This window comes from Limanda limanda, chromosome 4 (assembly GCF_963576545.1).
Source record: "Limanda limanda chromosome 4, fLimLim1.1, whole genome shotgun sequence".
NCBI classification, from domain to species: Eukaryota; Metazoa; Chordata; class Actinopteri; order Pleuronectiformes; family Pleuronectidae; genus Limanda; species Limanda limanda.
The window spans coordinates 21,738,639-22,002,823 of NC_083639.1; the positions used below are offsets into that span (position 1 = coordinate 21,738,639).

Consider the following 264,185-nt stretch of genomic DNA (forward strand, 5'->3'; position numbering starts at 1 on the left):
GTGTTTAATCCTCGTAGTAATTTCATCCAAAAGACAGAATACTCCCCCAACAATTCAAACTATGTTAATACTTATCAAATTATCATTATATCCAATTATTAATTATAGGTTTTCATATTTACATCTTCTAAATGTGGGACTGTTTCCAACCATCACAACTGTCTAAATCCTTTTTATTAAAATAGAAAATAAAAAATACAAATAAATCTTCTCAGCTGACCATTAAGCAATACATATTATGTAAATAATTGTTTTCAATAAAACACACAACACTGACATCAAATCGTAATGCTTTGGATTATTGTCAAAGTATTTTGTAAAAGACTCTTTAAGTGGAATTTAAATAAAGTCTGCAGTTAATTTTTGTCTGTAAATGTGAACTATCATCGTAGAACTTATATGACAACAAATTAGCTTTGAACAAAAAAAAAAATATATATATATTATATAGAGGACATGCCCCGGGCGTCCTCAGTAGTCAGTGAAATTGTGATTCCTGATAGCACTTGAACGCCGCTTTGCAATGCTGCTAGAACACCAGTCGGTGGCGCAATGCTCAAATGAACTGAAGCAGGGAATAACAAATAGGAAATATTAAATCGATAAAAACTTAGTTTTGCAATGAAACTGGGATTGTGCATGTGTTTCTATTTACTATTTATGAATTAATGTAACTATCTATTTAATGTATTTTATATATATTTCCATTAATGTGGCCATTATCTCACGCAAAATACAAACTCATCTCTATTTTATCGGACCAGTTCTGGATTATTATTACTATTATTATTATTAATATTATTATTAATATTATTTCTAGAACATGTAGGTATTGGGTTACTGTGGAATACATTCATTATATCAGATTTTGATCATGCTATGTCGTTCTCAAAATATCACATGCATCATATGCATTACGTGTGGACAGTGCACGTCTCTCTCTCTCTCTCTCTCTCTCTCTCTCTCTCTCTCTCTCTCTCTCTCTCTCTCTCTCTCTCTCTCAGTATCCTCTGTTGTCACAGTTCTACAATGCACCCCCACTCTCTGGTGGCAGAGGAAATTAAGCCCCTTGTTGGCCCATCCCAGCTGCACGGTGACGTCGCCCCGCTGACAATGATGATGTGGCCCTCAGAGCTGGGATCTATTTTTAGCCGCAGCCTCAAGGGCCAGATAGACAAGCAGGGCAGACTGTCAGTCAGACCACCTGGCACAGAGAGGCGGCCAGCCAGGCGTGCTGCTTGTGCAAGACTGAGGGAAGAGAGAGTGTTCTGCTGTTTTAACCTCCATCAGCAGAGACAACTTCTGTTTAGGTTGATACAAACAAACACCTGACTGCAAGTGCAGAGGACTCCTGTGCTGTTGTATGAGTAAAACACTAGCAGTCTGCGTCACTCCAGAGGCAGGAAGTAGCTCATGTTTTCAGTATTGTCTCTGGGAAGGTGCAGGTTTTAAAGGGAACTACATTTTTACATAAAAGGGTTAAGCCTCTTGTAATGGAGGGTAGTTCTGACCCTGTGGAGACAGTGGAGTGACGTCATAATGATGTCATCAGGTTTATCTCAGCTGGAGCTAGGAGAGACAAATGACAGAGAGCCTCTGTTATAAAGTGTGTGTGTGTGTGTGTGTGTGTGTGTGTGTGTGTGTGTGTGTGGTTTGTGTGTGTGTGGTATATGTTCATGACGACCAAGCAGGCAGGGTCTAATGAAAGATGTTGCTGACTGTATAATGGTACAGATCCAGAACTGAGCTTCTATTCTGGAATCACACAAAAAATTCCACACCACATCGGTTTTAGTCCAAATATATTTTTATTTGGCTGTTTTGAGCAGTAAATACATATATTCTGTGACCAGCACTATATTGGGAGATACAATTCACAGAAAATGAAATGATTGATCAGTTGAGTGAATAGGTGCAGAAAAAAGATAATACACAAAGTGGGGGAGAGTTTTGGTGGCCGGTTAAAATGCATTGTGGGATGTGGTTGTATAGGAACTTGACTTCTTGACGTTAATATTTCAGAAATCTTGGCTCAAGGGTTAATTGTTATGATGTATGAGTATGAGACCATGATGGAAATAATCTTGATTTGAGGATAATGTCACAATATTATGAGATTCAAGTTGAAATTTTATAAGAAATGGAAAAAATCATTGTATTTCAAATTTCAGTAATAACCATCAAAGGGGAAGTCATGTTTGCAAAAGTTCCACTGCTTCTGGAATCCAAAATCTGGATTATCAATCTCATAGTTTTTATGAGAAACGACAAAGCATGTTTTTTTTCATCTTTGTCACACAATCAACTTTTGACACTTAAAATGATGTGGTGCTGATGAGCCAAAAGACTCATTATTTTGTTGATATCTACACTAAAGTATAATCTAACAAAATGCTCCACATTCCTCATTTTGCCACTGGCAACAGGCCAATGTTCAGATTTCCCCCTGTAAATTGAAACAGAGTCTGAAATTATAACTTTATTCTCTAATATTGTGACTTTTTTCTTATAGTAATATGACTTTACTCTGAAATTTCTGAATTAATTTTTCCTGTAAATAGCCCTAATATTCAGTCGTAAATCATTGACTCAGTGATTTGTAGAAAGAAATATTGAACTAAAATTTTATCCATTAACTTTACCCAGAAGAAAACAGAAACGTACTACTTAGTGCTCAAAGTAATTATAGTTATGAATTGGGAACAGCCACTTCTTCCAATTACTGTAGGACACTGTAGGACTCTGGGGCCACATTTAGTTGACTAAGTATCATAAGGAAACAGGACTGTTTGCTTTTTTTGGGAAATAAATCCTTTATAGTGTGGTCCTCAGACTTTTTTAATCACTTTTGGGTATAAGGGCATTGCTGCGACTCTGGGGGCCAGTAGAAGAAAAGCCTTGTGTGGTCTGAGGAGTCCAGCAGCCCATTTAGCTGGAACCCCCCTTCAGAAAGTGGGATTACTGGACTTACCCTCTCATTCAACTGAGACCAGGAAACCAAAATGAAGGGACGCCCAGACGCAGCTCAGGTTTTACAGTATATCGTTTTATTTCGCGTTCTCAACATCGTCACAGTACTAGTTTTACATCAATAGGGTTTTGTCTACTTAGAAACAGAATGCATAATAAAATAAGAGCACTCCTCCCTTCCCTTTGACTTGAAAAGTGGGCTGTGAGTGTGAAAACAACAGGGACATCTCAGGGAATAAGTGAGAAGCGGCGTTTAACTGTGTAACAGTTGGCTGTTCATCTCTAGATCCTATGATAATTCAGTCCTGTCGGAGGCAGAGAGAAGCAGTTTGATGATTATGTAAATATCAGAGGGGAGCAGGAATGCACCTTCAATGTAACTGCAGACATTGAGTAGTAGTAATAATAATATTAATAATAATGATAATAATTTACAGACTATTTACATATGGTTTATCAGTCTTTACTTCCCACCCACTTTTACAATGTCCCTCCCTGTCAAACCCTCTTTTACTTCATCTAGTTACAATAGATTTCCCATCATGGATTTTGTTATTTACACTCAGCAGCAGCAGCGTACTGCCACGTCTTTATACTGTACAGTGGGAACAGAGGTGAGATGCATGCCGGGGTAGAATGACACGACTTGCGATGAAAAGACACACTAGCAGGCCAGGGCTCATCTAAATGTAAACAAGCATCAGTCAGAGAAATCAAAACTATACGATGAGAGTTTCGGGTCTAGCCAAGCCGCTGCTGGAGAGAACAACAATACAAAAGAAAAGAAGAGAAAAGAAAGAAATGGTAGGCATCAATGGCATGCAACAAAGCACCTCACACAGACTCTGGACAGGTTTGACTATAGATCCGTTTTCCCAGGGACTGAAGGGTCGTTGCTGAGAACACTTCGATGAGACGTCATCTGGAGAACTGGACTATCAATATTTAATAAAGCTATAGCTTCCTTCTTGGCTCGTGTCTGCACCATTACTAATTAAACACTAGTCAGTGATAATCAGCTGCTGATCTGATGACAGAATTGGTCAAATGAAGCGTTGTGGTTGGTTGATTAAATTTGGTCCCCAATTTATTTGGTATAAAACTGATTAAATATGTAATGGCCATGTAACACTGGCACTTTCCTGACTGCATTGAATTAAATCTGAGTAGCAAGTTATATTTGATACATCGGAGAAACATGAAGTACTGCAAAATCAAAAATAGACTGTGAGAAATATTCTGAAAATGGTACCACTTCCTAATAAAACACCATTTATAGAGAATACATAAGCTGTAACCAATAATTTCTTTGATGGCAACTAAATACCAATGCTTTATAGTTCAGTAACACACCAGGTTATGAAGCAGTGTGATCCAAGAATTGCTTTTCAGAAGTGGAACTCCACTCAGATCCTCAAGCATCCCAACTTGTGATCAGTTTAGTGAGTAGAGGAACGCCTTAACAACAGCCAGCGTCAGTAAATAGATGACACTTAACTGTGAGATTTGCAGGAAACCCTGCCCTGCAGAAACAAAACGGGGGACTCACTTGTATAAACACTGCACCAGAGTGCTAAGAGTTAGTTATAGTTAACTAAGTAATAGTCAGAAACTCAACAGGACACTTTCAACTTCAGGAATACAGCTGGAGATCCCTATATAAAATCTCATATCATACATTTTCAACTGCAGACCTGATGCATTATTTGAAGTTGGAGGATTTGTTGGAGGATAAATAACAGTTCAGGGAGTTTTGCTTGGGAACAAAAATGTGTATTTGGAAAGGGCTTATTGTAAATGTAGGAAGCAGCAGTAAAAGGCTTAATAACTACGATGAACATTGACAGTGAAATAAATTAACAGATTAATTAGATAAGTTACAATTTTTCAAACGAATTATGAAGGGTTATTAGAAGGTGGTACCTTGGAAAGCTTGGGGAAAGATGTGGGCAGATCTACTGGGTGTCACTTGACAACAGTAATGTGAGAGCCACTGACAGAGACAGATGATCAAAAATAACGATAAGAGAGTTAATTTCGTTACACTGTCAGCTGTCGGTCAATTATCTCTCTGATTTCCAGATGGCAGAGCACATCTGTCACCACACCGGCTGGATAAAGGAGAACACAAATTTCTGTTGGCAAAGAACGTTCCAGCTCTGACTACTGTCGTAAACTCAGATCCATGAAACTACTCTTTGTGGATTAGGAGCTGATACAGGCTCAGTTTTCCTCCGTAAGGGACACAAATACGTTGACTTCTGTTTACTGTAATCGAAGAAGCCATAACTACTCTACCATTCATTGTTCACAACTGTTAACTCTGATATAGTTTGGGAATACACAACAGTCAGAAATTTGCCTCAAAAGTACATTGTTACATGCAGTTACTTTGTTTGACATTCTTTTTCCATGTGGAGGGTCCAGTCCTTTCAGATCAGTGTGGACACTTGCACTTCGCTGATACATAGATGGGAGAAATGACAAAGGACCGTGGGGGGGGGGGGTGAAACGACAAAACTAACAGAACTAAACAAAACGGAACAACCACCAGTTTGCAATTGCTCAGAGACATGAAAAGTAAATACATATTGCACAAATAAAAAACCCATCTTGTAGTCTTTAAGCAGATACAGACTAACTTCTGCCATTGATATCAACTAAGTAAAACAAGTGCTGTCTGCGTCACTGTCAACATACAAATATGCTCTACCACACCGGCCCTCTGCCTCCACCCTGCACACACACACACACACACACCACAGATGCCGTGCACAGGAACCCTGGGAGGTACCAGCAGCCATCCCATAATATGTCAGAAACATGATTGATATAAAACTGCCATTTGCGGTGAGTGAAGCGTAAGAGAGCTGCCGCCATCACAGAGTGATAATTATTGATTTCTGTGGCGTCCGCATGGCTCGGAGGACAAGTCCGATGGAGGAGAAGCAGAGTGGAGCTGAAGACGGACAGGGCACACTCAGCCAGCTGAGAGCTTCCACATCAGGAGAGACACTTGGACAGTCATGTTGCTGTTTCCCTGCTACACACACTTCATCAAAAAAACCTCCTCCTGCCAAGCAGACTTGAAGAATCCTACCAGGTTCGGGGTAGAACAGAAAATATATAGAGCATTTTGTATTTTTATATATCGGACTCTTAAAAAAAATAGTTAAAAAAATAAAATGACGGCGCACAAGCAGCCGGTACTGGAGGTCGGACATTCAGGTGAATCTGTTTTCTCAGCAGCTCGCTGTGGCTTCCTGTCTCCAGAGCGGGAAAACAGGACTCCAATGAACCATGAAGTGCATGGATGAGGAGGAGACTGTGAGCGCTGGCCGTCAACAATCCCGAGTTCGAAACTCAAAGGCAACCGTTTCCACTAGTGTTCCGGCGGTGGATTACTGAATAACCGAACTGACTGATTTCAGAAGTGTGAAACTACGCCACCTATGTGCGAGTGTAATACTGAGAGTTTAAATTGATGCCAGTTGTTCCGTAATAATAATTATAATTATAATAACAGCTGATATTATTATTTTACAAAATACTATGCATATATACATACTATGCAATATACATTAAGCGGTTTTTTTGTGACTAAATTAGTAAATGCTTCAATAATTGGCACATTTATCACTGCTAACAGAGATATCACAGTGCACTGTGAGCTACGGCTACATTAAATACTCGCACAGCTACTGCTGAGGCTGACCCACCGTCTGTCTGTCTGTCTGTCTGTCTGTCTGTCTGTCTGTCTGTCTGTCTGTCTGTCTGTCTGTCTGTCTGTCTGTCTGTCTGTCTGTCTGTCTGTCTGTCTGTCTGTCTGTCTGTCTGTCTGTCTGTCTGTCTGTCTGTCTGTCTGTCTGTCTGTCTGTCTGTCTGTCTGTCTGTCTGTCTGTCTGTCTGTCTGTCTGTCTGTCTGTCTGTCTGTCTGTCTGTCTGTCTGTCTGTCTGTCTGTCTGTCTGTCTGTCTGTCTGTCTGTCTGTCTGTCTGTCTGTCTGTCTGTCTGTGTTCAGCCACACCACCCTGACAAGAGAGATAAAATCACTCTGTAGACGATATTTACTTCTTGTGTAAAATACTAGTAAGTGAGATATTTGATCTATGTTCTGAGATTAATTGTGATGGAAAAGGACTTGTGGTCTTTGTGCATGCTCTTGCGTTGTTGTCTGCTGCTGTCGAAACAGACAGACGTGATTCACTTGAAATGAAACCGAAGGAATAAGACAAAACAAATGGGACGAAGAAACTGTCCCAGTGATGAGCGTGACGAAAATATGCTGAAGGAGTCGCAGGATGTCGTCTGGCTTTACGTCCCCAGACCAGTGATGCACAGTGAGAACCGTCTCATCAGCCCAGAGCCTTGGAGGACAAATTAAAGTTCAGTTCCGAGAGCCCAGAGTGAGGCCCCGCCCCCCTGCGCCTCACACAACTGTACTGATGCCGCTGTGCTTGGGCTTGGTGCTGCTGGGGGCCTGGGAGGGCGCCGGGGGTGGGCCGTGATGGTGGGGGCCGTGGGCAGGGTGGGCAGGGTGGGTGGGGTGTGCCGGGTGGCTCCCGTGGCCGTGCTGCGCGTGAGGCGGGTACGACGGCTGCTGCTGGCCGTGAGACGGGGCCGGCTGGAACTGGTGCGGCGGGTGCTGCAGGTGGGCCGGCGGGTGGTAGTGGTGGTGGTGATGGTAAGGCGGGGGGTTCTGGGTGATGTGGCAGAACTGGGCGTGGTGCGGGTGCAGCGGGCCCCCCGGCGGGTCGGCCTCGACGCGGGCCGTGTGGTGCAGGTTGGTGGGGTGCGGGGTGTGGGAGATGAGGGTGGGGTGCAGGGGCTGGGGGGTGGGGCTGGGCGACTTCACGCGCCTGGTGCCAAACAAAGACCCCAGCAGAGAGGAGGAGTTGGGCAGCGACTGGCCGCTGTGGCGAGACGGGCAGTCCCGGCTGGAGGGGGCTCTCCGCCGCATGTGAGGGCTGCTAATGATGGACCCCTGGAAGAGAGAGGACAGTCAGACCACCACACACACACACACACACAGCTGAAAGGCTCCTCCTCCTATCCAGTGGGGAACAGCAGGAAAAAGTCAAAGCTAATTGGAATTTCTGCGCTGACATATTTGTGGACGTGGAAACCATAGACGTATATAAAGACTAGATGTCTCGTTTGACGAAGCCGGACGTCACTACATGGTGGCCATCTTGCTACGGGGCATCTCGCTCACCCATAACATTGTGTCGGTAGTGGTAGATAACCATAACTTACTCAATTTTCCACCGATTTTGAAACGGTCTGGTTTGTTATAAACGTCAGAGATGTAGTTATGACACTGCATAAATTATTCTTTTTTTTTTTAGAAAATAACATAATTATTCATAAGTATAGCAAATCAGAAAGCAAAAGATAATCATTGTTCTAATAAGTGTTCATTTGAATATATAATATATAATGAATATAGAAATTAACTCTATTATCCATGACACTTGACTGCAGTAATGACTGCCAACTCTAAACAGGTGCAGGCTGTCTTTAGTTAAGGGAGGAAAACACAAAGTGTTGTGCAGATGAAGCTGGTGCATGTCGTCCTCATGTTGATAATAATAAATTATTAAATTATGCAAGTTATTTGAGCTATGTGTCTGTCTAATCTTTTTACTTTGTTGCAATCATTTTACTTTAATGCTGTATTATAGGCAACATCTTTGTGTCGGGCTGAGCGCTAAAGCATGTGAAATGTATTTGAAATAGGAATCTGCTGATTTGTTTAAACGTCAGAGATGTAGATATGACACTGCATACTTATGAATAATTATGTTATTTTCTAATTTTTTTTAATAATTTATGCAGTGTCATAACTACATCTCTGACGTTAATAACAAACCAGACCGTTTCAAAATCGGTTTGAAAATTGAGCAAGTTATGGTTATTTACCACTACCAACACAATGTTATGGGTGAGCGAGCTGCCCCGTAGCAAGATGGCCGCCATGTGGTGACGTCCGGCTCCGTTGGCCGGCAACGCAGACGAGACATCTAGCCTTTATATATGTCTATGGTGGAAACGGCTTGGTTTGTTAGTTTCCATGTTGACAGATCCCTATTTCATTTTATTGTACCCCAACAGTTGTACTAAACGGTGAGGCACACTGTTTACATTACAAACATTTGTATGCATTACCCTTTTCACTGTAAGCGCACCGCTAACTTAACTGATATGCTTTGACGTTTCTAAATTACAGCTCAGCAGGACAAACAAAAAACACTTCATAGTTCTTTTGAGACTTTAAGCATAAAAACACACAAACATTATAAACGCTGAAACAATCAAAACAAAGGTTTATGCTAAATAAACAAAGCACATACATCAGAGCCATGCGTCACATGCAAACTGAACGTTTCATGGATGAGTTAGGAAGTGATCACCAGTTTCCATTAGTTATTATTAATTATCATTGACTACACTGATGAAGCAGCCTGGTCCTTGTAGTGATTCATACATGAAGTGCTGAATAATGTATTATTATTGTTTATTATATTATTATTATTATTATATTTTATTACTTGACTGCTTTGCGACAGGGAGAAAGGTTTAAGTTATTTAGTTGGGAAATGTACTAGTGGTGCTAGCAGCCTGATCAGTGAGAGCTAAAAGGCTGAAAGAGAAACTCAAAACAATAAGGAGAGCAGGTTATTAATCTTTGCACTCTGCATGGGTCCTGAAGGCAAGAACAATGAGTCACTTTATAAACACTGAATGGTGATAACTAAAGCAAATGATACTGGGGCCAGGGCCTATACTTTATATGTGGTTTTGACTTGGGCACACTTGTATGTTTTAGGTTGAAAATACCTCACTTTTGCTATCTTTATGCTTTATGACCAAACTACTACAGAGTTTTTTGAGCCCCTAATACTTTTAGAAATGCTTCATTCTCTGATTTAATTTGAAACTTTAGATGGACAGAACGGAAGACTTTTGGAAACACTGACTCAGATGCTCACATTCGGTTCTTATCAGATGCAAATGACCATTGTTTATGAGTCTAGATTGTTTTTAATACTAATTTAAAATCAAATAAAGGTGTGGACGTAGCCCTAAATCAATTCCAGCAAGAAAACTGGCTAACAGCTGAATAAAAACAGTTTTAAGGATTTTTCATTAACCTACAACGCCCATCTATGTCAGAAAATTAACATTAGATTAAAACTATTAAAAGATAAAAAATAGAGCAATGACAATTGACCTTTATGTTACTGACATAACTGCTTCAGATTAAAACATGCACTTAACACCTGAAGAATTTAAGCTCGTGCTCAATTGCAACCATAACGCTAACTGGTCTTGGTCATGCAGTGTCTCGCCTGCATGCTTAGGTTCTTCCATTGCTATTTGTTGGTGGCTCAGTGTGACAGGAAAAGAGAGAAGGGAGGAACTTGTTGTAAGGGTCAGAGGTCAATAAAAGGTAGCAGGTTAAGTCAGTCGGTGTCAAACTGTGAGCATGCAGTAGATGGACAATGCACAGCCAGGTTACATTTACTGAGTGAACAGAAAAAGGACAAAATGGCTAAAAAAATCAAACCCACGGAACATAAGAGGATGACTTAAATGTGAGAGTTGAACGTCAACACAGAGCAGCTCTAATGTGAGTCCGGACTGTTATTAGTCGTCACATGCTGTGTACATGAAGGGTTATAACGTGACGGCCACAGCGGAGCATTCCCGTTCAGCCCGGTGCATGCAACGTGTCCAAGGTGCTCACGACAAAAACACCACCAAAGCAGGAAAAGAAAACTTAATAAAACAAAGAAACAATCATACAGAGACTAGTGTGTTCAGAAGGAACAACATAAAAGTCAGAGGACAGCTCCACATCAGTTGCATCCTACTTACTTCCATAGTGCTGTCTAGTGATCCTGCACTGCTGCGTCTCCCACGCTTGCCTGCCCAGAACACGTGACATGACACATTAGACACGCCTGGTTAACACGGTAACACGTTCACATATCCCTTTGTCTAGTAAAGCGGGGCGCTAAACCTGAAGGTGACAAAGGTGGCACGCGAGTAACCAGCAGCAGGCTGTCACTAGAGGGACTAAAGGGAAAGGGAAGGAGCCAGTCACTACTACAGCTCCACGACAAGGTCAGCATCAGGGATAACTACAGCTCAATTATTTCTCTAGTTTCTTGCAGACAGGACATTTTCCGGTGGGGCTGCATGTGAGAACACAAATGCGTGAGAAAGTTTCTCCTGACAGCCTCCCAGTAAAATGTGAGAACAAAGCAGGAGATACTGCGGAGGATTCACTGCAAGCAAGTGGGTTTGCTGATGAGGATTCTAACAAGCCAGAGAAGCAAAACTGAGAAAACCCCCCACAAAGAATTCACAGATCTTGGGATGAAAAGTAGAGACACTGACAACGAGGTCAAGAGAGCTTTTTGTGATAAGGCCTAGGGTTGCAAAGGGGCAACCTTTTCGGTAAATTTCCACGGGAATATTAAGCTCGGGAATTTTGGGAATTTTGAAAAAAAAAAAAATATGCAAATTAAACGCTGAGCATTTATATCTGGCATTGCATTAGTGTTTTTTTACAAACTTTTTTCTCATCTTATTCTACAGAACAATGCCACGTGCACTATCTCATGTGTGGAGACATTTCACCTCATCCAATGTAGAAGGAAAGGCTGTGTACATTTGCAAATACTGTGCAAAGACCTATGTTAAGAATGACACAAAGATGCAGAAGCATATAGTCTAGTGTCCAAAGTTTCCTCAGTGCTCAAATCAGCCTATGACACAACAAAATGTTTATATTTATGTCTGTATATGACAAAGTAAATACAGTTAGTATAAATTATCCACAACATTTCCAGTTTATTCCCGTTAATTCCCGTTAATTCCTGTTAATTCCCGTATATTCCCGTTAATTCCCATGGAAAGATTTCAACTTTGAATATTCCCGGAATTTTGCAACCCTAATAAGGACCAACGGCAGTGGGTATGTGCTGCAAACAAAAAAAACAGTGATCTCTACATGGTTGCTGTGTTACTACCTGTTGCAACCTCCCATCTCCTGAATACTCTGGAGAATTCTGTGCTGTTGTGAGCGCGTCTGAGCAAAGAATCTCCTGCTGTGTCGTTCGTGTGCCAAAGACAAACTCTGGAGAGAGTATGGACCCAGTTCTGCAGAAAATCTCCAGAGTCTGTGTCTGAAAATGACGTGTCAAGCCGCAACTTGAGCTGCAGCTGGCAGGAGACCGTGCAGGAGACTTGCAATCTCCAATTTAGTACGGAAGACTCAAACGACACTGATTCAAATAAGAATCGTCAAAATCTAAGCATCGGATGCTGACGTCTCCTAAATATTTGTCCTGAGTAGGAATATCAGTCCAATAGCATTCAATCCTAATTTTCCCATAATGCAACAATCTCATATTTTGTTTCCTTTTAATGACCTTGTCTTTCAAAGTCCATGTCTCCAGTTGCTACGGTGACATTACCTAGACAACATCACCATGACATCAGCGAGGTTTTCTTTCACTTGACAGATCTAATCCTGAGCCACAGAAGACAGTCTTCGAGGCTGAGCAGTTCTCCACATGAATAGCACTATCCCTCAGAGGATGCTGTGTTAATACCAGTCACCTTTACACACACCAAAGTCAACTGCAAACCTCATGAAGTCAATTTCAGTGAAGTGGTGTGATCCTCGAACAACTCTGACAGAAAGTATAGCTTAAAAAATCCAGCGCTGGCACAGGCCGCCACCAAAATGGGTTTTGTCTAATTCAAAAAACATCAAAAGCACTGATTAGAACCAAACAGCTCATTTCATTATTTGATGTTTCTTCACCAGTCTGAACCAACTATTGAGGTCACTGGGTGTGTTTGTGCAGCGCAGCTCTGCACAGTGGAGGCAGAGTACTACACCCTGTCTGAATCAACCGCACCACATTAATTCCTCTTAGCTAAGACGCTCAAATTGATCACAGTGACCTACATAGCACCGGCTCTCCTGCCACTGGTGACGAGGATTATTAGTTGATAGCCTCAAGTAAATTACACCTTGGTCCATCACTGTCAGTTGTGGCTACCTCCACCAAATCAAAGCCGTACAGGAGTCCCGCCTCTTCCAATTTCCCGAAAGGAGTGAATGATATTCTGCCAGCTCTAAGCTCGTGTAGACACTTTACTCTGTCTAGCAGAGGAATGAGACAGATAGTGTTTCCATGGCAGTCTGTGGTTCTACCTGCATCGGAGAGGTCACGCAGGGAGCTGCTGAGGGCGCTCCTCTTCAGGCCTTCACCGGTGGCGTAGCTGTCGTCGAGGCTCACTCGACTCAGGTTGCCGTTTCCTGTTTCCTTCTTCAACCCCGAACTCCCGGACAGGCTTGGCCTCACCACACCCTTCTGTTTTTCAAGCTCAGCTGCGGAGGCGAAAACATATAGAACGATGACACTGATCTAGCTCACAATATTTGCATAAAGGTGTTTGTGTCAGATTGTATGAAAAAAATGCCAAATATCTGCATTAAAGAGGAAAACCTTTGCTCACATTCTATCCGATACTTCTCCATCTCTTGGACTTCAGCAATGGATTCTCGCACATCGTCGGTAAACTTTTTGCGGTCCTGAGGATTGGGTGCGTTGAAGTTGATGAGGACTTTGATGTCAGCTCCGGGAACGGCCGAGGTCAGGCGAACTCCATTAGGATAATCTAAAGAGTGACAATATCAACACTTTAACACCTGCTCATACAAAGCACACAGACCCCCAGGTAAGGCTGTGGAAAAGGGTTTTAATAACTGCCATTATGAAGTTAGCTTGGATACGACACACCAATTCCCTTTTGAGAATAGGTCAAGAACCCTACCAACGCTTTTTAACTCCAAGTGGCGTTATTGAGGCTTACATAACAAAATGCCAGAGGTCAGAATTGGATAGATCTACAACTAATTAATTAAAAATGTGTTATGTTGTGTAGATAAACAGAACAATCTCTAAAAGCACTTTACCTTCAGTTGTTTGTTTTTCTTTGAGAGAAAAATATACCGTCTAGTAACACAGCTGGTGTAATAGGGAATTTAAGTGAGTTTAGACCAAGCTGCAGTTCTCTGTTAGTCATTGTATTAAATCATCCCCATTTTATACTAGAGTGGTACTCAGTCGAATGAATGGTCTGATTTAGAGGATGAGTGTAAGTAATCTTCGAACAATGTAAATACGAATGAATGAAAGTGCATGATGTCCCATTTGTAGAATTCATTGCAAACTGCCTCTTTCTACGCCAGCCAGTTTTTCGCCATGTTTTTGAGCGTGGTCATTTGAAACTACACAGACAAGTTTATCTGAAGCAAACTGAAGCCTCCAAAAACATCTCTGTGTCACTTACACTGGTTCTCAAAGAGCTGCACCTGCATGCCATAAAGGGAGAAAGACTGCCGGAAGCTGTACGTCACAGAGTTCTTCTTCTTCTGGAAGATTTTAGTCACCTGTGAAAAAAGCAAAGCATATAATGTGGTTTGGACTGTTCCAGTGAGAAGATTTGTGTTTGTCAATGTGCAGGAAGACTAATGCCTGCCGTACCACTAGGAGATCATTAAAGAGGAAGATCTCCCTTTGGTGCAGGCCCAACTTTTGTGGTTTGTTGGGGTCGGGCACTTCGAAAAGTCGGCAGTAACACACCAGCCTCCGGTGGGGTAGGGATAGCACCTGCACACACAAGCAGCAGCATCTCTCAGTTGGTTTCCTCTGCCTCACAGAGGGATTTCAAGGCTCTGATTAGCAGATACAACTTCAAAAAACCCACAGATTACATATGTTTCATCAGGTCTCTAGGTATCTGACTAACAAATCCCCTCAACACCAAGACGTAGATGAAAGAAAGTGGAATACTTACACAGCCCAAACCATGATGTAAAGAGCCAATCTGTAGAGTAAGAGATACATAGAAAGGTCAATTTACAGCGACTAGTGGACAGAAAAAGGTCCTGTTTTAATATTTTGTGTTTCTAGTTTGTGTCAACCGGTCATGATACCGTCAAAGTCCCCTGTACGTCTGATTTGTGTAAAAAAATTGGTCATTTAATAAATAAAAAGACGAGTTTATTCCATGAAAAGGACATTCAACGAGAAGGGTGAACAGGTTCTGAGTGAACACCTTCAAGATTGTTGCGTGTGAGACTGTTAATCTTATTTATTATTACAGAGCTCTTCAGACAGCACTTCTCTGGGCTGGTTAAAAGACATATTACTGTCATTATGCATGAAGGTCTCCTGCCTTGAAGAATTGACGTGTCCCACAGAGAAGTAGGTTCAGGCAAAGTATGCTCTTTCATTTATTTTGCTTTTAGATATTGTGCGTCAGCTTGTGCTTACTGTGAAACAGAAGATGTGCTCTGGGTAATTTGGTTATGCCTGCTCCTGCTATATTCCGACTTTGAATAGAGGGGGAGATAAAAGCAGTCATACTCTACATGCAGCAGCAGCCAAAACTAAAACTCACCGGCTTTTTCCCTACAATGAGTTTTTCCACTTTTTGAACCTGAGACACATGGTCTTCATTAGTCTTGAGCTCCCGCTTGCGAATCCGCTCGTATATTCCTACCAGCATCTCTCGGGGGATGTCCTCCCCGTCATCCACTCCTAAGCATGAGAGGAAAAGAGAGGGAATGGGGGGAAAAAAGAGAGGGATTAATGATTAAGTCACGCGTTTATGAGAGTTGATGAACTCCTTAATTTGCAAACATACTGCAGAGCTGCACATATTTCTCACTGTACGGACAGAAATGTCCTTCAGAGCTCACAGAGGATGAGTGTTTCTCCTCCACTGAATACTGTACTTTAATTACTGACACTCCAATAGGCAGAGAAATGTGTTGGCCATGCCACAAAGCCCCTCTTAATACCCTCAAAATCTGTTCAGGGCAACTGAAAAGTGCTTCGGCTCAACAGCAAATAACTCTTGACCGTGACTTTCAGATGCCCCCCCCCCCCTAGAACCTTATAAACAGGAGTATTTATAAAAGCAAATGCATGTACAAAACTCAATTTAAGGTGAATAGTATATATAATGTAGGAGGGAAAACCAAGCACCTCTAAGGTTTTTAACAAAGTCCTCCAGCTTCATCTTCCTCTCAGGCTTGACGTTGGGGCTGTACATGTCCGTGTTGAGGAGGATGATGGCGAAGGCCAGGATGAAGATGGTGTCGGGGTTCCTGAACTGTCGCACCACACCAGGGTTGCAGATACAGTAGCGCTGGCTGCAAAGACGATATTGGACACAGAAACTTTGAAGTTAAACTGCAGATCATTTTCATATACAGTATATTACATATACTAAATGACTATTGAAAGAACATCCACTGACTCGACTATAGGAGGTATTCAGAAGCACTATCCCTATTATATTCAGTGTTTTGATACCTATGCAATATGTTGCAAAAAATCAACACCCAAGGAGAGAATAACTATGATAACAATAACAAGCTGGACTTTTATAGCACCTTTTCAAAACACTGTTACAAGGTGCTTTACATGGAGAATTAAGGGCGAAACAATTAAAGGCAATTTGAAGACATTAAATTACATAACATTACATTCAGCAGAGAAAAGAGTTAAAACAAGATGAAATGAAACACTGTAAATGATAAAAATAATCGTGGGTAGGAGAAAGAGGACCTATACATTCTCATACAGTTTGTCAGATGGATCTCCACAGGGAGATTGTTCCACAGAGTGGGAGCTCTGACAGGAAAGGCCCAGTCTCCTCTGAGAAGTGTGGAATAGCGAGTAGGACCGAGCACATGTGGTGTTAAGAGTTCTGAAATGTACTGAGGTGAAAATCCAGAATGGGCCATAAAAGTCAGCATTAAAATCTTAACTGGCCAATTAAGAGAAGCTAATATTGGAGTAAAAGCTCATTAGTGGCTGAAGCCCCAAGCTTCTTGATTGAGGGCTGGATAGACACTTTCAAAAATGTATATAATAATTATTCTGTGTTAGATCTGACTGATCATGAGAAAAAACTATTAAATGAAGAGGAAGGCGTCAGACTTCCCTTCAGGACATAATAAATCAGTAAGCTTCCTGTTTAGTGATTAGTTCCACTTGTGGGCAGGTGTATCACTGTTCATATTGATATTGATCTTTCCGCTGTCTGAGCTCCAGCCATTTAAGATCAAATAATGCTTCATTATACTTAAGTCAAAAGAACAATGAGCCAGCACCAGTGAGTGCAGACAGTCGATACAGCCTGAGGCCATCAGGTAGGTTGGCCATGTAATAACTTTCTGAGTCAACATGAAGTGAGCTCATAATGGTATCTGTACGGTGCTGCAGGCAAGTGCCAGATGATCACTTATTGTTATCTCCCTAAAAAAACTTACTGAGGCAAAAATGTCCTTGCTTGTTCCTGATCGAAGCTAATTCTCTGTGAGTACGGGATCGCTGTGCCACCAGAGGTTTGGAGAAAATAAATGAGGAACAAACAACATCCATCAGCAGCACTGGGGGAGGGTTTCCTCAACTTTTTGAGCTGTTTTTCTTTAAATCATTTTCTGTATTGATCTGCTTGAACGGAGTCTGGATTCAAAATGGCTTGGACCAACTCGGCTGATTTCTGTCTGAGAGTTAAACTTTCTGGGGTCACCTCTGTTTTAGAGGATGAGGGTGTTTTTGGTAACGGGGCGAAGTAAGCTAATGCTATCCATTAATCATAAACACTGTGTTGACGTAAACACTTGACGAGGCATGAACCCCATCATGATCATCCTGTCACATAATCCGTTGCTTTATGTTGATTTAAGACCCTACTGAGGAAAACATCTCTTTATTCCTCCTTTCTTGCCTCCGTATGGAAATATTCCATCAATTTGTTTTGGAGATGGAGTTGTTCCGGTGTTGTGTGTGTGTGTGTCCTGAGCTTCCAGAGGAGTTCTCACCTGTAGGCCTCGATCAGCCGCTCGACCTTCTGCGCTTCTCCCTGGACTCTGATGTGAGCCTGGAATTTCCTGAGCGCTTCGTCCAGCTCCATAGCTGAGAAGTCCATTTCATCCACCACACAACTGGTGAAAAACAGAGTCGGGAGCCGTAAGAAGATCAGTTTGAACAAGAGAATGTACAATACTGTGTGTAGGGATATGTATCACTTTAGTTTGTTTTGTGAAAATATTAAACTTTTTAATTCTGGTAAAATACAGTAGGAAAGTAATTTAGTGAAGATGTTTATAACTCATTTAATAAATTAATAAAAGTGCAGATAATGGTGTCATTGTGTTTGTATAAATTCTAAGTGTGCATCCTGTTTAATTTACAACCTGATGTGCTCTTGCTTTTGCATTTCTTTGAGTACAACATTTTAGCCACATAAAGAAAGTATAGCATAAAGTATTTAAACACATTTAATTTCTTATCGGCTTAGAAAGTTGTTTTGTTTTGACAAGTTGACAAACAGTTCCTTATTTACTTATCCAGTAGACAGTGTGCAATATGAGTTTATTGGTTATACACATATACATGTATGATATGGTACTCACTTTTCTCTTAGCTCTGTTCTAGTGTCTATTGACTCCTTAGATAAATGACTTGCTCTGTAGTTGCCCAATGATCCGTTATTTCCATCGACCAGTCACTAACTTCAGCTCTCTGCTGTTTTGTACTGGGCAGGTTGTGTACAATGCACATTGAATTAATGAGACATGTTTCCCTGCAACCCTCTGCCTGCTGCTGGAAGAGAGTGGAGAGGCTGGACCAAACAATTAACAGGCTTTAAATGAAAGATAATATAATGCTCCACAGAGCTGAGGAGAACTGCAGATTTGGGCGATAAGTATCTGGGTTCATCACATCAAGTGATTGCCTTTCACATAATTTGATCCATTGTTCATATACAAATATTGATTTGTTAAAGCAGACATTTTACTTGGGTTTTTGCTGTGACATTAATTACTATGACTGACTTGGTTAACTAAAGGAGCTGAGCAGCCCTCTTTGCTGAAGAGAGGATTGTGCCTTCGCTCTCCACAGCCCTGATACCTTGATACCTTGCATGTCAGGATTTATAGACGTTTTCTCAAGGCGCCCTTTAGATATTCCTGTCAAACTGACACTGATGGACCTTTTCTGGCCTTATCCTCCACTGAATCTCAATGAGCTCTGATAAAGCTGGTCTGCTGTAAGTGTGATTCAGATAGGGCTGTCCAGTCTAAAGCATGAAATAGAGGCGCTATTTGAATGATACCATGAATCACTGCTGGAAAATTCAAGATCTTTATGACTTCCCTTCCTTTTTAAAAGGAGTAGGGAAAATAAATGGAATCCGAATCTTTAACTGAGCATCGCAGTGATTTCCTGAGTGGGTTCTATTTCTTTTTATTTCCTGGATGTAACTTGAGTCATTATGTAGTACTCAAAAACTCCAAAGTGTTTTTGAATGATAGTAGATTGCAAAACTGGCAACGCAATTTGCAACTTAATGATGATTTATAGTTATGTTCCCGGGAGGCAGATACAAAAGTGTGTACAGAGGCATATGTGGCAAGTTACATCAAAAGGCTGTTTAGAGATTCTTCCATGTTTTCAGGGTGATTCATCAGGACATAAATACACATAATACAAACATATGAAGGAGTGCAAACTCACTCTAGGACGTCTCGGTTGAACTGCTTCTGTCTATTACCCAGGAACTCGCCAATCATCTGCCTACTCAGGCCCTTCCTCTGAAGCAGGAAGTGGGCCACACCCACAGGAGTGTCTGGGACAAAGTTACGCTCTATCAGATACTGGGTGCCTTTTTCTGGTTTCCTGGAAAAAGAGAAATGTTTGGAGAGACAGAAAGAGAGGACCAGGGAGAGACAAAAAATAAATAGTGATGACACAGTCCAAATCTGGGATAAGCCCACTGCACTTCTGTACAGGGCCAAATTTGTCAGATGAGGGTCAGGATTTAGGCAAGGGAGGGAGATGGGGGGATGGAATGAGGACGGGGAGTAGGATGGAGCGAACTACTTTTCTCTCTGGTGCTGATCACAAATGATTAAAAGGAACTTAATGGGAGGCTCTGAAAGAAACCAAATCCACAATCATCTATGATTAAACATAATGACACAGGCTCAGATGGAGATGAAGTGGGCCAGAATGGGTCCCGGGCTCATTTGCACCTTAAGTAGAACAGGCCAATAACTGTGTTTCAATCAATGTCGAGGCATATTTATCATACAGAAGAATTTCATGTTGAGGTCTTCAAGAATATTCTCCAAACCACAGGTAATGGACTGGATCCAATTTACATAAGTTCGTCCATCCCTCATTGGGTATGTTATGTGTGATTGTACAATTTAGGGGCTAAAAGGTCCAAGCAATGATTATGACTGGCTGTGTGTGGACAGTTTATTAATGGATCTTGTGTAGTACTTACTTGTTGAAGAGGTTTAGGCCAATGCGGTAGTGCCTTTTACGGATGATGTCATTGCTAAAAGCAGGTGAGTCCCAGCTGTTGCGAGTCTCTTTGTGGTATGTCTGCTTGCTGAGAGTCTGTTCCCTCAAGCTGTCTCTGGATGAGGACTCAGAGCTACAGTTGATGGTGTCGTTGGAGTTGGACGTGCTGTTGATGCTATCGTTGTCCCCGTCAGAGAAATCGGACTCTGATTTGCTTTGACGGTTTGCAGTTCCGTTGATGGCCAGGTGAGCCTCCAGTTGTCGCGGTCGATGGCGGGAAGCGTCTTCCTCTCTGGTAGGCCCTCGGGGCGGCAAACCGTGGCTGATGTTTTTGGGGCTCTGCTGTTTGCTGATGCTTCGGTCGTAGGCATTCTGTCTCTTTAAAGAGCTGCGGTCAGAGCGATCGCTCAGTTCCACCGAGCTGTCGCTGGGAGGCTCAATGGTCAGTAGGGGTAGGTGGTCTACCCGCAAACGCTGCTCTTGGCATTCCAAGGAAGGTGTACTGCGGCAACTGGTGTCAGTGTCCCCTTTGTCATCTTTATGAGCTAGAGACCAGTAATCCTGGGAGGAGTTGAGAGAGCGGTGACGCAAGTCGGATTCTGTGCTGGAGGGTCGGTCTACAGACTGAGATAGAGGCAGGGGTGGTGACAGTTCCTCTTCATCGATGTAAAGGGTAACATCACTGTAGGAAGCCGTCATCTCATCCAATTTGCGGTGATCTGAGGCGCTGTGGGAGGGTTTCCCCTGGCAGCTGACTTCCCTGTTCATATCCTGGTGACCTCTCCCTGGCTCCGAGTGGCTCTCATCCCCATGCAGACTGCGACAGTTTAGAGCATCATCTATGGACTCAGCTAGAGATTTGACCTGTCTGGAGAAGGCATCTTCCAGTTCTGTGATAGCGTCTGTAAAGTCACTCTGTGTCGTGGGAGTCTTGGCCTGCACCCCCATCTCTCCACCATGTTCTGACTGCACCAGTGCACCGATTTTGGTGCCGTCGTCTGTTAGTGAGACCTGCTTTCCCTCAAAGTAGGAGCTGTGGACTTTTTCAGGTCCTTCAAAGGAAAACTGCATTCTCATATTGGATAGGACGATCCGTCTGGACATACGGTTCTCAGACATAGAGCTTCGAAGACGCTCAAAGTTTTTGTTCATCTGATACTGGCGGAAGGCTGTCTGGATGGTACGGGCTGCATGCCGAGTTATGAAACGCCCACCATATTTACGCTCTAGCATCTCCACCTGCAGGAAGAGAAGGGACAGTTGGAAAAAAAACTAGGGACAGTCTAAAAAAACATTGATTATTGATTATAACTCTAACCTACAAAGGCTGAGCAGTTCTCTTTTGTAAAGATGGAAACTACAGTTTTGCCAGTTTTTTTTCCAACTCTATAAAATATATGAATTTGTGTGTATGAGATCGAAATTAAAATAAACCCAGTTCAGAAACAATTAATAACGTTAAACTTGGCAACCCAGTTTGATTGGTAATATGGTCTAATGGTCTAAATAATGATTAAGAACTTCTCTTGAACACCAGGAATTATTGGATGGACTATGTGTGGGCACTGAAGTGCTAATGAACTGACATATAACAAGAATAATGGTCGGTTTTATAGGGTTATAATGTCTTTTAAAAAAAGGATCACACTTAGGAATCATTCAGGTGTGTGCACTGAACTGAAATGCCTGAGAAATAGTGATATGCCTCTAATTAGGACAGTGTCTAGAGCAGTATTACATTAGCTCCTTTTTTTAAGCCTGTAACTGTAAAACATTGACCCAGTTTTCCAACAATGGACTGGAGGTGTAAAAGGCTTCTAATTTCCCTGCTTCATGTGAGGGCCAATAAGACCAATGGACCTTAGCTTTCCACGAGGAACATGGACCATGCCAGTGAGTTTCACTACAAGAGGCTGCAACCAGTGTGATGTCTAAGTATTTGATCACATTTGACCATTAACTGCATTCCCATCGACCCGCACAAGATATTTGTATGTGTCCACTTGCTTTAAAGGGTCCTATGGTATCATTGCAGGTTTCAGTGTGTCAGTATTTGTAAAAACCCACATGGATCAAAGTGGACCCACTAACAGTTCTGAATAAGAGGTGAATCACGATCCTGATAGAAGAAAACTACAGGAAAGGAAGACATGAATTATTCCTTTATTATAACGGGTGGGTCATCTTTCTGCATTAGGGTCTGTTTGGACGGACCACATTGTAGATCAAGTCTTATTATTCTTATTCAGGATCCGGTCCAAAATATCAGGCCTGGGTAGACCTCTACTTTGTAGAATAAATGACACAAATATATAAATGGCCAAGAAAAAGCAATATACTTTAAAGACGGTGGTTGTGGTTGAGCTTTACAGGTCAGAAGTAAAACAGTAATAAAGATTGATTTTTGTTCTGGCAACCTCACCCACTTTTGTTGATATCACTAACAGGTTTCACAACAAGCAGTTGATGCAAGTATAACCATTTCAAAGTGGAAGAAAGAAATCTGTGCAATAAAGGACCATATCATTTATTCAAAGACAATGTTACAAGTACAGAGTCTGATAAAATATGGTTTGAAAGACTGAGCAGAATTCTCACTGATTTTGCCTTTGTCTCTGCCTGTTGTTCACAGGGACCTACTGTTCTCCCACTGATGTTTGCTTTTATAGTTTTAAGACAGATCTATCATCTTTTACTCATCTGTAGATTATTTCCACTTCACTACATCGTTGTTTGCTTGTTGTTTGCTATATTTGTGAGGACATGCTTACTGATAAACACTAAATACTGCTCATTGGTCTTCCTTTCCTTGTATATATATATAAGCACATGACACATTTGGTCAGATATTGAACAAACATAGTGTGTTTGTGTTGTTCTGGATTAGGTTTCGCCTCTTGCATTTATTGTTGAATATTGTAAATGTTTTGTTTTGTTGATTTTGTGCTGCTTTACATTACATTGAACTAGTTAGTGAACCGCAATCAATACAGAACTAAAGCCATCTGCAGATGCTTCATTGCTTTTATAGTTTTATAGTAATTGATAAAGAGAGCAGAGGATTAAACCATTTTTACTAAAGAGTCTTAAGTGCCCATTGCCTGATAGCTTCATACGGCTACTAATTTGGAGTAATATAGTGTGTTATCAATGTATACAATCTAATAAATCACAGCATAAAAAATTGATTATTTTGGCCCCTAAGCAGTAGCTGTTATTGACATATTAACAAGTTTATAAAGCTGTTAAGACCAAGATGATGGCAAACAGTCAGATAATTACACATCAGCAGACACAGAGCAAGATAAATCATAAGAGGAGTTGTGTATTATAAATCAGTAAAATTCTACCACTGAACCAAAAAACGTTTCTGCTGAGACAAGCAAAACAATAAATCAAAGTGATTATATAGTTTCAAAACTCTCCGCCCTGTTTAAGCTGTTTACAGATGGAAGATGTCCCTGTCTTTGTGAGTCCCACCCCCCTCTCACCTGCTTGTCCTGCAGGTCTGATGAGAGCTCATAGCTCTCCGTCAGCGAGCGGGAGCGCTTGATTGCCTCCTCCTCTGCCTGCTTGCGGAGGATGGACTGGGAGTGCTGGAGCTTGGGTCGACGGGGCCGCTGGTGGCCGGGCAGCAAGATGTGTCCGTAGAACTGGCTGTCCAGGTGGTCGTGGCCAAGCCCGCTGCTGTGGGTCACTGGGACGCAACTGTAGCCGCTGCTGGGGTCCACAGAGGCGCCCACCTCGCTGCCTGGAGCATCACCTTCCACACTGTGAGACACAGAGAAACACTGGGTTAGTCCAATGAGTCACTCTCCTGAGCGCACCAATGGCTTTGTGTTTCAGCAAGAACCACGTGATAGATAGTGAAAGTGAACTTTGATACTGCAGGCAGGTATAAATACGAGTGAGAGAATTTATAGCATCACTCTGAGCACAAGGAGGGAAATACCTCGAATCAACCTCAGCAGCTACAGGACTGAAGCACTGTGCCATGATTAGAAAAGATTAAATGACTATGAATTAATAATGAATACCAAATAGCTCAAATAGCCGCATAAAGCTCGACAAACACTGATATCACTGCACCTGAATCAGCAGCTTGCTCTTTCATTACAAAACAAAGCAACACAATGTCAAGAGTGATTGAAGCGTGTGAAGCAGCACCTTGAATGTTAAAAGATCAACGAGGATCATTGTGTAGTCACCGGAGCACCAACCTGAACAGATAATTGGATAAACCCCGACGGTGTAGAGCAACGACCGGCCGCGCCTCGCCAGACAGCAGCGGCTACATGTCAACTGCAGATCAACTCACTTCCTCCACACCTCTCGGACTGTGGGGATCAGCTGAGACGGCTAAAGTGAACACACTGCGCTGCGATACCCACACACACGCCAGCAACCATTACTTTGAGTCATTTTTTACTGGAAGAAAAGAACCTGATCTGACTGCTTTTCTAATGTGTGAAAAAACAAGCTGTCCCTCTCCGCAGACACAAACCATTTGTTCAGCCTTTCTCTCGTTTTCTACAGAGGCAGAACCTGACACCACAACAAGAAGATTCAATTGAGCATTATACAGAGATGTCAATTAAATGCAGAAGCCGGCTCAGCAGAGAAGAATTGCTGACATGAGGACAAGGGAAGGCATCTGAATACGTCCTATTTTAAAATGAATACATATTGTCCACTCACGATAAATATGTGTGCTCAGATTCATTCTGCACATGTAACTCCACACACCTAAAGCAGGAATGTGACACGTGCAGCTCTGCAGATGAGGTCGAATCAGTTACTCCACTAACTTCATATCGCATTAGAGTGCTCAAACCTGAAACAGCTGAAAGATGCTAAAAGTTTGTGATGCCTGAGCTAATAGAAAACATGGAGAGCACTAAATCGTTTTGAGCCTAAATACATCTTTGAGTTACTTCGCTTCAAAAACTCCAGATCTTGGTCGTCTGGGACAGGTTTACTCAGTGCTTCCAAAATTTAAACCAAGCAAGGTGGAGCAGCTTTTAATGTGTCTGCTCCCCACCAGTGGAACAAGCTCCCTAAATAATTGAGATTGGTTAAAAACATAACAAGCCTGAGCTGAAACCGCTAAATAACCTGTGTCAAAATAATCTTGATAACTTCACCCCTGAGCCACAGTGTTTTCACAGACTGAGTGGTACTACTGCATAAAATAACTGATTTGCACCTTTAAATACTTTAAAGACCAACGCAATGTCTCATCTAATATGGCAGTAAAGCAGTGCTGGTCCTTGATTTGCACCATTGCCCAGAAGTCTATTATCAAGGTCAGGGTTGTATATTGTTATTCGCCTAAAAATAAGTTTGCCCTTGGGTGTGAAATTCACAAATGGCCAAATATAACAAAATATACAGAAGTATAACAAAAGTCACTGTGTACGAGAGGTGAATATTTGTGAGAATGAAAATAATGGAGCAGATCAAAAACATTGAACCTTAAAAACTGCAGCTCGATAGTATGTATGGTGAGTGTCAGGAAGACAAACTGTACGTCGTTCATCGATTAGTTCCACACAGCAGCAGTTTACTATGCCACTGTCAGGAAGACGATAAATTCCCGTTACAGGGTCCAGGTCTCCTGCTGCCTGCCTAACATCTGACTTGAATCAGCAGTCGATCAGTCTGAGAGACACTTTCATGTAGTCACAGACCCAGACAGCTGATTTCCTGAACGTCATCCATCCAGCTCAAATCTACGGTGGAAATGTCAGCTTTTTGCTTTAAGAAAAAGTAAAATCAATAACATTTCATTTTGTTTGTCATAAGCTGATGGATAACGTGAAAAGGCTCCGAGCGAGGACATCCATCCGGAGGCATCTATCATCACATAACCTTGTCAAATACCTAAAACCTCAGTGGGACAATGTGTCAAGGTTGGATAATAAAGGCTAAAGTAAAAGCTCTAAAAGGAAATAGATTTGATGTCCAGGGCAGTAAACATATAAGGAGTGGCAATAAACGATGCCTCACATTTTCCTGCACACACAGACTACACTGTTTGTGAACGCTGGATTTCAGAGAGCAACAGAGAATATTGTGGCAAAGCTACATTTTACATTTGTATTGGTATGAGAGGAATCTTGAGAGCCTTACAAAGTTCTTCGAATGTTATCGCCACGTAAGGAGTTGTGAGATAAAAAAACAGCTGTCTACTATTAGAAAGTTGTGTGTTTTATCATGCTATCATGCAACGTTGCTTCTGAGATTTTGTCACTTTTTATACACAAAGACAAGCCTCAGCTAAATTTTACTACTGTCATAATTACTACAACTGTGACAGGTCATCTTGTTAAAAAAAAAGTGTTCAGGGAGGACAGTGTCCATCTGGCAGTATGAAAATACCACAAAGAGTTTTGGTAACTTTTCCCTAATCTAGAGGGTTTCAGGTAAGTCTTTTAAAGTAAATGTGTTCAAACACTTTAATTTACTGGATAGTTTGACCTTCTAAGGTCAACAACAACATATATGGGATATCTCCTGCATTCAATTTGCACACGGAATCGAATATTAATGTGCTGGAACTTTCTAGGCAAACAATTGCTCTAGTAATCACGGCTTGACTCCAGCTCAGAACTCAGAAGAATGATATTGACATTCTGGTAAAAAAAATAAAAAGAGGGACCAAGCGTATTCCCCAAGATGCTGACCATGACCACTATCTTCCTCTCACGTTAACAAAGTAATCGTTGTGCCTTAGCCAATGAAACATTAACCATACAAGAGGCAAATCACAAAATGGCTGTGTCATTTCTGTAAACGTCACGTGAAACGCTTGTGAAAAGGTGTCAACGGGATAAAATCTGTCATTGGTTAAATGAGATTCCATCTCCGTTTGAAAAGGAGACTCCATGCTCCTTTATAAAAACTCTGTCTGCATCACCATTGCCCTCTCCCTATGCATCCTCAACATATTTTTCATTCTAAAAGGGAACAAATCTAATCAGACAGCGAGTCCTTTAATTAGACTGGAGGGTGGGATTCAATATGTCTGCTCCGGCAGAGGATGTCTGATTGGAAATATCCATTTGTTTAGATGGAGGAGAGGCTTAGCGCTCGGCTCCAAGCAAGAGTAGACAGACGCCTCTCGGAGCGTAGCTATGATAGCACTTGACATGTTTATGTCTTCCCTTTGCTGTTATGTTGCATTAGAGTCACTGAACATGATGTTCAATCAACTTAAAACGTCTTGAGATGTCATCCTACTACACAAGTTGTTTGTCCAAAGCAGCATCCTCTGAATTAGCACCACAATGGCTGACGGCTTATGTGCCAGGCGCACCGGATCTGGGTCATCATGGTTAGAATAATAACCAAAGCAGGGTGTACTGACAACACCTAGACCTTTGTTTCCATGGTTACATTGATAAAAATGCAGTTAAATCTATATGAACAGTCAAGGTTTGGTTTTGTTCAACTACAAAAACATGGAAAAGAAAGAAACAATTGGGTTTCAGATTAAAATATGTCCTTTCTCAAGATTAAAGGTAGTCATGGTTACAATAATAAAAACATGTTTACAGTTGTAAATTGATCTTGGATAACAGAGACGATAAAGACTATTGGGTTACAAATAGAAGTCTTCTGTGTTATAGTCGGTGTTTTTTGCGATCCAATGTCATTCTTACTACGTCATCTCACTTCCTCCTTTGCTCCTCTCATAATTCCTACTGATGCTAGAGATCACCTTGCCATAAAACATGACTGTGGGTCATAAAAATCTGCTGCACAGCCGACGTATTGGGTCACAGGACGGAACAGACTGCAAAAATAACCCAAACTGCTCATTAGGAATAGTGACAGAATATTCTTTAGGTTGATCAAAAGGTCTGTGACCACTATCCCATTAACTTGAAGGACTGCTTTCTATCATATTCTTCCACAGTGACAAATACATATCTATAATTGAGGGGCAAGTATTTGAAATTAAATCTGAGTATGTAATGAGAAGAATTAAATAATCAAAGATATTCTTTGATGAGACGAAACAAAGAACATTTTGAAAACACACTAAATAAAAAAATTGAATTCATTTAACATCTCTATTCAGCATACACTTAAGTTAGGTATATTTGGGCTTCCTAGAAAGTTCTGCTGAGTTCAGATGTCTGAGAAGTTAAAGAAAACATGAATCAATCTAAATAAAAGACTGAGGTGTCTGCTCATTTCAGTATTTAACAAAGGCATTGTTTCTCTGTATCAGGGTAAATGAATGAACACAAACATGCAAACCGTACATATACGACAAGGTGAATATTCATTTACATGGATCTACATATAATGCTAAACTGTGAGTATATGGAGCCCTTCTCAATGTAAAGTGAAAGCTACTGTGAAGAAAATAATTAGAACAGGACACGGCAGGACAGGATCACTTTTCATCCATATAGCCCTTCTGTGGTGCCACTGATGGGTGAAATTGCACATTGAACTTTTAAATAAAACCCTCGCTGCGAGTATCTATGATGGGACTCCCATTAATGCCTCATGTCAAGCATAAATCCGGCTTTGGGTTTGCCTTCACAATCAGTGTGTCACAGTGTGCCACAATTTCAGCTAATTGGGGAAACAAGAGTGAGTCTTTTTTTTTAATCTACAGTCCAAATGACAGTAGGATTATTGGAGGACAGTGAAGATGGTGAAGTGTGTAAGCACTGGGTTACAGACGGCTGGACCCAAATTAAAAAGAGAAGGGTCAAAATTAGGAGTTTGGCTCAACATGCAAATCTCTGGCTCACTACAGTACTTGCAACTCGACAGTGTTTTGTTGCTCGAACTTGTGTGGTAAACAACCACTTCAAGCTCTACAGCCCTTGTTAATATCCTCAGACTTGACAAAGCTCCTGAAGGTGCCACAGAGGATACTACACACTTGTTTTCACAAGCTGAATACTCCCCTTGACTAGCAAATTGACTTTGACTGTTCTTTTGAAGCTGCCTTCAAACAAAGGTGCCAAATGTGATTTTAAAACTCCGGGCCTGAACGCCGTAATCGGCACATTTTTATAACAATTACACCCACATAGAAGGGTGGGCACTCTCACCTTCCCTCTTGTTAGATTACAGCCACCTATTCAATTCCACAGCCCACAAACTACTGCAGTGTCCCATGACAGTGCATAAATTGCTGGCTTATTGAATTTTAATGATGCGTTTGCGGTGGAGGGTGATGCGATGGATCCAGCGATGTGAGGGGGGGGGCGGCAGGTGATGTGAGGACAGCTCTGGTGTCAACACCTCCCCTGGAGATCCCCTCCACGCGCTGCTGAGTGGCTCCTCAACTGGAGCTTCTTCTCAGTGTGTCACTCTATGGTGATGAATTAATTACTCCGACTCGCACTCAGTCACACACACAGAGACACAACCTGCCTCTTCTGGATACCTTTGTCTTGCTCTGCATTCGCTCCAAATGTCTCGCATGTTCTTCATAAGTGAGTAACTCTACGAATCAGCGTTAAGATGCATTCACTTGCTCGGCACGAAGCAGGGAAATCCACTACTGGCTCATTAATGAAGCATTTACTGCATCACTAATGAAGCACACTTTATTTGCACAAAGTGTGCTCCTTGTGAATTTCATCAGCAGCTCTGTACCTTGGCACAGAATCCACTGCATTAAAGGTAATTGATCTAATAAGGAGTAACATCACTTTTGTTGGGCATTAGTAAATGCTTTCTCAATTGATCTCATTTGAGTCTGGCAGTGGTGCAAGAGTAAAAGGGCGGACATTAGTTAAATGTACAACCTGCATCCAGAGCCAAATCTGTGCATAAGTGCATGTCAAGCAACTATCAAAATTATCGACTTCCACACAACAGGACCAGAACGCAACACACTCAGAGGTGATCTTACCAGCCGTCTGATTCCAGCTCCAGTAAGGACTGACTCCTGTCAGAGGCACACTGCAGACACCACATGTTGCCCTCTGAGCTCCCTACACCAGAGCCACTGATCTCTGCTACGCCATCCCTGGGCTAAACGTAGCTTTCACAGACTAACCATACTGCTCGGACACCTTCTCCAACTCTGGCCTTCTTTCATCCCAGCGAGGAGGGGCGTTCTCAGGAAGAGGGAGGGATTCCTCCAGAGGAAACTGGGTCGTATGGCAGCAGGAGCACTGGTGTCCCACAGATCAAGAGGGTCTTAAACAGGAAGGGGCAACAAGTAAGAAGCAAAAATGGGAGGGAGCAAAGAGAGGGCGAGGGAGCAAGCTCTGGTGGGTTTATTTATAGCATCAGGCAAAGATGAAGCCTGGGGAAAGCCCTGGATTGGATATACCATTTTAGCTGCTGTGACAGAGGAGGTATGGCTGCAGTAACGTGAGCTTTACATTCGTCAGTTGTCAACTCTCCGCTTCATATGGAAGAAGTCTGATAATCTGCACTGTTCAACTGCTGATCAAGGACGAGAGAGAACATCTTCAACGATCTTATCACAGACGGCAAAGAACAAGCAACAGCTGCGTGCCCAGTTGACCCGCCGGGTCGTCCTTAGAACAAACATTATAGATAATAGGGAATGTTTGACTCACATCTCCTCCCATCTCTGTGCTGATGTTAAGCGTGATTCACACCCACCCCTCCACCACTCTGCCCCTTGCTCCTATTCCCCTGCCTCGGCCCAAAAAGTGAAGGGAAGAGGGGCCTATCCATTTCCTCATAATGACATCATTATCCAAACAATGGGCGTGTATCGAGTGGACCAAAGATGTAATCTGCCAAAGCAGCCGAGCAGCGTAAAGAAATATGATAAGAGAGCTTGTAGGTTTAGTTCGGGTTGAGATCCGCCATGACTGTAAGGTCGGATTAGGTGCATGAAGAAAATATATTCTCAATGACTCTACATAATGTGGAAATTATCCTTATAACAGTATATAATAAGTAAGAGGGAACAGGGAATAGCTGTGGAATGCCTCTCTTATAGGCCATTACAGAGCTTAATAAAAAGGAGCAAATGCCTCCCATATGGTGAAGGTTCATCTAAAGTGCAGCTGAGACAAATATGGTGAATGTGGAGTTACTTATATACGATTATGAATTAAAAACAATATTAAACAAATATAAAACATGGCCAAAACAATCCGTGATCCCCCCACTCATGAATGTGCAGTGCTAACAATGAAGCACAAGGAAGTGGACCTAGCGTGGTTTCTGCATCCATGGCCCAAACCTTAAAAAGTTGCCTCACAGTCCTGGACTGACAGAGTTAAGGTGAAAGTGAACACTAATTTAAACTTGAAGTCAACCCGGCTCTTTCCTTTGGCATTGATCGTGACTGTGAAGCTTAAGGTAAAGCTGCAGCAGTTAACACCCACATAGCACAAGTTACATCTGTCTGATTGCAGATAGGCTGTTGCTTCTGATCAGGCTTTGAGATATTGTTGTCCTTCTCATGTCGTGACACTGAGGAGCCAGACTGGTAGTTATTGTGGCGGTGTGATGAGACTGGATCTGAGCCAAACACTGAGCCAGGGGAACACTCACAAATCATAGGGTTGTGACAACTTTAAAATGTATGCACTGAGCTGTGATCGTCTCCTGAACAATACAGATGGATTTGCAATGGGCGGCCTCATGCAGCACCAAAATAACAATGACAGATAACCAATGGAGAACTGAAGTTCAATGAAATTATGGTCACTATGTCATTACTTACACCCCATTAATGTCACTGTTAACAACCTGGCCAGTAAATTGAAGTTTCTTCTCAGTATGAGCTCATGGTAAGCTGATTTCAACATTTCAGGAAATGTGTTAGATCTGTGTGTTGGTTCTTCTTGTATGTCTCTGTGTTAAGTATGGACCTGGAGCCATGTTGTCTCTGTTCAAAGTTCATTAGTGATCAAAACTCACTAATTAAGACATATCTGGTTTAGAAAAAAGAGGATATTTTGATGATATAGCTATTTCTTGGTTAAAACAGTAGTTTCTCAATCGGCTTAGACATTAAGAATTGAAACTAAGACAGTCACAACTTAATGTTTGTGCATAAACGTAACAAAGTGCATGACACCAACCATGGGTAAAGGAACCTCTGATAATGAATAACTGGTGTCAGAATATCAAAGTTGTTTGTTGGTATTTTTTCAGATTGACACAGATTTACTGTCAGAGACTCTCATCATAAACTCACAGCTTTCCGTTCACAGTTCTGTCTATTGTGTTGTTCAATAAAATAAAAAAAGTCCTATTATTCCACTACTGCTGACTCTGTGGCTCATTTTCAACCAATTTGCATCAGGCTCCCCTAATGACTTTTGAGGTGCGTGTGCAGAATGACAACACCTGAAGAAAGCAGATGGGGCTGTGTTCATGACAGGAATAGCTACTTGAGTTATATAATCTCAGAGTGTGACCTTAATGCAAGTTAGATGGTTAATGTGGTGGTGACACTTTCAGTTGAACACTGTTCTTTGCTTCTTTTAAGGCCTTGTCTTCCACACACACCTGTCGCAGTCTGTCTCGACTCCAAAGTGGAAACAGAAGGATCTCTCGTCCTTGTGTTAATCCCTGCATCACTTCCAGCTCCTCAGCAGGCCCGGGGGAGCGTGTCACAGATCTGGTCTACAACTAGAAACCACCTGTACCACCCTCTGCACCTTCTTCAGCAGTCAGGATGAGACCGTGCCCCTCCCACACACTCCCTATTCCACACATTGCATGTGACTGTTTCTCATTCAGCAGGGACACAAATAGAGTCACTGGCAGACATTGCCTTTTCTGGTCTGCTTGGTAAGTAAATTGGCCGGTTTGTGTGAGTTGGGCCAGCTGGAGACACATGTGTCTGCCCATCCACCTCCCAGATGCAACGGTCTGTCGCTGAAAACAACAGCAGCACTGATTAGGGACACAAGGAGCTCGCCGAGTTTCACCGAGGAGAGGGAACATGGAACTCTGACAAATATGCTTTAAATGGCACCAAATTGTTCATATAGCAAACCCTGCTTGAGTCTACCTTAAACTCTACTAGAAACATTCTATCCCCAATACCTGCTGTGCCAAGCTGAGCTATGTGCTTCCTTGTAAGGGCTGAAAACGTCAAATCCACAATGCCAAACATCATCCACTTCCAGCCAAATATTCTGCAATCAAATAACAATCTATTAAACATGATGTGGCTGACTGTAATTGATAATAATTATAGTCATTAACATGTCTATCTGGGTCTGTTGACACCTGTGGTTACTGGTAGTAACAGCGTGAGTTATTGTCAGCAGAAGAAGAGCAACTGGAGTATGATGCAGCCAAACAGAGCATGGAGACATTTGATTCATTACGTCACATTGTTTTGAGGAAGAATGACTAAAGAACACACTCAACATTCTCTCTATAGTGCAGTTCTAACCCTGGGCCTCTGACTAAATGTTGGGGGATTAGAGCAGTAGGAAGACTGGCAGTTGGATCCCAGTCTTCCCCTTTAAGCATGCTGAAGGACAAGATACTGAACCCCAAATTGGCCCCTTCTAGTAAAGAAAGTGCTGCACATATGAATGTGTGTGTGTGACTGTATAACTGTACTGTAAAGCGGTTTGAGAAGTCATCAGGCACTATATAAATACAGACCATTTACCATATACATGCAGTTTTGTCTTCTGCATTATGTCCAGAGCATGTGAATGTGGTTTAAATATGTTATTTAAATTCTAACTTAGCTTTTTCTAGTTACTGCTATATAGAGAAGTATTTGTGGAATATGTTAAATGGGTTATTATTAAAACATAAAACTGACACAGTGTCAAAGATTGTATCGCTTAACCTCAAATTATAAATACATCCAGGATCAAACTAAAGTTGACAAAAAGCCAAAAATAAATTGACTTAATGCTGCAGCCCTGTCTACTACAAGTTACATTACATATATAACTGATTTCTAAATCAGTAGTATATGTAATACATCTTCACTAGCAACACATTTCAATTATTCTACTGGGAATGTCTGCAGCTGGTAACTAAAGCATGATGAATAGTTAGGCTCTTGATTACAGTTATGGGAAGATGGCAGTCATGATCTTGGTCTATGAGACAGGATGTGTTAAGTGTTTTAATGTGTAACCAAGACCTACCTCAATCCCTAATGTTTACAAATGTGTTGTAGTCGGCGGAAATCAAGGGGCGTACATTACAATTCAAACAAGTTATGGATAAAAAAAAGGAAGTCATTTTCAGTGAAAGTCTTCCAGGCAGCAAAAATGTGGGGTTAGTTTTAGATGAGTGTTTTCGCTGTAGCTTGACATACGAGACTGTATTTGACCTGATTTCATTTACAATCCACTTCATCTACAATTATGTGCTAGAACTGAGCGTACACAAACCCACACGCAATTATACCACAATTTAGAGCCAGTAACAGAGTCAAAAGTGCTGTTTTCCATTACTCTACACAGACTTGGCCTAAAGGAATGTGTAGCGTGTTTTCACAAGTGCGCTGGGCAGAGCAACAACATGCCAGTACATTTATAATTATCTCCTGAGTAAGCATTATGTTCTGTTTACAGACACTGGGGAATATGTTCATTCTGACAAAGATCGAGACAGCGTCTGCTCTCGTGCTCTGGACCAGCTCCAACCGTCATCCACACCCCAAACTGAGTGCGGAGCCCAGCAGGCTGCTTGTGTCTCTGCTGTAAAGCTGTTGACTTCAGCCCTGTAATCCAGAACCCACCCACGTGTGGCCTTCAGAGGGAGGTGGCGACCCTGCCCTCTCAGCCTTGAACCTCTCCAGCATATAGAATATAGAGCAGTGGCATCCATAGGCTTGTGCACCCATTCGGAGCAATCATTCATATGCATTATATGAATCCAACAAGCTACACAGGTCAGGAGCTGACAGATAAAAACACAGTGCATGTCTTGTTGATGACCATATGGCATTGAATTTGTCTAATGTTCATGTTCTGCTGTGGCAGCCTCTCTGACCATGGTGCAGCATTCAGCTTATCTCTGCTAATCCTCCTACAGTAACTCTGCCTACATCCTGTTCCTGAGCGGCCTATGAGCTCTAGTGCCCAAACGACACCATTAACATACAGCATGTAGTAAATACTAAGCAGTCTCCAACAGAGGCGGAGAATAAAGATGGTTTCATTTTATTATGACCTGGGTCTTGTTTTGTAGTTTTGGTCCCCGCTGAAATCTGGGAACATGATGACATCACTACAACAACCAGTCACATGGGGCACGAAACACGAGCAGTCAGGGGGTAAGACGTAAACAACCCAAGACTTATGCCAGATTATCGTAACCACAAGGTACCGTCGATAGTGAGCGCACATGCACTATCAGTAATAATCCCTAATTAGAAAGGAAACGGCCGAGCTAAACTGTGATCAAAGTTGTACCCCTGTTTACAATTGAAAGTTGTAATCAAAGATTCAGCACTTCTACAGGGTTCACTCGCACCTTTTCATACCAGCTAATTTAATACCTGAAATATGGTTATCGAGTTATATTCGCTGTGAAATTGATTGAGCTACAGTCACTTCTTGTAAGTACAATTTCACACACTTTGTCATTTGAGTACACAATGTACGACATAGAAAAATTCTGATGGAAGTATCCAGATTGAGGCAAAGTGACGACAATCTCACTGACATCACTGCCAAGGTTATGCAAAAATAAATATTTAAGAAAATTGGGAAGTGAAATTTGAGATTTTTCATCTTGCTTTTCTAAAATCTGTTATCGATATATTCTTTTTATATATGTTAACCCATCAGTTAGTTTATATCTGTCTAATCACTTGACTGCTCATATTGTTAAGTACTCATATGAAATATTTTTAACAATGTCGCAGTTCTCAGCATTGAACTTGTTGAGTATGGTGTTAGAATTACTGATAGGAATGGTGGTCAAAATGACTAAAATTAGATCTCAGTCACAATAAACCATCAAAATTTGAAGTAATACAAGCAGATGAAATCTCACCCAAAAAGAAAATACTGGCTGGGCAGTAATCTTTACATCATTCTTGATATTATTACATCCAGTATTTGTATTCCGCTGCAGGCCTAAAGTTTTTATCATCATTATCATCATATCTTCAGTGTTTGTTATTGCCAGGTCTGAATGCTGTGCAGAGAATCACAGTGAACCCTCATGCTAAGTGCTGATTTCAGACAGGAAGCATGATTCAGATGCCCTCCATAGATACAGAGTCTCAGACCGCATCATCAGCTGGCACGTGAAGTTCAAATAACTGAGATGTTGTCAACAGAAAACTCAGATTCCAGCAAACCAAGTGATAACAAGCACTAAAGCACAAGCATTCTCAAACAACTCATCACCTGTCGTATGCAGCCTGAGCGAGCCTCTCCCTCATGCAGGAGACACAACAGATCCTGACATGTTTGGTTTGCACTGAAAACAGATTAGAGCTTGGCAGTGACGTAGACCCCAGGCCCTGCCGGACGAGCTGCTGCTGCCTCATCAGTATTCATAAAGATTTTGCTATTCCAGGAAGACCAGCGCGACTGGGCGTGCTCGAACTGTGTCTTAAAATGGCTGGACACCAGCGATGTGTGAGGGAGGAAAAGACAAAACATATAAACATAGAGGGGAGTAGAAGAGATCCCTAAAAATAACACTTTAACATCAGTCCCTCCCATCTATTGTCACAGCCTCTGGACACAGGCAGTTATTTTTGGCAGATCTGACATATATCAGGTTACAGATTTAAAAGGATTAATCAACTACGTGGGCTCATTATTGTGCTTTACATGGACATAACTGAATGTTGTTAGGTTAACAAATATCATGTGTTAATTCTAGATATTGTTATTGGGAAGATTACTGGGAATCTGTCCTTTCCAGTCATTTTAATGCATCGGGACAGGCGTCATCAAACGGCCTTTAAAGGTGGACGTCTATTTTCATCAGTTGAATAAAGCAGAAGTATTTCTTTCCTCTCTCTCATACGTCACTTTACAGCACTTTACAAACTCAGCAGTGATGTCAGGACGGCTTCTTCACCTTACATTCAAATATATCATGTTTTTATTTGCTACTCGATTACATTAGAAATATACAGAGTAAAAAGTATCTATACACATGTAATGTTTGAGTATATATACATATATATACATATACATATGTATATGTATATATATATATACATATGTGTGAGTACAAATGCATAGCTATTTTGTATATTGTTGCTTTTTTCCTCTTTCTGTTCAATTTAAATGCAAGCATGTTGCCGTCTGTCATAGACCTCTTTGCATTCTCAGGTAAAGTTGTTCTTTTTTTCTTTTTTTTAACATTTATGAGGCTTAATCAACTATGTGGGCTCATTATTGTACTATACATGGACAAAACTGATTGTTGAATGTTGTTAGGTTAAAAAACATCATGTGTTTATTCTAGATATTGTTATTGGGAAGATTACTGGGAATCTGTCCTTTCCAGTCATTTTAATGCAGTGAACATACCAGGCTCCTCTTTCTTCCCCTCCTTCCTGTTTATGATCATTCCCTCCCATCCATTGCTCATCATTGGCATAAGGGGGGCAGAGCTGCTGCCAAAGTGACTGATGGGCAGTGCCTTCCACTGTCCACTCTGAGCAGGACCATCAAGGCAAAACAATGCAATCTGAGATACTTGCTGAGTGAAAACGACAGGCTACGCATCCCCCTGCTGCCCCATGCTTTCAAGGACGTTTTATCCAGATCAGGGGAAGGAATTGGGAGCTCAGGAGGAGCAACTGTATCGTCTGCTGCGATGCACAGGACCGAACACTCAAGACGGATGCAGCCATCTATTACCTACCACAAGAACAAGAGCCAAAACCATATGGTCCTGGCCGACCAGCATTTCCCTCAAAATGTGACAGAACCGGGAAAGGAATGGTAAAAAACAAGGTTTAACACTAACAAAGAATCAATTCTCCACCTGTATTACAACAAAAGGAACTTGGCACAGAGCAACACAAGTAGATTACACCAGCAGCAAAACTCCTACATGAAGGATACCAGAGATGCCAGATGTTCCAAAAGAAACAAGCCACAGGAAGATAACTGAGGCTGTGAGGGTGACACACAAAAACCTACCTTAGTTGTGCCGAAGCTGAAATAAAGTCTTGACAAAGTATAACCTGGCCTGGAGCTGTAAAGTTAAAACTCTACAGAGCTGTGCGAACAGGTAATGGCAGCTTGACTCTTCTCCCTCACACTGTTGGATTTCCAGTGGAACGTGGAGCTAGTTCTGGCTGGTGTGGCTCATAGGCACCACCCTGCCTGGCTCTTCCCCTGCCAGCTCCTGTGCCGTCACTCTTTCTGTGGTGGGTAACACACACTGAGGCTATTGAAGGACAGGCAGCACCTCTGTCTACACGCTGGCTCCGGGCGCTGTTGACGTTGGCATCTGCAATAAAGGATGCCTTTCTCTTTCTTGTATATCCCCCAGCCCTCCTGCTGGAGTGTTCACCTCTGCCAAGGAGAGCTCTGAGGCTGAAATGGAAGAAAGGTTGTGTGGTGGCGTTGTGCAGACTGGGTGAGTGTGTGCCTGCTTGTCTGGGGAAGGGAGTGGCAGCCTGGTGTGACACACTTGATTACCCTCGCTGATTGGGGACTATTTTTGTCTTCCACGACACCCTCCTCAAACTGAAACTCTACTCTGTGTTTTCTTCTATTATTATCTTCCTCGGTCGTCACTACCCTTGGAGCGTCACTTGTCTGACACAGAATTGTCCCCTTTGTTTATGTTTAGTCAAAAATAAGGAATCACATAACCAGTCTAACGGTACAGGACATGACACCCAGTGCTCCCTACTCCTCCTGGGTGAACTGAAAGAAATAGGGAAGTGAATTGTTGGACTCTACGGCAAAGTTACACAGCACAAAGCCGATTTTTCACTCACTTTTTATCTTAATTGTTTAACTTCATATCCAGATAGCAGGACTTTAATAAACACCACATATGGACCAAATCAAATTATTCGCTGGTGTACCAGCCGGAGAGACATACAGTGCTGAAGTAGAGATGATAGTCAGATGTTAGCGAGTAAGTCACAGAAAAGTCGACATCTCGTAGTTGTCAGGCCATTCATGTTTTTTGGGGATGGAGATTTGACGAGAGGGCCTATGACAGGGGGTGGGAGGTATTGTTGCATTTTTTCAAAATATAGCCTGCTATTGCTATCTTTTTCAGGATTATCAACCCTACCTTTAAATCAAACACACTTTAATTCATCAAATAATGGACTTGCAAGTATTTATCACTAGTGGTGATGACAAACCAACAGAGACATATAACCTCCATGCAGCTCCTCTTAGCTATTTAGTCATCATCCAATTTATATCGCTTTTCCTTTGAAGGTCATTGGGGGGCAGAGGTCAATCCAAGATGTCACTTTAAGCTAATTTTATCATATTAATCGTTCAGCTCATTTCCACTTCTTTCATCAACATAGTTAATATGTATACCTACATGTCCCTACAAGAAAGATGCACATTAGGTAGATAAATTGTGATATTTATCAATCAAGTGGGCAAAAATAAGAGTTCAAATGCACACAAACGATGTGTAAATAGGAAATTATTAGCTAGCATTTCAGCCATAGAAATGTTATAAGGTATTGGTATGCCAAATGTGAGTTATTAGCTCATTCAGCTGCCATCCGGTTCATATTTGACTATGGCCATCTCCTACTGTAGAGGATCCTCCATGCACTGGAAGAAAGCCCTGATAAATGCATTATCCGTAAATAGCTTTCAAGACATTAAAACAATCTACAATCTGGTCACTTGACTTCCTTCATGGACTCCACTGAGTGTATTTCATAATATTTCAAAGAGTTTTTTACCATATGATAAAAAGTCAACATGGAATATTTCAAATACATTTGATGATGCAGGATTCAAATTGTTCCTTAATTGTTACTAAGCCAGTAAACACCTAATGAGCATTTCTGATGTCAAGTGTTAAGTTGTGTTGTTTTGTACAGCATTGACTTTTTAAGAAGTGGTCGCCATTCACCTCATTTGTATTGGATCTGTCTGCAACACTGTTTACCCCTGACAAGTGTTTTGTCGACTCATACACTCCACTTTAGTTCACACTTTAAGGGGGAACTTTGGATGATAGTTCACACTTTAGAAAAAACTAGACTGCTTTTAGTGTGTAGAGGGTGTCCTGTCAGTTTAGCGTGGGCTGAAGATTAGGCTCTGCAACATAACCATCTATCGAAAGCAAGGGCAAAGCCGCAGCCAAGCAGGGGCCACTGAAATGCTTACTGTGTCAAAATATCTTTGGCACTGTCAATAGTCACACTTCCTCTGCAGATGTGACCTCTGTTCACACTCTGAGCCCACCTTCCTCTCCATGTGTCCAGACAAAGGAGCCAGAAAACATTACACTGTGGAGACAACATGCCTCTCTAACCCCAACACTTGACAAATCAGGGCGGACAAGCAGGGTGGTGTTCAAACCTGCAAGTAATGCTGATTTAGTGCAAAATAAAAATCACCCAGCAGGGATAGTAAATCATCTCATGTTAAAGAGTGTGAGAGGTGGCGACTGCTGCTTTTCCATGAAAAGGAATAGAATGATAATGATTCATTTTCCTGAACATGATTCTCATTAATATTAAATGGATGTACTGTATCTCTTATCAGTAATGTCAACCTGCCTTATATAGATTTTAGTACAGTCACTAACCCTGAAGAACCTGCAGCCTCAGCACGGTTGACCGGGTCAGTTTTATTTTTGTCTTGGAATAACCCTTATGTCACAGCACCTTTGTATTTCAGTGATAATCTTCTGGACAGTCAGCAGAATACATTTCTCTGAACTGAAAAAATATGGATGTCTTTAAAAGAAAGGACCGGTAGTAGTTTTTAGGGATAAGAGGATGACTCTTATCTATTCACACCGTACAGCCACTAGTTGGACACTGAAGCCATTTTTTAAAACTATTTTAACATTTTAAATTGACATAACATTGTAAATTCACATGCTCTATTAAGATGGACATTGTATCTTATCTATTATATTAACATTGGATGGGACAATGTGTGTTTTTCTTTTTCTTTTTGGACATGTGATCTCCTTTAGTCTTTTATCATAACATCATTCTGTTGTATGTCTTGTAAAATTACAATAAGGTTTGATTTGATTTGATATGAAAAATAAATGGATGGAACATTTTGTATTCGATCCCATTTGCCATTTACCATAAACTACTATTGAGAGTCCCACATGTCTCTACAAGCAACTAGAATGTGACAGCGCTCGGTGGAAGAGTGATGGAGTCTGATAATTGGGAATCATGACAAGGACGCCACCTCTGGCTGGGTCTTAAAGATGTCAGTTGGAGTCTCAGCCAGACTCCAAAGGTAAGACTGCTCCCAAGATAGTGTTTTTTTCCTGTAGAAGAACTGCAGGAGTTTCCATCTCCTGAGGGAGTGAATATGATTTTCTGAATATCTGCCAACTGAGCAGCCTGACAGGACCTGCTGGTGTTAGAATAATCGCCAGGTAAGAGCACGCCTTCCACTTGTGTCACCATTCCCTTCCCTGAGGGGAAAGAGATTATGAACACTTTGGAAAGAGACTGAATTGAACTCATTTGATTTGTCATCAATACACTGAACTGAGGGACCCAAAATACAATTTCTTGAAAATAATTTTAAGTTTATCAAGGTGTTGTTTTTGAATTTGACTACAAGAAAGAATATTAATCAAACACTTGCCATATTTGGGCTCTAAAGTTTTGAAGGTATCTTGTACATACCTTGTAAATTTACTGTCTACCTTTTCGTTGTTTCTAGAACACGAGCATGCATCTGTTCCTTTCACACAGTGCATCCTAGCCTCTAATATGGTCTATGGCGCTGTACTTGGCATTTCTGTAGTCTGCTTCTATCTCTCTAAATTACTTGACTTCCAGGTTGTTATGATGTCTATATAATTAGTAAAGTACTAATTATGGGCCATGACCTGCACTTTGGGGGAAACAAATCAAACTAAGTTACGAAAAAAAAGCCCTAACACCTAAACCAGAAGAAATAACATCTCATTGTTGTTTGAATTGCTTAGTTGGCAGTTGTGTTGGAACTTCCAACTCAGTTCAAACTTGTTCAGAGTTATTATCTGCAGTCGTGAGTCAACCTGGACTGGGTCCAGTGTGGTAAACTCACCCATCCACAGTGCTGCAGTAACACTCTATCAAACCAAATTCTCACCTGATTGTGAAATGACAAGAATGGGTTTAGAAATGAGCAGTCCTTCGCTCATAGCGAAATCAAAACAAATCCGATCACTCTGGAATCCAAAGGCACATCCTGTGTTGCTTCGCCTCGCTTCACATTGCAACGCGTGCAAAGCCTGTGCAAGTGTTTTCCTTCGCTGAAAACACATGGAAAATTCAGCAGCCAAACCACAATCACCATGAGCCATTTGGCAACAAACAGTGAAAAACACACACCACTATGTTCTATATACTTCTGATAAGTGCAACACTTTCAGCTCAGCTGGGAGAGACACCTTTGAGAGCATAGGTAGGAGTTACTGTACAGTGCAAGTCACACAGGAGCTGGTCATAAAGATGTCAGTAGAAAAATTACCTTAAATGAAAGGTGAGAGATGGCATGTGACAAATGTTCACGGCTAATCTAACAGAGACTTTGCATTTCATGGTCAGTGCCTTGATCCCCAACAGGACACTATCAAGTTGATTAAATAGTTAGCTTTTGTAGGACTTCCCTGTGTAATCTATGCTCACATATGCACCAGGCTACAGACATAGGGTTCACCCTGAGAGGGGGACATTTTATGCAACACACTAAGCTTCATGTGAGTCAGCTTTTCCATTGATATCGAGTGCAAAGCACAAAATCAAGCTCCTTTCTTTTCTTGGCCAGACTAAAGGAAAAGTATTTCACACTGTGAAAGCTCCATTAAAGTTTATAAGCAGCAATATTTTTTGAATAACATGATATACATGTGGAATAGGGATTTTCAATAAAGACCTATCAATCCTCTTAGCTGTAGCAATAAATTGCCAGAACTGACAATGCTACAGTAAGATCCTGTATTAGCTGAAGGCAGAAGCCACAAACCTCCAGGTTGCCTCAATCTAAGGTTCCAATAATCTTCATAATGAGAAGGTATGGCAGACACTCTCTACAGACCTACATTTCCCAAGGAACTAGTCATTTCATCTGACCCAATGTTAACTGGCTCCACAGTTCCAGTAAACGTCTGATTTCCTTTAAAAAGACAGACTGATGTTATGAAACATCGCTGCAGCAAAAGCCTGCAACAACATGTAGAGTTTTCTCATGCACCGTCTTTGCTTTGACATGTAGCAGCTACATCTCATGACTGACTGCTGCCCTGCTGTAATAGTGAAACTATAACTCATTGACACACCATTGCTCACAATGTACAGGACATCCACATCATTAAGTCTACTGACAGTAATTGTTGTGATAATTGGAAGTGACAGAGTGAGCACCAGGAGAATAATCCCCTGCAGCTTTTCCCTGCCACATGTTACTGAGCCTTATGGCAACCTCTTAACACCAGTCCCATAGACCCAGTGGGCCAATGGTGGGGCATAAACATCTTGTAATCCACATCACGCACTGCATTAACTGTGCAATGTATCACTGTGCATCTGAGACGCAGAGAACTGTGTCCTTACAGCGGACAACACTATATGCCAAGTAATCACATCCACAGCATTTTCAGAGAACGTGATCCAAACTTCTTTTTGTTTTGTGCACAGTGTTTGGTCAAATGCAAACAATACTGAGGTGCCAAGATGCCTGACAATTCATCAAGACCTTGTACAATAAAGACAAAGAAGTTGTTGGAGTTTGTATAGTAGGTATGTATAAAGTATGAATAACTTAGCTGATTCAACGGTTAATGGCTCAGCAACCTCTAAACACTTGGTTAAGGTCATCCTTTTGGTCATATGTGCCAGCAGCTTATTACAACTCATAGTGACATTGTATCATTAGGCAACCCCTGGTGTGGGTGGAAACTATGATGGGAGCAAAGTAGGAAGTAAGAAGACAGATTCTATAAAGAGCTACGAGGTCGGGATGGACGTGTGGCGTGACTTTGACATGAAGCTGTTTATCACTGTTCAAACCTGTGGACAGTGTTGCTACTTTTATCAGTGACTTCCATGATCTTACAAGCACCTTTATTATTTTCACCAGATTGATAAATATCTTCTGACCTTAAGGAAGAACTTAAACCCAAACCAAGATCATTCTCCAAACCTAACCAAGTCATTTTTGTGCCGAAATAAAACCAAAGCATCATTGTTAGTAGGACATTAGAAATTATAAAACAAACAGACATAAATCAATTCATGTTGATAGATTTCACTCCATGCAAATTTGGCCCATGTATGCAGGAAGATTTCAGAGATGCTTTCTGAAGTTAAAATGTTCTGAATGTGGGAATGAATTTGTGCCAGTGACAAGTTGCATACAATGCTAATCTGCTAGAACACAAAATAGGAAGCTACCATATTAAGTGTATGCTTGGGTATCTGAATGCTGGCCAAGCTTTTTTAATACCAATTCAAAAAGCAATTGTCACGTTTGATGAATACAAACATTATGTTTAACAACATACACAACATAAGCAGCCATAGAAAGTTGTACATTCTTAAGTCTTGTCTCCACACCAGCAGTGCACATCGGTTTTCCAAGATGGCTAAAGACATGTCTATATCATCTTCCATTTTATGTAGCCTATGTAACTACAGTGTTTGTTTGTTGTGGACTGAAGCTGCTGCTGTGCAAACTACTTTCTGCTTCTCCTTTACAACCTGTGTAGACATTGTTTTTCAGTGTTTATTAGCAAAATGCTTTTTATTTCTACTGATAATGTAACAGATTCTTGAAGGGCTGTCCCAATTCGTAGGTGAAGATTTCAACCGCTACCCCAAGGGACAAGATAACCCTCGAACACAAGGGTTAGGGGTAGGGAGAAGGGTTGAGAAGGTATTTATTATATAAAGGACTTTAGCTGTGTTGCACCAGTATCGTATAAACCCCCAAAGTCAAATGAGGAGCAATGTCATTTACCCAAGAACAACACTTGCCATGATGAAATGGCAGTAACCACACAACCCAAAAGTCATCACTAGATCTTCAAGCTTCCAGCCACACAATTTTCTTCAGAATAATTAAATATATATTAGGGTACCTTGTTTTGATGTGTTTTTGCACTAACAAGGTATCATAAAAACATTAATAACAGCATTTGATTTTCAATAAAACATTTGGTGTTGATATTTAAATCTTACAGCAGCTAATCTTGATGCTTTCAAAGTCTATGACGAATCCTGTGCCAGTGTCCATGATGGACAATTCTGACACTGTGACAATTCTGGTATCTGGATTATCCACCTACATCTAGCATCATGTGAAATGAGACTCTGGGAGCCTGACTGTTTATTCTCGGCCAGTCGGCCAGGTCCCTACCTCATACCTTTGAAATGCGACGCGGGGTGACTCATCAGACGCTTGTCACAGCTTCCTGCCTCCCTCTCGTCTCCTGAAAACTCCTCTGATGGGCCCATGATTTATTTAACACATGCTGATATATCTTTCATAAAAACAGCCTAAACGCTTCAATGCACTTCACTGGTGGAAAAGGGCTCCTCCAGCAGAGATTTGGATGTGTTATCCTCTCTGAACACTTCCACAGCTCCAGTTTTCTTTTGCAGGGGACGGACCGTTTTCAGATTTAGAGCAGGCAGGGAAATGTTTTTGTAAGAGTTGGACAAGGAAACACATTTCCTCTGACAGCTGTGGTACACTTAAAGTCATTAAATAGGTAAATTCACTGCACAACATACAGATTTTCATTAACATAAAATAGCAACAGCAGAGCTCAGCCCATTTTAATTCATAACCACATGGATTTCATCATTGTAGAAATTATCTGATAGCAAGCGGCTTAATGCTGCATAATCTACCCAACCTGAAAATCCTGCCCCTGAGGATATAAACCAAAAAGTGAAAAAAAAAAAAACAGATCTGGCCTCAGAGATGGAATTATATCCAGCAAGATCACACAAGTCACACATAATCCTGCGCCGCCGGGCCACAGCCCCAAACTCATTATTGATGAATTAATGTGTGCTTTGCTAAAACCTATTAAAGTGTATTAAGATATGGAGAATAACGAGAAATGTTGAGAAGGCTGAGTCGTGACTTGCATGACTGTGACCCCTCCATCTAATTTGCAGTAATGGGGAGTATGGCACAGGACCCCATTCACTCTGTGAGTTGAATGTTGTCTAGGTCAGCACAGAGCAGCCTGATGTAATGAACTATTCCTGGGCCTGTTTAAAGGATCAATATGGATTCATCACACGGGCGTCCTGTGCTCAGCGAAAGAGCACAAGCAACTGAAATGCAGGGAGGGAAAACATTTTAAAAAGAGGACACATAGAGAGAGAGAGAGAGAGAGATAAAAGACAACAACAACAACAGTCAAGTCACTGTCCGAGAAGTTAAAACGCCCCTTCTGCCCTCAGTCTGCAGCCAGCTGTGGGTGTCCTCCAGTGCACACATCAGCTGCCATGACATCATACTACACAGAGAGATGGCAAGAGGGAATGGCTGGGGGGGGGGGTGTTTGGGGGGTTGGGGGGGGCAATGCCAATGCAGCTGCTGCAGTCCTCACTGCCAGACACCTGCCTGGCCAGCGGGTGAGTGTGTGCAGCCTGCAGCTCTCCTCTCTCCTGCTCTCACCTCACATGCAGGACACACACACACACACACACAAACCAAAAGTGCTTCACACAAAGATCACAGATAGAGACATCAAATAAAACAGCAAAAGCGTGACAAGTGGAAAGCAAGCAGCCCTACCGGCAGAGAGAGACAGGTAGCCGCCCGGCACACGGTCCACAGTGGCAGCGTGGAAGCCAGGGAGCATCCTTGCACGTTCACCTCCAGCTTCACAGAGAGAGAGAGAAAGAGAGAGAGAGACGGCTCAGGCCCTCCCCGCCCTCTCACCATCTGCCTCCTGTGCTCTGAGCCTCTCTCTCTCTACCCCCCCTTCTGTCACTCTCTCCTCCTGACTCTCACAGCCCCTCCCCTCATCACTCTCTCTCTCTCTCTCTCTAACCCCCACACTCCCTCTCGGCGGAGTTGTGAGTCCAGCCTGATGCAGCTTGGCGAGTCTCCTCGCCTCACACTGGTGCTGCGGCAAGGTCAAGGTTTGTCTCTGCACCTCGTCCCTCGCGGGGGGGGGGGGGGGGGGGGGGACACGACTCTGACAGCCGAGAGGTTTTTCATTTCACCTGACCAGATTTTTCCCTCCCTGGGTGAAGGTGTGGTAATTAATGAGATGAGCTGCTCTGAGTTTGATTGCAGGGAGTTATTTGGCAGTGGAGTGGAAAATAAAAACGAGGGTAAATTACGTCTGTGACAAACAAGCAGCAGTGCAGACAAAAATCAATCATGCTTCTGCAGGGTTTACTTTCTGCTTGTTTCTCTCTTTTCTCGAAAAGGCCGAAGCACCAAAGAACATAAAAACACAAGATTACTCAGTAATCTGGCTCACATATCATGGAGACTTAAGCACAAACAGTGCCAGTAATGGTGTTTGGATACAATTGAGAAAACAATAGCAGGATTTTATACAAAATTATAGAAACTCACATATTAACAATATAACAGGTTTAACAGAATCCCAAAGACGCCAGACTTTTCCAATGGTAACTAAGTCAAAGGCCTTTCTCAACGTACAAAAAATGTGTTCAACAAATCATCTGAAATAATGATGATATTGTTTTTTCATCATCATCACCTGCGTGATTATTCCAACATCAATTCATTTTAATTTTTTTCTGATATGTCCCCTCAGTGAGTATGACGTTACAAATGTGTCAACTATTGGTGGGAGTATTCTGATGTTGGAGTCAGATGCTCCAACCACACACTGATACCTCGTAGTACAATTGAGTAAGAGTGGAATAAAACCTCTAACTCCAGGAAATTCAAGTGAAATAAACTCTAACATGAAATCAGAAAAAGTTGAGTTAAACTGTGGTATAAAAATAAATCACTCTGTAAACAAATTGTTTCCTAAATGCTTTGATTTTCTTGAAAAGAGTCCTTGAGTTGAATATCTTAAACAGGACTGATTCTTGATTCCTGAGTTGCACAATGTGGTGTTTTTTAACTCTCATTACATTCTTACACCCTTCCTTGGGTAAAATTCAAAAGCTTCGAACAATATTGCCAATACAGAGCCTGCATTGTGGTAACACCATCCTGATGATTTTGTGGAGGACTCTGAGGAAGAGAGATCTGCTATGAAACAATTTGTAGGGATGAGGCTCCAATGATCAGTCGTTCTTTTCCTGAAATATTTGAACAACTACCTAATGGATCATCATGCAATTTTGGTCCCATGATTCCAAGAAGTGGAAGCCAAATGTTTTTGTGATTCCCTGATTTAATATCATTCTAATGAACTGTCTTCACAACTATCAGATGGATTGGCATGAATTTGAGTTCACACATACATGTTCCATTCACTCCGAGTGAGTCCCATCCATTGCTGCACTGTGCGTGTAGTTGAAATGTAAATGTTGGTATGCTAACATGCTAAACTTAGACAGTGAACATAACATTAAATCTACTAAATATCATCTTCATGATGGTTACAATGTTGGCTTTATAATATAGCTAAAACGATCACTATAATTGTGGCTCTGTCCTAGGCTGAGAGCAGGGTTACGTTAACCTAATTAGTAAACAAAAGATAAGAATATGATTGGTTGAACCCAACGATGGATATGTCTGTTTCCTCTGACCCTCAGGGAATAGATGGTGTGGGCAACCTGACCAGGTCATGTTCATGTCTGGCCTCTCAACTCAGGATAAATTGCACCAGCTTTGGTGACGCTTTCAATTTTCATCCAGTACCACCATCTCTTGAATGTGTTTAATACTTTAGTTTCCATCCATGGCTACAAATATAGCAGTGAAGAGCACATACACAGGTCCCTGCTTCTTTCTTAAAAAAAAACATTGTCACATGTCATCTGACACATTGTTTAAATGGTCAAAATTTCCTGAAAAACCAGCTGATATGAGTAACACGCCTCTGTGTCTGTAGTACAGTGGAGTTAAACCAACGGCCACACGGAGAGAAGTGCAGTGGTGCAGAGGAGCAGCAGCTCAGAGAGAAGACTTACTGTTGCGACTGTAAACGGCAGCTGGCATGGAGCGGCATTAATATCCTAAGCGAGCCTCTCGATCCACCTGGGAGGAAGTTTGCCAGGGGTCGTGGCCCCTTCTAGCCCTGGCACTCACAGGCCTGTCGCCAAACAAGACTGATGTGGCAGCACAAGTGTTGGCGGTGCCAGGAGGTTCCAACGCAGAGGGAGCGAGTGGCGACTCGTTACCGTGCTCTGACCACTGGGCCTATGGGATTACTGGTAATGGGATTTCCGACTCATGGCTCCTTCTGACAGGTGGCGTCCCCGTTTAGCTCAGGTTCTGCCTCGGCTATAAAAACATTGCTTGGTTTAAAGCTTCCCTCCCCAGTGTCTGTGACCTGCGAAATATATCCATCTTAGAAGGCTGTTTATATCAGTGTCCACACTGATTATCTCTTTTTCTCCGCAGAGAGGACAAGAATAACTACCAGTAGATATCACTTTCTGTAAATTCAGGTAATACCATAATCTTTTTCCAGATAATTTTCGGCAAGGTGAAGCAAGATTTATTTGTATAGAACATTTTAACAACAAGGCAATTAAAAGTGCTTCACATAAAATACAAAAGGCATCATGAAAATTTTTAAAAAGCAGTAGAAGAGATTATAAAAATAACATTAAATAAAAAATTAAAAGAGTTATATACAAAATAAAATAATTAATAGAATAAGAAATTCAAGTATAACAAATGAGTAATTATTTGACATAATAAATGGCCGTGGCAAACCGGTTAGCATTGATTTTAAATAACTAAGATTTGCATCTGACCTGCAGTTTTCTGGGAGCTTGTTCCACAAATGTGGAGAAACTAAACGCTGCTTCTAGATGTTTTTACTCTGGGGACAGAAACCTGGGGATTTGAATGGTTATAACGTACTAAAAAAACAACATTGTTGTATACAAGTATTAAAGTATATAAGTTTAAGTATGAAAAGTTCGATCCAAAACACTTTTTACAGGCTTAAAATAGACAGAATTAGACTCTGAGAAACTCAGGCACTATTGTCACCTCAAAAAATCTTGATGTTCTATGTTTGTCAGTAAATCATTATAAAAAATGTGTTATTAATTAACATAACTGAAGTTTAAAAAACATTTTTGAGTTTCATTATTGATTGCATCTTTCAGTGACATCTCATGACCTTCATCAGTGAATGAAGTTTACTCTGAGAGCCTTTCATCCGACCAATCAATTTGACTTTGAGGGAGATGACGGGTTGACACGTTGTGATTTTTATCATTGCACCTTCAAATATTTGAAGAGAATTGAGGCAAAGGTCTTGTAAATAAAGTTCAAAATTAAATCAGAGGCAGAAGATATCCAGGCATTTAGTTGACTGAGTCCGTCCCAAGCTTCCCATAATGCAAATTGGTTGTCTCATTGCTGGAGCCTCCCTAACTGAAAAAGGCCCACATACCAAAGCAAAAGCAGCTCTGATACTTAGTCTGTCACTTTTGCATCCCCTGGCCTCTCCACTCCTGTATGTTATCAATACACTCATTATCCAGTGTGTGACGGCAGACTCAATCATGCAACACACATCAGTTTAGAGGTGTTGTGTCAATTCACGCATGTAACACACACCAAACACCAAATACTAAAAGTGACATGGTGCCAAGCCAAGATCGTTAAGGAAACAGTGCAGCGTTGATTTAGATCAAGGTGCCCCTGGTTTGTAGGTTTATATAAAAAATAATAGATGTGGGTGTTTTACTACATGGCAGTTTACAGCCTGATGCCAAATTACTCTATAGGTGTCACTTGAGAATGATCTCAGACCGGACAAAGCTGCTCTAGAGCCTCAGACAACATCACACATGACATATTATATACAGTGCAGTATAATGCATTGGTTGCAGGAGTAAAACAGCAGTGATGTTTCAGGAAAGTGTAACTGGGCAGAGGAGCTTCCTGAAGATAACCACTGTTTGGTGCTGCTGCCAGTTACATGCAGCTGTAAGAAAGGCTTGTTTTGCATTGGTTTGATGTTACTAGGTCTGGAAGGAAGTTTCCAGTGTCACATGGCCACAGTGAGGGAAACTCCTCAAGAGCAGCTCTGACATTTCCTCTGCCTCCTCTGCGTCACCTGGTCCCTCCTCACCTGCCTCTCTCCCAGGCAGATTCAGTGAAATGCAAGTTTCTCCCGTTTCCACTGAGGGGGGGAACAACAGAGACAAGGGAGAGAGGGCTGGAGACGGAGATGACAACAGTAACTGGAGGCACGTCATAATGTAATGATGCTAATGAGGATGAAGCAGCTCGTCACCTTTTCCCCATAAGCCTCTGAAGGCAGGACAGCTTGTGACATCACAGGGATCAGCGGCACACTTGCACTTTGCAACACGAAGCAGCGTGTGACGGTGTTATTGCTGAGCACATGGACACAGATAAAAAATGCCAGAGGAAACTTTTGGGGAACTTTTCTTCCTCTACATTGAATTCTTTTCCCTTGTTTATGTGGAAATTTATGTGGAAATTTATGTGGAAAGAACAAAAGCAGGATCCAAAAGACACTTTTAAGTTCCATTTTGTTTTTGCGGTTGTGGTTATCATTTTTCACCAGAAAGGCATTTCCACAATGTTTGCAATTGATCTTTTTTAAGTGGATGAAAAATAGCCTTTCAATAAAACTCTCAGAATTCCCCATCACAGAATATTTCTCTGTTCCTAACACTCTGCACCCATCACTGAGCAACCAGCGTCAATATTACAGCTGAAAACTCCTCCCCCGGGGTCGATTTATGTCGGCATCAGATTAACTACACACTCACACCAAACTTCACAACATCTAATCAATATATCAGACAGCTGGTTAATAAGTCACTGTGTTTAAAGGAGGCTCCACTGTGTCGTTAAAGTCAGAAAGCCGCTTATATTTTAGAGGGAAAGAAATTAGCAGCACAGGAAGAGAAACAGGCGGTGGTACTCGAGGTGGGTTTTGGGGACAGTAAATCAAAGTTTTACTTTTACTTTTACTTTTACTTCAGTTTTACTTTGATTTACTAACTCAAATTTATCCTCTTGCTCTTAAGTTGCTATCATTCAGATGAAAGAAATGATAGCGTGCATACAGAAAGAAAATAACCATTTAATGGCTGGAGCCTGAGAGGAACATCTACCCTCGCACAATGGCTGAAATGTTTAACTTGCATTCACACACAAAAGGGGAAACATTGTTTTATCTTTTTTTTCTTTTCATTTTGGTTTTGAACATTTTATGCATTTAAAATGAGACACTTAAAAAAATTGAACTTGAGCTGTAAATGCAGCATGCTCCATCAATATTTAATAATCTTATTAATGCAGAAAACTCTTTGATCATATTTCAGTCTCTCAAGCCTTCTTAGTAATTTAGCCATATCTTGTGTTAATTTGTTTAGTTTCATGAAATCATATATAGAGATGATGATTAAGCCTACTATATGTGTTCCATTACATTAGTTACATTCACCCGCTAAAGGGAGGTTTCTGCAGTAACAACGGCTGGGAATTGACTTTTCTACGATTCTGTTCATATTTTTATATCATATAAATCTTACATGAATTAAACCTTTACCATGTAAACGTTTTATGACTTTTACATTGAAAAACATGGTTAATAGAGGAGTCTATGCCATTGTATAATTAATGTTATTAAACTTTTCAATGTAGAGAATCAAGCCAGACACTACCTGCATTTCCATGTTATATTAAAATAGATTATCAACAAAATGAGTTGATTGCGCACCTTTATTGATTTAAGTATTCATCAAAACATAATTACCTCAGCATTACTTTTGTTTATAGCTGTTTTTGTAAAAGATGTGTTTCAGCTCCAGCCCCCCCCCCATACCTTAAAGAGGATACGCAGTATAATGGTTGTATGGATGGCTACTAATATTTCATATTATTATATAATATTGTACGAATGGAATACATTAGACTGTGAGCCGACTTGTGCTTTATTGCAGTGAAAATTAAAAAAAAAAAGAAAAGATAATAGTTAAAGTTTAAGTCATTGTCCAGTGCCACTCTGACTTATCAGTGTGTTGATGGGTGACCAGTAGAGGGCGCCAATATTCTAGTCTCTCAGTCCTCTCAAGCTCAGGAACAGGAGGAGCACTTTGATGTTCAGAGCCAACAACATGATCAGAATCAGGTGAAAACCCAACAAATATCCTGCACGTGTGACTCTTGCATCTTTCAGGAAGAACACCTGACACCTCTCCCTTCACACATGTTCTTCTCTTCAGGCTCCGTGCACGCCGGCTGATGATCATGTGATGTGTGCACGAGGAGTTCTAATTAGGAGAAGGGGCATCGCATTCTGATGTGGCAGAAATATATATTTTTTTCCCTTCCTCTCTTTTGTCCAAAGCATTGTCTCCTGTAATTCTGAAGTCTCTCTTTTCTCTCCCACCAATTAGAGGCAGGCCTGCTGAGTGAGGGGGAGGAGAGAGAGGACGGGCCATCTCCATCAGTCTGCTAACCACTCAGGGGAGCTCATTAGAGCGGCCTGCAGCCCAGAGGCTGGGTGTTGTGTTGGCACTACTTCTGACACATCGTCAGTATCATCGGCTTCGACGCCACGAGAAGGGAAAACGCTGCGATGAGGAGGCGCGTGGAGCTTTCCACTGCGTCTCCTGACAGCCCGTCACAACACCAAGGTGTCCAGATGTAGAAGTGCAACTCCAGCGTCGTCGTGGAACAACTGTCTTTGAGCTGGCCTCCTGAATCCACTAATTGAATTGTGTGTGTTTTTTCGAAACAAAAAGTAAAGATCTCAGAAGACACCTCGCACACACACTCCAGGGTGATGTTTTCACTCTGGCACCGATAAAAATAAAGAAAATGCAATCCTCAGGAGTAACACATCTGTGTAGCCGGATGCACAGATGCAGGCAGCAGATGAACAGCGATGAGAAATCCTCCCCTCCTGACGCCTGTGATGTCAGGCCTCCGTAGGGAGAGCAGAGAGAGAGAGAGCCCTTCTTCTGCTACACGAGGGCTTTTGTCAAAACGTTTAACCATTCGCTCGCTAACAGCGGGCTCTGTGCGGGAGCCCCAGCTCGACCCCGGTCACATGGCCGCCCTCCACAACTACGGGAAACGCTCTGTGTTTGTTTGGGTAGCAGACGCACCGGGGTCGACTGGAATAACGATGAGGTGAAGCGTGGTGTAGAAAGACCTGGCATGCTGAGAGATGCCTGCTCTTAGAGATGCCCCTGTGGATGAGTATAGCGGGTGCTGGATGAGACCCACTGACTCACTACAACAGACAGCAGATGTTTGTGTTTGTGTGTGTGTGGGGGTGTGTGCGTGTGTGTATTTGCAGTCCTGTGCAGAGCGATGCATTGGCCATATCCTGCTGTCAGGCTGATGAGTGCCACCTCACAGACCAGACATGATACATTAGATAGAGGACAGATCTGCTTTATCACAACTCAGCTCTTATTTGTGTTCTTTATCTGAAACAATATCGCTGTGTAGTCACGGAGTCCAGTGCTGGGATGTGGGAACCTGGTGACACAGTTAATCTTGAGTCCGTTTTAGACAAACTCTCGGGTTAATTTGGACGAGAAATAAAATGGTTTAAATAGTTACTGTCTTCATGGCTCGGCGTGTTGCTCTAGTTATGCCAGTAACCTTTCATTTTTGTTTTATTTTGCACTCAACCTGACTGATCACCTGATCACTTGTAATTTTTGAAACTATTCTGTATTCAATCGCTTACTCAGACAACAGAATTAATCAACTCTTTTCCTAATAATATGTTAATCACAGAATCGATCATTAGAACACTGAAGACTGAAAGTAAAGAGTTGAGAGGAGAGAGTGATAGACTTACTGGAAACCAACTTGCTGGAGACAAACCCAGACCAACCCAGACCAGACCAGCCCAGACCAACCCAGACCAGACCAACCCAGACCAACCCAGACCAACCTAGACCAGACCAACCCAGACCAACCCAGACCAACCCAGACCAGGTTATAAGTGTATACACTTTACATTCATACAGTCCACAGTCGGTTTCCAGCAAGTCTATCACTCTCTCCTCTCAACTCTTTACTTTCAGTCATAACCAATCGAGTTCAATTTAATATACTCAATTCCCTTGTGTATAATGTATTTGATTTCATTAAGTCCATATTACGAAATAATGTACATAAGCAGTTACTTAACACAGTTGTGTGGAACCACTTGACAAAACGTTGTTAAGTAAATCCAAAAAGCCATTTTTTGGAGTGTATATGTTTTTGAGAATATTGTAAATACCTATGAAACAACCTTTGGGGTTTTGTTAAAGATTCACTAAGAAATAAAGTTTCCTTTGATCTAGGAAGACTGAAATCAAAGGATTCATGGTCCATGTATGTCCGCGTTACAGAACATCGTGTTTTAATGGCGTGTAATCAAACTTTGACACCACGGTCACACCCTGTGATTAAAAAAAAATCTGTCAGTCAGTTTTTATCTCCATCTTGTTGTGATGACACTCATCTCAATTTGAAGTTGATCCGATGAAAACCCTGGTACAAGTGTATCAAAGAAAAAATGTGGAATATGGCCAAAATGGCCACTAAATGCAAAATAGCAGGGTTCCTGTTGTGTTTTTCCAATTGCACCAAGAGACTTTTTTGTTTGTCTGGTCATGATACACCTGTATATCGATTTTTGTGAAGATAGGTCAATGGGAACACCTTCCGGGGGTCTCGGGCTGTCTCGGGGGGCACCGTTGAGCCATTTTGCGACGCCCATTGAAAATTCCTTCAGAATATGTAAATTTTCACCACTTTCTAACTTTCTGCAAATTTTGGTAAGAAGTTGAGCATGTTAAAGCCCTCAAAAAGCCAATTCATTTGCCTGAATAATAATAATAATAATAATAATAATAATAATAATAATAATAATAATAATAATAATCCTTACAATTTCAATAGGGTCTCACCAGACACCTTTGATGTCTGTGCTCGGGCCCTAAATATGCTGGACTTCATTCAGTAGTAAGAGCTACGTTAATGAACAGCAGCACTTTGGTTAAGATCAGTAAAATATGTTTTCTTTTGTTAAATGTTAAAAACAGGTTTTGTCCTCCAGTCACTACAAATTGATACAAAGATCAGATGTATTGATGTAAACGTTTCTGTGAATGTTTTACTGCTACATGTCAACATCTCTTAAACCTTGGTATGTCAACAGGAAACATCACTCGGTTTGGGAGAGAGGATTCTGCAAAATGTATATGTTGTTGCAAATGAGTTGCATAGAAACATCCTTTCTTATCTCTGTGTGATGTAACACATGTTATCCAAACTGCAGCTGCTGTGTAACAAATGAGTTAAGTCTCAGTTCAGCCCGCTGGTCCAAGCCGAAGATACAGAAACAACCCAGAGCTACTGCTACAGCTGATGACATTTTACACTGCAGATCAGTGCACAGCCTCCCAGATGCTCCGAAAAAAATTCAGCATCACCTCATGTAGCCCGAGTTTGTACAGATAAATGTTGGATGTCAATTTTATGGCACACACAGTCATTCTTCACCCCTTTACGAACTGTCATTATACTTCTACATTGTCGAGATCTGAGTTATCTTCCAAATGTCTCGTCGTGGCTGAAATACCATGAAAGACTCCGGGATATTAGGGATGACAGTGAAAAAACTGCAAAAGCCAAGAAATCCCTGAAAATAAGTGAGAATTATTTTGGGAGGGAAAGTAGTTCTTTTTTGTTTTTTAAAAAAAGAGAGAGGGAGCTCATTTCAGCCGAGCAACTCTCATCTGTGCGACTAGATAGAGGGGAACAGATGAGAGCAGAAACTGAGGAATTGCTGTTTTTAAGCCAGAAAAGAAAAGAGAGGGAGAATGAGGGGTAAAGTCGTGTTATAATAAAGCACAGGATATCACAGGCAGCAGGCGACAGATGTTATGTCCCTGATAATCATTCTACTTTTTGTGGATAATCTGCTGTGAATTTCTTATAGGCCTTGTCTCTTATGTGCCATCAAATGTTTTATCTCCACAATCCATCAACACGACTCTTCAATGGGCTGTAATGGAGAAAAGATAAGAACAAAATGGTGCGTGTGAACATCCAAACACACACTTATGTGATATGTGTTCATATAAACCATATTGATATTATATATCATTTTATACAATAATATTGTCGTTTGCACACTCTGTCTACATATTCTTACACTCATAGTATATTATATTACCTATTGTATAGTCAAATACTTATATTCATACCTCTACTATATATCATATATTATATCATAATCTGTATATTCTTTGTAAACATAAGTCTATATACACATATTTATACATGTGTACATGTTATAATTACTATCATTATATCACTATTACTATTATTATTATATATACTGTTGCTGCCATTATTACTATGTACTGCTTTTATATTGGTATAATTACTATCATATATAAATGTATATTATGTTATATTATATACTATATATACTGTACTATTCTTATATACTGTCTAACAATAATATTACCATCATATCATCAGTACTATTAACATCATCTTGCCACTGCACTTTATCTGCCTATTTTATTTTATTTTATCTTGTGCTTCTGTTTTTTATTCTTTCTACCTCAACATTTTTTATTCTATTCTATTGTATTGTATTTTATTGTATTCAAATATACCGGCTGCTATGACAACTTAATTTCCCTTTGGGGATGAATAAAGTACTCTATCTATCTATCTATCTATCTATCTATCTTATAGAGACATTAAAGACCTCTGGCACAATTATCTACACCTGGATCATGCAGCTCTATAATCGGAAAACTAATATATATCTGCATGCTGCACTGCTGGCCTCTCATATCCAAACCCCGCCCACGCCCACAGAGCGGCACTAAAAGCTAATCAGATGTTAAAAGGCTTTTCATTGGGGCCAGAAGAAGACAGATTGGTGTGTGGGGACCACTGGCTGTGCGGCGGCGCTGCCCAGTAATTACCGGCGGTCCACCACCTGCCCCACCAATCACACTGCCATCTCATCCCACTGCTCATAAAACATGTGCCCGCCCCACTCACATCTGAGAGCTCGGCTCACTGTCATCCACCCGTCTCTCTCAGTATCTACACAGGCTTCATGCTAATCTGCTCTTGCAAGAGGAGTGGAAGTTGTGTGTGTGGTGTGTGGTTTGTGTGTGTGTGTGTGTGTGTGTGTGTGTGTGTGTGTGTGTGTGTGTGTGTGTGTGTGTGTGTGTGTGTGTGTGTGTGTGTGTGTGTGTGTGTGTGTGTGTGTGTGTGTGTGTGTGTGTGTGTGTGCCATGAAGACACATGAATTATTCCCTGGCAAACTGGTGAAAATGTCTCAATGTTAAAGAAAGTGAAACAAAAATCTGGTTCTGCCCCCTGACAGGGATCAGCACCAACATTTAGTTGGCTCATCCCTGATTCACACCACCTCCGAACAGGTTTGGTGGTAATCTGTTCAGAAGTGTTTGTTTAATCCTTCTTAAAACAAACCAACAAACAAAGAAACATGAGCGGACAAGAATGAACTTAACCTCCTTGGTGGAGGTAAAAGGAAATAGAACAATATTTATAATAACATTGGTTTACACATTATAACTAAATACATGTAGAAAATAACTATAATAAGAACACTTAATATTATTCAGTCTTATCAATGCTTCTCGTGGCTTGAAGGACAAAGACATTCCACCTCTGAAACAACTGCAAAACCATTTACAGGTTTATTCCTACTATAATAATAACGTAAGCAATGTAATGTAAGCACAGACCACTACACGTGATCAGTGAAGCTGTGTGTACTGAAGATGAGCAGCAGGCAAGGAAATACACGATGACTTATACACAAACAAACACACACTCACATACTGTTGTACCAGCTCCCTCTTCTCTCCTCCCTCCCGTCTTCTCAATCGCCTCCGCATTAATTATGACATTGGTAATAACAGAAAGTGTATAACAGAGAGGAATTGCAAGTTAGCAGGAACTGATTGGGGCCTTCTCTCGTGTTTATTGATCGCAGACTCTGGCCGTGAATAATAAAGGGAGGGGAGGGGGTTAAAAGCTGATCCACTGGAGGGGGGTGGGGCAGTGGGAGGAGACCAGGGAAGAGGTCAAAACTCCTGGTCGATTAACGAAGATCTATATTTACTGTGCTGCACATTATTAATTAATTAAAAATAGTTTGTTTTGATGCAGGACACATGCACACAAAGATAATTCAACATTCGGTTTGGTTTGTACTGCTGCTCCTGGCTGATACATCTACATAGTGAAAACAAAAGCTTCAAGTGAACTTTGCCAGTGATGGATATTTTCCCAGAGTGCAAAGCCAAAGGGTGTTGGCGAGTAGCAGGAGGTGTTCCAGGATCCATTAGCCCCCCACTGATTAGCTACAGGGCTGCACATTATAAATGGTGATATTAACTGAACTGGACTTGAGGTAAATAGCTGCCAAATAAACCTTCTGTATGTAGGTATGTGACTGTCAGGTTTTTTATTCTACAACATTTCCTACAAATGAGAGCTTTTGGTTTTCTGACCTTCTCTTATTTGTTTACCAAGCTGACTGGATGTGGGTTGCACAGGCATGTGTTCCTAAGGAATAAACAGCTTTTTACATTTTTTCTGGAAATATATACAAAAGCTTAGACACTGTATTTTGTTTTTAAATCAAAGACAGAATCTTTCATAATGATCTTGAATTGAAAAAAAGACCATCTTGTGTTTCCTTGCTCAGCCTTTCCATTTGACCTGTGGTTTGAATAACTGAGCAATGATGTTTCAAGGAACTACATAACATGTGACCCGCCAGATGTTGGCAGCGGTGCATGCTTTGTCCTGCACTGCCAAGTTAATGCTTAAAGCCTCATTCACACTGCACTTCAGTGGAAAAGTACGCATATTGTGTTTTGGGTTAGTTATGCAAACACACAGCCACAGTCTGGCGAGTGCTACATCCAGCTGTTACGTGGAACGTGGCGTTCTGAATTTTCAAAGGTGGATGCAGGACTCTTCTTGAGGAGAGAATAATGGACTTTCTGATGCATACTGGGAAAAGCACTTTGGAAGGCGAAAGGTCAGGGGGAGTATGGCCTATAGCTTAGATTTTAAGTGGCTGCCGGACCCTGCGAGAGCACTGCTGTGTCTCTAATCCGTCAGAGTGCCATTAGCAGGTGACACACTGCTGCTATCAGAGTCCGGATGAAATCAGGCTTCACAGGGCAGCCAGGGCCTGGCCGAAGCAACCCCCTGGACCACTGACAGCCCGGGTTGGAGCCTAGCTGGCCCGAGATAGAGTGATCCGCGCTCAGGGCCACCGTGGCCATTAATGTTGGATGAGCACTGTCTCTCTGAAATGCATAAAACATGGAGGAGGACTCCAGGTGGCAGCTGTGTCCCTGACCACCACAGCCACAGTCCGCTCATTATTGACTAGGCCACGGGTCACCACTGGCTCTAGGACCACGCCAATTATGGCACCTGACAGTAATTAAAATGGACTTAGAGTGCGGCAGTTAAATGAGCTATAAAGACAAATAAGTTATTACATTGATATTTATTCATTGCTATAGCAGCTTAAATCCATTCCATTTTCATCCAAGCATGAACCGAGAGCAATGAATGCAGATGATATTTCATCAGGTCATTTTTATATCTCAAAATAACAGCTTCAGGATTATTGTGAGGATACACAAACCATAAAAGATTCAGTGAGTTATATTGATCTATTGGCATAAAATGATAATAGAATAATTCTAGAGATGTTGTCACTAGTGTTTTTCATGTATAATGTATGAATAGTTGTTTTCTTTACCCTAGAATTGGCCTTTATATTTAAACACTTTATATTTACATCAGGAGCGGGTCCTCTCTAAGGAGGCCGACATGTTTTCTTACAGTAGCCCAAACCTGACAAACTAAAATTAACATTTTAATTTTCATGACCACAGGTTCTCTTTCATATTTGGAAGAGGAGGGTGAGGTGAGGGGGATTCCGCTGCTACATGCAAATCCACCACTAGATGTCTCTAAATTCGACACACTGAACCTTTAATGTGGAAAATGGCATGTCTGTCATTGCCACAGCACCTCCTGGACGCCTGGAGCAGCACTATGTAACTCTGGTGTACGTTGCTGGAACATTAGGACCTGCTTAAGACATACGGCCAACACTAACAACCATTCACAGTGTGGGCATTACGGCAGAGCCACCGAAGAAACAGAACATAAGCAGAGGAAACGAAGAAGAACAGAAAAAGAGACAGGGTAATGTCTGATGGGATAGGGTTAGGGTTGATGTTTCATAATTGTGTGAACAAAAGTCTTTTGAAAATGAAAAGCACACAAACACAAACTACTGCGAGTCCAGGAAAGAGAACTCGATTCAAATTACAGGTAGGAATAAGACGCTGCAACTCTGAAATATTCATAATAGCTCATTATATTCCAGGAGACAAGCAACATTATTAAAACACTACATCCTGCATAGCATCCTCTTAGTTTTTAAATTCTCCAAAATTGAGAGGAATCCATAGAAAGGTAAACAAAGCAAAGAGGAAGCAGACACAACATTCCCATGATGTCCAGGCATCTGCTGTGTCTGTCACTGCAGAGAAACACAGTCAAGGTACATTAGCTCTTTAAATAACATGACCAGGTCTGACAAACCAAATCAGGATGAAAAGAATTCCTTCCGTAGTAAAGACGCTAAGTGTGAAATTGCTGAGGAATGGCAGCTGAAATGAAGGTACCTTGAAATCCATTGCACCCAGGTGCCAGATCCCCTGACTGACACCCCAGCGTGGAGAACACAACATGCAGTCTTCTCAGAAAACACAAACCAATTATTCACGTGATGATTGTAGAATACGATCTGTCTTTCCTGGCATAATGCCTCCACCTGAGCAAAAAGCGAACCAGAGCCAAACTCACCGTACGTCTCAGCTCCCCTCTTTCTCAACTGTGTCCGTGTGGTGTTAAAAACCTCGGCTCCTCCTTCCCGTGTGACTCAGGTGTGTTATGGCGGAGAGAAGAGAGCTGGAAGCACCTCCTGCTGCCGCTTTAGCAGCTACACTTCAGAGGGAGGCACTGCCAACAGCTGATGGACCGCTCGCTTCTGTGAACACAGGGCCTTTTAATTCCACTCCCGAAATGCCTGCGCCTTGCGAGTGCAGCATGTTAGCGCGCCATGACACTTCTGCTTCACAACATGGACGGCATCGCATAGTAGATGCGGCTGTGACACACCAGACATCGCCAGCTCTCGTCTGCTCGTTTGCCAGGACGTCGTGTGAGCTGAGGTGTGGTTGTCAAGACACCAGAGGATCTGTTGTTGTGGTGTTAAACAGAGATAGTGTTCTTCCTGTCCTCAGGGAGACCGGGAGCAGTGGATTGCAAACAAACAGACACGCATTACACGTCATCTCAAACTTGCAGCTCTAACTCCAGTCTGAGTCCACGGCCTAAATAAATAATACCCTGTGCTCCTTTGGCTTGCAGTTGAAATGGGCAGATCAGGTTCCCTGGCCTCTACAGTTTCACTGGCAAACCTTTTTAAAGCGCCTGCGTGCACAGTAAAAAAATACAGTCTGCTAGGAGTTCGGTCAGTCTGAGCCTACCTCAGCTGTAAAACTCTTTCAAGAGAATTTATTACAGAAAGCTCTGGCAAAGCAGGTTAAACAAAATCCCTACAGATAGTGAATATTGAGCGAAAACCACAGTCCTTCTCTCTCTTTCCCACAGACAGATACCCACACAGATGGGGTTGGTATGTAGTGAGGCATTGGCTGGGAGAAAAGACAGAGTTGTAGGGTCAGAGGGGAGCGAGACCTGCATTTGAGAGGAGGGGGAGTTATGAGGTATGACTCCTGTCTTCAGGAATGTCCTGCAGGAAGATGACACTGCCGCCTGCTCTCGTTCGGAGAGGTGCGATCCAACGGTCAGTCTGACAGTCTCTTGTATGTGTAAGACATGAAAAAGTCGTCATGCTTCCTTCAGTGGCTAGGGGTTGGTTTGCATTGCCTGAGCTACTGGCTATAATAAAATAAGGTCCCACCTAATGTTTTGTCAAAGTTGAAGCAGTTCTGGCTGTTTCACCATCTCCTATTTCAGTTTCTTCCTGTTTTAGCATGCGGATGGAATAAGGGGATGTCAGAAATTCCAGTTACCAATCAAAATATAGTCAAATCCCAGGCTACGCGAGTAAGAATACTCCACTGGTAATTTAGTCTTAATATGAATAAAAGGATTTGAATTACTTTAAATTAAGGTTACAGTATAAAGCTGCACCTATCAGCATTTTAACATTTTCTCTAAAGGTGACAAGCAAACAAGCAAGGTCCCATTTAGCCTCATTTAGCTTATTGTTTGGGTTTTTATGCCGCAAGGTTTGTTCCTATCAACCTCTTTTCTCAACCAAAGCAAGAGAAGGGTGTTTAGCTACCTGCCTAGCACTGAACAACAACAAAAGTTGGTGATTAACATTGCATTCTGAACCATTAAGAAGCTTAAAATATACGAGTTGGAAAATGAGCGAGAATTATACACAGATAGACAAAGCTGTGACTCCAAATTAATAATTAACGACTTAATGATAATTCACTGTTGTGTTTGTTCTACCAAAAAGAAAATAAATGAGTGGAGCTTTAACTAAATATTAACTATTTCTACAACTAACATTGTTGTGCTAAACAGTGACAGAGAGTTACAAAAATGTACAAGGAACATCTAAGCTAGCGATTTCAAAGCCACCCATTTGACTTCAGGCCCTAAGTCCCACGTACTGTGAGTGACTGTGTGGTAATTTGAAGCAGAGCAGACAGAAGTGAGTCCAAGCTGAGAGGAAAAACTGTGTCACTTTGGCGTTCACAAGAAATCAGCGGAGACGGAAAATGTCTCATGGTCAGATTACACAGGAACATGTGCGTGTGCTGTACCAAACAGGAATCAGAAATTCAATAAAACAGCCATGCTCGCTGTATTAAAGCATGAACTCCAAGCTGTGGCTGGCCGACCCACGGAAACTGGAATTACAGACCAAAAGAGTTTATGAATGGTGATTGGCCACTGCTGACTCAGGCTGATCTAGCCACAATGCCCACTAATTTTAGTCTGGCAGGGGTGGAATCACTCTGTTGAACCATTAATGCTTTAACCCGTCCCCTACAGCTCTGTTTTCAAAAACAGTTGTAAGAAGTATAGTGAATAACAAGTAGGCTACAGTCAATCGTCCTCATGTCTTCTACTGTTGCTTGAATCTTCTGTTAATAGAGCTGAAACAATTGGACCATTAAATGAAGAGTTGTTTGGGAAAAACAATCAGAATATACAAAACACATAATTATCTTGATCATAAAGTTATATGATTAAGTTAAGTGCATGTAGACTTTTAGACTTCACTCAATGTTATTGCTCATTTATTGCAAATACTGAATCTGTTGACTTCTTAAGAATGCTAACAAGCCAACCAGGTGAAAGGTCACAAATAGGGTCACAGCGTATTAGGGGTGGTACCCACTGGTCTGAGTCATATATCAAGCAATAACACCAAACATGTTTGGGCTGTTAGTTGGACAAAACAAGCAGTCCAGAGACATGAACCTGGTCTTAGTTCAGTAATGTTTTGCTTTTTTAATTGTTATGATTTCCTAAAGACTCAATGATTAATTGAGATCTTATTGACAGAAGTTGCAGCAGCGGTCATAATTAATAGTATAGATTGAATCAGTTAAATTATGGCAAACTATAAAGTTTCTGCTTCAACCAGACAACTTTTGCAAGTATTTTGAATAAATAATGCTGCTATAGGCAACAACAAATGCTGTGTCTGAGCCGCAGATTGACTCAAGGTAACAAAATGTATTAATAACAGAGAGCTGTCCCTCAGCACGTGGATCAGCATGAATCTGACTGTGAGCCCAGCAGCGCACTGCCAAGCTTTGGAGCTGAGGAGTAACAGGATTGCCCTACCTTATAGTCCGCACTGAAATGCAGTACTTCCACATTAGATTCCACATGACCCCGACATCGCGGGATGGACAGTTGAGATTTGGAGAAGCTAAATTGTCTGATGTGAGGAAAAAGAGTTAAAGAACACCCAGATGTTTTCAGGCAACTAAGGGCATGTTGGAATCCTCCTCCCAGCATCCACCCATGCCACGCCTTCCTTCTCTCCTCACTTGACCACAAAACATGTAGCCGTCTTTTCTTGTTCCTTAGGAAAAATGACTAATTCTCTCTCCTGGAGGCTGGGTCTCTTCAGTCACTGCTATGCTCCTTCTGAGTTCCTCTTTTCCCTTTTTTTTTTAAACTCCACAACCACCTCTTGTCTGAGGAGAGCAGAGCACAGACTTATCCAGCATTACCAAGTAAGGCCAGCAGCTAAGTGGTCCAGACAGAGGGTGAAATCCCTCCTTGATTCAGCGTGTAGTGCTAGCACATGTTCACATTCCACCAGGCGGCTGCACCCCCCTCCTCAGCAGGCTGTCCCTGACTAACTGACTGCAGCCCAGATATAATCTCCATGGCGCTGTGCGGGAGGTGTGAAGGTGTGGCCTTTGTTTATTTTCATTGTACTCCTCTTGTAGTGTCAAATATCAACTTTTTCATAAACTCTCAGTAGATGGGGTTGTGAAAATCACTGCTGCTAAGGGATTGCTGTAGATTTTGGACAGACTGTTTGATGCGTCACTTATCAACCATTTCATAACAACACATAGGAGAATAACATCTCAGGCAGAGGATTAAGTCATTTCAATGAGTCAGCAGAGTGGAATGAAAATAAAAGATCACTTAACTTTGAAAGACTGAGTCTGATGCATGAGGGAAAGAAAATAAAACTGTACTGGACAGTCAACGTGAGCAGATGATGAGCAGTAAGCACAAATGTCTGATGTCAGGCGAAGTGGCTGTGGAGCGGATCGTCCACTAACCACAGGGTAGGCGGTTCGATCCCAATCTCCCCATTCTGCATACCGAAGTGTCCTGGGGCTAAAATACTGAACCCCAAATTGCGCCTGAAGGCTGTGCCAGCAGTGTATGAGTGATGTGTGATAGAGAAAGTGCTGCACATTAATGCACTGTATGAATGAAAAAACTGTACTATAACGAACTGTTAATGTTCACCAGGACTCGAAAAGTGGGTTAGGGTTAGGGTTAGGGTTTATAAATCCAGAGCATTCACTATTACTATTATATATACTGTTGCTGACATTATTACTATATACTGCTATTATATTGGTATAATTACTATACAATATATACTGTACTATTTTTATATACTGTCTAACAATAACATTACCATCATATCATCAGTACTATTACCATCATCCTGCCACTGCACCTTATCTACCTATTTTATTTTATCTTGTGCTTCTGTTTTTTATTCTTTCTACCTCAATATTTTTTATTTTATTCTATTGTATTCAAATATACCGGCAGCTATGACAACTTAATTCCCCTTCGGGGATGAATAAAGTAATCTATCTATCTATCTATCGATCTATCTACATTTATAAAAACTATTCATTGAAAAGACCAGATGGGACCAAAGGATCGAAAGATTCTCACATTACTTTTGTACAACAGAACTATTGATCTACATCAAAGTGAGTTGCTGTGAAGTTGAAAAAAAATCTATGAATCATCAAAACTTGCCTTTTTCCCACTAAGCAGAGCCTTTCACGGAAAAAGATCTGCAGGATAATCAGGTTTGTGCAGAGCATATCAGTTATGGCGGGGCACACAAGTCTATCTACTCCAGATTGTCTTTCTTTCTTTCAGTCAACTTCCTCATGGACCTTATTACTCAAACGTAGATGTAATCATACAGGTTCTTGTACTATACCTGTAATATTAACATATCTTAATGTACAAAACAGTCAAGCACCTACTAAATCTCCTCCTTTTCTATCCACTGTGATAAAGCTGTCACCACAGGCCTAACTCAGATTACAGTCAATGCCAATTTGTTCTAGATTCATTCTCATAAGTAAGTACTTAGTGTTGTTTAACACATGTTTTGTTTGGTTTTGTGGTGTATTGACAATGTGTGTAATGTTACATTTGCTGGACCACTGAGCTTTACGTCGCCTACAGTAACTCCCTCAGTCCTAATAATCAGGTACACCAGCTTTTCCAAACAAACGTCAGCTGTATGTAAAGGATATGCTGACACAGAGTAATGTAAATCCTTACAGTCACCATGTGAGACCATGGCCTTTGTTATTTTAGACGTTTAAGAATAGCCAAGTATTTTCTCTCCCTCTTGGCCCCGGTGGCCTTCCTCTGAGCAGCTGCCAAACATTTCTCTGTCTGTCTCTGACCCGCTCCTCCATCAGGGTCATCTACTGGCAGTCAGAGAGACGACAGTCATTAATCTAATGGAAACTTTTTCTCCTCAAATTCTGCCGTTTCTTTCCCGAATGTTCCAGATACAGTGAAGAAACAAGCAGAGGAAAAAGAGGAGACATAATCAGTCCACAAGCTAATTACAAAGAGGGTATTAAATATCACTGTGTGCCATGTCAGTGGCTCCGAAGCTCTGATTTACAGTGACTGCAGTGGTTGTATCACCATGCTTGTACACATCCTCACAGCAGATCGATTTGACAAGGGCCTCAGACTTTGATGTTTCCATTTCATGCCACGAAGAAAATCACAGGGAGCGTGGCTAAAGACAAGCTGACCGTTTCAAGCCGTATGTGCCACTGGGTAGTTGAGCCGGAGCTTGCAGGCTGGGAACCCGGCAGCAAATGGTGTGAACGAGCTGCTGGCTGAATATGAAAGACCTCGGTGTCAGAGCAGACTCTACAGGCCAAGACATTCACAGGCCTGTGCCCTGTTTGGCCCAAAAAGTGAATGTAATTAGCACTCTATTAAAGACTACACATTCTCCTTAGCATAGTATTTCACATTAAATAATTCCCTACACAGGGATGCTATAGTACTATACTCTGCTCTTTGGTTTGTTGCACACTGGCCTTCTCTGCAGGAAATAAACAAATTGAAGCCAATCCCATTATTTGGGTGAGCTGGTGTGAATCTGCAAACCCTCAAGAGATCTATCAAGAATTCATCTGCAATTGTAAAGAGTCAGGTCGGGCTCCACTGGGATCAATCTGAGACAGACCAGACACCTACTTCATGCCGGCAGAAAAGCTTTTGATGTCCAGAATTTGGTCCTCAGCTGAGACTGATCCCCCCAAGTCCACAATGAGTGTGGAATATTAAAGGCCACCGCTCTACTACTAACCTCAGATAAAAACATTATAATCAGATGAATCCTTGAGGAAAAGGGGGGCCAAGCCATCAGTGTGCAGGGGAACTGATATACATAAAGGAGCCACTTTTATGTTCAATTATTCCATCAAGAGTTGGCACATGGGGTCATGTCCGCCTGGGGAAAGTGGACGAGGCAGAGTGGGGAGGTGGGGGGGGTGAAGGGGGTCTCTTCCACACTGATGGACTACTGTGTTTGGACAGTTTGATGTGGGCCGGTGACCCTCAGCAGAGAAGAGGGTAGAGCTGTAGTGCAGTGTTTCACCTTGCTGCCACACAATCACAGGCTCCCTCATCAACATGAGTTACAGTCAGCCCAAGCTATTAACACAAATTTAAATTAATTAGATTACCATTGTTCTATTTGAGTCAAGAGAAAAACAATAATATATTACGAGAAGGAAAAATACGCTATAAAATGGTCACTTCACCCACCTTGAAAAACTCTCTTTACTCTAGACATGAAGATACTGCAGGTTTGGTTGTATTTGCTCAGATTTATCAAAACATGTGTTTTAAATGCTTTTAGATGCTTCACTGGCTGTGGCACAAGCAGATGTGGTTCAGAGACGTCTATTCTCGGCTGAGTCTAAGACATATTTTCCAGCTAAGTATCAGCAAATCGCTTTGCACTGTTCCAAACCTCCCATTTGTGAGACATGTGCAACGCAACCAGACCAAACTGTCAGAGAGCTCCTCCTTGCACTAGTTTTTGCACAAAACACTTTCTGATCCTCTATTAATTCTCTAAAAATGAAGAAGCTCTTCAGTGAGTACGCATTTTTCATATTACTGTATGTCTTCATATATGAATATTATTTTACATCCTTCATATAACAAACCATATAGGTAGGTCTGTGTGTTTTTGGTGAATTTTGGTGAACTGATCCTCTGTATAAAAAAGTGCATAAAGACTTTTGACTGCTGCTGAGTTTCTCTAAGAGACCAATCACTATTAAGAGCAGGTCTGTCCTTTGTGTCTAACCTCATAATGACCCAAGCACAGAGCTGCAGCGACCGTCTGGCTCCCAAAACTCGTCAGAGCCCCACTACAATCCAAAACACTCACAGCTTCACCACACTCAAAAACAATACAAGGACTCATCCTCATCCTCATGCTTAATGAAATGGGTCTCCACCATCCAATCACTGACTGGTAGTTAAATGGAAACACACGCGCATTAAGCTGTGTCGTGGGGGGACGTTTTTGTGTCCACCCCCCCAGAGACAGGGCTGTGTGCAGTGGATGGTGGGGGGATGGGTGAACTCATGAATAAATATGGCCTGGAGGTGTGCGACAATTCATGCTGGTAGATGCTCCTCTCCACATCACATACTCCCCTCCTTGATTAGGATTCTCTTAAGCACACCAAAGAGTTTGCTCACTTCAACCTGACCCCACGGGTGCCTCTCTTATTACACAGAGAAAATGAGATGCGACGCAAGCCAGGAACGACGTCTAAAATTATCTGTCAAGCTGAGCGGGTCACCTATTTTGGTTGAATAGTCCTACACTGTCTAACTCATTTGAATGTTTCATCAGGAAACTCTTAGAGTTGATGTATCGGACCATTTTGCAGCCATAGTGGTTCATAGCTCTCGAGCAACAACGTCTCCAGAGCCTTCTGCTAAAATGGTCACATTTCAAGTTTTTAATGTTGTACCATTTCACAGTCATTCATCTCGTAAATTTTGTGTTTTGCCTGCAGCGAAGCAAAAAATAAACCACAAATAAAATGACCACTTCCTGGACCTTTTGTTCTGTTATTCTATACCTAAAATATCCTATTGAGTGTTTTATATATATTGAATATCTATGACATTAAATCCAATCAAATGTGATTTGGGGCGACTGGCTTTCCTCGCCCATCATATGAGACTGCAATTGACTGTTAGTTTGTAGCTCACAGTAGCTATGGACCAATATCATGAGCCAGGAGTGAGTGTTTGGATGTCGGCTGGAAAACAAACATTTGTTTAACATTTTTGTACTCGAATTGTCCAAGGCAGCTAGTGTTAGAAACATGGTGGGGACAAAACAAACAAAGACAAATCTACACACTCCTTGGACAATTCCCATGGTGCCACCTTTTATAAGAAGATTAAATATCTCAGAGCAAAAGAGAGCAAAAGAACAGATTATTTCAGTCTGTACATCTTGTGATGTCTTATTCACAGTAAAATAACCACACAACCACCTGGAGTCACAACAGTCACATAAACTGCAGAAAAGTGTCCACAATCACACATCAGTTTAAAAGAATCATGTGAAGACACAAGCCATAGTCAGCTATCAAATGTATCTTTTTGTAACCTTTTCCAAGGTATAGATTTAGCAAAAACTAAAATTAAAACATTTATAAATTAGATTATGCACCCAGTACTATCTTAACAGGATACACAATAAATTAAGTATTGCACAACTTTATAACAAGAGCAGCAGACACCAAGATATCTTGATATTTACTACGATTCCCAAAATGCAATAAAAAATGTGTCTTTTAATTTGACCCCCATGTCTTTCAACCTGAGGCCCCTAGTTTCCTACGAAGGCTTTCACACAGCAATTGTTTGCACAGTGTGGCGAGCACTGTTAAACCTGTGAAGTCACATTTCCTAACAAATGAACACATAGCATTAGCATCCGTGCAAACATTCTTATAATCTGATGTCAAGACTTGAACCCAGACTGTGGGTGATGGGAGGACACACATAGGAACACTGGAGAAGGGGGCATGTGTCGCCTCATGCTGCCGAGCCAATAACTTTGAGTGGGACCACACACACAATAGAGTGAACACTGTGCTTGAGCTTGTCGGGGGCAAACCACAACAATAGCACTTCCATTCAGACAAGTTGACCTCACTGACACGTGGGCCCCGTGTCCCCATGCGAGTCCCACTCTACACAGGCGTACAAAACAAGACTAGGGGCTGTCCATCACTTCAGTCCGGCTCAAACGTGACAGTTTACAAGGCAACAGGACAGAAGTGTGATGATCCTGGGGACCCATAGCGTGCGCTGGTTGAATCCCCAGAGGATTAACACAAAGCACTGTCTCTGACATGATGTTTAAGTTTTTATTCCAATTTTAAAAGGGACATAGCTTTGCGATTTTTTTACTTTAAGGCTTGAAAATAAAGCTTCAGAATGAACATACATAATACATAAAAAAGCAACTTACCCTTTATTGTAACCATGGAGAGGCTGCAGACAGAGGAACTGCCAGTAATCCAAACAAAAAGCTTTGAACTTCAACATTCTGCCAGTCCGTTACAAAGGCTCAGGGTTGAAATGTCCTGCTGGGTGAGTTCCATAGAAAAAAATGGTTTCTTTGCAAAGAATAGCCTACACTTGGAAAGACAAGAGAATCCTGCACAGCTCAAGTGCAACAACACTGACAGCCCACATGGTACAGTCCCATCTCAACATCTGACTCTGTGCATCCAGGCCACATGGACGGGCATCACTCTGCTGCCTTTGTTTATGCTGAGTAGTCCTGTGCTGTCCTGCACTCCTTGCGTGTCCAGGTTTAGTAGTAGTTGTGCCTTGATAGAGATGTTGGCCACTGTGGCTTCTCCTGGATTTGTTGGGACAAAAACCTTTGTCCCAACACAACCCCCTGTCTCAAAAACCCTCCTCCTGGCCCTGCTCCTTCTCTCCAGGCTCTGCTCTCACTTTTCCCCCCAGCCAGTCAATAGCAGAGCAGGTTCCTGTCTCCATCATTGCGGTTCCTCACAGTTGAGTTACAGCTGCCCCCATTGTCTGAGGAGCCACACTGACAAGGAATGTCCCTGCTGCTGCTCCTCTCCAGGCCAACAAAGCACACAAAGGCCTCCCTCTGCGGCCGTATCAATTAGGCTTTATCAGATGCTGCACAGCCTCTGCCAGCCCAGGCTGCTCAGAGACGAGCTAATCAGTAGCAGCACATGGTGTGCAAAGGGGCGAAGCCGGCACCCATGAGGGACAGCATCACACACACACACACACAAAGCCTGGGCTGGTTGCCAGGACAACCCTAAACAGCAACAGAAGACACTGATGGACCTTTGATGTGAGTCTTGCTGATTGGTTTGAGAAGAGCGCTGAGGGTCAGGATGAGGATTTGGTGCAAACAACAATATATACAAAATCCATGAACCAAAAAACATGAAAAAAAACTTTAAAAATGTCGCTGCATGAAGTGAAACAGACGACCACAGATGCAGGAATGAATTAATGATGACTTTGGAGTCAAAATCATTAATACTTTATAATAACATATGTTCCTCAAGTACAAACATTTGCAACAAATCAAGAGTTCTTTCACATTGTGTTGAATTTTCGCAGGTTTCACATGAAAAAAACACCCCATAGTTTACGGTTCAACTTCTCTTTCATTTCTGTAAAAAAATGTGGAGGAAAAACTGCAAAAGCAAAGTGGTAAAAATCACAAAGAACCTCTCGCTCAGCTGAAAATGTGTGGATCAATCTGTACCAGTGCTAAACCAGAACACTATCCCCGTCACATCAGAGTGCCACGGTCACACTCTGTTTAGTGCAGATATCACTCCTGGATGGGTGTCATCGCTCTCTGCCGTGATGATTCAGCTGTCATTAACATCCTGGCAGAGATAGTTAAAAGGAAGCTGGACGCGATACCAGCGCTGCCACAGCCTTCAGTTCTTTCCCCGTCAGCTCGCTGCACCACGGACCAGGCCGGGCGGGGGGGCTACGAGGAGCGATACAGCAATTATTCAGCCTGGCACCCGGCTTTGAAGTGAGAACAGACAGCATTTTGTAAAAGGCTGTGAGTCATGAAAACCGCGGTGGAAAGCTTACAATACTGAGAAGAGCTCTGTGGGATGATGATGCTGCGGACCAAAACACACACTCCCATCTCATACCATGTGTTATACGGCTGAAGCAATAGATTAATGAATCAAAAGCAAGATAAGGCTGCCGTAATTAAAGTCAGCAGAATACTATAACAAATAAATGTTTTTGTAAATAAATAGATACTGTATAGCTTCAGGGAAATATACAAGTAAATACTTAATTACGATAAAATCAAAAGATTTAAAAGAGATAAAATAACATCAACTCAAAGCAGCAAAGGGAGTAATATCCTGCCTCTTATTCTGAAGGAAATATGGATGTGGGTTGTGTGAGGAAGAAGACAAAGCTGTTTTTACTGCAACAGAACCTTACTGGTAAATCCATATGGACATTTTCACAAATTAAGTCTGGTAAATGTAGTTTGCCGTTCACACAAACTCTTTCTCAGGCTCCAGTTTCTGACTACAGTTTAAATGTTCATTTGTTGGAAATGACACAGCATTATCAACATTGATCATCACATAATGATTGATACTTTTCTTAATGAGTTAAATGTTTCTTCAGAGCAGCTCATCCATCAGCTGTCCCGCTCGCTCTTTTTTCTCGCTCTTTTTTCTCTCTCTCTCTCTCTCTCTCTCTCTCTCTCTCTCTCTCTCTCTCTCTCTCTCTCTCTCTCTCTCCCAATTAACCCTGGAAGTGGACTTGGTGGATCTTTGCATGGCTCCCTGGGTGTCTTCCCCCGACTCTGTGGCGCTGTGGCCGGGCTGTTCTCCTTCTCCCTCGGGCTGTGGAGCTGTCCGTGGTCCCAGGGTCTGAAATAATGCTTTTCATTTCTTTCAGTGTCTGCATAGACCACTTACTTACTAAATTTTTTTATTTGTTCTCTTTTTACCTCTGTCATTTTTGCATTTGTCGCATGTTAGAAACGTGGTCAACACACACACTCGCTCCTTATCAACCCGGTTCTTTTATCAGCCGCTCCAGCAATGAACTGCAACTTTGGAAAAAAAGAAATGTACAAACCACAAGTCTCTTCTCAGTGTACGAAACCCTCATCTCTTGATCTTATTCAAAGCAGCTGGCTGACAAAGGACCAACTAGGGACTGCTACACATTGCCACTTATATAAAATTATGTTTCTGATTTGTGCGGAATGATGCATTTCTTGTAATTACAGGAGTTTGATGAGGCCTTCTGGGTTGATATTCTTCATCCAGCACTTTCATTTATCTCAATTTTCTTCTTAAAGCCTGCGTCATAACCAGTTTCAGATTCGTGATGAGAGACTGAATAAGGTCCACATTTGCTTTTCATTGCCACTCTGCAGCTGCTGTACTGGGGACAACCCATACATTTGGGTTAATTGGTTAAATCCACCCCATACCCCATAATTCAATCCAATAGAGTTAGAGCTTCACTATCTGGATGTGGTCTCCAAGCCCAAACTTTTTTCGCAGACTGAGTATTCACTAAAACAAACTGAGCTTGGTGTCTAAAATCAGTGGATTGCTCTTTTAAAACGTGTGCAGTTTATTAATACAGTTAGTTGTTGTATAAAGATTTAAATGTGCGGTCCACCACAACTCAAACTTAAGCAGCAGTTAAGGTCACCACAATAAAAGCCAATTTTATTCTCTTTCATTCAGTGCCACTGGAGGACAGGTTTATATACTGGGCCACACATGTTCCTCTCGCCTTATTAAGGACCGGTGTAAACACTTTCCTTTGTCTTGCTGACAGTCTGGAGGGGGGTATCCAACCCAGGGTGGCCCAGCACAACATTGCCGAGCAGACGGTGCGAGCAAATGGTCGACCATCTATCATGTAGCTTTTTCCAGCCCGAGGACTGTGTGCCGGCAGAGTGAGATGTCATCCATGCTTGATCACCTTTTTACCCTGGGGGGGACAAAGGAAATCCCTGTGCCAGAATCAATCATTAATTACTACAGCTTCATTCTCAGTGTATGAGCCCTCAAGGATTCTATGAAGGAAGATGATGATAAAACCCCAGAATTCTAATTCAAATCTTGCGCTGATACATCAAGCCTGCCACTCCAAAGCTCATCAAGGATCTGAAGAGTTATTTGTTGGGTGAATCAGGTGCAGATCTTCCTATTCTCAGCTCTGGGCTCAACTTGATGACCGGAGGAAGTATTACTGCTGCAGAATCTGTTTGGCAACTGGGGAAGGACAAACCCTGCACTTCAAATGAGCTTTAATTGTTGGCTTTAACTGACTAATTCCTGGGAATCAACACAGGGTTTCACAGCTCTGTTTAGTTGAGGGTAAAATCCAGTATTCAATTCAAATCACATCTTGGTCTAAAAGTTTGTTTATCACGATCCATCATCTCTGTTGTAGAGAATTAAGAAAATATACAGAGAGCAAGAACTGTTGGCAAAACTTTAAGGTGATTTGCAAAACACGTTTTAACAGTACTGATGACTAATGCTGGGCAGCACCTGGAAGTTAAACCTTTTCACCTCAAACTGTATACAAAGGAAACTATATGTCTACACTTTTAACAGCCCTTTCCATTGGTTTTAAATTGTTGTCTTTTGATAATATTAGCACAAGACAACTCACTGGGGGGAACTGAAGCCAATCCCAGCAGACATTGAGTGGCCAGGTACACCCTGATTTCCAGCACATCACAGGATCAACATACAGAGACAAACACTACCATTCACATTTACAACTACAGCCGGTTTAGGGATCTCAAATTAACCTGAACCCCAATCGTCATTGGACTGTCGGAGGAAGCCGACCCAGACACAGGGAGAATGTGCAAACTCCACACACCCAACTGGGATTTATCTATGGCTTTTAGATAGGGTATTTGGGAAAAATGGCTAAACAAAAAACTAAACATGAATTGCATATCAAATATGTGAATCGTACTCAAGTCTTCTGAATGAAAGTCCTATATGCAACAGCCTCATTCTCACCTGTACCTCCACCTCTTTTTAAAACATTTCATTTTGTTCCATACAACTATCTCTACTTTCTGAATTGGATAGAGAGCTGCATATGTGATAAAGTCACTGATACCTTAAGAGGCAAATTTGTGAAATTAGGCTCTATGAATAAAATTTACTTATTTGATTTGTTTATTAGTTTTGGCTATCGAGCTTCACCGGACAAAGAACAACAGAAATAAAAAAATACCAAACAAAGAAAATCAATAGACACTGTACATACATACGTACAACACACACATTCATACCTCAAACTCCAGGCTCCAACAACCCCCTTCCTGTACCTTTTGTGTTATTGTTATTCTCCTATCGTATAATCTATTACAACTACTAGAGTGAGTCTCTTTAGTGGTTTGAATTATATTTGCCAGTTTTATTTTATATACGTACATGCAACCTTTTAGGGCAAATTCAGCTTCTTTTTGCACACACCTAGCAAACCATGGTTAGTCCTGATACTCACTGTCACTGTCACTCCTCAACAGGCTGTTTTTTATACATCCAATTTACTGCTGTTAAAAAAGGATTTATAAACAGAACCATCATCTTTCATATACATTTTATTGAACGTTAGTTTCATTAATACACCTTAAGAGCCTCAGGTTGTTTCAAATTAATTTACTTGTTTCATTAACTGATTGCACTTCAGGGACAATACAGATTACAGAACTTGGAAAATGATCAGTGATGTCATAAATTGGTAGCCCTATACTACTATTCTATAATGATGGTATGGGTTGTTTTTCTACTGGCTTTTACTGAAAAAAAATGCCATAGCTCCACCGAAACCCAACAATCTTCGTATGATGGGTCTTGTTAAGAATCCGACCGTAACCGCATGAAGCCCAGAGCGAAATGAAACAAAAAAGGGGTTGAACGTTTTCTTCAAACCCCTGCTGGGCCAATGAAATGCTTGTTCAGATGCTTCTGATGAGCACCTTGGTAGGAATTCCCTCGAAAGAAAATGTTTGTAGACGCCAACAACCAATAAGCTCACTTCAAGAAAAAGTCTGAAAGTTTAGCTGCTTCTAACGCTTAGAGAATCCAAATCTGATCCAGGAACAAACAAAGAAGAATATAGCTGCTCCTCTCCATATCATGCTTTAACGAGATAGTCTGATTGATAGAACACGTTTCCTTCCCACTGTAGCAGGACCTGGTTATTGGAAAAACCCAGTACAGTGGTTTGTGTTTCCTCGAGAAAACAAACTGAGGCAACAAAGCTCTGCCAGCGGCCGCACTGTTCTGCTGTTTCAATTGGCAGAACAGATCCCATTATCATGTTTATCCTCATGGAAATCTTACACTTTACCATGTGCCCTACATATTCTCTACAGATTTGGGTCCCAGGCTGGCATCTGATAAACACAGTTTGTTGCTGATTTCAGGGGGAGTCCAAAATTTGCATGATATGACCAAGATAAGAGTCAGCTGCCTTGTCTCCTCTGAATCTGGGGCTATAAGCCTCACAGGAGGATGACATATTGGTGCCGTTATTTAAGGGCACCACCTCAACCCTGACCTGCTCTCGTCAAAGTTCATTAAATTCCGTGCTCTGCTGCATCATGTAGTGCTCACTGTCAGATACGGGGGTGTGTCCGCTGCTCACCTGCTGGGCCTGGACACCGTGTTAATTCCCCAATAAGAATCAGGCCCCGTCCCTGCAGAGAGGGCAGCGAATGATGAACAGCCAGCGTTGGTCTTATCATCACCTCTACAGTCCAAGCTCAGGAAACCAATAAAGAGCCGGCGGCATCGCTGCCTGGCCCTAACAGCTCCCACGAGCCCGCTGCCACCTGGGGGACCGCCGTCCATGTAATTGCAGCTATTGTGAGGCCACAAGGCGCCAGCTGAGGTCTGAGCAGGAGTGATGAGTGGGAAGAGGAGGAGGAGGAGGTCGTGTACTTTATGTCTTCACGTGCCGTCCATTAGACATAGATTGATGGCTATCTGCCTCAGCTTCGCCTCCAGCTCAGGCTCTGCCCGCTGGACTGGGCTCTTCTCCTGACTGAAGACAAGAGCTGACTACAAACCTCTGGGTGAAACTCCTAACAGCTCAATTTGACCTGACTGACACTGGGCTGAGGAAGAATTGTCATGACAGGCACGATAAGGAACCTGCCACACAGTAAACGTAGATGTTACCAAACCTTTCATGCACCATAGGAGACAAACTTCAGCAGCTTCTGATAACTTTCATTACTGATCAAACGGTCTGTAAATGGTCTGTATTTATATCGCACTGGTCTAGTTTGATGACTACTCAATACTCTTTCAAATAGGTTTTGCCATTCACACACACATTCATTCAGATCTATGTGCAGTACTTTCTCCGTCATCATTATTTGGGGGTCAGCATCTTGCCCAAGGACACTCTGGCACGTGGAATGGAGCATTCCGTGATCGAACTGCCGACCTTCTGGTTATTGGACGACCCACTCTCTCTCTCTCCTGAGCCACAGCTGCTCATTCTTAACAGATGAATCTTATGATTTATTCAATGACAACATCAAGCAAACAATGCCAAGGTCCCAACGTCCTCAGTAGCTTATCAAATGTCTTGATTTGTTCGACCAACTGTTCAAAACCTAGATATTAATTTAACTATTATCCATATATGTGTCCTGTTCATTATATTTATATATAACTATCAATTAACTATAAACACAGTGAAGACATGTTGTTAAATTATGTATTTTACAATTTGCAAATATGTTGATACTAAATGTATAGGTCAAGTGTATGCAGCAGTACACTTGTAGTGACTCCAGGCTTATACATTCTTTGTATGGTTTATTTAGACTCTAACAGAACTCAACCCGACATCCAGCCCTCCCTCTCCCGATCAAGTATGTAGATTATACATTAAATGTCAGAAAGCTGGAGTGAGAACTGCACATCTCAACCAATCGTCTAAAACTCTACAGTTACTGAGTTCATATTAACTGATAAAAGAAGAACATCTTCACATGAGAAACACTGGAACTAGAAAGATTCTACACTTGTCTTTTTATGTCTGACATAAAATATTCATATGTCAACTGATTCATTAATTCATTGCTCACTGGTGCCTGTGATTATATTCTTTTGTCTGACAATTCATTGCAGTTTAAAAATATAAATAAATTATAATCTGTTACCCCAAAGCCAGTTTCATGTTTAATGACAAATATAAATTTCATATAAGTTATTACAGTTTCTCTGCATTTGTTGCTTCTTCATTTTCTTCAACCTGAACTGAAAGTATATTGAAAGAAAAAATACACTTATTGAAAACCTTTGTCAACTGAATATTGCTTTCAGTTACTGTAGTTCTTACAGTATTTTAATTATAAGTGACCTAGTGAAAGTCTGTGTTTGTGTCAGTTTTGCCGAAATTCAGTCAATGCTCTGTTGATCGTTCCTTAAAAATAAATCAGGTACATTGTGACATGACTATATAAATAATGCAATAGTTGGGATGTTTTCACTTCTTTAACACATCTGACTATTATTATAGAACTTACCCCAAGGAGGTTAAATATCCGTTTTGTCTGTCTGTCAATTAGCAGGATTACATGAAAACTACACTTTGTAAAAAACTTGGTGAAAGGATGTGGTGTTGGTCAGGAAAGAATTTTGGTTTAGACCCGGTTGAGGTTTTGGGTGCAGGAATTTTTCAACATTTTTCAAAGAATGAGTCATGGATCCTAATGAAAAAAATGTATATATTTACGGGGATGATATTTGTTTGCATTTAGTGTCTGAAATTTAGTTTGAGATTAAAACAATAATCTGGCACTAGTGGATTTAAATGTGGTTTCGTAAGGTGGCTGCTGGGCCTTGGCAGAGGTTTGACTCTACTATTAACCACTGACTCAGGTTTCTGTTTACGAAAAGAAGGAAAGTAACAGGGCACCCTGCTATCTGAAGTGTTACTTTACACCACAAATTATGTGGTGTAAATTGGTGTTATTTAGGAAAGATAACTGCATCCCCTGAGACCATGCGTCTTTTAACCAGCACCAGGACCAAACAGTGTTACACTCTTGGTGTGACTGACTGAGGTCGTTCAGCTTTCTCTGAGACGCTGCTTATCTCCCTGGACCACGTCAGCCTCCAGTCATGTGATGATTAATGTGCTCTGAGGAGCACATTAGTAAAGCCTTAGAGCTGTGCTCCCTCTAGTGGGTTACTGCCCTAAAGACCAACAGTGGTGTGTAAACATACAGTCTGGTATAAACACAGAGGCAGAGGTGTGGTCACACTTGTCAATATGCTCCACATGAGGTGTGAGCTTGATGCTTTATACCAGTCACTGACTGTGTTTTTTTTTAACTGATAATGCATTTTACATAGATACATTATTTAATGTTTGAAACAGCCTCATCTGAAGGGTTTGTGGCAAAAACATAATGAAAAAAACATCAAACAAAATTTGTGTTATTCTCAGTTGGCAAATGGAGTAGAGCTGAAATCATCATGATTAGGATATTAACATTTTTGGAGCATCTTGCACAAAAAGCATACTGCATCCATCAATGCAGATTGTTTCATTCAACACACACTGAGTTCTCACATCACTTACTTTTGTGATGGAAAAATGTAAATATTGTCGGTGAAATGCATCAGTGAAAAGTAGCTCTACACTCAAGTGGCTCCTGACAGCGGGGCATTGTATTTGATATTGTATTGAATTAATTATTACTGAGGCATTCAAGTTGAACTGGAATTTGACTGAAATAAATATAACAAAAACTACGGCTGCTGTCCAGATTTTTCTGTTTTCAGAAGACGATAAAACCACTTTAGGACGTGTTTGTTGAAACAGCATCTGAGCCTCAGGGGTAGTTGTTTCCCAAGACTTCGGCTGAAAGACAGCTGAGAGCCCCGCTTTGCAAAGAGACGCCCTGTCAACCTCCCTGTGTTACTATGCTATGCAGAAAATTAATGTTGATCCAAGAGGTTTTTCCTCTGTTTTAGCAAGTCCACAGAAGTAGTTACACTAACCCTAACCCTTTACAACAGCACCTTTTTTTGTCTTCTTTAACATTGTGAGATACGGCATTTTTCACAATTTCCCCAGGGCTTGACTGAATTCACAGGGAGGTAAGTGCTCTTGAGGGCCATTTTATCGTTTACTGTTGTAGCTTTCAAGTGTCTTCCATTAGTTTACAATAGTTTTGCATGTACAAGCACAATTAAGCGTGTAATGAGTAACTACAGGTGTGAGATTATAGTGAAAACAATATTTGTAGGTGAAATGTAGTTCAGTAATTGTGTATTGCAGCAGTTATATGTGCATTTCAGAGCAGTGTTTGAGTAAATCTACTTAGTTATAAATTTTATATAAATACACACACATATATACATATAAATATGTCTATAGCGGGTATAATTGCTGGTATAATTGACAGACTGCACATCAGATTATAAAATGCAGTTTAGTTCGATGATGACAGGTTCATAGCACCAGAGGTACAGTAGCCTCCCGGCATATCTCTGTGTGTTTGGTTGCCTCAGGCAGGTCTGCATGGGCTCATCCTGTCTTTGAAGTACTTATCGGGGCCAAGTGCGCCAGGCGATCCCACTGACGTGATGTAAGGTGAGGCAAAATGTCAATGGAGCCACACTGTTCAACCTCTCATGTGTTGATGGTACCCAGCGCAGCCTTTTAGCTGGCAGGCTTCAAAACAAATAGAGAATATCACATTGTGCATGAGAATGCAGGACCGAATGAGGTTAGCAAATCATTAATTAGGCCTGGTTTATCACAGTAGGACCCCTGCTGTGAAGAGGCATATTTTCCTAACACAGATTCCTTTGAAATGGTGCAAATCAGAAGACACAATCTAGTTAAAAGAACAGCAGGGTTGCTATCTATCTCTATCACACTGCTGTTTTATCAGTCATGGGTCTCGGTGCAATCAGACACACACACAAACACACACATAATGACAATGATGTTTTTTGCTGCGATGGCCTGACTAAGCGCAGCAATTTCCTGCAGTGACAGTAAAATAAAGAGAAAACTCTCTCAGAGCACAGGGAACAAACTTAACTGCAGCAAAGTCACACTGACACACTTTAAACGTCAACCACATTTTGATAAACACACAGAACAAAAACTATGAAGTAAATAGGTCAGTTGAGAGTGAGAGTTGAGGAGAAATCACGTTAACTGGCAGTTTGTGTTTGTTTCAGTGAAAGTATATTATTTAATTGGCCATGCAGTGCACGTATGGTTCACGCACAATGAAAACATTATTATTTATTCAGTTAACAGACATATTTCTCTGTAACATCTTAATTAACAGGTTTACAATTTTTTTTTAAAGCGGGTAAACTCGCTAATGACTACATTACCATTACCATTGGAGGAGTTTGCCTTTCAGTCTTATATGAAACTCCAATGTAGCAAATTCTTCCCAAGATGTAAAAAACAACCGTATACAAATAGTTAGTGGGCATTAGATGCCCAGAGGTTCTGTGCGTACCATGACTTCCTGCCAGTAAAGCTGCAGTGAAAGTGCCCCAATAAAGAAAGAGAAATTAGCACATTCAACTGGGTGCCATATTTCCATCCAAGCTGATTGGAGCCGGAGCAGATAATAAAAAAACTGTACTACTGCTATAGGCCGAAATATGCTATTCCAACTCCGTTGAGCGCGGAGGGACGCACGGATCCCACGGAATCTTTTTCATTAATGCTTCTCCGAAGCTAGGGTGCTGAAAAAAATTCACCGCCAGAACAGTAGGTGGCGCAACGGAAGACGAGCTTTGAGAAGCCTACCACTAACCACGTTGAAGAAGTCCACGTTAGTTTATTTACCTCCTCCCGGCTCTCCTCACACACAGTGAACGATGGCAAATAACAGACAAAGGCTGTTGATGGAGCTAGAGCTGCTTGACATGGAAGAGGAGTTGCTTGTAACGTATTTTAGGAAACAAGTTTGAGGTCCAGAAATGTGACATTCCTGAAATTACGTTGTGTGGAAATTATGTCGTTAGCGGACCAATCACAGCCAAGGGCTGTCCCTAGGCTCTCCGAAATGCCCACGGATAGTTAGAAAAATCAGAGGTGCACCAAAAACTCTCCGAGGTGCTCGAAGAGGGCGTTTCTCTATCTGTGTCAGTCCATGTCAGTAAAAACAGAGAAGCATATATATCGGCCTTCAGTCTATTCCCATTGCAGACAAAAGCCTAATGGTCGCGGGTGTTAGTGGGTTTCTTGTTTTTACCAGTGGAAATGGGACAACACACACAGACACACCACACGCACACTTTACCTTTAACCTTTATTTTATTACTTTATGCTTAGGAGACTTGCTTTTTGTTGCCAAAAGGTTGCCAAGTCCCAATAATGTGACTGTGTCAACAGATATAGGTCCCCACAATGTGAGTGATACCTGGATCTCACACACAAATCATACCCGGTCTATTTATAGTTTTCATATGATCATCTACAGCTCACCACAGCACAATTTAAACCTCATTTATCTTGCTAGGTTACATAAAAAAACTCAGGGGTATGTTCTTCCAACGACAAAGACTTGATTATTCTCAATGATCTAAACAACACTGAATGAGAACTGTACTTTCTGCTCGAATACTCCACCCAAAATAACTGTGAAGGTCTCACTGCGAGGTGAAGGAGATGCTGCTTTTGTGTTTTGTTAAATGCAGCCCGTGATTAGGTTTTCAGGGTTACATTTTCCTTTCCTTTTCAATACACAGATTTTCAATTTTTTGTATGCAGAGTAAGTTTTTACATCGGGCCAACAGAAAACTGCCCTACAGCTATTGAGACGGAGCAAGACACCACTTTTTCTGTATCCCTCCTCATACTCGTGGATGTGAGGATACGATACAACTCAAGTTGCTGTGCCAAAATATGTGATTCAGTTTTTTATGCTGACATATTCAATTTACTTCTGCAAGATTGTCATGATTGATAAGGAACTAAATCAGTTTTAATCTCCAGGACATCCTGCTCGCTCAGCAGGCAGAGCCATATATCATGCTCTGTAAACACTGGCTCCATATCATCTCACGTCTCCGCTGTTATTTTTTCTGTTCTCAAATGTCTATCTATTGTTTTAGAAATCAGGATATGCAATGTGTACATCCACCCCCTGTCTCACCACTGAAGGTAAAAATATTTATGACCCAGGTCTGAGGTTAGATTGAACTAGGATGCAAAACAGCTCCCAGAGCCACACAGCAACCATGTTAACATCAGTGGACTTTTTGAGATCACAGCACAGCTGCAGCCTCAGAGATCAGCAAACTTGGACGCCTCAAACATCTCCATTCCTCTGCCAGCACCTGAAAGCAGCATCACGGCCAGAAATAATGATCAGACGGATCCGAATGAGCTGCAAGAGTCAAAGCCTTCTGCCAAATAACAACCGGAATCTGCTTCTTCACAATACATGATTATAACTCAGCCCAGTTAATCAGTTGCAGATGAGTTTTGCAAGTGCGTGAGTGGCAGATTAGCACAAACTGCAGCTTACATTAACTGCATTTGGCTCGGGTTGGGTTCAGACAGGAAACCTTTCGGGTCAGGCTCGGTTAGTTTTCCTTTAGGCTCTAGTATGGTTCGGACAAAACTATCTGTCCCTCTCTTTTCTCTACAACTGTCATGTCCACTGAAGCGTTTCATCTCCTCCAGCCTGATGTGTCTTCCTGCTCACCAAATGTCACAGAAGAGCAGGAAGATCAGTCCGATTCCCCGTTTCTCCTCTCGCGTGTGTTTTTGTGATTAAAGGTAGTTTCTGGTTGGGTCAGGGGATTTCTCCTGGGGAAAAGAGGGTGTGATACCCTGTCGCCAGCCATTCATGATGTGTGAACTCTCAACGATTACAAGACTCAACACCACAGCAAACAGTGGAGTGTGAACTGCGCAGTTATCCGACAACTTTAGAATTTGTGTAGTGTGAACTCAGCTTAAGAAACCCTGGAGGAAACAATTCCCTACGGAGCCCCTGTTGACCCAAGTATTACGGCTTCATTATTCCACAGATGCCCAGTAAGAAACCGGTACTGGATTAACAAATGAAAATGTCTTAATTTAAATAAATTAGAAAAATCTCTTGTCTGTGATAATATCATACTAGAGCCTAATATATGGATTTTAAACATTCTAAATAAACAATTAAAATAGGTTTACTTGTACATCGTTTAAGTTTACCATAATAGTGATGATGATGATCAGTTAGTGGAGTACATGCAGTTACATATGTGTTGTGTCCAACTGAGTCTCAGTCTGCAGTCTCATCAGTGATGTTGTATATTGAGTGTGATGGTTCTGTCAATTGTTGGGATGTAATACACACAGACTGATTTGTAGTATTACTCTTACTGCACTGAGTGTCGTATTTCTGCATCAACACACTCTGCTGCTCCCTGAAGCACATCGTGTTGGTGTGAGGACGTGATCCACCTTTTATGGCCCCACGACTTGGATCAGATTCTAAACACACCAACTGTTGGCATTTCATAGTCAAATTTATCTGCCATCACCAATCCACAAACTCAATGATGTTTAATGATGTATTGTAGAGAAAGGAAGGGAAATCGTATATTTGACAAGGGAAAATTTGTTCTTCTGATTAATTACTATATACTGCTATTATATTGGTATAATTACTATACTATATATACTGTACTATTTTTATATACTGTCTAACAATAACATTACCATCATATCATCAGTACTAGCACCTTATCTACCTATTTTATTTTATTTTATCTTGTGCTTCTGTTTTTTATTATTTCTACCTCAATATTTTTTATTTTATTCTATTGTATTGTATTTTATTGTATTCAAATATACCGGCTGCTATGACAACTTAATTTCCCTTCGGGGATGAATAAAGTACTCTATCTATCTATCTATCTATCTATCTATCTATCTATCTATCTATCTATCTATCTATCTATCTATCTATCTATCTATCTATCTATCTATCTATCTATCTATCTATCTATCTATCTATCTATCTATCTATCTATCTATCTATCTATCTATCTATCTATCTATCTATCTATCTATCTATCTATCTATCTATCTATCTATCTATCTATCTATCTATCTATCTATCTATCTATCTATCTATCTATCTATCTATCTATCTATCTATTTAAATCAATTTCAAGAATAATTGATTCAATTTAGTTAATTAACTAATTGGTAAAGGTATTGCCACAGCGCTTTGTATAAACAAGCACATATATCTATGTAGCATAAATATGCATATATATAAATGGAATATATAGGATATGTAGCATCAGGGACTGGTAGTTGAGTTATGCTACTTCTTGATATCAACTGTCATTCGATCAGACAGCCTGGTCGGTGTATGACAGCAAACTGCCATGAACAGCAGAGCCCATCATCACATTACCCATTGTGCAACAGAGACTGGATCACTGCAGATGTGTGTACAGCTACGGCGTGTGTTTGCCTGAATGTGCCTCCATGCAGATTTACGGCAAAGCGAGGCCTCTTTGATCTCCGACACCCTCGGCTGTGCTCTGCAGTGCTGCCATGAAACAGACTTTACAATTAGATCAATTCAACACAAACAGTGGTGGCAGGAGAGCGAATAAAAAGCCTGATCTATTTATAGCTCCTTCACGCACGATGACAACACTTATATGAGGTTACTCTTAATTAGCCGGAGTGTCTCGAGTCTTATGTACCATCTGAGAATATCCAGCTGTAATTACTACTGCCTGTTAAAAACATCCACGTGCTGCAGAGCTCTTACATCACTTCGGCCAACAGCAACACTGCTGCACGCTGGATACACACAGACCTTTTTCAAACTAAAACAACCTCTGTCGACATGATGGTTTTAGCTCTGGATTAGTTATTATCCCCGTCCGTACTAACGTGCCTGAAAATGCACATTAGTGAACACTCACATACACTGGGCACAGAGTAAACAGGAAGCATTTGGTTGTTAGTTGCATAATTGTCACAGATGTTTATGCTCAAATATTAGATAATCTCCTCCACATGTAAGCAGATGTATCATTGTAAAACACATTTAACTGTACAACAATGCTTATAATTGTTTATCTACTTTGTGTTCTATATTGGTGTCAAGGCTTATGTGAATGGTGTTCTTCCAGATGGGGGTCATGTGATAGGAGCATGACGAATAGGGCACCGAAAAGACCCAATCAGCAAGCCGTTATATCTATTTCTGCCTGTCCAGACTCAAATGCAGACCAGGAGCTTTCAAAATAAAACGAGAGCATTTCCAAACTTCTTCATTTTGATTTCTCTAAAACTCGGGAGTAGTATGCAGGCCAAGTGTATCCTTTGCAGAGATGATGTGTTTCCAAACAAAGTCAAAAAAAAAATCGCACTAAAGTGGATGGAGCCTGAGGCTCAAACATCAGGGGGAAGGCTCCTTGCCCATGCTTATGGAGCATTAAAACAAGAGATGTGATGGGGTCTGAGAAACAGCAGAGTTTAATATTAAAAGCAAAGTTCATGATTTATGAATGTTTAAAGCAGGGGTGGGGAGTTGGGGAATGATTGTTTGGTGTAGCCTGAGAGGAAATGCATAAATACAAAAAAAAACACAATAGCACATGCCACCAAAAATTGGAGGTGTACCTAGAAATTCCTTACACTCACACACAGACAAACAGACAGTGAAGCAGAGATGAAAGAGGTGGTTTGTCAAGTGTGAATAATTATGAGCACTGCTGCTTCAGGATTACAGCAGAAGCCCTGGTTGGTTTGTACCGAGTCAGAGTTTCCTGCTGACCTGCACTCACTTTACAATTTAACAATAAACATCAACACTAAAGACACTTACATTCCTAGAGGCATGTGCAAGAACACTTACCTAATACAAATCAACCCAAAAGCTCATGTAACTCATAACCATTCCATCCTGTTTACTGAGCTGGATATATCCTGAACCAAATGTTTACAATTTATCAAAAGCAATTTTTGTCAACAGAGCACCATTTTATTTATGTTTGGTTGTGTGTGGTTTATTTTATTAGTGTTTTATTTATTTAGGATATGTTAATTATCTAAACACTAATTTAAATGTCAGACTAAATAATTTTTATAATTAAGTTCCTTGATCTCTGAAAGGGTGTACCTGCATGATTATGCTATAACATTATTATTAAAATGACGACAATATTATTCATAACACTAATTTCAGTGACAATATACCTTTCAATAAACTGTGTTATCATGACAGGTCTATCTGTCACTATCATTTGTACTGTTTAATGAAATATCCTTAACTGAATTGATATTAAATTGAATAAAAACCTGTGAATCAGAAATTAATCGATACCCAGTCTTAGTTAAGAAATTACCAATGTATATATGGGAACCGTCAGGAAATGGTTTAATAGTTGTATTATTGCCATACTAAACGGTTCAGTGATACATGTTGGATGCACCTAAATGATGTGCTTGTGCACCGAAAGTAAAAAGTTAATGCAACCAATGTAAAAAAGTAAGTCTGGAGCCCTGGTGTGATATATGTGTTAATAAATAACAATCATTTAGTGTGGCCCTTGAAGGATGCTATAAAAGTTTTAATGGCCCTTGATAGATAAAAGCTTTGCCATCCCTGATTTAAAGTAAAGCACAAAGGCTGTTCAACACCGCCACAGTCATTTTTCAAGATGTGAAGGCATCGAACTTTAACAAGGAAGGCTCCTTAAATATTTTAGGGACCAATTTATTTTCGACAAGTGGGCAGACATCTATGAATAGATTTACCGTTGTGATAACAGCAGGTGGGGAACAATGTTGACATCTAAAGGTCCTGTAGCGTTCCCTATGGAAACAAGCTGACAAAGAAGTTCTCTACAAAGTTCAATCAATCAGAACACAGCAGCACAGCTCTGGCTGCTGTACTTGATGTTGCTGTCATGAAGAGTGATGTATGTGGCATCACTGAACGGCTGTATATGCACACACAGTAAACAGAGATTAAGATTAAAGAGAGGGGCCTATATCCACCTCATCAAACATTCAGTGTCAGACAGCATGGTTTCTACATAATTAACAGTTATCTGAGACTAATTGTTAAGCACTTCTCTGAAGAGTCCTTACACATTAATTACCTCATCGCTTAGTTGGGACACGTGTTGTCATATTATTACTGCTTGGCTCTTATTGGGTCTAAAGAAGGAGGCAAGTGAAACAGGGAACCATTGATGTAGACACGAGGAGGCGGCTACAGCTTTGTTCAACTCTAACGACAAAAATCATCAGCACTTATGCAATGTCACAGGGCTCGGGTCAACATCATGACGACTGTCGGCCCAAACCTACCACAAACCATAACACTGTGCACACAGAAACCCTCCAAAATATAAAAATAAATAATTAAAAAGCTGCACTTAACAATGTTTGTATATTAACAATAGATCTACGATGTGTAATTTGAAAATTCAATCATGGTGACAAACCACCACAGAGTTCTTTCACCTGCTGCGGCAGACAACAACAATCCGTCAGCTAAAGAGTCCGATATATTTTTCTGTCCGCAGAATAGGCAGAGAGGGAATATCTGACTTATTGGTTATGTAGCCAGAAAGCTGAAATTAATGATGATGCTCCTCTGTGCCTGGACCACAAGGGCAACAAAACGGTTAAAAAGTTCAGAAAATAATTTATAAAGACAGCAAATAATATCTGTTAAGTACACACTAGGGAATATAGTATACATTAAAAAAAGATAGATTTGTCATTGCCAAAATCAGCTCCTAGTTTGAAAGAGGAATAATTTTTTGAAAGAATAAACTTGAAGTAGTATATTCTTACTTTCTTACAGTCCTTATATCTAACACTGTGACCACTAGACATTTTAAAATATCAGATTTCACAATCACCAGCAGCTTAGTTCACAAAACATTCAAATCTATTGAAATTAGTTTGTTTTTCTTTGTTTTCTCCCCTTTCTTTGTTGTCCTGTTTTTCCTTCAGAAAACACATTAACTTTAACTGGAACTGCACATGGATATTAAGACAATTTGTTCTGAGCACACATACAACTTGGTCACTTTTGCTTAACGCCAGGATGGTTATAAATACATTTTCCAACGTCGGTGCAGAGTGATTGTAAAAAACGACAAATAATAAAACATACAGTCCCACAACTCACCTCCTAACCATCTGTTGCTCTTTAAGTGTTTAGATCAACAGACTGAACTCAACCATAGACACCAATAGACATCAGACACTGAGATCACCTGATGCAATGAGCAAACCGAAACACAACAGGTGACCACAGAAATATGTGCATAGATAGACTCTTATCTGAGTAGAGAAAGAAGAGAGACCCTCATGATTTCCACACTTCCTTGTCTCACTACAGATTGGATTAGCTCTGGATTTCTCTGCAGAGCGAGTGAAAAATGGACGAGAAGCTGATTACAGCCACACAAAGCTCCACTAATGCTTCTACACTTCTATATGAAAGACTGGAGGAGCAAGTGTCTCAGACCGGAGGCTGGAACCACTGCTGGCTCAGAAGTGAGGTTTAAAGGGGGCTGGGTTGCTAAAAACCATGTATTCATGTGACTTCATGAGACGACGATGACGTCAGCAATAGTTACAAAAGAGCCATCAGCTTCTGAGCGACAGACCCCACCAGCGACCTTGATCTTGGGCAGATCACATGATCCGGCGCCGCTGGTTTGCAGCCGTGCCCTGACCGAGAGAGGGGAGGGGCTGCTTGGCAATATGCTAAAAACCCTGCTCAGTGCGGGCGAGCCTTGGGTGGAACAGATGGAGGCGCCTTCTTTCTTATGCAATCCTGCCTTGGTGAAGCAGAAAATATGAGTTTCATGTGACCCCCTGGATGTCAGATGAAATGAAGAGCCTAACGAACATCCTGGGACGAGCGGATGAGCTTTGGACACAGATGAGTATTCAGATAAACTAGAGGTCAACAGGCATTTCCCCTCACAGAATCCTGATACCTGGTAGTGCTGGGACAGATTTGTTCCCATTTTACTGAGCAGTCACATTAAAGGATGTGCAAAATATGACATAAGCCTGATGCATGACACCACATTATGGATTCTCTCGGATAAGAAGTATCAATTCTGCCAATATTGCTTGGATATGTCCAGATTTATTTGTTACAGATTTGGATTAATCAACTTTATAAATATGATCAAAGACAGTGAAGAAGTGGTCATTAATCCCTTATCACTTGTACAGAGGGGATTCTCTGTATTTTAATGATCTGTAAATCATATAAACACATCGATTGGGCTTGTTTCTTTCTGCCTTCATCCTGTGATTATAGCCCCCAGAAATGTAATTATGTTTGTGTGAGTTTAGAGGAAAACAAGCACAAAGTGTTTGTGTGTGCAACGATCGTCACCGCTACCGTGAGGCGCCACAACTGAAGGCTCCAAATTCAGCAAAGAGGGAGATTAAGCAGGCTGAGAGAAGAGGACGTGCTGGTGAAAGGCTTTGAATAATAATAACACTCGAGAAAGGGGTGAGAAAAAAAAGCCAGCCTTCTTGAGACCCCTTTCTAAAAATAGCTCCGCTGGTGTGACATCATCAGAGCTATACGCAAATACAGTCCAACCTTTACTTCTGTCAGTGCAGCAGAAAAGACAGAGTGGAGTGATTGTTTTGCATTTGTGGTTGATTGGGCCGAAGACATGCAGACACACACAGGAACACATACACATGCAAAGAGCTGTACACAAGCTCCACTTTTTTTTCTACTATCATTAAGGTTTGTTACAACCCCTTTCCTCCATGAACAGACAGGAAATAACAACATAACAGTAACATTCAGCAATACTTGAAGAAAAAGAACCCAAATTCCATGTCCACTGAACCCAAGAAAATGTTCAGGTGAATTCTGATTATCAGATTTCTTCGACTGCACCTCATCCCCCCCTAATCCCCCAGCATGCAGCATTTACACGAGTACTCACGAGTGGTGGTGGCGTCTGTGGGTCATGGCGGAGCTGGGAACCTCTGAGTCCGGTCTGGGGGAGCAGGAGAGCAGAAAGCTGAGGCACACACTGACTGGCATGCAGTTAAAGCTCCCTCAGTCACCCATCAAACACACATACACACACACACACACACACACACACACACACACACACCCTGACTTAGCGTGCTGCTCATTCAAGCTTGGTCACAGTAGGAATGATGGCTCACGTACAGCAGTCTCATGATGTAACTGGCGCTACACAACTCATTAGCCGAAGGCAAAGCAAACACTCTCTCCTGCATTTAACCTACTTAATCTATATTCGTGTACATAGACTAGTACATATCCATTAAGTCTATACCTAAGCCCATCTGTATGGTCGATATCTATTAGCGCCGGGGGGCTTGACTTTGTTGTACAGCAACAGGGAGTAAAAGACTAATTTTGTGTGTATATTTTCCATATTCATTATTTTCTGAATCTAAATACAGATTTAAATATCGGGCTATTATGTGAAGCTTTAATGGAAGCGGAAATGCTTGATGCAAAATAAAATAAATATGTATATAATCCCATTGCATTGTAATTATGTTCAATGCCTGTAAATATATTCAACATTAATCTTTACAAGCATCCTATTTACCAATACGTCATGCCTGTATGTGTGCCCTCACGTGTATGTATGTGTGTGTGTGTGTGTTTGAGTGTGTGTTTGTGTGTGTGTGTGTGTGTTGTACCAAGGAAGGATTATCTCGCTGTTAAGGCACAACATGCAACAGCTCACTGTAGCCTACCACTGTACTGAGCTGGGGAAATGGGATTGGCTGTCTGGTCTCTATGGAAACCACTGGCTACGTTGAGGGCAGGTCTACAGAGGGAGAGGCATCAGGGAATCGTATCCTTTCTTGGCCTCTTATCCACAGCGGATGAATCCTTCACAGCCAATGGACCACTGCACCAATGACTGGGCAGGTGCGTGCCTTAATCATATTTCATACAGCTGAAGAAACTATTCTAACAAACACACCGATAGACTTTTAATGAGTGGAGATTACATTGAGGAAATTCTGCAGAAAGCTCTAAAATCATGCCCTCAGATACTTTGAGATTTCTTATTGCATTTCTACCAATTTATGTAGTGCTCACTGTTCTATGCACTGCAGTCCACTGATTTATGAAAGGTTGGACTGGGAAAGGTGAGTTTTGCAATGATGCAGTCACCTTTATTGCGACATTAGTTGAATGCTTGTTTTATCGCCTTGCTCCAGACCACAACTTGGCGGAAATACATTGTTTATTGTCTCAGAGCAGATAACTGGACTTGGAAACTGATACTGTTAAATGTTTGTCCTCTGTTGGTGAAGATGCCTTCCATTCAGATAACTCAGTGTTTGTGAAATCAGCTCCTTCACTGTGGTTGCTATGGTTACATTGTGCGCCGTGACAGCAGATTGAAAATGAACTCCACAGCCGCCCTTCCCTTTCCTTACTACTGGCAGCAGCCCAGGGTGCCACATCTGCTGCTGATGTTCACACTGAAAACAATGGAAGCGGCAGTGGCTAGCAGTACATTGAGATATTCAGATAGCTAATTATCAATTTGTATCCTCTCTGGAACATGTAACTGTAATGCAATGTTTGCATTACAGTGATGCTGACCTAACTTTCAACAGTCATATTAGAGAAATCACAAAATCAGCATTTTATCACCTCAAAAACAAAGTCAGGAACTTCATGACAAAACAAGACTTGGAAAACGATTCATGCTGCTATTTCCAGTAGAATTGACTACTGCATTGGACTTTTATCGGAACAAAAGAACAAAAGTAAATTAGACTCTTAAAACCCATCCAAAATGAATTTACAAGAGTTTCAACCAAATCACAACAGACTTCCCTCATCACCCATGTTCTTAAAGGTCTACACTGGCTTCCAGTAAGCCACAAGACTGATTTGAAAGTGGAACTGTTCATATTTCAATCAAGTTTATTTGTTATATTTAAATCTTTTAATCAAGCTATTCCCAAATACCTAACAGACAGTCAGACCCCTAAGATTATTACTTTACACGGATCTATTTTATTTGTATTATTTTTCCCTTTGCACTTATTTCAAAATTTTTATACAGAAGTATCCTTTTTTATTTTGTTTGTAATTTTCCTTTTGCTTGAAATTAGTTTTTAGCTGTGAATTCATATTTAAATAATTGAAAAAAAAATTGATAAATTGTGTCACCTTGAATCTACCTCTGTGTATGAAAGGTGCTTCATTAAAAAAAGCATTGCCTTGCATTTTATAAAATGTTATATACTGCACAATGTGTAAACCTTAGTTTTAACATTTTAAGAATATTACCTTAAGGAATCGGAACATTAAAGTGAACAAAATATTTGTGGTAGTAATCTCTAAAATGCATATTCCCAAATATAATAAAAATAAGGGTACTGCTTTTTTGTTCCATTGTTGAATTGTAAGTGCTGTATATAGTGGATACATTTACAAACTCATGCAGCATATGGACATGTGATTGAAATGATGGACAACATCATACTACATAGTGAACAAGAAGACATTTACGGACATATCTTTTGTCTTTTTCTTTCTCATCCTTTTGTTTTGAGACACCTTAGGAGATCATAACCTGGGAACACCAGATATAGGTGGCTCACACAACTCCTCACAAGTGCCCCAGCCAACCATCAGTTTTGCCAGTGCACTGAAATGGGCATGACCCCTCACCAGCTTCCCAAAGAACAATATCCGTGGTGTTTGCTGGAAAAGCAGCCATGTCTGAGATAAAGCTGCTAGGGATTGCAAGTAGCAGCTGTTTTATTTAGGAGTTGTTCAAGTACCAAATTCAATCAACTGGCTACAAAGTAAGGCAATGTCAGCTTGAACACCAACACACAAGCCAGCAGCCTCATATTAAGTAGTAAAAGTGCTTCGGGATCTGTTAATGGACCTGTCAGGGGAAGGCAGCGGGTGGCAACTTGTCACCTGTAACAAAAGTACTATCGAGGAGGTGCAATTCAGAGTGACACCACATCTCATCAGGAAAGCAGGGTCTAGTGCTGTCTTAGTTTGCAGTGAGCTGCTCTTTTCTTTATGTGCTCAAAACATTTCAAACCTGCAGAGAAAGCAAAGGCTGGTTTTATCAAGGACGACCCGATGGCTATCAGCTAACGCTCACATCAAGACTGTTTTGTAACCTTCTGGCAGATATAGCCATAATCAGGGAGAGAGAAGGGAGGGTGGAGCCAATCACCCTATTGTGTGATAAAAAAAAGGCTGGAAATAAGCCAAATGAAAAGCTGCACTATAACTCAGCAGATAACATGACTGCTGAATACGCTCTGCATGTATAACGTACTGCCAAACTTTGCTGCATCTTCCTCACAGGAACACACACTGGGGAGAAATGGCTGATCCTTTTGGACCTGATGAGAGTTGAAGCGGAAGGAAGCGCTGGAACATCAATCACATGCAAGGCCTTTACAACATTTGTCATGATAATAGTGATGACTGAAAGGAACTCTCTGTTATCTCTTATCCCTCTTCTTAGTGACATTTGGCAGCAATCTACACAAACCGTAGAGATCACCGTCATGGTTGCATGTCCAACAGTACCTCCCCCTTGGTTCTCCACTAGTCTTAGAGAATGTAAGTTATCCCCAGTCTTTTCACAGCCAGAGAGAACATTTACAAGGAGGAGGGAGTTTGTCAGTTCGAAGAATACTGCTAGATGGGTTCCTGCATGTGAACTCACTTTGTGGTGTAGATTTGATTTGTTAAACCACTCCCTCGACAGCAGGGAATGAGTAAGACCCCCCAGGGGCCATCATCTTGCTTCTACAGTACAAACAACATAGATCTTTAACGGCATTCAGACTGGAGTGACACTGACAGCCACATCTCTGGTCTGACTCATCATTGGAAACTGGTCTCAATGGAACCTGACTGGATTGGTCGTTTGCAATGAGTACCAAAAGGCTGTCTGCCGCAAACAAAGGGCAGCTTGAGGCTAACAAGCATGAGGTCCTATGAGCCATGCTAGTTTTGAGGCCTCATTTTGAGTCATAACTACCGAGATCAGATAGACATAGTCAAAACACAGGCATTGGCAGCCTTCACATTAATCATCAATGAACAGCAAGTGTAGTCAGGAGATTTCAAAAGGAAAAACACTCTGGGTTTCTCATACTGCACTGGGGATATTGAATCATGACAGCAGTCAACGTCTAGCTGGCCAATGCACATTGATGTCAGAACAAGAATGTATAAAAAACACTGATGGTTTGAAAGAGTGATAGAAGCCTGTTATGTCAAACTTGAGTGACCATCTCTAAACAGAGCCCACCCAATGACCCAACTGAATGATTCAGGCATCCATTCATGTCCATGGTAAAACGTAAACAATGTACCTAAACATGGACAACACCTGACCATTCACGTACACTGACATGAGCATACCAGTGTGGACAGGAAGAATGCTGTCCCCTCTGCAGTTGATTTCTTTTTTGTATAAAATACAAAGCATTAGAAATGACAATGGTGAAAATGTATTTTCTTGTACCGTCTTGGTCGAACTGTTAAGCCGTTTACAGACATGCACAAAAATTCCACACACTGGGGTCCAGACATTCTCCAGAGTTTGCCGTTCACATTCAGGCGCGTTCACAACACAAGATTCTCGGTGTTCAGGTGACTGGCAGACGGAGGGCATACATATAAATATCTGCTACGAAAATCACATGTTTTTGTTCACAGCACAGTAACACTGATATCGGCTCTTATTATCAATTATCTAAAATCTCATTGTCATATCTCCTTGGCATCTTCAACTGGGTCTTCTACATGGCTCCTATTTTGATCCTGAGATATTTGTATTATTTTTATTAATTTGCATCTGTTGACTGTTAAGCCCATTTCAGGGCCAAGCATTCATAGCTGTGCGTAGGTGTGTGTGAATAGCACTGTAATTACACCGTCAAAACACTGTGGTGTTGAGGGTCTTTGGGTTTCTGGTCTACGCGTAGCTGCGAGGCAGAAGCATGAATGGGGCTTTAGAAGTGTGCTCAGTTCTTATCAGTGTATTGTCTGTATTTTCATATGGGCTCACCTGGACATTATCTGTAGTTTAAACCGAAGGGGCTGGTAGGAGAAACTCAGAAAATGTCAGCAGGAACTGACCTGGACATTTGAATTCTCACATACAGGTTCCCCGGATAATTTCTTTTGATTATTTGGAGCTCTGCGCATGTCTGAAAGCAGAACAACCCTCTGCTTTCACTGCTGGCCATGACTGAAAATAACAAATCAAAAGGCAAATGTGAGTGAGTATTTGTTAAAGTCTCTCTTTTTGCCAGTCCAGACAGAAATGCAGCCCTACTACACTAAAAACAATATTTGATTCAATATTTCCACAAACGTTCACCATTTTAGGAGTTTGGAACTCAGGGTGGTGTGGAGGTCAGGTGTAAATGTAAATTATGCATTTAAAACTAAAACATATTAGTATGGGAGTTGGTGAATGGTTGAGAGTGGACGGAGGTGTATAGTTTCTCTAGGTAGAGGGAGTTTTTTATCGAGTCATATTACTGTGCATTCATCATAAGAGAAAAAAGCCAGTGGCTCACAACAAAAATACACACAAACACATCACTACCCTGCTTGCAGTCGGGGGAAAAGGAAGGCACAGCATGGGGATGAGGTTGTGAAGTAGCGGTTCAATCATCATGGATTTGTTCAGCGAGACACATGATATGTCAATTTATTGAGCGTGAGTTCTGTTTGACAAAAGACATTTTTCAGATTTTGGCCTTGCTTTGCTAATCCCTTCTACGTTTATGCATCAGTAAGGACACAAGTGAGTTTGCAGCAGTGATATCGTATGTGTGTGTGTGTGTGTGTGTGTGTGTGTGTGTGAGTGTGTGTGTGTGTGCCTGTGGATGTGAGTGATTAAAATAAAAATCGTCAAAGAGCTATTCCTGTCTCTATGGTCACTGTCTCCCTCCTCCGGCTGTCCTGCCTCAAAAATGCAACAATAATCCTCTAGCCAGGGTCAGATGACACATGCACTGTGCAGCTCTACATTGTTCTGCTACCAAACCTGAACAGGCCAGTAGGTCAGTGGGTTACATTTTCATATGGAATTTCCTGCCAGATGTTTTTCTTACGTCCTCTTCCTGTGTCATGTGTCCATGTGTGGCATTGTGTTTGCATAGAACATATGCAGCACTCAGTTAGAAGAGGAACAGAGATAGCATGTGTTTAACTGACCTGAAAGCTAACAGTCAGAGACAGGACTCAGAGTCTCAGCTTTATATGTACAGCACTCAAAACCTCATTAACAAAAATAAAAAGTCCTGTAGTTGTGTATATTAATATTTCCTATATCTATCTACTACTCCCATAAATCTCTTTATGTCTACCTGTACGTGGCTCACAAAACTCGGGAACCGTTCATCTTCTCAGCTTTACACTTGGCATGTGTATTGTTGAGGTCCAAAGGGAGAGCAGTGTTGATATTGTTGGGATTTAAACATGCCATGCGTTCGATATTAAAAAGCTTTGCAGGCGACCAGCGCTCTGTAGCAGCGGCTGGGACATCAACAACAACAGAATCCCTAAATGGAAAATCAGAACAACTGACTCTGCGTACTAAGTAGAGCTTCCCAAATATTTGAGTAAACAGGTGAGCATTTCTTTTTGCAGCAGCTGAATAACTGCAGGTCATTTTTACATTTTCAGAAAGAAAGCTGCAACCAGATTTAACAAAGGTCAAGCAAACAACCCATTCCAAACTAATAGAGATGTAAATTATATTGATGATTACACTGAGAATTATAAGAAAACTTTATCTATACTCCACTGAACATATGATCATCTTTCACCTCAAGTTTGATCTCATGCTGCTTCAGTGTTTTGGTTCAGTTGCACAGATCTTCACAGAGAGTTCAATTAAACTCACTGTCCAGCACAAACAGAATACAGTTAGTTAGTTATTTAATTAATTGAGCGTCAGCTACTCAAGAGTCAGCTCTTTTCTCAGCCCCTGGCACTAAATATTTATAATGTATAATATATATATGTTTATGTACACAACTGAGTTTCCCTAAGCAATACAGGTTTAATCCAAATTATTGGCATGACTAGTAGGCTACATAATTGAGAACACCATCAGAAATACAAAATTCAGAAATTCTATTATCAAATCCATATAATCGCCAAATAATCGCCAAATAAACCTTAAATCCCCCTGTTTCCAAACACTGCACGCTATACCAAACAGGGCTTTATAGATGAACACCAACGAGGACACAAATATTGAAAGAAAAACCCAAAAAGGATAATGTTTTACAAACAGATGAAACCAGAGAAGCGCTGTTTGGATATGAAGTGTATCAGTTTGTTTAGTGAAACCCATAAGGAGAAGAACACCCTACAGTAAAGCTCAGTGGGGCTCCATCATGCTGTGGGACTGCTGTGCTGCCTCTGGCACTGGAGGCCTTGCATGTATCAGAGGGATGACAGCAGCACAATATTACCAAAGCATTTCACAGCAAAGTGTGATACCCAGTGTCACAAAACCAGGGTTGAGGTGAAGGTCTTGGGTCTTTCAGCGGGACAATGAACCACAGCGGCACAATAGAACGATTTGAAAAGGAAAAGATGAGCTGTTTGAAACTGGCCAGCAGTGAGTCCTGACCTGAGGAAGCTGAAAATGGGCTTTTACAATAGTCTGATTTATAAATGAATTCATTTAAATTTATTTCTGTTTAAAATTCAGGGGTCCCAGTAATTGTGACTGGTACTTTACGTACATCTATGCAACTACTGACTGAACTGCAATTTAAATATGATTGCATTTCACTTGGTTATTTCCAAACACTCCAGTTTGTTTCTCTGCTGTGTTTATTTGACAGTTGGATGGAATGATACAGAAAACATTCAAACGATTAAAATGTTTACAATCAGAACTTTCATATTAGTAATGTATTAGATGACAGCATTACAGGCATCAATCATAAGCTGCTATCAGACTTGCACGGAACTCAACAAATCCTTTGTATTTTCGCCGGAGGAGGTGCATGTGTGAACGCAAATGTCAGAGAGCCTCTGTAGTTTATGCTGACTTTCTCCACCACGGCCTGTTAGTATAAAGACTGAATGTAAGGAGAATCTGATGTGAGAACACGGCAGGGATCCATTCCGTGAACGAATGCAAAAATTAAAAAAAAAGAAAGAAAAAGAAAACAAACATCTTGCGGTGAAAAAGTGGTGCCAGAGAAGACACTGACGAATTTGTTACATTGCATTACATTACATTTCATTTAGCTGACACTTTTATCCAAAGCGACTTACAATAAGTGTATTCAACCCCGAGGGTACAAACCAAGAAAGTACAATTTCTTCAAAAATAAAGCAAAACTACAAAATACTATAAGTAAGTGCCATTTAAGTGCTACTAAATTGTTAGTTTTTAAAAAAAAAAATGTTTTATTCAAGGTATAGTCGGAATATGTCAAGAGAGTTTGAGGTGATAAGAGCAGGCGAAAGTGTCAGGGTGGTGTAAACATGATCACGTGATTATGCAACGGATTTAATACGACGTTACATCCTGTTATCCAGAGGATTTGTTGCTGTTGTGAACACGTCTGTGCAGAGAACCTCCCACTGCGTTTTGAATGTGTGAAAGTCTCAATTCTCATGTCACGTCTGACAACGGCACTGATACATCTAGCACCTGAATCTGTATCTGACCTCAGCTAACGGAGCTTAACAGTGAGTCTCAGCTCATTGTCCTTTTTAGTGAGACCACATAAAAAAAAAGCTCTAAGCCATAAAGTAATCATGTATCTGCCACAAGTCACAAATTCTTACCAATTCTTGCTGGAGAGGTTCACAAAATGAAGTTTTGTGCGTGCTTCCTCTAGCTGTCATCTGAGGCTGTGCACAATCACACATGTTTCATTAACTTCAGAACAAGATTACAACATGTCACTGCAGCGAGTGTGTTTTTAACAAAGACAAGTGACAAGCCAAGAAAATATCTTGTCTCTGGTTTTAAGATGATATATTTTACAGGTAAGATACTGTGTTGTCCCTTATGTCTTTTCAGTAAATTGCTACATGATTGTTAGAATAGTATGAATGGATTTTATGGATAAGTGTTTGTGTGTGTTTGAGTGTGTGTATGTGAGTGTGTGGTCACAGTGTGGAGCCAGTAAAAGGACCAACAGAGGGCAGTGTTTTTTCACCCACTGAGCGCTGTCCCACTTGTCCCTCTGGAGAGACTTCAGAACAAAAGGACAGTGTCGACACACTGTTCATCTAAAATCTACTTTCATCATGGTTCACATTAGGCCAAAGGTTAATGTGAATAATGCATTTTCAGCTTCATTGCATGGACAAAGAAACCATCTCCAGTAGAGAGCTCTAAAACTCTGTATGCATGTCTCCTTTCCCTCTACACATCTAACACATTTCTGATGTTTTATTGAATTTCTGTGTTTCATCCATATGTTGTGTTCTCGCAGACCACCACCTGACCTCAGGTCAGTTGTTTGATTAGAAACCACTGGCTCTGTGGGATGGGTGAAACTGAGCCATGTGACTAGAGTGTGTTGGTCAGCTACAGAGCCACTATCAAGCTGTGCAATATATCATCTCTCCCTTCAGAGACATGTTGACTGACAGACCATGACAGGGATTATTTAAGTATGCACAGTTCAGGGGCTTCATTCTGTGTGTAATTCTGTGTCATTTCAAATATGTGTGAAATTCCGACATTACAGAATCCTCTCACTGTTATCAGGTGTGGTGTTCCTCCATATCTTTAATTAGGCCTAAACACCCTTAACTGTACTACAGTGACGCTTCCAAAAACACTTTACTTAATCATTATACAAGACAGCATCATATCAAAGTGGGAGCGAGTCGGTCCAGGAGAGTGGTGTGACAGCTGGATTAAGGAACAGAACAACAGCTTATAACTATCATTAATGAGTTCTCTGTTGTGTTTGGCTTGTCACATACAGATGGCCAAGTTACAACTGTTGGTTGTTACTAATGATGATGGTAATTACATGCTTTCATGTAAATTACTGCTTTAGAAGCAGAGAAACACACTCTGTGGTTTCATAAACCATAGAGGAACAAATACAATGACCATTACAAGGTCACAAAAACAGAGAGTAGAAATCAAAACCTAGAGAACTAATATGTAGCCATGTAAAACACTGCACAATTTGGAAACTAAGAACCATAGGAGGAAGGAAGTGGTGTTTGTGTGTTTATACTAGTGTTAGTAGTAAACAATTTGACCTATCGGTAAAATGACAGTGTCATGTCCCACAAAAGGGTTGGTCTCACACTAACCTTTGTATGTGTCAGTGATGTATTGAAAGCTGTGTATGAAGTACCGTCAGGCCTCACTGACTATAATGCTTGCTGTCAATTTGGCAGTGTAGTAGGGGAATATTGTTGTTGTTCTATAATTACACATCATTTGTGAAGGAGGTGGGTCGCCACATAATTGTGTACATAAGAAGGTTTGGTATTGTGTTGAGTGTGTTTGTATTCTTTGCTCTCCTCACTTGTGTTAGTTAAATGTTGTAAATAGTATAATAAGATACTCTAGAGCTTATGTAATGTTGCTCTGGTGATTTCATGTAAATGTTACGTCTTGTCAGTTATTTCTGTTTCTGTGTTATTCTGCATGTGGATAAGGAGGTGTGTCTTGGCATGTCTGCTGCGAAGCCGCCGTGCACATGTATCAATAGCATGCTAACTGAAGACTGAAAAGTAATGATATGCATGTTATACAGGCGCTGAGCATGTATGTTAGATTATTTAATATATGTAAATTAAATTTTATTTACATATTTATTTTATTTGTTCCACTTATTTTATTTATTGTTTTTTGGAACGACTGGTGCACATTTACTTCCTCATTGCTCTGGATTCTCTCGGGAAGGCGCTGAGCATGCAGCACACTCATGAAAGCCATTTCCTTGGGAGTCTGTATTCATTGTTATCCACAAGGCAGAGTGGAAGACACTACAGCAGCAATACTCCTTTCGATAGACAAAGACACACATGGTACTAATGTTAAAGTAAGGAAGGCAAGTGTAGTACATTCTAATAAACTGCTCATGAGCAATTCTGTTCTTACGCTAGAGAATTTAACATTTATACCTGCACACTTCTTGCTAATGGGTTTTTACTTATTTACATGTACAAATGTTTCCAGAGACATATTTATCTTTGGTTGAAAATTGTCCCTGGCGAACCACAACGCTCTGAAACAACAGAAGTAAAAGCAACTTTCACGTCTGGTTTCTCTTGTTGTCGTGTTTGCCTAACCAACAGCAATCTTGGAGCCTATAAGTTATCATAAGAAGTTTACCTACTGCCAGAACATTTCAGGTTTATATAGAGTTCATTAGAGTTTTTAATAATTCAACATTTAGTATTTGATTAACAGTACAAATAAAGCCCCCAAAACTCACATACTAAACCAAAGATCCTGTACTGAACTTTTCATAATGAATGCATGTACCAGTGTGCACTGCGTGTTCAAATGTGAGAAAAAAAAATGTAAATAAGAGTGGAGAGTGTTTATGCAAAAGTGAAAATGTACATATGGGAGAGTGTGAAATGGATTTGACAGGTCCGGAATGAATTATTGCTTGTTTGGCCCCAAACATTTATCTGTGACATTTACAGAAACAGAGGCTCTGCCAAACACGTGTATCTGGCATCACACACCGGCTGCAGTTCTGCCAGCAAGAGGGAGAATGCGCCTCAGTGACTGAAAGACCAGTGCAGTGTAATACATGAAGTCACAGCAAGACTGACATTCCTCACCATCGGCAAAACTGCAGTATGTGCACTACATATATATACGGTATGCAAATAGGTCTATGATGGATCGTATACATAATTCTCTAAGATGGATCCAACTCATCTACATTCAATTAGATGAGATTACTAAGTCCAACAGTGGCATGTTTATACAAGCAGAAGTCCTGCCTGATTTTCTCATGAAAAATATAAACTACATGGAGCCTGTCAGTGTCATCCCTTATTTACACAGCCTGTTCATGACAACACTGTGTTGCACCTTTATTCTGCCTTGCCGTCCTGCATAAAAGGTACAAACCAGGAATGGGGGGTATTTCTGCTCTGCCCTCATGCCGTCAGCAGAGGAAGTCACAGATCCAAAACAACATCTGTGTAAAAGAGAGTACAGGCATCAGGGGACAGATCCCGATGCTGTTGTGTTTCACTTCACACTTCTGATTCCAGAACAGCAACATGGTATGTACAATCACTCAAGGGGGGGCAGCAAAATGTTGGCATTCTTTGTTTTGGTGCAAACAAGCAAAGGCAACATAATAAGGGGTCTGAATGGCATAGAGAGATCTCTGTATCAGAGGCTTAAGGGCCAGCTCTCAATTTGTGATTGAATGATTAGCAGCAACACGTTTGTTGTAACTTCAGCTAAATTGCATCCAATAATGTTCTTCTATAATGAAGACTTGCACGAGCAGTGTTCTCCAACATCCCCCCTCCTTGTCTCCAGCAGGCAGAGCAGGAGCTGCTCCTTTCAGGCCTGGCGAGCCACCACCATTGCCCTCACTATGTACACACTATCACCTCCTCCTATTAATGTCATGTCACAGCCAGACAACAATGTAATGATGATTAAAATGATACTAATCGAAATGGCAAATGGTGGCCATTATCATTACAGTTAATTATCTCCGATTCCACCGCACGGAAAGTGTGACAGCAAGCTGTCACAGCCAAGTGAACAAGAAGCGAAGTAATAACCTGAGTCAAACGAATGGAGTCTGACTTCACAGGAGGTAGATCTGAATATTTCCTTCTGATTCCAACAGCAGGGGGTTTATAGTGATACACAGTGAGTCTGACACTGCATAAGAAAATTAAAGGTCCTTTCATGTTAAGAATTAATTTTAAACACAGATGCTTCAGCCCCAATGAGGTCTGGTTATTTAAGATTAAGATTAAGATTTAAGAACGAAAACAACTTTATCTGAATTCTTCAGATGTGGAAGGGAGAGGGTAACGTTCGTCATTTTCATGGAAGATATATCCATTATTGTTGTGACATGAGAAAACAAGGAATGTGTTTGTAGCCATGTTTACAGTCATCATTCAGCAGATTGTATGGACTTCAAATTGAATCACTATTGAAGTCCCAAGGTCAACGGCAAGAACAACTTCATCTTGAAAGCATGTAATCCAATTTGGCCTTGACACCCACCCTCTGGCACTCATGGAGTCTTAGTGAAAGATGGGAGACCTCGTTGTTTTCCCAGTAACCCTGTCAAACCATCAATCTGACCTCAGACTTAGGAAGCCGGCTGCTCCTTCAAGCCATTGTGTTAAAGAAAGAGTCTTCTATTTCTATCCACTGGGAATCCAACTTCACCTCTTCACAGGTAGAGAAGTCCTGAGGCGGGTAAACTCTACAAAGCTGTTCTTAGATATGAAATCGTGTCCACAACAAATTTGTTGCCTTTCACATATAAAGAGAGCATGAGGAGATTTTCTGGGTCAGACGCGTAAACAAGAGTTGTTCTTAAATCTCTTTGTCTTTCTAAGGTGACATCTTCATTGATGTCTTCTGTATGGCACCTCTTTTCATCCGCAGATATTCCTTCACTTTCGCAGCTGTCACATGAAAATGAAATCCTCACTAAGGTTTCCTCGCTGTGATTATTCTGGACATTGTACTTGGTGGTCGGCAGAAAGAGTTTTGGCGATGTCCAGAGCAGCTGACCCCAACGCCGGGTTTACACAGTACTCGGAAGCGCCTCCTTCCCCCTCCCCCCCCTGTTACACAATTGTGCGGTTCACATGGGCTGCGATGCGCCGCACAGCGCCAAGGGATGGTTTCGGCGTTGAGTCTATTTTTTCCGCTTTCCGCGTCTGTGTAAACCTGGCGTAACATTTGCATTCTCACATACAGCCCATCTAGAAAATTTCAGAAAAATGTCCAGACTGTATTGCATGACTGAGAGAAGCTAATATGCTAAAGAAACAGTTTCACCACTGCTGGCTCCAAACTTGGATCACTTTCAACGCTGTTGTGTTTTTATGACCTTTGCAACAACAAAAACATTTGAGCTATAAAGTGAAACAAATGGGTTGGATTGTGTTTATTGTTCTTTAACATATGCTGCAAACACTAGCATGGGTTATGGACTGAGGAGAATGCTAAAATGTTCCCTAGGACCTCTTTCTTTGGCTTCTGTTGTTGTCATTAGCAATTAATGATATATGTAACTATCATTTGAGTATTTAAGACCCTTTAACTTCTTTTTAAATGAATATGTTGGAAACATAGATGGAGTTTCAACCAAGTCACAGACGTCCAGCATCAGCATTATCTTACATTCGCTAGCAAAAGCAAAAGCAGAAAATATCTGCTTGCAATTGTTGTATTTTAAGCGACTGTTTTTGCTTACATGTCTTGGTGTTTCCAATGACCTGTTATTTTGATCGATATTTAGTGTGGAAAAACACAAAGTGTGACAGACCCAGTAAGCAGGCTTTTATTTCTAAGACTAACCAGGCCTTAGAAACAATAATTTGTGATCCGCTTCAGCTAAGGGACAGGAATTCTCATTTACAAATACCAGCTCTGCATGGACACACACTATTAACAGCATTACTGTGTATTTAGAATTCTCTCGTACTATATGAGTAAAAGAGAAAGAGGGCGATAATTCTTAATTTGGTCTTCTTTGGGGAAACAAGAAAACGTGAGCTTCCTTCCACATGGGCTGAATCTTTACTCAAACAAAAAGAGGTCACGCTGTGTGCATAACATTTCAGCTACAGTGGATCAAAACAAGAGATTTGGAAGTAGGCTAATGAATGCAGAGCAGTAGGAGCAGTTTCCTCTGTTCTCTCAGAGCTCTGCTACACATGTCGGAACTCTGCTCAGGGTGAACCACAACAAAACCATTTTGGTTTCTTCCTCTCCACTCAAACAGAAACCTACCCACTGATTCATCAGCTCTGACTCATTATTCATTTCATCCACTGCTGAACAATAACCATTGTTAAAAACTAACAGCTACTTTCATAACTTCTGCCTTCAATTTTGCATTTGGAAGCTTCAAAAGAACGTTGGATCATATAAAATATTAGGTCAAATATAAATATGGGCATTTTCTCAACCGTCACCATCGTGTAAGCATTTTAGTTATGTTAAGGCCACAACCGTCTTCCTAGATCTTACTAGAAAAGGACTTTATGAATACAAACCAAACCATTTAGAGACAATTTCATACCAGACAATACCAGGATGTGTTCCTTTTGCCAAATAGCTCCGCAACGGAAATAAAGGGAGACAAGTTTGTTCTAAAGACAATTCAAAACATTAAATCTGCTAAAGCCACTGTTCCAGCTTATGTTAATATGTTAAGATACAGTATTGAAATAGAGAAAGAAACAAAATCAGCACCTATCATTTAACTTGAGTTAGTAAAAGCTTGTGATCATGGTTAAAAGAAACCCGCTCTATTAGCAACACTGATGAGATGACAGCAAATGAAATAGCTGCAGCCAGTAGTGAATATGACAGCAGGACTGGATGTGACTGCACTGACTGTTTGTGAGCCTCCTTGTTTCTCAATATGTCATGGATGTGATTCTTTATCTCTCTGGTAAAAAAAACATCAAAGTCTGTTGACGGGTGATGGGGAGTGCTACTGCATAAGTGACACTTCGATGACTCCAGCTGTGTGAAGTCTGATAAATGTCCTCAAGTGATGTCGCTTAAAGGTGCAGTGTGTAAAATTTAGGGGCTGAGATAAGAATAAAAGAAGAAAAAATCCGAGAGTGTGGAGTTAAGACAGAATTGAACTTTCCTGACCTTTACAGCCGCCGCCTCATCTCTACCTGAGACTCGAAGCTTCACTTGCTGCCTCCAACGCACATTAATCTCTAACCGGACTAACAGTGGTCAAGTTGCCAAGTTTTGACAGTAAAGGAGAATGTGTGATCAAGTTTGAGATCTGCTGCATGAACTTTGATCCTATATTTATGAGCTTTGTTCTCTGCGACATTGGGCAAAAAAAAACGACACCAGACTTTGGAACCAGTATAAATCGTCTCTGCTGTTCACATCTGGCAAGAGAGATGATGTGAATTTGTTCATTTTTCTTCCAATTTGAGTATAGCATACAAACCTGCTCACACTTAAATTTAGCTTGTGGGTGAGACACCTATGAACTGTAAGTAGGTAACTGTAGGTGTCCAGAGGCGTCTACTGACAGCGTGGTAATGCGATGTTAGTATTATCCTCATACATATAAATGTAACACACACACACGCACGCACACACGCACACACACACACACAGCCCTGCCTCTCCGCCTCCTGGATGCTTCACACTTAACGCTGCTGAACCAAATCTGCTGCACCCAAGCTTAAAGCCTGTCAGCAGATGGTTAAAATAACTTAATAATGTGTTTCCCTTTTCAAAGAGGAGATGATCTGAGCCTTGTGTGTTTCAATCCTGCCTTTCTTTTTACCGCTGCGGTGCCTGACAACATCTTAATACTGACATTCTCCCTCTCTCATTTGGAAATCCAAGACAGGATTACTCGTGTACTTATTGAATTTGAGTGACATGGCAATTCAATTTTTGGGCACAACGATGAATGGATCTGCTTTATGCCATTGCTGTGCAAATGACGCAGTTCACTATAGAAATCCATCGCTACATCCCTTGCATTCAGAACATAAAAGTAGAAATGAAAGCTGAGATTTGGGGAAAAGAAGAGGCAGGAGAAGGGAGGAGGCATATGAACAGAGCATGAGCTCAGCTCTCAGCAGTGAATCCTATTAATTCTACATCAGATCCTTGACCCTTTTTTTTCACTTAACTTTCAAATGACTGATACATTACATACATAAAATGAAGAATGTGAATATTAAAACCTGTGCTGTTGTGAGCTGTATGTGACAGTTCCCAGTGCAACTATTCACTTTGAGATGTGGTAACACAGATAAAAACTCACAACCATAGCTCATCGTAGTAAACTGCAGTAAATCCTGGAAAACCAACAACTTCTTCCTCATAGACAACCAGCTCCTCCCAGAACATGTCTGTGTCTCCTCCCTTCACAGGTGTGTCAGTGTAAGAACCAGTGAACAACAAGCTGTGAACTGTGGGAGATGAGTCACTGCAGGGAGTGAACTAGAGAGGGGTGAGCAGAGATCTGTTTCTGTTCAGAGGAAGTCAACCTGTTCAACAGTCTCTTGCACCAGCTGAAATGGCGCAACAAGAAAATTAACTGGACACGGAAAGATTCTGCTGCTCGATCTGTCTGGATGTACTGAAGGATCCGGTGACTACTGGCTGTGGACACAGCTACTGTAAGAGCTGTATTAACACCCACTGGGACAATGGGGATGATAAAGGAAGCTACAGCTGCCCTCAGTGTAGACAGACCTTCACACCGAGGCCCGTCCTGGTGAAAAACACCCTGTTAGCTGATTTAGTGGAGGAGCTGAAGAAGACTGGACTCCAAGCTGCTCCTGCTGATCACTGCTATGCTGGACGTGAAGATGTGGCCTGTGATGTCTGCACTGGGAGAAAACTGAAAGCTCTCAAGTCCTGTTTGGATTGTTTGGCATCTTATTGTGAAAAACACCTCCAGCCTCATCTTCAGTCACCTCCATTTAAAAAGCACAAGCTGGTGGAGCCCTCGGAGAAGCTCCAGGAGAGAATCTGCTCTCGTCACGATGAGGTGATGAAGATGTTCTGCCGCACTGATCAGAAGTGTATCTGTTATCTCTGCTCTGTGGAGGAACATAAAGACCACGACACGGTGTCAGCTGCAGCAGAAAGGACTGAGAGGCAGAAGGAGCTCGGGCTGAGGAGACAAACAATCCAGCAGAGAGTCCAGGACACAGAGAAAGATGTGAAGCTGCTTCAAAAGGAGGAGGAGGCCGTCAATGGCTCTGCTGATAAAGCAGTGAAGGACAGTGAGAAGATCTTCACTGAGCTAATCCGTCTGCTGGAGAAAAGAAGCTCTGATGTGGAGCAGCAGATCAGATCCCAGCAGGAAACTGAAGTGAGTCGAGTCAGAGAGCTTCAGGAGAGACTGGAGCAGGAGATCACTGAGCTGAAGAGGAAAGACCATGAACTGAAGCAGCTCGCAGACACAGAGGATCACAACCAGTTTCTACACATCTACCCCTCACTGTCACCACTCAGTGAATCTACCATCTCATCCAGCATCAGGACTCGTCCTCTGAGGAACTTTGAGGACGTTACAGCGGCTGTGTCACAGGTCAGAGGTCGACTACAGGACATTCTGGGTGAGACAGAGACAGATATTTTACAGATTGTGTCTCAAGTGGATGTTTTACTGCCACAACGAGAGCCAAAGACCAGAGCTGACTTCTTAAAATATTCACAGGAAATCACACTGGATCCAAACACAGCAAACAAACATGTGTTATTATCTGAGGTAAACAGAAAAGTGACACATATGAGAAAAGAACAGTCTTATTCTAATCATCCAGAGAGATTCACTGTTAGGCCTCAGGTCCTGAGTAGAGAGAGACTGACTGGACGTTGTTACTGGGAGGTGGAGGTGGAATTCGGGGTGATAGGAGGAGTTGGTGTAGCAGTCACATACAAGAATATCAGCAGAGCAGGGAACTCAGATGAATGTGAATTTGGATCAAATGATGAATCTTGGTCATTGTATTGTCATGGAATCAGTTATTACTTTTATTACAACAGGATCAACACTCCAGTGTCTGGTCCTTTGTCCTCCAGAGTAGGAGTGTACCTGGATCACAGTGCAGGCGTTCTGTCCTTCTACAGCGTCTCTAACACCATGACTCTCCTCCACAGAGTCCAGACCACATTCACTCAGCCTCTCTATGCTGGAGTTGGGATTTATTATCCAGGATCCACAGCAGAGTTCTGTAAACTCAAATAGACTTGAGTCATTTAAAGCAGTGATTCAGATTCTGTGTGTAAATCTTAAACTTCTTTTTTCGTCATGATGTTTCTGCTCCGCACAGAGATCAGCTGTCCATCATAAATGATGGGCGGCACTGTGAATTCCTCTCATTGGTTGTTGTGTTGTTAGTTATTTGACCATCATGTTTACTTTATCACTAACCACATTTATGTGTTTCTATGTTTCCTTTTGTTTTCTCCTGTTTTTTGAAAAGCGCCCAACAAATAAAACTCTCATGACTGAAATCAATCAACACTTTTGGCTCTTGTCCTTGACTAACGCGTGCTTTGAGGTTTATTTTGAAGTTACATCCTGTCTGATTCCGGCCTTTTTTTAAGCTAGCTTCCTGCGTTTTAAGGCAGCGGATTGAGTTTTTTGGGAGTTTCTGGTTTGTTTGTGCTTTAAAAAACTATACAATACAGCAATGGAGCAAAAGACCAAGTTAACAATTTCTTATGTTATTAGTGTAAAAACATGTTTTTGGTTCAAAATGGAACTGTGGCAGGACAAATTAGAATACAGCAGGCCGCCACAGTTTAGATTATATAATGAGAAACACTGCAGGATCATACAAGATACAAATCTTAGTGGGAACAAGGTAACATAAGAGTTCCTGGACATCAGTAAAACAGGAAGTAAAGCAGACACATAGAAAGCGGAACGAGCCCTTAAGAACTGCAGGTGTGACAAAAGACATAATGGGACTTTAATCTGGGCCAAGAGAAAAAAGTGAACTACAGATGAGCGTCTGTTTCCTCAGTGTGAATTGAAGACTGAAAATGAAAGGAGCACCCACAGCTCCTTAGGCGCTTCCAGTCCGGCTGCTCTGAGCTGTCCACTGGCTGCATGTGGGAATGTGTTCTCTTCTAACTAATTTACTTAAGTGGAGCCGCACTCAGTCTCCTCACTTTGACACAGCCATAGTTTATTTCTTTTCATTTGCCGCTGCTTTATGAAGGACTTTCATCATTATCTCGCTGCTTTTACACAAGTTCGTTTTCCGTCACCATCCTTGAGCTCTGAAACTGCCTTAAACCCTTCTCGTCTGTAACCATGACTACTACTGGTCAAATATCCCAAAAGGGGGGTTTAAATTACCCTCACCACCACAGTGGGAGAGGGATTCTATGCACTCTTTGCATGAATTTGAAAGACAGGGAAGACTTTCCTACTCCATATTATCACTCGAACTAAGGTTACAGTAAGATTCTTATTAAGAAATGAGCTAAATTTACACTAGATTGAGTTTACACGACACAGCTGGGATGTGTTGAGTATTTACACGCACATACCCTCCCACAGAGTAAGCAAGGATGAGATTTCAACAGACTCGCCAACATAAAGCTCAGTCAAACAATCTCCATGTGGCAGGGTTTAAAAACACAGCTGTACACTGTCAGAGTCCTTCATCGGAGTAGCAGAGGAACAGTATAAAACAGTGTGAGACATATTTTTCATATAGATCCACCATCAGGATGCAAACGATAGAGCCTTTGCCTTTTCCTGCAATGCAGCAGCAAGGCTACACGGTGCATAGGATATTTATCGCGCAGAAACAAACATGGACAGCATGACGTTGTTACGCTGCACAGCACCATCTTAAAAGGCTGCCGAAAAGTCTCAGAAGCCCTGGAGCAGGACAAAGACATCGTAAAGACCTTCTGGTTTGAATCTGCTGTCTTCATTACCACAATGAAGGAACACCAAGGGTTTTGGCAGCTAATAGCCTATTTGAAACCGAGTCATACTCTCCCAAGCGGCCGTTACTTTTCTAACGTGTCCATTACTGCAAAAACAGAACCTCCTTGGCTGAGACCAGCGACATCCCGTCCTCCATCTAGGCCAGGTGCCACAAAACTTTATTTTAATTTTATATTTTGTATATCAGACTGAAAATGCAGACATTTCAACTGTGCCAGGTCTTTATCGGATAAAGGGCAGAGAAAGAACAGCCTACGACATGATTTAATACACAGTCAAGATCAAAGATATTATCAGTGCTTCAAAGAAAACAATACCATAATACCTCATAGTGATCCCACAACATATTTTAAGAAAGCAGCTAAATAAGTTGATATACTGTAGTCATTTGACACTCCACTTTGCTTCATAGAACGACCATGTTTGGTAAACTTTGCCTTGGAGCTTCTCGGGGAGAGCATGCATCTTGTCGTATCTGCCAAGTGCTTCAATTAGCCTGTACTCCAACTAAATGCACATCAAGCGTGTGTGTATTTTGATTACAACAGTCAAAAATTCAAATTTCTAGGAAATTTCGGGGGGAATTTCCCACAGGGAGGCAATTATCCAATAACAACATTCAATTTTAAACCATGTAACTGCAAAATCTAATTATGTGTCCTCCAGCATCATATCGGTAAGATGTGAGTTTTTCCTCTGATTCAAAAGGACACTGCTTATGAAATCAGCGAACAGAGAGAATATCAGTTAAATAGAGGCAAGGGCTCTGACGACAGGACTGTAGACTGCTCTATTCACTGTGGCCTTGTTGTGGCCCGCAGCCTCATTACTATGCTGCCCTGCTCGCATAAGCAAACCCTACATATTGACAGAGACAAGACTAAGGGCTGTCTATAACCTTTTGTATACTGTATATTTGCCCTGTGCCTGCACAACAATATGCCAAAATCTGCCTTTGGCTGGGAGGAAAGAAAAAAAAATGTGTTTATACAGCAACTTGCAGATAGTGAGAGAGAGAGAGAGACAGAGAGGAAGAATACATTATCTTGACCTGGCTGTTCATCAGCATGCTCACAGGATGGATGATGAGTATTACTGCTATCTAATGGCAGCCACGTGCTGTATCTTCAAATTATCTGCTTCTCACAGAAAACGGTAACATTTCCCCACTGATGCCTTTTTAAAAGTTAGAATTTTTCAAAGAGTTTGTAGGAGTTTGCAAGGTGCCGACAGTTATTGCACTGTGTACCCAGGGCCTGACTGACTGACAGGCAGGAGAAGGCTAAAAACTATGTTTAACCCTTTCTGTTCACAAAAAGTGTCTTTTTTGCTGCTTTCATTTATCTCTCTCTAGCTTTAAATTATAGATTTGTGGCACTGTTTTTTCAGTTATTTATAGGATGACCTGTGCCATTTGAAATCATTTGACGGGAACATTTAACTTCACACGTTATTATGTGAACATCATTTTGGTCCAAAGAAGATCTAGAGAAAGACGCATCAATAGGTTCACACGTAACTCAAAGAGTGGCATTCAGCCTAAATTATCAAAGTAGATCATTCGATTTATTACGATTTTGTCGCTTCAGTTCTTCTTCCACTAAACCACGCCCCATGCTTTTTTATTGGCAACCAGCTGTGATGCAAACCCCCGGAAGGAAAGCATGACAGTGAGTCCAGCAAACATGTGAGGCAGCACATTGGCGGTCAGTGATTAGCTGATTACAACTGCACCAGATAATGTGACTGATGCCATGCCAGGCCACTACCCCCTTTGGCATGAACTAACCTCCAGAGTGGTGGCGGAGGCAGGAATCAATACACACTTGCACACACAAATCACACTGATTACAAGAAAAAACTAAAATAAATAAATGATACAATGTGCAACGCTGTAAATCTGTTTCAAGGTAAGTCACTGAAGTCGACGAACAATCTCAGCATCTCACTGCCGGTGTTTAAATGACGCGAATGCTTTACTATTTGTGTGAGTATGGGGGCGGGATATCTGGGTATGTTAGTTTCCCTGAGGCACCGGAGGGGTAAAACCATCAATCTATCAATTACAGCTCGGTGCAGCCCCCTTCTCTCCTCCCTGAAGGCACATCGAAGCACATTTTAGTGAGATCAACACCCTCCCGCAGATCTGAGGTGGAAAGACCACGCAGGCCTGCTGCCTAAAAACCCTCCTGTGATCGGGAGGCGGCTGGGACGCCTACTGCTGCAGCTACAGCACATCAATATGTAAAGCCCAAGCAGCTGCTTAACACCAATTACAAAGATATTAGCCCTGTAGCCAAAACATAAAGCACCCTTGTTCACTCTCTCCTCCCTGTGAAATGCCCCACATGTCTTTTGATGAGGAACAAAGTGTTGTTTTAATAAGCAGGATTTAGTGGCTCCATAAAGAATCTTGCAACTCAGATAGAGCCTCATTAATTTCAGTTTTTCCCAGGCCGGTGAGTTGAGGCCTTCAGAAGAAAGCTTCTGAATAGTAAATCTTAGCGTTTCTTTGCTTTTTATTTTCAGTTTGCAGCAAGTTTCTCCTCGATGCCACGCGGTGCCGTCCTCAGTCATGGGGGGCAATACAAATGGATGTGCTTTCCAGCTGTCTGTCATCCCCTATCACACACACGACTAAAGGAAGACGCACTGTTCCTTCACGTGCTGGCTCTCCTGAGGGTAGGGAAGCTGAGCTGTACTCGCCCTATCAGGGAGCACAGGTCAAATCCAGCCATCAAGATGAGCGGCCGCAGCAACACATGATAAGCAAGCAAACAAGAGAGCACAAGTGGAATCCAGAGAATTACGTAACATGTGGAGAATTAGATTCACTGTCGTAGGCTACAACATCACAGGTAAATTCCTGCTCGTGGTTATTGCTTTCATATTAATGAAGCAGAGAGGACTGTGGGTCTGTATTTGCAAGGAAATGACTTCTTTCATCATCTGGTGGAGGTTGTACCTCGTACAAGAGAGCCACAAAGGTTGACATGAAGTGGTAATTAGCAGCAGTGAGCAAATGCCAAATGGTTATTTTTCATGGAGTAACATGGAGGACGATGAAGGAGCCAGGGAACTGAAATTAAAGTGACAGCCGGAGAGACAGATAGAGAGGAGAGAGTACAGAGGGTCTGAGGCTTTGTAGAACTCTTCCAACACCCAGGAGACACAAATTATGCCGAAAGACAGAGGTGGATAAAGTCATTCAAACTCGTAGAAAAGGTCAGTTTGGCAGCAGCTGGGTCTTATGTCAGATTTCATAATCAGAGTCTTGTTCTGAGGGAGGAAAAGAATCGGCTGCTTTACTTTAATTCACAATGTGCCGTGATGTGTTAAATTGCTCCCGTGTCAGAAAATAACAGCCCTTCACACTGCAACACACCCCTTCGTCATTAGGGGGAAGCTCATACTGAACCCTGGTCTTCCATCAGCGAGAGGGATGTGTGTTTGTGTGCGTGCGTGTTCATGTCAAATCTGTGTGGGTTTCTGGTTATGAGTCAAAGCTGTTTAAGGAACACCCTTCCCTCCCTCTGATAAACAATCCATCACTAATTACTTTCGACACCAAGCAGACAGCAGCAGTGGCGTGGATATGATCAGGCTCTATGACGCATAAACACAAGTGCAACAGAGAGGGGCTTTGTTCACGGGGCCTCAGTTCAGTGCCTGCATACTGCTGCAGTCAGCCAAGCTCAACTTTAAGTGTTTTAATCTGTGGAGGCTGACCTTTGGTCACAAAGGGCAGATAGAGGGGCAGCATGAGTAATACCATTAACCGATAGACATGTCCACACTGATTCATCTTCGTGCTTTGGTTTTCTTCGGCTGCTTTGATTCAAGCTTTTATTTGCGCAGATACTGGTCATTCACAAAAACTTGTCTACACCTCAACGACTGCTGTCTCTTCAGATTCCTGAGCAAAAATATTTCTGAAGTGACAGCAGCAGGTTAAACTTTAAAATTGTAAATTTAAAAATGAAACTACTGTTTTCAGACCAAATATCAAAAACCCCTCTCTATGACAGTTTTAACACAATCTGCATGCATCGTTGTACTAAGGATTGTGATGGAAATCTGGAGATACAAGAGGCTGGAAACAACAAAGTTATCTACGTGTATTTAATAAGGGGCTTTCTGCAGAAAGGATCAACACAGGGAAACTACAAGGATCTCAGAGTGAAGATGGAGAACAGTCAAATGCACAGATCTGATATGAGGACTTTAGGGCTGTCTCTCTGAACCAATCCAGAATACAGACTGGTTTCATAGGTGGGGAAAGGCGAGGAATCTAAACACAACAGCTGATTCACATGTGTTTCCTAAGGTGATAAGAAGACATACACTCCTTCCTCTGGTGGGTAATTAAGTCGCAAAAGGCTCTGGCAGTTCTCATGTCATAAACAGTTCAGACCATAAAACAGCTCAGGTCATACAGTTATTAGACAGGGATGCATACTGTTACTCTTCAACTACAAAATAGGTTTCAACCATACTTAGTTAATTTTTCCAATACAGGATCAACTGTACTATTTGAATCAGTAACTATGGACTTTATTTACCTCAGCAGAGAGAACCAGGCCTTGATTCTGGACATGCTTGTATTAGAAAGGCTTTTATCTAATTAAAACTTAACAGTAAATTCAGCTTGTTGTCCATGTACACCTCACTGATGCCATCAGCACAGTGTGACTGCCCAATCAATTTTAAAACAGACGTCAAATCAAGGTTTAGACTTTGAACATTGATCCTGATTATGGAAAAGAGAAATGGAATTGGTGTGTACGCATTATTTTTCTTTTCCGAAATAAAGAAACCTTTCTCATAAATTATTTACCAGATTTTTAATGAGAATTTACAATCGATCAATGAATCATTGGCCATCTTCATTTATTTCTTCAAAAAGTTCCAAAATAAGTTTAGAACGAACCCATGCAAATGTTAAATGTTTTTTTACACAGTATATGTATGTGTTCAACTGATAAAGTGCTGTATACATTTTATAAGAAGAGAGGTATTACACGACTGTGGATCATCATTTGAAATAATGCTGCTGAAAGCAGATTGATTGCTGTTACTGTTGTTATAGTTTATTGATCATAGAAATCTAAGACAAATGACTCACTGCCATACTGCCAATGAGTATGGACGTTTGGAGGTTTCACCTTGGGTCTGATGATAATTTGATGGGCATATTTTTCTGATTTACGACCTTTTTTAGAGTCATCATGAATCAGTCACTTCAAAAACTAATCAGCTGTTGCAACTGTGTATATGAGTTTAAATTCCATTTATATTTTCCCTACTCTTAAGTATTGCCTGTAAATTATTATTACTGATGCCTATTTTGGACTCTTGCTGCTGTAATATTGCAAATTTGGTTGGATATGGTTGGACTAATAAAGGATTATCTTACCTTATTTTATCTTAATCCACATGAGGTAGGGTGGGTGAAGGGTAGCACTTAATCACAACAGCTAGCTGGGATACTGGAGGCTACATAAAAATGTAGAAACATTTATGATTGCACACTAACCTGGTATCTCTTAACCTCTGAAAGTGAATGGTACAGTTGCTTGTTAGCTGACGTCTATACAGCTTATACATTGGTCTGGCCCCCCAAAAAAAGACAAACTCTACAGCTGTTGTATTTCTGTGTCAAATATTTTTATCCAGTATATTATTAATATTGTATATTATCCACTGTTGCTCCTGGTGCTGAGGAGAGGCTGTGGCTGAGCTCCCAGCTCTACTCTGCCTCAGGCTGAAAGTGATGATTAATGTATGTGGAAATTGCCAATCCCTAAATCAGGCACTGAGGCACTATTTCAAACCAAGCCGAGGCTAATTCCACCGTGCTCAGCAGTGTCCTGGAGCATTTCTACGTGATATTGTGGCTATCATAATGACAAATTAAAGGCCACATTAATTGTGATGACAAGGAATTGATGGGCTACATTTATAAATCACAAAAGTCACAAGTGAGAACAGAAAGCTGTGTTTTTTAAGAAAAAAAACCTATGATGACCATAATCAATTTCCAATTGAACAGTTACAGAACATAAGTAGACGTCATGTAATCCTCAGAAAATGTTCTGCTTCAGTCCATATGGAATTCATACCAAATGTGTATGTTTATTGTTTTTCAAGTTTTGTGGCGAGTACCTTGTTTAATGCTATGTCATGTTGTATGGACATGAAGATTATGTGTTCTGTTGGTCTGTCAGTCTGTCCACCATTATTGTTCAGACTGAAATACCTCAGTGGATCATTTAGAAATTGCCATTACAAATGTTGTCACGGTCCTCAGACAATGAATTATGTGCGGTCATCTGACTTTTCCTCTCAGGCCACCGTGACATTGTAAACTGACGCAGGTTTGAATATTTGTTACAGATTTACATAATGCCAATAGGATTAACCCATGGGATATTGGAGATGCGTTGACAATTCCTTCAGCACCACTTGAAGGTCAACATTTTGGAGAATTTTGTGAACTCTCCTAACATCTATTTGATGGATTAGCACGCAATCTGAAACATTTATGTTTCATGTTGAGCATGTTAGCGTTGCTACTGTGAGCATGTGGATATTAGAATTAAATACGGTCTAATGGCTGCTGACTCTTGTTTTATTGTTTTGTATCTGTGTGTGTGTGTGCAGGTTTGTGTGTGTGTGTTTGTGTGTGTGTGTGTGTGTGTGTGTGTGTGTGTGTGTGACTGAATAACAGCTATCTTTTTGGCACCTGGGTTTATTCGGGTGTTAGCTATTGCTGGCAGTGTGTGTTTTTTTGGTGGTCTGCTGTGACCTGTTTGATTAAACATAACTGTTTCCTATTACTTAAGTTATCCAATCTAATCACAATTTATACTACAGCAGATTCACTAAACTGAGACTATGCAGGTGAAAGAGAAGGTGATGATTGCCTGCAACAACAACGACAACAACAACAACTACAACAAGAAGAAACAATCCAGCTAATGAATCTCTGGGATCCCAGTCACACAAAAGCTGTGTTCCTGGCAATAGTCTTGTTTGTTTACAAAAATTAAAGTAATGATTCCAAATTAACATGGAAATGATTTGTTGATGTTGAAACGCAACATGTTGTATCTTAATGAATGTCTTTAAACCTGCTGATGCTGGCACCTGTTGACAGTTACAAGCAGATGCCGACCTTGTTCACGATTTTAGAACAGGTAGGGGGAGTTTTGTATATGTCCTATAATATATATTCAAAATTTAGTAACATACTTTTTTGCATTAATTAACTTAAAAATGTACAACATAGATTAGGATTATTTGATCCTCAGCCAATCTATTTTATGGGAGCTGCTGGTAGGGATGCAGCTAATGACCACTATAAAGGAAAACTAGGCTTCTAATGAACAACAACACTGTTGAATAGGGTGAATGGAAGTATGGCTGGAGTGAAGAAATGAGACTTGCATCTGTATATTAAACTGTCCATCAGGTCTTTGCTGGGGTTATAGATTTTGCTATGTTTTTAAAAAAGATATGGGGACTATTTTGTCAATACTAACCACCTTCAACAAAAACAAATGCCACCATATGAGTCTCATGGACAATATCTGGCTGTCAACCAGCATCAGAGCAAATAACACAGCGTGCCTGCAGGAAAATCCAATATGTTGTTCGGTTCCAAAACCGGTGCTGAAACTGAGTAAGTGAAAAGAATGGGATTACATTTCAAACTCCACTGTGCCAGATGGCCTCTAATCTCAAATTACAAACTTCTTCTAGATAAATTGTTCAAATTATTGAATTCTTTACCCTAGAATGGACCCTTTATATTTAAATACTTTCTATTGACATCTGGAGCAGGTCCTCTCTACAGTAGCCCAAACTGGACAAACTAAACACCTTTTGTTTTTTTATGACAATTGAAGGCTACCACAGTTTCTGGGGATGAGATGAGGGGTATTCAGCTGCAACATGTCACCTCACCACTAGATGTGACTAGATTCAACCCACTGAACCTTTAATCAAATGATCACTTGATGGCATGACCATATGCCAGGATTCAAGCAACCTCTCTGTTGCAGGGATTGTTAGTGAACTCTTTTTCAGAGTCCAGGTCAGCTTGTTCAACATACTATAAGGATGTATCAGTACAAGACTGCATATATAATGGTGATGAAAAAGAGTAAAAAAGAATTGATGTTTCAAAAGGCTAAAAGAAAACATTTTTTTCTATTCAACTAACATGAATAAAATGCGAGCATGTAAACAGAAAATAAGTTCAGTAAATAATCACCTCAGTTAGTTATTACTTTAATGGTCAGCCTTTGAGGTAAAAATAAAAGTCATGCTAATTGAAATAAATAGGAAAAGTTATGGTTTCTCGCTGCTTTACTCATTTTAATGCCATCAACAGAAACTGGGCAGCAACAAATCCAACGTGGGTGGTGAACATATTGTGTCAGTATCACCAGCTGGGCACTTGTTAACAGTCTAGTAAGCAACACATTGCAGAGTTTGATTTCATGCAGCTCTTTTGATGTGGAGCGGTTTCTATGTCATCTGGTTGGGGCTAATGAAGTGAATGTAGGGGGATCAATGTCTCTATTGCTGGGCCAAGGGTGCAGCTCACCCTGCAAACACCCATGCAATTATCAGCAGTGCCTAACCTCAGCCCAAAGAGTCTGCTTCAACGCTGAGAACTCCCAAGAGGAGCACAAAAAAATATCCAGCGGAGCCAAATTCATGATCGATTGGCTTCTGCACATCACATGAGAGGGAGGGAGGAATGAGGAGTTGGGAACTGCTCCTTGGTCAGCTTAACTGAAAAAAGATTATCATGATAATAAAGTAAAAAACACTGACTCGATACAATACACTTCTGTGTATTGATCTGCAAGTGACTTTTTGACAGATTGTCTTTAAGTTGTATCACCTTTACCAAGGATTCTGTGTTTTCATGAGTGTTTATTTTTTTTCTCTGTAGGTTAGCAGCATCACACATAAAACTATTTGATAGATTGAACTTGTTGGAAAGGGGCAGGTTGGGTCAGGGGATAGCTCATACCATTTTGGTGTGGCTCTGGATCAGAAGGAAGATCCAGCTAAATGTTTATCACTTCATATAGCATTTTGAGTGGGTGTGAATCTTAATTAAAATATTCAGATTGGTATCGATGAGTGTGTGCAATTTGCTGTAGCTTGGTAGAATTTAAGTGGATTATTGGACCTTGGCAAAGGTATGCACTCTATTGAGTAGTTTTGATATTTCTTATCTTGAGTGTGTGCTTATTTGACTCCCTAAGAGGAGATCAGATGAGTTTAGATGAGATAAATGGGATGAGATGACAAGAAATGAAATAAGATGATACTTTATTCGTCCCTTTGGGGGAATTCCAGTATCCAGTAACTATTTTCTTTTAACTGTAAATTATATCCATAGTGCATTACTTAACTCATGAGGGACACCACAACGTGCCCAGAAGTTGTACCTTCCATCAATCAACTTAAACCATCATAGATTGCAACCTGTCTCAAGATTAAGAAGCACTGTCAGCGTTATCGTTTTGCTGTCATGTTTTGTGTCAGATTTATTAACCAACTTGAGTACACTCAATAGTCAGGTGTCCATCAGCTTTTGTATTCAGAATGTAAAGGCTGGTATGTTTAACATAGGCACTTCGCTACTACTATTGATACTCCTAAACTGTTTTGGCCATGCTGTTGCTTCTATCATCATCTGTCTGAGCAGGATTTTAAAAATGATAATTTCAATGCTTGTGGACATTCTGAATACAGCCATTATCTGACCCACCCTTATGTGTTTCACCTGTGTACCATGATGCCTTCAAGCTTGTTAGCAATATGTTGTTACGTAACCCTATGATTAAGATTAAGATACATTTATTTGTCCCAAACACATGCACATTAACCTCTGCTTTTAACCCATCTGGTGCAGGACACACAGAGCAGTGGGCAGCCATGTACGGCGCCCGGGGAGCAGATGTTGGGGGAGTAAGGTGCCTTGCTCAGGGGCACTAGACAGGGTAGGGAGAATCCTCTTGGATTTTTGGACAGATCAATCCAGGTTCGTCTTTTTGTTGTTTCTGCGTGGAGTCGAACCAGAGACGAACCAGAGACAAACCAGAGACCTTTTCTGCCCATAGTCCAAGTTTCTGCCACTAGTCCACCCAAGTTCACACACTAGTGGGTGGGTGTGTGAACTTGTGGACAATCTGAATACAGCCATTATCTGACCCAACCTTATGTGTTTCACCTGTGTACCATGATGCCTTCAAGTGGAACTCAGGAGCTGCTGGTTAAGATATGAAATGCTGTGTGAACTTGAGCTGTGTCTCAATTCACGAGCTGCAATCCTTCGTAGGACAAAGTCTACCCAGACCATGAAGAGGGCGAGGGGATGGGTAGACCGCAAAGGCTAACCTGAAATGAGACAGTCTGGTCTGCAGAGGATTTCTGTGATTGGCTCGTCCCGTTGGTATGGCGTGTTGGTTTTAGTGCCCCCTAATTTTTAACATGTGCACTATTATCTGTTTGGTGAAGTTACCTCTGGAAGCAGTTTGTCACCAAAGCGCAATGAATCCTGGGACAGGCTGGGCCGGAGGGGATTGAAGGATTGAAGGATGCATGTTTTGGCTGCATCTGAAGGAAACTTTGAATAGATACGGCCTAGCCACACCGCTGTGACGCAATGCATCCTCTGAAGGATGCTTATCCTGGATTAAGACACTGCTTGGTGTACAAGTGATCAAGTTGTGAGAACACTGCTGCTAGGCAACTGCAACATTGACATTAATATTAATGATACTGTCGGTGACTAGAATTCACAGAGGCTAACAATAATGCAAGCTTACATAGATGCAAAGAGATGTAGTAAATCCAAAGACATAATGATAGAGGGCAAAGATAAGGTTGCGGAATAAATTCTTTGTCAGCTACCTTTGCAGCATAGTAACTTATCATTCAAAATAAAATAACCTTCCCTTTCCTTTGTTATTTCTGAAAACATCAGCAGACACATCACAGCTTGAATTCCAAGCTTGTGAATATCACAAGGGGGGGGGGGGGGGGGTTGATATGGACTCTTCTCATGAACAGAACACAATAAACATGACCTCATTTCAAGGCAACACAAGTTTCCGTGTATCGCTGGCTTCGTTAGCCTTCCCAGTCCTTTTTGCCAGTTTGTCTATTCATGTTCTCTGAAAACCTTGTGTTTTGTTCATCTCTGCGGTCTTGTTTTGCACTGCTGTTTGTTTTACCTCCTGCTTCAGTCCTGCTTCCTGTTGTTACCTAGTGTTCCTGCTTAGTTCCTTTGTGTTTACTGGAGTATTTTTGAGTTCGGTCTCTCTGTTTACCGGCCTGCCTGCTCACCCACCCAGAGTCTCAGTAAGCCGGTTACAATTCGCAATAACTACTCATCACCGAACCTACCTGCCTTGTCCTACATATGCATATTGGGTCCTGAATACTGAACTTACAGCAATCCTTATGAAGGCCACTGCAGGGAAAGAAAAACACACTCAAACCCTAATCACGCCACTCACTTTCATCTCCTCTTAGTGTGCTTATGAAGCTGGAGTGATGGCTATCACTAAAGAGGCTATTCACAGTACAGTGTTGATCAGTTTAATGTGAGGCGTCACATAGAGTGAAATTACTGTGTATGATTGAGAGCCTATTTGGTATAGTGAGACCTCAGAAACATTGCAACTGAGTCACAAAAAAAGTTGATAGATTAAAGAAACATCATTAACATGAGACTTATGAGTTTACTTCTGTAATCAGATGTAACCCTGAAAGATGATTACCACAGCATCTACCAACCATGCAGCAACTGCACAGCAAGTAATGTGGCCTCAAAATACCCTCCAAGTTCTTTTTTAGTCCAAACCCTAACCCTGCTTTAAAAAGGTTACAACATCCGCCCAGAACCATGCATTATACATGCTTTCAACTCATACAATTAAAGCGGCAGCAAATGTGGTAGTCCAAATGTTTTAGGATTTTAAATAGCTGCAGTTAAATGCCACAGAGCGGGAACTTACATGGTCAGAGAACTTTATAGAGAGGTCTACACTGGTATGTGCAATACTGTGTACAATGTTTACTATTTTGGGGAGTTGTAAATGGTTTACGACTTCCTGCAGGTGTTTCACATTAAAAGTCAACCAGTAAAGAAAGATGTTTAATTTCAAGGCTGTTGAAAAGTCAATGTCACTGTCAATGACTCAATCTTTACAATGCTCAATGTGGGTTAGGGATACTGTAGAAGCAAGAGAACATGTCCAATGAGTATGTTCTATTTAATCTATTAGTACCGGTAGATCCTTCTAAATCCACACACTTGAAACTGGAGTGGTGTTAGTGAAATTTTGTATTGGGGGTCTAACTGAAAAAATCCTAACACAGTTTTTATAAAAACACAATCAGTGTCCACAATTTAAATTGTCAAAAATGTGTTGTATAGAATATTTCAGGTTCCACCATGTGTATTAAGTGAGCATCAGTGTCTTAAATCACACTTCAAGGCTTTTAACAACATTATATCCTCTAGAAACAACGTCTTTTTGAATCTTAAAATAAAAAGTAAGAAAGAAATTAGTGTGGACTTGTCATTTATAACCAACAGGCCTGAACATCTCCCTAAAAAAGAAGAACTACTTTGAGACTAAAGGCTTAAATGATATAAGAGCGTTTCCAGTAAAGGCCTGGTTCTCTGCCCAGTTGAGCCATATCTGGTATTTGAGAATTTATCATATCATATTTCTGATTTGGAAAAAAAAGACAAGAACAGAACGCTGTCTTATTGAACACAGTGAAGCGCAATAAAGTAATATCTTGAATGGTTTTACTGAGTGCTGAAAATCTGATGTCAAGTGGAGTTTGGTGGTGACACAAAGAGAAACTCAGCACTTTCATTCTCAGCAAAACTAAATATTTCAGAGGCCCCAAAGCATGCACAGAGAAAGCTGAAAGAACCGTTATGCAAATAATCTGGGCATTTATCTATGTGGATCCAGGTCTAAACTGACAGGGTGGCAATATGTCCTCCAGAAACTCCCAGTGTGGTTCCTGCCAGTGAGCTTAGCGTTCCAGCAGGGCTGGGGATTGGACTTCACATATCCACGCTCCGCAGGCCGCATCCAGGACTGTCAGCTGAGCTCACACATACTCATGCATCCTCTCACAGCCGATGGAAAGTTAATTAACTGCCTTTTGGAGGCGGCAGGCCTGTGATAGCCCGGCCACTGGCGCAGCCCTATTACCCAGCCTTTAACAGTGATGAATTAGCACTCCTTCCCTGTCTGCCTACCCATCATTGGCAACTTTAGCCCAGGGAAAGGAGCACTAGTCTGCTCAGGCCCTGTACGTCGTACATCCACTAGCTCTGATACAGGCAAAATGCTGGAGGTTTGGGAGCCCAGGCGGAAATTAAAAGACAAGAAGACAATAATTGAGATAATACAATTACATCCAATAGCAGAAATCAGGGATGTTAATTAGTTTGACTGTAACAGGCTAATTATCACATATCCTATTGCAGCTCTTATGTTTTATCATAGAGTAATACCCGGACAAAAACACAATTTTTAAACTAAAAATGTTAATTGCTTTAAACTGCTTGCTCACCTCACTGTTAAATCTTTCAGCATCAGACCTGAATGCTAAGGGATACACAGATATTATTTTCCCGGGAGAGAGACATGAATCCTTTCATCAGTGTACAGTGAATTATTTTGATTGAAAAACACAAAATCTCACTATCATACATTTTGAAGAAGCAGCATTACGGAAAGGGTGGCAAAAGGTTTGCACTTTATTTCAGAAATCTACAATTATAAACTACCATGAACTCATGGGAGACCTCAAGCAATTTAATAGAGCACTAGCACAAAGTTGGGGAACTTGCAAGAGAGATTTTACTATATAAAGAATTGTCAAAACTGAAAGAGAAGACGCTGAAGAAAGGTGAATTTTAGAAGCATGTTGATGTTCTTCGTCACCCTGGATGAACAGGCCTTACCAAGTCAAGTGCACTGTGGATTTACGAAGTTGATGGTTTCAATTGTTAAATTATAAACAACTGATATGGTATTATGGCGTTAGTTGTGTTTTTTTCCCCTACAATATTTTACATTTTATTTGATTTACATGTAAGTGTAAGCTGGACCAGGAAAAGTTTAAAAACAATTCCAAAACATAAAAAGGTAATACAATTGTACTTTTTATTTTGTGAATGAGTAAATAATGTGTAAATTGAAATAAAACTAGCAGGAGTTAATTAAAAATCAACACTGTGTTGACAGTTATATCTCAACATTTCATACAGTGTTAAATGTGTTAATAAGTAGGAGTGAAATTGTGACACTTAAAGGATAAGCGTCAAATGTAAATAACGCTATGGTTGTTATTTTTCTCAAAGTGTTGAAGAGGATGAATTTAACCCGGAAGTCTCCAGATACTCCGTATTTTCTACAGAGGAGGTGTCATGGCCTTAAGATCTGTGTTATGACAACATCATCTTACTAAGTAAGTACTGCCAAGCATAGTTCATTGTACACTCCCTGGCTGGGGAACAGCCACATTACTCCATTGTAACATCTCTAACACTGGTTTAGAAACAAAAGAATTAGACATCTTCCAACATCCTCTCCACAATCAGCACATGAACATTGATAGTAAATATGTAGTGTCCAAGAACGAGAGATACCCAGGATGATGCACACAATTTGCTCACAATACAGAGAGCACTTCTACAGCCGCACCCAGCATTCACTTTTTTCATATCTGGTAAACTAGCTTTGGACTGTAAAATCAGTAACCTGCACCGTTAAAGTAGCTTAATTTTCATTTTCCCAACGTGCAGATTATCTAACAGCATTTTAACTCAAATCCCATGACTACTGTATAAAGTAAGAACAAAACAACAGCGGGAAACAGAGCACACATTAGGTAATTAGCATTTCAAGATGTGTTCAATAAAGGCCACCCACTGGGGTGAAGGAGAATGTCTGCTTGTGTTCAAATGAATGTAAGTGGAGCAGAGTATTCACGGAAATCTATAAATATTCCCGCTGCTCCAATGTCAGGCATTGTTGGTATTTATAAATCCCATAAACCTAAATGTGCTGAACGCTGCGTCACAATCCCAAATAATGACACAGATGCAAGGCACAATCTGCAACTTCTGTTTCTTTTTTTTCTTCAGCTACGGTCTACTGCAGAAATTTGGAAAGGATTTTAATTACAAAGTAAACAACAGCTAAAGAAACAACAGACAATCAAACAAACAAACAAAGGGGATGTGGAGAGAACTAAATCCCCAAACGACACTGTTATTAACAAATTCAATACAATCTCAGCGGAAGTTTTGTACACACACAGATTTAAACTGTTGGTGCAAGAGAGACAGAAAAAGTGCAGCATGGCCAATGACATGTTTAATTATGTCAGGTCATGATTTGGGAGGAGACAGAGTGAGCCGGTATCAAATTAACCAGACCACAGCTCCGGGGGGGTATTGAAGGAGTCATGTTGAATGATTTGAGTGTAATTGTTCTTTTTCCAGTAGATATTATATAATGTCAGCTTTGTAAAACAGAATAGTGTTGTAGAATTCAAACCCCGGGACGCATAGCAACATACATGTTCACTTGGGCTCACTGATTAACTGCTTAGATTTATGCGGTTAAAGGTCAAGGTGGCCTTAAAATGTTGTATTTCAAAACAAAATTGATTGAATTTCTTCAACTTTTGATCAGTTTGGACTCAAAGATTAGGTGATTACATTTCAGTGGTCAGCGGAAAGGTCACAGTGACCTTTTCTTAATCTAGAAAAACCAAACAGTGTGGTAACAAAGTCATTTTCAAGAGAGGGAAGGAATTTTACACATTAAATGGTCTGTATGGCGTCTCCAGTCTTGATGACCACTACAGTTTTTGCCATTCACACACACATTTATACAGTGTATAATTTTCTCTATAAGATTGGCACAGCCATCAGGGGCCATTTGGGGTTGAGTATCCTACCCAAGGACACTTCAGCATTCAGAAAGGGGAAGACTGGAAGACCACTGACCTTTTGGTTAGAGGACGACCTGCTCCACCCCCTGAGTCATAGCCGTCATGCCCACTAGCCGTCCGACATTTAGACTCAAGTTAATTTGCTGTCTGTATGTTATAATAACTTGATGAACTCTGATGATTTTGTGGAGCTGCTCTTAAGGATACTTCGCTATGATATTGGGTGACTGTATTTAACAGAAACACATACATGTTAAACATAATTTCCTGTGTTTAATTTTTTTAAGACATGGTGAACTGGTTAATGAAAATTAATCTGATTTGATGAAAGTGATTTATTGTTACAGTTTTTCAAAGGAAAACAAGTTTTTTTTAATTTTTTAAATACTATTCAAAAAAAGAGGCCTGTAAAAGACCAAAATGAATTCAGCAGGTGAATCAGTATAAAGGTAAAAGACTTTCAGTCTTTTTGTGTGAATCCAAACTGATGAGACTGTGGTTTAAAGTTTTCTATGCATATTTGTGTCTTTAAGGCATTTGAACCACATCTCCTTCCAAAATAGAGGGGTTCTCTGTGGAGCAATTCAGGAGCTAAATTACAAAAAACATGGAGCTGGCTCAGGAGGCTCTGAAATCGAAAAGGCCCAGCAGGTACAGCGAGTGGCACAAAGACAAGAAGAGCATGAAGGATGAGATTGATGCCTTTCTGGCAAGAGGGCTGGAAACAGAGACGAAGGAGACTAACAATGGACTCAATAAAAGGGAAAATCAGACGAACGATTAGATTGACTCTTTAAAGTTAACTTTTGTCAGGGCCAAGAATGAGTTTGACCGTCAGCTGAAGGCTGCAAAAGGTGTACAGGGAGGGTTGGAAACAGAGAAGAAGGAGATCAAGCAGAGGTTGACAGAGAGGGAGAAAGAAGTGAAGTCACTGAAAGCTCGTCTTCGACTCCATCAGGCTAAGACCCAGAAGGTCAAAAATGAACTGACTAAAGAGCACCAGAAGAAGGTGGAGCAGATCAAACAGGAAAAGTATGAAGTCATTGCCAGCTTAAAAAATGTGAATAGGGAACTGTCGGACAGCAACTTGCAGTTCAAGGAAAAGGAGGATAAGGAGCAGGATGTGATTGGATATTTTAAGTCAGAGAAGAAGCAGATGGACAAGAATTTTACAGTAAAGGACAAAGAAGTTAAATCTCTGAATGCTCGTTTCCTAGTCCAGCAGGCCGAGACTCAGAAGGACAAAACAGAGTTGATGAAAGCTTGCGAGAAGAAGGTGGAACAGATCATCCGGGAAAAGGATCACATCTTAGCCAGTGTCAAAACGGAGAATACAGAACTTGCAGACAGGAACCTGGGGCTCATGACCAAGCTGAAGGCCGTCCAGACTCACATCCTTGAGAGCATAACTTACATGAGGATGAAAATCACTACTCTGAAGGACAGTCTGTATATGTAAACAAAATAAACCATTGACCACAGATGTAAATGTTATTTGTAGAGAAATATACTTGAGTAAAGTGCAGTAGCACAGAATCATTGAAATAAACACCTGATCAGTTTTCATGAGCTCTGAATGTCAATCATTTTTTCCTACACTTAGGAATGTATTTTTTTCAGAATTTCAAAATGTCCCCTGTTGGCTTGTTTGTCCTCTTGTTGGATGTTTACCCAAGTGCGCACACACACACACACACACACACACACACACACACACACACACACACACACACACACACACACACACACACACACACACACACACACACACACACACACACACACACACTTCAGAGGCAAAGCTGCCATTTGTCAAGGGTATCGTGGGTTGAGTAAACCAGCCACTCTCTATGCATCTCAGCACAAAATAACATCAACGTGAGCCAGGGGGAAATTCATATTTTGTTGCATCAGGCAGACCGTGAACTGAATTAAGCAACCTCCAACTGATGTGAGGACAATGCATTTAAAATGGGAAAGTGAATGGCTAGCCCACAGTATGGCTCTTATAGGTTAACTTCTGTCTACATACAGAGAGAGCCCTGAAAAACAAGGTGAAAATACTGCTGAGAATAAAAATGTTTCTTATTTTAAAGTAAGAAACTTTAAAGATTGTTCCGTGTGAGTCGTTCAAATGAATTACTTCCTAATACCCTGTAGCCTGAAAAATATACAATGTCATGCAAAACTAAATGACTGGAAAGATTATCCTCCGGGTCTCTCACGCAACACAATGCATATTAACAATCTTATAGAGAACACTTGGCTCCATATGCAGATATAATTTGAACAGAGGGCCACTCCAGAGCAATATGCACTGTAAACATGCACCAAGTCAAACCATGCAGTCTTTAAAACAACAGGAAGCTAATTGCCATTTCCTTACATATTCACCCTTCAATACTTGCGAGGGCAGAAATCACGCACAATAAACAGATGAGACATTTTAACTTCACTACTAGTATACTAACTGTAAAAGATCTACAATTACTTTGAGCTTAGTGCTGTGACTACTTCAGGCAACATCACAGGGGATGGTCAGGCTTCATTAAACATGCATGGCTTATTCCACAAGTTAAGAGCAAAGAGAGGCATGGGAACAAATTTATATATCTTCTTTGGTAAGCCAATTGTTTGAAGAGAACACATGACAAACAAACCTTCAGAACCTTAAAAGCTGAGTAATGTCCTCTGGTTACGACCATCACTAGCAGAAAATATCTGAATTAGGAGTACCATCATTTTTGTCCGGGCCATTTTCATTAGTTTTTTTTTTTTTTAACCACAATTCAAAAGCAATGTCTGATTTTTATTAGTTAATTTTCACTACATTTGTACTAATTATTACTTTTGTCTGTGTCAAGTTATTTTAGTGACCATTGTAGGTTTTTCTTTCTTTAACGGAGGGGTACCAACAATTTTGTCCACATGCATCTCAAATGCAAGGAGAAACATGACAGCACCACAGTGTGCAGCATTGCAGACAGAATGTAGTGTATATGGATGAAACTCCACAGAAGGAAGAAAAGGAGATGAACCTGATTTTGTGGTTTAGAGAAAAGCCATTTACAGAGATCACTACCCTGTTTTGTGATTCCCACCAGCGACATCCACCATCCAATGGAGCACAAACTGGAAGTAATCTGGGCTCACACGACTGCGCAGAGACCATATTGAAAAATGAAAAATCTGATAACCTCACTAATATCATATGTTGGTAAGCTTTGAAAGCCTGCAGTGACCCTCACCAAGCTTTTATAAAAAATATAAAAAAAGATCCATAGAAGAACAAAGATCAAATAGAAAAGCTGATCTCAATGAAATGAATGTGTTGTATGCAGCTGGAATGTCTGCATTTATTATTATTAGTTTTTTTGCTGTTTATTTTGAAACGAAAAATATTTTTTTTCAAGCCTGGCAATATGCTGGGACAGAGCCTGGTTTATCTGAGGGACCACCTTGGCAAACATTACCGAAGAACAGCACACTTCTACAAGCAGCACAAAATCACGCAACACACCCTAAAACATACGCAACTTATAAATTAACACATTCCATACAGGGATATTTGGTCTACAGCAGGATGGGTGATGGATGGAGAACTAGATTCATAGTTCCAAGGTCCTTCTTGACCTTGGAAAAAGCGGTTGAGATCGGAGTCTCTGCACCAGGTCCATTGAGTAACTGCTTTGGAGCTTTCTGTCGTATCACATGATCTTCATCAACACAGGGAGTTTGTACAGTGGAAATGAAATTGGGTTTGAATTTCCTCTTTTTTTAAGCACTGATACAAGTAAATGCCGAAATATGCCACTCCGACTTCGTTGCGAGGGGGGGGACGCACGGATCCCATCGACTCTTTTTAATTTATGCTTCTCCGAAGGCTGTGGGTGCTGAAAACAATTCACCGCCAGAACAGTAGGTGGCGCAACGAAAGACGAGCTTAGAGAAGCCTACCTCTTTGTGCGTAGAAGAAGTCCACGCTAGTTTATTTACCCCCTCCCGGCTTTCCTCACACACAGTGAACGATTGCAACTAACAGACAAAGGCTGTTGACGGAGCTGGAGCTGCTTGACCTGACAGAGGACTTGCTTGTAACTTATTTTATGAAACAAGTTTGAGGTCCGGAAATGTGAGATTCCGGAAATTACGTTGTGCGGAAATGATGTCGTTAGCGGACCAATCACAGCCAAGGGCTGTCCCTAGGCTCTCTGAAATGCTCACGGATAGTTAGAAAAATCTGAGATACACGAAAAGCTCTCCGAGGCGCTCGGAGAGGGCGTTTCTCTGTCCAAGTCAGTCCGTGTAAGTCAAAACGGAGAAGCATATATCGGCCTTAATCATCTGCGAAGGCTTAAAAGCTGAAGTTTAGAAGTCCAGTCTTGACACTCACATTATAAAATACCATACTGTATTATCATAATAGTGCATTTTACATGTTGTTTTTACTGCGAGAAATGAAACCGAGTTGATGAAACTGTAGGCCAACAGTTGAAAGTGACCTAAAAGAGATTTAAATACCTTACTCTTGTTTGCCTTGCAGCTCAGTAAACCATTAGTGATGTGAGAATCCTCTTGAGAGAATCATGGCAGAGTTCAGTTCAGTAACCAGTCCAGTGACTTGTGATACATTTGATTAAACATAATGTGGAAGCCAAAAGACTTAAGAAAATAATGTTCCTTCAGAACATGATATGTTTGTGTATTAACCTTGTTAAATCACAATACCTCAGGAGGATTCTGAAAGGTTATGTGGAAAACTAAGATTATAGTTAGCATTTATTTTTCCTTGATTTTTTTTAAACCAATTTGGATGGAGAATCTAATTCGTAAAATTTAAGAGTATGAATTTTTGTTCACCTTCGGGAATTGTACATAAACTATTCTTTGCTTGCAAAACTACCATCCAGCTATCGGTCGACCATACACAGGTCTCCAGGGTTTCACCGGGCAACATAGGTTTAAAAACTAAATCAACTGGGTAGTATGTACAAATGTCTTTAGAGCAATTCAACCATTGGGCATTTTAAAGCTACTCTAAGTAATATTTTTATATTACCAATAGAAAAAAACCCTGTTATTATTGAATATTGAATTTACAAACATGCAGAGGCCAAGGCAAATTACTCTGAGTCTGCTGGATGTGTGAATGGGTTTACCAGCACAATCACGATAACAACATGTCTGTATTTGCAGCTGCCCACAGAGAGCACAGAAAATAAATTCAAGCATCTTTTGATTTCAAATTGAAATGTTGCACCTTGTGCTCAAGTGCTATGACATAATGAAAGCAGTGCTTCTGTGTAATCTTACATTTTGAATAATCTTTCAAAAGTTAAATGGACCATAGCAAAGAGCATGGACATATCGAGTCTACAATAAACCTTGAATCTGAAATCGGACAAATATAAAAAGGCTAAAATGGCTGATTTATTGAACAACAGCATATTGTTCCGCTGAGGGATTTTACCTGCACCACAGTGTCACATCCTCTCTGGCTCTCAGGGATTTGATATAATTACATTCATTATCCAATCTACACACCTGCCTTCTCCGATTGTAAGTTCCAGCTTGGCCCAAATGTCATTCAGAACAAAACTCCCTGGATAATTGTAATTGATGTGCAGTTGTTTTTCATGTTTTGTTGGCAAATACTTCCCAACAGAGTGGGACAGCTTAAGACCTGTAATCACGAGGGTTTAGGGCTGATTCTCAGTCCCTCTTCATCTAGTGAGTAAACACACCTACTTAGAGCTTTCGCTGTCTTCTTCCTCCTCAGGTAAAAACGCCTGGAGGGTAAAGTTTTTGTATTTGTCTTCCCCACAAACCTGCCTTTTAGATCTCTCTCAAGCTCAGTGCTGGAGACTCAAAAGATGCAGCGAGCATGGCGTCAAGAATAAAAAGCCTTTGAAATTGCCACAACGCTTTTGAAGCTTAAGTCCCACTGCTCGACGCTCCCAGGGTTTTCATCTCTCCCCATCTCTCCTCATTTGCAGAGGAGCTCTCAGGGCCTCGCTGAGCAGCTGTAATGAACTCCAAGGAAAAGCATCCAGAGAGGTGGACTGCATGGACAGCCGGGCACTGTATGTGCCGCGAGATGCTTAATGCAAATACACTGCTTACTACATATAATCCACAAAGTTGTACCAGTACAGCAAAGCTTCTCAATCATTTACTAAGACATGCATCTATTTCACTGTTTGTGAGGTAATGCTGAATGAAAGAGGAAGTGGAAGGAAGAGATGTGACATCACAGGGGTCTGTTATGTCGTCTCTCTTCCAGAAAGTAGTTGGTTCCCCTACTGCGCCTCTACTTTGCTGCTGTGGCTGTAATGGGTAGGGATGTTCAATTTCCAACTGAGCGGATATGGGAGGCGGCCACCTACCAGCCTGCGCACAGTAGGCGGTGGACGTCTTCATGAGCAAACGGAAAAGACTGACAAACAGAGAAACACTCAAAAGCAGCAGCAGCATGAGGAATGAAAAGATTCGGCTGATAAACAGGATGATGCTGTAAAATAGCAGCAGGACAGGTAATGACACGTATGGTCAGGATATGAGGTTGGTTAGTTATGGTCTGATGAAAAGAAGGAATAAAAAAGCCCTTCGATTTACCCAAAAGATGCCGATTTCCATTTGCGACAGGGGTAACTTCTTCTACATGGAGGGGCAATTAGGTTTAGAGGGATCTCTGAGACTTCTATGGGGAATGAGGCGTGTCGCCTGAAACATAAGAAGAGAGAGGCACATTGAAGCAAATCATACTGCAAGTTTAAGAAAATACAGTTATATAATAATCATTCAAAATCAGACATGAACAGTCAGTACATTTCGGTTTCGGTTTCAGCATAAACGGTGTTGCAGTGCATACTAATGAGGGTGTCTGCTGGCCCGCTGACTCCCACTGAGTTTAACGTTGCGTTTGATAGAAAAAGGGATCACCTCCGTCCACTGGGCACAGCATTTTAATGCTTCCTAACCAGCCGGAAACTCTCATATATGCATCTACAACAGGCTGAACCAGCGCACAGACCTCAGTGCCAGGTGGGGAGTAGAGAGAGGAGGAGGAGGAGAGAGGAAAATAGAGAGGAAGGCACAAGATGAGACATCATCATAATGTACCAGGCTGCATGTAAAGTGCAGTGACTATTAGATATGAACAGGAAGAAAGCACAAGACGAGAGGAAGCAGATTAGAATCACGTTCTGTTATCAACTTTTTCTTTGATAATTAGATTCTCAGTTCCAACCCCTGTTGAAGCAGTCACTCCCAGAACATTGTCATGTCTTCACAGATACATCACTGAACAAAAGCACATAGTTACCAGCAGGTAACCCCCCCCCCCAAATTACCAGACACCAGCAGCAGAATGATGATACCTTATCAATGAATTCAATCAATGTCAGTGTCAGTTCTAAGTCCCTCAAAACCAAGTGGTTCTGTAAGGATGTGGACTGTAAACCAGTCCAAACCCTGTGTCACACAAATGACAGTTCAATCAAACTTATATTGAGTTAAAGCTTCAGTATGCAAATTCTAGATATCAATGATGTCCTACCCCTGACTGTGGTCTTGTCTGATTGGCTGAACAAGCTGCTGCCAGGCTGTTTGGAGTCACAGTCTTGGACAAAACAATATAACACAAAGGTGGCATACTGTAGCTTTAAGGAGAGCTGGACATGGTAAGCAATGTAAATTCATACATTCAGAAACTGTTTATTGCCCTATAGCTGGGGGCAGTGTTGTTCACAGCGCTGCGGACTCTTGGCAGTGAGGATGGCAAGTACAATATGATACATGACCTCTTTCCAGCGGGGTGAAACACCTTCCAATATTATAAACACTAAACTCATAATTGTGCTGTTTTTTAACGTTAATTACATAATTTTAAGTGTGTTGTGTTTATGGTTTGATTATAGTTAGTTGGCCTGTTTTCAGAGTCATCGGCCAGATTTCCTCAACACTGTGGAGTAGCCAGGTAGAGGGCAAATCTTCCATCACATTCTGTGTGTTGAATACATTGATTAGTTTGTCACATGTAGTGAATTACTATGAAGCACAATTAGGCATTAGAAAATGAACATCCACTCTGGTTCACACAAAGCAGGAGAAAATTACTCCAAGACTCCAATTACTGACAAGATAAACCACAAATGTATGATGTGGAGAAACATATTGATCAGACATATTCACAAGACTGACGGACACCTTCTTTTTAGCTGTGGCTGTGCAAAACATGCTGCTTGGACACTGTGAACACGGCAGATGAAAATATAGTTATTTTCTTAAAGGTAAGATAGTCCTTTATTAGTCCCACGATGGGGATACCTGCTGTGTGTGTATGTGTTTTAGGGGACAGCTTTAATAAGGGTGAAGGAGAAAGTGCCGCCTGCTCTTAACAGCTTTTCCAGAATAACCAACCCTGTCTTTAAAAGGTAGTTGACTTTATTCATTGGCAGTTTTCTTTTTTTTAGGTCACTGATAGTAAAAAGCTTAAGTTACAATCATTTCACCTGGTTTATTGTGTGTGTGTGTGTGTGTGTGTGTGTGTGTGTGTGTGTGTGTGTAGTGTGTAGTGTGTAGTGTGTAGTGTGTAGTGTGTAGTGTATAGCATGTAGTGTGTGTAGTGTAGCAATTTTTTCTGCATTTAATAAATGCCATACATTCTGTTCAATTGAGGTGAATAAAAGCTCTGGTCACTTGCTTCAGCTCCAGGGAGGAAGAAGAAGAAGAAGTACATCCAGAGGATGGTGGTTAGGCAGAGGAAATAAGTCATAAAGTAACTGGTAGGACTTGTGAGCACTTGGCTATTTGGCCAGCAGCCGGCTTTTCTGTAAAAAAGTTGCCCCATAGCCAAGAAGAAAATGTTCAAAAAACATTTACTGAACACTTATTTTTATTTATTCATAACAGCTGATTTATGTTTCTACATTTCCAAATACCAAAAAAGTAAACTATTTGTCACTGCCTCCCAAGACAAACCATTTGAGTGCCTTTTAAATCTAGTACCCCGAGCACCACTGTGACATTACCGGTCAGTGCCTGCAATAAAATAAATGTCAATATGAATGTTTCCTTTGGCGATTATTTAGAATCAAAATGAACGTATCATATAAAGACTGTGGGTGTTGAAAGTAATCAATCAAAGGACTAAAAACATCAGCCACTGTACCCGCCTCCAAATACTCAAAGGCCCTATACACACCTGGTATTAACATGTGGTATTTGTGATCCAATCACAAGGGGACAGCTCTGCGTGCATTCACACCTGGCATTACAATGTGGCCCCACATGCGTCTCCTGATCTGTCTCACATCCCCGCTCTATACAAACGAACACGTATGTTCACGAAGACGCTCCACATCATGAAAAAATTATCTTGTTTTTACACAGCACACAAGTCCGATGTCACTGTGTGTGTGTGTGTAAATGGTAAATGGTTTTGTATTTATATAGCGTTTTTCTAATCTTGATGACAACTCAAAGCGCTTTACAGTACAGTTTTCCATTCACACATTCATACAGTGCATCTATTCGCAGCACTTTGTTATTCTATGGGGGGCATTCAGGGTTCAACATCTTGCCCAAGGACACTTCGGCATTCAGATCGGTCAGACTGGGGAACCGCCGACCTTCAGGTTTCTTACCTGTGTGTGTGTGTGTGTGTGTGTGTTGGCACGAACAAGCAAAAGAGGGTGGAGAAACGAGTAAGGAGAGTCTAAATGACTGTCGTGCAGCTGCGTGTACAGAAAGATTTAAACATTTTTATAAAAGCATCGATCATTGTGGTGGTGCTGAGTGCGTTCACAGTTGTACTCAGAGCTGTCCACTTGAGATCCGGATCACATAAACACTTGTTAATACCAGGTGTGTACGGGGCCAAAGGTCAACTTGGCGAGCAAATGAGTGTCAAGCCTTAGCAATGGGGAAGGGAGGGTCAAGCTCGTCTCAGCCCCATGCTTGCAGACTGTGAGGATCTTTCTTGCTGGGGCAAACTGTTCTGTGGACTGTATCATGAGCCCATGCCTCAGTTTTATGTATATTAGGTCTGAGACTAATTTAATTCCATACCAAGACTGCAGTGAAGAAAGAGCTGAGCCGCAGGGCAAAACTTTGTATTTATCAGTTTACCAGTTGGTCTTTGTTACAACCCTCACCTATGGTCACAAGCTCCAGATTGAGTTTTCTTGGTCGGGTTGCTGGACTAGAACGGCTGCATGTCTCTCATGTGGAAAGGGGACAGATAAGGTGGTTCGGGCATCTATGTCAGGATGCCTCCTGGGCACCTTACGATGGCAGTTTACGGGCATTTCCAACAACGAGGAACCTGGGATCAACCCAGAGCTCACTGGAGGGATAATACATCCCATCTGGCCTCAAAACACCTCAGGATCTCCCAGGAGGATCATGGCTAGGGTGTGAGATATCTGGGATACCCTACTTGGCGGGCTACCTTCGCGAGAAGAGGAAGACGGATAGTTTGATGGATGGATTGGTGGATCAATGGATAAATGCCATCTTTTTCTAATCTGCTGAGGGGTCAGGAGGACCACTACAAGGGGTCATGAGGATCCATGAAATTGTATTTGTTTTGCTCAAAATGTTTAATTTTTCATGTGAAAATAATGCTCTTCACTATTTTGACTCTGAATGGCACGAATCACTTTTCATCTGTTCATATCTTCACCACCTATGATCAGGGTTTCAAGGAGGTATTCATTCATAATAAGGGATTATCAGCAAAAAAGTTTGCAAACTGCTGGTTTAAGCTTTTAAAAATAACTAATGTTGTTTTTCTAGTGAGGACATTCTCACCTTTTTGTCAACTTTGTTTCAGACAGACATTATGTAATTCAGCTTATGTTATACCCATGGGCAGGGAACAAAGTCCAGGCAAACCTTTGCCGAGTACGAGTCACCCAGAGCAGAGGGTAGATTGGGGCAGCACACGGCTGTCGGGGGGGAAACAGAGGACTGGCTGTAAATAAACCACCAATAAGTCTACTCTTGGCACTAATTGCTGCAGCAGGCTGAGTAATGGAAGAAGCAGCCACTTGTCATTGAACCATCCCCCAGTGAGGTCTGATGACGACTGGTACACTGGATAATGTGCCGCCTCTGGCCACCTCTGCCTGCTGAGAACCTTTACAACTCGTCACGACCTCCATGAGCAAACTCTCCACTCGGCAGAGTTACCTTGAGCTTTCTCATTTCACAATAAAACACTTTTTGTTTCTTTCCTGGAAAAAGGATAGACCTTGCCAAGACATTCTCTTTGAATTGACCCCCCCCCCCCCCCAGATTTGTCCTCTTGTAATAGCAGCAACAACAGCATCTGTGTCTGACAGGCACACAAGCATCGAAACAATCACACAGTGAGCGAGAGAGAGAGCATTTTCTGCTATTATCAGAAGAGCTCTGCAAGCAACAACTCCATCGTGCAAACCCGACACGCAGATCCTCACATGTCTCACATGACTTTCCCTCTTGTCACCTGGGAATTGAGGGCGTTTGATGAACTCAATTCACGGTGGACAGGCGAGGGGGCGTCAACTCCAGGATGATCTGTTGCAGCTGACATAAAAAGCGGTTACCCTGATAAGAGTGGGATAAGAACAAGACAGGACTTTATGTCAGGAATAATGGCTCTGGTTTGGACTTGAAGGGATGATAACTCACATCGTTCCGCATTGTATAATTTAGTTTTAGAAAAATACTTTAGTTTACAGAGAGTAAAAGGCATATTTAAAGGCTCCTGGGAACAATCACTTAGAATTAAGGTTTATGCTAAGTCTTCTGCCATCTGTTCTTAAACAACCATTTACTTCCTTTTTCCCTTGTTTATTATGCATACTCAAAATTAATCATATATCAATTAATTTCTTCACATTTGCGTTTGATATCCATCAACCATTCATGTACATTGTTTAAAGGAATGAGACTATTTTAGGGGCAGAATAAACTGAGTCATTAAAACTCCTCAAATGAACAGCACATTCCAATTACAACCAATGACAATACACGCCCGGTGACAATAACTGGAACAGACCACCACAACACCGTAAGAGCATTTGGCATGATGAACTGGGGACTATGAAAAGTAATTTAAATATCATGTTGCCGTCATGCTCCACATCAAACTGTTTGCTAGTCAATCATCTGTATGATCAAAATAATTAGCTGTGATGAGTCATCTTAACTGAAGGATAAAAACAAATGCAATCAACCAAAACCTTTAAGAACTTTCTCTGTGAGGCATGAACTCCAGGACTCATTGCACTGTGATGCAGCTTGAGATGGGGAGACCTTATTTCTGTGTCTCTATGCAGCTGATGTCCGCTGCATCCTCCAATGGTCGCTTACCCCTCGTCGGATGAATCATTGTCACAAGCTTGTCCCACAGTTACATTCCTCGCCTCTCAACAAAACTATAAACCAAAACTTCCTTCTATTGATTGAAAATGTTGAATATTTGTTTTTACAACATGTCCACCGTTAGCTATTTGGTTGAGTACTTACATAGAAAAATGTATGCTCCTGATGTTTTCACCTTGCTTTTTGCCGCCATTGAAAAACTCTGAAGCGCAATGAATCATGGGATGTATCGGGCCGGGAAAGACCCACACAGTGGAGCCTTTGTTACTCTGGAGTGGAAGGACACATCTGGAGGAGCCTTCGTATTGGGACAGTCTGTCCGTGCTGCTGTGATGCCATTGGCGTACGAATGCAGCCGAGGAAGGGTGGGGCCCCTACATGTAAATCTTACAGCAACTTGCCATATGGATAAACGTGTCCCAAGGACAAACGGGCTGTGCTCCTGTGTGACCCTGAACTGCGAGCATTAATCTCTCCATGGAGGTGAGGTCCTGGATGGAGATTTCCCACTGGCTGCATTACATAAGATTCCCGTTATCACTGGAGTGCAGGTTCTCTGCTTTCATAATGGTCGTCTCTAAACACACAGAGTCCCAAAACTTTTTCACTGTCGGAGGGCTGGCAATGTGGTTTCAAGGACTTATGAAGCTTAATTATGCTATTCACATACTGTGACGGATAATATGCTTTGTCTAAATAGAAGTTTAGTTTTGTTTAGTGAAGCAGAAGTACTCTTAGAGGCTGTCACACAGCGTTATAAAAACATAGGTCCTCAGCAAAATCATGGTTTTCCTATGGTGCCAGCAACTTTGACATGACCTGGGAAGGTAAAACATTTTCAACTTTTCAAGGCAAGATGCAGAGTTGCAGGACTTGGCCCCGGCAGTCAATTTAATCAAGCAATAGGCGGGTTTTACCACTTTACTACTTCCTGTTATGATGCCCTGTAGATAAGACAATAGCAAATACTGACAAAAGATAAATATTAGCGGTGTTGTTTTACAAGGAGCTGTATAATTCAGGGTCACCCCATTATTCAAACAACCCTTGGCGAACCCAGGAGTTACGTGAGCAGCCAAGTAAATCTCTCTGGTGAGTATAATACTGTTTGCCCAATGAACCCAAAAACTCCACTTTTTGTTGCCTTTTTCTCTCTCCTCATCAAAAAATGAAACAAAGGCAAGAGTTTGACGTCTGCTTGAACTTATTTTTTTCCATGTTATTAACTTTGATCACCTGCTTACTCATACTGCCCAGGTCCACATATGCACATGGCACACCACACTTTTTATCCCTGGCTTTTCCAAGGTGATTGTTACCATAGTAATTTACAGTATTCACAATCACTCACTCAACATTCTTTTCAAATTACTGAAAGTCTCCAAATTGGTGACTAATCTTCTTTGCACGAGAAGACTGATTAAGATAATCTAGGAAAAATACCCTTCACACAAGCCCTGACTGCATGCTGTTCTATTATTCCTACCTGATTTGGCACAGTTGTAGACGTTGCTGATTTTCGCGTTGGTGAAAGAAGGACTCAAATCTTTTACTAAAGTAAAAATGTAGCTATAACAGTGTAAGAAGTAGAATAAATCATTCAAGATGTAATGAACAGAATAAGGAATGTAAATATCAGCATTGACATATACAGTAATTAAGTAGCAAAGTTATCTTTCTCTGGGTAGAACAGAACAAAAAGGAAACAGATGTATATTGACTGTTGACTGAGTAAATGAACATCAAAACTTTTCAGTAAATTGGTTGCTGGGTCAGAGGTTTATGTTGTTTCTCAGAATCAGGCTGGAAGCAAAGGATGCATTGCAAATGGCAGGTTTACACTCATTAACAACAAAGTCAATACTGGTCTCTGGTTTTAACGTTGTGGTGTATATCTGGTGAGACAGACCAATCAGTCTTGTTGCTTAAATGCAGATTTTCCAAATCTGTCACTGGCATGAAAAAGAGATTTGGACGATGACTGCTAGATATGTTGCTCTGTGTCTACAAGCTGTGATATCACTGTATGTTGTGAATACAGGTTGTGTCAAAGAGTTATTCACTTCCAGGGTCATGTACCAGTGCAGCCACTCTGACTGTGCACAAAACAATCATCTGCATTTCTGAGGGGGGGGGGGGGGGGGAGTCAGGCTTCGGGGGTGATGGCGTTGGTGTGGAGTCAATACTGTACACTCCCTCTCTTAATCAGCACAATACAACAAGGTCAGCTGTGGAAACACAGTCAGGCGCTGCTGCACCACCAACACTCCAGCACCATCCATCAGGGCTCGGTGCAGAGAGCAGCTTCTCAGACAAGGAAGAGATAAACGCAAACACAGGGAGCGTCTGAGGCGTCCTACAACACACAGCGCTCAGCTAGTGAGAACTTTTTTTTCTTTTCTGTTGACACAAATCCCGGAGACACACCACCCCCACCTTTTACTTCCGCCTGATAGATGAGTAGCTTGTACTTCTGTCGGTTATGTCACACGTACTTTGCCGTGTACTGCATTTCTCCAAAAGCAGGTTTAAGCGATTTAGTTTTATATAATCCAGAAATCCTAATCTTCCTGCTTTTGGTAGATAGGCTGTTTTGTGGCCCCATCTGTAGCTATGCTTGGCATTAATCAAAAAGAGAGGGATGCAACTGTTTAATGTTGGATATTATAAGCTATTCTTTTCAATATTACCTTATGAATCATATTATTTACTGCTATTAAAACATGGGCAACAACCAGCCCTTGCTGTTGCACTCGTATAGGGGACCGTCGAGACCTGATAGGTTCATAAAGTTGTCCTGCACCGATTACGACACGATCAAAACACCATTTTCTCCAAGGGTGAAAATTAAACAAGGTAATATAAGTGGTAATGTGAGAGAATTAAACATCAGCCCACAATATCGCTTTGACAGAATCCAATTAACCTTTGCTGCTTCAGTATGAGGCCTTTGGAAATCGGCTTTGCTGTAGCAGCTCGCCCTCTATCAGTCTCCCTATCTCATTTCTCAGCAGCATCACATCAATGAAGACCGGAGGGAGAGGTATTTATAAGCTGCAGTTGTAAAGACAAAGACAAAAAGACAAAATTATTTATGGTGCCCACTGCCCAGCTCATAAGGCCTTCCTAAAAAAAATGGAGACTACTTCCCAATTAATTATTGCAGTTTATGACGCCTCTGAGTGCTGAGTACTCGGATCTGTGTTACAGGAAAGGCTTTGTGCTCAACTGGGCCACTTCACTGCGCCGTGCGTTGCCGCCAACACCACCACCACCACAGGCATTGTTCTGATATGCTCAAGCAACCACTTCACAGCACATTCATGGCCTATATCTTCTTATCCCTCAGGAGCAGATCAAGGAACGGAAAAACAAACAGGCCTTGTAATGCACGTATAATCAGGAACGTGGGCCGGTCTGGCTGTGCAATTCCTGAAGGATAGGCTAACATAGTGGAGGGGAATGGTGATCAAAAAAGAATGGGGCAAAGCCTCACCTCTGTGTTGTTTAATAGACTGTTGCAAGAATATGATAGCTACAGTTTCAATACTCTCTTCAAGACAACAAATTAAGTCCTTTAAAAGTCTTAGGTTTGGGAGCCAAAGCTACTCTCGCCAATGAAGTGAATCCAATTACTAATGATTCTCTTTTGGAGGAAACCAATCTGCTGCATGTATTGTGTTCATTGGCAAGATATTTTTTTTCACATGTTAAATCGAAAGTGAAATTCTTTGGGCTCATCACAGCAGTAGCCGGCCAAGAGAACTCACAGGTGTCTCACCAGAGACAAAGCTTAATTCATATTCAGCCAGCCTAATACATTTTTACTAAACATTTGAAAAGAGAAAATAATGAATTTGTACTTATTAAGCATTTTTATATATAACAGTGTAAAATTAACGGCAAATATCCACTTTGTATTCTCTGTGCTAATGGACAACATCCCAGCTGGAATATAGACTAATTCAACACCAATTTCCTCCTGATCCATGCACCTCCTTGCAATACAAGTATATTTCTGTAAAATAACACAGAGGACAGCGCCGCGAAACCATTCCCGAGTGATTAACTGAGTAGCCAATCAAGAGTCCAAGCTGTTTTTTTTTACAAAGCAGAGATTCAAAGTTTTAAATTAAAAAGGAACTACATCTAGTACATTATGTATATGTAGAAGTACTGAAACGGCACTTTGCTTGCAGGAGCTTAGTGAATATACGTACTGGTAGTTACATTCTGCCACTGCACAGAGGTCATAGGGGAGGTTGATGGATGGGTTGGCATACAAATACCAAGGGATAATGTCTCTTGCATCCTGGGTTAAAACAATTTGTGTGTGTTCTACTGAAAGATTCGGTGAAAATTATAGTGGAGAATGATAGCCTAAACATTATAATAAAAATGTTTTTAAAAACATTTTGATGTTAGGATTAAATCAAATAAAAAAACATTAAAAGTGAAAATGTTGCACTGAAGTGAAATGTTGAATAATACTAATAAGTATTATGTTAAATAAAAACCTCCCCTTCTTTATTTTGTATGTAAACTTCCTTTGTTATGTATATAATCATGGTAAACCAAGTGTGCTTCCATAATCATCATGATTAACAAAGACAGCAATATTGACATCGTCCCTCATTATGCTAATTGCACAACAAGCATTTCCCTTTGCTTACCACATGAATGTTAAAAAGAAGTTTGTCTGAAAGCATTATGGAGTTATGGCAGCCTCACAAAAAATCGATTTGTTCTCATTGCTATGCGAATGCATGCAGCTCAGGAGTCTAATAAGATCATGGCCTTTATGGTGAGAACCTTTAAGTTTCTATCATGTATTGTTCTGGACTGTATCACCCTGATTGGCACTGAAGCAGAGCAGAGCTAAATGCATCTTATTTTCTGTTGGGCCCCAGGAGATTTTCTTATGCAGGTGTGCTGGTGCATACCACATGAAGGCACATAGCCACTGGACACTACAGGCCAGTTAACCTTGGTGGGGTCCCTCTCACAAACTGCCATGTCAGCATACAGAGCATCGCATTTCTCTCAGTGTCCCTACATTACAGCTGGAACGGTTGTGGGCGGATGTGCCACAGCTGCCAACACAGCTGTCTCCTGTGGGACGAGGAGACAGAAGCGAGAAGGGGAAGGGAAGGTTAAAGGTAAAGCCACTGACAGCACTGCTAGCCTGCAAAATGACACACCTGGAGCACCAGAGAGTCCTGTGGGACCACTCAATACTGTGGAACAAGGGGAAGAGATACATACACCACTGTTGGCCTCTGTGAACGCAACCTCTACCCACACAAACATCAAGTGCGCCCTTGTCTAAGGTTAGACCAATATTGGATAGCATATCAGCTAAGCATTGTTCTCTTATATTAAATCAGTTTAACTCTAAATCAGGATGGAGTCAACATATCAGGTTTAATCAGTGGTTTAATTTAAAACTATTTTATTTTTAAGGGAATCACTGTTGATGGTGGTATTGTAAATTCAGCATTTTACACAAGTTCAATTTACTGACAGAGATCGTTAGGTGTCTGTGTAGTATTCTACTTTTCCATGCAGGTCACACTCTAATGTCATTCACTATAAACAGTAGTTCAGAATTGATAGCTGTGAACTTACTGATAAGGTAGATAACCATAATAAACAGCCAGCGTCTCTGAGTCTCATGGTCAGTCTCTCTCAATGGGACAGAGGTGAAGGGGTTCTACAACATGAGTCTGTGCCCTGAGAGGACATTTGGGTTTTAAGTAGGCCCAGTGAGCCATGAGAATTGGGTGATATTACACAGCAGTAACTTGCATTGCTCATCTTTCCTCTCCACTATGCACCAAGCATCATTAAACAGTTTCTGCCAAAAGGAGACACATGAGGCTTTTTCAGTATAAATCTTTTCTCCAATGTATTATATGATTATTTGTGCAGGTTAAAGGTCTGAATAGTTACAAAGAAGCTCAAAGTCTGTTGTCGAGGTATCTCCTCTCCCTCAGAGACAACACTGCTCCTGAAACACCTTGCCAGTAGTCTAGCCGACACTTCAGAACCATGTAACAATGGCCTGTATTTGCATAATGCACACCTAGCAGCTAGTCTGACACGCAAACAAAGCCAGGTCACAGCAGAGGCCAACATTTCTTACACTCGCTGGGAGTGGTTGAAAAATCACAGCAGAGTGGGCCTGCTAGCCAATCAAAGCAGGCTGTGCTTTGACGGGAAGGGGGTCTGAAAGAGACAAGAGCTAAAACCAAGAAGAGCTGCAGCAATTAACAGTATGAGGAAAGTGATGTATTTTCTGAACATAAAAGCATGTGAATTCTAACACATTAAAATGATGAATCTTAATATAAGTATGATATGTCTACTCTGAGACATGTGAACCTTCTTTCAGCAGCTCACTTGATTTATCCATCATATAAAAAACATCAGCATCGAGGTGCATCTCTTGATGACAACATCTCACATATCGTAAGTACTGTATACATTTGTTACAGCTAACCTCTTAGCAGACAGAGTAACATTTGCGTTGATTGGGAGTTGTGTGGCTAAACGATTAATGTAAATATTGACTCTCCTTATGCTGTCCTCTGGTTTGAGCTCCACCAGCTCATTAGAGAAACATCTGTCTCTTTAGCTTCTGAACATTCATCTTAATACAGTTTTAAAATGTTCAGACCTTGCTCACCGGAGGACGTTTGTTCCTGTGACAAATTGATAAGAGCAGATAAAGTGAAATGTGAAACTAAAAGAATTAACTAAAAGAGTCCAATACTCACTGTAGAGCCGAGCAGACATCTCTGGTCTCATCACCAGAAGCCATACATTTTACATTAATCATCTGTAGTCCATTGGCATTTCTATTTGGACATTCAAATCTGACACAGAGGACAAAAGTGTTAAAATGCACGGCATTAGACAACACGAGTAGCTTCGATTTTGTGGATGCTAACGTCTGTTGCAAACAAAAGAGAAAATTGCCTGCCGGAAAGTAATGTGAAGTAATTAAAAAGCGAAAAGTTGGGGCCCAGAAGCTGGTGTACTGTATGTTATTGCTGTTATATAAAAAACTGCAAGGTAACTTTGAATGAATCCACTTTCGAACCTCAGTATTGAAGGTTTCAGAATACTAAACCATTTGACTGCAGGTCATATACACATGCATTATTTGTGAGCGTTGCCATTTTACCTTTCCAACAAAAGCAACAAACAAAATTAGAGTTTGTTACTCGGGGGCTCTCATTAAATTGCCATGAAGAGGCAGTGGGACTTTTGGAGAGCCTTTACGTGAAAGCAATGAGAATGGGAGCTCAGCGTCAACAGCAAAATGAAGGAACGAGAAGCGGCCTCATTTCCATACAGTGCATTAAAGAAATGATGTGTCTTGTTTAGTAATGTCAACAAAAAACAGCTTCCCAGACCAAAGACAACAAGACGATCTAAGCAGGTTAGTGAAAATATAGCTCTATGCTAGCAGTGTTGGACTATAACATGACTGTATAATTATACATAGCTACATATTAAAAAAAACTGTTATGCTGCTGCAGTTCAGTTGCTGTAGATGTGCCTTAATTCAAGTTTGAGAAATACATGAGTTTTTGGGAATTACACTGTAAAGATTTTACAAGAACTTTGGAAAAGGATCACAATGATAACCATGTTGGTGAGAGGTCAGATGCAGAGCAATGCCACGTTCATTATTTTTTTTTTTTCCATCAACACTGCATTATTTTTGCAGGAGCTCTTTTGCTTCAGACTGTTGCCGTAGCAGTGGTGTATCTAGGATCTCTAAATCAGCGGCCACAATTTAAACAGAGGGGCTAATTATATGTCCGACACCCATTCACAATTATCCCCAGCTGCAGAGATGAGTCAACAAATTCAAATTTTGCAGGCAGATTAAGAATCGGTCGTCCCCCTGTGTTTATAGCTAGCTACCCACATGTAGCTACATCCATGTAGAACAGGGACACACAAATGCTGCCAAACTTGGATTGGTACAACTATTGTATAAATTGAAATAGAAAAATGTGCATATTGCGAAAAAGCAAAAAATGCTTGGCTCGAGCAACCACCACACATGACTGTGCGGGATGTAAGGAGCACAGATATCTCACACCCAACCGTTTCTGAAGTGATTCATTTTAGACACAATATCTGGCTCCATGAAAGATGGAAAATCGCAAATGACTGACATACAACCGCCTCAATCGTGATTCAAAATCACTTGCACCTTCAACCGCATTTTGGCAACCAGCTGAGTGGTGACATCCAGTTGTATTCCTCCTGGTGCCCAGTGCAGCCGTTATAACCTGACCTCTCTTATTATTACTCGAATCCCACTATCATCCTCGCCACCTGCTTATGCCTTGTGAGGGGGTTTAATTCTTTCACCTGATTTTCAGTTGATCCTTTGATATCTGCCTAAAAGAGCAGAACAGTTTTTTCACAAGCAGTGAATTAATTTTCCAGCTGCTGGGCCAACTAAACGCAATCGTTTTCATGGAGCAAAGCCATTACATCTCACTGTACAGCTAATGTGCAAACAGAGTCAACAAACATAGAATTACCAACATCCACCTGTGAGTAAATATTTGGATGCAGCTTGTACATTTGTCCGCCCTTCAGCGGGACAACAGCGGTGCCATCACTGTGCCGCTCGACTGTATTAAAACCTAAACAGTTCATAAACTGTCAAAGTGGCAGTGGCATTTTATAATTTTCAGTGGCCAACGGGAAAAAAATGATTATTTTCCTGTCAGCAGAGTGAATTCAAAGTTCCACTCTGGAGTGATCAGTATTCTGTCCTGTGATCTCATCAAAACACCATTACATGGAAGTCTTATCCAGGAGCTCCCTGTAAGACATAAGACAAATTATATATTGGTGTCTCATACCGGGGTCAGCAGTGGAGACATGTGAAACGTACAGTACAGTACGCCATCACACATCCAGCCCTCTTCCATATTCCACACTGTCCGCAGCTAAAGGGGGGGTCCACTTTTATAGAGCTGAACTAATTCCATTTCTCAAGCTCAATGAAGTTCTGTTTGTTATTGCACTGAAGGCAGTTACACAGCTTCAATATCCTTCCCAAGCACAAGCTCATCAGAGTTTATCCTTGACCCCATAAAGAGGGCAAGGCTTTACTTTGTCAACAATTGAATCCTTTAATTCTTTCCCATTTCATAGGCTGATGGAATCTGCTTTCACCGTGGTTTCATAGCGACTGTGTCTTCACTAAATTATACTCTCTGCACAAAGCATTGAGCCAGTATAGGGTGTAATATCAGCAACACATATGGATGACCACTAATATACCTCTTCATGCCAATATCATATGTATTGATCTATACAGTAGCTTTACATTTTACCTAGGGGCAGTAATTGTTGTGTTATTGGTTCCTTAGATCACTTTTTCTATATAAAAAAGGACATATATTCAATACACAATCAATTGTATGCCTCCGTGCCAGCAACAGCCATAGCCAGAGGCATTATGTTTAAGGTTGTCTGCCTGGTGAATGTTAGTCTGTCCCTATCTGTCCGCCTCACTCTCCTAAACACAATAGCTCCAGTAGACTGAGAGTGAGTTTTTTCCAATTTGGTACAAACGTTCACTTGGACTCAAAAATGAACTTATTGGAATTGTGTGGTCAAAAGTCACTGGGATCTCCCACAATTTTTTTTTTTTTGTCAATATTCAATATTTGTTTCACTTATTGTGACAACAATGTTTTTCTAAAATACATAAAAAACACAACATTATAAGCAAGGTTAAAGGTAGGCTAATAGTCGCAGTATGCATTAAAGTACACAACCGTCTGGGGCCAAACCCGGTGCATCTCCAGCTTATCATTTAACACACTGATGAGGTCACTTCTACCTACAATGAGACCTTCAGCCACAATGTCTCAGGCCCATCAAGATTGAGCATCTAGCACCGTGATGTAAGGTGTGTGCTGCCCTGGAATTGACTTGGAAAGAACAATGTGTTTACAGTGTCTGAGTCCAGTGTCTCCGAAGGGACGGGCCTGCAATTCATCTCTTCACACAAGTCCTTGGACATCATGCGGGGTCCCTGCCACATGGAACGTCATCCCAGAGATGATGAACTGGTACACTGACATCAGGGTTGGACCTCTCTAATACTGTTGTTGCTGAATGGGAGAAAATCAATCCCTCGTAAAGTCAAGCCTCTCCAGCTTTTCCCAGCAGCATATGAATATATATGGCTCTGGAATGAGAAGCTGAATCACATATTAGGGTGTGTGGGTATGGCAGATTTCTGATTCTGAATCATAGATTTATGAAAATGCCCAACCTTTAAATTTGACCTTTGATTTCAAGTGGGAATCTTGATTCTCCAAGTATATATTTCGGCATTCCGAATTGGGAAGAGTGGGATTGAGCTGGCGACCTGGTGGGAGGACGAGCCACTCAAGACTCCATAGTTAGGTAAGGTAACAATGTCATAGTCATCAGTGCTTATTTGAATCTTTTGGAGAATCATGACAACCGAAAGGGTGTTTGCATACTTTAAAATACCCCTGAAGATCCATCCATAACCAACACTACTGTCAACAGTGCGTCAATGTATTAATACTCTTTGGTATCAAGTTATGAGCCAATAATTTAAAGACAAGAACTTGAAAAAAATAAAATGGTACACAATAACTCCTCACACAGCTGCAGCTCATCATGGCCGATTCTCATATCTATGTCATAGAGTGCAAGTAGAGAAGGTATGCAGCCATGACTATGCAAAGGCAGTGTATTGTGACCACAAAATATGACACAACTTCCTGGTTGGCCGCACTGGAGGAAGAATCAATCAAGGAAAGATGAGAATCAGAGAGGAAAAACTATCCTGGAGGAGTCTTATCTGACCATCAGGCTTGTGCTGACAGGTGGAGGCGGACACAGCCAAAGTCCTGAAGGGTTCAGAGAAAGCTGAGGCTTTGTTGGATGACATGTGACTGACAGTGGTGTGGAGGGAAAAGTTAAGGCTTCAGTGAGTTTACAGGCAGAATAATGAGACTGTGTGTGGAAAAAAATTTTCAGCACATACCTTACACCTCTCCAACTTTCACATTTGGATCTGTAAATGATAAAGACATGCATCAGAACTCAAATGAAACTTACATGTAAATACAGACCAACAAAAAAAAGCTATGTATCTATGCCGTAGCACATTTTCGCAAAAGTCCGGTTACAACTCAAAGGGAAAGTCATGATGCTGCACTTCTAACTGATTCAAAAAATGAGACTTGAAGCTGCATCGACAGCACAAAAACACATTTGGCTAAATAACTGTCTCATACATAAGTGAGGGCAGTTCAGTGCAAAGCTAAGCCACCAATTATATAGTGAAACTGCTTTTCCAGATCAGCAGGTTTAGGACAGTTGTATCCCAGTGGCTGTTACAAGAAAAGAGTCAGCCATCAGAGGCAGAGCATCAGACATCCGGCACGTAAATTCTTGCAACTTATTTTCTAACTCTTCTAAACTCTTTTTAATTATGCACCAGGTTTAATTTAGCTCTGCCTTGGCACTGTCAAAATGTTCTTCTGATACCGTGGAGCCATTTTAACCTACATCAAAACAAAATGTTGTGGGGAACTTGTTTCCGTCAGTTCTACATTTCCTCTAATCCTCCTCTAGCTGAGAGTATAGTTTTGATATGAACCCAACAGGAGTTGGCAGACGCCTGCCACGCTCTGCATTTTTGTCTCAGAGCAGCTGATTTAGTGGGACCCTGGTGTATAAACCTCAGCTTAAAACACACAGGAAATCACAAGCTGAATGTAGCAAAATGACCTATGTGCTTCTTTAACCTTGGGCAGATGTGCATCCAGACGTGTGTGTGTAATGACAGATGCCAGCATGACTGTGGGTCAAAACATTTCAAAGAAGATTGTGTCAGAGCCCAGCGGTCACAGAAGCAGACGGATGCCTTCTATTCACAGGAAAAATGGAGGGCGGAAAATCTCATCGTTTAAAGGGCACAGCTGAAACACATGGAGGGCACAGTGTCTGTGATGATGCTCAACATCAGTCAGCAAAGTGAAAAGGACTCTCTCCAATATATAGCTGCTGCTGGACCAAGTGAGACAGTGTAGCAGCCAACTCTAAAGGCCAATTTATGCCTCTCCGTTTTTTCTGTTACGGACAGATAAGACCGCCCTATCCGTCGTGAAACGTCCTCTGAGGGCGTCGGACAGCTTTTCGTACACGTCTGATTTTTCTAACTATCCGTCTTCATGTCGGAGACCCGACGGACCGCTCTTGGCTGTGATTGGTCCGCGAACGACATCGTTTCCGTATGACGTCATTTCCGTATTTCCGGACCTCAAACTTCCTGTTTACTTCCTGTTTACTTCCATGTAGCATCAAACCCAAACACAACTATGATTCTACGATTAATGTGACGTGTGTGTTAAGCCAGCGGAGTTGTCCGGCTGACGGTGGCTCGTTCGAGCACTGACGACATGTGTGCACGGTCACATACGGTTAGAACGAGCTTTCAAAACGGCGCTAGCAGGCTAGGCTAGCGGGCTAGGCTAGCCACCATGCTAACTGCGGTGGTAACAGTGCAAGAACCCGCCGTCACGACTTTAATTCTACTTCTATCACGACACTGTTTCTATAATACCGTCAGGTTAGAAGCAAACACTGGATAGTAGTAGTTAGTGTCGGGAGTCCCTGCTGACTCTGTGTGGAAGCTGGGGGGGAGCTAGCTCCGGGTAGCTTCTAGCTACATGTAGCCTCAAGCAGATTCAAGCTGTGGAATCAGCAACACAGTTCGGAAACAAGACCGGGGAACCGCTGCGCTAAGAAACGATTACATCAGCATTTTGACCCGCTGGGTTTCACTTTATTTAGTTCTGTTAGTTGCCATGGTTCAGTGTGTGGGACGCAATCTAACATGTCAACAGAGACACGTGGACTTCTTCTTCCCAAATGGGGTAGGCTTCTCTGAGCTCGTCTTCCGTTGCGCCACCTATGGGTTTGGCGGGGAATTTTTTCCGGACGTAGACTGACGGAGAAGTAAAAATCAAAAAGACTCTTTGTCTCCCGCTGAGACCTCTCTGAGAAACGGACTCGTAGTAGTATATAAGAGCCTTAATACGTCAGACGGACTGCTTCATTAGGCCCAGGTTGTCTTTCATAACCAGCTAATAGGGCTTTTGTCTTCCCTCACTCTTCCTTCATGTGAATTGTGTCAGGTTTTTGGCTCCCGGTGTTCAATACCCAACTAATGAGAGTGATCTATCAGCTGTATTGAGCTCTTCGCTCCATAGAGGTAGGTGAAACAAATGCTGGCAGAGGAAGCGCCTTGACAGCCTCAGCCATGCTGTGTTTTCCCAGACAAAGCTACCGAAGCGCGGAAAATCCTTTACTAATGGCATAATGGTACCCCGCCTGTACAAGGCTGCTTTCATGACACTCTGAGCGTCAGATGTTCTACTTTGTCACTACGAACCAGGCCCGGTGAGGGGGATAATGGTGAGGGGAGCAGGGCATCAGAAGGAGCAAGGTAAGCAACTACCGATTGAAAACATGAACATGCCCAGAGGAAATCATAAGCTGTCAGTGTGTGACCAACAAAATGATTAACCTGTCTTTTGTCCAAAGCAAAATCGATAGCGGATCGTAAATTACAAGTCTGCAGTGGCAGTAGCGCTGACTAGAGGCCTGTGGCCCTGTCAGCTGCAAAGTTGGGGGGTTGATACACGAGACTCCCATTTATGCTAACTGACAACCGGCAAAGATGAGATCACAGACATGGCTCCAAAGATGGAGATCACTGGCCTGATAAAACCCAGTTAATTACATCTTCTGAGGATACGAGATGAGCCTTGATTTGTCTTCTCTTACCGAACTGTAAACGTTAGGACTGAAGTACTGAGCCGTGGTAATCAGCGCCCGGCACTAATGGCAGCAACACCAGATGTAAACTGTAACTAACTGTATTTAGCATACACACTGAATAATATTGTCCCTAGGGTTTTGCTCTATAGTTTTGAATTGATCCATACAAGAAGGGGATTTGACTGTGGTAGCTGTGTTGATGTATTACAGTTGCTGTCCTGCTTTAACAGTATGTAATCGTAATAATAATAATACATCCCATCACTGCTTTCCATTTGGGAACAGCTTCACGAATGGCTTTACTCGTTCTGAGTTCTCTGAGCTTTTACAGAGATTTTTTAAGCCTACAAAGGCAGTCCAGATTTATTATCACCTGAGGTTTTGAGATATGGGCTTTCTACCAAAACCCTGAATAGGTGAAGTAAAATGATTTTGTTTCTGTAGTTCTTTGTTAAAAAGTAGATTTGAGAGTAGGGCAGGAACAAGAAATCCTTAGTGTCTCATCAGGTCAAAAATGTACGCACAAAAAAATGTGTCTTACAAAATACACCGGGGTAAGCCTAGCTGATAAAAAGTTAAAACATTTGATTTAGGAGCTATGTTTGGACCTTTAACAGTTGCCCTATGTGGAGGTGGAGGGGACAGCACCTCCACCTGTACGAGAGGATCAATCAGTAAAGGTGAGGGCTGCTAGCTGACTGATCCTCAGACTTAAGGAACTAGACACGGTCACGGAGGCCTGAGTCACGTGAAGAGACACAAGAGACACTGGGACTGAGTGACAGAGCTGCAAAACCAGTCATTTATGATAAGTTTGATTTGTGCTTGTGTCATTATTTATAAAAGATGCTAAAAAGCAACAGAACCGTCTCTGGCAGTGTGTGGGAGAGCCCTGTGGTATGTCATTTGCCACACTCTATAACGGATTCCGAACCTTGCCTCTTTAGTTTCACAGTTTACACTCTAGCAGAGGAAGGATCCATAAAAGTGGATTTACGATTAAGCTTGCTCGATTTCCTCTGGTTGTCTGTTTTCTTAAGAGTCAGCACAGTCAAGACATTGTGTTCTTTGTCAACTTTTGTGATTAAGTTCACCAAAGTTAACTCTTTGCAAATAAAACTACGGATTTACTTCTGCAAAAATCTATCATGTGATACTTTGCTCTGAAAAGTCACTTTCACACAAACCAGGTACATACAGCGAGGTTGGGTCACACCACAGTTATTATTCAAATTTAAGATAATCTGAAATGAGATTCAACCAACAAAAAGATCACAGTTCTACCAAGGTAAATGAGGATATACAGTATGTTTTGTTCATATTGGGGAGGCTAACCGAATATGGTATACAGTAAACCCTGCAGGACCACTTCTTCTGGGAAGTCATCAACACTGTGTCACTAACAGCAGCATTCCTGCTGTATCCTCCTCCCTGATGGATGGGTCCTCATCTCATGACCTTCTTTGTTCAATCTGAGAGCGGGCATGCAAAAGGGCAACTGTAAAAGGGCTTGAAAGCACAGGATGTGATAGTCAACGCCCACAATGCTTGACTGATTGAAGGGAAAATGAAGGATCAAGCCAGGTTGCCTCTTGGGAGAAATTGGGCTGTTAATCAGCTAAATGCTCCTCTATGTGAATTGTTGCTTATTTGACAATGAGTTGTTTGTTGCTGGTCTGGTGGTGGTGCATTCCATTTTTTAGATTTTTCTTCATGAGAATACCTCTTTTCCTTTTAATTACAACTTGGGATCATGTTTTGATTGTGTTGGCCATCATTTTTTTCAGTTCAGATGACAGAACTAAACAATACGGTACGATTTGGAAAGATACATAAATGGTAAGACAATTTAACAGGTTTCAAACAAGCTAGCAGTTCAGGCAGATTATTACAAACACATGATTTGGAGGTAAAACCAAAAGTAAGGATACCCAAAGTAACCAAAATTGAAGCAGAATATTCAAGATGAACTAGGGAAATGGCTTTCATGGCAACCAGTTCATTGTGAAAGCCAGGTATTGGATGTTCTGCATCAATAATTCTACTAGTTATCGTCATTATTTTGTCTGAATACTGATGTTTTTTGCCCCATCAGACTTTATTTTAGTAAGTGTATTCCCAGATCTCAGCAATTTGATGGACGAGAAAAGTAGCATTACCAATAGGACTGACAGTCAAAACTACAAAACTAAATCTAAAGTTGGAATCATCCAGAATAATTCACAAGGGTCTGCACACCAGATCTTCTGTGTAACCTCCTGTGGTTATTAAAAGTGTGGAAAGAAAAGGAAGAGCTTGTAACCATAAGAAAACATCCGGTTCTTCCATCTGAGTATACTAGCAAGCAGATAAAGGCTCAATCACTGAAGAGCTTCTCCCACGGTGACAAAAATATCTGGGCTCTTTGTTGATTTCATTTCCGCCTTCTACTTCAACTCACAAATCAATACATCCGGTGCTAATGAGGTGGGGGGGAAAGTGATGAGGAATGTAATGTTTGCTTGTAGAAAAACTGCAGCACCAGTGTATTATGGCAAATGGGCTTCGCTCACAATCAACTGGGCTGCAGCAGCTGTCAGTCCAGTCACAGCAAGGATTAGGATAATTAACATTTTCTAGACCCACAGAGTTTTTCAATCAAGTATACATTTTTAATAATCACAACTGATTGGTGCTGCAGGGAATTATGAGCTGGATTGTTCAAGCACTCCTCCACAGCGTCATAACCTTCCATCGGGAAACACATTGTATCTGGGTAAAATGTACCTACGGTTTATATTATGCTGATTTCAAGCTAGAATAAAATCAAATTCAGACCAAAAACCAATGAAAAGAGTTTGAAATACAGCTTCAAAACTGCCTCAACGTAAAAATCCGTTACAGAGTCACACACAGAGATTTCCCAGTAGCAGCAAAGGGATTGGCAGGAACCCTGGGCAGCAATGTGGGCAAATGCAATCCAGGCATGCTGTAATGAACTGGCAGGGGGCTGCAGCCAAGCCAATTAAATGATATGAGCCTGACAATAAGTGATTTTCATTACATGACCTCAACCCACTGCAACCAAATTTAATCATATCACCATACACTGACTGGTTATAAGAAAAGTCATGCCTTGACACTTTCTAAAAAACAGATAGCAATTCCCAATTCAAGTTTCAACATGCAATTTCAAAGACTTTTGTAAGGCCTAAAGTGCCGATTCAATTGCCATGTCAGTTTCTTTTGCACCTAAAAATATAGAAAGCAGTTCTATGGGAGTAAATGCGATCGTGTTTCGTCTGTGTCCTTCTGGGTAAAGAAAAGAAGCTTCCACTGGCTTCTTCAAAGCAGGCTGTCTGGAGCCAAGTTTAAATTGTATTCTCAGTTCCTGTGTCAATACATCTGTGGTTGTTTAACTAGACAGGGTAATGAAATTAACCTTTTCACATGCTGGGCAATATATCACAGGCAAAGAGGACGAGCACAATGGGCAAGCTCTCTGCAACAACGCTGGAGGATGCCCATAGGGTAAAACAACACAGGCGCCACACTACAGGCACACACGATGATCAAAATTGGAAGTACAGGGAACACAGAGCAGTAAATCCAAGTTGAGAGAGGTCTGCTGACATTGAAAGGAGCTGTGAAACTGCACGCTGTTATTGTCGCTAGTAACAATGTAAATTTTATGTCATGGTCAATAAATAAACAAAGTACCTGTCAAACGAAACTCAGGGGCATTCGAACAGTCCAGGTACCTTCCTAACTGAGGAAGGTACCTTAGCATATGAAACAATGGACATTTGTTCTTAACCACCAGTGATCGGAAAAACATTTATTGTTGTACAACCCCATCATCAACCAGGGGTTTGTTGTAGTGAAGCAAAAAGGACATGCTCCTCACTGGCTTCCCACTCACAAACAACTGCTAATTATTCTTAATACAGCTCTTGACTAAGCTGGCAGAGCCTGCAGTGTTTCAGTGGTGCCATCAGTATTGACAGTATGTTTAAACACCCCATGGGAAATGTATTATGTATTGAAATGTATGACTAACCCTTGCAATGAGTGTGATGTACCATGAGATCTTTCATTAAGCCCTTTACTTAAAGCAAACTTGAATGCATTCCCATGCCAAACCCGCACATTTCCTCTAATATAATGTATTTTTTTGTGGACCATGCATTATGACCATTTGTATTATGAATACAGAACACAAAAGAAAACAAGAAACATGTGTTTCCTTCCTTGCAGCTCAGTTTTTAGTTGTTTTTTTTTTCTTTCCAGAGAAACCAGGATCCCTCTTTAAACACTCTATCTATTGAACGATATAGAGAGTGACGCACCAGAGTCGTAACCAAAAACGGTGGATGAGCTCTTTGCATTTCCAAAATGTCTCATGCAATTAACCTATAATCAAATTACTTGTGATAGACAACGACTGCTGTCGGAGGCATGCTGACAAAGAGAAGAAGTAAATAACACATCTGATAAAATAAAAATAAACCCTCAGTCTTATTGGAAGATGCGATCATTACCTGTGAGTAGAGTAACAGCAATAAGGGCAGTGTGCCAGCAGGTAGTAAATGTATGCATGTGTGTGTAAGTGTGGCGGAGTGCAAGCCACAGTTGTGGAAAAGGTCACCTTAAGAGGCTGCACTCGCCCTGAACCCCGTCAGTCGGCCTGAGCCTGACAAATATATTCAAGACGTAGATGACTGTTGCACTCTGGTCCTTTGGAATGGAGTACAGACCACTTCAGGTGCACTTTGACGGGCGTTATAACCTCTCCTATAGTCCAATCTCTCTTTGTACTGTATGCATAGCTGTGGCTCATGTCATCATCAATCCCTGTCAGATCAAGGTGCAGCTGATGCAGATCCGAAGTGATGAAAGAGGAATCAGGAAATATGAACAGCGATCCGTCAGTGATCCTCAATGAGTGTGTCCACAATTTGATGGGAACTGCCACAGGGGTTGGCAACAGGAAACAGCAGTAAGTGTTTTTCGATTGATTTCTTTGCATATGACCTAAGCATGTGAGTGAGGGCTGAAGGGGGAATTCAACCTCAATTTAAATCAAGCAAAGGTCAAGATGTCAGGTTTTTACAAATTAACATATTTGACTATTTCCTATTTTATTTTCTTGGCTTTGCATTTCCCTTTTACATATACAATATATATTTGCACTCTCTGCTGTATTTGTGCTTTTGAGTTACTGCATTCTTCTTAGAGATTTCGATCAACACAGAATATAGATGACATGTGAGGTGAATGCATAAACCCTGACAGAGTAACAGATATTTCAAAAGAAACACAGGTTGTAGATCTGGAAACAGTCCTGTTTGCACCTGATAAACCACAGCACATGATGTTCAGAACAACTTTCAACAAAGTTCTGTTTACCCCTGTTGTCATGGGATGGCGCTCCAAATGTCAGAGACAGAGACTGTATCGATATTGCTGGACAAAAAATCAAACAAAAATGCTCTCTGGGTATCTTTGACTAAAAAGATGAAAATGACATTTAAAGACGCACAAGGATCGAGAAAATTGTGTTAAATGGAGTCAAACAGAGTAAAACCTAACCCTGAGACCATGAGCTGCAGTTAAAGAAGAAGTGGACCATTAACTAAGATGTATTTTTTTATTCTACCGTATCCAAGGTCAAGAATTACCTTCATGGTCATACAACTAGAATCAACTGTGAAGAGTGTGTTTGTTGAAATTTGGAAAACACAAACCTTTACTCCTCCTTAGGGTTGCAAAGGCACCCTAAGGAGGCCACAACGATGCAGAAGCATATAGTGAAGTGCCCAAAGTTTCTTCAGGGCTCAAATCAGCCTATGACAAAACAAAATGTTGATATTTATGTCTGTATACGACAAAGTAAACACAGTTAGTATAAATTACCCACAACATTTCCTGTTTATTCCCGTTAATTCCCGTTAATTCCCGTTAATTCCCATGGAAAGTTTCCAACTTTGAATATTCCCGGAATTTTCCCGGAGCGACCTTCACTGTATCCATAGTAAGCCATCCATTCCTTTTTCAAAATCATTGACTTTGCTGAGAGGCAGAACTCTAACTGAACAATAACACACAGAGTGATGAACACATTCACACCTACAGGTAACGTCCAGTTCACCTGACCCGCAACTTTGTGCTGTTAGAAGAAAACAGAGCACCTGGAGGAAACCTAGGAAGAAAATGTGAGAAGATACAATGTCCAAAGAAAAGGCTTCTTGCTGTGAGATGACAACTCTTACCACTGAGACACACTATATGTTCATACCTGACATTAATGTGCATCAAAGTGGACATCAGTTCATACCTGGTGTAATGATGTGTCTCGACATTCTTCAGTAGCACAAACTAGTGATCAGATCACACTTTCTGACAATTTTAGCTTAGTTTGTAGGAAATAATGAATAAAGCCAAACCAGTAGAGACTGGGTATAATTCTTGGCAGGTTCTGCACAAATCAAATCAATAAGGAAGTCTGACATATTGTATCTCTGTGGACGTTTAGGCTTGGGCCCCACCTGACTGCTTAATGGCTTGCTTTTCATTTCAGCGCCGATGTTACGAGATTAGATCTGCCACACAGGCTGCGGTTCAGTCACGCTGCTCTTGTGGAGATTCAAGGTTTCTGCGATCCTTTCCACATTCCCCACTTGGTTCACAGCAAAAGAGTAAGAGACAAAGATCTTTCACCAAATATGTTTATACGGTTAGTATGTCACAATCATAAATGTTTGCAACACTTCCTGTAGGTTACCCTTTAAAAAAAAAAAAGCACTACAGCATTTCCTTTGACTGAATCCATTAATTTGTTATTGTGAAATATTTGCTAGGGCTGGAGAGCAGGCTTCATATTGTATAGTACTGGTATTTATTTTAGTACCAAGGACTACATTTATACATACAAATACAGAAGTTATACCAGAAACCTCACAAAGGCTGTAGTTTTAATAAAAGTCATGTAAATATCTTCCATGATGAGGCAGTAAGCTCTCTCTCTCTCTTTCTATCGCCATCTCTCTTACACACACACACTACGTGACTGATTTGCAACAGGTTAAAAAAAACTGGCAATAGCAGCTCTGCTGTAGAACCGGGGCTGAACGCCAGGTTGAACAGCAGACAGCCGCGACAGCAAGAGAATAATTAACTGTCCCGCGGCGCAACAAGACGTCACAGACAAAGCCAGGTTACATAATGTGAAGGTACACTCACTTACTCTGGGGATTTCAGCTGAAGCATCCTTCAATGTGGCCTGAGACACATTTTCTTCTACACTGCTGAAATAATTTGAACTAAATGTGTCCTAAACCCCTGGATGCTGAGTGAACGAGTGAGTGTTCTTAATGTCTCCTGGCAGTGTTGGGGAGTAACGGAATACATGTAACGGCGTTACGTATTTAGAATACAAATTTTGAGTAACTGTATTCCGTTACAGTTACAAATTAAATAGATGGTATTCAGAATACAGTTACATTGTTGAAATCAGTGGATTACATGACGGTACTTCTCTGTTTCACTCTCTCGTAAATCCACCGGCGGCAAAGCCCCCAGGAAGCAGCTGGAGACCAGGGCTGCCGTAAGAGCGCCCCGGCGGCGTGAAAGAGCCTCACCGCTACCGGCTCGGGACCGTTACAGGCCCGGGACCGAGGCTCTGAGAGAGTTCCGTCGCTACCAGAAATCTACGGAGCTGCTGATCCGCAAGCTGCCCTTCCAGCACCTGGTGAGATAAGACCGACCTGCGCTCCCAGAGCTCCGCTGTCATGGCTTTGCAGGAGACCAGCGAGGCACGCCGGGTTCACACCGGACGCTGAAGCGCCGTGAAGCGCTAATAATATCACCCGTTGACCCAGGAGTATAAAAGCATATGGTCACTTGTTGCTCCAACATTAACTGCAACAGCGTCCCAATTTAATGTCATCCATCTTCAAGAACTTCTCCGCTGTTTTCTCCGTTCAATGTCGGGTGTGGAGGGTAAATTACGTATTCTCCACTCAAGCCAAGCCCCCCCCCTCTCTTTTTATCTTTATGACTGCTTGTGTGTCTGTATGGATGGTCAGAGGGGGGCATTTAATAATGTGATTGCTCAATCTGGTCAAATTAAAACTCCAGGACAACAAAAGGGGAATACAAACTATTGGATGCATACTTTATCATTTATATCATATAAAATGTCAGCAATATCGTTTAAAATCATTTTTCAGTGTGTTTCCTGGAGCGATATGCTCGCGTCAAGCGCAAACAAAAATAGACTCGACGCCGAAACGATCGCTGCACGGCGCGAGGCAGCCTTGGCGCAGGGGGGGGTCCTTCAGCGTCCGGTAGGACCGGCACAGAGATGGGAGTGGATGGGAGCCGGACATCCAGCTGGCCCGCAGCATCGGTGGAGAGAGAGTTTAAACTGCTGCTGCTCCACTGACTATAACAACGCCGCAATCATACACTTAAAAAATGCAATACAAACCGGAAGTATTCCAAGTATTCAGAATACGTTACTCAGATTAGTTAATGTAATGGAATACGTTACAGATTACATTTATGGGCATGTATTCTGTATTCTGTAACGGAATACGAAAGTATCCTTCCCAACACTGTCTCCTGGTTGCATTTACACCTGCACTTAGAGGTGTTCATGTGTAATTCAATCTTACCTTACATGCTAGGCAGGCCTTTTATATCAACATGAAGTACATTCTTTTCTGAAAGGTTTCTGCCAAGAGCACTTTAAGGTTCTATTTCCTTTTTAATCTTAAATGCACCATAAGAGTATGGTGTTAGTTGCAGAGAGTGTAAGGATCCATATCTTGTCTGTAGTCCAATGGAAGATGAATTGTCTTGGCAGTCACAATAATATTCGGATAATAACTACATTATCGCTACACTCTGTGTTTACCCATTTCTCTGGGGGAATATTACTTTATCATCGATGCTTTGCATTGTGGGATGCCAGTACTACCAGCAGTCCCCAGATGCACAGCAGTTCATTGGAGTATAGCAACAGAGTTGCTGTCAACAGTTACTCTCCCTTACAGAGTGCTGGAAGGATAACAGTTCTCTCTGGGGCTTGAGATGCTCATTTCACCCAAAGGTGAAACAGCAAGCACGCAGCACAGGAGCTGTTTGTGAATGTGAGCGCCTGTGGGACCCAGCATGTATTCAACTGGAGGGTTGGGAATGCCAATGATTCATGAAAAGAGAAAAATACATACCTAGGAACAGAAGCAGCATAATAGCATCATCATACCAGCATTTAAATACAAACATTTTATATACTCAATTTATTACAATTTTCTTGATGGGATAAATAATTTCTGCACAAATGATTCATAATATCTAATCCTGTACGCAATCAAGTAATCAGTATGCAGTACTGACCTTTTCTAACAGTCCAAAATTGAGGGAGCTATAGCAGCAGCTGTGTTGTACAATTTAGTGTTGTTAAAAGTTATACATATGATATTTTAGTCATTAATATAGCAACCAACAACCATTTTCTATGTAAATATGTAGTGGAATAACGGCTTCCTTAGCAGAAAATGAGGTCACACTCCCTCTGTGTGTCTTGTGATCAAAATTTCTCCAAGCTTTGGTTCTGGCGCGTATTCGTGAATCCGATTCCCTCCCTGTGAAACTCTTATGAGTACAAGATGGTAAAGAGTCCATTGCGGAATTTAAATGAAAGCTACTTTTCAGAATTTCTTCCACCGAAGAAATCACGTTATCCAGCAAAAACAGCCTCTTACATAAACTTATTTTTACACTTGACGAAAACCATCACATTCAGAAACATCAGTTTTTTTGTTGCAACGGTGTGATATTTCTGGGTCAAATGACTCTGCAGTAGTCACAGGTATACTGATTCCCTGAGCAGAATTTCACCCATTTCCCACACTGTGACGCCTGAGGAGCACAAAAGCTGCCCAGCATGGGGCTGTTAAACCAAAACACATCAGGGACACAATTTTGTGTGAAGTTTGAGGAGGCGACAAAAAGTCAGTGAATACTGGTTTGCTATTTGTCAAGAGAACCGGAACAAATTTCCAGTGTTTGGTATGGTTGTTCTACTACTGATCAAATCCATTAAAAATTATAATTGCCTCTGAGTAGTTGAGGTAGGACTGTGAAGTCACTTATAAAAAAATGTATAGTAAAGATGAAGGGTGCCTGTTATTGCTCGAAAAGGAGTCTGATAAATTGCCTCCAATCTGGTATTGAGAAAAAAGTGAGCCCATGCCTGTGCCCTGCCCTCCACCTTTGCTTGAGACTACATCAGTGATATACTGCAGCTGCAGGACCATGTTCTTCAGTGTGATCCAAGGTATAGCTCTGTACAGTGACCACTTAAGTGATAAGTCACTTAAAGTTTAGGTGTGTAGATTTTATTGACATCTAGTGGTGAAGTTTATCACCTAAATCGAACACACTGGACATGTAATAGCACGACAATAAGGGTCATATCATTTTAATATACAGTGGTATAAAACAGGTCCTGTGGCAAACCTTCAACAACATATTGTGACCATGATTTGAGGTGTGAACACTAATGCCTGCACGCCTTAGAGAGAGAGAGAGCACTAATATGTGACAGCATACTGCGCAGATATTATTCCTAATTACATCTATGAACACAGGGAAGTCATAACCAGATGAAAGAAAAATATGACGCTAAATGTGTCACTAAAATTAAAGAACGTGGATTAAAAAAGAAAAGGGCTGATCTAAATCTATCACCACTGTAGCCAACAGATGACAGCATCAAACATATCAACGTCAGTCTGCTGGTGCAATGGCAGCAGCCTTACACAGAGGAACGTGCACGAGACATAAATTATCTTCGGAGTCTATTTTAAGGCTGCTTTGTATAAAAGGGCCAGTGACGTTGCCAGGGAGCAATGATGTTTGTAACCAGTTTTGTTTTGTTGTCGTTTGTTATTGACATCTTTTGTCATGCATCATGTGCACGCTCCCCTCCTCCCTCCCACTGCGTGTCAGCAGCAATTATTCACAACAGAAATGTTCATCTGAGACAAGATGTATTTGAGGGAAGGTTTGGCAGCCATTATATACTGTACATGCCAGTTCACACTTCTAGGATCACTTAGTCACATAGTCTACGACAGCTCTAATACACTGCAGAATACTTCAAGTTACATGAGATTATTTCTTTCAGCCAGGAATATAGACTGGAGTAAATACACAAGCTCTATACATTCGGGAATGTCGCATTAACTCAATGGACCACCCAATAGTAGGATATTGTCTCATATTGCAAACCTGTGTGCCACATAGAAAAATCCAAATCAATACATCAGTGAAATGTTCAGTGACAGTATGTCGTCAATTCAACCTCTTTAAAAAGATAGGGACAAAAGTTTACACAAACTACATAAAAGGAACTATGCGGAGAATTTCCACATCAATAAATCATTTGGAGAAATTAGTATAATTAGCAGAAACAAATGAGACCGCCACTGAGAGCAGCCCTGGCAGCCTCTCAGCCGTGCTCTGATTTCTTACTTTTGTGTGGCACCACGTTAGATTTGGCGGCAGATATGTTGGATCGCTTTACAGCACAGAAACAGGACGAGGGTCTGCTGCTGTGCCACTGCAGATGGAGATGAAGCTGTCAGAGCTTCTGCCAGTGGCAGATGGTGGAAGGAGTGAAAGGGAAAGGGAAACGTGATTATCATCTTCAGTGGAGACAGTTGAAAGTAAATGGGGTTTAGTCCGAGAGTCACTCTATCACCAACAAAACCGCTGTATTAATGGAAGCTACCATCAATTTCACATGAACCATCTAAAACGCTTTGACAGGAAACTGTATTTGGTACATTCGTCGTGAAGAAAAAAAAAATCTTTAGCTATCATTTAGCGCACGTTAAATACATTTTAGTATGCATTGTCCTCTGCTATGTTTACCAGCGATATTCAACAATTTGGCCTTTCGATTTAACGGGTACCATAAGCTTAGGTTACACAGGACCAAGTAAGGCTGTGACAGCAGAAGTCTAGTGCTTTGATTAACCTTTGATTTAATGCTAATGAGCATCCATTCTTATTAAGCAGTATTAGCATTAATGTTTAATGCTAATTTTGTGGCAGTTAAGAAATAATAAAATGATTCAATGTATAATAAAACTAACAGGTAAATTGGAGCCATGAAGTCAGTGCTCGAAGTCAGCTATTAAAATTATACCAATAAATACTTCAAACATACCATGATCCACCATTAACTACTGTTTATACCACTAAATTATACAAATATATAGATATTTCAATATGGCTACATACAGACCCTATAACTAACAATTTACTCTTACTGTGCATTTACAATTGGAAATTAATTTAAGCTCCCAGGGCTCCTGACGAAACCTTCCAGAAAGGTATGTCCTTCATCTTGATTTGGAAATTCTGCCAAACATTTTGACATGTCAGGCATCACAGGCTCCATTATTATTATTACACATTTCTTTCAGAGGATAAAGTTATTTATAATTTCAAAGTATACAGAGTATCTCTTTTGAGACCACATATGGTTGTCAGCTATAGTAAAACCTTTTTGTGATATAAGGAGCTTCACACACAACAACAACTAGACTGATTATTACAGGCTGAGCTCAGACCCAAAAAAACAGCCAAGCTCTTACATATGATGAAACACTGGCTTCATATAGGTAGTAACCTGTCGGGGTTATGTCGTCAGAAAGAACAGAAGAATGAGAAATGTGAGCTTGCACCTGCCTCAGACCATGGAGGTGAAAGTTTATTATAATATTTAATGTGAATAGAAGAGAAAAAAGAGCGCAAGTTAAATGCAGGGGTAAATACAAGATCAAATCTCAAATAAACCCTTAATCAAGTTTCCAGCAAAAAGTAGACCCTATCTTGTCGATCTTGATTAAGGTTTTTCCTATCACAGGTTGTGAAAACGGAAGATGGATCGCATTCCGTATTTAGACACTTGAGATCAAATAAAAACAATTTGTACAGAAAATCCTATTTGAATTGCATTCTTTAAAACCCTCAGCCCTGTGTTGGAATAATTCAGAAAGCATAGATGAAATATTGTGTGAGCTCAATGTTTTTATTAGACCATTTTCTGTTGTTTTATCTCACTAATTTAACTAATGAATATACATATGTACACACAAACAGGCATATGGATGCTTTTTGAAGCATTACAGCAACTCTAACATGTTGATGAAGAAAGAGGTGCCACATTAATACTTCTTAATTACTGACACAGTACTTGGCGAGCAGCAGAGGAGGACAAACCCCTTGCGAGACGGTTTTGGCAGTCGCCATCATGGAGGCCTCTCGCTTTCACTTCCTTTGTCACTGGGCATCAAAAGCAAAGCTCAACTTATCCAGGGCTCTGAGCTCATTTCCTTGGGCATTTGGGAGCTAATTTAATAAAGATATTTTGATATCTGACAGGGCTGGATGAAACACGGATGATCAGCCTTGTCCTGCTTATTGGTGTTCAGAGGAATGTAATTATGGACATGAGGATGAGGAGAGTGGGACTGTGAACAGCTAAACTGATCCAAAGAGGAGTGACGCTTCCTTCTCTTCAAGTGCACATGTCAACTCTGGCTTTATCCGTCTTTCAATCCAGCTGTGTTGTTCTCTGTCCAAACAAAAGTATTTATTAAAAGTCAGGGGATGGCTGTATATTGTTCCAGGAATTTAATAACATGAGAGCTTTGGCTCACTGAAATCTGGTATTTACTGATCCTAGACAGTTATGATTTCTACTTGAGCTCATGCAACATGTTAACCTGAGAGAATATCGAACCTTTTATTTCACTCTCTACCAATACAATTCTAGGGCTGTCACTTCTTATTTGAAAATTGAACATTCATTCGATCTGGGGGGAATTATTATTCGTACTGTAGTGACTGGCTCTATTTCAAAATATACTGGTGTGGAAGCACCAGGGGCTCTACACCATAGACAGCACAGTAACACACATATGGGCTGTTTGACGACTCTGTCCATGGAATCTGTGGGTTCACCTGTTAGTTTTCCACCCACAGGAGGTCCCTCAGAGAAGAGGAGCAACGTCAGCTGCTAATCCTCATCTGACTCAGTGTTTTGTTATAATAATCTAGACTGTGGAGGCCCGCTGTGTTTTAATTTGCAGCATGCTTGCTCCCATTGTCGTGCAACAGCATGCTCATGCTATGGTCCGCAATGTTTTTATCACCTACACAGACACTGGAATGTAATGCAGTTCTTTCCCTCATGCAAAAAACTTATTTTTCTCTTAAGTGTGTTTATCTGTCACTTGGAAACTGTTGCACATGATAGTGACCTTTGTACACATAAACTCCATTACTACAATAAATGTTATTAATTATGTGGGAGTGAAAGTGAAAGGGAGTGAAAAAGTGAAAGCCCTATAATATTCAATATATAACAAAAATGTCAGATTCAAAAGTTAGAAGTATGTAACACAGTGAAAAACACATTTTATATAACCAGATATGTATTTTGCAGTGACTTCCCCTCAGTATGTGAATGTGTCTGGCTCTGTGTCCTGCAGCCTGGTGCTGTGAGGGACTCTTTTAACCTTTGTGTCGTGTTCGTTTCTCCCCCCTTACTTTGGTGCTCCCGGTCAAATTTGACCGGCCTGTTTTAACTGCCCTTACATTAACACAAAAACCATTGATCGTCACCAAATTGTATTTAACTCCCTTTTAACCTGTAAACAATGTCTCAGACTACTGGTTACATGAATAACTGCAGTGAATAGACACAGAAATTGAAAGTTGTATTCCAAAATCCCCTCTTGTTCTGCCTCCTCTGTCCTGGGGGGATGAATACCAGAGCAAGTTGCCATCCTTGGACTGGAATGTCACCTCAGGTGTGTCTTCCACAGGGGCCTCTTCCCCAGGGGCCTCTTCCTCGCCATATGTTGACTGTTCGGTCTCATGATGGTCTGGATCAAAATCAGGATCGTTGTCTTCTATTTCTAAAACATCCTCCTCTATTTCTGGTTCAACTCCAATCCCGTCTTCATCAGTTTGAAAAAAAAGGTCAAGAGCCTCTCTGACAGAAAAACGTCTGATCGGGCGCCGACTCATTGTGTTCAGAGTAAAATAAGAGCAATGCACAAGCAAGCTATATATAGGGGATCTGTGAGAAGATATCATACGTTTTGTATCGAAAGTGTGGTTCACGTGGGGGGATGGACACATTAGCCCGGGAAAGAGCCAGGTTCCCATAACAAACACCTAATTGGTAACTTTGAAGTGTTACACGTTTAGTCTGGAAGGTGTGGTTCACGTAGGGGGACAGGCACATAAGCACGGGAAAGAGAGGACACATGGTCAGTCTGAACGGGGTTCACGTCGGGTGGAGTGTGTGTGTGTGTGTGTGCGTGCGTGTATGTGCGTGCGTGAGTGTGTGTGTGTAGGTGTGTGTGTGTGCGTGTAGGTGTGTTTGTGTGTGTGTGTGTGTGTGCGTGTAGGTGTGTTTGTGTGTGCGTGTGGTGGTGGTGGTGGATTTGTGGTTGTGTACTATCTGATGAATGAACACAATCTAGGGTCACCCATTCATTTCCTATGGCGGTCATTTTTGACCGGGAACACCACAGGTGTTACAAAGTTGACTAAACAACTCAAAATTCAATGAAAGTAGTGATCAGCAATTGAAAATGTTCAAATGCCTAGTGTGGAGGATATCATAAGCCCTTGAGACAATAAAATGTAAAACACAATATTTATGATTGATCGAAATGGAAATCGGTCAGATTTGACCCGAACACAACACAAAGGTTAAATATAGTCTTGTTGTCAGAAACCAGAGGACTGTTTAATAATCTATGAAGGGTCTGATTCCTTTGGAGAACATCATTCAGAAACCCACGTCTGTCTCTCTCAGCCACCCTGCCTCCGCATTCAGAGTCAGAGTTGAAACAGGATTTTCAAAGTATCCCCTTCCTGTTGTGTTATCTCCATCTCCTCTCCGTTCCTGTCATTCAGGCCCGCTTCCAGGGCCACGCTGCCGCCCTGACCTCACTTCCTCTGCCTTTTCCTGCCCACTGCTCAAACCCTGCTGGCTTCACCCAGACACAGGTGATGCACATATACGACATCATTGAGCAAAAAGTTCAGCTCAGCTCAGTCAATAGGTTTTTCTTTTTCTTTTTGAAGTCTGGCTCAGTTGAAATGTCAGAGCAGAATACAGCGGAGATGATCAAAATTGGCATTCTTTCTACCAGAGAGAAATATACTCACTGGCTGTGTTCTACTGTGGAGCAGAATGTGATATCGAGGTTCTCAAAACACCCCCATGTTTCACAGGTAGTCTGGAGAAAGGAGACTTTGATTTGGCGAGAGCATTTTGACCAACCAATCGACCATTCGACTGAGAGACTGTAGCTCTAGCCCTTTTTATGTGCTTTATTTAACTTCAGAAACGCTAGAAACTCCCCAAAAGCAAAGGGATTTCAATTTTTTGGGGGGATTTTGCTTTGCTGAGGTGGAAATTTGGTGCATTTATAAAATAAAAATGCGATAAAGTGTACAACATATTTGGCAAGTCATAAATGTGTTGATAATGAACAAATACATGTTCACAGACTATGCGTTTGTTTTGTGGCAGTATATGTGTTGCATTAAGGACCACTATCATCAACATTTATCTGATTTCAATGATTGCAACAAGTTATATTTGGCGGCATGGCTCTGTTCTGAGACCGTCCTGCCCTTCCCCATGCATATGTGGAAAACATGAGGAAGAGCCCACTTCCCTTCCATTCCATGAGCCTTCATGGAATGTGAGGCAGGGAGAGCAGCAGCTAAACGACCCCAGCACGGAACAGAGCAGCATCAATGACAACACATGATATTAATTAGGTCAGATTCAGTATAAAGGGGGAGCTGGGGTGAAGGTGGTTTGTGAAGTGGCTTTGCAGTGGAAGCAATGAGAGGAGGCGGCAAAAGCAGCTTTTATAGAGCGCAGTATGAGCTTTGCCAATTGAATGCATAGGAGGGGAACAGCTGAGCCGTCAGCTGATGTGGGCCGGTGGAGAGATCTGCTGATGTCAGCTGACTACTGGAATGCGGCTGAGCTTGACCTTGTGACCTCCTGAACTATTTCTAGGCTCAATATCTTATCTGTCAGTACAAAATCAACTTGTAGTTACTCAGCCATTATTAAGTGATTCTGTGGAACAACTATGGAAAACAAATAAACCCCTCCCTTTTATTGCTCTTTCAGAAGCCCCACCCCCCAACATTCTTGCCACGGTGAACCACTGATCTCAACAAGTTTAAGTTAGCCGTCAAAGACATAAGCATTATCTTTAGAAAAAAATACACCCTCTGTATATAAACAAACTACACATTCAACAACCAGAATAATATCAACAATATCAACTAACAACCATTATTAACCAACATTATAACAGTGACACATCTGACACCAGATGGGACACATTGATCTATGGATCAATACACAGTCAATCAGTGTGTTTACAGCGGTTATTTCAATGTTCCGTTAGTCCTGTTCATTGAAACATCTGCCCTGCAGTGAAAACATTATAACATGAGTGGGGAATTTTTTATAAAATGTTCATACACAGGACACAGGAGTAACAAATATTACTCTCATTCAGACTTTGCTTGTTTTGACAGCATGAAAAGCGTTTTTCCTGAAATGCTTGTCACACCGATTCCATTACTTTAATTTCCTACTGGATTATAATAAAAATAATTATAAACTTCTGCCGGATTAAAAAAAAAAAACACGGTCATATAGCAAAATTTCATACTCCCATTTAAGAGCATTTACCCAAAGCAGTTGCCATTTTGATTTGCTTCATCCGTTATAAAGCATTCGGGAATTTCCGTCAACCCCTTTGTTTTAAGGGAGGTCTTGAATACACTAAGGTTGAAGGGGTTTTTAAAGGGCTAGATGGCCTCTGCCCCTACATCACATAGAGAAATGTGCCTGCTCGGAGGACGTTATGTCACCACAACATAGTCTGAAGGCCACTCCAAGTGGTCCCTCTGCCATTGAGATGGCTCAACGATGTTTACGCAGATCTCTGCCCCTTTTGGTGTTTTATTATCTTCTTTGGGTTAGCTGTAGTTTGTGGTGCTCAGCATTTGCACTAATGTGAAAATTACATCCTATGAGATATCAGTGCTGCGATGCATTTCCAGTGGCTAACAGTAGTCGTTGCATTCTAATACAGTAATGGTGGTGTGCGTATTTGAGGCCACTTTTTAAGGTCATCCTTTCATCCCTCGATAGCGCAGTCAGGGCAGAAGAAATTATTTTGTTTGAGATGTAAAAGGTGATGGTTCCACAAAATCACTCCAAAAAAGAGGATTTTCACAAACCGTTCAGAAAACTCTGTCTCGCTCCTTTTACCTGGCGGAGTTGGGGTCATCCTTCTTTCTTTCTTTCATAATTACAGAGCCAGGCCTGTGTATTTAAACCCAGCACACAAACAGAAAGTACAGCTAGCAGACCGTGAGGAGATATTAGGAGCGTGTGTCAAAAAAGTCTTCTCTTACTCTATCTTTAAGTTTCGATTCGTATTTTTCTGGTGAATAACTTCCATATTGAGGATTACAAACTAAATAAACAAGTAGGAAGTAATTTCTGGGCAACTATGAAAACAAAACACACTGATTGGCAAATCGTTGTTCAATAGCAGTATGGGGGAGTAAAACTTATGACAGAAATGTGAATGCTTACATTTCTCTGATTGGAATATGCAGATGTTTTGAAGGGGCCCCCAGTGAGTGTGCTTGCTTTTCTGCTGAGACTGATGTGTATGTGTATGTGTGTGACCATATGAATTTGGGTTTAAATGCTGTCTGCCCGAGCCAAGGTGATGCTCGCTGGCCCTCCCGACTGCTGTGGAGCTGCCCAGCGTTGGGGGCGGGGGGCCAGGCACCATCATTAGCAGGTATTCCAATCAGACAGACAGTCCCAGCTTGAAGCTTTCCCTGGAAGCTTTAGATGAAATGGCACAAATAATGAGGCACATTATCAATCACAGGCAGGGGGCAGCTGGTTCGGTGTAAATGTGTCACACACACACACACACACACACACACACACACACACACACACACACACACACACACACACACACGCACACACACACACACACACACACACACACACACACACACACACACACACACACACACACACACACACACACACACACACACACACACACAGCCTGTGGTGGAGACCGTGGAGCAGAGGGAATGCGTAGCAGCATGAGAGTGGAGCCCAGAGATCACGGCCCAAGCAGCACTTTTGTCCAGCTCATGGCTGGATTAAATACAAGTGAGGTGTCCCAACGTCACAATTATTAAATAAATAGAGGTCAAAATGTTATGGTAAACAATTTAAATATCCCAAGATAGGACTAGATTAGTAGGATTATATTTCAAAATCCAAGAAATACTTCTCCATTATTCTGCTGTAGGGTACAAGTGTAATAATCCAACAGAATCTGTGGGACTGAGCTGTTATTTTTAAGATGACATTTTTAAGGATTTGATCTTCTTCTTCTCTATAGCAGCTTCAGAAGCGCACACAGCTCCAAACCAGTCCCAAGATAGAGAACTGTGGTTTCGCTCATATCTTTGTGTCTACATCAGCCAGACGGACTGTCAGTACTGTTTCAACATTTGAACAGCTGGTGGAAAATTTGATTCTACAAAAGTTATCTATATCCCCACACCCGTCAATCAAAGCCAGAATGCCAGCTAACTTTCATTTTGAGTTTCACAAGCTCTTCTGTGTCATATAGGACTGTTGGTGTGAATCTTTCGTTGAGGGCTTTTGCTTTGCTTTGTTGTTTCGCCACATGGGGGCAGTATAATAACCTGACGACATAAACAACATATATCCCTAAAGCAATTATGACGATATAACTATGATCAGAAAGCTTCTGCTATAGGCTCCATCCCACCGATCTTATACATATTTCATTATTTGGTCCTCTCTGTAAAAGTTCCATTATTATTTTTTAATTAATAAAAAATGTTGCTGCTCACTGATAGAAAAAGCTGTACGTGACCAGGACCCACAGTGTATCACAGACCTCCTGCACCCCCACACGATGAGCCAAGCTCTTAGGGCCTCCACTAAGTGAACATTGGACACTCAGGGGATTGTGCTGTCTAGGTGGTAGCTGCAGAGCTTTGGAATAATCTCCCAATAGGCTTTGATTTTGGATCATTTAGAGTATTTTTCAAGAAGTATTTCAAAAACCATGTATTGAGACAAGGATTTAGGTAACAGGTAGTATTTTATATTTTAAGCCGTGTCTGCTCGCCTGTACATTTTACCTAGATCTTTTTTTTTTTTTTATTAACTTGTACATTTTGTCTGGCGTTTTTTTTCGGAATTATTTATGTTCCTGTCTTACTTCCTTTGATTTTATCTCTTTAATTGAGGTCATGATACTGCACTACTTTTTCATTCTCTATTTCTGGACTGAGAGGACTGGACAGCTCCGACTGTGACTCACTGTTGCCTCTTGAGTTACTAAATGGTATTGCACTATGAAACTGGCTAGGGTTAGCTTTAGTATACGCATGTATATCTCTGCAACACACGTTTTCAACATAGCGTAAAATCCGTTATTACTTTATATTCTGTTAGTCATTTTAATTACTTTTTTATTGTTTAAAATTAAAATACATGCATGTTTGACACATTTTTGCAGACTCATTTACTATTGATGTTTGTTGTGTCATGACTGGAATAGTCCTGACTAAACACATCTGTGCTAATGAACACAATTGATCTCTTGAAGAAGTGTAAACAGAATGCAAATATGAAAAACTAAGAGTTATGAAAAGCAAACCTTCATCTCTGAGCTGGCCTTATAAAAAAGATAAAGTATTATGTAACTGTAGCTGTAGGTGCTGCCATAATCTCCTCCCTCTGACAACAACATGCCTAAATCTAGAGCAGCGGCCTGGAATTATAAGTTCATTGCAGTTCAGAGTGGCCGAAGCAGCCTGCCTGTGGTGTGGCGTGGGAACCGCAGAGATTAAAGCCGCAGAGATCACACCGGCCACAATGGCCGGGCTGCACATCTGTGACCAGATGTCATCAGAAGGGATTGAATAATACGCCTCTTCATCCTGACGTCAGGACTTGACAAGGGATCATAGGAAGTGCCTTAGTGTTCCTTCATTTCCTCTGCAGTGCCAGACACATGGATATCCTTCCGCCGTCTGGCTCTGACTATAATTTGAAAGTTATGTGGGCCGTGCACAGTGACATAAGCAGTGATTTAGCACAACTCTGAAATAACATGGAAATGCTGATGTCTTCATAGAGTGGTTTATTCCGTTGCACAAACCTCCCTGCCACATTTTGAGATTAAAACTGTTGGGATTATATTTAAGACTGAATGATGGTATTAATTACTGAATTACACACACACAGGCACATCCACTGGTGTATGTTTTACCAATTAAGACCTTAGGCGTCCTCTAAAAAAACTTTCTAAAACCTAAGTACAGAGGGTTTTCTGAAAAAACTTGACATTCAATAAAGCATTTGTTTCTAAGCCTCTAAAGCAGATTAAAGCATGAAATAAAACATTGGCTTTTATTGAGAGTCACTGCACTTGCCTTGGGAGCTGGCTGTGGCTGAAGATATAGATTTTTTAATTGTTTGTTTGTTCTTGAGTTTTAAAGCAGAATGTTTATGGCCATGATTTACAATAAAGGCAAACAAATTTAGCAATTTTTTTTAGGGCTGGGCAAGTTAACTCGTTTTAATCGAGTTAACTCAAGTGATGAGTTAACTCGATTAATTATTTTATCTCGCATTAACTCAGGTTTGATTATTTATTGTTTTATTGTGAAAGTCAGGCTTTTATTTTGTGAAAGTCTGTTGCTGACTGCTGTGGAACCGGAAAAAAATAAAATAATTGGCGGATAAACAACCATGGATAAGGGTACGGAGCTTTTACATGGCCATTTTCATTTTAAAGTCCTTCCAGACGGCGGAGTCGACAGAACCAAAGTTATTTGTAGCCACTGCCAAGGTGAATTTTCTTATCACCGGAGTACTTCCAGTCTAAAATATCACCTGAAGGCAAAACACACAGTTGATATCAGCAAATCATTCAACGAAACAGCGAGCGGAACGAGGCTTCGGCAGACTACGTTAGACGCAGGGAGGAGTATACATTTTTCATAACGAAGAGGATAACATTAATGCCCTGGCAATGGCATTGACCTTTAATTTTGTATTTGCTTTGATAACATTGTTAAGTTGAGATTTACACTGAATATTTTATTTAACTGCTACTGTATTAAATGCTGATGTTAAAAGTGTTTGCACAACAAATGTTATGGCACTTTCGTTCATATGGCAGAACATTGAAAATAAAATTGCGCTATACACTCCTTTTTAATTCATTATTGGATTTTGCGTATACAAATGCGATTAATCGTGATTAATCAGGGAAATCATGCGATTAATCGCGATTAAAACTTTTAATCGTTGCCTAGCCCTAATTTTTTTATTTATTATTTTAGACTGAGGTAGGTTTGACCCTGTGATTGCAATTCAGTCAATCTCTACATTTAAGTTGACACTTGTTCTTATAGCAGATATCCTCCTAGTAAACTTGGTTCTCTGAGTGAAGAGACTAACTGGTATGAATGGAATATGAAGGGGAGTGGAGAGTCTCGATGCTATATAGAACAATCCATTCACTCGGTGGCAGGCAGTGTCTGAACTGCAACTTTAAACTGTGGCAGCTGGTTCCCAAAGGACGCGACTCGCTTTCACATAACTAACACAGGTTAAATCTGAACACGATCTTCATTCTACACTCAAAGTGAACAGACGCAGTGTGATCTATAATATATATTTTCTTTAAAAAGGACAGATTGGATGACAGGGATCTTTACTGTTAATTGGGTGAATTTTCCCCAAAAAACGTTTAGCAGTTACCAGAGCTCATCTGATTCAAAATTCCTGACGACTATTTGCAATTTGACGACAGCAGTTCTTGCCAACACTGACAGCTCAGGTGGGCTCTGATCAGTTCCGTGATGAAATATGTATATAAGAAATCCAATGTCCATAGAGATGGCTCTTACTTTTGGCATGAGACACCCACACATCCCAGCGAAACAAATCTCACGGCAAATGCGTAGACGCCTCAAAGCCACACTTTCCTGAAAATATATAGCCTAGTCATGAACAGACCTCCTCTGCACACAGGATTAAGGCTGAACCTCCAGGCTTTTCCTGCATTTCAACACCAATATTGGTCCATAAACATTTCATGGAGCACAAACAGACACAGGCTTTATATATGTATGCTGTTCTTCCCTAAACTTCAGGAAGGTCAGCTGTCACACAGATTTACATTTATTGGCTCCAGTCACCCCACCTGCCGTCCCCAGGTTGAGTTCTAGGCTGTATCACAGATTTTGGCACATTTTAACTTTACGATGAGTAAAACGATCCTTTTGTAACTGGCACCTATGTGGATTCAAGGATACGAATGATGGTGAAGCCCTGATGTAACTCACACACTTATATTGATATTATATTGAAAATATCTTGGCTGCAAAAGATCTTGTCCAATGTGACTGACACTAAATCTTTTCTAAAATCTATTTCATCTCAAATAGTATTGTGTCTTTAAGCAGCCTCTCAGAAGCTTTGCCTTACATCTGGATTTCTTTGATTTCTGGACTTCTTCCCAGTATGATCACTCCACACACGTATAGCAGACATGTTACCTATTATGTGCCTATAGTACCATATTCTGAATGTTGGATTGCAATGAACCATAACTGTTTTCCATTAAACGACTGTCAGAACAATATAACTAGTCATAACTGTTTTCCATTCAACATAACGGCTCAAACATATTTTCCATTAGTTTACAAACAGTGAAAATAAATGTATAATGTACTCTAAAAAGCAGCTACCATTTATTTTTTCAGAACACATTTCATGGTTTTAGTAAGAAACCTTAAGTTTTGCCTTTAGAACCTAGAGCTGGAAGGCTGCGCTGAGACACCCCTCCCTATAGGATGGGGGATGAGGTTGAAGAATGCATTAAAGTGGAGGAGAATATCTCTTTAAAAGATTGTTTGACAAGCGATACGATTACAACTAGTTTGAACTGTAAATAAGGAAAAGCAAAGAAAGGTGGTTGAATAACATGAGTATTTCATTTGCAAACATTTGGAGACTTCTACAAAAAAATATATATATATATAATATGGCTGTGTGCTGTTTAAGAGGGGTCATAAGGGGCTTCCCTGTGGGACTACCTTCAGCAGCTCTCCTATCAGAATATCTAAACAAAATCTTCACAACCTTGATCTCTGCAACAGACAGACCAAAACAGGATCCCCCAGGGAGCGAAACCAGAGAGTGGACAAATGACAAGGATCCTGAACAAGAGACAGAATCAGCAACATGCTATTATCAGCATTGATTAGAGGGTATCAAAGGTCATCTATCAGGGATGGTGGGGAAAGATTGAGGAGGCTATTCACAACCATCATCAAATACCATATTAGAGCAGAGAAAGGGGTTACAGCCAAGTCCCATTCGCACCACTTAATACACTATAACATTAAAAAAAGGCCACATATAGGCTACGTGATGATAACATATCTAGCTTTTACTCGTAATATTCAAGCAATGCAGTTGAGGTTGAGGGTATTTCAATCTCATCCCACAGCTTTAGATACAGGCTCTCACTGTCAATACGCACAACTAACCTCAATGGTGAGATAGAAAATGGAATTTACAGTGGCCTATTTATATGTGAGGGTGATTGCTTACGGGACATGGAATTAAAAGAATCAATTCTGTCAGCTTGTATCTCTCACACGTACCCTTGTACACCGAAGGCCCAATGTTGAAGTCCTTGTGGAAAGGACATAACACTCCTCCTTGGGATATACAACATTTCCATGAAAGTATGGATCATTACAAAGTAAAGTGCTCCTATTATGAATACAGGTTCTAACCACGGCTATTCATCGCTGAGATTTAATTGGGAGCGAGGCAGATGTACAGCAAAGCGGACATGAGTCACAGCAATGTAGTAGCGAGCGAAAAAAAAACAAAAGGGTTCTGACGTCACAGAAAATTGTGAGAAGCACATCCCCAATACATGGCATTCATTATCCTGAGAACATATTCAAGACCTCATCACCTGCTAAAAAGCAAGAAAAAGAAATCTGTGCTCTTGGTTCTCAGAGAGGTGAGGGTGCAGCTGGCAGTGACAGGATGGAGGAAATTAGCAGATAGGTGCAGTTTAAGTGGCAGATGTTTTCTATAATAAAGTCCTTAACACTGAGCGCTTTAGAAGATGCCAATTATAACTCTTTGGAGGATAAAAACAAGCATTCAGCCGACAGGTCCATTTTAAGAATTTTAGGAGAGGGCTATAAATGCTCCCTCACATGATTCCACTTTGATGAAGAAAAGAAAATAGATAGTGGTTGATCTATTTCAGATCATTCTCAGGTGTAAAGCTCAGTGTATAGAGACAGCTGTGACAGTCTTGAGATAGAAAAAGACAATCAAGGGATCTATAATCAATAAGAGAGTCCTTGGACTTGCAGAGAGTGTTCAGAAAGGCTGCCTGCATGTTTCAATAGTATGGATGGCTATTTCCTTCATACCGGGCAAGAGCAGGTCACTTGTCTACCTAATTAGTTTGCAGAAAAGTTTTTCCTACAGCCTAACTAGCATATTAACTATCACAAGTGCAGCATCATGAGGCCAAACAATGACTCATAATGGATGTGGGGCCACATATTCAGGAATATACTGGCTGGATAACACATTTAGAATACAAAGTCTTACTTGCCAAAAGAGAACTGTTAAGTTGCTTTTCAAATTAAAGTTTCTATACAAAACTTGATCCCCCAATTAAATGTATTGGGATTTTGCAACCAAAAAATCCAAAAAAAATATCTTCGACATTTTTGATAGCTTAGGGTGACACGGTGGTGTGGTGGTCAGCACTGTCGCCTCAAAGCAAGAGGATTCAAATCCCTGTGTGGGCAGATTCTTTCTGTGTGGAGTTTACATGCTATTACCATGTGTCTGCTTGAATTTGACTCCAGCTTCCTCCCACAGTCCAAAGACATGCAGGTGGTATTAGATTAATTAGAGAACTGACCTGAGGTGTGAATGTGAGTATGGATGTTTGTTTGTATCTAGGTCCTGCAATACACTGGTGACCTTTTAAGGGAGTACCCTGCCTCCCCCCCAAGGTCAGCTGGGATTTATTCCAGCACCCTGTGACACTCAAAGGATAATCTGCATTAATAATGGATAGATGGATGTTTGATAGCTTAACACTGTAGCTCTTAAGTACATTGCACAGAAGCAGGCTCTCGTCTTTCATATAAACATGAATACATATAGAAAATATTATACAAAAACATCAGAGGGTTTTTTACATTGATGACAGCAACACAAGTCTACAATGATATACTGCTTGTTTTTTATTCAGTAACATGAGTCCCCTGGTGTTTTTATCAGGGTCTGATCTCTGACAGAAAATGGTGCAATAAAACAGCATTTACTCATCATGTACCTTCTCCTCCAAAAGACCAGCTGTCATTCCCTAAAAGAGGCCTTTTTAATCTGAGAATCACGTATACCTGTTTGAATACTGGATGAGAGAAACCTTCCTTTATAAACACCATTCAGGCATTGCTTTGTTGATAAAAGACTGTATAATGTACACAAAGAATGCCAAAACACTCTAGTTGCTTTCATTGTTTCACCCGTAGGCTAATAAAATACAAAACCTATACATTTGTGGGGAGTTGATAGGGTTGCTGATCAATACCACTGACTCAACAATAGACCTCCACAACCTACGACATTTCATCTACCAAAGCCCAAAAACATACTGACAAATAGGAAGCATTTTGAGGCATAATATATTCCTTCTGATAATAATGTGTTCCCAATTGTTAGTTATATTATAAGGCTATTTGTGCCTTTAAAGGTTGTCTCTCCTTATGGTCCTACAGAAGTCACACATCACTTTGAATGTTTCGAAATATGTATAATCCGTTCTGCTGTTTCGTTGCCTGTGAGACAGAAAATGGAACACACTGGCAGGAGGGCAGGTCGGGCAAAAATCTCCGAGAGGCTTGTCAGAGTGGAAGGCAGTTGAGGCAGGACCTCAGCCCTCTTCACCCTGCTGATACGTCTGTGTATCCTCTGCAGTCAGAGAACCAGAAGGGTTTTCTTTAGTGATCCACTATCAGCCTGGCAGGCAGGGGATGCTTTGGCAGCTTGCAGAGCCATTCTGCAGCATCACAGAGCCGTGACCAACTCAACCTGAGGACACGGCCAACAGAATGGCAACAAGGCCTCATGGCAAAGATACAAATGATTGCCATCTTTTTTTGACATACATACCTACTCTAGTTGATCCGTGTATACACTTTATATAATGTTAAACTGGGATGTACATGTATATATATAAACTGCACTGTAATGCAACTGCAAGAACAACTTTACTAACTGCATGAATCAAATGATGCCCTTCAGCAAAGAGTCCAATGTAGAGTTCATGTTGCTGCCAAGTCAGAGGGAATATGAGCAGACACTGACCATACAAAATCATGAATATAATTACACACCATCTGCACAGATCCGACAATGTAAATAATAAAATGCTGCACACAAAATTAACTTAATTAAACATCCTACTACCCCATTTCCTCGAGCATGTAGTACAAGGAAAAAACTATAATTGAGCTTTTAGAGCAAAATTCAAGCAGAAACCCGTCTAAACCCCTTCATTTGAGTGTGAGAGGAGCGTTCCGTGTTTTGACAGGCAGAGCGTGTTCATGTCATCGCTGTACTCAGGCTTCGATTTTATACATGAGTAGTACAACGCATTACGAGGATGCATTAGAAAATTGATTATGTGTCACATATAATATCGCTGTATTTTCATGTAACTTGGGGTAAAGTGATGCACCACCTGTTACGATGTAATATTTCTTAATCGCCGTTTTTTTGAAATGTGCCCTTTTCACATTCATTTTTCAGATCGCACGGCCACTTCAGAAGCTTTCAACTGCAGTGCACCTGAGGTCAATGGTATGCAAATATGTGAGGCCAGCACTGGAGTGGGGTTGCAAGGAAAGCGCACAGTGACCGAACAAACAGCACTTGATTCAGCAGTCAATCTTGGTCCCCAACCTCAAATGTGCACATGACCTTTGGGTAGGTATCAAGAGAGTGGAAGAAAATCATCATACTAGCAGTGGAGATGAGGTCACTCGCGGTAGACAGATAGATGAGGGAGAGGTGCAGGAATCTGGGTGGACCTAGGTATTGAGTGATGCCGCTTCATATTTACAGTCCCCTCCCTTTGAAGGAGTACTTCACAAGACCTGCAGTGGGGGGCCAGGGCTGGACTGGGACCAAAAATAAATAAATATCGACACTGACATTTTGGCCCAGACCTGCCCACCACAATCGATCACACACACCACTCATCATCATCGTGAAGCCCTCCCACCTAAATATGTATACCAACCCCACCACTCCCCAAAATCCCTAAAGTTAACGAGTATAGAGTGAATCAAGTAAAACTGATGGAGAGGCGGTAAACCTTCAAAAATGTGTTGTTGCACAACTGTTAATCCCACTGTGATGAATTCACTGCGATCCTGTGTGTCTGAGGGTCAAAGCAATCCCAGTGTGGCCTCGTGCTCCTTGCTCTCCCTGACACTCTCAGCCTCTGGGGTTGCTCTCTCAACCTTGCTCAATAAGAGATGAGGACTGGATGAGGGATAGAGTCAGGTAGGAATTGTTGGATCCCCTCATGAGGTGGTGCAAATTAGCTTATTTGATGCAATAAAAACGGGGTGAAATGTCATGATTGTCATCTCACAACAAGATTAGCCGAGTGCATGCATTGACAGGACCGCCCCTTCCTCGCTTCAGTGTCGGAGGACATTTTGGATTCATTACTAGTGGGAGGAAGTCGTCCACCTTTATATACATGATTACATGATTGACACCACACAGGCTAACAACTGGTGGGAAACTAAAACATCTAAGTCTTGCATGGAGTTAAATGCTCAGAGAACTGTGTGAATAATTACCAACACTATACATGCATTACAACATTGAGAAACTAACCAATATGTACACAGAAACATAACAGACCCTTTAATTAATGCATTCTAATACTATTCATACACACAATCGTTCCACAATTATGACAACATCGTATCTTATATTTCTTTGGATGCATGCAGGGATAATACAGGTCTGTACATGACACTCAAACCACAAACTAAAACTGTGACACGTCCTTAACAGCAGACTTGCATTTGGCTGTGTCCTTCAGATTATTAAATCTTATCTAATCTTACACTATTCAGTTGCAGATTAGCACCAGCAATGAGCCCAAATGGCTTTAGGACTTTAAAATCAGATTGGGCCAACTTTGTGTAAATTTGACACAAAAACAATGGGCCAATTTACCTGTTGTATGCACCAAAAAAGTGCAGAGACGTGAGGTGGCAAGTCCGGCCTAGTGAAGGACTTTCTCTCCACAGGCAGACGCAGGGAAACGTGTCAGTGGAAATGAGGTCACTCCTGTGTCAGTATATAATGGATGTATGGTCTGATGGTGGTTGGTACAATGTTTACATATCCAGTATCATTAGGGTCCATTATTTGGGTGAAAATACGGTTGGCTTACATTTTTAGCAGGTGTTCTAGGTTCAGCAGTGTCAGTTGGTCCAGATTAATATCTTACAGACCACCCTACACTAATGACTTCGCCTCATCTCATCTATCTTCACCAGCGAGGACACATTTGAACATGGATGGAATGGTACAACACATGACACAGGCTTTCACGTCTTTCCAGAATGAATTCTCCTGGTTTTTCCTCTGACACCATTGTAAGGTCAACGTTCATATCGCACTATGCTTTAACTAAAGACGTTGCCATCAGCTTCAGTTGTATTCAGTTGTTTAGTTTTAGTAAGGAAAGGTTAGCATGCTAACATGGTGAACATTGAGAGCATATCAACATGTCTTTAGCAGTTCGCTGGAAGCAGCGCTGAGCTTAATTAGTCTCACACAGCCTCTGATAAGACTACAGACTCAAGAATTCAAACCAAGGTCTTTTCAATAACATGCAATGAGATAGAAAATGGATTTCCTACAAAGAAAAATGGATGCATGCATGCAGAGATCACCTTATCAGTTCTTAAAATTCACACAGCAAACACTTATTTATGTATTTTTCCAATTTAGAAGGCATTTGCATTTTAACACAAACCTGACACAGAAATTAACAGACAATAGGGGAATTAAATGCTCACTGCTTGATTAGGAAAATATATTCAGAAGTACCAAATTAATGATACATTCATTTTAAAAGTCAAGACACATGGCTCGCCCCTGATTATTACATCAGGCACATATTACATACTGGGATTAGCATTTAAAGTGGTGATATAGGTCCAGGTATGAGTCAGAATTAGATTGAATCTTTATTGCGAACTCCTGACTGCAATTGAGACATATATGATAAAAAAAAGTATGTGAACGACCATAAGAATGACAATGTATTAATATTTTAGGTATTAACAGTTTTGTCAACACAGCACAGTCCTAACATAGTTCATGTATGTTCGATACACTGAAAGAAGCCAATGTCTTTTCAGCCAGCCTTTACCCAATACCAAATGTCTGAAAGAGCCTGAGAAAATCCACACGATCCCTCTATAAGCTGAGTGGAAAATCTTTGCTTCTGGAGCAGCTCTCATTTTCAGTCTGCTGGATGAAGTGAAATGAAATGGAACGCATCTCTCTGGGCTGTCAATACATATATATTGGCTCCATGACCCCAAGGTTGGTTTTAGCCCCAAGCACAAACTGTGTAGATATCACAAATATGAACAATATTTGTGAAGAATTTACCTTTTCATAAGCAGGTAATGGGTCACTTAAAATGAATATAAGTCCATGGGGTCAATATTTCACTTTGAAAAGAAACAGGGAAGATAATTTCCTCTTTTTCCATTCCTCTTCAAATCCCACCATGTGGCTTCACAAGATAACTGCTCTTCTGGGTTTCTGGGGTTCATGAAGATTACCAAAGTCCTGCTTGCTCACAAAAGTCCACCACCAAACTTTGTCTATGAGAATGTATGGTGGGAATACAGATTTCTGATCATCAGAATAAATGACAGTAGCAAAGAAAAGCAGACAACAGCCGTGACAGATGGGTTACATAGAGTGATAGACAGACATTTAATAAGAGACATGGTATTTGTCAGACTTTCTTCAAGCGGGTAAATCAGATCAGTTTTTGAAAAAGGACAAACGATACTGAATGAACACTATTAGAAGGAACCTTTCACACAGGGACTGAAATGTCAAGATGAAAGCTTCGTGACACTCAGAAAAATGTGTGTGAGTGTGTGTATGTGTATGTTTGTGTGTGTGTACCTGCTAGTATTCTTCACAGAGCTCATTTACACTCACAGCTGACCTTTAGATACTCTGCACAACAGTGGATAATAAATATCTGATCAACAAATTAAAAAAGGTACATGCTGTGCTTGATGGATATGAACAGGATGTCATTTTGGCCCCTCTATAAATAGCATTATATGGCAGATGCAAAATGTATTGTAAGTAGGCCTCTGTCTGTCATGCTGCATTCACACCACAGGCAAAGCAGGATCTTTGGCTCATGCCAGCAACACAAATAAACACACAACCTGAGAATGTTCACCTGTCTCCTCCAGAAAAGAGGAGAGGAGAACAACTGGCTTAAGAGACTTCAACTGCTGCGTTGTACCTGTTGTGGAAACACTGGTCAAGCCAGCGCCATTCTGTGCAGTGGGTCCAAGACACAAGGGGCACACAGCTCAGGGGATTTCACTGTCTGCCGTTTCCAGCACCACCAGAGGCCGACCCCGAGGCTAGTTTGATAACCTGCTAGCTCAGGTCATCTCCAGTACCCTTCACCAGTGAGTTTCATTTTTCACAACTGATAATCTTTTGCAACAACACAACACTTTTTTTTTTTCCGTTTACATACTCTTGATGCCCTTTTCCACCTTCCACCTTGAGCTCAACAGATGTGGTGTGTAATACTCTACTCCACTACAGTGTTCAAGCTGTCCATCCATTATCTACACCACTTACTTAAGGGTTCCAGGCAGGGCTGGAGCCAAGCTCAGTGGATGTTAGGTGTAAGGCAGGGTAAACCATTGACAGGTAACCAGCGTATACTAGAGACAAACAACCATCCCAACTCACTTTCAGACTGACGCTCAATGGAGAACATCAAAAAATCCCAGCCAATCTTGGATTTATACAGGAACCTTCTAGCTGTGAGGCTGTGAGGCGACAGTGCTAACCACCGCATTACTGCCCCACCATGCAACCTACTGTTTGTAGCGTCACTACCTTATATTAAGTGCCAATGGTACCAATACCTCAGCTACCTGCCACCGTAGCAGGCACTCTGGAGTATCCTTAAGCGATGCTGCTGTATGGACTCTACTTGTTTTTCCTAAAAGGAAAGTATTTGCATCTATTTACAATTGGATGGATGATTTTTTTTTTTTTGTCTTATACAGCTAAGATAACCTAGATCCCAAGTAAATACAAACATTTTCAACTTTTACTTTCCCAAGTAGCTCTCTCGCCTCTCCCTCCTGCATGTGTATTCTGTTAATCATGTGGTGTAATAAAGGTAATTTGTTGATGTGATTTTATAAGACATTGGGAGCATTTGATCTGATGCAGCAGCTCTCCCTGCTAATAAAATGTGGTTGAGGAATGAATCACAATTGCAATTTTAAGTCACCATATAATTATACTGCAATCCGGCAGAGTGAGGTTCCCAAAAAAAAGTTGGTGTAGTGACAACACTGCAAACAAAAAGTACTAGTGTCCCTCTCAGGAGAATGAAGGAAGAAGGGAAACTCTGCTTATGTTCATGTTAAATCCTCCGTATTCATTCATCATCATATAGAAGTGAATTTCCTCCCTCGTGTTTATCAGGTCCCCCACAAACCATCCCCTGCAGCATTTGAGATGTTAATGACTACAACAGATGATTCAGGGGACCGCAAATCCCAACTGGCACTTTTGACTTTCATTCATCCCACTGGAATAACTGTGCAAACTCTAACATGAACCAACGTGCACAGTGGCACACACCCACATCCATGATAACTGACAAGGCGGCAGACGGAATTGCAATTCCAGCTTGTTCAACAATGAGCCTTTGGGTCCATTGTGATATAATGGATGAGCAGCGATCAGGCCAGTCTTAAAGACAGGTGCTATAGCTGGCAAAGATATGACTCCAGCTCAATAATGAATGGCCAAAGTGTTATCATCTGCTCTCAAATGAACGGTGCCAAGAGCAGCTCACCTGAGGTCATCTGGCTGGGTGAAGAGAGGCGGTGGACTAGTGGCAGAAACTTGGACTATGGGCCGAAAAGGTCTCTGGTTCGTCTCTGGTTCGACTCCACGGAGAAACAACAAAAAGACGAACCTGAATTGATCTGTCCAAAAATCCAAGAGGATTCTCCCTACCCTGTCTAGTACCCCTGAGCACCTTACTCCCCTAACATCTGCTCCCCGGTCTTTGTGTCCTGCACCAGATGGGTTAAAAGCAGAGGTTACATTTCCCTCCTTGCATGAGTGTGCTTGTGCATGTCTGTGCATGTGTTTGGGATAAATAAATGTATCTTAATCTTAATCTTACTGATATAGTACACAATGTATGATTCGATCCAAGCAAGAAATGTGGAGATAAATAAATAACAGTGGTGCTTAAATCGTAATGTGTGCAAGTTTTGTTACATTCAAAAACATTTGAAAGAATTTTATACAATAGGATAAAAAAAACATACACATCAACCAACTGTTAGGGCAGCTGTGGCTGAGGGGTAGAGCGGCTGCCTCCAACAGGAAGGTTGGTAGTTCGATCCCCAGTCTGACCCATCTGCATGCCGAAGTGTCCTTGAGCAAGATGCTGAACCCTGATTTGGCCCTCATAGAACAACACAAGTGCTGCTAATAGATGCACTGTATGAATGTGTGTGTGTATGGGTGAATGTAAAAACTGTACTGTAAAGAGCTTTGAGTGGTCATCAAGACTAGAAAATCGCTTTATAAATACAAAACCATTTACCAAACCATTTGCCAACTGTTGACATAAAATACATAAATACCCCCAAAAGATCCTATTTCAGTGTAACTTGTGGGTGACACGGCTGCATCTAGCAGCGGGCGTCATTTAAACATATTTTTTTGAGGCTATTGTCCACAGAGGCTATATTTTACATGTCTGACTGATTTGTATATTGTTTATTTGCATGGTTTTCTATACTTGACAGACAGACCACTGATTACTTTAGGGACCCTGCTCCGAGCAACCCCAATTTGCCTTTGTCCAGTGACAATCACAATAAAGGTTAATCAAACAAGACACCCACAATCGCATTCATGTTGACTGAAAAAGAGCAAGGCAGCATTGTATAATTCTACAATCATACATTTTTACTAAGAGTGAGAAGAATAAAAGAAGAATATGCAGCTGCAGATAGAGATTGGTACCAAAATCCTGTGCCAGTCAGGCAAGAGTTTATGTGTGCAGTGACTACCAGACTGAAGAACAACGCAGGTGTTGGTGCTTGAAACAATAGAACAATACAGTGAAAAGGGAGGAACACGATAACTATGTGTTTTGTGTGACCCCATTACAAGCACATCAGCTGGCAGCGTGGCCCAGGTGATGAGAACAGAAACGTCTTGAAGAGTTTGGAGTATTTTGCTGTATTAAGCACTGTAACCGTTATTTAGAGTTAATTATTTTATATGGTAAGGTTTCATGTATTGTTTGATTTTTTTAATGTAAATATGTTGAAAGTTTTGCACCTCCTTATATTTGTACTGTACACTTAAATCAATACTTTAAACAGTTTGAAGGTTAAAATGTTTCATTTCAAACTCCAATTTGCCTGAGCAATAAAAAAGCCGCTCTTACCATCTGCCACTGTTTAAGCACCGGAAACATTTTAAAGGTGTTGATTTTATAATCAAGCTTACCTGCCGATAACTCAAAGATACAGACTGTTTAGCAGCTCAGTTTTATATCACAGCTACAGTTTTAATCATAACATGTAAATACTACCTCAATGACAGTAAAGAAAGCTCAGAACAGAGCATTAAACGCTGAATTCATCTGTACTTTGTCTGCAGAGCTTTTGGGAACCGCTTCCAAAAATGGTGAACAATATTTACTAACACTGTCTGATAAGGCATCACTAACAACACAGATATATTGAAGGTGTCGGAATCCTCGACTGAAAAACACTTGCTTCCTGCAGGCCTTAAAGGTGGCTCTGAAAGGCTTGGAGCCGGCTCCTTCCCTGACGACAGCAGCTGCAGACGGCTTTTATTTCCCCTCCAGTAACTTGACAGTGTCAGATATAAGGCTGGGTATCTCCGGGTTTTGGAATAACCGTCAGATAAACGCCACCTTGGACACCGAGGGAAATTATGAGCATGTTTCAAAATGTTCTGCCGCGTTATTGACAAACCAATTGAGAGAATAATATGCACATTTATCGACAGTGAGGATAATTATTAGCTGCCTCCCTATTCTGTGCATTTCTGCTCCTCATAGAAAACATGAAGATAAAGAAAAACTGAAATGTGGAAGTGCAGGTGGCTGAGAGAGGCCAAGTTCATCAAGTTTATATCTGTCATGGAAACTACTGCTCAAACAATATTAGGACAAGCTCAGTGCAGTTTTATTACATACTTTTGACAAAAGCAATGTGGGGAACCTGCTGACTCAAGGGAACATTCAGTTTCTTGCATTGGTGGGGCCTTATAGATGCACACAATACAAACAATGGCAGGAAGAGAAACTGTGTCTCTTTACAATGTAAATCCAAACACTTTTAATCTTGCTTCTTGGCAGGGACTCAAACATGTATATAATTTGTAACAGTCTTCTCCAGTAAACAATACTCCATGCTCCCTGCACTGCCACAAGATTATTGATGAGCGTATTCTAGCACAGAGCCAGTGGTCCGTTCTCAGAGGAATCACCTTTAAATTTTAACAGAAAGGTCACAAAATGTTTACAAATGAATATAGATTTAATTCAGACACAGGGACGTTTCACTTAAGTGTTTCCAAATGCGACCACATATTTTAAAATCATCAATACATGCTCAAACCGGCTCCTCTCCCCTCAGCCTGCCATGTGACTGCCAATAAAGAAGTGCTGACGAGTCACAAACCAGGATACAACACATACTAATACACTTCAGTCAGCAGTGTTGGTACTTATACATCATATACTGATCAATGTAAGGAGGGCGTGAACAGGATACTCCACTGATTAAACATTACACTTTACATTGTCAGAGATTAGGCGCTAATGACCCCCAATGCAACGATGCTGAACACTTTGGGTGAAGATTTGGGTGTGTTATACTAAAGGCAGCTAATGTAGCCCTGAGTTTGGCATTGATCGAATTTCGTATCATGAAAAATAACAATGAAAACTATGAAAAATTACCATCACGGGTCAACAATGAAGCCATTTTTGCACTGGTTATTGTGGGGGAACAACATAGTGTTGCAGGGGGGAGAACAGCCTGTATGTTGACAAACTTTAAATTTCTACCTTTAGGAATTAAACTTGTTCATTAAACTGTTTCTTTAAGGATAAGGAGAGCAACCAGAATTACAGCAGTTTATGGTAATAGTAATTTGGCAAACGATGACATGTGTGTTGCATTATGAAACGCAATTGATAGACAGGGATGGCTAGTAATGGATTACTTTTAATCCAGATTAGATCGCAAAAAACTGCTTTTACTCTTGAGTACATTTTAATTTCAATTTTTATGTTCACCAATTTATGTTATTAACTAACTGTTGTACTTTTTGGTATAAGAACAGTGTGAGTCGAAATGGAAAGTTTAAGAGGCAGCAGTGTCTATAATGGATTTGTTTGTTGACATCCAGTGCAATTTATGCAAAGAAATATAAAGAGGCTGAGCCCTCAGCTTCAGATCTATAGAAACACTTAAGGCTCTTATATACTACTACGTGTCCGTTTCTCGGAGAGGGCTCAGCGGGAGACGAAGAGTCTTTTTGATTTTTACTTGTCCGACTACGTACGTCGAATAAAATTCACTGCCAAACCCATAGGTGGCGCAACGGAAGACGAGCTCAGAGAAGCCTACCCCAATTATCGGAAGAAGAAGTCCACTTGTGTTTATATTTCTCTGTCAGCTTGCCTCCCACACACTGAACCATGGCAACTAACAGAACTAAATAAAGTGTCACCCAGCGGGTCAAGATGCTGATGTTATCGTTTCTTAGCGCAGCGGTTCACAGGTCTTGTTTCCGAACTGTGTTGCTGATTCCACAGCTTGAAGCTCCGTGTAGCCACACTAGCTCCCCTCCCAGCTAGCTCCCCTCCCAGCTAGCTCCCTCCCAGCTAGCTTCCACACACAGTCAGCAGGGACTCCCGACACTAACTACTACCCAGTGTTTGCTTCTAACCTGACGGTATTGTAGAAACAATGTCATGATAGAAGTGGAATTAAAGTCGTGACGGCGGGGTTATGCACTGTTACCACCGCAGTTAGCATGGTGGCTAGCCTAGCATGCTAGCGCCGTTCTGAAAGCTCGTTATAACCGTCTGTGACCGTGCACACATGCCCTCAGTGCTCGAACGAGCCACCGTCAGCCGGACAACTCCGCTGGCTTAACACACACATCACGTTCTAATCGTAGAATCATAGCTGTGTATGTGTTTATTGTGAATCAGGAAGTTAGAGGTCCGGACGTCGAACAGAAATGACGTTGTACGGAAATGACGTCATACGGAAATGATGTCGTTCGCGGACCAATCACAGCCAAGAGCTGTCCGTCGGGTCTCCGACACAACACGGAGAAGTTAGAAAAATCAGACCTGTACGAAAAGCTGTCCGAAGCGCTCGGAGAAGGCGTTTCACGACGGATAGGGCGGTCTTATCTATCCGTTTTACAAAATACGCTGAAGCATAAATTGGCCTTTAGGGGTAAGTTTCCCTCTCAAAATGTTAGAAGATTATTAGCTAACAATACAATATACATATGGATACTGGATCGATTCCAGAAGAACTGTATTCAGATTCAATTAAATTGTTTCTGTAATGAAATGGATGATGACACTTATCACCAAAAAATGAAACCTGGTTTGTAGTAGTCTGATTCAACCCTATTGATTACATGAACTCAAACAGTAATTATTTCATTTATGGCTAAATCAAAGTCCTGTTGTTGTTACTGTTTGAAATACATTTTATTAGCACACTTTGTCAAACTGCTTTTATTTATGTCCAAATACAAATCATTTCTTATTATTAAATGTGATGAGTTTATGAAGCTTATTAAAAAGTTTGGGGTCACTTAGAATTTTCATATTTTTCAAAGAAATCACTATTTTTTTCAATGAAGATAACATTAAATTAATCAGAAATACACTCTATACATTGTTAATGTGGTAAATGACTATTCTAGGTGGAAATGTCTTGTTTTTAATGAAATATCTACATAGGTGTATAGAGGCCCATTTCCAGCAACTACCACTCCAGTATTCTAATGGTACATTGTGTTTGCTAATCGCCTTAGAAGAATAATGGATGATTAGAAAACCCTTGTGCATTAATGTTAGCACAGCTGCAAACTGTTTAGCTGGTAAGAGAAGCTATAAAACTGGCCTTCCTTTGAGCTAGTTGAGTATCTGGAGTATCACATTTGTGGGTTCGATTATACTCTCAAAATGACCAGAAAAGCCAGTGTCAACGTCTACAGTGAAGAGGCAACTCCGGGACGCTGGCCTTCTTGGCAGAGTGGCAAAGAAAAAGACATATCTGAGACTGGCCAATAAAAAGAAAAGATTGATATGGGCAAAATAACACAGACATTGGACAGAGGAAGATTGGAAAAAAGTGTTATGAAAAGACAAATCAAAGTTTGAGGTGTTTGGATCACACAGAAGAACATTTGTGAGACGCAGAACAGGTGAAAAGATGCTGGAAGAGTGCCTGACGCCGTCTGTCAAGCATGATGGAGGTGATGTGGTGGTCTGTGGCTGCTTTGGTGCTGGTAAAGTGGGAGATTTGTACAAGGTAAAGGGATTTTAAATAAGGAAGGATATCACTCCATTTTGCAACGCCAGTCCATACCCTGTGGACAGCGCTTGATTGGAGCCAATTTTCTCCTACAACAGGACAATGACCCAAAGCACACCTCCAAATTATGTAAGAACTATTTAGGGAAGAAGCAGGCAGCTGGTATGCTGTCTGTAATGGAGTGGCTACCGCAGTCACCAGATCTCAACCCCAGTGAGCTGTTGTGGGGGCAGCTTGACCGTATGGTACGCAAGAAACGCCCATCAAGCCAATCCAACTTGTTGGAGGTGCTTCAGGAAGCGTGGGGTGAAATTTCTACAGATTACCTCACCAAATTAACAGCTAGAATGCCAAAGGTCTGCAATGCTAATTGCTGCCAATGGAGCATTCTTTGACGAAAGCAAAGTTTGAAGAACAAAATTAATATTTCAAATAAAAGTCATTATTTCTAACCTTGTCAATGTCTTGACTATATTTTCTAATCATTTTGCAACTCATTTGATAAATAAAAGTGTGAGTTTTCATGGAAAACACAAAATTGTGTGGGTGACCCCAAACTTTTGAACAGTAGTGTATATATTTTATGTAAGTGTGATTTTCACCAGCTTTGTATTGAAAGGAGATTTTTGAAAATATTTTGAGGTAAAGTATTTAAGTGAAAAACTGTGTTGTATTTTAAACTTTCTTTCCTGGTTGTATGATTATGAAAAAAGAGTTGTGTTTTAGAAAGGTAACTTCTTGAAGCAGTTTAAATGACCCTTTGATGTAAAGTTACATCCATGTTCAATAAATGTTTGATCAGCTCAGCTGCTCTTTTGGGCATGTAACATTAACAACATTAACAACTTACTCCACATCAGTCACACTTTTCAACACAATATAGAAAACTGCATTTTAAATGCATTTGTCGTCCCCAACCAGAACCAACAAGACAGCATGATTCATAAAACAATGAAATTATTTGCTAACTAATGTGGAGGTTTCACAGTCGCTGCAAGATAATTATAATATAATAGTATTACGCAGCTGCTATTGTCATTATAGTGAAAATGTGTTTTGTTGTAAATCATACCAGACTGGCATTAAAACCAACATTAAAGTCATTATGAGTGAAGAACATGTTTCCTGTTAATGTGGACATTAATTAAGCTTTCAATCTCACATCAGGATCTCACACCAGGGGGCAAACTCAAGTTTTATACACCCGGAAAAACAGCCTTATAATTAAAAGCAGATGCATAAACCAGATCTGTGTTACACAGCTTTCATTTGATGCAATAGAGGACTGTTGGATCTGCTGTGTGTTCATTGTGAAACCATTTATTTCTTCACCTTGGATTTGGCAAAACATAAATTTCTCATTAGTATGTGCCTTTCAAAGCCGGTGCAGATTGTAAATAAATCACCACATTCTGCAATCTTCTGATGTGCAACTTGTATTAACCCTCTGGCAAGTTTACCTGCATAAAACATCAAAATACAGGAACAACGTAAAGCAAGTGCACATGATGTTATATGTCAGTGTTCAAACTCTGACAGAATCATATAAGCCAGCACATCTATTTTACTTCCAACACCCATCATGAATATTTCATTCCAAAAGGCATTCTCCTTTTGAAAGTGTATTTATTCTTCTCATCTTCTATATTCAAATGGCAGCATGTCGACACCACCCTCAGGCTTCAAACTCTACAGTGTTCTCTGTGTGAAATGGATTTCAGCCTCGACTTTAAATGCATCACAAACAGTGTATATTTCACAGCCTGCCCACAGCAGCTGTGGAAAACTGTCTGTGCTTACTCAAACTTGAAACTTTGTTAAATTCCCAAACAATTTTCATATGTCTTCGGGCAACGTTAACTTTTTTTTTAGACTCTGAGCTGCTGTCCAGTGAAGTGTTACAAGTGCTTCCTGCAGTGCCACACACTCACATGTAAGCACGACAAACTCATGAGATCCTTCTAAAAGAAAGCAGCTCATGCAGTGTCTGTGGGACATACAGTGCTGGGGTTTGATCATTATTTGTCTCTATGAGTGAATGTCATGTGATGGAGAGAATCCTAAACCAAGGTATATAATAAACAATAACGATAATCCAAACCAGAGCAGACCTGTGTTACCAAATTTTACCAGTGGGACGAGATACTGGACTGAGACTCACCAAAGTGGAAGATAATGAGATAGAGCCCATGCATGAGAGATTAGTGACTACAGTCCCTTTGTGCTACATCCATACTACTACGTTTTCATCTAAAAACGTATTTTTCAAACTAAAATAAACTCCATCCACACAAGTCTTAGCTCTGTATCGTTTTTTATCCCTGTCCATACTCACATGCCTGTAATAACATGTCAATTGACCACTCATGTAACCTGGCAGTCTAAACAAGAATTGGTTATATCGCATAATGGCTCGTCTTCAACACAGGCAAGCAGTTGTATCATTGCTAAATGCAGAATTTTACTGCAAACCAGCTGTAAGCAAAGATGGCAGGGTCACCAACGCTTTTAACTGATAATCCATGTTGCGTTCTACACTGGTAGCCATGGCCGGCTGTTTTTTTCTTCAGGGGATTAACTTGATAGGAGCCTGACAAATCAGCAGAGACTTCATCAAGACCAAAAAGACCCAATCAGCAACCAATTGTTAGAGTCTATGTCATCGTTTCAGAACATCTTAGTTTGTTTGCTTTCAGATTGAAATGTAGCCCGGCAGTTTTCAAACTGAAACGGAGCTAGCAGCTAGCAGCGTTTGCTCCGTCTCTAGGTTGGTTTGCAATCCACCAATTAACACTAAATGAGAAGGACAAGAGAGTGAATCTGTAAAGGATTTATTTATTTTTCTCACAACATCCAATGAACTCTGTCGGCTTCAAATATAAAATGTTATAATATTGTTGCAGTTTTGGTTTTCTTTGAGATGAAAACTACCACTTCTCTCCTTCTTACCCCAGAAACACTTTAACTTTCTAATAAACAAACACAGTGTGCCTAATGTACATCTCACCCTTCTTCTATCAACAATGTATTCCCTTGTCGAATAATGGATGACAGCTTGTCAGACACTAGTCCTAATATTTAGTTAAACATGATGTCATATTGCTTCTACCCACTAAATTCACAAACCTCTGTTGTTCTGTCTGTACCGTTCATCTTATCGGCTTCACACTTGGCATGCGTACTGTTAAATTCTCCAGGGAAGTGCAGTGTCAAACTTGGTGTAAGTTGAACACATGATACATTCAATTTTAAAAGAACATATATAAACGGATGACCGGCTCTGTAGCAGTCAGTGGGGGTGGGGCAGTGGTCCTTCAGTTTGGGGGCCCAGTTGATCTCTTAATCTACGTATTCAGATAAACTAAAGCAGTGGTAGGACACTGGGTTAGACCGTGGGTCACAACTGCCACCGGATCATTTTGATCATCTGATTCTTTCAGACATTCATTGGTGTTGCTGGTGTTCAACTCTGTCACGGCAACAACATTCATAGTATCTCTACCTGTTGTTCAATTTCATTACGAAGTAAAAGGACTACATTTGTATTTTTGTGGCCGCAGTGCTTTATATCAAGATTAATTAAAGAGCTTTTATTTTGAAAAGTTGTGAACTTTGGTCTGAAGATTGTGTTGGTTGTTTAACAGACGTTCCATAGCTGACATGTAACTTTTGGAAATTATACCAGCTGACTTAATCATTCAAACATTTAAAGCACACGACTTAACAGGAATAAAACAAGCTCAGTCTCATTTGATGAAAAACATTCATCTCCAGGCAAAAAACCACATAGGAGGAACACAATACATAAAGATTCCAGTATGTTGGAGCCCTGTTCCGTTTGAATTATTATTATTCCCAGACATTAGTTACAACAAATTACAAGGAATAATTCTGAAGAAGCTCTGACGAGTTAAAGGGATAGTTCACCGAAAAGTAAAATTCAAACATTATTTACTGACCACTATGGCGATCGAGAGGGGGTTGTAGTGTTTCAGTCCACAAAACACTCCTTGGCCCTACCCCTCCGCCACAAAAGGTCCTGGGACCGCCTACCTCTACATGTGAAGGCCAGTGGAAGAGCTAAGGGGTGAAATGGCCAAAGTCTACCTCGTCTCCTCACCTCGTCATCCCAAAAATTCCATCTGGACCACTGAGGTATGCGCTGGGTCCTGTATTATTAGTGTGTACTTGTACTGTGGCCCTGTGTCTTACATGGGCCCTGTGGTACAATCTAGTCATGAACCTGTAATGATTTACCTTCATATTGTGCTCACCAGGCAAATTCTCCTATACAAACTTTTAATCAGTTCCCACAACCTTAAAAACCTGAGGTCAGGTGGTGTTACCCTGGGTTTCTGACTGGGCATAAAATGAAGCCGTCGTGTGTCTGCTGTGGACTCTGTAATTACAGAATCCAACAGGGGCCCAACAGCAACATTGTGCCACTTAATCTGTCCTGTTAATCCAGCAGTTCCTATATTCATATATTAAAGCCCTTTCATATCACTGACCCAGATCTTCAGGCCATGTTGGTTTGTCACATTTATAAACCTGAAAACTAGTGCTGCAAATGTGTTCAAACCGTCAACCTAGAGGGACGGTTTTTTTCTGTATTGTTGGGGACACACATGCAGTGTGACTTTGATAAGAGCCACATGAAGCACAAAGTAAACAGTGGATTAGGTCATGCAGTGGACTGTGGTAGGAACATGCTCCCACTCTATCTGCTCATAAATACTGCTCAAACCTCCAAGCAGCCCTCTCTCACATTGATTACCTGGAGTAACAGGGTGACCTATCATGCATAGCGATGCATGTGTGTGTGTGAACGTGTGTGTGTCAGAGGAACTGGGAGGGACAGAGCCCCCCCCCATTGGCCTTCCAGTCAAGGCTTGGATTGTACATGCTGACAGCGGTCAGCATAAAAAGAAGCGCTGACGTGGCACGACTGCTGACTGACCACCGGGGCCTGGACTCCCCTCAGCTGTGTGTGTGTGTGAGAGTGTGTGCGTGTGCAGAGCAAGTGATTTTAACTAAAATATTTGACTTTTAACCACATGCAAGAGGAAAGCAAAAATAAATCCTCATCCTCTTTGCTCAGGTTTTAAAAAAGGCAACACTAGGATGGAAAATCCTGCGAGACGAGCACCCACCCCTGCCCTGCACTGATAACTATTTATAGCCCTGTACAAATGATGAGTGAGCAAATATGATAATGATGTCATAGGTTAAAAAGGCCTGACAGTATTGCACTCGGCACAAATAAACGGCAGGGTAATGCTGCCGAAGCAGCTTTCCTGAGCAAAAGTAAATTTAGTGAAGGCGGTATATTTTCAGCAGATGCGGCGGCGTAACTGGTGGCATCTGAACTTGTGCTGTGATCATCAAAATATCTGTTTGACTCTAGAGCTAATCATTCATCACCACAGATGCAATTTCATACTCAGGCGGGCATGGAGGCAGGAGCACAGAGGGAGTTAGGGATGCTACCATGGCACTGGCACAGACTATATCAATTTGTCAAATAACACAGTTTATTCCTCTGATATCTTTGGCTGTACTGCAGGCGATGTGAAAATCAATAAACAGGACAGTTTTATTGCAATTCTGGATTAACAAGGTTCTTATATCTTATTCTGATGGAGCACATTGAGTTCGGTGATTCCACTGATGTTACAAGTCAAGTTCATTTTCATCATCACTGAAAACATTAGGTTGATGTAATGCCGACTTTGGCCCTCGGGATGTCATCAGGGTTATGTAAGATAACTCGGCTTGGACCGTCTGCATTACACAGTGCAGTGTTGGGGTTTGTATAAAAACACTACTCAACTCACTAGAAGGCTCTGATCGAGGGTTTCTTTACATGTACCCTACTTGCTTGGACCGTCAGATTTAAGTTTAGTCCGATTCGGGGCATTTTAACACCTGAAAGTTCAGACCCATGTGGTCCATGTCTTTGTTACATTGTTTACATTTGGTCCGGTTAGCTTTGGTTTCAAAGTGCAATTTACTTTACTTTGTATGACAGACACACTTCCTGTCCTTATCCCCAATGTTGGCTAGGTCTACCTACTTGATTCTTTTATGGTATTAATTTAATTGATTGCTACCAGCAGCACCAATTTCCGGCTTAGTATTGACAATAGTTCAAATGTGTAAAAGAATCATACTCGTCTTTCAAACATTATACTGTCAAAGGTGAAGATTGAAAACTTTGTTTCTGGAGAGACCAATAATGTGTCTGTTCTTTCTCAATCGATCAGAAGGTCCGAACTATCCCAAAAGTGTTTTCACACTGCAAATGAACCACATCCATGGTTTGTTTGACCCTTATTGACTTATTTTGGTCACACTACATTTTGGTCTGTCGGTCCAGACACATTTTAACATCTGTTATTTTGGTTTGGTCTAAATTAAAAAAGTCAAACGTTTCATTGTTTGGTACAAGGTAGGTGTGAAAGTGGGCCATGGATCAAACTGAACTGTTGTTTAGTTCACTTGCAGTGTGAAAACACTTTTTTTGGACGGTTCAGACTCCACCAATTATAGGCTCATCTGCCGTTAAACAAGAGAAGAAGAAAAATAACCTGACAAGAACTCAAAATGAACTGGTGTTGAAACTCAGAAAGGTTGTTTTCTGAGGGGATAAGAAGGAGAGAACAGCATCACGCACATTTAGATGATGACGGCAACACGCGGATGTGACAGATGAACTTACAAAATTCCAATTTGAAAGTAAAACTATAACCAGATCTAACGTGTAAAATGTATCGAAAAAATACTCTTTGGTTCGGACCTTGATCTGGACTTACAGGTGTGAAAACACCCCGACATACTGCCCAGCTACATCAATGGAAATGTAGAATTTAGTCTCTTATTACCTGATCCACAGTATGAGGCAGGATATCTGTTGAAGATTATCTTCATCTCCCCCAATTTAAGTACAATACTAAATCACTGGACTGCAACCTTATATAGGTTTTCCATTCACTCTGAAGCAATTCTTCTTTTTAGAAGTTTCCCAATTAGGTTTCAGAGAACACCTAATCTATCAAAATTAGAGCTGCGCTAGTTGATTGACTGAAAATTAACTGCCAACCATTTTGATAGAGGGTTCATTTTTAATATAATTTATCAGACAAACTGCTTTTCTGTATAACATCATAAAAAAACATATTATCCGTCCATGCTAGACAGCCCCTTTCATTTGGGGAAATATAAATGGTTAAACTCTTTCTATACTAAACAATTAATATTTATTATACTTATAATGAAGAAAAAACTATTAAAAGACTACTGAAATAAATTGTTAAATTTACGATTACTCCCAGCTAATGTCAATGTCCTATTCTGAGCCAGGACTGTAAACTGCTTATCATGGCTTCCTCCTAGAACCAAAGCTTTTCAGTCAAACAACCATTCATAAAATGTGTCATGTGAAACTACAGAGTCCCTGCATGGCAAAAAATAAAATATTATTCCAACAGAGAAGGGTTTTCCATTAAAGTCAATACAAACCATGCAAGAACACACAGAATGTCTCCTTCACAGGCTCACTGCTCAGTAGCAGAGCGGTGGCTGCCATCTTTGATTTTACATGGTTTGTAGTGACTTTAATTGAAAGATAGTAGATTTCCTAACATCCAGCAAGTCTGTGTTTCAGCCCTTGGCCACAGAGCACATCTTATCAGCTGATCAAACCCTGAAATGTTCTTCTACTTCAAGGCATTGAAAATGCTAGGAAATGACGAATCAAATATCATTAGTCCATCCAAATCCAAAGACATATTTAGAAAGCAGCAGATAAGGCAGCAAATCCTCTAATCAAATAATCTGGGACCAGAGAATGTTGTACACCTGGATCAGGGATAATCAATATCCCTCATACTGTGATTGCATCTGTGCAATGCTGCAGAAACAGGCACTGTGTGCATTAGAAATTAAAGGGTTTAAAGATAGTGCATGTAGTGGCAAGTGGTGACCTAAGAAAGTGTAAAGCCTCTTAAAAGCAGTCTGCAGCCTGGAGTTGTGAATAAATAAATACACAAACACCACAATGTGCAAACCATGTGGCTGCAATACGCGCAGCACAAACTGCAGTTTTTAGTCTACAATGCCCACAGCGTGCACCCATGTCTCATCATTCAATCCACCCTCGATGTTTTGGCAGTCTTGATGGAACATTTGTGTGAGTCGCTGTTATAGTAGCACCGGGCACTTCTCCAAGCCAAGTGCGTCTTTTCAAATTAAAAGCCAGTCCCGGTGGTGAGGGAACTAAGTCAAAGTCAAAGTGCTGTTGTACACACCGAGTGTTCATCACGTAAATCAATCCCTGGCAACAACTGGGTGGACATTTTCCAAGCAGATGGTGAGAATAAGCCAAGCAGAGAACCAACCAAAGGCGCGTAAACGTGTTTCCCGACAACAACACACATGCACAGCGCGCAATTTCCACGCGTGTCATAATAGAAGTCACACCCACTGATCCGGTGCTCTGCCACAGCCTGAGCTCTCCTTCAGCCAAACACTCCTGATGTTATACAGCGTCTCCACAGTGCGCCTTCTAACGGGATCCACATTACGCAACAGCCGTGGAACGCGTGCCTAGCCTGCGTGTGAGCCTGGTGTAATCCCGGACAATGTATGCATGACATGGATCAGTAAACACAATAGATGCCAGTGACAGAAGTGACAGAGAAGTGGACATTTGGTTGGGTCGCGTTGTTCCACCTGACCTCTCCTCTCCAGCCCCGGAGCAAACAATCTGGTGCCACAATAAACTTTGGGCTGCGTCCTGTTCGTCCAAAGCGCGCAACATACACACACATACACACACACACACTCACAAACACACACACACACACACACACACACACACACACGCACACACACACAACTTACTTTTCCTGCAGCACGTTCTCCTTGATGGCTCCCAGCAGGCCGGAGTGGTTCCCCTGCTGGAGCCTGCAGGTGGCCAGGTGCCGCTGGTGCTGCTCCTTCAGACAGGCGTTCTCCTTGCACAGATCCGTCACCTGCAGCTCCAGCTCCTCGATCCGGACCCGCTGCTTCTCCAGCAGCCCCTGCTGGGTCTCGATGATGTGGTTTAGCTCCTGCAGGTACTCCGCCGCCTTGCTGGGGTTCTCCGCCGGGTGCTCCATCTCGTAAAAGCCCCGTTGGCCGTCCATGAAGGCGATATTATCCACACACACGCAGGGCAGCAGCCTCTTCTCACTCCCTCTCTCCTGCACTCTCAACGCGCACACACAAACACACAAACACACGCTCAGGAGTAGTGACCCTGGGCGCTTTCACATCCAGAGACCCTCCCTCCCTCGCTCCGACATGGCTGCTTCGTAGTGGAGTGGCAGTGGGAACTTGTCCGGGGTTTGTTGCGCTGCTGTGCACGATCTCTGCCCAACTAAAGCTCCGACAGCCGCTCGGCGCACAGGAGGAGCACCGTTAACCCTTCCACTGCTGCAGCTCCGACACACGCACGCCCCCACGCACACACACACACACACACACACACACACACACACACACACACACACACACACACACACACACACACACACACACACACACAGTTTGAGTATCAACAGGTAACTGGACTATCATTTCCCACTCATGTCATTGTTTGCAGTGTTTGTCCATACAGGAGCCAAACCACCTCCACTCTCCTCCACCAACTCCAGCCTGCACACGACGAGGAGATAATGATGGTTAAAAAATTCCAACATTCCAAAATTCCCAAAAAAACAACAACATTCAATTTCGACAATTTTTTCAGTTTTTTTTTTTTACTACTCACCATTTATATACACTTACTTCACATCATATGTGATATGTGTTCATATACACCATATTGATATTATATATCATTTTATACAATAATATTGTCTTTTTCACACTCTGTCTACATATTCTTACACTCATAGTATATTATATTACCTATTGTATAGTCAAATACTTATATTCATACCTCTACTATATATCATATATTATATCATACTCTCTGTATATTATTTGTATACATAAGTCTATATACACATATATATATACATGTGTACATGTTATAATTACTATTATTATATCACTATTACTATTATTATTATATATACTGTTGCTGCCATTATTACTATATACTGCTTTTATATTGGTATAATTACTATCATATATAAATATATATTATGTTATATTATATGCTATATATACTGTACTATTCTTATATACTGTCTAACAATAACATTACCATCATATCATCAGTACTATTAACATCATCTTGCCACTGCACCTTATCTACCTATTTTATTTTATTTTATCTTGTGCTTCTGTTTTTTATTCTTTCTACCTCAATATTTTTTATTTTATTCTATTCTTTTATTTTATTTTATTGTATTGTATTTTATTGTATTCAAATATACCGGCTGCTATGACAACTTAATTTCCCTTCGGGGATGAATAAAGTACTCTATCTATCTATATATCTATCTATCTATCTATCTATCTATCTATCTATCTATCTATCTATCTATCTATCTATCTATCTATCTATCTATCTATCTATCTATCTATCTATCTATCTATCTATCTATCTATCTATCTATCTATCTATCTATCTATCTATCTATCTATCTATCTATCTATCTATCTATCTATCTATCTATCTATCTATCTATCTATCTATCTATCTATCTATCTATCTTACTTGAATTGTATCGGATTTAGATAAAATATCCTTTACCCCTGAGACTTCAAAAGTGTTTTGTGGACTTACACACATCACCCACCCCTCTATCGCCACAGTGGTGAGATACACATACATATTTATATTCGGTGAAGTATCCCTTTAATGCTGCCTGGTTCAATGCATAGCAGGTGAAGAATTTGTTACCACAGTGCCCTTTGTGGCCACTCGGTGGCAGCAAACCAGGATGTATAGTATTTATTTATAAAACAGTAGCCTAAACCTCATGTCCCTGTATAAAAGGCATACATGTTTGCAAACACTTCCCTGTTTACACAATGAGCAGAGATGGAACAAGTTAGCATTCATTTAAGTATAAATTAACTTTATTTATTATTCCAGCACATTTAAACAGAATGCAGTTAAATATACAATTCTGCAGTAAAAACAAAACCATGAAAACGACTGATTTAAAAAGCACACACTGGTTTGGAGGAAGGAGAAAATACTTTAGGAGGTAGAGTTTTACCAGATATAAAACAGCATCCACACAGATTCTTTAGAAATATTACATCAGACAGCTGCTTGTTACAGGCTATATTAAAAATTATATGGTTTGAGTATTCAACTGAGTCAGTATATTTAACAGCAGAATGTTTCATGTACTTGCAGGGGGTTGGTGTACAATAATGGGATGGTGGGGATTCTGTGATATAAACTGGGACGGGGCCATTTATTGTGTCCTAAAAGGGAGCAGGTGTATGTTGCGTACAATTTTACAACACGTAATTTTAGTTTCTGTTAAAACGCTGGCATCAGCATCAGGCTGTACATTGTTCAGTTAGCAGTGAGAGTATCACAGCTTTCTGTCTGAAAACAGCTGCCTGCTGGAAACAAGGTGCAGAAAGTTCACCACAGCTCTGTGGAGCTGAGCAGGGTTATTGTTGCCTGTGGGAATTTCACTATAGCAACCACTTCCTCATACATACAGTATTGTGAACCACTGTTTATGAAACAATATTGATAAGTGCACTTTTAATACTGCTTGTTAAAATCAAGGTTAAGGACTTAAACTAGATTTAGGCACTGGGACCTTCTTTTCAAGACAGGATTAGGTTGTACCTTAAGAGCGCCCTCATCTTGTTAGAATATATTATAAATTGGCAGTACATAGTCCAATATTGCAAAATGTAAAATCACCACAAAACAGATGCAAAGCAGAAAGTATGGGGGTTCGGGTGCCATGGAGATACTGTATAGAGCACCTGTGTCAGTTGAACACGGATCAGAAGTCTTCTTACATGGAATCCAATTTCAGAACTTTTACGCTTCCTACTATCATAACCATGAACCCTTAAATTGTGCAAAGCTGTCCCACAGTTTAATGCTATGTTAGTCTTAATTAAAACTGCAACCTGCATATTACGCTGGCATCAGCATCATAATATTCCTCTTCCACAGGGAGTATATGGGTACTGGAGCGGGGGAAGCCTTAAAAAAAACAAAAAAAAAACTGCATTCAATCATGAAGAGATTTTTATGCGACTGAACCATCTTCCTGTTCCATGCTTGGATGGAATGCTTAGGTAGAGCGTATGTGTATCTGTGGCTCACAAGGCTACAGTGTGTACAACATGTGTAATCATAGTGTAACTGATGTGCCATGGAAATCAAAGCCATAGCCTTTGTCACATATAAATGCCTTTCTCCTCCCGGAGGTTCACTGCACCCACGGCTCTCCACTGATCATGTGCAGCAGCTGCCTTTGCATTCTTTCCCCTATCCATCCCTCTCTCTGCTAACGCCCTTCACACCTGACCTTCGGTGGGTAATTGTTTCTGAATCAGTTGCATACTCTGTACCCATGTGGTCAACTCAGTGGGTCCCCTGATGGAGCGTCACCATTTAAAGAACATTAGTGTCATATGATGGTAAACATGCTCTGCTATACTGGCAGCTGTAGCAGAACACACTACACCATTATCATTTGGACAAGAGCCTAAATGTAATATCTAACCCTTATCCCTCCATCATATTTCCCATGTAAACGGACATTGTTTTTTAAGTGTTCATGATTTGCAAAATAAATGTTGTTTCAGAGAGAACTTAATTTCAGTGACCCAGCAATTGATAAGAAAAAGAATTGTGACATAAATCATTGCAAGAAATGATAGGTTACAGCTTTTTAAGATACTGTCTAATTTTGACTGAAAACATAATCCTATAAGACAAATGTGCATTTTAAAGTTCTTTAATACCAACAGTCCAAGCAATTACAGGTTTCATATGAGAAACTTGTTAACTTTGTCTTCTCTAGTTGAAGTCTACAGTTACAGCCTCTACATCACTGCAGCCAGGTGGGAAGCTGACTTATTAGAGGTCAAAAACACAGATACAAAAATATAATAATAATTATTTAAAATGCACACACTTTAACTGGTAAAGCCTGTCAAAAAACGCAATTGTAGAATGTTGCAACTCTACTTTTGAGGTTGTGCATGGATGGGATGACAGAGGGTCACTATTTTGTAAGAATGGCTACTCACAAAGGAGACATTGGGAATTCTTGCAACAAAACCCCAGATTCAGATTCCAAGCTGGGAGATTGTGACTACACGGTTGAGGTGTTCCATGATATACTACTGCTCCATACTGTCCCTTCATAAATCTCATCATGGGTGAAATATAGCGGCTGCGGGTTCTGTCTTCTGTGTGAGAAGTAGTTTTCTGCACATAGGTTATCATGCGAAAATGAAACACCACACAGTCTCCTCTGTCTATGGGGAAAACGGGATTGTCTTTGAAACGTGTACGGTTTCTTCTGACATGTCCCTGATATTGTAATCTACATATGTTATAGATTATATACACCTTATATCAAGGTGCGTCAGTATCTGCAGCACAGTCTGTAGAGATAATGACGGCCATTCATCTTTATCTCCTTGCAAAGCGGCATCACATATACATATAACCCATGACTCCTGTGACTCAACGTGAATATCCACAATTTAACTCCATTCGAAGTAAAATATACTGGATTTCTTTGTCTTAGTATTGAAGTGGAGTAGGAGGTTCTTACTTAACCGTAGAATAAAGTAATTGAATATACAAGATGACATTTCATGAGTTTTCTTTCCTTTTTATTCAGACAGATGGTAAAATTCAGCCTCAAAATAAAAAGAGGTTTCTGTGTTTTGTTTTTTGTTTTTATTTAGCACACTTGGATGTATTCTCATACAGAACAAGGAAGTGGAGAGGCAGACCACATATGAAAACAGTCATGATCCCTGACACATGCTGTGGCTGCTGGCTGCTTCTTTCACACACTGATTGCCCTCTAGTGGTTAGTGTGTTCAGGACGCAGTCAGTCAACAGTGTTGGGAGTGGAGATGTTGGTCCACTGTGAATCCAGAGTCTAGCTCAGTACCTGAGAGTTTCCAGCAATAAAACATTGTGATAAGGCACAGGAAGGAATCCAGTCTGTTCTAGTAAATGCAGGATTCCATCAGCTTAAGGGAGGAGGAGGCTCGCTCACATTGTCCACTGACAGACACAATACAGAAGCTTAAATCCTTCCTGCCATCACCTGCCAAACACTTTGATGCATTGCACCACATCTCCGATGAAAAAGTGGGGACTGATAATGTGCATAATTCACAGAGAAGATTCTCTGATCCTTTCCTTGTAGGAATCTTCAAAGCATGGCAGAAAGAGTGAATTGCAGAAAATGGATAATTTCCCCCTCCTCTTTTTTTCAGAAGTTTTATTTAAGCACTCGGGGTATTCTCTTTTTCCTTCAGATGATATAACTGCGTCTCAGCCACGGCAAGACGCCCTTACAGCTTTCTGGTACGTGCTGTTTCCAGCATATCCAGGGAGTATTTTCTCAAGCTTTGGCTCACATCAATTCTTCAGTGTAGATGCGTGTGTCATCTCACAAAAGGCCAACATATCAAAGGTTGCTACAGAAACAGTGACATCAGCAGCTGTAATGCCAGATCCCATATGTCCCCAGATGAATGAACGACAGACTGAAGTGGCTGAAGTGTTCACCACAGACAACAATAGAGCAAGGCCTGGACCAAACTGTGAATCTGAAAACACACATGGGAGAGTCTGTTATTCTTGCCAGCTCACAGCTTGTGATTGAATAAGAGTCTTCTGAGATTATATTTGTCTTTATGGTTTTAGACGCAGAGATGGCCTTTTTTTTTTTTTTTTTTTTTACAAAACTTCTTCCTACAAAGCAAAGTTGCAGCTAAAGAGAGACTGGCTTAATGCCCCTAATGGTGGAGTTCAGAAGTTTTTATGTCCACATATTGATTTTTTCTGACCTCATGGGGATAGCTAGAATTTAATTTCCAGAACAGAACATTAAAGCACCCCCCCCCCCTTTCATGGCTATTTATAGGTTTGTCAGTGATGCTGCAAACACATCTATGTCTTGTCTTCCAAAATGCCTCCAGCTAAGTAAAGATAATTATAAATGTGTATATATATGATTAAATATATACAAATTTGAGCAGATTCTACTGGACTAAGCTACTGATTAACATAACCCGTCTCAGTAGACATGCTGATGAAAAGAGCAGCAAAGAAGAAGCATTGCGATTCACTGAGTGTTTTATCACAAAAGTTCTCCAACGTCACCACAAGAGTCATCTTATGCAAAACCATCACAAACAGCTGTGGCTATTTATAGCACCCAAAGTGTTATTAATTCATCACACATTTGCCAAAAGAGGCAGTGAATTTTCACTCATCGTCAGTAGTTTAGTGTCATTCATATCCAAGGAGTTCCAGAAATAAACAGAATTAAAAATGATGGAAATAAAGACGACTCTAAAATAAAACTGGAACTGAAAACGATCAAATAGGTCAATGAATTAAACTTGAAGCTGCAATATAAGTTATTTGCTTTTTTTTTTTTTAAATGTCCAACTTTCCAATAGTATCACTGAATAACTGCATGGTCAATATAAGGTAGAGTTGGTTTATACAGTGCAAATTTCTGACCTACAGGTCCTCAGGTGTCCTCAAACCATTATAGTTAACACACAGGTTAACATGGATGTAAGATTTTACTAACCTTGTGCTTCGTAGTCTTTTACGGGATGCATGATGGTCTGTAGTCATTGTTACATCCACTGGGAAGGAATGTATCTTCCCTGTATGAAACTACCTCTCATGATCGTATTGAATGGAATACAAACAGTAGACACACACACAGTTGTCTTTCCATGACTTCAGAGGACATTACATTGACTTACATTCATTTCCTGGAAAATTACCCATCACCTCAACCCTGTCTACAGCTTAACCTGTAAAAACGCTTTCCCCTTAAAGTGTTCTGATTGCGGTATACCTAGAGTTGGGTCACCAAAATGAGAGTGTCACCTGAATCACTCACACACACACACACACACACACACACACACACACACACACACACACACACACACACACACACACACACACACACACACACACACACACACACACACACACACACACACACACACACACACATACACTGTGGATACTGTTCTGTAGTTGATATTTTCATGACCCGTAGATGGATTGTACCCTTTTCACTAACGGTCACTGGAGAAAAAGTTAAAATCCAGGCTATCAAAGCATTGTAATACTGACTTTGTCATACTGAAGTCATTTTAGATTTAGAGTAATTCACATTAACACATTTATGTCTATACATTAATTGGTGCACTGTCGGCTATGTTTTAATAGGTAAACTGAAACATAGGGCTAAGATAATTGTGTCATTGTATTGTTATCAACTCAATAAAGTTGAGGCGGTGGACTAGTGGCAGAAACTTGGACTAGTGGCAGAAAAGGTCTCTTGTTCGTCTCTGGTTCGACTCCACGGAGAAACAACAAAAAGACGAACCTGGATTGATCTGTCCAAAAATCCAAGAGGATTCTCCTTACCCTGTCTAGTGCCCCTGAGCAAGGCACCTTACTCCCCCAACATCTGCTCCCTGGGCGCCGTACATGGCTGCTCACTGCTCTGTGTGTCTGGCACCAGATGGGTTAAAAGCAGAGGTTAAATTTCCCCTTGCATGAGTATGTCTGTGCATGTGTTTGGGACAAATAAATGTATATTAAATCTTAAAGTAAAAGACCAAAACTAATATTGCTAACAAATATAATCTGAGTAGTTACAGATTGATATAGAGATTCTCATAATTGCATATGACCGTTATACAACGGGTTGGGTTTCTCTATCATGTGGTAAGGTTTCTTGATTGTTAAGTGCTTTGAGATAATTTATGTTGACACATAGCATTGAATTAAATTGATGAGTATATAAGCCTTAGCTTGCATGTTCAGTAGAGCATCCAGTGAGCCCTTGTGTTTAGTGTGGACTCATCTGCAACAGTTTCATTTCTCCTCTCATTTATTTACTGAGAAGAGTCAGTGCTGCAAAGATGTGAGGGAACGTGACTTCACAAACAGATTTGCTGCGGTAGGTACAAACTGAAGCAGAGACAGGGCTGGAAATCTTTTTTTAAACGTGCACTTATGCTACTCTACACTTTCAATAACATAGAAGAACTCCAGAGCTGTCCCCCTGGTCCCTGAGAAGTCACAGAAGAAATGTATTTCTGCAATTCTCTTGTTAGCCCATACTAACTTTCCTTATTTAGGTGTATCTGCCTCCGCTTCCTAGTATACTCTATATACTCTGTATATTGTGATATGAACACTTGAACCAATCTTCCTGGTCCAAAAACTGTACCACCGTGCTCAATACACACAATTATTCTTACAACACCCTAGCCCTGTTGCTGAGAAGAGTCTGATGCTGGTAGACTTTATGTTTATATTAGAAGCTGACACTTGCTCTCAGAGTGTTCACCTGTTTTGTCACTGATGTATTTGCTCGTATAAGAATCTCGTATGAGTTACCAGGTTAATAATGTTCCATGTCAACATCATAATGATCCTCAATAAGATCCTGTCCAGGCTTCGCTGCAGCAGACCCACACTGACATCCTCTCTGTATGTATCTGCGTAGACTAGAAGACTATAGGACATAATGCATGTTATAATAGTAAAAACCAATATGTAATAGACAGCAGATATGTATAAATGGTTTTAAAGTGTGATTCGCAAATGATCTTTATTACTAAATCTACAGTATATAACCCCTGCTATTGCTGGACATATTCTACTACATAAATCGAAACATATAGTGGACAGGTGTTACATACAACCCATCACCTCTCTGCAATCTCACACTCTTTGTTAGCCTTTCATCTATCTCAGGTTCAAGGTTTGATTCGCTGAAGTCTATAGAGCAACATCACTGCACCTTATGTTCCATTGTGAATGATTGGGTCTAACAGCATCACAGCCTTTGTCCGTGGGCAATTACTGGTGATAATGTTTCACCTATGATTACATGAGAGAAGGTGAATTCAGTTATTTTATATTTTTAGCTTGGAACAGGAACTAAAAAAACTGTTTGACACAGGTAGACCAGAGAAGAAGAAAAAGGATCAGAAATCTTTCATATGCTATTTTCAGTGACACTAATTCCACATCTTATTGACTTCATACTTTGCATGTGTATCCTTAGTGTGCAGTGTAAAACTTGGTGCGATTTGGGGTTAGGGTTAGGGTTAATTTAATTAAATTTGAATTAATAGGTGACCAGCACTGTCTAGTAGTCAGTGGGGGGGGGGGGGGGGTTGACAACTGAGTCAAATTCAAAATCACTAGCAGATCATTCTGATTATTTAGTTATTTTTATTTTACCATATCGGACTGAGATAGACATTCACAGGTGGGCTGGGGCTGATATCTAAAATCACTTCCTCTTCAGCAATTTGTCAGGTCAGTCAGACAGGCAGAGATTCGTGCTGCTACCTGTGTTTCAGTCTGGGGAAAAGAGAGGATTAATTTTGGTGTCATCAGCATAGCTGTGGTATGAAAAGCCCTGTGAGAGAATGACAGAGCTGAGAGAGTTGGTGTACAGAGAGAAAAGGAGAGGACCCAGTTCGGAACCTTGAGGGACTCCAGTAGTGAGAGGACAAGGTTAAGAAACAGATCCTCTCCAAGCTACCCGCTAAGTGCAGCTGTTGAGGTAGGGCCAGGTAGGACCAGGTAGGATAAATGCAAAGTTTTCTAATGTCACATAGACTGTTTATAAAAAGCTCTGCACACAACGCCCAGCACACAGATAATAGAAGTGTCAGTATATTGAAGAACTGTTTGAGGAGGCCTCACTAATGAAAAGGAATCATTCTGAAGAAGCTGCAGAGCATCGACACACACTAGGGCGGCTGTGGCTGAGTGGTAGAGTGGTCGTCCTCCAACCTGAAGGTCGGCAGTTCGATCCCCAGTCTGACCCATCTGCATGCCGAAGTGTCCTTGGGCAAGATGCTGAGCCCCGAATGGCCCCCCATAGAATAGCAACGTGCTGCGAATAGATGCACTGTAAAAATGTGTGAATGTAAAACTGTACTCTTAAGCGCTTTGAGTGGTCATAAAAGACTGGAAAAGTGCTGTATAAATACAAAACATTTACCAGGAAAACAGATCATTCCAAACAGGTAGGTGCAGAACAGACACTGTTCTAGTGTTTAAAAAGTAGAGTACTTTCTTTTATATTTTCAGAACGTATAGGCTATCCATTCCATACCATATATATTACTGCAAGTGAGGCTGGAAAATAGATTTTTCAACAGCTATTAGTCATCTTTAGATCTACAAGGGATAATAACAGGCTTGGAGGATACAATGCATCCATTGTGTTCTTCTTTCTCTGCCTGACAAAGCTCTGTATCATCAGCTGAAGCCCTCTGATTTTCCTCAGGCAGCCTGGGTGCTCAGCACGGAGATCCATCAGTGGCCACCAAAAGTGTTTTTTATTTTCCCGTGTCCAGGATGATATCACCACTCCCCTTCGTCTGCCTCAGATAGATGGGCACTGAGCTGTTAGCTCTGACATGCTATCTCACATCAGACATCTGTGGTGTGTTTGTGGACACGATAAAGACAGGGGCTGTGGCACACTCCGTTCCTTGTTCAAACAAAGGAGATAAGGCTGCTTTCAACGCTTTGAACCAAAATAGTGTTATATCTTTTTTTCAGATGAATGAGCATATGTCCAAATGTAAATACTGTTTAATTTTAGAGGCAACGCACTTACACATTAAGTCAGTGCTGCAAAGATGTGAGGGAACATGAATTCACAAACAGATTTGCTGGGGTAGGTACCAGCTGAAGCAGAGACAGGGCTGGAAATCTTTTTTTACACGTGCACTTATCCTGATGCTACTCTACACTTTCAATAACATAGAAGAACTCCAGAGCTGTCCCCCTGGTCCCTGAGAAGTCACAGAAGAAATGTATTTCTGCAATTCTCTTGTTAGCCCATACTAACTTTCCTCAAATTCCCTATGATCCATAGACAGAGACGGAACTGAATTATGAAATAGACCTATTTCATATTTAGATGAACCTCACTGGTTGTGACTGAAAGACAACGGGTGTATCGAGTTAACCTTGCTCGTTTGGCGGTTGCTGCTGAGGATGATTGAGAAAGGTCATGGCTTTGATTGGGACTCATGATGCAGCCATAGCTGTTGTTCAAGTTGCTCTGTAGCTGTTACGATGTGGCTGTAATAGATTGATTTATGATAGATATGACAAAAAGATATGCAATGGTTAAGTGTGGTAAGATTTTGTACATAGTGAACTGATATATATATATGAGAAAATGACATGATATAGTAAGAGGGTATGTGTTGGTGTGGAGAAGGCAGCACATGGTGGTATGACGAGGCTATAGAGGGAATAGCCAAATTTTCTTTCTTGTGCTGGATGGATGTCCAGTATGGGTCAATTTAGAGATCCAGGCAAGAAGATAATACAAAGTATGAATAATATTTTATTAAAACATCTCAGTCGCAGTCGAGAGACGCCTTAGCTGGAAGAGAAACCCAACATTTATCAGGCTGCTGCTGAGAGATGGGAGAGACAACAGGGAGGGAAGTAATGGAAGTGGAGAGGGTTGTAGGAGTGTGAGGAAAGTGTGTGGATTATAAAGAAGGGTGGGTGATGTGCTCACATGTGAGCTCTAGATGTAGCTTTGTGGGGAGAGGCACACAGCAGTATTGCTGTAGCAGTATCACAGTAGGGAATTAGAACATTAATAATAATGTAATAATTATGTAAGAAGTCACAATTACAGTCCATGTTGAGATTTTCACATTCGATGAAGAAGATCAAGACTTATGGCAATTTACATTATAATGTAGATCTAGAAAGAGGAGAACAAATAAATTCACAATAAATGACAAAATAAGTGGATTGTAGTAGGAAAACAAAGCTATACAAAATAAGATATATATAACTATGATAAAGTAAGGCTGACACAAAGGAGGATAAACATATTTATAAAAGACAACATAATACATTTTACAAATACAAATTCAGATTTTTTTGGCAGTTTTAAGTATGTGGGGTATAGTTATGGATTAAGAATGTTACAATATGGTGCAATATAGTAGTGAAGCTTTCTGAGCCCCTACTGTGTATCTGACACATGTCACTGCTGAAGCAGAACCGACTCAACCAGCACAGCCAGGCAGAGCAGCAGCAGCTGTAGTTACAGCCAGTGGCTGCTGGAGCGAGCAATGAGAGCACAATATGGAATGTCACATCACCTTTTCTTTGTTTATTTCTTTAATTGTTATCAGGCCAACATCGTGCTCTCATTGAGCTTCATATATGTCTTTATTTCAGGGTTCCCCTAGAAACTGTAAACATACTTTATTGTACACGAATCACATTATTTTTTCTCATACTTAATTTCTGCACCTCTTTTGTCACTCTCTGTCTAAAATGTGGAACAGACTTTTTAAATTTTTTATATTACAAGAATAAATTTGTAATTTTTGGCTACTTGTCATTTTACAAAGGGGGATATCAGAAAATCTCCTGCAATAAAATGATGAATGTGGAGCTTAAAGTTATACCTGAGTATACGTTTTAAAAATAAAGAAAGACATAATCTTTAGCACCACATTATCATAATAAGTAACACCTTATAGAAGATTTCTCTTAATTTTTATTCAATGACATTGTTCTCAGAATATAAAACATGTATTTTTAATTATGACTTATTTCTTTCTAATATCACAACTTTTTTCTTATAATATTATGAAATTAAATTAAAAAATTTTGTTTTTCCCAGCACTGCTATGTAGAGCCTGAGCAGGAACCAACAACTCAACAGAAAAGTACTGCACATCTTACAAGGAAGCCTGAATTGGGCCATTTACTTTAACATTTTCTTTAGGTAAGTAACCTCGGTCACATAATGGCTGGTTATGTCTGAACAGTGAGCACCTCTGTTTGGGTCAGCAGTGGGGTTTTATGTAATCTAATGTATTATGTTTATGAAAGGGCTGTCATGTGATCAGATTTTTCACTACACAGATTTGACGGATTATTATCATGGTCAATAGAATTCACAATAATCATATAAGACACCTATGGAACGTTTGTAAAGTAATTACAATAATAACATTAATGAAACGTTGATGATCAGCGGATGTTCTATTTTTATTGTGTTTTATCAGATTGTACACATAGATGATGATCTCATTGAGGGTCAGAATGGAATATATTAAAAATAATGATTTATGAATAATAAAAAAAATAATACTTTTATACTTTTATACTCAAAAAGAAATACTGCCATGTTAATTGTATTGGATAACTAACTAGACCTCAAATACGTCTAACCCAACCCTTTTGAGAGTTGAAAAAAAATAACTACTGGGAAGAAATGTTCAAAGCAGAAGGAAATGTAGGCTTTTGTCTCACAGGGACCATTTTAACATACGTCCACCTAAAGCTTTGCAACTTTGCTCACATTAACAAGGGGCATCACAAATGTACAGAAATGGAAGACAATCATGCTTTACTATGTCGTAAGACCAAAACAGAACTATAAGGACAGTGGATTCAAACAACCGGTAATGTGTGTGTGTCTGCTAGATGTGTAAACAATAAACACAATACTATAACATCTATATACAAAGTTTGGGTTGCTTCTTCTGCCAACACAAAAACAGTTCATATTCATCTTAGGGAAGTAAATCGAGACTCAGTTTAATCTCCAGAGTGGCCACAAGGCAATCTGAGAAATCAGTGAAATTATATGTGGAATGTTAATCATAATGCTTTATGACTGTACTGGCTGTAATATTAACTTCATCGTATCCCCTCAACTTATTATTCCTGCACTTTTTCTTTCTCAGGCTGCTCCTTTTATGTCTTACAAAGTATCTGGCTAAAAAGTTGAATATTATTTTTTTAACTTCCATGTTTAATTTGCAATTCTCATCTGTATTCATCAGTTATATAATTGTTATTATATATGTAGAATATTTATGAATATAATTCCACAAATTGGGCACAATTGAAGATGCATCATTGTGTTGTTTCTGGCCACCTTTGTGCAGCCAAACAAGCTGAAAACACGACAGTGACACTTTTCACATGTTAAAGCCCCTTTAAGCTATGTTTAGGTTTCCAGTTACCCCTGTCTTTAGATGGTGAATGCTCCAACTGTTTGCTCAGCAGCTAATCATCAAAGTTGTCTGTTAGCAAGTAGCATAGAGTACATCTACCAAGTTTCAACAACAAATTTTCCGAATTAAAACCAGCAGCACAAAAAGATGAAAAAGGCCAAAATACCCAGTCAAGCTGTGTGCTTGCAGCTCTGTAAAGACAAAGAAAAGTACAGGTAGAACTTGGTTGTGCTGTGTCTGAAACCAAATGATGCTTCAGTGATTCAGCTGCATGTTTATGAAATGTCAGCGTACATTACCAGAAGAGCTTCAGTGTGCATGTCACCTACTTCAATGTATTCGTCTGGTGGCTGCAGATTGGCCTAATGGTAGTGCCCTTTATCTCACTTCTGTGATCTTGTGCAAAGAGATGAATGTCCTCAACAACACGATATGATATGAAACAAAGACGCAATATGTTGAGTGATTGTTTTGCTTGTTATCAAAGCCTAATGTTCTTGAGATGAAATCTTTATGATACAAATGCTGGTGCTTTTGCTATCAACAAAAGCAGATGTGCATTTGAATATGCTTCCCAATCAGCACAGTTAAATATATCTTTGGTGCTTTAAACTTAACTTTGAGACCTCCATAACGAGGGGAGGGAGAGATAAATGTAACACTTAAAAGTGAGTCACATTTCAGCAGAGTAGCTGTTTGCAGTTTTGTAAACATCTTTCTGTGGGAAAAGATTTTAATGAATCAACTTGGAAGTGGCTCTTTCATCAAACTGACATTGAAATAGCAGATAGACGGTTAGGTTACTGCCAGATGTTGCATTCTAAATCATCACAGAAAAAGGGGATGATACATCTGACGAACGCTCTTCCTTGTAATGCAGAAGATGAGCGTGGCCCGCTCCGAGTGGATTCACCATCGATGTCTGGGTGTTCAGTTCTTTCATTCCCAGGGGGGATTGATTGTGTGATGCTGAGCCACCAGCTTCAGGTATCTGATTTAAGCAAAGACAGTGACTGAGTGCTGCTCAGCACTCATGCATTCTCATCATTAGGAGGAGGCACCACCGCCCTGAAAACTGCTTCTGCCGTGCTCCATCCTCACTGCCAGTGCCGGTTTGTTTGCCATTTCTCACAGTTGAGGAAATGTGCACTCTGCCCATGTGGGCGATAAATCAGCTCTGTTCCTGAGCTGACAGTCAGCTGAGGACCAACAGCAGCGGTTTGAAGTGTGTGGAGCTGCAGAGGTGAGCCCAGCTGCCAGTCAATAACCCACCTTGACTGAAAACAGCAGGTAAATACAGGAAGACACACTCCTGCTTAGCCCATTTTTACATTTACTCCACATGTTGCAGCTTGTTTCTGATAGCCCCAGGGGAAAATATCTTCCTCAATCATATTTCTCTGCCTTGGGAATTGGTTTAGCTTTACATCCGGGTTTGTGTTGGCCTACCCTCTGCTGTTAAGGAAAGGTTACTGTCATGACTGGAAGCAGAAAATTAAATTTACTCTTGTAATTGTAGTTGAAATGGTCAAAGGTTATTCAATTTCTGGCTTTCTAGGCCGTCATCAGACACGTTCTTTGATGTGGTTTCCAGTCTTTAAGTGCAAAGTCAAAAGCACCGCTGAATAGGAGGAGGTGTGAAATTTACTATTCGGGGAGCTAAAAATGAAATTCAAAATTTATGCAAAATGTGTCCTTAATATGGCCACTGGTACAATTGCTTTTTTGTGCTTTACTGTGCCTGTGCTCACCTATTTGATTTCTACCTGACCTAATCATTTAAATGAAGCACAGGCCAGTCAACGCATAAGCTGCATAACTGTTATTTACAGAAGATTGTACAAGTGGGGTCAAAAGTACCAACTGTTAACCATACTCTCTGATTTCGGCTGTCTCATTCATTTCAGTACCCGAGAGTACCATTTAAAATCTTATGGAAGTGGCTTTGTGCTACATATGTAGAAGTACATATGCAAAACCAGATCTTTCAGCATTTTCTTTTGTAATACAAGCAATATCCAATAAAATACGGTTTTCTTTTTCGTCTTCTGTAACATTGTCGTGCACCAAGCTCATGACAGCTTCAGGCTAGCAAAAGAAAACCCACTTGTACCTTACTGTTGGAGTCAGTTTATTTATCCCATTGCCAAAGAGGTAACAATCAGCACACCCTTCTCTCCGAAGCAAACTGCAAGAAGTGGCAAAAAGATGAGATTCATGCTTTATTATTAGCATTTCCAGAAAGTGTTTTACAATTTTGCAAGAAAGAACACTTTAAGGCAGAAGACCAAAAATATCTACTAGGATACCACTTGTATCGTTGTAGATCGGCAAGTATGTGAACAACTGCATTAACGATGCAGCAGGTTTTCTACGCAAAAGCATGTCAATCTGTGGTTGCTTGGTCCACGCTCAAGTATGGATGCTATCTTTAGTTTTGTCCAACAAATCAAAGAGGAAAACCTCTGTCTGTCTAAATCAGAGCACACAGTGCATGTTGGAAAACACCCTCCGTTTTCTTTTTCTAACCAAGTCTGTATGGTTACATAGAAAATGTACAACAGATACAAATTCTAAGTAGTATTGGTAAAAGATGGCCAACTATAAAAGTACTTCAAGAGTAAATAAAGCAAACCAATCATTAATCTATAATTCCTGTTCCTGAATTGTTCCCTTAGTTTTTTTCCATTTTTCTTTTACTCATATGCTTTTGACTTAATGGTGCTTTTTAATTGTAGCTATCAAGATACTATATATATAGGCTGCAGCTGTCAATTTGTCTATGTTTACTGTGAATCACAGTATGCATACTATACTATACTTATAATACTATAAGTTTAAATGTACAAGCCATGGAATGTCCAATGTCCTTGTTTAAATGCACCAAGACAAGACCGGAGATCTTTGGGGCCTTCTCAAAGGCCCCAGACAGATCTATTCAGGCTGAAGCCAGTCAGATTTACCTTTAGCCTCACCGTACCCTCAAGTTTGGCCTGTATTGTTGATAACAAGGCCAAAACACTTGAGGTTGGGTCCCTAACACCTCATAACATCTACTGTTAGTTGTTAACTTTGTATCATTTTATTTTTATGCATCAATACTTTCACTTAAAATGAACATTTTGAATCATCAGCTTTATTGACCGTGTCATGTTTCCACTGTAAAGAATGTCTACAATAAATATAGAATTTTGATCTCCACAATTCCTTTTGTTTGGTTTATACGCAGAGGCAGTGGGAAAACAGCAAAATCCCTTGGTAATGCTTCCTCCTCGGTAATGGTCTGATTAGTTTACTCCCCAATAAACGTCATTAGATGAATGGCTCCTCTGTAATGGGACCCATTCAGGTGAATTGACTTAAGTCTGTAATTCACTGCAATCAAGGTATAATGTATTTTCCTGTGCCTGTGAGATGGTGCTGTTTAATAACCTCAGTGCAGTCACATACACTAATGGTGATGTGCCCCAAAAATTCTGCCCATGTTACTGCTACTCTGTCTCACATAGGGTATTAGGTATAATTACGTATGAAATCTCAAACAGTCTTAAGCTGCATCCATACTAAAACAATTTAGTTTTAAAGAGAAATATGGAGTCTGGTGGCTTGCTGTGTGTTTTGGTTGCTTCCTGCTACACTCCATGTCCACTGTTGAATCCATGGACGCCCCTGTATATAGAAAATAGATGGAGACTCCAAGTCCAAAAAGTGAAGATAAAGGGGAAGTGCCTGAAACCCATTTTCTCTGGAATGACAAGCAGAGGGGAACTTTACTGGTTGTCAGAGAAAAGCTCAGTAAGCATTGAGAAATAGATACCCTCAGCTGGTACGGTCCAATGGAAGCCGGTCACACAGGTGTAGGTAAATTGTGCAGTTTTCACTCAAGGACCCAATTATGTCAGTCTGAGGCAATGACAATTGTGTAGGGCCCCTTTTGCCTGGGGCCCCAGAAAGTCCCTTTAAACGCACCTGCATAACATCGGTGCCTGAATTCCGTTTTTCAGTTGGATCTGGAGAACAAGCTTGTTTGATTTTCAGAAATGTGGCCAGTTCACCTAAAAACACTTTTCTGAATATTTAACTTTGATATTTTTTTCGTAAAAATGGTACTTCCTATTAACAGACAAAGAAGGCCTGGTCGGCGCAGTAACCCAAAGCTTTATAAAGCCTCTTGGTTCAATTATAAGTTTAATTTTTCTAGAAACTGCCCATCACCAGCAATCAGACAGACTGTTACCAAGTAGCTGAACACAATGTTCAGGGTGGAGACCAAAAAGAGCTCAATGAGAATATTGGACAAGATGTTGAATATCTCTTATACGTTTGAAGGTCTTCTGCACCATTTAGGTTACCAAGTAGATGTTAGCAGGTGCTAGCGGCCACCAGTGGATGATAGGAAGATAACTTTGCACCTTAGTGCCATCAAGTGTTTTTGGGCCATCTTGAGGACACAATGAGGCTAAAACTGACTGGCTACTGGCTTGTACTGCAGTACTATGACCGCTCAGTAGATCAGACATCGTTACCTCTATGCCTTTTTAAACAAAACACTTTCCCTTTTTGATCAAAATGGAAATTACGTAATGTAAGTTGGGCTGCACTAATTAATGCCTACCGCCAATTGATGTAATCGGATGTTAGTGACGTCCAGCGGATGTTAGGGACATGTCTTCAGTTGTGTACCTTGGTGTCATCAGGTGTTTCGGCCTTTATCACAAGACACCCTCTTCTAAGGCAGGCCCATCACAGGTGTATCAGATCTGGGTGCATGTCCCTAACATCTTGGGAGCCAGTTGGGATCTGTCTTCCTGATCCAGAGCCATTGGCTGCAGCGTTCTGCAGTTTGCAATGTTTCTTTTATTGGCTGGCGCATGACTTGTCCATGAATCCCCAGATCTTTGGGCAACCTGGTGGATGTTGCAAGGAAACCCCTGCAGCCAATCTCTACAGGTCAAACTATTGCTTTTACAGCCTTGTTACTCTGCCTCCAATGCCATGTCTGCATACTGCAGCCTTTTCCTCTCATTCTTTTCATCAACATTATCCTCCCGGCGTTCTGTCAGTTCTACGAAGTAGTCAACGCGCAGGATGTTGCAGTTGTCAGGTGGTGACTCCGAATGACCTAACACATTCTGCTTGATGACATTAATGTTTATTTATGACAACTATTACCAGCGTCGTATTCCACAATATTATTTCACATGTGTTGTTTTAAAAGGTCATCATAACAATTTCAGCTTGTTCTGTAAAATAAAAACAATCAATTAATGCAGCTTTAATTTTGTTTAGTCCAACAGATAGGAATAATGTTAACCGTAAAAACAATAAAGTGTAAATTCATTTGAATTATCACTTAGCGCCAGCAGAGTGCTCGTAACTATATCGCATTCTTTCATTTTCCATAAACGTTAACATACATTAATTTATGCTTAGTTGTGTGTTTCTGTGCAAGCAAAGGTCCTGACATTATATTTTTGCTGAGTAAGAACATTATCACAAATAATAGGTTTCTACTGCTATACCTGGGTTGTACTTTCATTTGTGGCTCCTCATATGAAGGAAGTTATCACAACATCAGCATCAACAAGAACACTTGAAACCTGAATTTCTTTGGAGAGGTAATTGCTCTTAAATTCTCTCATTGGAACAAAAAAAAAGTATTCAAGCTATTGAACTGCTGGAGGCGACACTGACCTTTTCCCTGAGCCAATGAGAGACAGGCAGCTTCAGTTACAGAGCCTCAGCTGCACATAAGCTGAATGCAACAACATAGTATCTGAAACATCACGAAACACAGGCAGGCTGCCACAGACTGCAACATTCTTCTGTCACACAATGCTGCTCCATTGCTGTGTGTGTGTGTGTGTGTTCGTGTGTGTGTGTGTGTGTGTGTGTGTGTGTGTGTGTGTGTGTGTGTGTTCAGAGCATCTATTCCACTTTTCAAAATGAAGGTATTCAACCTAAACAAATAGTAACTTTCATCATAAAAAACACAAGAACACATGAATAAAGTATGGACTCTATGCAGATGTGTTTTATACAGAATATGCTGGTTTAAAGTAGAGAAAAAAGTCAGACACACAACCTAAGTCAGTTTTAACATGGTTAAGATTAAGCTGTTTGCAGATTGCATTGCTTTTGTAATGAGCATTGAACCTTTTGCTCATACAAGGTGTCTAAGGGCCAAACCTCTGATATACTGTTATCCATAAAATCTGATTCGGGACAGTGGTGAAAAACTTAACCCCTTCGTGGTGGTAAAAGATGAAGTTCAAATCTATTTCTAATGTGTATATGGTGATTTACAGCATACATCTCACTTTCAGGTTTTTTAAGCATATTCATTTTGGCCACTCATTTATGATTCTGTATTAACAAAATGAAGCTGACGTGCATTAAAATCCATCTGCACCTTACTTGTCATGCCAGAGTTTACCCTCCGGTAATTTGAGCAGAGGCACGTCTCACTTATCATGTTAATTTGTTGCAACAACACAGAACATCAGCGATGTGATTGGACTTTAATGTGCGCTGTGACTCGCATCAACATCTACTTTTACCTTAAATTTGTTCAACAGTTTTTGTAAAGCTGTTGTACAAATCAGCTGAAGGTGAGCAAATAATGAAGACTCTCCTTTAACTGCTACATTTGATCTTCCTGTGTCAAAATATTCATTATTTCAGAATCGTCAAAACTCACATTTGCTTTTTGTTTCTGGGAGATTATTTGGCATCAAAGTGGAAAAGATAAGACAAGATCAAATCTGACTTTGTGCAATACAGAACAATATATAGTAGAATATAATTCAGTGAAAAAGACTAGAATCAGGCCTACAATAAATGTGAAATCAAGATACAATTTTTAGTGCATTGTGAATGAAATAAATGTAAGTGTATACTTAAGGCTCTTATATACTACTACGTGTCCGTTTCTCGGAGAGGTCTCAGCGGAGGTCGAAGAGTCTTTTTGATTTTTACTTCTCCGACACAGTACGTATGAAAAAATTCATCGCCAAACCCATAGGTGGCGCAACGGAAGACGAGCTCAGAGAAGCCTACCCCATTTGGGAAGAAGAAGTCCACGTGTCTCTGTTTACATGTTAGCTTGCGTCCCACACACTGAACCATGGCAACTAACAGAACTAAATAAAGTGACACCCAGCGTGTCAAGATGCTGATGTAATCATTTCTTAGCGCAGCGGTTCCCCGGTCTTGTTTCCGAACTGTGTTGCTGATTCCACAGCTTGAATCTGCTTGAGGCTTCATGTAGCTAGAAGCTACATGGACCTAGCTCCCCCCAGCTTCCACACACAGTCAGCAGGGACTCCCGGCACTAACTACTATCCAGTGTTTGCTTCTAACCTGACGGTATTATAGAAACAGTGTCATGATAGAAGTGGAATTAAAGTCGTGACGGCGGGTTCTTGCACTGTTAGACCCGCAGTTAGCATGGTGGCTAGCCTAGCCCGCTAGCCTAGCCTGCTAGCGCCGTTTTGAAAGCTCGTTATAACCGTCTGTGACCGTGCACACATGCCGTCAGTGCTCTAACGAGCCACCGTCAGCCGGACAACTCCGCTGGCTTAACACACACGTCACATTAATCGTAGAATCATAGTTGTGTTCGTGTTTGTTGCTACAAGTAAACAGGAAGTTTGAGGTCCGAAAATACGGAAATGACGTCATACGGAAATGATGTCGTTCGCGGACCAATCACAGCCAAGAGCTGTCCGTGGGGTCTCCGAAATAAACACGTACTGTTAGAAAAATCAGACGTGTACGAAAAGTTCTCCGTGGCGCTCGGAGAGGGCGTTCCACGACGGATAGGGCGGTCTTATCTGTCCGTAATAGAAAAAACGGAGAGGCATAAATTGGCCTTTAGTTTTGAACAACCAGTGACTATCGGTAAATATAAATAACAATAAGATAAGCAAAGTTACATTAGACAGGGAAACTAATACTTAACTAAAGTGTCAGTAAGTGTAATACATTTACATATACATTTCATTTAGCTGACGCTTTTATCCAAAGCGACTTATAATAAGTGCATTCAACCATTAGGGTACAAACCCAGAATAACAAGAATCAAGAAAGTACAAGTGTTTTTCCATAAAGTCAAATTACATTTTTTATTTTTTTATTCAAGGTATAGTCAGATGAGATGTGTTTTTAGTCTGCAGAGGAAGATCTACACGACTTTCTGCTGCCATGATGTCATTGGGGAGCTGGTTCCACCATTAAGCCAGGACAGCAAACATTTTGTTGAGTGTTTAGCTCGCAGTGAGGGAGCAACAAGCCGATTGGCAGATTCAGGCTGGAGGAACGGGCTGGGGTGTAACGTTTGACCATGTCCTGGATGTAGACTGGACTCGATCCGTTCACAGCACGGTACGCAAGTACTAATGTTTTGAAACAGATACGGGCAGCCACTGGTAACCAGTGAACGGAGCGGAGGAGCAGAGTAGCATGAGTGAATTTAGGTTAAAGACCAGTGGAGCTGCTGCATTCTGGATGAGCTGCAGAGGTCGGATGGCACTAGCAGTTAGACCTGCCAGGAGGGTTTAGGAGTTACAATAGTGTAGGCGTGAGATGACCAGAGCCTGTGCCGACTTCTCAGTGAGAAGTGTTAATTGTAACAAGCAACAACAGAATTAGATAATAAATTCAACAGACCATGTCAGGGACTAAACACATTAATCAATAATTTAATATTTAGCGAGACTGGACTTGTGGTATCACTTTTCATTATGATGAGGGCAGGTAACGTGTGCTGTCTTAAATAGGAAATTGTCCCTCTTTGAGACAGGACGGTGATAAGAAATTTGAAAGTCAGATACAAATTCTTCAACCAAAGATTAACCCGGAAGTTTTGCAGTAGCCATGATTACTGTTTTTATTTTATTTAAGTTCAAATAAGGTCGCAAATATAAAGTCAGTGCATTACATTTGAAGCATATTTAATGTATGATTGCTACAAAGGTTGTATTATTTTACAACGGCATAACTACAATTAAAGATCGATTCTGCCTCTTCACATAAATTACACAGTTGATTGGTGTTGCAGTGGTTATATCAACCAGCAAATTTGACACTGAAGAATCATACACAGTAGTATAGTAAAAAAAAAATACCATTCATGTATTTTGAGTGAGAGTGGTTTGAACCCCTTGTGATTCCTACTAGGGATTAATATGCCTTTTCATGTTTTTGCTGAAGGTTAGGTACAAACAATTATTGTTAGTGAAGTGAGCAAAAAGAGTTGAAGAGGAGGGAGGCAGTCTTTATAATAAGTTACGGACTTATATAACAGTTAACATGCAGACATGAGAGGTACAGCCTCTGTTGGAAACAGCATCTGGTGGCGATCAGAGGCACTGACGATTCGTTCACAAATGGTGTGGACTTTCAGTACACAGAGCGTTATGAGACTTTCCACTTAGAGGCAATGGAAATGTTGTATTATTTACTCCAGTCTGCCAACACACAGCCCACATTCAGGTCAAGAGACGGATCTCATGGCTAATTGTCTGCATTAGACCAGTGATGATAGCAAACATCAGTGATGCAAGCCAAAACACTGATGTAGTGACCCCACTGGTCACTGCTGAGTGTTGGAGAAAGGAAGCCTGATGGAATCCTGTTCTCTGAGAGAGAGGTTTGTGTGGTGTTACATAAGCGACTACTGTTATTATCATGGCCTCACAAAACAAGGTCCCTGTACACTTAATTAGTAAAAACAACAACCAAGCAATAGGAAACAGCAGTGAAGTTGTCAAAGTCCTGGGCTGTTTAAATGATCTCCTCCTCTGCTCTCCACAGGAGAAACATAGGAGGATGGTCATCTTGATGGGCAGTCAACTCTTCAAAGGATTGTATGTTAGGTGAGCCACTTATGAAAATCAATTATGATCATATATTAGATGCTGTGTCATTGTAAATCAACGGAAATTAATTAGGAAAGGAAAAACAACTTTTGTGCTTGCTAAAACCCAATTTAATGAAGTAAAGGTACTTAAGGCTTTACATATTCTAACTTAAATTCATCAATTACTAAAAGGTCGATTTGAATCCAATTAAAATTTTGCAACGCCATGTAGATCTGCTGTGTAAATAAAGTCAGTAGTTAACCTTTAAGGAATTGGAAAGAAATGGTTTAAATATCATGTTATCGCCACAGCTGTCTTTTGTTTTTATTGTTCATTCATTCATTAACTACCCTTGTTTAATAATAGTTTCTGTGAGAGATGTGAGAAACTATTAAAAGGAAGTAATTTCAATAAAGAAGCAATTACTATGAGAGATTTAACCATCAAGAGGGAGGTCAAATCATCAAAGAACAGTCTCAAACAGACCTGTCAATTTGACCTAATGGCACTGATCAGTGGGCTCAAAAGAATGACTTTTTAATAAATTAGCTGACCTCTGAACACAATCTGACTCTGGTGACAAGAAAACAGAGCAACAAGTGATTTACGACTTATTTCAGGGATTACAATTTTTTTCATGATTCCACAAAAATAAGTAGGTGAACTTTATGCAATTCAACGTTTGAACGGGTTGATCTGCGTAGGGAATAGACCATGAGGTCATAACATCAATACAATTAGAGAGCTTCATCAAGGATCATCACAGTAAATTTAGGCACAAAACAAGTAAATGAACTATCCCTTCCATGAAAGTAAGTTTTAAAAACTGTGATTACAACTAAATTGAGGTCTGACAGACACAACTTTGCTATATAAAAAAAAAGTCAGAGAAATAAGTGGGAGAAGCAAGGGCAGTTTTTTTTCTTGACTACAATTGCAAGGCAAGAGGTAAATGCTCAAATGATCTGGAAACAGTTAAAAACAGGAAATCACAATAAAGAAGGGAAGCTGCTTGAGCTGAAAGTAAATGAAAAGCTTACGGAGGCTTCTAACCATTAGTGTATTGATTCTGTAGCTACCATTGCACAAAGTCAAGGGCACAAATGTTGGTCCAGTTAATACAATAAAGCAAGTGTTCTTCAAAAGGAATGCCACTGACTCAATGGTTATACGAATGATCAGATGTCTTAAACCATCAAACAGAAGTATACATTTGGTTTGGATGCAGTTAAACTCAAAGATCTTGAACAGCACATACAAATGCAATTAGAAAAATAATTACATTTCGATATCTTAGGGGATTTTTGAAAGTCAGCAGTCCATATTTAATAGTGCAAATACCCTTTCTACCCTTTAACTACCCATCCTACCTACAGTGTCAAAGGTTGCATAGAAGTTGAAGGAGGTTAAGGAATTGCATTCTAAATGCTTGTTGGGCGGGTGTGGCTGAGTGGTAGAGTGGTCGTCCTCCAACCAGAAGGTCAGCAGTTTGATCCCAGTCTTCTCCATCATCATGCCAAAGTGTCCGTGGGAAATATGCTGAACCATAGAAAAAAAGAGCTAATTGATGAACTGTTTGAATGTGTGAATGGCAAACTGTACTCTAAAGAGCTTTGAGTGGTCATCAAGACTAGAATGCTATATAAATACAAAACCATTACCTTCTTCTGGTCTGCATCCGTTGCAATGTGAGTCCAGAGCCAACAGTTTTTTCCCAGCAAGAAATTCAATTTCCAAGAGTAAAGGTGGTGCTGTCAGAGCAGAGCTTCTTGACCTCAAGAAGGCACTGGATCCCGGTAACAGGTTTCCCACTCTCTAATAAGTCATCTTCCAGGAAATTCTCCTGAAGATTTAGGACAGAAATTGGTCACAAACTGTCACATAATTTACAAAATGTCCTATAAACTGTGAGTCCAGGTAATAAACAACCACTTTCTTTTCACTTTCACATTGACAAACACATTCATCCATCTCCTCAGTCTGAGAACCTGCATTGAGACATCCATCAAACAAGATGAGGCAGCAGTTTGATTGTTAAATATCTTTCACTAGCTTCTTTCTGAAATGTACAACCTTTAAGAATAAAATGTGGACCTGAAAGTTTAGCTGGCTGCATTAACTCTGGGAAATTCAGCTACACACAAAAATTATCTATCTGCACACACAGCCCTGTCTCTCATAAGGGAGCGGGGGTTGCAGTGTCAACAGGTTATCATAGGGGATGAATATTTGGTCCTTTTGGTCCCCAATTGGTTTTAGTGCTTTGAGTCAAGTGTATAACCATGCTTGCATGCCCCCGAAGGTACGGTGGCCCTGAAGGTCAAATGACAACAACAAATAGGGAATCACAACAAATTCCAATACAGCAATTTACCTCATAAGATGCATGCTTGCCATTCATTGTCGGACTTTTCAATTTAACATTTTCCTTTTTGAAATTGACAATGACAATATTTGTGAAATATTTTCCATCCCACAACCTATGCACCTCAGTGAATTCAAAATCAGTTTACTTTTTTAAATGATATGCATATAGTCAGCAACAATACTAAGGCTGTGGTATTCGGTGGAACTTGTGATGTTGATGCCAAATTCTGACCCTATACAATCTGCAGCCTCAGCAGAAATAAAGATTCATCAGATCAGGCTTCACATCAAGTTTCTGCCTCTGACCTGTCTGTTTTCATCAGACTTGTCATCAACAAGGAATTTCTGTCGACAGAAGTGCTGATCACTGGACGTTTGTTTGTTTTTGGCTCCTTTCTGAGTAAAAACAGTTTAATGTGAAAATCAGCAGAGATCAGCAGAAATACTCAAACCAGCCTGTCTGATACCATCAATCATGCCACAGTTATGTCACTGAGATTTTTCTATATTGTGATAGGAAAATCGAAGCCCCCAACCTGTATCTTCATGACTGTATGCCTTGTACCTCTCACACATGAATGGCACATTAGTAAATTGCACAAATAAGAAGGTGTACAGCTGATAATCTGTTATTGTGTAGTATACTGTTTGGGAAAGTGGTCTCAGACATTTTGATCCCACTGTAGGTATAAACAACATATGTTTGTGGACTTTTTGGACTACACAGCCTGAAAAGGTGTTGCTGCTTCACGACTTCAGGCCCTGTGAGGACGTATGCTTGTTATACAGCACAGACATACACTGCATGACTTGTAGTGAGTCAAGTGGCTGTTAATTCCCTATGCATGAAGTAAACTACTACAGCAACAAGTGTGAACTCCCTGTGCAGATAAAGCTGCCACTTCAGGATCATCAACTCCAACAGTGGAGAATAGTGTTCGGAGGCAACCAGAATCCACGCACCACTCTGGTTGTGAATATAAAAAGAGTCAACAGCAAGCAGACAATTATGATTTCCTACCAGCTAGAGGTTAAAACCAATTCTTTATTTCAGTTTAGCTGTTTGTTCATTCCGGTGAGCATACATTAGCCAATACGAAAGATGTAAGAACAGGTATAGTGGGTCTTGGTTCTAGCCAACGCTCGGATATTTGCAATTACTACACTTGGAGGTCTACTCACACCACTTTTGGTGCTTCCACATCTGGATCACTACTGTAGCCTGTGCCTTTCTGGTGTTCACTCATGTAGAGTGCAATATGACAAGACTCCACAACTTGTATGTTTGTACTCATTCTGCCAATGTGCAGAGGAATCAGGCAGCTGTAGCTGAATGTTTCTGCATCAGAGGTGCTCTCTTTATTAAGTTCAAGAGAAGCTGCTGTGTGTGTACACATGGACGATGATAGGTATGATCATATTAAACTCAGCATGTGTGATCCCCATCTGACAAAGTCCCCTGCTGATGGATGAAACGCGGCAGATGATGACTCCATGTGCATCCGAAGAAACAATTAACTGTCTTCACCTTCTCCCTGTCCTCTGGCAAGATGAGGTGACAAGACCTCAGTATAAATGGTCATTTCACATTTAAAAAAAAAGGGACTGGACTAAATGCTTCCCATTTAAAAAGGTCGACATGCTTATATTGCCTACATGCAATATTATTAAGTGTTAAAATTATGGCTAATTAACCCCATATTCAAGACTTTTTTGTAACACTTTGTCATGCTGTACTGGAGGGGCACGGGGTTTGATAAGCTGCTGACAGGAGGAAATTACACAGTATTGTTCAGAATTCGTATTAGTCCTTCACAGATTCACATACTGTATCATCCAGGCAAAAAAAGATGAAACAGAGAAATAATCTCTGAGGAGAGAGGAGCAGATTGAGACGGTTTACTTAATATATTCATCTTCACAGTTGCTGTTGTCTGACTGTCGCCAGTTTCTCTGCTGAACTTAAGTAATGCAGGAAATGATCTCAAAGGTTTTGTTCATTGAGAGGCTCCATTTGCCAAGTCAACTGATACTATGAGGCACTTTGTGATAAAAAAAATCATAAGGCTTCTGATTTAAGATCTAAAATAACAGACTACCTTAATATGTTGGATTCACAGCCTCAGGGCCGACACAGCATAGAAACATTACCATAAGGAGCTGTCAGCAGGCACAGCTCGTTGAATACGTTCTGTAGTAACTCAATCACTTCTCCTTTCAAAGGGTGTCCTTGCTGCACTAATATGCGTGTTTGTATATATACTGTCACCAAATAACAGCTTCTGATATAACTTAGTTTAAGCCATGAGAGGACACGAATGATAGGACACGACATATTTAAAAAGGCTTCTGACTCAGTATACTCTGCAGTATAGATATTTATTCAGTTCTTAAATCAAACCGTTATAATCACAATTTTTAAAAGTCTCATTATTTGGTGTAACTAATTGGAGATGGCTATTTAGATTTGGTATTAAGAGTTTATTTATGTGGCAATTTTGAAAGTTACTAAGTGACTACGTATCTGCAAATAATTTAACACAATGGTGATTAAGCCCATGGCCAACTGCTGAAAGTATTTACACTTTATATTTGCAGTGTTCTGAAGTAGGTGTCTGATTGAAGCATTACCAATGTGTAGCAACCATGTGGTGATTTATCTTGTGGTCTTACTGTATCCTAATACTAATAATAGCATAGCTAACAACAATAATTAATGTCATTATTCATTTCACATCTGTAAAAACCCACACACAAACACACAAACTACTAAATCTGATGTACTGCATTTGGAAATGTATTTTATACAAAGAATACGAAGAAAGAAAAAAAAATACCACTCCTTATTTTTAGTGCACTTCATCACTCCATATATTTATAGTTTTTATTTTATTAGGTTATTTCTTTATGATGCCTGTTTTCTCTTGACTGTCATAAGGGTCCAGACGATCCACCAGAGGCTACATCCTCTTCTTCTTCAGTTTTACAAAGTTTTAACTCTACCTGTTAAGCTCTGGTATTTGTCACCATGGAAACTTACAGCCGCTTTAGAAATATTTACTACCTCTGTGCTTTATCCAACACACTTCTCGAGCACACAGGTGCCTTGCAGCTAAAAGCTAATATTGCAGATGTTTTGGTTTTGCTCCAGATAAAGTCAACCCTGCTATTAAATAAAGTTCAACACTTCTTTCTACAGCCTCCCACTTCGATGGAGGGGCTAGGAGCATAAGGGTCAATTTTGTTTGAAATCCACATTGAGTAACCGACTTAATCTTTTTTTCCACCTAAGAAACATCAGTAAATACAGACCTGTAGTCTCCCACATTGAATTAGAAATGCTTTTTCATGCTTTAATTTCCTCCTGTATCGATTACTCTAATGCACTCTTCTTCTCCCTCATTAAGTCTGCCCCTGGATTGTCGCATACAATCCAGACAGCTGCTGCTAGACTTTTAATATGGGAGAGATGGTCCATGCTCCTTGGGCATTTGAGGGCAGAACAAAAACAATAGAAATTGTAGAATATTCAGTTAATTTGACTATTTAATGCAACATTTTGACAGGCTTACCCACTTAATTTGAAAACTTAATGTGAAAAACAAGTTTTTGGTGATAAAGATAAGTTTCTATTCTGCAGGCTCTCAAAACTTTTACGTGTCAATTGATTGCTCTCGTATGATCTTATCACATTTACTAATGAAATGGTCGAATCACATGTAAAGGGAGAGGGGAACATTGTCAGCACATAGTTTCTTGATCATGCGGAACTCATCTGAGCATGCCACCAAAAAGCCACTCACAGACTTGGCGCTAATGAGCTCATCGCTGATCATTGAAGCTGTTTGGAAATCAATTACCTTCATCAGCGATGCAGACTCATCCAGCAGGGGGATAGGTCTTTTCATCTGGGAGAAGTCCCCACTTGGTTGTACACTGAGGCGTTCAGATATAAAAGCAATGATTTCCTTTGGGATCGAATAGTCTTCCAACCTATGAGTGATCAATAGCTGTTTGATGAAGTCCATCAGCTAAGTCACTTGTTCCAGTACCTGCGTTTTTAGTGGGCTTTAGTGGTCCAATTCTTTTCCTTGGATTAACAACCGCACATCATTGTGTTGCAGCAGGTCATCCTGGGTCAGCCACAAGTTTTTGAAAATGGCGATGCTGGGTGCTTAACGAACCCCTGACAATATGAATGTATATTAATAGTAATTCATTCCATCAGCTCACCAGACCTTTGTGTTTTCCCAGCATACCAGGAGCCTCATCTGTCTGGATTAGGTTATCTTTCTCAAATGACAATGAATAAAGCATAAACAACTCTTCCAATGTTGGGTATATGTCCCCAGTGGTGTACCCTCAAAGGGAATATGAAAAGGCAGCTATTCCTTTAACTAATTCCCATAAAATGTTTTAATGAAAAAACACATCTGGGCGACATATGTGCTGTCTGTGCTCTTGTCGATGGCTTGGGAAAAGTAGTCAGTTTGACTGTGACCACTGATAACAACCTCCTGACAGCGCTTCTATGCAGCAGATACAGACCTCGCACAAGGGAGCAGCTGCTCCACCATGGCAACGATACCGTCCATTGATTTGTCAACAGCCACCTCCTTCAAAACTGTAACCTTTACCTTCTGCATCAGTGAATGGTCTGTTGTGCAGTGCAAGCACAGAAGATGCTTTTGGGGGGGGCACTCTATTCCCTTTCGGTTGGGCTGTGAGTCCTCGCACTCAGATCCTGCTTCAGTGTACATTCTGTACCTTTCTGCCAGTGCTTCAATTTTAAGTGTTCTTGCCTTTGTCTGGAGCAGAAAGGCCTTTTTATACAATTTCATGACAGACAAGAGACAGTGCTTTTGCATTTGTGAAACAAGAAGAACAAACGCAATTCTTCTTTGGATTCCTCATTTTTGTTGTCAACTTTTCTCTTTTTTAGACTTTTTGATGGAGACATTTTCTCTTATTAGCTTGATAAGAATGTTAACCAAGCCTCACTCTGCACCCACCATGCAAACAATAAAAACATGTTTCGTGTGAGGAGGGGTGACTCATTCCAGGAAATAATTCTGAAGTAGGCTGTGATAATTATTGTTAGAAATATGCTCTGGAGCACTTATTATTCACTGTAAACTGACAAAGGGCATTATTGGCCAGGTAAATAGACAGGAATTTGTCAAAACCATCTCATTATAGACTGGGGTCCTTAGCCATCGCTAATACAGAGCCTAGCTTGGCAAGGAATTAAGGTTGAGTGAGAGAATGAGGAGCTATACCAAACAAATACATGTTCACATTCCTTCTTGGGGAGCTGTCACCAAGTGTTTTTACAATTGTGACCAACACTAGCTCACAGCACAGCATTACCCGCTAGATACCCACACGTCGGTGTCTCAAAGCAGTCAGTGTGCCAAATTGGTGAATAGAGGCCAGACATGAGTCTCTACTATTGGTCTACTTTGGTCTGGCCTGCCACCTAATGGCTAAGGAAAAAAAATAGCCATCAACCAAACTTAGTTGCTGATTCCTGTCCTACACCAGGGAGCACAGCTGCTCAGAGGTAAATGAGGTTGATGCTGATGGTAAACTCGTCTACTACTCCCTTACTTTACTTCTTTACTTACTTTTTTTTATGCTCTACCTGTTTGACTTTAACTTTATACGTTATTTTAACACACAGCTATGGAAAACCAGCTGCTTACCTTTGACTTTTTCAATCCTAATTTAAAATAGTATAATAACTGAAACCAAAGACAGTGTTCTTAATTGAGCTTTGCTGCTCTTCACTGGTAGCCCAATGGTCAGAAGTGCTCAAATGATCGAAATAGCTTCCTCGTTACTGTGGCGATTTTGTTGATCAAAGTTGTGTCTTGTGACTCTTGACCCACATTACACTAATGCAATATTGTAACTACTATTTTAATTTAACCAATGAATTTCCCTGCAGGGATCATTAAAACATTTCCATCTCCTCTCCAGCAGTGGACCTTCATTGTTCAGTCCCTCCCCTGCCATCATTTCCTGTCAACGTTATGAATGATGATAAATATCTTGCTCACAACTAGTCCATTAGGAACTCCAGCATCAGGCCTTGTTCCAACAGCCTCCATGAGCATCAAACAATTAAAGGATGAGTTGTTGGTGCAGAGGGAATGATAATACAGCTACAGCTGTAATTGCTGCCCCTCCTCATTGTTGCAGTATGTATATCATCATGTTCTTCCTCATTCTCATTTGAGAGGAACAAGAAGAAAAGGAAGATGGGGAAAAAAGAAACAATCTGCATACAAATGCTAGCATATGTTTTTCGTTAATGAGGCAGCAAACACATGACTCAGAAAAAAAACCAAACATTTAATTTGAAGTTTGAAGTGTCTACACTGCTAGCAGTCCTTTACAATTTGTTAGATTTTCATATGTAACATGACACAAGCAGATGTTGCCATGTTTTATTTATGTATAAGATGTCAATCAAGCAGCATTTTGACATGAAAAGGCAGCTAAACAAAGTTGTTGAATGAAGGTTCTGTTTTATTCTGGTACAAAGCCTTCATTACTGTGATAAGTTAGACATGTGTTAACCTAAATTTTCTGGTTAGAGTGACAGCTATGAAACATGTCTACTGCATTATATGCCAGCGACGTTTTAGGCTGCAAGCCAATATTTGTGCACTTCAATACGTTTCATTATTTCTCGTAAACACGAGGTGAGGATTTGATAGGTATTCCTACGTTTTCTAGATGTTTGTTTATTCTGTGACAATCAGAGAAGAAAACTGAAGCCTAACAGTGAAATGCAGCATGACTTCCTTTCACTCTTTGGATTATGAATTCCCTTCATGGGCTCATGTAGCGTTGATGATTCAGAGCGACAACCAAAAGTGACAAATTAATGAGTTAGCTACCAGCCCATATGACTTCCTGTTTGTGAGAAATCATCACTTACTTTTAACAATTTAACTCAAGTCTTTTTCCTCTCCAAGTGAAACAGCATTACAGTGTTTACTCTTGTTTGGCCCTAATGAAAGTTTTCTACCTGGGAAGGGATCATTAGTCCCAATTGTGCACACAGGGACTCAGACAAGGGAAACACAGTCATCGCTGTGGGCTGTCCAGTATCATCAAAGCTCTCCCACTGTGGACCACTGAACAGCTGCAAGTAACTGCAGATCAGCTTTCTTGCAGTGCCTTGGGTCCCATTATTTGTGTCCAAACAGAATTATTGTATAGAAGATGTTTTGTGTTAGTGAGGAGCGATCAGTAGTCAGAGGCAGATTAGGGGACACGATTAGAGCTGGTGTAATCCAATAAAAAGGTAGAAAGTCAACAGTGGGCTTCCATGAAAGCAGAAATGAGAGTTGCTCTTATTCGACATCATGTCCCCAGCTGACAGCAAAAGACACACACCCACACATACATGCGCATGCATGCACACACACACACCCAAGCAAACACACACATGCTTGCTTAATTCATTACCAGAGCGTCAACATTGCACGTAGCTCGCTTGGAATTTGCAAATAGTGCTGTGTTGTTTAATGGTGTTGAACTGAACTATGGCACAATGTGCAAACAGCTAATGGCTAAAGCAGCGTGTAGTCGTCTTAGGGTTGATCACATCAAAATCTCTACTACTGAATTTCTACCTCTTTAGTATTCTTAATGCAGGATGCTCATTTCCATTCAGACCCATTTTGGTCATGTGTTTGATATTATTTTGGAGGGCTCCATAAGTATATGAGAGTATATGAACTGTGGTTAACAGTACAGTTGGCCACATACAGAGACCCCCCACCCCCTCCAGTCATGACAGTGTGGTGTGAAAAGACACCACAAGACAGACTCTCTGCTTGTGGCCCAGTCTACTGGTGGCTGACCTGCTGGTGTCCTGCAGAGCCACCTCGCTCCAGCCTAACCTCCCACGGTCTGCATCACCCTGTGCATGTACATGCAGCACATTAGACCTTAGATGAGCTGTGAGCCACTGCAGAGCAATACAATCAATTAAGAGTGGGGGTGCAAGGAGGCTGCTCTTGCCAGCAGGTTCAGGTTTGAGCTCCCATTTTACTCTCTAGCTTATTTATTATGCACAGTAGACATTCCTCCCCTCCTTAGTAGAAGGCATGAGCAACAAACAATGGCCAAAGAATGATGATCAGATTACCAATGTACCTAAAACTACTTCTCAATTACACTAAGTAATGTCTAGAACTGGGATAGTGGTTAGCAGTTTTGTTTTCATTGTTTACTCAATAACAGCAGGGAAATGTTGTCCTATAAAACTAATTCCAACTTTATCAACAGCCTCATAATGAAGAGTCATGTATATACTGTATAGAGACATGTATTGTAGCTTTACATCTAATGATTTACTGTGGCCATGATTTCAAACATGGCATTGGAATCTTCTGGTTTCACACTTCACCCTAAAACTGCTGTAACTTCTGTTGATTTGCTGTAACTTATGTTGTTTAGCTTGTATACCAAGCTTGCAGCTAAAAAGTCAAATGTTTCCCTCAAAAGTTGGTAGGGACCTAAATGAAATAATGTGTTTGCTCCATAACTGCTGGATTTTATAATAACTTACCATAACTAATTGCAATTTGAACCTTCAGGGTGATCATATAATATCAATAATGATTTCACAATTAGTTCCTGCCTCCCCAAATTGGCAAAAATAAATCAGTTATATTAGCTCTAAGAGCCCTAAAGCTGAGAGAGGTGGGAAATAAATTCACATCACTGCATAAACGGATTCTGCCTTCTGACTTGACCTTTCTCCATGAGACACCATCTGCTGTGGCATCTACGTGTAGCCAGTAATGAGACTCCATTCATCACAGACAAGGGGAAGACCCCGTCTGCATTTCCTCAGACAACTCTGTGACCTGGTGCCAGATTAGTTCATTCATCTTCATTCCACATTTGACCAGCAACGTCCGTCTACAACCTCTGATCTCTCATCGGACACATTTACATTGACAGCAATATTCTGATAATAACCCAATTAAGACAATAGTCAGAATAAGACACTGCCATTTAAACTGGTAAACTTTTCTGATTACCTTAACCCCAAAAGGGTCAAATAGAATAACGTCTTGTTGAGTGGACTGCAGTTGCATTAGGTAGACATTATATCGTCCTATTGGAGTTTTCACACCATTTTGGTTCATTGACATATACCAACTGCCTGAAAACGCACACCCAGGGTTCTAGTCTAATGTTCAATATAGAACATATTTGACGTTGTTTTATTCAGACTATGTTTTCTAAAATGTAAAGTGGAAAAGGAATTTGAATTCTACAACTTGTGTAAATATCATAACTGGAGTAACGTCTTATTCAGAATAAGGTAAATAGTCTGGTTACTGATGTCCATGTAAAGATAGTCAATGTTCACATTAAGAGCTCTAAAAGGACAAAGCACTACTAGACAGGACCTGATTCACATACACTAAAGTGTACATTACACAGCAGATTGCAAGAAATTGTTGCATTTGTTGCAGTCTGTGATTTTTCAACTTTGATCGTTTATTTTTTCAGAATATTTTAATCTTAGTTATCTACACCAAGGAGGTTATGTTTTCATCTGTGTCTGTCTGTTAGTTGGCAGGATTACGCAAAACCTACTGGACGGGTTACCACTTGGTGGAAAGATGTGGTTATATCTGGATCAAGTGGCAGATCCAGAATTATTATTTCCATTTCATTAATATTGTAAGTAAGAATTTTTGTAACATTTTGGTTGATTTCTGAGAGGATAACTCAGGGACCTAAATTAAGTAAATCAGGCATGTTTAGGGAACAGATATCTATGAGTGTGTGATGATCCAAAAACCCTAACCCTAACCCCCGATGTAGTGAATTAAAATGTGGTTTCATAAGGCGCCAATTTCTAACATTGCCGGGACTGTTAGAAATTGGAGATGAATGCTTTCTCTGAATGCCATTCTAGTTTGAATGTTTCTCAGACTTTTATTGCCTGGCCAAATTGTTTGGCTCCCTCAGTTTTAACACATTTTATCCCAGTTAATTGCATTTTGTAGCAGAGCTTTAGCCTTTCTGTATTGAGTCAACATTATTGTTGATTTCTCTCAGGAAAAATAAATTGCAGTTTTTTCCACCACTGCTTTCCACTTTTCATGATGATGTACTGCTTACCCTTCAAATCTAAATTAAAACCAACTTTTGTGTATAGCCCTGAGAGTCTCTGGGCAGGGACTCTGGGAGTCGGTGGCAGGGGCCAGGGCTGAGCATAGTTTAACTGTCCAGTGTGAGAGTAGCAGAGGTTGGGTTCCAGGTCAGGGGGGTGAAGATAGGGGCCAGAGCTGAGCAGATGAGATGCAGGAAGAGCAGGAGAGGATTAGCAAAGGGTAACAGGAAACATGCAAATAGCTTAGAGTGGCTTGAACACAGACTGTGCATTCTCAATGATGATCTGGCAGGGTGGTAGTGGTAGAGCTGGGTATTGGTACATGAGTTGACAGCTGTCGTACTCAGCACAGCTATCTCCACTCAAACACTCACACAGACACCCAGGTCCAATCTGGCCTCTACACCCTACAGCTACTCACTCTCACTCCAATGGTGCGTGTATGTGGTTCTAAGGTGGGGAAGGTCCAGTCTGTGGACCATATCCTACCCACAGGACCCTTTGATCCAGCACGTGGGGAATGTCTTAAATACAATTGTAAGATACACGCAAAATTCAAGTAGTTTTTTAGGTGGTAAAATCACAAAATAGCACCAACATGTCCTAACCGACTTTCCAAGAAAAAAATTAACGTAATTATTTGATTGAAGTGTTATCGTGAGTAAGCTGATGAGGATGTTTTGTGAAGGACCACCTCATGCCACCGTGGACCAGTTAAAGGACAAATGAAAAATGATTCCTTAGGCTCAGTTTGAGGGAAAGAATTATCACAGAGCAGATTACTGATTACACACCATCATCCAGCCATCGCATAGGATAATTTAATGTAATCTGTATGCAATAATTTAGTATGGCCCTTAGACATAATAATTTAAATTGGTTAGATTACATTTTTGAACAAACATGCTGTTGGGGTTAAAAAATATATATCTGCCAATTTATAGATTGTGGAAAACTAAAGATAAACAAGGTCTAGCAAAAAAAAAAAGATGTGATGAAAGAACATTTGGAGTACATTTTATTTGAAAGTAACAGCAGAGAGTGAGGAAAGATCTTTCCAATGCTTGCCACGACCATACACCTTAATTCAGGGGGCTTCATTCAGATGGGACTGACCCCACACGGTTATGATCTTCTATACAGTCTTGGCAGAGGTGGAAGGTTGTAAAAAAGAGTGGTTGAGGTGGAAAATGTATGTATCAAGTTTCCTTGGATGTTGTTGATATTTATCTGCCGTGTGTCAATCAATCAATCAAGTTTATTTGTATAGCCCACATTCACAAATAACAATTCGTCTCATAGGGCTTTAACATTGTGTGACATCCTCTGTCCTTAACCCTCAGCAAGAGTAAGGAGAAACTACTAAAAACCCTTTTCACAGGTAAAAATATGTAGAAACCTCAGAGAGAGCCACATGTGAGGGATCCCTCTCTCAGGACGGACAGAAGTGCAATAGATGTCAAGTGTAAGAAAACATCATCAGGATTTTTAGCAGCATCAAATGTCATGTGTCATCTGTCATACCTCGCACATTCAAAGCCATCTTTCTCATGGGTATTTCATTATCTCAGGACAAGGCTGAAAGCAGTTCCTGCGCCTTTCAGAGAAACTTTAAGTGCAAAAGCCACCCTGCATCAAGGTGACAGAGAGGATCCAGATCACATGCCACCATGACTTGCAAACTTAACAAATCCAAAGATCCAATGGTGAACTATACTGTGGGTGACAACACAATCTAAAGCAGCTTCTGCAGCGCTTGTTTGTGACATGCACCATTATTTGAACATCCTCTGATAAATTACCCCTGCACATGGCTACATCGAGCTCCAGAGTGTCCTGTAGATACACTGCATATTATAATCATCAGCAGACGGAGGCCTCTTGTGGATAATACATCGGCCCTATGAGTCAGATACAATGCCTCCGGCATTTAATGGCATTAAGAAGGGTCATTCAGACGTCATTAAACTGGAACAAGAGGCTTTTATTCCCAGTAAATGGCACCGATATAACCTTTACTTTGAAATAAACAAACAAGACGAAAGATACAAATATATGAGGCGTGTGTTTGTATGCTAAACAGAGTGAAAGGTCAACATGTTATCACCACAGCGGAAGCCAGTAGCAGCGACACACGTCTACGTGAGACTAATACATGATTTTTGCTGGCATTAACACGCCTGGAACATAAATGCTCAAAAGCTAGAAGAGGTTTGGCACGACTGACATGGGGCCTTCACTTGTTCAAAGCTTTCATCAATGCCTCATCATCAGGGTTAATTTACATGAGGATCCTTTCAGGGTGTCCAAAGTGACAACCTCAAGACTACTCTCAGCTGGAGAAGCTGCTAACCATCTAATTTTGAGACAGTCTAATTCTGTCACACGTAACCACCAATATATCAATATTTTAGACACATTATCTTGGTCATTCAGTCATCTTCTGCTGATATTACAGTACCTTAATGGAACTTCAGGTTAGAGTGTATGAAGTTGGGTGTATGGGCCCTATAAAAACATCATATTTTTTAAAAAGAACATCTTATATTTTGTTTTGCTTCCCAAAATGTATTACTAGCTTCTGGTCCATATGTATGGTCAGGAATAATCAGTGTATTGAATGATAATAGGAGCATGTTATAGACAAACTGGACTATTTGTTATATAAGTGTATTTGTGTCAGTGTGTGGTATTAAATCCTACACTACACAAATACATTCCGACCAGTCCTTCTGACCAGGAGTCTTACTTTAGCTGTGCAGGAGACCTGATCTAATTAGTGGTGCTATGTAAAAAGCCGTTTCCACATCTAACTCTCACATGTCTACTAACCTCCACTCTTAGACAGGGAGTTAAAACAGACGACAAATCAGGACTTCCTCTCTGCTGAAATACACTTTCAATAAAAGAACACACACATTTTTTTAAATAATCAGTTCACAGTGAGCGGAGATTTTGAATTTATGCTGATATTAAAAATGAATGTTAATATTTCTTTTCCCAGGGAGATCTCAGGGTTCAACTGCTTCCAACCAGATTTAATAACAGCACAAACCTCACTAAACACGCAAACACACACGAATCAGCAGTTCAGAGTAAATAGTTTAGATGAGAAAGTCACCCAGAGACTCACGAGAAGTTGCAAACACCAGATTAGTTATATCCTTTAATCTTGCAGTAAAATTACCCCTTCACTACTTCTCCAAGGAGACTGATTGGACTTAGGAACATAACATGTACGCCACATCCCTTATTCTATCCCGACATGCAGCAATTAGGAGCAGACAAAAGATGGGAAACATTCAATATTTTCACTGAGCAGAGAGCAGAATGAATTCATTAAGCTTCCGTTCCTGGCTGCTCATTAGCATTCCATTGTACTGCTCTTTCAATGTGAATGTATTCACAAGGCCACAGACCTCACCGGGACCTTAAGCTGAACTTTTTGGAAGGTTATGTAATACTCGGCATTATATGCTCTGCCAAGCTAGGTAAAATACAGAGTAAGTTTTAGAGGACATGGTGGATTGTTCCTAAAACTTCTCAGGTGGAATTTAAACCCTACCACTCCTTCTAATAGTTGCTAATACAAATCTATTGTCACAGTTCCTCTGTGCCTCCAGTGCCCCTCCCCTTCTTGTTTCCCTTTTCCCGCAGGTGCAGCACATCTCGGTGATGACCCGGCTCTCCAGGCGCACCTGCACTGATCATCTCCGGGCTTTATCTGGCCTGGCTGTGCTGCGAGTCATCGCCAGTTCGTCCTCGTTGCTACAGTGGTAGATACTCGTTCTCGGCTCCGTAACCTGGACCTTGGACCCTCGCGTCTACATCCACGCTGACGACCTCACGGAGATCTCAGCTGACCTGTCTACCTCCACGCTGAAGTCCTCACGGAGTTCTCAGCCGACCTGCCTACCTCCACGCTGAAGTCCTCACGGAGTTCTCAGCCGACCTGTCTACCTCCCCGCAGAAGACCTCCCGGAGAGTCCGCGGACCCGCCTATCTGTTCTCTCCTACATCAATAAACTTCCTTGAACGCACCACCCTATCTGGCTCTGTTTTGACTCTGCTCTGGGGTCCCGCTCGAGACCTCAGTCGTCACAGAACGAACTGGCCATTAAACCATGGACCCCGCAGAGTCAAAGGAACTTCGCCACGCCATCTCAATGCAAGGTAGCCTGCTCGGACAACACGACCAGACGCTTCACGGACTGGTAACCTCCCTGAACGCCGTTGGAGTCCTGCTGACACAGCTTAACGAGCGGCTTAATCCCTCCTCCGGCTCTGTCTCGGGGGAACCATCAGCCCCGACGCATTCAGACCCTCCGCGCGCTTCGTCCCGGGATCCTCACATCCCCACACCAGAACGTTACTCCGGTGAGTTGGGGTCTTGCCGGCGCTTTTTGCTCCATTGCTCTCTTGTGTTTGATAATCAGCCCCGTATGTATAGTAATGACCGTGTTAAAATAGCTTTTGTTGTGAGTCTCCTCTCGGGTCGGGCTGGGCAGTGGGCCACGGCGCTGTGGGATCGAGACTCACGATTCAATTTTTCATTTGATCAGCTTCAAGCAGAAATGAAAAAGGTTTTTGACCACCCAGTTCGGGGCAAGGAGGCAGCCAATCGCTTGCTTTCGCTCCGACAGGGGACACGCTCGGTGGCGGATTACGCTGTGGAGTTTTGCATTCTCGCGGCGGAGAGCGGCTGGGGTTCGCTCGCGCTGCAGAGTATGTTTTCGCACGGTCTAGGGGATAACATCAAAGATGAATTAGCAGCTAAAAATGACTCTGAGTCCCTCGATGATTTAATTTCCCTAGCCATCAGACTAGATAACCGCCTTAGAGAGAGAAAGCGAGAGCGAGCAGGGCGCCAGCAGACCCCAGCTTCACTACCCCGCACCGCATTCAGTTCACCTCCACCATATCCTGCTTCCAGCTCCTCCTCCAGGGAGGCCACGGAGGAGCCTATGCAGGTTGGGAGGGCTCGGCTCACGGCTATTGAGAGAGAGCGGCGTTTCCGGGAGCGGCTTTGCCTGTACTGTGGTCAGCCCGGCCACACTCTCTCCTCCTGCCGCCAACGGTCAAACGAGGAGGCTCATTAGGAGAGGGGGGAATCCTGGTGAGCCACACTCAGTCCTCCACGTCTCTAACTCCCTCCAGAACATTATTAGAGGCAAGACTAATTACCAATGAGTTATCACTTCCCCTCAAGGCTCTTTTGGATTTCGGATCGGATGAGAACTTCATTGACACGGACCTGGTCACTCAGAGCAACATACCTCTCATTCCCCTCTCTCAACCTAGAGAGGTGAGTGCCTTGGATGGTCGACACCTGGCTCGGATAACCCATCAAACTAAACCCCTCACCTTGGTGGCATCAGGTAATCACCGGGAGATCATCCAATACCTGGTGATCTCCTCGCCCCATTCTCCCCTGGTTCTGGGTCAGCCCTGGTTACAGCTCCATAATCCCCACGTTGACTGGAGGAGAGGCGTGATGATCGGATGGAGTACACATTGCCACGCCAACTGCCTTCGTTCAGCCAGCCCGTCATCTACTCTTCCTCCATCTCCTCCTCCTCCACCTCCAGACCTATCTCTGGTTCCCCCTGAGTACCACGACCTCCAGGAGGTGTTTAGTAAAGACAAGGCCCTTACTCTACCCCCTCACCGTCCTTATGATTGTGCCATTACTCTCGTTCCAGGATACACGCTTCCCTCCAGCAGACTTTACAATATATCCAAGCCCGAGAGAGAGACTATGGAGAAATACATCCAGGACGCACTCGGAGGAGGACTCATCACACCCTCTTCATCCCCGGTGGGAGCAGGTTTCTTTTTCGTTAAAAAGAAAGATGGCTCCCTACGGCCTTGTATAGACTTCCGCGGGCTTAACAACATCACTGTTAGAAACAAGTACCCACTCCCCCTGATTGACGCTGCTTTCGGCCCATTACATGAGGCTGCGGTGTTCTCCAAACTGGATCTCCGCAACGCCTACCACCTGGTGCGGATCAAACAGGGAGATGAATGGAAAACAGCTTTCAACACCCCGCTAGGACACTTTGAGTATCGGGTGATGCCTTTCGGACTCACCAATGCCCCTGCAGTGTTCCAAAACCTGGTAAATGATGTTCTCCGTGATATGCTCAATCGCATTGTTTTTGTTTATTTAGACGACATTCTCATATTCTCACGGAACCTGCAGGAGCACAGAGAACACGTCAGGTTGGTGCTGCAGAGACTTTTAGAGAATAAACTGTTTGTTAAGGCTGAGAAATGTGTGTTCCATGCTGAATCGGTTCCTTTCCTGGGCTATATCGTGGAGAGGGGTCAGCTTCGGACGGACCCGGCTAAAGTTCAGGCTGTGACCAAGTGGCTGACTCCCGAGACCAGGAAACAGCTGCAGTGCTTTCTGGGATTCTCGAATTTCTACCGTCGCTTCATACGGAACTACAGTAAGGTAGCCACACCACTCACCAGACTCACCTCCTCTAAAGTCCCTTTTACCTGGTCCCCTAGTGCGCAGAGAGCGTTTGTTGACCTCAAGACGCTGTTCTCCACCGCACCTGTACTGGTTTACCCGGATCCGTCCCTGCAGTTCGTGGTGGAGGTGGATGCTTCAGACTTTGGGGCCGGGGCTGTCCTCTCCCAACATTCCCTAGGGGACGATAAGTGGCACCCTTGTGCCTTCTACTCTCACCGTTTCTCTCCCGCCGAGCAGAATTATGATGTCGGTAACCGGGAGTTGCTGGCCGTCGTGTTGGCGCTGGGAGAGTGGCGCCACTGGCTGGAGGGAGCTGAGCACCCGTTCATCGTTTGGACAGATCACAAGAACCTGTCATACCTCCAGTCAGCCAAAAGACTTAACCCACGACAGGCTAGGTGGGCTCTGTTCCTGGGACGTTTTGACTTTACATTAACTTTCAGACCTGGTTCCCGCAACATCAAGCCAGACGCCCTCTCCCGGCAGATGGCCCCCGTAACCCCCGTGACCCCCTGTCAGTCTCCTGAGACCATCCTTCCTCCATCGTGCATCGTGGCAGCAGCTTTTTGGGAGGTGGAGTCCCGGGTCAAGGAGGCCCAGCTCTCGGATCCCGGCCCAGGTAACGGTCCTCCTAATCGCCTTTGGGTCCCGGTCCCCCTCAGATCCCAAGTGCTGGTATGGGGACATGCATCCAAACTAGTCTGCAATCCTGGGAACCAGTGAACGCTGGAGTTCATCCGACGGCGCTTCTGGTGGACCAACATGGCTCAGGATGTCCAGGCTTTCGTCGCTGCCTGCTCAGTCTGCGCCCGTGGAAAGGCCTCTCATCAACCTTCCTCTGGACTCCTCAGACCACTCCCCATCCCCAGCCGTCCATGGTCCCACATCACTGTGGATTTTGTCACAGGGCTCCCCCTATCAGCAGGTAATACTACCATACTCACCATAGTGGATCGCTTCTCTAAGGGCATACATTTTGTTCCTCTCCCCAAACTCCCTTCTGCCCTCGAGACAGCTGATCTCCTCACCCAGCATGTGTTCCGGTTGCACGGTCTGCCCCTGGACATTGTCTCCGACCGTGGACCCCAGTTTACCTCTCAGGTGTGGAAAGCATTCTGCCGGGCTTTGGGGGCATCGGTCAGCCTGTCCTCGGGTTATCACCCCCAGACGAACGGACAGACCGAGCGAGCGAACCAGGATTTGGAATCAGCCCTCCGCTGTGTTTCTGCACGTCATCCCTCATCCTGGAGTGCTCATCTGGCCTGGGTCGAGTACACCCACAACTCCCTCACCAGTTCGGCCACAGGTATGACCCCATTCACTGTTATGTATGGTTTTCAACCCCCCCTGTTTCCCTCACAGGAGGAGGACGTGGCCGTCCCCTCCATTCAACTCCACCTACGCCGCTGCCGGAGAGTCTGGAGGGAGGCTCGTGCTGCATTGGTTCGCACATCAGCCAGGAATGAGAGGATTGCCAACCGCCGTCGTACTGCTGCCCCCACGTACATGCCTGGACAAAAAGTATGGCTGTCCTCTCGGGACCTTCCGCTCCAGGTGTAGTCAAAGAAATTGGCTCCCCGATACGTCGGCCCATACGAGGTGGTGAAGGTCATCAATCCGGTCACAGTACGTCTCAAGCTTCCCGCCTCTCTTAATGTACATCCGACCTTTCACACCTCCCTCATCAAGCCTGTCTCCACCTGTCCGTTGAGCCCTCCGGCCGAGCCCCCGCCACCCACCCGGCTCATCGACAACCATCCAGCTTACACAGTCTCCAGCATCCTGGATGTCCGTAGACGGGGCAGGGGGTACCAGTATTTGGTTGACTGGGAGGGATACGGTCCGGAGGAGAGGTCCTGGGTCTCCCGTCAGCTCATCCTGGACGCGACCCTCCTTCGTGACTTCTATCGGGCCCATCCTGACCGTCCTGGTAGGACGCCCGGAGGCGTCCGTTGAGGGGGGGGTACTGTCACAGTTCCTCTGTGCCTCCAGTGCCCCTCCCCTTCTTGTTTCCCTTTTCCCGCAGGTGCAGCACATCTCGGTGATGACCCGGCTCTCCAGGCGCACCTGCACTGATCATCTCCGGGCTTTATCTGCCCTGGCTGTGCTGCGAGTCATCGCCAGTTCGTCCTCGTTGCTACAGTGGTAGATACTCGTTCTCGGCTCCGTAACCTGTCTCTGGATGAGACCCCTTGTTCTAACCCCCGTGTCTTTCCCTCTGTTCGCCAGGACTGAAACCTTGGACCCTCGCGTCTACATCCACGCTGACGACCTCACGCAGATCTCAGCCGACCTGTCTACCTCCACGCTGAAGTCCTCACGGAGTTCTCAGCCGACCTGCCTACCTCCACGCTGAAGTCCTCACGGAGTTCTCAGCCGACCTGTCTACCTCCCCGCAGAAGACCTCCCGGAGAGTCCGCGGACCCACCTATCTGTTCTCTCCTACATCAATAAACTTCCTTGAACGCACCACCCTATCTGGCTCTGTTTTGACTCTGCTCTGGGGTCCCGCTCGAGACCTCAGTCGTCACATCTATAATGTTAAAAACTGTGAATAATTGGATTCATAGCACATGTCTTATCTGTGAAAGCACAAATTAAATGGTTTCACTCTATCTGACACAAGCCATCTTCTACTGCAAAGATGATTTTTTCCAGATGGTTGAACACTATCTTAACATGAGCAGGACTCTGAAAAAGACGCTGTGCTTCATCCCCTGAAGTTTAAAAGAGGGCATGGACAACTCGTTTGCAGTTTTGTACACAATTATGTTTTATTTCCTGGACTCGATGAATAAAACAACACTTTTTGTTGTTAATGGTGGAGTTAATGGTTGTCCCTCTGTGGGATGTCCCGTCTGTTGCTTAATCCACACTATGGATGGGTTCCGGTGCGCCTTTTTTCGACTACGCCTGACTGGTCAATGTGAACTGCCAGTGGCTGCGGGGGATGCAGTATAAAAGATGAGCGTGTCTGACTTGACTGCACGCTCATCGTGTGGCGTCGGCCAGCTAACGTCAGTGGCCGGCCTCACTGTGTGCACAGCTGTTCTTCAAATATGAGTGCTACCCTCCATATTACAGAGTGGTTTGCTAAATAAAGACACACAGTTAACTTACCCCCAAAAAGTCTATAGAATACCTACAGAGCAAAACTGTAAGTGAGCTAAATTTGTTTAATTCATTTCTGTTTGAGAAAGACTTGAGATGAGAATATAAGGGTGCGACCATATTACCACGAGAGTGAAAGAGATCAATTCTGAAAAAAAAACATATGACCTGCACAGCCATTATTTCTTATTATTGCATTATTATAATAAATCTCTAAATTGAATAATAGTATTAGTTAGACAAATGTTAAAAACTATATGCCAGGAGGAGGCTATCTTATAAATTGCCTCCTCCTTCAGGAGAGAGAACCAGAGATCATTACAGAACTGAAGTGCTTATAAAAATTTACCAGGTTCTGCCTGACAGAGAAGCCTTCAGCCAATTAGGACAAAGTTCTATGGTCGCTGTGCCGACAGAACTTCTGTGACATTTTGACATTGATGCTGCAACTACATTACTAACCAGCATGCATCCCTCTAAGCCAAGCTGTGCGGTGCTGTATAAAGTCAAGTGCAATTTTCATGGGGCCTTGCAACAGGGGAGGCCCAGCAGACCATTACCTGGAGAGCCCAAGAACAGCTGATCCACAGCAACAACAATTTTACGAGAACCCCCTGATGCACCATGTACAGCTGACTGTAACAGACACATTGTCTGGTTGAGGACTAGAATATCTACCATGTATCATGTGTTCCTGAGTTTGGGGGGGGGTCGGGGGGTCCCTTATTCTTGGGTTCCCTCAAAGTCCCTTGAAACGCTTGTGTCTGTACTGTTGATATTTACATGGCTTTCATTATTTATTATAAGAATCAATGCACCCAAAGTCACTTTGTTGTAGAAACGGGCAAGAGAGAGAGAGAGATTTAAATTAAACAGTCTGTAAAACACATGCATGCAAATGATTAACACTTAACAAAGAAGAAGTTATTATATTATGTTTTTGTGGCTTATTAAAATGTGCCTGATGTAAAATAAAGTTACTAATAATTCCTCTTAATAAGTGCCACTTTTATCTTAAAAAGGTGTTGTTCATTCTGCTCAAAAGATTTATAGAATTCAACAGATTCAGTGAACAATCAAATACCAAAACGATTCTTTTGATAGAAAGTTCATTATGAAAAGCTTTAATTACTTATCTCTTCATATCCAGAACCTTTCTGTTATGCCTACTGACTATTTTATGTTAATTGACTTATTTCATTCCCAACTACTTGTGTCAGTTCTTATTTGCCCCAACAACTTTCATGATATAGTTATTTCACAAAGCTGTTTAAAGCCGCGCTGCTATAGTCTGGCCTCTCAGCAGCTGACCATCTGGTACTGGATTCTATCAAGTGAGTGTAGAGTTTTATCTTAATCAAACCACAGGGAGTTGATGAAACCAAATTCCAAGTCTTTACCACTGAGGCCAGAGCAATTCAGGGATAGTGCATTCCTATAATGGGACTGGAGCAATAGGAGGACACTCCTGGGCAGGAGGTGAGAGCAGTGCAAGCTGGTTTTTAATACATTCAACACACCAATAGAATTGCACGTAGAGAGCACCAAGGCCCAGCGGCCCCCTTATGAAACCACATTTTAATTCACTGGATTTATTTTTGATCTGCAGCAAATGACACACTTGCTAATATTAGTCAACTAAACATGCCTCGTTTTTTCACCAAGATCCATGAATTACCCTCTGAGAAACCAACCGAAATGTTAGAGAAAGGGATCAAATATTGCTGAATCCGCAAAATGAAAGGTTGTCTTCCTTGGCTCCTGTTCCAGAGTTCCACCATGTTTCAACGAATTCGGTACGTAGCCTTATAACATGACCTCCTCGGTGGAGGTAATTTGTTTCAATGTCAACAGCCACAAGGGATAAATCCCTCTTCACCATGGAAGAAAGTCTTTGCAGAGATGTTCCAGCAGAATGAAATCCAAGTGATGTTAATGAATTACAATAGTTAAAATCACAATTACCAGTACAAGGTCGATAAAAGCACGTACAACGCTTCTGTTCTGTTGAAATATCAGCTTCACTGTACTCAATGATTTCTAGTGGTACTGTTCCATTTCATCTGATTCGTCCATATCAATACGTTTTCAGAAGACGTGCAGAAATGAACACTGAGTTTGGAAAGAAGGCTCTGTACATTTTTGTATACAAATCTATTGTTGAACATGGCCTTCTATATTTATACTTATTAAATTAATATGATTAAATCTGGTATGGGATTGTATAACCGCATGTCTCAATGCTTTGAGTTTGCCTAATTATTTTAATCAGTGTTTGTGCAATAATTCAAATAAACAGTGCCAGGTTCTCTTGATTAAAACTAATGTTTATCAGGATGCAGAATAATTTGTCGGCCTGCTCTCAATTTTGCTTTCTTTGTACGACGCATTTACTTGTACTTCAGTCAGTTAATGGCAGTGCAGCAGCAATTCATGATTCCTATGAAGCTTGTGATGTATCTGAGAAAATAATGAATTTTCACTTTAAACAGACTGGCCTAATAAATAAAATGGCCTTGCCTTGTACTACAACTCCTTCTTATTCCATGTCAATCCTAAACATCCCCTCAGTCTCCCTCCGCACACATGAGTATGATTCCCTATTTACTGTACGTTTCCGTCACAAGCTTATGCCTCATAACTCCCTTGGTTTGAAAATGCTTGCATCTCACCTAGATTGTTTATCCATAGTAGACCATATTCAAGCTGTACAGTTTAAAAACATATAACATGGCAGCTAAATTAAACATGCCCACCCTTATCCATATATATGCTTTACAGCAAAGGGATCAGAGAGGAATCCTGGTGCCACTGCACACTAAACTGTCTGAATGTGGAAACTCACTTTTCTTTCTGTCTCAATGTCTTTTTCTTCCCCACAGCTTAACAAAAATGAGCATTTGGAAAGTGGTTAAGACCCATCAGTGTTTACTCCAGGATGCACTATCCATATAGTGATGCACATATATTTATGTGCTGCATCTAAGCCTTAAAGGAACAACTCAGATTCCAGCCTTCTCTACATCAAGGTATCCCCCACACTCCTTCCAACACTATGCAATACTTTCATTTTATGTTTGAACTAACAAGAACCTTTAGAATCCACAACCTTTCATCTTTATCTTGTTACTTTAAGATTATCAAGTCTCTTTCCTCTTTATAGTGGCTTTATACTTCCCTGCTGAGACAACTACAAACAAATTCTCACACACAATGTTATTTGTCTTGAGCCGAACCTCAGCCCTCTCTGCAATCACACTCACTATAACCAACGGACAATTTGAGTAAGAGTTTTTCTGTGTGTATAAGATGCCTTCGCGAGCACAGCACTGCAGCATTTAGATCTGTAGTCACCCATTTGAAAGATATATATTTATCAATAAAATGGTGCCAATTAATTAAATTATAAACATTTACATGTATTACACAAACACGCACACACACACACACATATATACACCAATACTAATTCCCTTGTCCAAAAATCATATCTTTTTGGAAAATGCTAACTAGCCTGACTAACGGGTGCGTTCCTGATCTGATGCGTGTGTTGTTCACACAGGGAGTGGGTGTGTCTTGTATGTCCTGCAGAGCTGCGACTGTTAGCTCTATTTTTTTATATAGGATATGCCTCTGAAAACGGTCATGGATGGTCATGAGTAATAGTATGTTAAATATTATGCCATTTTACATTTAATCTACATTTTCTTTGACATAAGATGTGTTTAGCCAAATATAATCGATATAAGCACCAAATAAACTATGTAGATGTGTCTGGGTTCAGGCTCTGTGTCTTCAGTCTTGCAAATATTTATGTTTGTGACATATTCAACAGATATATTCGACATAAGATAAGATTTAAGATAATTTAAGATAATTTTTCTCCGTCCAGCCTGCTGTGAACTGCACACGGAGAAAAGCGAGACCCTGAATCTCTAGAACAGCAGAGGGGTGGTGTGGCAGCTCTAACCTGCAGACAACAAATGAAACGATGAAGAAAAGTTATGCACACGTGCCACTCATGCATCCAATGAGACCCGGCAATAAATTTGTGATCATGCATGTTATTTAACATATTCCACAGTCGCCCATATGCTGCTCTTTACATGGTTACCAAACTTTAGGAGCTAAGAAAATTGCACACAGCTCTGTTCTGAACAGCTTTGCATTTTATGAACACGTAATAAATATATATTACAGCTGCACATCCAGCGTTAGTTCCTAAATTGTGAGCTATTACTCTGTGTGGCTGAGGTAGTGACCAGTTAAAAGATGCTCTGTTGCATGAATCAGCTGAATCGAAAGTGTTTAAAATGAAAGTGGAAGAAGTGCTTTGTTGATCTTTGTGGGATTTAGGCTGAACAGACAGTTTGAATTCTTCCAAACCTCTGCTTTAGTGCAGCTCCACCTGCACAGCTCGTTGTGTGTTCAGTGGAGGAGCAGCATGGACAGACGTACGTCCACACAACGGTACACTTGCATTTCATTTCATCAGTCACACAGCTGGCGCAACATAAACACAATCAATCACACCACGGTCCTGCGCAAACTGGTCAGTGAGTGATGAATGAAGGAGGGGGGCTGTTAGCGGGGAGCTGGGCCACATTATGGATTATTTTGAACAACACAAACACCTCCCAGCAGTGGAAAGCTTCAGCAGTGTTGATTATTGTTTGTATGATCGATTTTCTTTGCAGAATGGCCCTCCGGTTTATGTCATATAGAGGCTCACAGGCCCAGTGATTTCTCCACAGTAGGTTTCATTACCACTTCCCACTGCACAAACACCAGGCCTTGCAGTATGAGATCACAGACCAAGAGTTTTCATCTCGGATGAGCTTTGAAATGATTTGACAAGATCCATCGTCATAAAAAAATTTGATATTATCATATAATCGCTTGGTTCAATTAATCCAAAATAACACTGAAAATAATCAAGAACTGAACAGAATATAAAACTTTTGAATATGAGCCTGTTATACAGCTCTTGATCTGAAATAATTTGGAAAAACGTTAGCATTACCCAAACTGTAACCTCCATATATTTATTTATGATGTTGTTACAGGTACTGGGCTGTCACACCCATAAACAGCTATAGAGTTTGTATTCTGAAATACAGGAAATAATAATCAGAAACAGAGACTTGGTTTGCCTTCACCGAGTTCCTCAGCTTTATTTTTATTAACATTTTGCTCACTCTTAACTATATGCATTGTCCTTTGGTTATTACACCAGCAGTTACACTACTGCACTACCTTGGTTTCTTCGGACACATGTACCATGTCCATAGAATACAAAAATAATACAATAAAAACATTGCAACAACTGTCAAAAGAAAGCAAGAAGCTGCTGTGGAAGGATTACCTCCCCCATGTGATACATACATACAATTGTACCTGACATGAGTCTGGCTACTCACCTTTTATTCTCCTCTATTGTTGTCACCCACAGCTCCCAGTAGACCTGCTGTTTGGGTTAGATGGAGGAAAGGAACCATACTCACTGAATAGGGTATCCAGAGAATTGGGCTGAAAAGGTGTCAGAAGCTTACCGGATTGCCAGTGAAAATAGCAGGAAATCCAGTGCAAGGGGGAAGGTGACATACGACAAGAAGGCAAAGGGAGGTTTATTGCAACCAGGAGATAGGGTTCTGGTCAGGAACATCCTGATTACGTGGTCAAGAGTCAACTAGCTGATAATCAAGTACATAGTCTGTCCTGAGAATGGAGAAAACAGAAAACCAGAACATTGCATCGCAACCTGCTGTTGCTGGTGAACAACCTACCTGTCAATGTTACTCCTCATGACGGGTCTGTCCCTGAAAGAAGGACACTGGCATTAATGTAAAATACATTCTGTTCTCTGCATATATATAGAAAATGCATCCCTCTTCAGCAGCAAAAGCTTTTCTTCTTCTTCTGTGTCTTCATACTGCGACTCTATCCATGGTGGTCCTCACCCAAGGTGACGATTTGCTCAACTTGTAGACAAAAAGCCAACCTAAATGACCATATATGGCGTTTTCAATACTGGTACGACACGTAATAACATTTCCTGAATAAGCTCTGCTAGAGCGGCAGCAAATATGCAGATACACTTACAAATTACTGTTACTGGAAAGATCATCACTTAGGTTTAGTACAGCAGTAACGAAACGTCAAGTTTTTTCTGCCATAGACCTGCCCATTACTTTCTACAAAAGCATTGCACTGAACTGTCCCTGTAAGGAGCAGCATTACTTGTGTAGCAATATTCTGTCTGCAGATGTTTCACAGAGATTATAAATCAGTGTAATTAGTTGCCGCTACTGCCTCAAAACAATTTGGAAGAACACACTGTTGTGGTAATTTTCGAATGTGTAAGTGCAGTTTCCACACACATCTGCACAAGGTGCTTACCCCCCCTGCTTGACAAACCACAGATACGACACACAATCACACCCACACAAATGTCAAACAAGTAGAAGCATCAGCTGGTAGTCAAGTCAGCCTTCTATGGAGACTATGGCTTACTGCTGTCACAAGTGGGCGGTACAGTACAGAATGAATGTAAAAAGGACCATATCAAAATACAATCCTTTATGGTCCCGCTTTCCTTCTTTGGAAACATGTAGCTCATAATTGACAGAACAGACTGCCCATATTCTCTGTCTGCTACCAAATTTCACGGTGTGTGTGTGTGTGTGTGTAGATAAAAACCAAACACTGTCTAACTCTGCTTATCTTCCTCTAATCTATTCAAAGTCTAGTATGTTAAAACATGATTGATTTTAAATTGTCTTTGACATATGATAAGAGCAACATATTCACCGTTTCCACCATGGGTCAAAGTATAATTGATTCCGGGTCTGCCACGGGACCATGATGCAACACTTACTGACCTACTCTTCAATGGAAAGGCTACAGTGTGGTATCTTCTTTTATTGTACTCCACATCCACACACTCCTGTCAAGTGTGTGTGAGTGGTGTGTTGAGAGCAGGGGAGCAGCTGTCAGATGTGTGGCTGGATAAGAGGAGCTGGGAGCCTGCTGCGACAGACCATTGATGTGCATGCTGCGGGCCTACCACTCCCCCCCCATGGCTCCATATCACATGCTCTGTTCCCTGTCAGGACCATTGTGCTCCGAGTGGCAGTGGTTAAGGCTCCCACAGGAGGCACAGGAGCACACTGGGCACACAATCTAAACCCCAGCATTTTGACAATGTGTCATACTGAACAACATGTTGTGAGTCCAAAAAAACTACTTTGGTTCAAAATCATATTGAAATTCAAGTCAATTCATAAACTGGGAAAATTAGCAAATCAGAAAGCCCTGATATGTCAAATAATCAGCTCACACAATTTCCTTTGTCTAATCTTTTTTATGTTTAAGCTGCAGTCGATAGCACTTCAAAAACAGAACAGAGAGAGAGAAAGTGAGAATTTGAACAAATATAACTTCTAAACCTCTCAATGCTGCGTAGTAAACTACGACTATCTGGGAACTTCAAAACTTTCAAATTAGACAATGCTAACATATGGTCAGACACTCCTCCTGGCTCTGATTGGCTGTTTGGAAATTGAGTGTTGGATTCTTCAGAATTGCATTATAAGCAGTGGCCGGAGCCAGAGAATCCATGTTTTTTCTCTAATATTATGTGCCTTACATAATAAATGTCAGATCATCGTGACAGCCAGCAGTGGTGTCGCCATCAGACATTTACTAGAGATGTGGAAGTTTCATGATGCACTGTGATTTTTTTCCTGGAGTATATAATGTATATATACATATAATGTCTCAATGCAGACTTGTCAGTAATAAGAAATTCGAAACCGAGTTCACAACATTCCGATCACCTGTGACAGGTTTGACCAGCAGGTACTTTGGGTAATTTTTGTGTTAAATGTATAAAGTGATGTACAAGTTTAATCAAATCACTCTTAGGTTATTATTCCTTAAAAGTGACCCATTACATTTAACTTATGTAATAAAGTTATGTGGAACTTTAATATGTAATTAAAATACATTAAGTCCCGATTTTAGGCACATTTTTTGGATCTCTTGTGTGTTCTATTCTGGTCTGTCTGTCAGTGTGTATTTGTTTCTGTGTGTTGGCATGATTGAGCAAGGGAAACAGGTAGGGAGAATTAAAGTGGGGAGGGCCTGTGTGAATCAATATGAAGCACGCAACTCTGCTATGAAGAAGGATTTTACCATTTTAAGAGTATTAATCATTATGTGCTGATGAGTGTTGTCATGTGGCCATAAACAAATCAATGAATGTTCACAGAGAAGTGTAGAAATACTCTTCATTTATTGTGAAACAGAATCAGGTGAGAGGTCGGAGGCTTAGTTGCCAGACCCGTAATGATGCCCAGGATGCATTTGTGTTGACACAACGAAAGGAAGGTGGCCTCTTGGGTCCTGGATCTCCTCTCTATGTGGTCTGAGTGATCAGATCTCAGGACGCAATCACAAAGCACTTTGGTGTGCTCAGACCTGTACTTAGCACTGACCACTTGTGATCGGATCGCTGAGGACAGACTTTAGTTTAAGGTCTGAGCTCGAAGTGAGAGCAGAGCATCGATACCACTATAGAGACAGTAAGCAAGGTGAAATCAAGGTCACAACTCCAGTCCAATGTAGAAGTAAAGAATTGTTTCCATTTGCTTTGTCTGCAGACAGTTGTTGTTTTCCACCACCACATTGCAGTTGTTTTTCTAACAGCCAATTCTTAGAAAACAAGCAGAGCTGGTTTAATGGGATACAATACAAAATAGGAGTTAGTGGCTAAGGGGCCTGACAGTAGAACCACCCCCCTCAAACCAGCCTCTGTTGTCTACCAGCTGTACCATGACTCACGGCAGGAAGCACAGAGGACACAGGGAAGAACTGATTTAGACTCATGTCTCTGTTCTTTTTAAAGTTAGATTGATATAGATTATTGGTAACACTGAGTGATTACCTGGTGATCAATATGGCCAATGTGAATCAGTGCCACTCTGAGCCTAAATTCAACTCACGTCTACTGCTTTAAACCTCTGTTGCCATTGACAATCTGCAAGAAGTAGAAACTCATCAGCAGTCAGGGCCGTACACACTAATGACGTGTATAATATGAGGTTGGGTTTGGCACTAAAAGGAACCACAACAGGGGGCTGGCTAGATGGCAAGGCAAACAACCATAAAAAAACGCATTTTGTGAGATCACTGCCAGGCTGTGGAAATCAGATGATGTTTACATCAGTCTGAGCAGATGGGACACTGAGAAGCACTGTTCGAGTGAGGAGAAGAAACCCTCTATCCTCTGTCTGTGGGCCTTTCAGCCAGCAGTACAAACATCTGAAGCACCGATTCACACACAATGCGGCTCCATTGTCAATTATACAAGCACAGCAACCACATCTGCTTTATAATTTGAAATATATACAATATATAAATATATACGGCTCTGCTCTGACATGCAAAGTGATCTGAAGTCTTCAATGTTAATAGAAAGAGCAGAAGAGTGTCTTACTCCATTCAGCTGCCTGATTTATTGGTCTGATTATCATAGCATAGCATCTCTTAGAAACTGACACAGTGAATACATCAAAATCCAGTTAAGTATCACATGCATTAGTGTGAGACAGCCCACACTGAATGATGAGGTGCTGAGGGAAGCTCATGATGAGACAACGACACCCAGAGGGTCTCGACCTGTCTTTAGAAATATTTATGAGTGTAGGTGACTCTGTTAATGCACATGAGATGGACATGAGCTGCCTCTCAGGAAAAAACAAGTTACAAATAAGATAAAAGAAGGAAAACAACCTATCAAGAAACAGGTTATAGTGTCGGTGAGCGATAGATTTGCAACCAGCTAACAAATCCAAAAAGGTACAGTTGGACCCAAGCTGGAAGACTTGATTGCGAGGGGAGGTACAAAGCAGGAGCAGCTTTCTGTAAAAAGGTTGCATTAATTATTAAAAGAAAAGCAAAGTGGATTGGTGCAGCTTAGAGCTGGACCAAATAGAGAGGATGAGCAATAAATTGTAGCATAATACAAAGTTATGGACTCTGATTTTATAAAGGATTTCAAACACTTAATTATTGATTAGATTACGGTGTCCTCCAAAAATTCCTACATAACACCGTGGTTCCCAAATGGGATGCCGCGGCACACTGATGTGCCATGAGGCAATTCCATGTGTGCCGTGGGAATTTGAAGGGAAATGTACAATATTATTATTGCAATACTACTACACTACTACAGGGCTCCAGAGTGAGACCATTTAAATCTGTGAAGTGCCACTTAATATTTACTTTGATGCACCGGCCTGCCAAACATTTAGCTGGTGTATTTGATCGAGTGGTCTTGCTCTTTCATCTCATCTCCTCTGCTGAGTTTACACTCACACACACAGGCCCGGGCTGGACACGCCCCCACACCCTCACACGGATACACGTGAAGCAGAGACGACATTGTCTTAAATTACATTACATTTCATTTAGAAAGACTGGCAGTCTGATCTGTTGTCAAATGAAGCTGCTATGTTACCAATTAAAAAGATGAAAGGATGTGATGAAGATGAAACAACGCCTGTTTGTAGGTCACAAGATGGTTAGGGGGAAATTGCATCTATTAGTTTTAACATCGAATTGAACATCGTGTTTTTTAGTTCATACCTGGAATTTTAGTGGACGCTGATAAAACAGTCAGATCAAAGATATGAAGAAAAAGATGTGCTGGAGCGTCAAACCTGGAACTAACTCCCTTTAAAATTTGGCATGTTGTGGACTATTGAACTAGTTGCACAAGTTGACTGCTTGTTTGTCTTTTACTGATCATGAGGAGATCCTGCTATCAGTGTTTCCTGTTTAATAATCTAGACAGTGGCGGCCCACCATACTGTAATTTATCCTGCCCCAATGAACCCAAAAATATTTTTTACTTCTCATAACAGCACAAGGCAGCTCTAACTTGGTGTTTACAGTACTATTTGTAACACTTTTTGCTGTGGTCCATAACATTTTTACTGTCCTTGCAAACAGTCAGTTTTACTGTTTTTCTCTCACACAAGAACTTATCTTAGTCTGTGGCTTTCACTCCAAATCTGATATGCGTGCAACCTGTTACTGCCACAGATTGAAGTTATTCTGTAGGAATTACTGCTACTATGCTTTTATTTTCACACTGGGGAAAAAAGGGAGAGTCTATGGAAAGAGTAGAATAGGAGATAACGTAACAGCTGCACAGCTTCACATGCATCAAACATGCATCACAACAGTGATCCTTGTATTTGCACTTGCTGCAGCCAAGTACAATCTACTTCCCATTGATGTAAAAAATGTCTATAGTTTAGTTCTGGAAAAATTATTTATTTGCTTGCTCAGTTTCTCATCGCAATGAATATAATTGTAGAGATCCCTGACATTGGACCCACTTATTTTTCATGTTTTGATTTTTTGAAATTCTGTGTGTTCTATGCCAAAGAAGCTGGGTTTAGTAGTTATCAACATGTGGGCAATAAATGGTCCGTAATTAGTGGTGGCAGTGACTCTAGAGCAGTGACACCGACTGCTTTCACAAAACACATACAGATACTGGCTTGTGGAATTGGAAAGAGAAAAATAAAATGTATTCATGATTGGCTCTGTCTGCATATTGCCTGCATTCGTCTGAATTTTTTACATTTTTTTATTAATCACTTCTAAGGCAACCAAACATCAGGATGATCGAAATCCAGATAAACTATCTTGTAAAATAATTTCTAACAAACAAATCTTCTTTCAGCTACCAGTCTCTGTTTGTTCTTTAAGGTAATATGTTAATTAATCGTCTTCACTCTGGATGCCCCTTAAAACATATTTATTTCCCTTATATTTCTTTACAATATCGGCTTTTATTTTCAATCGTTGAACTTTTAATGGAAATTTGAGATTTTGTCAGTGTCCAGGTGAGGTTAAAACAATGATGGCAATGATGACAATGTGGACAGAAGATGAAGAAGCTCACTGCTGTCGAAAGAAAGATTGTTTGTGAAATAAAAACCAGAGAGCAGATCAGTCACATAGTTAACATGTCTCCTTTCACCTCACTATGGTTCCATACAAACAACATTTATATTACCTAACTTAGCTGCTTCCTCTCGTATCAGTAACACAGTGCAAATAGTCACAAATCTCCTGCTGAGCTTTATTTGAGCTACTCCCACACAAAGATGTAGTACTAATAAGTAGGCAGCTTAACAGAGCATTACTACAATACATTCCGACTGGTCTGTATGGGGATAAAATATCATGCCATATTCCAATCTGGTAAAAAAGATTTAAGATTCATGATTTGCACTTTCAAAACTCAAAGTTCAATGTTTCAGAAGTTATGTGAACCGGTTTTATTTTTAAGCAAACAGTAATTACCGAAAACCGAATGTAAAAAAAAAAGATGATGTGCCTAATAATCTATAAAAAGCCTTATTGTAAGAAATGGTTTTTCAGTAGACTTTCTCTTACATTTTCTCAAAACTTCTGCTTTGAGATTTCCTGAAACTTGACATAAGACAGTGGCACTCACCATGAGAGTGAGTTAAAAATTCTTAGTCACCTCTTAAAAACTTTATAAAACTATTATATAATTAAGCCTATTTTACCTTAAGTTTTCTCACAATGTCTAAAGTAAAATCTTCTTGACATGCAGACAGTGGGGGTCACCATGACCAAGAGCGGATGAAAATTCTCTGTCACATCTTAAGGATGAGCAGAAGTAATGAGCTCCAAAATGAAAAGGTTGTTGAATTTCATTCAAATTTTCACAATATTCCTAGAGTTAAAAAGTGGACATACAGACAGTGGGGGTCAGCCTGTACTAGAGTCAGTGGAAATTTCTTTGTCACCTCTTGAGAATTATTTTCAGAAATATTTAATAAGAGCCGGTTTGGAATAGCATAATGACAAAGTTTTCAACTTTCCCTTTAAGTTTGTCAAACTTTCTACAGTAAAAACCTTGACATGCAGACGGTGGGGGTCACCATCAACAAAGGTGAGGTGAAAGGTGAAAAAATTTTGTATATTTGATATGAGCAAGTTATGAAAAAGTAAATAGACTGACTAATGATATATTTATATATATATAAATGTGTGTGTGTGTGTGTGTGTGTGTGTGTTAAGTGCGATCTCAGGAATCATTCAGGACACATTTGGATGTGTTCATCATATACTCAGCATTGACCACTTGTGATGGAATCCCTCAGAACAGTTGTCAGGTCTTTTTCTGGTTCAAGCAACTCCACAGCAGCAACAAGGCTCCTTCACTAATTCTCCTTCTGAATGAGGTTTCAGCTTCTTTATTTTATGCTCACTCAGCGCTAAACCTAACATCGTCTCTGTCAGAATGTGTCTTGTGAAATCTGCTCCAGATAAACCCCACTGAAGAGTGTTAGCTTTAGTGCATTTAAGTTTCTAGCCCTTAAATCTCTTCACTGAAACTGAGCAAAATCTATGTGAATGTAACACAAACATCTTGGCAAGAGGATGAACTGGTTGATGTGAAGCAGGGGAAGATGGTTACAGGGTAGTCAGGAGAAACTAACCAGGCATTAAAAGTCTAATACGATGGGATGTGTGAGTCCTGCATATATGTTAGAGTGACCAGAGAACTTATAGACGGATACAATCATATAAATCATATTACTAAAATTGTTTTCCTTTAAAATATTTGATTAGGAATTTGGGGACAGATAGACATGTTTAAATCCCCTTGGAAAGGGGCTTGTTCTCAAAGGCCTATCTCTGAATGAATACAAGTTTGAGTAAATTAATAAAATATGCCGTCCCTGCATGAAAGCATCGTGGTCACTTGAAGTATGCTTTAAGACCTCTCTATAACATAGATGCGAACAAGCACCAAACAATAAATCTTTTCAAGACTCAAACGACCACCTGCTCTCTGTCTGCAGTGTTAATTATGTAAGTCAGGGCCATAAACAAAACAAATAACATGATCCATGAATGATATTTAGCCCATGGGGGTGTTTTGCTGAATAACTACTCTATTACAAGAACATTTTGAAATCCA

At 41.1% G+C, this 264,185-nt stretch overlaps 1 protein-coding gene and 1 pseudogene across 5 annotated transcripts; one reads left to right on the top strand and one right to left on the bottom strand.

The window, feature by feature from the left end:
- Positions 1-6,952: 6,952 nt before the first annotated feature.
- iqsec1b (IQ motif and Sec7 domain ArfGEF 1b) lies at positions 6,953-204,293 on the bottom strand. 5 transcript variants are annotated; one of them, XM_061069688.1, is made up of 17 exons: positions 203,809-204,293; positions 152,861-152,890; positions 136,030-136,137; positions 92,649-92,702; positions 23,884-24,163; positions 20,373-21,631; positions 19,598-19,759; positions 17,899-18,021; positions 16,052-16,218; positions 15,462-15,601; positions 14,856-14,885; positions 14,543-14,668; positions 14,349-14,448; positions 13,512-13,673; positions 13,207-13,383; positions 10,851-10,900; positions 6,953-7,953 (listed from the first exon to the last, which is right to left on the bottom strand). In XM_061069688.1, exons 1-17 carry the CDS (start codon positions 204,090-204,092, stop codon positions 7,399-7,401), a joined length of 3,807 nt encoding a protein of 1,268 aa, XP_060925671.1. In that variant the 5' UTR covers positions 204,093-204,293; the 3' UTR covers positions 6,953-7,398. The 5 variants fall into 5 exon arrangements, with proteins under 5 accessions (XP_060925671.1, XP_060925672.1, XP_060925673.1 ...); XM_061069689.1 differs by lacking the exon at positions 152,861-152,890; XM_061069690.1 differs by lacking the exon at positions 92,649-92,702.
- Positions 109,978-111,660, top strand: LOC132999894 (tripartite motif-containing protein 16-like; annotated as a pseudogene).
- Positions 204,294-264,185: the final 59,892 nt, after the last annotated feature.

Bases quoted from the DNA above. Each gene is read 5' to 3' on its own strand.
- iqsec1b (XM_061069688.1), bottom strand. From the start codon at position 204,092: ATGGACGGCCAACGGGGCTTTTACGAGATGGAGCACCCGGCGGAGAAC. The intron at 24,164-92,648 runs GTGAGTACTCGT...TGTGTCTCACAG, and splicing joins CACAGACGCCACCACCACTC to TGTGGAAGGTGATGCTCCAG. The intron at 16,219-17,898 runs GTGAGAACTCCT...TCGTCTTTGCAG, and splicing joins CGGCTGATCGAGGCCTACAG to CCAGCGCTACTGTATCTGCA.